The sequence below is a fragment of the Diadema antillarum genome, unplaced genomic scaffold (genome assembly GCF_040938485.1).
Source record: "Diadema antillarum isolate AM-2024a unplaced genomic scaffold, OU_Dant_1.0 scf00000151, whole genome shotgun sequence".
Taxonomy (NCBI): domain Eukaryota; kingdom Metazoa; phylum Echinodermata; class Echinoidea; order Diadematoida; family Diadematidae; genus Diadema; species Diadema antillarum.
This window is the reverse complement of record NW_027271040.1, coordinates 116,536-347,378: the sequence shown is the minus strand read 5'-3', so window position 1 is coordinate 347,378 and position 230,843 is coordinate 116,536. Positions and strand designations below refer to the sequence as shown.

Below are 230,843 nucleotides of genomic sequence, written 5' to 3'. Positions count from 1 at the left end.
TTGTCAGTGAATAGAGATTACCTAATCCCCCTAATCCTTTTTGCATTTAATACCATTACAATTCCTGCTGCTTGACTGACGCTCATTGTTCTACTCTGAGTAGCCTTTGCTTGCTTTTCTTTGCAAGTTGGGATTATCAAATACAGAAGAAAAACTTGGCAGGTGTACAGTAGAGGAAGACTGTGAAGGAGTGTGGGCACTTCAAAGGTTACAGCAGAATCCATTGATGTGGTTTGAGGAGGAAGTTGGGATTTGGGTTGGGGCAGGATGGATGTCTATAGCTTTGTATTACTCTGACAAATTGATTTGTGTCAGAGAGCCAAACTTCAGTTCATCAGTTAACCCGTTGAGGACGGGCTGATATTGCTACAACACACATATTTCCCATAGACACCTGCCTGAGTATACTCGTGACTCGTCTTCAATGGGTTAAGAGTTGGAGCACAACGATGGCAAAGTTAGCGCTTTTCAAGCTGTGCATGAGAGCGATATATGCAAGCAAAGGCATATCACTGCTGTAACTGCTAGTATAGAGTCTCTTTTCTTGTCTTTTTTTTACTCTGTAGAATTGAAATAATTCTCACTTTTCTTTTGTGTAGTGCTCATGCACACAGGTTTTACCATCTTTCTCCAATGACTATTGATGAATCTTCAGGACTGTGAACCTTGAAGTGGGGATTTTTCAAGCAGATAGTCATAATCATTTCTTTAGCTGTCTTTACAATGCCTCATTGCTTTCTCCTCTCTTGACCCGTTCCATATGGGAACCTGGTGGCCTGTGTATTAAGTCTGTGTGGTTTCAAAACCCAGTGTGGAATGGGTTAAATTTTGCAGAATGAGTAAAGCACTCTAATATGTCATTTACAGATGACTTGAAGGGAATGGTATGTGAGCTGAGTTCACTAACTCTACACTTGATGTTTCAAACTGATGTTTACTGCCTATTTTTACTAGGTTTCACAGTAAGATATTCATTTCATTTTTGCCTTATTTTTGAAAATTTTGAATATGCGTTGATATGGCCTTTCTTACAGACATAAAATGAATGTTGTTTGGACGTTTGGGGAGTCATCCACTCTCTTGTCTATGCATGCATGATGTAAATATGCAAGCTACTAGTACCACTAGATTTTAACAGCACATTGTTTTCATGTCAAAGTCTCCAGAGATTTTCTTTCTGTCTACTTTGTATATGTGTGTGAAATGGACAATATCCCTTAAAACCAGAAGTGCTTTTTCATTTTACAATCTTCGCAAGAGCCAAGATTAGCGAAATCAAAAATGCAACCAATAGTTCTTGTCTAAACTGATATGCTTTGAAAGCCTGTGGCAATCTGCAAAAAAAAATTCATGCCGTGAAAATTGGCCATTGGCTCCAATTCGTAAAAACTTCATGATTCGAAAATATCTTGCTTTAAAGTAGTATTGTCATGGGCGCTGCACTATGAGCTAGTTCAGTGGTTGATGGACATGATTAACTATAAGAAAGTCTAATCTGGGTGTGGCCAATACTGCACCCTGTATCAAACTTTTGAATGTTTTGTAACATTATAAACCTACCAAGTCTAATGCATTAGGTGTGAGGCTCAAGCCTCAGGGATCTTTCTCACACTCACATGCCTGAGGAGCTCCATGTCATACCTCATAGACAATCAACCAAAAATAACCCCTCCCCCCCCCCCCCCCCCACAAAAGTTAAATTTTCAGGCAATATTATTTTTAAGAATGGGAATGTGCCAAAATATCGTAATTGATATTTTATGTCGTATTCACAATTTACAGCTTAAAAATGATAAACTTACAAGTTTATATCCCATTAGAGGTGGGACGCACCCTCCTCCTGATTGATGATTCAGATCTCATGGTTTAGCTCGTGTAATGCCTTCATACATACATGGCCAGTGCCACATTTTTAAAAGTGGAGGCCCAGTATATATTTCTGGTGTCACTTCCGTTTTGTTTTTTGTTTTTTTTGTTTTTATTTTAAGTTGGGGCCCCAAGGGGTTAAACCCTATGTATTCCTATATATTATCCCCCCCCCCCAAAAAAAAAAAAGTGGGGGGGGGAGGGCTAATGTGGGGGCCGTTTTATCATGTTATAAATGTGCTGTATTTTCGTGCTCTTAATTGCTTGAGAACCCTCAATTTTCAAGGGTATACTGTGCAATCATAGAAAGTGATGTTATTATTTGTCCAGCCATCAAAGACCTAATTTCTTTGTTGACTATACTGTGAAACTTGACTGTTAAGCATGGTTATAGATATAAATGTTATTAAAAATACAACTTATTTTTGTATGCCTATATATATAATGTATATGTTTATTACCATGTTATGCTGATAACATTGCGAACCATAGAGTTGAGGAGTATGAAAATATATGGTGATTTTGATTGAAAATATCAACACTTTAGAAGATATACCAGTGAAATCTAATGTACATAAGAATAGGCACATGAATGCAATGGGTCATGTTAAAACACCATAGTGATATAAGATATGATTTATGTTTATAATGTATACAGGCAGGAGATGGAAAATTATTACTCCTCAAGTTTGAATTAAAAACAAAATTCAATTTTCCATGCAAATTAATTAATTGTACATATTCTTCCCTTACAGCGTCTGCAACATTATCAGAGTACTGTGGTGATGAGTCACATACATTATTGTGTTTGTATTCATGTGTGTTTGTATATAATATGATTATATGTCTGTAGATAGCATATAGATAGATACCAGAAGTATACATGATAATATATGCCACTTAAGGAACATATCACCATCTCATTCAACACATTGCCAAGTAATGATATTCAGTGTAAAGGAAAACGTCCTTCTATGAAATGTATTTCTTTGCAGATGATACACTAGAGATGAAGTTTATGAATATTTGATTAAAGTTTGTTTTTTATGCATCCTGCACTTATTTTTTCAGTCCTGATGTGACTGAACATATTTTTCTTTTTTGTGCACATCTTGTTGCAATTTGGATGTAGAGATCCTGTGATCAGCATTTATGAATGTGTAGAGTTTATTGCAGTTGAAGCTGATTACTAATTTCAGTTGTGTCAATGTCATTTAATGACTTGTACAGATAACTAATCAAATCATATCTGTTACGAATCAAGATGTCTTTCATTGTTAGCTAATAGACCCATTGTGGCCTATTTGTTCAGTACTTTTCGAAAAATTACTCTCGGTTTGTTGTAATGAAAATCATATGTGAATTTTCTGATGAATGACTGAAATATTCAACTATATATGTTCTCTAAAAAAAGTTTTTCATTATTTCTGCATAATCAAAATGTTAATAATTTTTGCCAACTAAATTCTTGTGCATTAATTTTGTTGCTTTGAATAATCTTATTAAAAGCTTGCCCACACTTAGAATGACAATCAATGCGTGTGAGTGGTGTGTAGTATTATAATATGCAAATAAACATCTTTCGTGCAGTGATAGGCCTAATGTTTTATTGCTTGTTTTTAAAACATAAAAGTGCAAAATGGACTAATTTAGCATTGATATTGATAAATTACATATCAGTAAATGTTGAAATCATTGCATTCAGGATAAACACTATGTTAAAGTCAACAAATTGTTGGATGGATATGTCTTTGTGTAGAAATCCTTAATCATTTTGTTTCATTGAAATATTGGTAATTAAAGTGAACTCTGTAGTTTTTTTTTTTTTTTTTTTGATTTGCCGTGTGTGAACAATGGCAAATAAAATCAATTTTTTAGTAACTCCATGTAAAATCCCATAACTACTGTGTGTGAATGCAGCTATTGTAAAGTCTTCATGTAGGAAGATATCGAACATTTCCTGTAACATTCCCCCATTCAGACTAGAAAAATCTTGTCTCAATGGGAAATATCAGAGACCATGCGATTTGTGTCTGCGTGTTTGTATATATGTCACAACGATGGTTTTAATCTGAGATCATTTTGAATGATCAGCTTGTAAATGTACATGTACAACCCGAGTAGTTGTCTCATAATAAAGGCAGGGCCTCATTGCAGCATGTGCTGTGTGGACCCGACCACGCTCACGCCAATAGCTGGTGTGAACGTCAGGAGTGCCATGTTCAAAGTGTTTCAGAAAATAAAGAACACACCTTGTACTGTCAGCTTACTATTAAAAAAACTGTTCTACTTTTCCTCAAGTTAAAACCATAGGAGGATCTCAACCAAGTACACAAGATTGTGATTCATACGCATCAATTACTGTATACGCCATATATTTCACGAGTCTAAATTTTTGTGAAGCAGGAATTCCCAACGATTTCGCGAGTGGTTAAATTTCCTGTACTGAACGGAGAAGTGTACACGCGTACATCACATTTGCATTGGAATCAGAGTCGATATTTTCTTGTGTCTTTAATTTCGCAAATAGCGCCTGACTCGCGAAATTCGCAAAAATGAAAACCTCGCGAAATTTTTGTCGTATACAGTATATATTCAATGAGCTTCAGCTATTATATGTCACAATTATAAGCCAGGGCTGATGTGTTCTGACACTCACTGAAATGCTACATGAAGCAACCATGATATGAGGATCGTTTGCATATCAGGTGTGTGTATACCAGCTCTATATATATGTATGTATTTTACCTCTGATTATGTTCACTTTTGTCAAAATACTGTGTATTGATAAAAACAAACAAACATCAAAGGAAGCAGTTGATTTATGCAAACTAAGCTTTGCTTTATTAGATCTCTCTGGACTCCTAGATTATCCAAGACTTGCAGAGATGTACTGGTTGTTTCATCCAATATCAGATTCATCATGTATATCTATATCACTTGCATTTGTTGAAAAGACAAAACAAAACAGAACAAAGCAAATGTAATTCACAAAGTTGCTCTTCAAGGGCGCAAACGTGTTCTGTGAAATGTGCAACGTCCATGTCAGGATCAGCAGGATCAGTTTTCCTATTAAATTCAAACAGTTAAAATCCTGGTATTTTGTGATAACCCTCATACTGAAGAGTACAATGTACATTCTGACATAAATGCATGTGTTTTCGGTAGTGATAATTGCCATAAATTGCACTAAATTGTCTTGATGTCTATAAATCTACTGTTCATCTACTATGTATATGTATTTGCCCATTGGCTTTTGAGTTGAGGCGACCATATGTTGCGAATAACACTCATATAATTGGGTTTTTCCATTTCATTGGCAAACGAGCCAGCCTTAAACTTTCATCAAATGAGACGGCAGTATACAAACACCAATGTATATCATTATTGATTTGTGTTTTGAGAGTATGCATGTGCCTTCGTTCAGAAAAAAAAAAAAATGTTCAAGTGCAAAATTTATGGAGTTTCTTCTTCCACACCTTACAATATTTGCATTTAATGTTTGCCAGTAACACGTTGCACTAGTTGGTACAATTTATGGACAGTCATTGTTTCTTATACTGTAGCCGTTGATATTTTTGCGTGATTAATTTTTCACGCTGAGCAGCTCAAAAACATATTTGCAGGTTCTTGAATTCGGGCTGCGCCATTGTCAACCCATTCAAAATGTGTAAAGATAATTGTGAAGATATTTGCACGAGTTTTAGAATTCGCACCAGCCAAAAGGAAAGTGAAATATGCCAAAAATTAATGTACCGCAAAAATTTCCCTGTTTACAATAGTAGTCTGCTGAGGATATGAAGATGTGTGTAGATAATCATGTACAGACTCGAGTGCAGACACAATTTGTCATGTCCTGAAAGCGATGATTTTGTGCAATGTTGGAGGTAGCACGTCCTAAATTCTTCTTGGTACTTGTCTAGTAGTTTACAAACATGCCATACATGTCTGTCTATTTTGCTATGATGATGTAGTGCCCCATAAGTAAGTTTGTTTTTGAAATGTGTATCTTTCGACTTTTTACTCCTAAGATTCAACTCAACAGCGACACTTCTCAAGCAGAGCATTGTAATGTAACATAAAAGAATTTTTTGTTTACAAAAGAAGCAGTCCACTCTACAGAACGACTGTATATGCCATATATTTCCCAGAGTTTTTATGTTCCTTAATTTCGCGAGTGTATGTAATAATCAACTCTGATCTTGACATGAATGCAACATACACGCTTACATTTCTCCATTCAGTATTGCATTCCACGATAGTGAATCTAACCACTTGCTGTATTGTCCGGACGTCCAGAATCACACACACAAATAAAAACAAAACAAAACATAGACTTGCAATATATATGGCAGTACACCTGTACAAATGTCACAGTATTCTGTAAGTCACTGGGTCATGATGTCTTTAAACTGCCTTCTTTGTGAAGCTTGCTCAAAGTCTGAACTCATAATGACGGGGTTTGATGTATTTTCTCGTTTAAATCAAATCCTGGTTGGTGGCATATTAAAAGTCTGTATTATCTTTTCCTGTCTCTTAGTCGTGGAATAGAACACAGGGAGTATGTCTCTGTTTTGATTCGCAATGTGTATTCAGTAATCTTTTGAAATCATTTTCTTACAGGCAGTATAAGTATTTCTTTTTTTAATGGTGATTAATGGACATTTTGATAGTAAACATGAAAATGGTCACTGCCATACACCTTCAGACAGTGCCTTTTAATCTTGTGTATCTCGCCCTCCGCTTGGGTGATTGTGGCAGAACGGAATACTTGGAATCAGCATTGTTATTTTTATCTTCCTGACATCAGGGCATTGTATGAATGTACCCTACACCTTTCTCCTTTTTTTTTCAAATGTTCCATTTTTAAAGTGTGGATATTAAATGATGGTCTTCTACAAGTGAAGAGAGAGAAAAAAAAAAGGCGATGAGTATGTCCCTTTCTTTTCCAGCGTGCTGGATAGTGGTCATGTCTCGACAGCGACAAGATAAAATGGATGTTATGTGGAGTGACCTACGCTTGTGATCTTGAACAAATATGACAAAGGGAAAATGTTGATGTGAAAATAGTGAAGTGATGCATTTGTTTACAAATTTCAAAAAGTGATGGTGAACTGGTAATTTCCACCTCCTCTATTGCACATGTGGGTGCGATGGACGTCACTGTTTAATGAGAACTAGTGAAACTTGAAATACAGGTAGGTGTACCAGTACCTTCTTGCCATATGTGACTCTGCACCTCAAAACAAACAAAAAGTCGCCAGACATGAATTTTTAGTTAAGACCATATTCTGAAAGAGCAGACTTTAAGCTTTAAAATGATGTATAACTCAAATCAAATGGACTCTCCTAACCTATCTAAATATTTGAAAGAAAGCACAAACTCAGGAAAAGTGTGAACTGAGAAAAGATGCTCTGAAATACAGTGTCTATTCAAGCGCTTAATCTTTACCAAACCGTGCTGGCTGTGCGATGAATGGGACAAAAAACAGGCAGTAAACCACCAGAGTAACAACAATGAAGGGATTATCAGATTAAACTGAAATTAAGCATGCCTCATTAACACATTCTGTTCATAATTAATGCTAACTCTCAAAACAGTAGCACTATCATTTCAAAAGTTATTAGAGTTGAAAGTGAAGAGTGTGGACACGGTTTTTCAGAAATGAAAAAGGGATTCTAAAGACACACCTAATCACACTATTCTACCAAAAGTGTTTGAGATAAACTGCTAAAAAAAAAGAGAAATTCCTGCCCGTTTTATAATACCAAATTTTAGCATAATGTAAAAGAAGACCCGCTCTTTCAGAAAATATGAAAAATTCAAGTTCGGCTAGGTTGACCCATTTCACTTATTTTCAGTCCTCACGCAAAATCAATGTGTGCGACTTTATGTTCGTTTTGAGGTGCACGGTCACATATGTTCAATTAGACTTTTACCAGTGTTTCACTGCGCATAAGCAAACCTAATATGACCATTAGAAACAACAGTTGAACATGCTCTATTCTCTGTTGTATACTTGTAGAGGTGTACACTTGTAAACAGGCAAACTGTTGAGTTATTCCTGCAGTGTTTCGATCTGTACATTGTTGTCCTGGGTTTGCAATATGGTGCACTCCCATCATAACGAAAGTGGTTATAACAAAATATTTGTAATAACGAAATAAAATTCAGGTCCAAAAGTTATCGATATATCTTTATACGCCATACTGTTCAGCTATAACGAAATTATGATGAAACAAATGAAAACTACTGGCCCCGAGGACTTCCCTTATAACGGGATGTGCACTGTGTTGCATTTGAGGGATATGAAATTTAAATATATGTGTGGATTGAGTGAATGCAGCCATACCAGTAGAGCACATCAGCTAGGGAAAATCAGACAATCCGTTGAAAAGTTATGAATTTTTACATTTTCGGTGTTTCATCACTGGTTGAGAAGACTACTGCAGTTCCTGATGTCATATATGGGCAACAACATAATGAAAACAAGGAAAAGTAGAAATTACGAGGTGCGTAATATATGTCCCCGCCGGAAGTAGCATTTAGTAGCAAAATGTACAATATAGGTAAAAAGATGAAGGAGTGCCATCACATAAAGCAAACGGAATCGAAATCGGGTTAGAAATGGCGAAGGAGTAGCATTTTGTAGCCAATGTACAATATAGGTAAAAAAAATCAAGGTCAAAGGTCAAAGAAGTCAAAGGTCAAAATTCTGTGTAGAAGTTTTGAAGCCCTCACCTAGTGCCATCACATAAAGCAAACGGAATCGAAATCGGGTTAGAAATGGCGAAGGAGTAGCATTTGGTAGCAAAATGTACAATACAGGTCAAAAATCAAGGTCAAAGGTCAAAGAAATCAAAGGTCAAAATTCTGTGTAGAAGTTTTGAAGCCCTCACCTAGAGCCATCACTTAAAGCAAACGGAACTGAAATCGGGTTACAAATGGCGAAGGAGTAGCATTTTGTAGCAAAATGTACAATCTAGGTCAAAAATCAAGGTCAACGGTCAAAGAAGTCAAAGGTCAAAATTCTGTGTAGAAGTTTTGAAGCCCTCACCTAGTGCCATCACATAAAGCAAACGGAGGTTAGAAATGGCGAAGGAGTAGCATTTTGAAGCAAAATGTACAATATAGGTCAAAGGTCAAGGTCAAAGGTCACAACTGAAATTCTGTATAGAAGTTTCAAAGCTCCCATGTAGTGCTATCATATAAAGCAAACAGAATCAAAATTGGGTTAGAAATGGCGAAGGAGTAGCATTTTGAACATTTTGATCACACACGGACGCACACACGGACGGACACACGGACGGACGGACACACGGACACACGGACACACGGACACACACACGTACGGAGCCCGTTTCATAGTCCCCTGCTCGAACTCGTTCGGCGGGGACAACAAAGAGAATTCCATAAAAACATCATCCTTTTATGAAAAGTACACACACCTTCGGCTTGCTGCTGACATATTGTCCCTGCTTTCTGAAAAGTGTTCTTTTATCTATGCTATAAAAGAAAAGCCATGTGCAAGTTTCTTGAAGTTTTCTTGATAGAGCGTTCACACGTGACATCATAAAATGTGAGTAGTCTTCACAACCAGAGATGGTGGCACCAAAACTTAACAAATTTTGTAACTTTTTGACAGATTGCCCACATTATTTCTCCCTTGGGAGAGTTTCACATGGCCATCATACAGCAGCAAGCCGAAATGGTGACCGCTTCGACACGTTTGACTTCACACAAGGCACACACAAAAGCACGGAAAGAAATCAGTTTATACAGACAATAGCATGTGAACTTACACACACCACATATTTTCTTGTTTTGTTTTTATTATGCGACAACTTTTTTTGTTTTAAACTTGGTATGTATACATAGATACTCATCAGATAATAAAATCAACGGGAGCCACTTACAAATATAGAAATCCCCTCCAAATTCTTGTCACACCTCAAAAGCACAGCTTATCCTGTGGTTTTCGCATACTGTGTTTTTTCCTCTTACCATCACAAACGTGCAGGTCTGAATCATAATATTTCTGCCAAAATCTGTCACTGTTGCCATTCTCACTGATGCGAGCTTTAGGTGACGACCCCCTCCTGTTTTTTTCTGAAGCATGAGTTGTTGCGTGTGGTCATATCGCGTCATTAAGTCCTCCCAACTCATTTCTGTTTTTCCTCTCAAATCATTTTCTATTCATTTTTTTTTTTTTACTGTACAATACACTCTTAAAATGTCAATACCTTGGGATATTACATATCCCTTCTCATTTACATGCACTTATCAAAATATCACTATATAACACACAGTTTATGGCATTGCTAATTGCTTCTAACAAAGATTCCTCTTTTTTTTTTCTCGTATCTTCTTTCTTTTTTTTTTGAAAAGTAACATGGCAAAGTTTAGTTACATGAAACAATGGAAACTCACTTTTGATAACTTTTATTTCTGCTGTCAAACGAGCAAATACACACAAAAAACACGTATAGTGTACAACCCATCCTTTTCCTTCTCTGTCAGTACTTTGCTAGTTGCTTGCCTTCTCAACAAGGCATAAAAAAAAATACTAATTATAGTTTGGATCCCAACCCCATCCCCCCCCCCCCCCCACAAGCTTCCATGACACCCCATTCCATTTAACACTAACACACACCCACACAAACATGCAAACACACACACACACACACACACACATTTTCATGGTGGGACTGCAAAAGAAAGAGTATAATAGTTCTGGTATGGCATCAAATCCTCGTACAAATCATTAACCAGCGTACGGTTTTATGCGGGGCGGAAGCGGGGCCCATTACGATAGGAAAACCTTCTAACCTTTTTGCCGACCACTTTTGACGCTTTGGCGGGAATAAAAAGTGTTCATTGACGAAATCAGATTCCAAGCCGACACAATACTGAGTAGCTACACATGTCAAACTATAACACTGCAGTCTTTTTTTATCATTATTTCTTCACAACCTTCTTATCCTCAACTATGTCTTTAATCACGACAACTTTTCTCGATATGATGTAACTGGCATTTTCCACAGATTTGATCCCATAGTGATCAATCATGGCACCAACCTACTCCATTGTCAGAAGGCTGCTTTAGCTTTTCAACAACAACAACAAAAGTTATTCAAAACAATGACACATGTTCCAAAGTTTGAATACAAGTGTGACAAAGAACTAAACCTTATATATGTTAAAGTTTGACTGAGTAAGCTGATGGGTAACATGTTTAGAATATTCCTCCTTACCCCCCCCCCCCCCCCCTCTCTTTTCCCCCTTGGGGAAAAAAAAAAATGTAAGAATTAGAATTAAAATCAGGAACCAAGTAACATGAAAGTTAAAATGAACACACAGAGAAAATGAGAATCATATCTCTGTCACTCTCACTAAAATTGACTTTGAATGCATTTTAAAAAATATATACAAGCGATTAGTTTCATTTTTGCAAAACCCACTTTAACTCCAAGAGGTAGATATAACAAACAGTCAGTCCTTGTTCATTCCCCTACACATTCGTCAAGAAAAGACAACCACATATCATCTTCCGGACCAGCGATCTGGTATTTCATTTTTTTTTTTTTTTTTTTTTTTTTTGGCAGGGTTTTTGTCTTTTTCTTCTGTTTTTTGTTTAAATCAGATTAAGGGAATAGATCAGAGTTTTCGGGAGAACAAGCAAAACCTGTATTTTGGCCAAGAAGTATCTGCTCGTTTCCCACTGATGGGACAATCGGAAGCGGACAGCTTCTTTTTTGAGAGGCCGTCTTGTTGGGGGAAAAAACTAGAGAGAAAGGGGCCTAACAATACACGATAGTAAGATGAAATACGAACACAGACTGGATATACGACCTTTTCAACACAATAGACATAAACAGATTTTTTTTTTTTTTTTTTTTGCGCTCAGATACGTGTAATACCGCATGTACACATCATGGTCAGGTTTCAATATTTACTACACGTAGATACATTTACATACCCATAAATCCCCGTAATCTTATTTTTTTTTTCAGTTGCAAGCATAATCATTGTGAAATTCATTGTAAAGATCAACGAAGATACACATTTTTTTTTTCCAAGTCATTTTGGGCAACCCTGCTCCAGACAACTTTAAGACTCATCTCCACAACTGAACTCACAAATAAAGAAAAAAAAAATATGTCAGAGGAAATAAGTAAATATGAGCAATTTTCAGTATTTACAGCATGTATAATGACAGAGAAAATAATGACAATCATTCAGCTATTTTCATTTTCATTTCCTGACGTCACATGTACACAGAAACTAATCACGGCGCACACCAGATTAACACTACATAATATGCAACATAAGCGTCTAAAATAGATTTGGTTGAAAAAAAAAAATTACACAGACTTATACAAAAAATTGCTCAGTCATTGTGCTGCTGTACTACAATCTGCACTGGAAAAAAAAAAAGTTCCCACAAAAATATTCATCAAATTTACATTTATGTACCCATAAATCTTATACTTCAGAGGATCAATATATCGTCAGAAGAAGAGACTTCCAAACTCATATACACAAGAAAAAAAAAATGAAACAAAACAAAACAAAACAAAAAAACCCACAAGATCTTCGATCCACTATTTCAGATAACATAACAGAACATAAAGAACGATGACATTTCATACTACGCAAAGAGACAACACAGTACAATATGGAAATGTTTTGAGTAACACAGGTCGTGCACATGATTGGATTACTCTTCCTTCTTTCCACAATCAGGTTGTAACATAATCGTGCACCATATTATATTTACAAATGAAAAAAAAAAAGTATGCAAACAAGGACCAAATTGCAAATGCCACACAAAGGCTGGCAAATTGTTTGTTGTGTTTTTTTTCCAACAGTGGAATATCACTTAATGCAGGTTGCACGTGGGTATATGACTAAACAAAGCACTGTACTTCTACATGGTATCACGAAGCATGGATGACCCAAGCTCCGTGCAGCCCCGCCGGGACAATCGGCGTCCCATGATAACCTCCCAGCCGTGGCCAACCATACCACCTAGGATGGGTAAACATTGCCCCCCCCCCCCCCCCCCCAACCAGAGTGACGACTCATCAAAAAAGACTTCTACTACAAAGTGGCAGTGTCCGTAAAGGCGTGTGAGTGTTCCATTCTAGGATTGTTCTCTCATTCAAATCGCTCCATCTCTCCATCTGCCCCCCCCCCCCCCGGTGGCGAAGGAGCACCCTTTCTCTCTATTCAACATCATCTTGGAGCATGACTCCGTAACCATGCCATCACTAGATCAAATCTTTCCACATCACAGTCTCAAATTTTTGTGTGACTCCTGAAACTCGGATTCAGAGAAATGCAGCCGCACACCTTGACAACTCGACCTGGATGCATCGAGATCGAGCAGCGAGCGATTCGGGTTGATATCAGTTGCCACGGTGATGATGCTCTGCTGCAAATACTTCAAAGAAGGACATGGTTGATAAAGAATAAAAGAAAATACTCGCGCACTGAGCTCGACCAATAAACACAGTATATGTCACTCACAACAATCACAGTTAATGTACATACATCTCCCTGATAATGTGCAGGTTACTCAAACTGGCTTGAAGTCTATCAATGAATCTCTTGTCTCACCCTCAAGACACTAAAGCAGCATTCGAGAAAATATACAAGCATATACTACAATTATGCTATACCTTTGTTTTGTTTTGTGCTCCTCCATACTGTTGTAGTGGTAGTAGTAGTAGAAGTAATAGTAGAAGAAGAAATAGTAGTAGTAGTAGTAGTAGTTGTGTCAAAATAGCAATCACAAGTGTATGTACAAGTTAACAGTCATGGAATCTTTTTTTTTTTCCTTTCATTTTCATTTTGTTTTGCAAAAAAAAAAAGAAAAAGATTTTTCACAGACTACACATAAAAACTTACAACCGTATATTCATAAAATGTTGCACTTTACACAAAATACACAGTGATGGTATACACTCGTGCGTTCGTTGTTTCACTTGACATGAAAACTCAGTCAGGAGGACACCAGTCAGTTTTATCTCCCTGGCAAACTCTTTTGAGAAGAGGGTTTCGACAACGAGGACAACCATTACACATTTCCTCATAAATGATTCTGCAATCCACTACCAAATATTGGTGCACTGCTGTCATGGCGAAAAGGCCATCGATATCACGGATCCCCCCACAATAGCTGTGAAACTCACTTCCTTACTGATAACATCTGATAGAGGGCGCAATACACTGCAGTCGTGTCTTACGTCTGCGGATCTGCTCGACATGACAAGTTGGGGAACACTGCCATAAAATGAGGCCTTTGGACTTTATTCCGCACCAGAACTTCCTAAAACTTCCAAAAGGTGGGAAAAGGCTGAAACAAGATGCCATCGTCAGGTGGTTACTCAAATAAATTCAATCTTTATGGATATTTCTAAATTTATCATTTTTTGTTTAAACTCAATGTGACGATGAGAAAAAAAGCATTCCTACTAAGACTTTGTTGTTGTTGTAGTTTTCAGTGCACTTCTGCTCATAAGGTGACATAGAATCGGTAAAACATTTTGAAATCTATCCGTGATGATATCACTTCAGGCATACATTCATGCATTGTATCATATTTAGAGCCATCTCCCTCTTAGGGACAGGCCCTCCCCTCCTCAACACAAAAATAATTTAAAGAGAAAATCTAATGTCTTGTATTACGTACATGCCACTGACTTCCATTTAATCTTGCTACTTGACTACATATAATTCGTGCTTGCTAAACCACCCCAAAAATAATATGATAGAGAAAGTATTGAAATAACATGAAGAGTTTGAACGCAAGAGCAGATAAACACCATTTTCAGAGATTCTAGTGTATGGTCATTTTCAAACAACAGAGAAAAATGAAACATTTCAAATGATACTGCACTCGTTACGTAACAAGAAATATTTTTAAGACATTATGAAAATTATCACATTGATTTCAATTATTTTCTTTGTTTTTCAGCAGCTTCAATCTCAGACACCTCCAGTTGATAAAAGTGAATTATATCGGTTTTTGCATTTAAACTCTTCAAAAAACTGTTACTCTTTTACCAGCATGATCAAACGAAATATTGATACCCTTTGCACCACCGGGGGTGAATTTGGCAACACCGCACGATTCTTGCAGCATTTTGGTAGCTCCCATAGCGGGAGGGCGAGAATCACACGTTGGCGTGATCACTTTCGTCGGAAAGTGGCACGTTTTCGGCGCGACACGCTCATGGCGATCAACATTTTCCAGCATCTCATCCCGACTACGTGCATCCTTTCATACTGTTGGTCAAAGGAGAGGGCAGCAAACCGAGAATTCGTCTGATCCTCATACACAGAGCATCGGTCAGTGAGAATGATGCGCTCATGTGCACCTCCTGTTTGACGGCTTCCCCTGATCTACACACTATCGAAGGACAATCTCCCTAACAGACACCTACCAGAACAGAATATCAAATATCACGACTGCTACAAAGAGCCTGGCAGCCGTCTTACAGTCAGAGTAAGTCCCTCGGTTATTAGAATGAAGGAAGTCGTCCACACTGCGTGGTTTGTAGCTAATGAGGGTACATATTTTCTATCTCACAAAAAAGACAGCCTAGACAGGATTCCGTCTACGCCACTACACTGCAACGCCCTTCGTTCCTGTTAATAATACGTGCAGGAGGAACACACGAAACCGCGAGAAAAGCCACGTCACAAGTCTGTTCTGCTTGCCACACATAAATGTAATCACAACCTTGAATTTAGCAGTTTTGTGGGGCGGATTTCTCACCCTCCTCATGTCTGAAATTGCGAGCCCTGTCACAGCACATAGCGTATTGTACAAATCAAACACCCTGTTTCACAAATGGAAGAATGAACACCATCATCTCTATTTTTCTCTTCCTCCACTTTTATTTTTTTTTTTGCCTCAAAATAAGACACAACTTAAAATCTATTGCACATTTTCATCTTTTTTTTTTCGCATCGTAATACAAAATCATTTGCTAGAGAACGCGCAAATCACCTAAACTTGTCCAGTCACTCATAATGAAATTTAGACAAATGCTAAGGTAAGGCAGACTCACCAAATTCACAGATTGGAGGAACAGGACATGACTGCATGAAAACAAAGATGTATATAAAGGTTGAAACTGAATGACAATGTCCTGGTAACAAAATCATTTCACATTCCTACAACTGGAGGTAAGGCTAAGCATCAATCAAGAGAGACGGACTGTGATTGTGATCTGTGCAGAGAACTTTTTATGAAGACAAGAACTGACAGGAGTGATGGGATACTGGGAACACAGTAAAAGGTAGGGGTGTGAGAGTACTTGCAGAAAAATAAAATCTGAAGAAAAAAAAAATTGAAACTTAAGAAAAAAGATCTGAAGTGCACTGAACTGTGAACATTTCACACTGTGAAAAAAGTCTGAAGTAGGTTTTGGGTAGATTTATAAAGACCGAAATCAGATTAAATTATGAACTTTCACATCCCTGTCAAATATCGGTTTGGGCAAGTACTTCTTCTTCTTCTTCTTCTTCTTCTTCTTCTTCTTCTTTTTTAAGCAAAAAATATGGCACAATTTCCATCTGACTGGTTGAAAATACTAGTATCTTCTTGCTTGCGTGGACTGGACAAATGAAAAAAAAAAGACAAAAAAACACTCATAAAACTTTACTTGCTAAAATTTTGTATACTTATACAAAACTATGTGGGTCTAAAGCAAAATTCTCCATTACGTTGAAAGTTTACTTGTGAACCACTTTGATCTCAAAGCTATTTCTAACCTGCACTCAATCTTTGCCGGCTACTTGATGTCTCATGTCACAAAATCACAAAGGACAATATTTAACGTTCTTTTATATTCTCAAATAATTGTGTGTGCGTGAGGTTTCCTTTGAAAATGCTCAGACTTAAACAGAGAGATAAAAGTGTACTTATCCACATTCTCCTTGGCATATGCAATACACGACTGTGTAGTATTCTGGCACGCACTGTTATGTGGGAACTGTCTGCAGTCAGTCACACAAGGCTATTGCAGGGATTTTCACATATCCCCAGCCAGCGCATGCCTCATTTCTTCTCACCCAGTAAAGACAGTGTTACGGAAACACTGCAAATTTACAGATGTTCCGTACTATCATGCATTTCCCCGACGTTTCACGGAACACCGCAAAATGACGTACACACCCAGTCTGCAAAAATACAACCATTAGGACATCTGACGGCGTCTTACTTTTTGTCCTCAACCTTTCAGATCGTAAATTCGCCGTAGAGGTCACGACCGCTCTCGTCATGAAAACCAGTAGGTCATCCGAGATTCGCCGCTGCCAAAACGGCTGATCTATTAGCAGATCTTGAGTATAGGAACTATCAACCCAGAAGCATCACGCATCAATCACTGCCGTACTCATGAATTTTTCGCCAGCTGGACATCATGGAACATACCACTGCCTCCTGAGGGGGCGACGCTGAACTTCGCATCACTGTTGACCGGATACCCTTTACACAACGTCTCTTTGAATAGAACCAGTCCCTGCTCACAAAATCCACAATTTAGCATTTCATCACACAAATATTACAAAGAAGCACTCGTTGGCTTCAGTCCCAAATCATGTTCTGACACACTGCCATCCATCATAACCGATCAAGGTTGGTACAATGTTTCATTTATAAAGTCTGAACCCTTTGAGCCATAATGCATATGTAACCATGCACTCGAAGTGAAGGATGTCGAAACAAGTCAAGACATTTGCCTGAATGCCGTTGGGAGTATTTTATAATTGCTGGGGGTAATGGAGCAGATTGGGAGCAGGACGCTGAACTACCGGTAGGTTGGCACACTTCTGCGTTGGCACGAGAAGGGAGTGTGTGGATTTACAGAGCCACAAGATTATAGAGTCCTCTTTCGATACACACGCTTAAACGTATATGTGCATGATGGCTGGGATAGAATTCACACTGCCACCAGCCACAACCCAGCACCAGCTCTGCCCCTTTGCATGGGAGACGGGGCTAGTGGCAGTCCTGCTTGAACGAGATGGCGGGTGGCTCAGTGCAAATATTCTACCATAACGGTGGATTCCGACTATTCACGATACGAATGCTTTCCATCACTCCTTCAATGTGCGGAGAAAGGGCCTAATGCTGTATGCGGCATATATTTTTGCGGGTTTCGTTTTTTTTGTGTTAATTTTCACGAGTCATGGTGCAATTTGCGAATTTAACAAGACGCAAAAATATTAACCCTGATCCCAACATGAATGCAACATGTGCGCATTCCTATCTCTGTTCATTACTATACTCCACAATTGCGAATTTAACCACTTTTGAAATTGTTGGGAGTTCCAAATTCACGAAAAATTAGACTCCCTAAATATATGGCTTATACAGTATGTACTTGCCTCGATCTGTTCTAATCAATGGTGGATACCGACTGACTTCATACTACAGCCATCAGGCTCTGTGGAATTTCTCTGCGTAGATTGGCAAAAATCAACATATCACGGATATTACCTGAAAAAAAAAATGACTGTCACAACCAAAGTACAGCTCTCGCTCGTGACATTATTATACGATACCTCTCATTATGCTCTTCCCATATCAGTAAATGTCGACTGGCAAAAAAATGAATATACTGACTTACTTTTGGGCGAGGCATGCCCATATTGATACATATCATATGACATAAGAGAGGAGGGAATATGTATGGTTTTTCCTTGATAAGATGCTGATGAGTAGCATGACTACTCACACTATCTTAGAAGGCCAAATGAAGTGTTTAAAGGTAGGGAAGGAAAAAAACAAACAAACTTACGCACAAAATCAAAATTTGAGCTTGCTACTTACGCAAGAAATGAGTTCATTTTCCTGTTGGAACACTTGTGGTTTGACGTCACACAAGAAAAAAAAAACCACAACTAACTTACAAAAATCACAAGTATGTTCCTTACGGACTCCACAAGAATATGACATCGATGGGGACTTCCTCTTCCCCCTGGTGCTGTTGCTCACATGGATGTGTATACATGGGACTAAAGGAGGTGGAGGGCATCGTGCGAGTCCGATCCATGGATAGCTTCACAGTCTAAAGAGTTACGATCACAAATTTCTTAGCCGTTTTTTTTTAACATATATTTTTTCCCCCGGGAAATTCTTTCCAATCATGCCAAGGGGGAAAAAAAAAAAAAAAAACGGGAGAAAAAAAAAAAAGAGAGGCTCAAACGAGTGAAGAGCGCCCTCCTTCTCAGCTGTTGTTTGGCGCCTCCAGCATCTCCATGAGGAAAGTGTCGATGGGCGTGTCCCCGATGAGTTTGAAGAAGAAGAGGTGCTCCAGGCACTTGAGGCCGATGGAGCGCAGGGCGGGCAGTCTGAGCAGGAGCTTGGCGAAGCGCCCCGGCTCGTCCGTATACTGGTTGCGGCAGTACTCCTCGAGGGACGCGTACACCTTCTCGCGTAGCTCCTCCACTTTCTGGATGGATGTCAGGTTCTTGGCATCTGCAGGGGGGGGGGGGGGGAAACAGACACATCAATTCAGACATAAATTCAGACACATCTATTTCCTCTACAGTCCTACCTCTCGTATCTGACCTCCCCTTATCTGGATATCTCAATCCAGACGCGTCCTCGCCCTGATTTTTCTTCTTCTTTTCAATCTAATAATTACGGGGAAAAGGGGGATTTCAAACTCAAAAAAAATTTCTAAACAAATCCACATGAATTACATATTATTCCCCAACATAAGTAACATATACATGAAGTACGCTGACACCAAATTTTTATCAAAATAACAGCCATTTTAGCAAAGAAAGAGTTTCAGTGTACGCTACCTGATGTACCTACAACTAGGTAGGCAGCTGTGTAAAACATTGAATTTCCCATATCTGGCCAAATCCCTTATCTGGACACGTCCGGATTGAAGAGGTCAAACTGTATTTCTTATTCTCTCTTCCCTATCTCTTTCTCATTAGCGGAGCTCCATCTTTAGTTGTTGCTGTTTTTTCTTCTAAGGCCTCCCCCTCCCCCACTTTGGTTTCTACGACTATTTTGCATTGCCATTTGTTGCAAAAGTATATGTTCCTGGAGTATTCATTTAGATATGTTTGTAAATCATAACAAGACAAAATGTTACTGCATAGTGATAATTACTGTAATTTAATTATGTTTGTTGCTTTACTTTTGTGAACACAAAGTAAAAATCAAAACAAAATGAAATGAATCAAGTCAATTTATCATCGTAAGTTGAGAGAGTGCCCTTGTGGCTCTGTGGGTAAAGACCACAAACTCTTAAAGTCTCTGATTCAAGTCCTCCTGGCAGCAGTGGTTTCATCATTGCTATGGGCTTCTGAGGGCATTTATGGCCTGCTTACAAGTATTCAAATGCACACTTCATGACCATAATCATTATTATGTGACTGAGCATAACAAAACAAAACCACAACCAACAAAAATTCACACACACTGATTTCGTGTCATGACTGAAAATAGGTGAAATGGGTCAACTTGATAAATCCTGAGTTTTTCATATTTTCTGAAAGAGCGAGACTTCATCTGCATCATGGCAGAGTTTTTGATCATAACACGAACATGAAATGGTGTTTTAGCAGTTTTCCAGAACACTTTTTTTGTAGAATAGTGTGATTAGGTGTGTCTGAGAGTCCCCTTTTAAAACCTTGCACACGCTCTTCAATTTTCAAGCTTTCTATTCCTGTAGTTAAAGATACTTTTCTTCCTTTCACTAACTCTAACTGACTAAGGATTTCATCATTAAATAGACAAAACAAACCTTTGGAAAAATCTAAAAATAGAGGGGGGGGGGGGAGATGACCTGAATGCCAGCGTTACTCTGATATCAAAGATGAAAGACAAGTTAAATCAGAAATGGCTCTCATCTTTCTCTGATCTCAGTGAAAACAACAGATCTGCTGCTTGGCTTCTGTCACACACACACACACACACACACACACACACACACACACACACACACACAACACACACACACACACACACACACATACACGCACGCACACACACGCCTATCACCACGATAAGGATGACAAACAGCTTCCTTGGTGTCAAGCCTTTGGATCACCTTCCTGATAAACGTCACTCCTGTGTCTATCACAAGATAACGTCTATAGGGACTGAGTGACTGTAAAGACAGCTGTTCGTGTTTAAACAAACGTGGTGGTTGGCACAGCCGACCATGAAACAACAGCCCACCCCCACCCCCCAATTTAAAAACAAAAAGCAAGAAAAGACGAACCAATCTAGTGCATAAAAGAGAGAAAAACTAGCAATTTGATAACTGACAATTTGTAAGATACCACAAATACAAACAATTCAATGATATCTGTATTCTCTTGTAGGAAAATGAAGATATTTCAAGTTTTCAGGGAGCCCTCCTGTTATGTATGTTATGAACAACAGGACAGCTTTGCCAATAGATGGCGACATTCTCGTACCTGGGTTGAAGAGGACGATGGCCCGCAGGCATCCTAACTCCGTCTTGTCCATCTTCATCTCGCGCATCTTGGCCACGAGCTCGGTGAGGACGCGGTCGAAGATGGTGCCGACGCCGGCGCTGTGCGCGCTGTTGCGGTGTACGTGGAGACCGGTGGCAAGGAGGATGCCGTCCTTGACTTGGATGGATCGGTGCGAGAAGGCCGCTATCAGCAGCTCATTCCAGCCTGCCGTCACAGAAAACCAAAGAAGATAAAGACAGACTGGTTTGAAACACATCACTTCCAAGACACTACATTTTTCTGGTTTGTTGTTACATCTTTTTATCAAATTTTCACTACTGTATAAGCTGTTATTTTCACCAGGGTTTAATTTTCGCAAAATTTGCGAATCACAGTTGGACCGCGAATTTAACAACATGCGAAAACGTCACCATGCACTAAGGTGATAGTGTGCTTATGAAGGCTTTTGTGTCAATACGCGAAAACAACATCTCACGAAAATGTCTGTGATCAAGTCATTTGTGAAAATATCTGTACGTGAAAATGACAGCATATGCAATATTCATTGTTAGTGTTTTGATAAGGTAGAGTAAAAATAAAATAAAAAGGGTAAAAAATACCATTACGTCGAGCCAACTATTCATTACTAGCGAACAATCCAGAGGCAAACTGCTACCAGCAATTTGTTCCAGCCTGTGGTCAGGCAGGAACAAGACAAGGCATGAATGGAATCTAAAGACCGAGGTAGCGTGAGGAATCATGGGTAGTCTGATTGAATAAATCTGTATTCGCTGCCCACTGGGGTATATATGAAAACCATCTTTAGCGCCATCAGCCATGTATCAGCGATATGTTCATCTAAGCATAGGCTCTTCGGTTACAGCCAACTCCCGTCAAGGTTCTTCAACATAGAGATCTGGAAAAAAAATCATTTTAGCAGATCCCCAATTTATATTTAGATCCACATTTAGCTATAAAATCATGGCTGCGCTTGACCCCTGCCAGATCTCAATTACTTCCCGTAAAGTGAATACCTCAAGTTGCTTCAGCACCACTATTATTCCTTAACAAGAGTCTTATGCATCCTAAGGGAGGTCAACTATTCTGTGTTTTTGCTGTGCTGTAAAAACGACCAATCGTCGCCACCGTCTGCTTGTCGATTTCAAATTTTGCACAAACGCTCACTAAGCGTGAAAGTCGGGGGGTCATTACACTGGGTACACTGCTATCCTGGATTTTATCACCATCGCCACGCACAGGTCGTTTGGGGAAAACTACAGGGTGTATTATTGATGAGAAGCACCATATCGTCGGCTGAGAATGATAAGGGCGTTAAGTTGCCACTAAACCCGTAGTGTTCACGACCACTTAACGCCCTTCTCATTCTCAACAGACGATATGAACAAGCTGATGGCAAAGGAGCCAAGTTTGTTATCAGTGACGGTAAGGTTATCATGTGAACATAATCATCTTGTGTCACCTTTTCCGGTTAGATTGGACCAAAGACAGAAGCTGGGGGGGGGGGGGGAATGGCTAAAAAAAGACAAATAACACAATTCCTCCACAGAATTTTCCCTACACGCTTCTTTCAAGTCATCATCTCAGTTTAGGAAAGGATATATGGGGGGGGGGGGGGAGGAACATCTCTGAGAGGTCCATTTGAAGTTTGATTGATTAGACATCGACTTCAGAAGGGTGTAAGTGAAGTGTTCCCACCGCTTGATAACAAGCTTCTCAGGATACAAATTTTTCCCAGCCACATTCCAAGCAATGGGCAGGAAAAGGTGTGCCGAGAGGGTAATTTTATCTTTGCTGCAGACAACGTTGGATATAAGCTTTTTCTTCTGACGCCCACTGACGTCGTCGACGGAACAGACGTATCCCCACACTGTGGTATGGGTGCTGGCAGGGGGGTTCTGGTTCCCAAGTCTCATTGGTACAGTCTATGTGTTTTTGTAATGGGAGTATTAATTTTGATAAGTTCTTTTTGGTTTCAGATGTTTTCAAATTGGTTTCAAATTGTTTTGGGTATACACAATTAAAGAGATATCATATAGATATGGAGTGTTTATGTATTTTAGCATTTGTGCTATACATGATGTGATGTACACTTGTGTAATGCGCTGTGAAACAACTGTATAGTTCACGAGAGCGCTATACAAATGTAATCATTACCTCCGCCAAGGAAGGAGGTTATGTCTTCATCGGCATTGGTTTGTTTGTTTGTTTGTTAGTGTGCAAACCAACTCAGAGAGTTGCGAACAGATTTGAATGAAACTTGCAGGAAAAGTTGATAATGACACAGGGAACACATGATTAAATTTTGGTAGTGATCTGGGATTTTTTGTGGATTGTTGAGAGATCTTTTTATCTTTTGGCAGTTAGGGTCAATGAACTCTGGAGTTCAAGATGCACGTATTTGACGTTTTGCATATGTGCTCTAAAGCGCATGCTCTGCATGGGTGAGGCGCTGCATAGTTGTAAGCTGATGACGTTAACAAAAGGCTTCTATATTGGGAAATTGGGCAATTTTCAGCATGTGTGTATGGGTGGAAATTAGCTGCTTGGCGGAAGTCTGCGCTCTCCCAAGTATTTTAGTAGTTGTAAAATTTTGTCATTGTAATTGAGGACCGATGCAAGATGGACCAAACTGTAAATGTATACGTCTGACTGAGATTCAAAGGTCAGTGAAGACTAGAGAGATGAGACCGACTACTCGTGACATGCTCACGATCATCTATTCATGTTCCAGGATCGAAAGAAATATTTCGACACTAGACCTGAGGGCAACCTGTACACTGCATACACAACATTGGGTGGTAGAAGGCTTCACAGTGCACCACGTATTCTTTCTTGAGTATGTGAGTGGCCCTGAAAAGGGCCTACCCAATCCCTGATTCTACCATCCAACGTTTGACCACCACGGAAGCCTTCAAAGATTTCATCATACACAACATTACTTCACAGCGGCTCTACGTTTTGGAATTTTCACCAAGTTAGCTGTTATTCGTGCGACTGACAAGCCAAAATACTGCCTCCTGTAACATAAAAGCAATCTGTACTATCTCCTAGGTGGAAAATCACTCCTTAGCTTCTTGAAAAGGATGATGCTTATTACCTTCCCCAAGAAAGTCATGTTTTTGACGGCACTGATTCGTTTTTTTCTGTTTGCAAAATAACGCAAATAGTTGTGAACCATTTCGGATGAAATTTACAGGAGAAGTTGATAAGACACAAGTAACGGATGATTGAATTTCGGTAATGATCCAAACCATCATCTGGATCCAAGATTTTTTTTTTTTTTTTCAAATTTTGTGACGGATTCTTTATCACTGGCAAATAGGGCCAACAAGTGAGGGAATTCAAGCTGCACATACGCACACTGAGTGCATGTACGAGGTGCAGCAGGAAGCTAAAGGTAGAGCTACTAGAAAGGATTCTTTATGGTTGGGAAATAGGGCTTTTATAAGCAAATGTGAATATGGGTAAAAATGAGCTGCTTGGCAGAGGTCCGCACTCCCCTAGTGCTTTTCCAGGTTCTCATTCCATTGCTGCGTTCCTCCATCCTGCATTTGACTGGATGCAAAAATGTCTTTCAAGTCCTATTTGTAAAACGTGTGACAAATACAGTATTCGGGACCTTGGGTAAAAAGAGAATTAACGAAAGGGACCAGACTCGGCCGAAGTTGTCCGCCGCCCTCATCACTGGAAGAGAATCTCAACTCACCTGCTCTGAGGAGCGTGACCTGGTCGTCTAGGGGCAGTTCTGTGAAGTGTGGGATCCTCTTGGCCCACTCCACCAATGTGAAGAGTTGCTTGTCGGCAGCCTGGCAAATGTTTGTCACGGGGTCTCGCTGCATGGCGCAAGAGAAACCAAAGTGAGCGAAGCGTCACAAAGCAGAAGTGTGGTTGGAGGAGGAAAAACACCTTACAGACATCTCAAATCACAAACTTAATTTTAATAGGATTATCGGTAATTTCCATTATAAGTTGGTTCCCAACCTGGTTCCTCACGAGAAACAGCCTTGATCCACTGGCCAAGGCTCCAAAGAGCTGCCATACTCATTTCAACTTGTAGGGAAAATATAGTCCTAATATGACTGCAAAACTGTCAATATTTGCTATGAGAGTACCACATATGCACGAGAATGTGTGACATAATGCTATGATAATGCACTTCCTGGTAAAGATGGAAATGCAGAATATTAGCCAAAAAGGATCGGTGGAAGTACTAAAGTCTTTAGAGCATACCTGATCATGGTTGCTTCATAATTTTTCATAATCGATTATTGATAATATTGATAAAATGCTTCTAGAATTAATGTTTTGCTTTACGATCTTAGCATTTTATGGACCTCTGCAAAAGTGTACTAGTACTTTCAGGAGGAGCTAGCATACAACACGCTCATTATCAGAAAATGTTACATTTTATCAACCACTCGCTAGAGGAAAAAAAATCACTTCTAACCGACCTGTTTCACCTGCACACTCTACAACGAGAAAGAGGAACGAAGACAAAAACATTTAAGGCAAATATGTCATAGAACTTCAGCCGGATATATATTTTCACTGTGCTCCGTCGCTAAAAGTCCTACCGGGGCATCTACGAAGGGTCCCTGGTTGGGCTCCACGGCCAGCTCGGCATCCAGGATCTTCTCGACGGGCATGTCGTTGCTCGCCCCGCTCGTGCTCTCCACCTGGCTGTCTCCCGTCGGCTTGTCCTTGCGCTGGCGCTCTTCTTGTACGGCTGCAGTAGAGATACAAGCTGGTTACATCAGTCACATTGATTGGAGGGGAAACAGCCCACACAAACGAAAAAAAAATCGTCACTTTTATCATAATTCCTCATACTTCGAATTTCTACCACATCATTCATTCAACAGAGACATGTTTTGTTTTGTTTTTTACTTTGGTGGATCCTTGATTGTGAAATCTATTTCATGGGTCACAATTTTTTAATTTTTCCAATGTTTATTATTTACATTCATCTTGGATGTTACACACACACAAAAACAAAATCAATAAAAATCATAGAAACAAAGCATGCACATAAAAAATACCATTGAAAGAAATGTAACCAGTTTCTCACCTCACCCAAATGATGAATATCATACCCTAGCGATATACTACATTACATCATTCGTTCTTACTACACCCTATTAGTATTTGCACTTACACCTCCATCCCCGCCCCCTCGTATCTAACCACTCCTGAAACTGTCGGGAAGTTGGGCATACGCAGTAATCAAGGACCCAGGACCGTAGGAAGTATGAGAATATGTAATGATCATTCTGCTTTCTTGTTGCAGAGTCTATGCAGGACTTGTCCATGCAATGTGGTATTACAATGCCATGCATCATGCAAGAACTCTGGAGACTGGGAAATATTGGTATTTAAAGAGAGACTGTCTACTATGACATACGGAGCAGGATCCAAATGTTGTTGTTGTGTTTTTCCACATTGCCTTCTATCACATTCTCCCTAGCCTTTTGTCAAGGCCCTCTCGCTGTATGGTTAAGAGAGCCCAGCCGAGTGAGGTTGCGCGAGGGCCTTTTTGAGATCTGCTTCCCATCCTTTTGTTAGCTCTTTGAATTACACTTGTACCAACTTTCGCTTTTCGATTTCGGGAGCAAAATACAACCAAGCTGTGTCTGTCTACCTGAGCCAGATTTGCATACAGTGAATGCATGCCGCAGACCTCCACGGGTGGTCAGTAAGGCTTGCGAACAGGCCAGACAACGCCAAGGCGGAGGATGAGGGGAGCACGCCATTCCATTGGTCGACCAGAACCCATTAATATGACTATTCAGTAGGGTTCATGTGTCATGAATAATAATGTGTGAAACAGATCTTAATGGGCTTTTACGCTGTCGCGTTCGGCTGGGCTCGCTTCACTTGCCTGTTTTACTATAAAATAATATTTTCGCGGCATGACATTTTCCCCGAGTTGCCTCAACATTCAATGCATATCGTGTAGACAAGAACTTTCGCGTGCATTTTAATTTTGCAATTCTTGGCTCTCGCGAACTTAAAATGCACATGAACATTCCTCGTTTTACAGTAGCCGTCTTACAGCGAGAAGGCCTTGACAAAAGGCTATATTCTCCCCAGAGAGATATTACTCAGAATAGATTTCACCGGGGGGACCTTCTTTCGTTCTTGTAAATCACCTTGTTCCACATTGGTAAGAGACAATTCTGCTCTATGAGAGCAAATCTGAATTTCTAACAAGTGCATATATTCTCTTCATCGTTATAGATCTATTCCATCAAGGCCACCAAACTATGCATAGAATACCTCCTCTCCTTATTTATCAACCTACATCTCTCTCTCTCTGTCCCTATGTCTATCTCTATCTCTTCCTTGCTACATCTGACCTTTTCATCACCTCACTTTTTATTACTTGTCAAAATGAATTAGCACGCTTGACATGCATGCATAGCATCTTTCTGGGATCTCTCTTTTTTCTTCCAGTTTCTCGTGTCGACTGGAAAACAATACAGTTTCTTAGATACCGACTAACCTGGCTTGAGACACAAACATATGAAAACTTCTACGGTGGGGTTTTCATGATGATGTTAATGATAGTTTCACATTTGTAACTTAAAACACGAGATCGAGGATCCCAACAGGAGCCTCCCATCTGCAAGTAAATGACTGAGGGAAAAAACAACAACAAAAAGATTTGCCAGTTGTTTGTCTTTTTTGATGAATCTCGGTACAGGTCTAAAATTCCAAATTATGTGTGTGTCTGAGTGCGCATGTGTAACATGCATGTGTTGGTATGAGGGTGTCTCAAGGAATCTGCCCATTTTTTTTGTCCAACTGCCTTTCGTGATCTTCAGTACAATGTAGGTTCACGGTTCCTAGAGGATTAAGGGGAAATCGTTTAGTATTTTTGCCCCTCTTTTCTTCTCTAAAGCAATGTTAATCTCAAATGGAACGCTTCCCCCAAATAGTTACTGACCTTGCCTCCACTCGTTAAGATCAAAATTCCCCTCATATGCCCCCCCCCCCCAGAAAAAAGGAAGGAGATATTGAAAAAGCACTCCTTGAGATCATAAAAGGTGTTGATTCAGGAGACGGGAGAGTCCAAGAGGGGCAGGTCGGGAGGAGCAGGTTGGGAGGGGTTGGATTGGGGTGGGGGCAGGTGGGGCAATACCAAGCGTACCTTCTCTACGCATGCCCATGGCTATGCACTTCTGGTAGCGGCAGTATTGGCATCGGTTTCTCTGTCGTTTGTCCACCATGCAGTTGCGCTCGTCTCGACACGTATAGGAGAGGTCTTTCCGTACGGTCCTCTTGAAGAAGCCCTTACACCCTTCACAGCTGTAGACACCATAGTGTTTGCCTGTAAGGAGGGTGACAAAGAATGGAGAGAAAATTTGAGGAAGAAGTCTTACATTTTGGGCATTTTTTTTTTTGCAGTTGATAATCATATCGCAGTTATGATAATGATCATGATAATGATGATGATGATGTTGCCAGAGGAGAGAAGAGAAGATGGGAATAGAAAGACAAGATGAAGGAAAGGTGGAATACAGCCAGAAAAGAAAGAGGAGGAAGAGGAGGAAGAGGAGGAGGAGGAGGAGGAGCAGGAGCAGGAGGAGGGTGAGGAGGATGAAGAGGAGAAGAAACAAGATGAGGCAAAGCAAGAGGAAAAGTTAATATATGACCGGTATATTTTTGGCAACATCATAATGTTTGAAAGTAAACTTTCATACCCTTCAAAACGGGAGATTTTAAGAGGCTGGCAATAAATCATACATTGTATGTACATCCATCCACCTAGAGCATGTAACCGGGATAATGTTTTATGGGGCATTTACAACACATGCAATGCACAATAACGGCAGCCTGCGCAGCATGCAGCACCTACGCTGTAACTAGGGGCACTCTTCTCATCACCATGGCAACTGCAGTATTCGTAACTAACAAGGAAATTCAACTCTCCCGTGTGAAATGTGACCCCTTTTTTTACAATGGATATATGCAGAACTGAAATAGCACGAAAGCAAGAAAATAAAAATTCACTCTTGATTAATCTCATATCATTAAAGTGCCTCAAATATTGGCATGATTGATGCAAGATTACTAATGACAAAGCGATACGAATAATGCCACGCTACACACCCACGGAAAGGGTATTCTTGTCCTAATCGGTTTGATTTAACGAAGGCTGAACATGAATCTTGATCAGACTTGTCCGTCCCTACAATGTGCCATACATCTCTTGAGGATAATGCGGCGAGTCACATGGGAACGACTGATTTAGCTCCCACAAATTACAATATTCTGCACACGCACTCTTGGAGGTAACATTCGGTCCAGGTGGCTTCTCATAATCAACTTTCACATCAGCTTGACTAATTATTGATTCCCTTTTTCCTGTTCTTTAAAATATAGATCGAGAACGAGGACTTCTGAGAAAAGTTGTCTTTAATGAGGAACACCCATTATCAAAAATTAATCTCTCACTCCACACGGCCTTGGTATTTCACAGAGGGGGAGGAGCATTCGTGCAAAGCCTTCACGTTACGCTTGGCAGCAACCAACTGCATGTCATGCATGTATAACGACACATCACGAACATCACATTTATTGGCTCGCATACAAATCAGCCCCAGCCTTCAAAAAAGAATAAGAAAAGAAAAACAAGAACGGGGATGATTCGTGAAGCTCGGCCATTTCCAAGACCAAAGAAATGTTCAGCGGATACAATCTCAAGGGAATCGTGACAATGTGAATAATTCCTTCTGGTATCAGCCATTTCTTAACAAAGAAAATCAATTATACAGTACTCCCAAACCTTGCATTGTTCTGATGACATGACTGAAAAATGAGTAGAAACTACTGCCTGCAGAAAATCTTGCTTTTGCCAACTAATTGATATGAGGTACAGTGTAACATTACCCATGTTCAAAGAATCTATTGAACATGTACAAATGGCTCAAATTAGTATGAACAGTAGTCATGGATTTCAAGGCTCTGCCAGTTATCTCTAATGCCACTCCCTAAATTGGCAAAGCCTTCCTGAAATTAGCTGCATCTCACCTACTGCTCACTCTGCTTATTTTCCCCGACATTTTTGATGTTCTTAGCATCATTTTGCTACTCTGCAGACAATATGTGATATCATTTTACATAGCTGTCAAGGCTATTACGTGGTATAATGCACCAAAGAGAAAGATATTCAAAGGGGGGGGGGGGGGTCCTAGGAATGGTTACAGTCACAATGATGCTTACTTTCTTCTTTTTTAGAGACCATTTCCTGGGGAAAGAAGAATTACCCTGATCCTGACTCCTGATTCTAATCACAGGCACAGATATGTTTATATCGGTATGTGTACTATATATGCCATATATCTATGTGATGGTTCAAAAAAAGCAAAAACAAAAGCAAACACAAAACATAATAGGAATATACATAAACTTTGGAATCAAGCAATGAGATCAACGTTTGAACTGCCTGTTCATTAAAGGCATACCACACACCTGCTGCTTACAAAAGTTAAAGAAAGAGAATAAATGGGAGAATTTCACACATTTTCCATTCATCATCTCTTTAGAAGATGTTCATAAATATCTTGTAGGAATACAAGGTTGAATGACAATTCTTTTTTTCCTTAAAAAAAGAAGAAGAAAAACCAGGAAAATTCCTGTCAAAACAGGACTAGTTTGCATGTGTGGTAATAGTCTATCTGTTAAAGAAACTTCATGTGGCCTTTAAATTTCCATAGCTGTTTCGCGGCGAGCAGCATGAGCAAACAGCCAGACCATGTGGCCCAGGAAGCAAAGAGTACACGAACCACACTGAGGCCTGGAACCCCTGATCAGGCGCCCCCACAAGGAATCAAACACATACCCTAACCCCCTCCCGTGGCCCCCATTTCCTAGCCTCCCCCCCCCACCCCAATGTTCCTGTACCTCTTCTTATCCCAAGCATTACTACATGATGTACACAACAAACAGAGCTATTATTCCTACAAAGATAACCCAAATCTATAACTCCGTGACTATCAAAATATTAATACCCTTTGCTTGGTTTTCGTTTTTGTTGTTGTTGTAGTTGTTGTTTTTTGTGGGTTTTTTTTGCTAGTATCCCATCTACTTTAATAATCAAACAGGAACCTTCAAAAATAGAATGATGATGCAGTGTATATAAAATAACACGCATAGTATGTGAGATATTTCAGAGGGGGGTTTTGTTTTGTTTCTTTTTTATAAACAATTTTTTTTTGCGAGTAAGACTGGTATACGCAAAATTAACAACATCCTAAAATATTGGCTCCAACGACACAAGTGCAGAGTTCATCTTCTTCAAAGTCATCTTCTCCAAAGTGCGACATGGCTTTCCTCGTTTCTTAAAGAGGATGTTCATTTCTCATCCCTTTGCTGTGGATCTAAATTTCATACATATTCAACCACTCGCAAAATTGTCTTTTACAAAAGTTCTACCTCTCCATTTGATATGTGTGTACAGAATATGTGCTCTATGGCCTGTTAAAAGTGCAGTAACTTTATTTGTGCTTTTCCCCAAAATCTACGCAGCTAGTTCGCCTTCAATATCATATCAATGCACATACTTCAGTGTGAGGTTATACTCTACATAATTCTACAGATCCAAACCCATACATTCACAATGAAATCTTCGCCTTCAATCATATCTTGACAACAATTTGTCCAAAATCTTGTCATATTCAGACCTTTTTATCAAGTCTGACTGCATTACATTTTGTATCTGATTTATAACAGCTCAGATGCCAAAATTTCATTTTCTTTTTTTTTTTTTTTTTTAACACAGACTTTTCTCTTTGACCCTATGGTCTGCACCTAACTTCACCCAAAATTTCTTTCATGCATTTGAAAGCCTGATTATGCCCATGCACACAGCTAATAATATTCAATCTAAATTTCACTTCCCCACAAAATAAGCAGTGAGATATTATTAAAGACTTTGTCCTTGGACCCCTTAACCTAAAAATCATTTTAAAACCCCTCATGAAACTCAGCTCCTGTCCATGTTTAACTTGGCCCTCGCACCCACAACCATTGCAGTAATCATGCTTTTTCTGTTTGTGCGCTCCCCCCCCCCCCCCGAAATGACTTCCCTACTCATTATTTCATACTCTACCTCCATTGACATTTTCAAAAAGAAACTCAAAACCCACTTATTTCAAAAACAGAACCAATGGTTATGTAATTATGGCTTATTTGTATTCATAGTTGGTTTATATGTTTGTTCTCTTTGGTTAGTTGTAAAGCGCTTAGATAATATCTTTGTCTTAAGCGCTACATAAATTTTCCATATTACTCTTATCATTGTGCTTTTGAAACATCTAACGCCTTGATGAATTCTGTTACATTCTGTACAAGCTGTTATTTTCGCGACGGTTTAATTTTTGCGAATTTCGCGAATCACAGTTGGATCGCGAATTTAACAACACGCGAAAATGTCTCCATGCACCGTGTTAATAGTGCATCAATGTAAGCATAGGCGTCAATTCGCGGAAACAACATCTCGCGAAAATGTCTATGGCCTCGTCATTCGCGAAAATATCTGTACGGGAAAATAACAGCGTATACAGTATTTATAGAGTTGTCGCACAAACAAAGATTTTAGACATTGGGAGAAAGAAGACAGACCATGGATAGCCTAAAAAAACAAAAACAAAATGGTTTCTTTTTTGAGGGTTGCCTAGGGGAGATCCCTGTGTTAGAAAGATCACTTGGTCGAGACATCCTCCCCCCCCCAAAAAAAAAAAACATAATTGCCTTTTAAATCCCTCCGTGTGTGGGCACAAAGGCAGAGGAATTTGGGTGGTAAAAGAAACCTTATCATCACGTAATGGCAGCACAGATGATTGAAAGAGAAAGAAAGAAAAAAAAAAGATGGTGCAGATGAGAGATGGTGATACTGACAGTGATAATGGTAATAATGATGACATTTACACTTGATTCAGACAAAAGCTGTGGTGCTGTTGATACACGATGAGCACTATGAAAAGAATAACAATACCACACACAATATTCAGCACATGTACACAGGATATCATCACTTTAATATTCACAGCACAGATTCATGTACACCATTTCTATAAGATGCACACTACAATGTACATGTGCTTTGAACAAGAAATCTTGGCTTAATTAAAATCCAGAAAACAGTTTTGCTGATGCATGCAAGCTTCTTTATTTTATTCTTTTCTCCTCATCTGGTTATGTTGGGCTAGCAAGCAGAAAGACCAGGGATATTTAGGAGAAGGACAGACTCAGTGCTTTTTGAAGGTGATCCCTAAATTGGCAGCAGTTGGCCTCTTAATGTCAAGGTCATGGCTGCCCTCTACTACTGCTGTTCCAGCTTCCACTCCGTCGAACAATGATGCATTATTGCATCTGTAGGGCCCCATGAGTGAGTGTGGGAGGGTGCCCGCAGCACATACACGCACACACACACACACATATACATTTCACAGACACCAGACACACTACACATGGCATGCACACACACACACACACACACAGACGAGACTAATTCTGTGTGGGGGGAAAAACGGGGTGGGTGGCCCTCGCAAGCCCGTAGCTGCACATGAATACAGTATCATCGAGAGCTACCTGCCAGCCACCAGAGAAAGACCCTGTCTGCCACAAACACATGCAGGCGTCATGAAAAAACATGGGAGCGCTCTCCCCCACTTTCTTCTCTGCCCTTTACCGGTGGGCATCCAGGCGAACACACGCCACAGACACCATGTAGACACCAACAAATGGAAAAGGCATTTCAATGTCTCCTCGTTAGCCAGCCTCTGCAGCACTAACCATACACACGGCAGGATTACCTGCCACTAGGCATCATAAAAACACACTCAAAAATACTACCCTCCCTGCACGAACACCCACACACACACACACACACACACACACACAAACACACACAGACACCGACACACCGGTTTACAATACTGAAGTATGTCAACCTTCCATCACGACCTCCCTGCCGATGAACTCTTTATTCAAAAGCGCGGCTGGATTGAGAGCGAGTAGGCAACGGCAGCTGGCCTGAACAAGGTATTATGGAGTATGAACTCAATTTCTGCTGTGGGCTGGGCTTGATTAGCTAAAGTGAACTTCCCTCACAAGGATTAGGGAGGCAAATATAAGTTTTAAAAAAAACAACGCACAATAGTTGCCATTGTTTCTTTCGGCAAAAACGCAGTATTACGATTAACAACGGAAATACAATTACTTGACACAAATTGACAAAATCACAATCCAACCACACAATTAGATGAATGTGTACTTCTAATTGTGTATACTGTACAAGATCTCAACTTTGAAGAGAAAAGCAAGTTTTGGCAAGAAGAGAAGAACAGAAATAAATCTCCAGTCAAAACAAACACATACCATCCCTCTCCCAACCCATATAAAGAGATCCCTCTCCTATCCCTCCCCCTCTCTCCCTCCTCATCAATCAATATTTTTTGCTTTAATTTACCAAATTTGCATATTTTGTGTGGTTTCCTGCCCGATTCATTCCTCTCCTTATCACGAAAGGGGGCGAGAGACGGACTGTTTGGCGCTATGTCGAAGTAAAATGGAATCATTTTCTGGCTGACCAGGTTTTCATGAATACTTGTGGCATTAACAAGCGAGGTGACTTACTGACCAGAAGTCTACCAATGCGAACAATGTATGCTATCCTTGACCCCAGCGTTGCTGACATTGCGAGCTATTCAACGGTTTCCTACATTGGATATGAAAAAGCAACCATCCCTATAAAGTAAATCAGTTCACTGCCGCTGACACGGAACACATTCTAACACACAGCACCTCATCTAAACTGATGATGCGAAGAGACAATGACGAGTAGGAAAAAGAAATGTCCTTCAATTCTTTTTTCCTTCTTTAATTAAACCACATGTCATGCCGTCAAGTCCCATGCTGTCTTCAGAAGATGAAGAAAGATTCACATTATTCCAGTCTACGTCCACAAGCTGGACAAGAACTTACGTCATTCTGCCGTAAATTCATAATCTATGAAAGCATTCACGTCACTCCCAAGTGGAAACCTTTTCAAACATATAAAGCACAGGCAAGGAAAATACCATTATCTACTTCTCCCTTTTTATTCCGCTGCAAAGTGGTTAGCGTCACACATTTTTTGTTTTTTCCAATTTGACAAGTATTTCTACAAAATATGCAGCAGGCACCAAAGGGGGAGGAGGTGCAAAATGGCTTTGTACAAAGCAAAGTAATGTTTCTGAATAATTCATCAGATATAGGGCTGATTTGGACGCGAGCTCCTCGGGGGACTATCTCTAAATCCTAGTTGAATACGGAACCACGATCCAGCACCTATCAACCACAGATGGGCGAGCGTGATAAATGCCAAGGAGATGTGTGCGAAGGCGGGGCAGAAGCTTAGAGATGCACGCATAACGCATCGCCAAAGAGAGACTATCGTGGGTGCATGGAGTTGTTTCAAAGAATGCAATAATGACAATCATTCCAATTTGTGACATCACTTTCTATTAATATCATTTAAGAATACATAGATACAGTATATTTCACAAGAAAAGAGAGAATCTTATCAAGTTGTACAAGTGGTACAAAGATATAGTGCATATATGTATTTATGTATGTGTATGTAGACTTTGCAAGTGTGTTGAATGAGTGTGTGTGTGTGTGTGTGTGTGTGTGTGTGTAACACGTATGCACATATTTACCACATGAATCACATTCTCATTCACTCATGAATAGAAAGTTGCCCCATACATATCTAACACCTGTCTGCTATTACTGCCACATCAAACAAACCCAAATACCACTGATGATGTCATTGTATGTACAGGCTTTGCTTGAATACTATTTGTTTGACTTTTAAAAAGACATCTTCAAGGCAGGAGACAAGATTAAGTCATAAATATCAATACTTTTTTGAAAATATGTACAGCATGTCTGGTACATGTATTGTTCTTCCTTATTTGAATATGATCAATAAACCACAACATTTCAGAGGAAAATCAATTTCATCTCTTTTCCACAAGAAAATTACCAAGATCAGAAGTGCAGATTAAGTGTATAAAAAACAGACCAATGAGTGCTCAAAAATATGCTTGGTTCTATATCAGACAGCAGTTAGCATTCAAAAGCTGCAAACAAAAGTATGCGAACACAGCATACCTATGTCATTCAAACATGCAACGACACTTATTTCATACACCACAACACATCCACCTATGCACACATTACGCAGACTGGTGCACACATACATGCATGCATACGCACGCACAAACATGTCCGCATTATATCATGTGCCAGATTCACGCCATGCTACTGCATGGCAGACAGCAAGTTCGCGTAGCAGGAACAAACACTGGGAACAACCATATCCCCCCCCCCCCCCATCCCTCCGCTCATGCAAGATCGCCCGGCACGAGCGCCGAGTGATCCGCAAGCCAGATTTGACGGGGATAAGCATACACTAACGCACTCACACACACACGCACACAAAGACACCGACATCCCACGCAGTATAAAATCGGCTGCAAGCTAGGCCCCCCGCTTCGACAGAGCAATAACCACTCGTTTCTTGGTCTCTCCCCGGCATTGAGTTGTCATTGACTTTGCCAATCCAAAAACACGGAGGAGACACGCAGACTCCCCCCCCCCCCCCCCCCCATCCCTTTCACATACTCCCCACATTCACATAGGGGAGATAGGACAAGGATGGCACTCATACGAAAAAAAAAGAATAAAAGAAAAAAAATTGCAGAGACAAGGTCGCTGCTACGCTGTCTGAAGCCAGGCGGAATAAAAGCTGGCATTCAAATTACTGCAGCGCAGGAAATGCCTGGAGGTAGGCGCTGTTAGTCTATCCATTAAAGACCCCCTTTTCCCCCCACCTATACTTTGCAACATTCACACGCATTACAGGCAATTAGCGTCCTTCCCGGTGTGTAGTGAAATAGCATGCTCAGTTGTCGTAGCAACTACTGGTATTGACAAATGAGCGGCCCAACGCTGCTTGCTTTCCTCTCACCGAAAGCTGGCATTCTCAGTTTGCTCCACGAGACTACGTGTTCAGCCTAAAGGGTACTGCGAGGCATACATTTTTATATGCAGAATGATCATATTGGCAGTGAAATCAATTGGACTGCTGCGAGCAGTGAACTGTACACTGACAAACCAAGTCCAAACTCAACACACCCTGTGCCGTCCTCTAATCGTGAGTGTGGGCATGATTTCTTCTCCTGGGGAAAAAAAAAAGAGTAAAACATCTGAACTGCAAAGCCATATCATTATTCTCTTGCGCAGGAATGGATGAAAGCGAGATATAATAGCACCTCAGTTTCAATGGCAATTTTTTCTTTTGAAAAGCAGTATTTTGCCTTTAATCCTTCTGTTAAGACTTGTATAGGAGTAGGTTCTTGGGATACATTTACATTTATAACAGAGCAGTACAGAGAGAAGTAAGATATACAAGGCCTGGTATCACATCTCATGCTAACAATTATGAACAAAATAATGACAATAACAATAATGATAATGGATAGTCTTCTTAATCCAGGGTTGCCTCTTCAGTGCCGACACTGTTCTACTAGAGGGCCCTACTCAGCAACAATATGGTTAAAGTCTTTTGTATTCATAAGATTACATTTCCTTAAACACAAAAACTTCATATATTCAATGCAAAGCATTAAAAAAAATCAAATTAAATGCAAGCTTTGAATGCCAGGTTTGCATTTTATTTTCAATCACATCTTGTAAAAAGATTTATATGTCATTATATTGAATGTTTACATAAACTCAGGCTTATAAATTGCAATAAAAATTGCATTCCTCCGCATTGCTAATTTATAGCAGTACAGAGGGAAGTGAGATATACAAGGCCTGGTATCACATCTCATGCAAACAATTATGAACAAAATAATGACAATAACAATAATGATAATGGATAGTCTTCTTAATCCCGGGTTGCCTCTCCAGTGCCGAAACTGTTCTACTAAAGGGCCCTACTCAGCAACGATATGGTTAAAGTCTTTTGTATTCATAAGATTACATTTCTTTAAAAACAAAAATTTCATATGTTCAATGCAAAGCATTAAAAAAAAAATCAAATTAAATGCAAGCTTTGAATGCCAGGTTTGCATTTTATTTTCAATCACATCTTGTAAAAAGATTTATATGTCATTATATTGAATGTTTACGGAGAAACTCAGCCCTTATAAATTCTAATAAAAATTGCATTCCTCCGCATTGCTAATTTATACGTGAAATCTGTGTACGTAATGAAAATCTTGCTTGTCTAGTTTTATCATGGAAAAAAACAAAAACAAAACATCTCAGCCAAAAGCCATTCTAATTTTTTGCTGCAATCCCTATAATTGTTTTATTTTTGACATTCAACAGAAATCCATGAACATGTGACTGGAATTAGTGATGCCAGTTGAGCACGAACTGAAAGTTGTCGCCATCTGCTATAGCCAATATATAAACGCAGAGGGAAAGTGTTCAAGGAAGCAGTCTTATTCAGCTTCCGCACCTTAGTAACCAGACTGCCTTTCTCACTACGAAGATGGCATGAAAGAGGCATCAATGAAATTACATACGGCTCTGTCAAATGCAAAATCTCATCTCCTTTTACTCTCCCCCCCCCCCCCCACACACTACCATCCATCCATCTTTCTGTGTATAAATACACATTACTTAATGATACGAGAATGTCGTATCGTGCAAAACGACGTAACCAACGACTGCCTCCTCGGCCTGTACGACAATCCTTGCGCTGTACGCCGGGGTTTGCATCGAATTAATTTTCATGGCGGGCAAAAAGACGGGGCGCAGATCTTTTCTCTCTCTGCCATCATTCCTCTCAATGTTGCTCTGCGCTTCGGAGACGACCAGCGCCGCACATACCCGATATTAGGTTAGCATATGTGACGGCAGATCGGAATACAGCACTGACTGATAGACATGAATCATACCCACATTAGTAGACTCAACAATCCAGACTCGTACCATGTCTCATTTCTGACGCAATCATCGCCAACTCTGTGATCAATCGTCAACTTCTCTTTCGCATAATCTCTGCAACGAAGCTGCCACTTTTGTCACCTTGCAACCTGTCCAAAGCGTCTTAGCTTGCCAATATAATAGATATAGATAACTATCTTCTGTTGCCACAATACACAACAAATCATCACATTTCACAGCCGAGTCAGCTAGGTGCAGACTACCACCGCTCTCCGATGTGCGCTGTATGGTAGCTGTATTAGGCACCTCTCTGCAACTCCCATGGAGCAAAATAGATTGGCTGTCGAAACATGGGAAACATGCTCACATCACCATCCCTGTATTCTCAATCCAAATCGAATGATGCTGTGTTCATGCACATGTAGATGAAAAACAAGATATTCTGATAGGCGAAGCAAAATGATATCATGTCGAGAGTGTGTGAAAAAAAAAAAACAATCTTCCCCCAACCCTTCCATGATACCATAAGCAGCTGTGCCTCAAAAGTTTAAAAATCAAAAGAAAATTATTGAAGGTGCTTTACTACTACCAACATAAAAGAATAAAGACACATTCAGCTAAGAATCCAAAAGCTTGAAAGGGAACTATTTTCGTCATATTTATGCAAAAACTAGAAATGTCGCTACAGCGACTGGTTATACCCCCGCCAAACAACATTTCATAAGCTTTGGTCAAAAAACTGAGGAAGTAGTTAAATCCGCAAGATCTTTCCTTGATCTTCTACCATTAATATGCCATTACCATGGCAACGTACTTTCGGGTACTGTCGAAAAATGCGTCTTGCACATCTACAACCAAAGGCACACATCTGTACCAAGTTTCATGGAAATTGGGCAAAAACTGAGGAAGTAGTTTGCAACACAAAATTTTCCATCATTTTGGCTCATAATATGTGAGCTGTTACCATGGCAACATACTTTTTGTCACCGTCAAGTAATGTGTCATGCTGACCTATATCCTAAGACAAACATTCAATATGAATTCCATGAGAATTGGAAGAACACTGATGAAGCAGTTTTGCCATGAAGCATTTTGCCCTATATTTTACCAATAACATGCCGTTACCATGGCAACGCACTTTTTGCCACTGCGGAAATATGTGTCTTGCACATTAACATATTCAGATGAACATCTGTACCTAATTTCATAAAAATTGATCAAAAACTGTGGGAGGAGTTCGCGACGCAAGATTTGTACCCATTTTTGCCCATTATATGCCGTTACCATGGCAACGTACTTTTGGGTACTGTCAAAAAATACGTCTTGCACATCTACAACCCAAGGCACACATCTGTGCCAAGTTTTATGGGAATTGGTTGAAAACTGAGGAAGTAGTTCGCGACACAAGATTTGCAACGGACCGACCGCCCGACCGCCCGACCGACCGCCCGACCGTCCGCTGATTCCTATATACCCCCTTCAAACTTCGTTTGGCGGGGGTATAATAATTTTTCATGCCAGTGCTAGCCCCATGCACGGATATGCCCATTTCAACATTTCATTGTATTTAGGATGCAGTATCTTTCTTCCAATCTTTGATCTGTAAAGAATATTTGATACTCCTCCATTCAATTAATGAAAATGTCACAAATAACCTTTCTAAAATCATGATCACCCATTGAGCATCGTCTTAAATCACAGATGATTTTATAACAATTATCCCACTTTATTTTCAAAACACAAACGGCTTAAAATGTCCCCCATTCAGCACGTTTGTGAGATACCTCTCGCATTTCATAAATTTTCCTTTTAGGGCACTCTGCTGGTGGAATAGAAGAAGGAAAAAAAAAAGCGGATACATTTCGATGGTAGTGCCAAGTAGCAAAGGACCTATTACGGAGTACGACCTGGCCATAAATCAGGGGCTACGCACAGTGCCGTAACTCAATCTTCATGTATCTAAACCTCAGTCACAGTGGAAGGCAGCGCAGAGACACGGCAGGAATAAGCCCTAGCTTGGGGGGGGGGGGGGGGGGGGGGGGGGAGGAGAAGGGGGGAGTGTTGAAAGAGGAGCACACATCATCTGTCTGAATGATCTGTCTCTGCTTTCTTCCCCTAGACTACTACACCTCCCCTGTAGCTTTGGAGAAACCAAAAAAAAAAAAAAAGGGAAGTTTGGCTTTCCTCTCCCAATAAGGTATGTTATGAGACAACACCAACACGATGCAACCTAACTGATCTCATTCAGACTGTGTACTAAGGTTACCATAAGGGGAGAAAAATACACAATATTCTTAGAATAGAAGGTAAAGTGCTATAAAATGATAGCTACATTTCATCACCCAATCTTCTAAGTGCTCATATATAATACAAACATGATCAAATTTCAAATACTACGGTCACAAACTGGTAGTTTTTATAACATGCCAGCCGCTGTCAATAACTGTGCTCAGCTCCAGCCAGTCAAATAATACATGCATGGGACTATGTGATCAAGCATCAACAATTAATCTAGACTTATGCATCTTAAAGCCCCGTCACATCATCGATCTTCACAAATCTTTGATGAAAACCTTACTCCTACATGGGCCATGTCATACAAAAAAGATTTACCAAAACTTTGAAGAAAAATTAATCAATTCATGTAGTGAACACTATTAAATGCTTCTTTTGTTTTTCCCACCTGTTTCTAGTACATATCTGCAAAGCTCCAACTGCAAATACGTCATCATTCCATATACTAGTATAATCATATTGTGATAACACTGCTGTGTCAAGATCATTGAGTCACCTATCTTGCAATACAGCCTGTATGTGCATCACAGTATCAGAAAAATAACAATGTTACGTCAAATGCTCAATGCTACAAATTGTACGTCAAAGCTCAAAAAAGGGAATTTTATAAGTAGAGTTTGTAAAATGTTTGTACACTTTTGGTATAATAAATGAATTGGTGTTCTTCATTTCTTTCTCTGATAAAGACTTGTGGGACAAGAATATGGTATGAAGAGTTATGAAACCAACCAGCTACACACTGTCATTGTGGCATTACTATTTCTTTGTACGTGTTCATATACGTTGTACTTCAGTTTCTTGCTTTCTTTATGGTAAGTACAGTATTCTCTACATGCAAACATGTCAAGTACACTTTGCATATTATCAACAGGCATTCCTGTGGAGTATCGATAGAATGCTCGGGTGTCGTACAGACTTAGATGAACTCACTGTTGATACAGCTCAATCATCATGCGGATGTAAACAGACATTTGGCCGCTCACACCGCGCAAAGGGCATGAAAATCACTCGCTCTGAGGTACAGTACCCCGTCCTCAGTAGGGGCATCCACACATTGCACGATAGACGACTGCAGTTAGCACATTCCGTGTCGTGTCGTGTCACACGCTGCCGGTCGGTCGACAGAAGACACCCTGTGGGGGGAGGGACTAAAAATAACCCTTACTGACCCACTTCCCTCTCCGCCGTGTAGTCTACCTCAGCATTCAGCTGCTTGGGGAAAGGGGAGGGAGGAGGAGGAAGAACGTTGATGGGTAGGTTAGGTTTGGAAGGGTGAAGGGGTGGGGTGGGGGCTTCCTCTAGACAGCTACCAGCCCTCTGTAGCTGCGTTCATCATATTTCCTATGTTTGAAACATGTTTCCATACCGAAAACCATTTGCAAAGGCCTTTCGGATCACATTTGTCAAGTTGTTGCGCTTGTCACCTCTATCAGTCGGGAGGGAGGCCTTGTCACTGCGCAGCTCCATTGCGAGTTTGACCTGAGGAGCAGAGATGCGTAGTTGGCAGTGGTTGGCATGATACACAGGCCTGAGCTATAAACAGTTAAAACACACCTCAAAATGATTTTGCGTTTATCAGCTCCACAGAAACACGTTTCTGGCTCAAACATGTTTGTAATCATGTCTTCTTCTTTTTTCAGGGTCTCATAAACACGTTTCTCACCCCATAATCTGTTAACGCACTTTGTGTCTTTTCTCATTGGAGATACATTGTATACAGTACGTGCATGTGCAATGCTTCCAAGAAATACCACAGTATTTCATGAATAATAATGGTACTCAATGTGAGTGAATTACCAAGGTATCTGTTATATCATGGTCTTGTGTCAATAAGAATGGAGCCAACAAATTACCATGGTATCTAATATCACAGGTACACCAATGATAATTCTACTAAATGTGAATGCACTTCTATTATACATACAATGTGTATGTGCACTTTTTAACCTCTCTCCTCAAAACAAACAAACAAACATAATGTAAGCAGAAGAGAAGAAATAACTTACAAATTGTGCAGTTATTGTAATCTAGGATATCTTTTTAAAGTTAAACTGAATGCAACGATTGGATAGGCCCAAATTTCCTAAATGAATGAAGAACATTTATTAAAGGTTCATATATCATATACAACAGCCACAACACAACCCAAGAAACACACACGTCTGCCTAGCAGACAATAAAGCTGATGAAGACTGGAGGTCGAAAGCTTCTACCACCAGCCGGCATTGTGGGACACCTACTGTCTTGATCATTGTCTCAATCATATAGGCCTACAGCTAAAATATTGCAAATGAGCTTTCACTGCCTTTGTGAGTTCTCTGAAGCATTCTGTTAATCACTTTGTTAAAAGCAAGAGATGTGTATTCTTTTAAATGCTACATTGTAGCCATGAAACATACCTTGTATGTTTGGAAACATCCCAAGCATTGGTGCAGTGACTTACTGTACAGAGCTCTCTTTGAAAGGCATTGCCTGAACTTGTACGCATTATAAATTTTATAGCATACAGTATGAATCCCTACAAGGTATGGGATTGTGCAGAGAAGCCACAGGAGTATTTGACTGCATTGTACACCATCCTGCAGGAGAAAAACATAAACAAACAACTTGACCTATAGTCTACATGACATCAACCACGGCTACCAGTATATCAGATAATATAGCGCTAATGTTATCACATTCACACACACACATACACACACACACACACACACACACACACACACACACACACACACACACACACACACGCATACACGCATACACATAGAAACACAAGTATTGTAATTCAATTGTTAAAGAGACTGTACAGTACTGGTTGAGGTGGGGATTCATGTTTCGAACATTTCTAAGTGAGATAATGAGAAGCCTCTTATGAAATATGAAAAAGCATGTAATTTTAAGAAGGATTCAACGTTTATTTGATGAAAATTGGTTTTCAAATGGCTGAGATATCCCCAAAAGTGATAATAATAAAAGGCGACAGGCCACGTCTTTTATTAGGATCTCTTTGTTTCACCTTGTGTTTGGATATCTCAGCCATTTCAAAACCGATTTTCATCAAACAAACTTTTGATACCCCTTAAAATTGCATGCTCTTTGACATCTCATAGAGTGGTTTCTGACTACCTCACAAAATGTTAAAAGCTAAATCCTCACCTCGACCAGAACTATACACACCCTTTAAACATACAAATGTGTATTTTCATCGACGTTAACCCATTGAGGATGGGCTGATTTTGCTACAATACGCATTTCCCATTGACACTTGCACGAGCATACTCTGGACTTGTCCTCAACAGGTTAAACTTGAGAGTTCTTCCGTAATCCCAAAATTTCTTATTTGCACAAATGTCAAGTATTGTGATAAAGACTGCTGTAAACAAAAGGTATGTTTTGCATCTTTTTTCGACAGTTTTCTTTGAGCCACAAATAACCGTGAAAGCAAAGAGTGCAAAAACTCTTGCCAATATTTTAAGATTACAATTCCATTTCAAAAGCTCACAGAAACAGCTTGAGTTTAGGACAAGCTATCTGGAGTTGAATATATCATATGCACACCATATAAATGTACTCTGAAAAAGGATCTTTTTTTCTTCATAAATTAACTACTGTAAATGCAGAAATGTTTGTGGTCATTTAATTTTTGCGTATTGCGCGCTACTTCTGGCTAGCGTGAATTCTAAAACCCGTGAAAATATCTTCACAATTTTTTCTGCAGATTTTGAATAGGTTGACAATTGCGCACCACGAATTCAAGTACCCATGAATATGTCTTGGAGCTGCTCAATGCGAAAAATTAGTCACGCGAAAATATCGACGTTTACAGTATGCAAATGAGCATTCAGTTTCACTTTCTCCAAATCACTGATTATTGTGAAGTTCAGGTATTTGGGAACACCCACACTTTCGAATGTTTCTCCATTTTTTTTAAACACTTGTGTCTTGCCCAAATATTTGATATTTATATGATAGACTTGCAATGACAGAATGAAATGTCTGTGAGTCAAGTTTGAATGTAGAAATAAATGCTGTCAAGAAAGCTGATGACATAGAAGAAAAAAGATACCTTATTGGTATACATTTTACAATCATGGGACACATGAGATGGGTAAGTATTTTACCAAGCTCGTCCAGAACCAGAACTATGGACAGCTATATTCACAAATCAACTGAGTGGATGAAGCTATAATGTGTAGTGTACAGAGTACTTCGTCATGAACAAACCTTGAACAGGTTTCGTCTTTTTTTCATAGGGCAAAGTACTATGAGACAATGAATGCTTTCTGTGTACATGTTTGTGCATAGCTATTTGTGTGTGTGTGTGTGTGTGTGTGTGTGTCTGTGTGTGTGTGTGTCTGTGTCTTTGTGTGTCTGTTGTATGAAATGCTAGACCCTGGATTTCAGAAACGCTGCACCAACTTTTGCTCAGAAATTGTCAGCTTTTGCTCCAAAATTGTCACCTTTTGCCCCGAAATCGTCACCACTAATGACAGCAGCAGCACCTCCTCTCTGCCTTCTGTTCAACAACAACGACAGAAATCTTACTTGAACCTCTAGACACCCTCTGATCCGCACGTAACCTCTTGCGCAACGAGCAATACGCATGCACGCACGTTCCCAACAAGGCTTTTCGAGTCTAGTCATTCTCCCAGTCAGGACAAACGGATCCTCCTGTTTCCATCACTCTCTTAGTCCCTCCGTCCCCCCCCCCCCTCCACCTCCCTTTATCCAGGGCTTTGCTTCTCTCAGGGCAACTTGTCATCACAGGCCCACGTTATTCACGCCTGCACTCCTATCAGTGCGATCAATCCAAGTAACAACGTATCCGCCCGTCGTTGTTGTTGTTGTCGGGGCCAACTACCAAGGAAAGTTCCCAAACAGCACCGATAATATTGAAAAGATAGCTAATTCATGTTGGAGATATTATACCAACAGCGAAAACCTTGATTTTTTTTTTTGCAAGTAGTGGAATTCTTTCACAAGCGCCCGAACAATTTCTCCCCAAAATCGTCTGATGATGGTTTGAAGTTTTAAGTGTAGTGTCTTTCCACATTTAGCATCTTCCTCCCCACCCCGCAATGAAAGAGTCCGCTTCATCGCCCAAAATATCACATTGGCAGCCAGGAATAAATTGTAGTGATTCGTCTACCTAGCGGCTGCTTTTTCGAACAACAATCCAAGTATTGTGCGGGGGAAATCCACTCCAACTTAACATTTAATGAGCCGTCTGTGCCGTTTATCTCTACAGTTTTCTCTAGTACAGCTTGAACCCAAATACTGCTGATTTTACATTTTTCTCGGAAGAACCACCATATTTTCCAGAAACTCTGCATAAGACACATCATGGTTACTGTAAAGCAAGATATTTTTCCAGCACGACATTAAGCTAATTTGGAGTCAACAACCTTTTTCATGGCACTAAATTTTCGTAAATTGCCACTGGCAGTCAATGCGTACAATGTAGACAAGAACTTCCATGTGCATTCTTATTTTGCTAATCTAGGCTCTTGCAAAATTCGCAAAATTAAAATGCATGCAAACATTTCTGGTTTTACCATAGACCCTAGACTAGATTTGGTTTTCAACTGCTGACTTTAACTGCCACTATCACAAAATCCTGAACTACCTAAATATTGTTCATTGGTGGACTGGGCTGAATATATCAAAATCTGTTCAGTATCTTACCTTCATTACTGCTAGAAATGTAATACAGTTACCTGTTAACCATGACCTTTGACCTTGTGACACTACATACCTAAAATTACCCTGACCCTACTATTTTTATCCATCATACATAGCATGTTTCATTACTGCAGGGGCCTTTAATAGCTTGTCTTAGAAGCAATAAGGTAACAAGGAATGATGAAGTACAGATGAAAATATATGGCCTGGAAAACAAAGTGGAGGAAGAATAAACAACCAAACATAGAACCAAACAGAACAACAAAAGCAGCATCATCATGGGGAAACTAATAATGTACACCAGCTGTATCTGCTGCAATGTGGGAATATGTACATTAGAGAAGCATTATAAATCCCGTCTGGATTTCATTCCCATGATAAAGAAATGTCAGATCTATAGAGAATCATGTCTCATCTTCGAGTGACTTAGAAGGGAGCATCTATAGGCATAATGCTCATAGAGGAGACAAGATAAAGAGATTTGGTTTGAAAGCATCTTGAAATCTCCACAATCAGCAAACAACCACTAGTGTACATGATTCATCTCACTCCTAATATTCTGTCCACGCTGTGGTTTAATACTGGTAGCAGGCAGCGGCGTACTGACATTTTTTTTTTTTCATCATAAAATGAGCCTTATACTTGCCGGTTCTTACACCACGATGTCTTTGTACCTTCAAACACGCACAACACATACACACAAAACACAAACACACACACTCATACAGGTACATAGGTTTCACTAGCAACGTGCATTTCTACTGCCACGCAAAGCTGACTACAGACCGAAGAAGAGAGAGAGAAAAAAAATGCCCCTTCAATAATGAAGGCATCACAAACAAATCAGTTTATAATAAATGCTAGTGGTGAATAATGCCAGGAGATGAGCACAAGTATGTTTGTGACTACACACTGGTGCATGTACTGCTGTTTACACAGCTCCTATTCACACCACATAATTCAAATGGATATTCAACTGCATGCCAACTGTTCTGCCAACCACCACTAGGCCACTGGCAATCACACACACACACAAAAAAATAATACTAATGAAAAATAATAACAATAGTATTCATTTTTTTATTATGTAAGAAAATATGTTAAAGGGGAATAAAACACAAATAAACATGGGGATTGAGTAAATCCAGCAATAGAGCAGAATACATCATAAAAGTTTGAAGAAAATCATACAATCCATTGAAAAGGTATGAATTTTTACATTTTCGGTGCAGCCATCGCTGGATCAAAAGACAACTACAGTTTGTGATGTCACGTGTAGAGCTAAAATAAAGAAAATATTTATAGAGAGAATTCCACAAAATCTCAGTTTCTATGAAAAGGACACAATCCCGGGACTTGTTAGTGACATATGTTAAGAATATTAATATCATTCCCCCTGCTTTCTGAAAGAGCTACGTCAAGTGCTTTTTCATTAGGCTAGAAAAGTGAAAACATGGTAAACTGACTCAATATCTTCTTTTTATCATCGTCCATACATGACATCACAAGGTTACATAATCTTCTCATTCAGCAATGGCTGCACCAAAACTTTAAAATTCCACAACTTTTGAACAGATCATCTGATCTTCCTCAAACTTCACTGCTGTGCTCCACCAATATTGTGTCAGTCCTACAAATCACATACGTAGATAGGTTTCATTCTCCTCTTAATAGTTCCCCCCCCCCCTACTTCCCTCTCTGCACATTTTCCCTGCAGCAGGTCTACCCCCAACTACAATTACATCAACACGACCAAGAACAAGTTTTTGCTTGCCTCATAGTATAACATAAGCAATACTTGCACTTATAAATCATGTCGGCTTCACCAGTTGAATTGATTTTAACATTTGTTTGCACACTAACATCAACAAGCATCATCAATATGCACCAAAGTTTCACATCTCCATCCGCTCCATCCCCCACCTCCAAAATTTGGTTACATTGCTTACAGGGATGGTATAGTATTGGTTGAGATGAAAATTCAGTTTTTAACTTTTTACGAGATCTTTAAATACCACTTTCTGAAATATTCAGAAGACAACAATTCTTAGATGAATTCAAAATTAATTGGATGAAAATCAATTTTGAAATGACAGAGATATCAAAAACAAACTAAAACAAAGTAATCCTAATAGAAGGTTGGTCCCACCTTTTATTACGACTGTTTGTTTCGGATATTTTGGCTATTTCCAAACCAATTTTCATCAAATAAACTTTGAAATTCCTCCTAGAATTATATGCTCTTTCAAATGTCATAAGAGGTTTCTCATTGTCTAAAAAATTATCATAAAAAAAAAAACATTGGAAACCTCAAACCCCATCTTAACCGAAACTGTACCATCCCTTTAATCGCAGTTTCTAAATTCCCAGCCAGTTCAGCAATTTGGGAGTCTCTGTACTTGGTTTTTAAAGTGTTCTATACTTCCACTATAAGATTTAAAAGATTAAAGGAAGAGTCTTTAAAAGTTGCTGTCTTGTGATACAAAAAACTCTGGTAGTATTATGACACTAAATTATATGCAGATCACAGTCTGTGCACACTGTCTATTCCTACTCTTGTATTTTAATATCGCACACGAAAGTGGCGGGATACAAATACACAAACAGCGAACTGAAATAAGAAGCACGCTTCCTAAAACAGTGAACATAAATAATGCTAAAACATGCGAATTTGCAAATTGTCAAATCGAAAAAAAAAAGAATTGTCAAAACAAAATCAGCAAAGTATTGGGAGAAACAATCTTTAATTCCCAACAAAGAACTGAGCCATCTCTCAACTTAAGAATTCTCTGAGGCTATTTCTAGTATCATCAAGTCCATACATACATTAGTTATTCGAGTATCAACTGCCCTATCAATTCAAAACCACCCATAACAGAACAGCCACATACAATTCAATTTCTAGTGCTTTTATAGTACATGACAAAAGACTTATATCTTGGGTCTACCCTTCTATGCATCTTGAATTGAATGGCCTTGAGATATACACTATCATTACTGCCAGATAGACAATAAAAGGAAGATTTACTGCAAAGTGAAAGTTGTTTGTACAAACTACTGTAGTCTATTAAAGTATCATGAAACTCTCAATAACTTACAGATGAGATGGGCATCTACAGTAACATGTAATTTCTTCGAGACACTGAAACAGCGATCTTTTAATAGGTCACCGAGGACACTGTACACCAAGAAATCCTCAGTTGTTATTAAAGGTAAAGACAACACTTGAGTAGGCAAATCAGATTCTTTCTTGAATTTCTATGAAAATATAGGGACATTACAATGAAAGAACATGCCAATGCATTTGAATGCAGCAAAATATATGCAGCAACAGTCTGTCTTTTGGAAAAAATGCTAAATTGTATGCCGACGGTCACAGCATGGAGTAAATGAAGACAATGCTAGGCAGGTTTCGTCCAGTTAAATGACCGAAACAACTCTCTTGAACTGCCAACCGAAACCTACCGGTAGAAGCTCCTTAGACGGTTGTGTGGTATCATTTTCCTGTTTGTCTTTACGTCCTTGTATCAATGGAATACAACTCTCCAAGAGTACTCCTCCTTCTTTTGATACGACTATGGGGGGGGGGGGGGGGGTGGGGATCACACAGAACTGGGCTCATAATTTTGCTGAAGAAGATGACTCACGAGTATAATGTAATGGAAAGTTCATACTCACTGCAATAAATGTGGAAAAATCCGGCGCTCCTGTCTGACAATGAATAAAAACTGACACCTTCAGGTTTCAAGGCTAGTAATAACATAAAATTGGCAAAGAATGTTCTTTACATCAAGTCAGATCTTCACATGCCCTATTCATCACATTTATTAATTCAGAAGGTAAACATTTATTCAAGCAAATCCACACTCAGTCTTATGGCAATGCCACTGCCCTCCTCTGATGGAACTTCTTGGAATGTACATTACAGGATTGCACAAGGAGAAGAGGAGGGGGGCTTCTGCCTTCGAGGGACTTGGTAGAAATGTGGAAGATATAACCCTGGAATGCCACATTTTCTATCTGATTGATTCTGTCGATTCAATCAAAGGACCATTACATCTGACAACCTGACATCCTTTAGGCAAGAGAAAAACTAAACTACCAACTGCACTTGTATTCCTCTCACATTTCATCTGGGAAGCAGAGACAGATTATAATTCATATGAAGTCATGGACTCATCCATGCGTAACGTGTAACCCACACTGCCCATAAGGCCTAATCAACGATTGAGTTGCGATAGCCAATACCCATGACCCTGACATTCTGGTGTAGGGTATTTACGTGAACTTGACTGTACACATTGTGCATGCGATAGACATGGATTTCAGATGTACACTGTATTTTCTCCTTGTTTAGTCCCTACTGGTAAACTTCCATTTATTGTCATTATTTCTTGATTCTCTTGCTACCATCTTGCACATGGTTAAGTTCTCCATCGTGAAGACTACCAGTGCAAATGTGAATAAATTAGACTTGAACAGCTACTGTCCATTTACCAAGCTTTTTCTATAAATTTTAGTGTGACACGATCATGAATAAAATACAGACTTCAAAATACTTTTGGTGTAAGAACGTACAAATAGAAGTTACAGAGGTAGAGCATATGATGAAATCCTGATCAAGGGAACACAGAATCTAACAGCATTCCAATAATAATATCGGCAGACTGATTATCTAATATGGCATTTTACCCAGTCTTCCTAGCGATTTTTTCTTCTCTTTTATTCATTTTAAATCTGTAACTGTTATATCAGACAAGCCTGTTGTTTGTTTGTCAGGGGCAACCACTGTTAATAAGCAAATGTCATCAGTAAACTGCTGTCTACTTGTAATCACAATAGGCACGGTCAGACTGGCAAAGGATTGAGAAGTTAAAGATCGCGGTCTTGCCTTCACACTGGCAGCCAAACTTGGATCAAGAAGTTTGGGTCATTGGTAAGCGCGCGCATGAAAGAAGAAAGAGTGCGCTGTCCGATGGCTAGTGATTGTGACGTAACAATGCACATCTGTACATGACAATGGCCTCGCGCTTCGGAGACACCGTCTGCAAACAGATCGCGAAGTTTGGCGGGGGTGAGGGAAATATCCCTAGTTGGAGTGGGAAGTTTTTCGCGAGAAGCTTTGTGAGAAGTTTCACGGCAAGTTTGCCGTCACACTGGCACAACTCTGAGATCTTAAAGATCGCGAACTTAATCTTCTCGATCTTTTGCCAGTCTGACCACGCCTAAAGAGACATTCTCATAGAACATTGTCAGCAGTACGTCATGGGTGTATTTTCAAAGATACTTAATATACAACTAAAGCCCACCGCACCCTACACGGCCTGGGCCCCGTGTCATCAAAAGATAAAATCGATTTTAAATTTCCTTACCACACAGGCTGCCATAGACTTACAGTTGAAATCAACTATATAATCGATTTTAACTCTTCATAAATGAGGTCGTATGACCTTCCGACTGTCGGTATGATATTTAGGTGGGATTGGGTGGGCTTTGCTGATATTACAGAATAGGGTTGTTAATACAAGCAGTCCAAATGAACCCACTTCATAACGATCTCCCCTCCCCTGGATCCCATCCCCGCCCACCTCCCCACCCCCGCTCCACGCTGCTCTCATAAACTCACACACATGTTAACTTGTTTTGAGTTTAGAGTGGAGGCGACCCCCACCAGCTAGCACTGAGTAGCAGCCGCTGCCGAGACGGACTGGAAAAGCACTTTCTCCCCAGCTGACATTTGCGAGAGTTTCTCTCTCGGCCGGCCCCCGGGGCTGAGGATTTGCTGGAGACGTGGGAGAAGGCATCCGATCAGGCAAGCGCGGCTACTGAGAGGGGGGAAATTAAGTAAGCGCTCGGATTAATCAACTAAGCTACATTTCCAACAATGCAGCACATCCAATGTCTTCTTCCCTCTATCTCTCCCTCTCTTTCTATCTCAAGTTTATATCTCTCTTTCCTCTACCTCTGATCTATCTCTCTCTCTCTCTCTACAATATGCTAATAGTTCGCATCTACATCTCTCTCCTATATTTCTCCAATCATCTCTCCCTCTATCTCTCTCTCCTCTCTTTCTCGATATATTCCAATATATCTGTCTGTATCGGTCTTCTCTCCCTCTCTCTTTCTCTCCTTGGCTCCACTGGCCGTGTAGACAAAATAAAAGCACAGTTCTCACGCCGCAGAGATACGGTCTTAATATTCAAACTAAATTGATGGGAGAAAACATAGGAGAACATACTGGCTTGGCAGGCAAGGAGGAAATCAAATCAATTTAGCTGTATCGTGAATCACAGGCCTTTGTGTCTACACGCAGACACACACACATACATACAAATAAACACAAACAAACAAACACACACAAACACATCGATGCCTGCATGCATACAAACATACAATCCTACACAACACATACACACACATATTCAACAACACACACACACACAACGCACACACATCGCACACACACACATTCATATAAACACAAACAAACACACACAAACACACCGATGCCTGCATGCCTACACAACACATATACACACACACATACATACAAATAAACACAAACAAACACACACACATACACCGATGCCTGCATGCCTGCATAGTAACACACAATCCTACACAACACATACACACATATTCAACAACACACATACACACATACACACAAACAACTATACACTGATGAAGTCCTGCGTGCATACAAACACAGAATCCTATACAACACATACACGCAAATATTCAACACACAAACACATACACACACAAAAAAAAACACACACTGATGCCTACATGTACGTACAAACGGACAAATGATGATGCTCAGCACATTCTCGCATCATGATATATTCGTGGTCCGCACATGGGGAGATAAAGCCAGCAACATACAAGTAAATGCCAACATCTCCTCATTATTTTACCAAGAGGAAGATTAGATGATGTCGTAGGGTAATCCCCTGCTTTAGGTTCAAATGACCATGTGAATCAAACATGACACATGACTTTGCCGTCTCCGTGTGTCTTACGGTCCCAGGGGTCTTATCGAATATTTTTAATAAGTGAACGCTACATGAACCCAAACTAGGGACTCCAGACAATAAATAAAGACCGCTGTTACAAAACAAGTACATCATAAGACACTAAGAGAATCTTTTTTTTTTCACCCTACAGATGTCTCCATCTTTACAGACCTGCTGCAATATCATGGAGAAAAGAATACAACCAACCAAATCTTAGTCACAGACTGATATCTCATCCACACCAGGAAATATTCCATACGTGTGCTTATTGCTTTTTAAATATCTCTCTTTTTGCTTTCTCTGAATAACACACCCACTGGAACACCGTTAAAATTCTGAGCAAAAGTTACCCAGCCCATCTCTATGGTAACTTCTGGTTGTCGTTAAATGCTGCGCTCCTACGAGAAGATTGCGGTTGCGGTCTGAACGGCTCACTCGTTGCATCACCGTTGATACATGATTGAATTTGCTCGCAATGCCCAGAGGCAGAGGCAGGCGCTATACTGCATAACCTGCACTGTCGAAGTGATGTGGGCAGGGAATTGGGTTATGATGAGTGGTGACTTTTGTGTGTGTGTTTTTTGTCTTTTTGTTTATCTGTGTGTCAATTATTTTCTTTTTTTTTCTGTTTTGGTTGTGATATCAATGAGCACTGCCCTCCATCATATATTCCTCTTGAAAGGCCGGGAGGTGGCGAAACTAGCGGTGATGGTGCATAGAATTCTACGCTGCCGTTGAATCACCGCGAGTTCACCGGGTTACTGACTGGCGAGCTAGGTCTGAAAGTGTCAATGGGGCGATGTTTTACTTTCACTATTTACTCGAGAGCAATTTTCACCCTGAAATAACTTCCCCCCATCACAGCTGGCCGGTTCGCAAGATTGAGAAGACTTGGAAATTTGCCCGACCAAACAGTCCTGGTAGACTAAAAGCGAGTTTATCATGAGATAATTTGTTGATATTGTTGCTGTCATTGTTTTATCTCTTGCTGGGTGTATGCTGACGCTTGAAAGGTCACTTCTTGCTACGATCTAATTGATTAATACAGCTCAGAGGCCCTTTCTAGAAATCACTGCGGAGATATCAAGAGGAATATCTGCTCAAGGTCGTTGAGACAATACCTCACATGGTTGATATTCCAAGCTCCTTGAAATGTGGACTCTAGTTGACACACTTGGTATCTTACGACGTTTCACTGGAAGATCGCTGCCACACTTACAAGTGGGAAAACCTCCCAAAATGCAAAGACGCTTCCATTTAACAGCACTTTCAAAATGCTAACACATGTATTCTTAGCATTAGCTGGACAGAAGTTTAAGATGTATACCATGCTACCCAGGAACGGATAATAGGCCTACCCGAGATAACTTTCACATCGAAGCAAGATGTTGCTAAGGATCAAGAACCGATTCCGATGCCCGTCCACCTTTTTCGCAGCATCTTCCTTTAGAGGAAGGTGATTTCCAGCCTCGAGTCATCAAGCGGAAGCGCTCTGCAGAGTGGCGCGCATCGTGTTACAAATGAAGGGTCTTGTTGCTCTGCCGACTGCCTCTGTCCGCGGCCGACGTCCGATTGACTCGTTTTACAGTCTAAAAAGTGCGGGGAGGGGGGGGGGGGGGAGGGGGCTGGTGCAGTCAGAAAAAGTCACAAACCTTTAGATACACTGTTTTTGACAAAGGATCTATGCTATATCAGTCATGGATCAGAAAACATTTCAAGGTCAATTTTGGTAGTCTTCCTTACATGAATCCATCCATGGCTTACTTAATCCAACGGAGCTGCAAGAGATCATCCCTACCTAGAAAACTTCCTCTACACAAATACCCTGAAAGCTCAGAAAACACACAGAAAACTTGTTCGAGTCAACATTTTTTTGATCCATTTCTGAGAAAGCTCAGGCTCATTTCAGCTGGTCATGGGATTTCAAGGAAAAAGAGCAATGGCATTTAAACGAGAAAGCACAGATTATAAAACTCACTTTTCCGTCAGATTTTTATGGGGCTTCTGAAATCCCGCAATAATGAAAGGGACTTCTACTTTGACGTGTTTGACGTACAAAGAGTGATAATTTCTTCTCTCGATTATCATTGATCCCTCTAGGGGAATGGAGGATCTCATCGGAACCAGGGGCGAAAAATACTTTGAACAGCTCTTTTCTGAGATTGCACCAAATATTTTGGGTCTGTTTTTGTAAATCATTTGACACAGGTTATGACAGCTCACATATGGATCAGCTTTCCCATGCTTAACTCTTTATGTGCCATGGTGGAAACCCCCTGTGTGCCACGTTATTCTGAGACAGGAAGATAGTCATGCTCTGAGAAAGAATTCTGTTTTTCCAATTTGTATAACTCCTACAAATTTCTGTTAAGACGGGCATACTAGTAGGCAAAGTTAAAGACGAATGCCAAGCTTTGTTTCGATATAAATTGTATGACGAATCTATTTTCAATTTTTCTTTAGAATGACCAGTTGCTACATTACTGTAAAGGCATGACTTTTGCACATAAAACCGTGACAAAAACTTAGAATGTACGAGCAAATCTAGTTGGGAACGCCGCTTGATAGTCAATTACCACATAGAATGCAAGCCGTATATGAGAGGAACAAAAGCATGTGAGATGCTTACATTGTGCCGCGGGATTAGCGGTGATTAGTGATTTATCGATCGGTTTTGGCGGCTTTGTTTGTTGAGCAGAATATGCGAAGTTGGCACGCCGTCGACTGAGTCGGACGTGCGAACGTGGCACATGAAGAGTTAAATGGATCAGAGAATTATTGAAAATTTCTACTGGGCAATATATATATGCCATCTTGATGGTGATCACTATTATATGGGAGAAAAGAGTGTGCTATAACGCCCATAAAAATGAAAGCAAAAAAATGTCTGCAACTTTCCCTTTGTATAATGGATAGCTGACAGCATTTGGCAAACTCTCAAGCAATACTCTCGGTTCTGGAAAATTACTCCCTCGAGCAAATCATATCACAAGTGCTGTTTGCAGCAGTGTTCCAATGAGAGTTTGGACTGCTTGTCCAAGTTGTCGCATTACAGCTGTGTATGTCTGCTGATGAAATGCTGAAAGTGATGCTGTAAAACCAGAAATTTGTGCGCACATTAAACTTTCGCGAATTCTGCAAGGAGCAAAGATTCACAAAAGTGTTTGCCTACACAGTGCACTAGACAGGCGCGGCGATACGTTGCAATTAATTTGCCAAAAGCGTGACCTCGAAGCCTCATTTGCATAAAGTAAACAGCTTGTGTACGCAAAACCACTGTGGAAGTGTTGCAGGACAATCGCAATATCTTGCCTCAGAAGCCATCAAATGATAAAATCTATAATTCTCTAAGTTGCAATGTTAGTTATTTGGGGTTGTATTGAGGATAAACCTGTGAAAATAATGTCGAAACTTAGCTTCCCAAAGAGAAAATTTGGTCCCTAAAGAAGTACTATTTTCTCACATTTTCCTTCATTGCCCAAAACTGAAACTTCGGTATAATATGACTTGAAGTAGTATGTCCATTCTGCATTTTTGAAGTTTCTGCTCACTCAAGGCTGGATGAGAAGTCTACTATAGATTGTGATGTCACAATGCGTACAATGATATAAAGAAAGAATAAAGAAAATTCAACATATTTTCACTTTTCTAGCATAACAAAAGAACACTTAACTTCTCTCTTTCAGAAGGCAGGAGGAATAATATTACCCTTAACATATGTCAGTAACAAGTTGAAGAAATGCGTACTTTATTCAAAAAGTGAAGTTTTGTGAAAGTCTCTTTTAATTTTCTTTGTCATTGCACACACATGACATCATTCACAGTAGTAGTCTTCTCATCCAGCAGTGACTGTGCAGATACTTTCAAAATTCATAACTTTTGAACGGATTGTCTGATTTTCCCCCAAACTTTCACTGATGTGTTCTAATAATATTGTTGCATTCAATCAATCCACATGTATATGAAGGTGGACTTGTCCTTTAAGGCTGGCAAGAATAAGGCCTTGATACATCATCAAAGAACCCAATCCTCTTTCATTTAAACCAAAAAAAAAAAAAAAATCATCTTGGTAACTTTTTTCCAGCTTAAATGTGATGGATGGAAGATTGCACTAAAATAACACAACTGCCCAGGAATAATTCCTATGCGTCAACAGACGTAAGAGATTTACTTCATCGCAAAGCGTCCGCCCATATCGCATCCAGCCATATGCTTCGGGATGCGCAGTAAAACGTCAATTGGTGAAAGAATACCATATTCTCAGTGGTTCAGACTTCCTTGTGCGATATGGAAAAAGAAACAAGAAGATAAGAATAAGATGAGGCAACCGCGTAACGATGTACAATTGAAATGTGACACCTCCGTAGCCACCTTCATTTTCTCAAAAGCCCTCACAGTTGTCATGGTTGCCACGGTGATGGTCACTCAGCAATTGTCAAGGAGAATTTCACAGAATCCCTGCCAAAAGCACTTATGACTGGTAATGCAGTGATTGGATGTTTGTGGCAAACTCGTGACACCATTTCACACTCAAAAGATCAAGAAGACTTCTGACAGAACTTTTCGTGATCATGCCCTTGCAAACGGCTCCAAATGTGAACAGGGCTCTCATATCTACTTTATCTACATAAGAATGCCAGTCTTTAATCACTTCACAATCTCCAGGGATTGGTAAGAGTGCAAATGCTGGTAGGGCCGCGTTCATGCGAATTTCGTAGCCAGAATCACAAACATGAATCATGATTCAAAACGGCGTTTCAAATCACGGTCTCAGCGGAAGAGCGTTCATGCGAGCTTTCGCAACGCTGATTCTGGCTCTGCTCATCCTTTGCCATTGCGCAGCGCACTGCGCAGTTTGACCTTGTCTCTGCAACTCGAGCCAGACCTCCTTTATGCCAACTGATCAGTCAGTTTATTATAGGCCTTTTCGTTTTTATTTCGGTGAATACTTTCCAAAAAGCTGTGGCATTCAGGCTCTGCCCACAGATCGAGGAATAATCTTAATTCTTCGTCTCTCCAATTGTTTCCCTTGGTAGACACAGCGCTGCAGCCATTACTATCAACTCAATCGGAGAGTAATTACATGTATTATTATATTAAACAGCTAGATACTAGCATAGAATCGGTGTATGGCGTTGATGTAAATAAACAAGTGCAAATGTGGTACCGAAACACACAATTCAGAAGACGTACACAAACGCGCGAACAGAACAACAAGCTGTGGGATACCCCATAAGAAACACGCATGCGCACAGCGCACAATGACGTCATAGAATCATGATTGAAATCACGGTTGCGTTCATGCGGTTTCTGCGATCGTGATTCTGGCAGAATCATGATTCAAAACGCCCTTTTTTCCGCGTTTCAGATCGACGTTTTGAAACGTGTTTAAATGGAAAAATCGCATGAACGCAACGCAACTAAACACGTTTAGCGACTAAACGTGTTTAGAAACGCAATTCTAGTTTCGCATGAAGGCAGCCTAGGTCTCTCTGATTTTTTTTTTTTAAACCTACTTTTAAAGGAACAAATGTACAATTTGCAATGCCTTTCCTCAAACTCAATTCATATAAATTACATATAACGGTTATGCCACAATGAAAAATCAGAAAGTTTCTATCTATCACTGATTAGCTTGGGAAGGCAAAATCCTGAATAGCACGGGTTACATCACTGAAAAAAAAAACTGAAAAAAAAAATGTGTCTTGTAGCAATATCTTTATATAAAAATCAGCCACGTAAAAAGGATGAACAGAATGCAGTCTTCATTATAAGTCTTCCTAAATTGTATTTTGCCCATCGCCATGGTAACATATCTGTCTATATTCTTTGTTTTCCATTAAATAGCATCCCCGATGGAGATTTACTATGGGAATTGTGGAAAATAACCCTACAATGGCTGCTTGTCAAAACTGGCAATTTCTCGGTAGGAAATATTTGGAATTATACAACCATATAATGAATGGTTCCTTGTCAGAACTGTCTATCTGGAGGAATATTTGCAAATAAAATTATGCATGGCTAACAGAAGTTCACATGTTCTAACAGAAGTTTACATTTCTAAATTGGCATATTCATATACATTCATTAAAGGACAAGTTCGCCTTCATAGACATGTGGGTTGAGTGAATGCAGCAATATTAGTAGAACACATCAATGAGAGTTTGAGGAAAATCGGACAATCCGTTCAAAAGTTATGAATTTTTAAAGTTTCTGCTCAGTCACGGCTGGATGAGAAGACTACTATAGCTTGTGATGTCACATGTGTACAACGATATAAAGAAAGTATAAAGAAAATTCAACATATTTTCAATTTTCTCTCATAACAAATGGTCACTCTACTTCTCTGTTTTTAATAGAAGGCAGAGGGAATAATATTACCCTAAACATATGTCAGTAACAAGTTGAAGAAATGTGCACTTTATTCAAAAAGTAAAGTTTTGTTCAATTCTCTTTTTATTTTCCTTATATCACTGTACGCATCTGACATCATACACTGTAGTAGTCTTCTCATCCAGCAGTGATTGCGCAGATACTTTAAAAATTCATAACTTCTGAACAGATTGTGGGATTTTCCTCAAACTCTCACTGATGTGTTCTACTAATATTGCTGCATTCACTCAACCCACATGTCTGTGAAAGTGAACTTGTCCTTTTAGCTTTTAGCTCTATTAAGTTGCTCTAAAGCTTCTCCAGTCTACCTTTCTACCAATTTATAAACCAATTTCTACATCGATCTACTTTCAATATATTCCTCTGTCAATCCACATATATATTTATCTGTTGGAAGTGTCTTATCAGTGCAGATTTAAGTGGATATCTGCCTGTGTCCAAACTTATTTGTATTATACCCTTACTTCTCTTTTTCCAGATCTATGTATACTTTAATCTGATTTATTTATCAGTCTCTCTCCATCTGTCTGTCTATCTGCCTGTCTGTCTCTCTGTCTCTCTGTCTGGCTGTATATCTATCTGATTGTGCCCCTTCCCTAATTTTTCTCACTCCATCTACTTATCGAAGTCCCCCTCCCTCATTTTTCCTCTATCTATCCATCTATCTGTCTGATTGTGCCCCTTTCCCTCATTTCTATGTCTGTCTGTCTGTCTGTCTGTCTGTCTGTCTGTCTATCTGATTGTGACCTTCTTCTTCTTCTTTTTTTTTTACTTAATCTATCTACCTACCAAGCTGTCTTTCTATCTGTCAATCTGGTTGTGTCCCTCTCTCTCATTTCTTCCAATCTGTCTGTCTGTCTGTCTCTCTCTCTGTCTGTCTGAATATCTATCTATTTCTCTATCTACCAATCTATGTGATTGTGCCCCTCCCTATCTATCTATTTCTCTATCTATTTCTCTACCTATCTCTCTATCTACCCATCTATGTGATAGTGCCCCTTCCCATCTATCTGTATCTGTCTATCTATCTCTCTATCTACCAATCTATGTGACTGTGCCCCTCCCTATCTATCTATTTCTCTATATATTTCTCTATCTATCTCTCCATCTACCCACCTGTGTGACTGTGCCCCTCCCTATCTATTTCTTTATCTATCTTTCTATCTACCCATCTATGTGATTGTGCCCCTCCCTATCTATCTATATCTATTTCTCTATCTATCTCTCTATCTACCCTTCTATGTGATTGTGCCCCTCCCTATGTATCTATTTCTCTATATATTTCTCTATCTATATCTCTATCTACCCATCTATGTGACTGTGCCCCTCCCTATCTATCTATTTCTCTATATATTTCTCCATCTACCCATCTATGTGATTGTGCCCCTTTTTCCCATGTCTCCCTCTTTGTCTATCTACATTGCAGCTTTTAAACACAGCACCGGGGTCATTAGATTGATTCTTTGAACATGCACGGTGAATGGTTGATGCGCATTGTCTGGAGATGAATGGAGCGGTAATGACGCAGGGATAAAAAAAAAAAAGATCGTCATGACAGTCAGGAGAGAGCCCCCCGATCGAAAGACGAGTGTGAGCAGGGAGCCATCTTGCCATCAATTATACAGATTCAATTAGCAATGCTATGGCTTATTGATGAGAATACACTCGCAATCATTCTTTTCCCTGAGTCTCGCTGGCCTGGACCGTCGGGCTCCTCCGTGATGCTCACCCCCCGATAAACCACGAGGGCAGCAGGTATCCTTTGTCGTGGAGAGAAGACCCAGGACTCGGACGCAGTGTAATTTCCATAGTCGCGTTGACCGACATGTAGGGCTAAAATCTCAGGAAGCTCTCCAACAGCTTGCCTAAAATAGCAGCACTTTGTTTGTTTGTTTGTTTGTCTGTCCGTTTGTTTCATTTTCCATCTGAGAAGATGGCTGGAAAGCCCATATTCAGCTGCACTGGCTGGTCTTCCATGGGGTCCAGTTGGATGTGAGGTGGGACCACTTCACCAGGTTTTGCAACCTGCTCTTTGTGATGAATGAAGAGGGATCATTTTATGTGCACGAATTGTGACTCTCTCACACATGGGACCTCCATTTTAAGTCCTATCCGAGGGACTGAGTGTTTTGCCTCTTGCTAGAGGGGACGGGATGATTACACACAACACTGCTCAGTTTAGGGGATTCGGAAAATGAACCCGAGTCCTTTGGGTCTGGGGGCAGACCCGCTACCGACTGAGTCAAATCATCACTCTTGTGCTTGGCAAATCCAAGGCTGGGTGCAGAAGTACTGTACAGTGGATCAGGAAAGCAAGCCTAGTCAGAGGTTTATATGGAGGTCCGATAGCGGCAGAATGATGTTACAGTAACTATTGCTTCAAAAGAATTAGACATTTGCAAAATACTGCTGCAAGAAATAGGTAGGGAGTACCAATTCATAGAAAAGGACGATAGTGCTTTTGACTTCATCTGATTAGGCAGGTGTGTCTACATTTCAGATTTGGTATGAAATGGCTCGAGGTCTCGCTGCTCTGTTCCAGAGAGTGCCTTTTTGTTTGGCAGTTTCATGATCTTGGGAGGAATACGAGGCTGGAAAGCCGACAGACGGTTCCTGTCAAGATCGTTTTGTGATACTTCTGCTTCTTTGCTATTTTTTTCCCCCATTTGGGCCGGTAGCCAGGTCAATTTTTTTTTTTTTTTTGGTACTAGTTTTCAAAAGTTTTCTTGAAGTTGACTCACAATATCTATTGTCTAAAAGGTGCATGTTGCCACTTCTGCAGGGCAAACACACTTCTATACAGCTCACATGCAGAAAATTTAACTCCCCCAATCTCCCCTTAAAAAAAAAAAAATAGAATAGAGTTGTAAGAATGAAAGCAGCCATCCTTCAGCAGATGCACCAAAATCTAAGCTACATCAATTAAATAGTAACATAGTAACATTTTGAGTGTTACTACTTGATACACAGCATACTTCACATTGTTTGTTACATATTTGTTGTTTTTATTTCACTGGAAGAAGCAGAACTCTATGAGACAAATACTTTTCAGGCACCACCAAGAATTATCCGCAATTTACACATTCCTCACAGTTACAGGGATGCAGCCATGTACACAGCACTGCAGTTTTCTGAAGGCTGAAAAAAAAAGGTGTATTTTGAGTGCAAAATGGTATTTTTAACCTTTTCTGCAAAAGACATGTGTAGTGATACAATTAGGGGAAAACAATATTTCCATGAAACCTGCAGTATTTTTGGCACAAAAACAGTAGAAAATAATGCTAAAAAAAGTAAACAGTCAGCACCTCTGCAGAAGCAATCGTGTAACTGTGGTTTTGACCAATCGATGTGAGATTGGTAGCTGAATTTCACCAATTAAATGTGAACTTCTTCATCTGACTATGCTTTGTATTTTTGGTATCTCAGCAATTTTTTTCTATCTTTTTCTGCAGTAATCTCTACTGAAAGGTAGTGGAAAAGTGTACAGTGTACATGGAAAAAAAAAACTCTACACATATCTCCTGTCTTATACAAAAGTATAGATATAAAGAAGCAAATCAAAATATGTTCTTTGTTACTTACTCCGAGTATTGCAAATGATTGACAATCAGCTTCAATAAAAAATAATTGACATAAAAATTCATTAATTGGAGAATAATTACTTAGAATGGGATAAATCTTCCTTTCTCGCTCCAAATTTTTCTTCCACTTTCTCTCTCTCTCTCACCATCTCCCTTCAAAACTAAAAAAACAACAACACCGCATAAAATTTACTTCTGCATCAAACACAAATATAATGGGGCTGTTTTCTTTCGATATCCGGCATGTACGCTCTCTATTGAATATCCCGCAATCCTCAAAAGGAAATCGTCTTAATGCACAATTTCTCACGTTACGGAGTTACCATGTTGCCAAGGGCAACAGTGATGTCTGCAAAGAACTGCAGCTCCACAGCGATGGATGTCACAAGTAGTTAATGCCAGGCGGTTCCAGCCTGCCTCCAAATACACCACTAAATCATCTGCATACTCTTTGCATTGCTAAAAGAAACCTCTCTTTCTCTTGCTCTCCCTGCCCTGTTGCCATGCCTTGTGCAAAATTAGAGCTGTACAGTATGTCCCCAAAAAAAATTACAATCCACTTTTCACAATGATAACGGCCAATACGATTAAACCGTCTAAATGCTACTTCAGGGTCTTAAGATAGACATCTTAGCTCTATTTTGCAGAAAACCCCATTCAATTTATTTAAGCAGGCACAGAGAAATGTAGATTGTTGTAAAACATGTCATGAGTCTGATTCTTCCAAGTTTAGCACTTGGATGCTCTTGGAAATGCAAATTAATGTGTGAACACAATAGACAAACCTTGGAGGGAAGGGATTCCTGACATGCTCTACAAAGATCCTCATTCCTCTTTGACCACTGAAGCAAATACAATGGGATTTCCTGTTAAAGATGTGGGCAATGAGTTATAGTTTCAAACCCTGAAATTGTATTTGGATTGATTCACTATTTTTAAAGCTATCATTGTGGAGGGTACCGTAGTAATTTTTTTTTTTTTTTTTTTTTTTTTTTTGGGGGGGGGACATACAGTGTTGCGATCATGGCAATCATTGCACAATGGCAGAAACAAAGGACAAGACAGAGCAACAACAACAACAGAAGAGATTAAAGAAAAGATAAAACAGAAATAGTGCAGGAGATGGTATCATTAATGACAGAATGTCATAGTTACACATCAACCATCACATGGACCATTATCATAATCACAGTATCAGGATCCACCTGGGCAGTAGAGTTTTCCTACCAGCAACAGAAATTGGAATTTTAATCTTACAAATGTGCAACTTTGCCTTGATTGTGTCACAACACGTGGGAATTTTTTGTTGTTTGTTGATGTTGTTGTTGTTGTCATGGTTACTATTATCTACATTTTTACAAATACAGTGGAAAGACCAGTGAATAACGTTCACATACTATATATGACCCATAAGGTCAAAGGATCAAAATTTATTTCCAACAAAAGCCTTGAGATCAGCATAATACAGTCAATCCTGTCTATAGTGGCCACCCAAGGGAGATGGAAAGAGTGGCCATTATAGACAGGTGGCCACTATAGACAGGCAATACAACTTCTTTGTGCATTGCCCACATATTTCATATACATGTGTGATCGTTGTATACAACTAGAAGTACTTACATGTTGTACATGTATGTGCATACGTATGTGCACATGTGTTTCATGCATTGAACAATGGCAGTGTTTATCAAATAGTTGCGCAGTCGCAAGTGTACAGTCGTGAAGACACTAGTGCATTATTATGACTGAATGAGTGATAATTGCAGTGGTAGGGATCACTGATCACTGCCCATGAATGACTGGCATGGCTACAAAGCAGAAAAACATGCTGAATTATTGGCTCGGCTACGGCTCTTTCGAGTCTGTGGCCGCTATAGACAGGTAAAAATCTACCACGGGAAACAAAATTTGTGGCCGCTGACCACGTTAGACAGGTGGCCGCCATACAAAGAGTCTTTATCAGGGCTTTTCTCTCAAGGGGATTTTTCAGTGGCTGCTATCGACAGGTGGCTGCTAAGGCAGGCTTGAATTATATCATATCATATGTTGCATTATATGTGAGGTGCATTTCTTCTTTTCTTCTTTTTTTTTTTACTTTACAGCACAAGTTCTGGGCAATACAGCTACAAATGCAGAGACTCCAACCCCAAGCACCTTCTGATCTGGAGATTCTCCCGCCCGAAACCCATAGCAAACGGGAGACTCCAAGTTCATGTGTGCGAAGTTCCTAGGGTTCTAGAAGCTCTCTCTGGTGCTATCTAAGGCTTATTTTTTCAACATATGATAGCAATAAGTAAGAAATCATTTCCAACGGGAGACACAGAGCCAGGGCGGGAGAAATTAAATCTCAAGCGGGAGAACGGGAGATTTTGCAAAAATGGGTTTTCGACGGGAGATCTCCCTTCGAAAACGGGAGAGTTGGAGTCTCTGCAAATGTACCTTTGACAAAACACAATGTGAAATTGTAACTTTTGCTCATGTGTAAACAAGTGGTTTGGTTTCAATGTTGTAATATTGGATCACATTTGATACAGCTCTTTGGAATGGGCTAGGGGTGGGGTGGGGGGGGGGGGGAGGGGGAGTGGAGGAGGCAATTCTTCCCCTATCATGGTGTACATAACCCCATGGTACCAGCAACTTTGCCATATGCACCAAGCCTGAAGCTGGTATGTCTGATGCTGGCAGTACATTGGTTCTCTTTTCGCTCATGAATATAAAAATCATACTAAAAACATACAGCTTATAGATTATGCCAAGAATCAAACATGATAGCCGTATATAGCCCTCTCCCTGCCCTACACTTTCCACGCACACTTTAATTACAGCATGGCACCCTCATGATATTAACCTATTTATCTCTTTCTCATTTTTGTTTTCCTCTAGTGGCACTGGTATGGTTTTCCATACCACATTTCGGATAAAATCATGGGGATGAAATATCATCTTATAGGAATCAAGGACAGATATCTTACTGAAGCAACACAGTTGACTGGAATGCTGCCATCTTTTCATGTAATCACTATATTTTCACCAAGTAATATTCTTTCTTTACATTTGTGCAGTTATCTTGATCTCTGACCTTGCGCATGATGTATCATTACACATACACACACACACACACACACACACACATGCACACACACACACACGACAACATTTTTCCCAAATCAATTTTTGGCAACGTAATACAAAAACTAATAACTCTTTGAGTGTGGACACACAATACCACTATTTATCACAATCCACATTACAATGCAAATTATATCAGTCTATCTTTATTATTATTTTTCATCCCTCAAGATAATATACCTCAAGCAGTACTTGTACCCATGACATGCACAAACAAAACAATTTTTTTTCTACCTATCCATAACCCATCACCTTTATCAGTTGTCTATTTCTATCTTTCCTACCAATTATATTACTACTGCTGTAGTATACAACTCAAGAGCTAGAAATTACATCTTTAGCATAAATAGGCCTTAGCCATTATTCTTTACTCATATAACCTGTACCGAGCTTGCGGAATACCTTTATCTTCATTACCACTGACAGTACACTGCTATATCAAACTCAAAATTTCTACCCGACCACGTTATCCCTGGAACATTGACATTATGCAGCTAGAGGTCAATGACATTTGATTTTGAGGCACTTTCCTAGAATCACATCAGCATAATCATTCTATAAATTGCGCAAATCATATGAAATTGGGGCATCAGGACACAACATAACAGACAACATTTTAACTCAGGCACCCTTTTTGAGCAAAGGGCATAACAATATGGGGGGGGGGGCTCTTCCCCTCCCCCCCCCCCCCCCCCCCCCAGAGCACCTGAATATTTTTGCTACCCGTACGTTCTAGTAGTTGTGTCTTGATTTTTTCACGAAATTAAAAACATGTGAAACTCATCTTACCAAGCCAAGCACAACAAATTACTCTTGCAAAAATATCCACTTTTACAGAATGTCTTTTGTAATAGTACCCCTCCCCCCTCAAAAAAAAAAAAAAAATGGATATCTCGAGCAGGAAGGTATTCGGGCCTCTGTTAATAATAATTTTCTTCTTGTTCCTATAATCCTTAATGAAAAATAAATCTCTAAAAGTCCCCCCTCTCTCTCTCTCTGGGTATCCCAATTCTTAAAGACTTGTTAATGTGGGGTTAACATGGAGTAAAAAGGCGGACCTGGCTCGGATATACTTCAAAATCTCCACAACGACTTGTGTAGAGTTTTATGAACTGATCTTCGTGTGTCATAGCACACATAGGGTTTAAAGAATCTCTACTGGAGTCACTCGTTATCGATCAAAGCATAATGCTTCAACACATATATTTGCTGAACGGTGCTATTTGTGATTTTCAAGTGTATCCCAGTGGGGCAGCGAATGACTTTGGCTACCCATGATTCTCCACTCTCATATTCACCAATACATACAAACAGACATGTGTAACAGACAGACAGGCAATACAAAAAATATGAAGTCTACGGAACATTGATGGCAAATTTATACAAAAATTGGTTGAATGACAAGAGAACACTGCGAGGCAACGTAAAGAAAGGCTGAAAGTTTGATGATACAGTAGAAGCATTCAAACACACAAGTTATCAGTTTTTGCATCGCATTGCGAAAATCAATTTTATTTACCACTGTTCACAGACAGCAAAGTTCACACACAGCAAACGAAAAAGTCACTCGCCTGCAAATGAACTGCACCGATTCTGCGGGCTGTGCAGGACTTTGAAATGACCGGCTCGTGAACCCAGCACACTAGTGTGCGGACTTATTGTGGCCAGTTACGTTGCAGGTTTAAACGAATTGATGTTTCTTCATGTTCCATGCACACAAGCCATGCTGGGCAAATAATTGTGCATTTTGAAAAAAAGAAGAAAAGGAAATCAAGCTGGTCCGATTTTTCATATCACAACATGTATCATGAGTGTTAACATTTTTTTTTTTTGCATCCACACACACAAATGAGCAGCTCTTGCATCACGTATCACGAGAATCGATTTTCAAAAAGCGTTCATTTCATGTATGTGCGAATGGCTTTAGAAGGACAGCTTCAAGAGCAACGGAAGGGGGTGGAGTGGAGGAATGGAAGAGGGGAAAAGCAGGGGCGCTCACCTGATGCTCTGTCTCCACATACCGCACAGACGCTCTTGTTGATTGATGTGCCGGGCATGGAGCCTGGACTGATAGAAGATTGTGCTGGCTGGGAGAAGGGGTTGTGTAAATGGCCCTGCACGTTGAGATGTAAAATGTCTCGTGGTAACTAAAGGAATCAAACAATGAGAAGCTGCTGACAAAGCCTGCATCTGTCGCCCTCCTGTGGCGAAATCGGTTTACTTTTACTCTCACTCAATTACTTTACTTATTTTCGATAAAAGACTTTAAATTTTTTTCCCTCGTTCACTTTAAAAAGACTAGTGACTACTGTATATGCCATATATTTCGCAAATCTACATTTTTGCCAATCAGAACTTCCCAACGATTTCGGGAGTGGTCAAATTCGCGATCGTGGAGTCTTATACCGAACGGAGAATAATGTATGTACGCGTACTTCACATTCATAGCGTGATCAGAGTCAATATTTTCGCGAATAGCACCAGACTCGCGAAATTTGCGAAAAATAAAAACCTCACAAAATATGCGGCATATACAGTATTTGGGGGATTACAACAATGCCTTCAAACCTTGCTAATGCTGGGTTTCCACTTTCATGCAATTCCCCTGCCCATGTCACAACTGGCAATTGGTGTTTGATCATGGAATTTTTGTTTATGACAATCACAATCTGCGCTACTGTGGAAATCATGGTATGAATCGTGGAGTAATTTGCGGTTATCATATCAGATCTTGGGGTAAGTCGTTACGATCGTGATGATTATAGAAAAGTTTTGGACAGTTCAAAAATCGCCTACGATCAATGCCATGGCCACAAGTGACCTCAAGGTCTAATAAGATCTGATACGATCACACATGATTTAGACCAAGATTCAGACCACGACTTCCATAGTGGCACAATTGTGATGGACATGAACGAAGATTCCACGATCAGCTACAGATGATCAATCATGGTGTGCATAGCAGATTGCACGACAGTGGGAACCAAGCATCAATGGCTGATGGAATTAAAGGACAAGTTCACCTTCATTAACATAAGGATTGAGAGAATGTAGCAATATCAGTAGAACACATCATTGAAAGTTTGAGGAAGATCGGACAATCCGTTCAAAAGTTATGAATTTTTGAAGTTTTTGTGCAGTAACCGCTGGATGAGAAGACTACTGCAGTGTGTGAATAACTGAGATGTCACATGCGTACAACAATGTAAGGAAAATATAAAGAGAATTTCACAAAATTTCATCTTTTGAAAAAAGTACACATTCCCCCGACTCGTTACCGACAAATGTTATGGGTAATATTATTCCCCCTGCCTTTAGAAAGAGGCAAGTCAAGTGCTCTTTTATTATGCGAAAAAAGTGAAAATATGTTGAATTTTCTTTACATTTTCTTTATACTGTTGTACGCATATGACTCACAAGCTGTAGTAGTCTCCTCATCCAGCGGTTCCAACACAAAAATTTTAAAAATTCATAACTTTTGCATCGATTGTCCAATTTTCCTCAAACTTTCACTGATGTGTTCTACTAATATTACTGCATTCTCTCAATCCTTATGTTTATGAAGGTGAACTTGTCCTTTAAATGCAAGTTTGGCCATTACACGCAACATTTGCCGTATCACTTTTAAATGCTTCCTTTATGTCTTTTATGACCCCAAGTTAAAATTTCTCTGGCCAATGGCAGTTTGCTCCTGCTTCCGAATACTTTAATGGCTGTATTCCCATGCAAGTGATCTCCATACCTGAAATTGAATAAGAAAATGCTGGACAAGTACTCTACAATGGCAGCATTGGTTGGCAGTATGGCTGTAAACCAAAAGTGTAATTATACAGCAAGGGAGATACAAACATAGCAAATCATATAACCATTTTACAAAGTCTGGAAATCGAACAACCACTCCCCAAAAACTCATAATCAATTATCAGCATAAACACAGACAAATATTCTAGAATGGTAATAACAACGAATGATTACTCTCAGAGCTTTAATAAAGTGATACTCTTTTGCATTCATATAAAAGAGGGTACATTACATCAACAACACATCATAACCCTTTGAGGATTTTGCCATCATAAATTCCCTTCCACACAGCAGTACTGAGCTCACGCCCGGGAATGAGGTGAGTACCTTTCTGTCATTTAGCTATGAGCTGTCTTTTTTGCAAATCTTTCAAATTTTCCATGGGAGCCATCTTAAATCTATCAAGCAATTTTGCCACTGTCTTTGGCATTATTACTATTATCTAGCTTTATTAACCATTTCTGTGTCAGAGATTTGGGACAGTGTATACATCACTACAGGGGTCTTCTGTGCCAATCAGCACTCAAAGCACATAAAATATTAAGGCTATCCCCGTTTTGTGTTTGAAATCTCCTGCGTATCAGTTGTGGTTAGACTGCTATCATAGACACCTGTACAAAATGCAGGCTTTTCCATTGAACTCACTAACTCAATACCGCAGGCAATTCGTTTGTGTATAATGTCAATGTTATTTTGATGTGGTTGGCCAAGAATGGTTAATGCAGATGGATAAAACATGATGCCATTGAGATGTCATAGCTTTAGTGGATAGGATGCTGGGAAGGTGGGGGTGTGGCTTACCTGTACATTGATGTTCAGTGGGCCGTGCATGCCCGTCATGCTGGAGACAGCAGACTGTGATAACGGCATGGAGCCGGTTTGTGAGGTGATGATGGGTTTGATGTCCTCCATGGAGCCCTGGCTGCTGAGGGTGGGTGACTGCATCGGTGGTGAGTGGAGACCTGCTTGAGGTGGAGAGGAAGGAACACGACACCAAATGACTAGTGTGGGACTGAGTAGACAGGCTCAACTCGAGGAAGCATACCAAGACTCAGCATACAATGTACTGTGTCAACGGTACATAATAATGCATCTGATGTCCACATTCTTATGAATCAGATATCTGGATCTGAACTTCATTCATGAATATGACCTTCAGGTGTCCTTCCAGTTGAAGAACGGTCGTCAGCGTGAAGTTGAGCAGGAAGTTCATGCACTGATAATTCATAAGAATTTGGAGGTAATAAACTTTGACGGGATGAATGTACATCAATGCATCTGATTATAAATACTACCACTACTCAGAATTAGGCATAAGAATGGAATTTCTTCCCATATTTTTCAATGTTTTTCTCAGAAGCTGTGAAAGAGTGAGCTTCAGTACAATTTGGTAAAAGTCCTTGTACAATCTCATGGCACTGTTTTTCACATCAACTATCATTTCCAATATTCAATACTACCAAAAAAAAAAAAAAAAAAAAATTCACAAAGCCACATGTTTCCATAAACATGAACACTCATGGTATGATCAAGTCCAAGAAAGTACAATTTGTATCTGTAGGTTGCTGTTCTATCTTTTTTTCACTATGATTTTCATCAATTCATGCATTTCATATAAGGATAAATAAAACTGTTCTTTCATGAGAGACAAATTCAACTCAAGTACCAATATTTTTTTTTTAGAATCATCAAAAACTACTATACTACCAAATCCATATGATCCTCTGATTGGCAACACATCTCATAAGATTAATGCAAACATTTAACTCTCCATTAAAAAACAGGCACATATTTGTGATATATGGCTTTTCTACTTTGTGCAGATGTAGTGACTATAAACATCCAGTTCAGAAAAATCTTTCTCGAATATAGTGTTTGTAGGATTCATAGTAAAAATCAAAGAGTTGCCACTCTAATGACAACATAGCAATTTTGTGTAGCAAAGATACTCACGACTTGAGAGAAAGAGAGAGGGAGAGGAAGCGTGTCCCCTAGCACTCACTTTATTACAAATACTATACTGGGAATTGCGAGGTAGTTTCCCTCATTTGGAAACATATCATAGACTTTTTAAAAAACAAACACAGTCCTATTCTGATTGGTTTTTTATCCCCATCCCCCAAGGGTGGATTTCTACTAGTTTGTTAGAAAATCACCTTCCCTCCCCATCTCACCCCCCCCCCTAAAGAAAAAAAATAAAATGAAATAAAACAAAACAAAATACACCTGTACAATATCTCCAGAAGAGTTCCTCTGTACAATTTACAATACACTCCAAACCTCTGGACAACAAGTTGTTGCATTAGCTACTTGCTGAAGTAGTAAAACCAAATTAAAAGACTATCTAGATTCTCATCTCAAGCTTTCACTGTACAGTAAATCGAACTGAGATTATGACACTAGCTGTCCTAATTCGTCCTAGATTACATGTACGATGTAAGAAAAAGCTCGAATACAAGGAAACAACATGGGAGTTTTCTTGTACCAATTTGAAAATTAACCCCGGGCTGAACACTGAGAATCGCAAGCTGAAAATTAAGGACCCATCATCAGAGAAAAGAAATAGGATGGCAAGTCACATAAAAAACCAGTACACCTCATCATCTTCAGTTGTGATGTGATGGTGCTTAGCCCTCTGGTTGTTGTTTTTGTTTTGTTTTTGTATTTGTTCCACTCCCCCCCCCCAAAAAAAAAACAACAACAACAACAACAACAACAACAACAACAACAACAAAACAAAACAAAAACAAAAACAAAAACAAAAAAACCAAAAAAAACTGACATTGTTCGAATTTCACCCAAAGGTTCTCAGGAGACCCAACACAATTTATTACCATTCCCTCCGCATCTTTTTTTTCCCCACAGATATTATGATGACCATATTGATAGCAAAAGCGCTAAACCAATTTTCATGTCTCTTTACTACCTAACCAATCAATACCAATCCCCCCTCCCCCTGAAAAAAAAAGATAGAAAAAACAGTTGTAAATGCACAGTTCATACGACTATTCTATGACTGCCTTCCTCTTCCAGATTCTGTTTTTTTTTTTAAAGGGGGAGGACAAAAATCTCGAAATACTGCATACTTCTGTCCTGCTTGAGATTACACCAATCTCATGCATTGCTGGATCCAGGTGTGAATGAAAGATATCACACCATATATCAGATGGGTTTTTCCCCCTTTCTTTTCTTTTTTCTTTTGGGGCAGGGTGAAACATGCATTGTGGATACCTATGCTCTATAAAGTATAAGAAATAGGAAATCTCCCTTCAAGGCCCTATTTTCATATGGGCTTAAATACACTTGACAAGGGACCATCAGACTCATAAATAATAATGAACCTTTCATCTACGACACGCTCCTTCACACATCAAAACATACAGTTTGCATGAGGCATAATTTAGTATTCACAGCAAGTAAATGCCAGATAGTGGAAGATGATTTTGAGAAGTTTTCAGGTCTGTCTGATGCCATGTAAGACATAATTTGGGAAGGAGAAAAAGGACTTAGAGAAGATGATGAATTGGAATGACAGCCCAGAAGGGAAGGGGAAAGCAAGCCCCCCTGTGGCATAGCAGCAGGTCTATTATACAATGTATTTTACGTAATGGAAAATACTCCCAACGAGACTCTTACAACGAGTCACTTTTTGGTAAGGAAGTAGAATGAAGTCATAATAATTCAATAGCATTTTTCTGTTGACAAAAGTCATCTAGCAAGCTCTATCCTACACAAACATTAGCATAAACACGCATACACACAAGCACAAAGACACATCTTAAAGCCACAAGCACTTTAGTAAAGTGATGTATCAGAAAAATGGAATGCAACATGCTTTCATGTCATCCACAAGTTTTCCATTCCTTGTATTGGTTATAGAATGACTCAATCTACAAATTGGAAGCTGTGTGGGAGGATTAGGCAAAATATCACCTTGAATCATAATGCTTTATTAACTCACACGGCTATTTCCTAGGATCTCCTTTGCAACCTTCTTCCACTCACACTGACGACAAACTCTCACTGTAAGAGTGACTCAAAACAAGGCAAAAGCCAAGCGATGTCGTGCTTGCATATGGCAAATTTTCAAATACAGTGTTTTTCAATGTCAGTTGAGTAACCTTTTGACCTTTGACCATGTCGGACTTCACCAATATGTGAACTTGACAGGCATTTTTAGGTGATGTACCTGTGGTGAGAATTTTGTGGTCATACCTCAACGCTGTGGAAAGTGTAACATTGAGAGCACACCACAATATGCAATGTTTATCATGGAAAGTTCATTGACATTTTGACCTTTGACCTTGTCATACTTCACCACTATTTGAACTTGACCGGCATCCTGAGGCTATGTTCCTAAGGTGTGAGTTTGGTGGTTATAGCTGAGTGTTATGGAAAGTACACCAAATTGTTGACAGCGACGACGCCGACAACAAGTGGACGCCGACAACAAGAACAATGTCGGAAAAGTGACGCCTATGTCTCACTTCCGCTATGCAAGAGAGACAAAAATAGCGATTCTCATATGGAGAGGAATACTACTGAAGAAGTTTTCATGCAAAAATAATCAGAAAATGAAACCTTTGTGGAATCTCCCTTGAGAGCTACGGACTTTTTTAATACTTGAGGATTTTAAAAGTGACAACAAGAAATGCTGCCTCAGGCTTGAAAGCATGATACCACTATTGTGGCAAGTGATTACATCCCCCACATGACTGTAACTTATAACAAACAAAAGGTCCTCATCCACCCCCCCCCCCCAAAAAAAAAAATGAAATAAAATGGCATGAATGCACTCAAATCAATGAACTTATACATAATTAAGTATATAAGAAAAATAAAGGAGCAAATAAAAAACAAATAAAAAAAAATAAATGAAAGAATAAACAAAATGAATAAAAAATAAAATAAAGAAGCAAATAAAGATAGGTAGATAAATAAATAGATAAATAAATGAATAAATTAACAAACAAATGAATAAATAAATAAATAAATAAATAGATTAGGGCAAGTCCAAGATAAGGTCCCCTCAGAAGGCAAAATTTCATCTTTGCTCAATATTGACATGTTTGGTATCATTTTGAAGCTTATGAGTTGAAGTTTTGATTTCCATTGAGGAAAAAATGATATTATGTAAGTTTATGCAAATTTCAAGGGCTTCATTTGCATAAATGTGAAACAGCGTTACGTATGGGACATTTATAAAAATTCATATCAATTCAAAGGAAAGCAAATGATATGTGATTAATATGTGGACATAAGAAGTTCATCAAATAGTTTAACTTGGTATAAAAATTTAGGGATTATGCAAATGATTATGCAAATTAGCTCGTGTCCTATCATGAGATGTCCCATACGTAACAAATTGAGGTCATTTTTTTAGGTTTTTTCTGAAATTGCTAAGGATATTTTAATGCCATTTTGGAAAGTTCTAATTTATTGTTTAGAGAAATTAAATACCATAGAAAAAAGAAAAAACAGTAAAAGAAATATATTCTATTAGGCATTGAAATAATGTTACGTATGGGACAAATGCGTTACGTATGGGACATCCTCATACATATTGCATGTGAATGCATGTAGCTAGCTGGGAAGGTCTCTCAGTACACAAATGGTAAGTCATCCTGAAGAAAGCATCCAAACATTGTAGCTACTTTTTGAGTTTTAGACACTTGAAACAATGCATGTACTTGACTGAACAATTTTCAGAAAGGGGTAGGGGAAAATGGCAAAATACAAAATGAAAAACAGCATTAAAGGGATGGTATAGTTTTTGTAGAAATGGGGATTCAGTTTTCAACATTTAATGAGATGATTGGAAACCAATTATATGAATTACTAAAGAGCATACAATCCTAAGACTAGAGGAATTCAAAGTTTACGTGACGGAGATCCAATTTGAAATGGCTGTGATATATACAAAAAAAAACATATAAAGTAAATCTTTTTTTATTGCAAGTGATACACAAATTGTCCTTATTCAGTTTCAATAGTAGCCACAACAAAATTCATGGGTATACAACTACATACTGAGGTGTGACTCGAATCAATGACCTGACTGCTAGACAGACATCATATATTGATCACAGGGGTTCCACGCAGCAGGTATTGCTTATTTATTAAAATTAATATTTCTTGTGTCAAGTCATTTTTTATTGAAACTAAATGGCAAACTGCCCTTCATCAGTGGAAGTAAACACTTTTAATAAACTATTCAATTTTTCAGTAGTAACTATCCTGATAAAAATAGGGCATACATACTCAGGTTGGTCATTAAAAATATAGAATATGATTAAATATGATTATGATGGTAAATATATGGGGAATATTGTTCCCTTGTCAATCTGGAACAGCATTTGAGTAATTTCAACTGATTCTACCTCAGTGATTATGCAAAAATTTGTTCATGGGTATTTTGCAAAATTATTTTGCAAAATACCCAGGATATAAACTGGTTCTCCACACACTAAACGAATGGGGGACAAAGGGCATGCATACTCAGGTTGGTCATAAGAATATAAAAATATGATTGAATATGATTATAATGGTGAATATTCGGGGAATGATGTTTCCTTGACAATCTGGATCATTATTTGAGTAGTTTCAACTGACTTTACTACAATAATTATGCAAAATACCCATAAACGTGGTTCTTCACACACTAAATGAATGGGGGACAAACTGTCCCATACATAACTGTCCCATACGTAACACGTCATGTCTGTCTTTAATTAGAACCTGTAATTAGAGCTTTTTGCCTAATGACATGAAACTTACCTGTGATAATCTTGAGTGTTGTGACTTTCATCACAGTGAGTTACAAGTTGTAGAATGAAATACTTTCAGAGAGTTTTGAGGTTGAAAAAAATGTTCAAAAAAACAAAAGTTTTCTGGTCCCATACGTAACGGCACATATTTTCTCTTCTAGAATATAATTGTCAAGGTCATTTTTCTCAATTTTTTACATGTTTATACTTCTCCTAGATATCAATCACCATGATGAAGTTCAATATGATCAAAGACCATTAACACTATTTTTCAGGTCATAAAAGTCTCTGAATGTCCCATACGTAACGCGCGCATTATCTTGGACTTGCCCATTACTAAATAAATTGATTAATAACTAAATAAATAAATAACTAAATCCAGATAAACGAACGAAGTAAAATCACATGATTTGGTTTGCTTACGGTATTCTCCTATGCTTCCTGTGTGTAGTAGGCCCGGTGAAGAGAGAGTAGGTGAGCTAAGACCTTGGCTGGACAGCGAGGGAGACCCCATGGTACTCGTGGGTAGCGGCATGCCGAGGGGCATGGACTTCATCGAGTCTGGAGGACGAGCCATGGGGGGGGGGGGGGGTAAGAAGAGAAGTGGAAAACAGACAAATAAACGAGTGAACAAACAAAGAACAACTATAAAAGAGGCAATTATCATACAAATTAGAACTTCACACCCAGGGAATCGCGTCAGTCGCGCCTCAGCGAGAATTTTTCCCCTGCTGGGTGGCGAGGATTGCTTGGCATAATCGAGGGATTTGACGATCTGTGGCGTTCCTGTGCCTTGACGTGTTCATTCTGAGAAATGAGTACAATCATTCAGTTCACAGCTTGTTTGTACACAGGTTTGACTAAAAGTAATTAGGCAATGCAAGCCAATGAAAGGAAAACAACCCAATCCACGCTTAAGATGACTTTGACAGACGGGGATAAAATCAAACCAAATCAAATCAAACAGAAAATAGGGAATCAAATCAAACTCTGTTTTGCATGTTTTGTAATTTAAAAATCTTAAATATTCAACTTTCAATTCCCTTGACAATATTGCTTTAATAATGTTCCTTTTAAGGAAAATTCCATTATGACATTTACTACGCTGCTTTTATGAAAACAGAAAAATCAGAGCAGAAATAAGTGATAATTTTGGGGGAAAGAGATTTACAAAAAATTTAAAGTTTAGAGGGTAAAACAAATTGTCAAAATCAGTGGGATATAGGTGTTTCGATTTTTAAAATTTCCCTAATCTTCATTTTTTTTTCAAATATTTGAGCACAAACAAATTTTAATCTGAGGAGAAAACACACAAAAATGTCTAGTTGGTACTTCTATCATGTAGCAAAAACAGGTCTGAAGTATTCTTCTTTCTCAGGAGAAAAATGAAACATTTTCTTTCATCCCTCCCCCCCCCCCCTCAAAAAAGAAAAGAAAAATGGAGAGCCGCTTGATATCAACATCACACACAGTTGCCAATTTGTTTTAATCTCTATGTATTTCACTGTTCACAACAGTATTTTTGTGTGTGTGTGTCTCATCAGTTTCCCTAGATTTTCACTGACCTACAAGTTCTTCTCTGATTTTTCTGTTTTCACACTTGTAGAAGGCAACATCACGTTTAAGTTCACACAACTTTTCTAAACTTCAAGATTAGCTTTAGAAGTTTCGATCATTGATGATTAGCTTGTAGTGTAGCCCCTGCATACAGGCACTTGAAAGTTAGCGATCTTAAAGATTAGTCGATGATTAGAAGCACAAGATATCTACAGATTGAATACACTCTATCTAAAAGCTGCTGCAGGTCCCCCTTTGTAACGTTGTGTGGACATGATCATCGACAAATTCAAAAGTTTGTGTGACCTTTCAGTGAACCCTATTCCCCTCAGCTTCCAAGCCAACCTCCAGTGCATGTTGCACACTACTATATCGTCACACATTATCAGGTTCATCGCTGGCACTGTTTGAATGTATTTCTTCCAGTTCTGTGGTTTAATCATCGAGTGCGACTCTCACTCGAAAATTCAATTTTCGATATATTAAAGGTATTGTGTGGGCGCACATAATAGTTTAAAACAATGCTAACCATCGAAGTTTAAAACTTTTAAGATTACAAACGTCGTGTGAATATAACTTGTATCAGGATGGACATTCCCTTTGAGGTATCATCATTACCATAGATCACTACATCACTTCGTCGATTGGATCAAAGGATATAGCGTCTTTCAAACAAAGCAATTTCATGTTGACTCATTTGCGAGCCAGAGGGAAACTTGTAAAGCACAAATAAGTGCTGATATGAACTTTCTATGCACTAGAAATATGACCCAATATATCACAAATTATGCCATATAACCACAGCTAGAATACATATAGGCAAATGTAGTGGGCAATATAGATATTTTGAGCATCCATTGTAAAACATATGTCAGTATACACTCATGTGTGTAGGCTCAGACTCTTTATATGACTTTTTAAAGTTTGTGTTCTGTTGATACAATGAATTCGTGGTAAAGTGCATTTTTCTTTTTATACCATGGATGTGATATTGCTTGCAACAGCAAAATCGTATTACACCAGTTATCTCTGTCCCTACTTTGAATCTTTGAGCCACCTGGACAATAGCTACAACTTTGTGGAACATTTGAAAATCCTTTACATACATTTGATTTGATTCCAACTGGTTTACTGCTTGTGAATACATTGGATAGAATTACAGTCAATCGCTTCAATGAAAACTCTTACTCAACAAATGCATATGACTACAGATTATGCTAGCATATCATTGTGTAAGCTAAGTCTACAGTTCAAGTATCTTTGTGCACAATTGGTCCTGAAGAATACCACTGATATTCTTGGCACATAATCCCTCCATCCCTCCCCCCCCCCATAAAAAATAATACACATCCAAACAAGGAAGGAAAACACAGTCAATGCACTTTACATATATTGATACACTTTTAAAAAAGATATCTTTACATTTGTAAGTCCTGCTGCCTGCAGCAATATCTATATATTTCTGGAAAAAAATACTTTAATCAATCCTGCATATCTATTTCAAATTTTGCACACAGATGTTATAACACATCATGGGATATGGACACCTGACACACAACGTGGAGGTCAATATACATTTGTGATAGATCTGCACAGATGTCTGCAAACTCGTGTTCTAGAGATGAATACAGTATTTCTTGAATGAATGCATTTCACTTATAAATCTCACATCACTCTGTGGTTTAGGTTTATTTTTGTTCAAAGTTGAACTCATTAAAACCAATAATATAATATCACACTGCCATTCTAACAATCCATGTAGAAATAAAATGGTTGAAGTATTGATAGCACCTTTAAAATCCATAAGGGAGAGGGGATAACAAAATTATACACTAAAAGAAGGGAAGAAGTCTTCAAAGTCATCTACCCATAATACAAATGACCGGTGTTGCTGATAGACATTTAATGATAGCATTATAGCATCTTGACCACAACAGTATGTTATTTGGAAACATTATGGTACAAGACATGAATGTCATTCTGTGCTAGACCAAACATACGCATACCCAGCCATTCTCAGCACAAACACACAATACACACACATACCCAGAAGAATCAGGGGGGTGAGACAACCTTTTTGTGCACTCAGCTCAAGGTCGTGGACACAGTGGCTAGGGCAGCTAAAACTTGCTCTGACATGACAAAATGGTTGACCTTTCTTCACCCTCAATTGACTGTGTTGTCAACATTCGAGGGTTTACGTGTCCGTGATATTGAATAGATCATTGGAGCTCATTCTACCCTTGCAAACACACGCATACATACATATTTAGACTATTGCAAGGCGTCTTACCTATTCACAAAGTAACTATAAACTTTTATGAAGTCACTGCTGTATTTTTGCAATAAGAACACCATACAGAAGAGAAGGTAGAGTACAAAGCTTTCCACATACAAGTAACATATAGTACCCATGGTTTTGTTACTTTTTCTCGCTGGTATTATTTAAACAATCCTATGATACTTGGAAAACATAAACTTGCATGAAATATGATGTGACCAAAAGTCTGTGAAGACCTGCCCTCTCAGAATACTAGTTCATCACAAACCAGCGTTTGGTTCTCGAGCCGAGTAAGAATTAGTGCATTCACCCACTGAAAGTACAGGTTTAGCAAAAGATGGAAGTGCTAAAGGCACTGACAATAGCTCTTCTTACTGCCACTGTAATTAATTTCTCTTCTTCCAAAAAAATGGGGAAAAAGCTGGTTATACCATACTAAAACAATAACACCATTTCTCATCATATCAATACCAGGCATGTTTTAACTACATCCAGCCTGCAAAACAGAAACCAAAGAAAACAATGTGTGTTACTTTCATGACTTCCTGGAAATATACTACCATCACCTTTTACTTCTTTTTTATTTCACACTTTGCATGTGGAACTGTGTGTATAAATAATGTGTAAAGTCAATGTGTCACTATCTTGTGCAGCTACTGTATCTTTGGGCAAAGCTTTTACAGAAAGGCAGTATCATTAAAGGACAAGTTCACCTTCATAAACATAAGGATTGAGAAAATGCAACAAATAGTAGAACACATCAGTGAAAGTTTGAGGAAAATTGGACAATCGATGCAAAAGTTATGATTTTTTTTACATTTTTGTGTTGGAACCGCTGGATGAGGAGACTACTACAGCTTGTGAGTCATATGCGTACAACAGTATAAAGAAAATATAAAAGAAAATTCAACATATTTTCACTTTTTTCGCATAATAAAAGAGCAATTGACTTGCCTCTTTCTAAAGGCAGGGGGAATAATATTACCCATAACATTTATCGGTAACGAGTCAGGGGAATTTGTACTTTTTTCAAAAGATGGAATTTTGTGAAATTCTCTTTATATTTTCCTTATATTGTTGTACGCATGTGACATCTAAGTTATTCATACACTGCAGTAGTCTTCTCATCCAGCGGGTACTACACAAAAACTTCAAAAATTCATAACTTTTGAACGGATTGTCTGATTTTCTTCAAACTTTCAATGATGTGTTCTACTAATATTGCTACATTCTCTCAATCCTTATGTTTATGAAGGTGAACTTGTCCTTTAATCTCACCAAAGATAAACCACTCTAGACTTTACAGAATGTGCACATAAAATTTAAATCACAAGTTAAAGATTTGTGTGTGTGTGTGTGTGTGTGTGTGTGTGTGTGTGTGTTTTAATTATCCCTTTTGAGGTAGGTTCTCATTACAAAATGACGAGAATGCACAGGAACTTATCACTACTCAACTGTCAACAGCATATATTCCGCAGGTATGATACATTGCAAATTGGGACCAGTACAAAGACAATTACAAATTCATGATCAAGAACGCGCGATGGAATAAAAAATAAGTATTATCCATCTTCAGGCAAAACATTTGTGATTTTCCACGTTGATGACAAATAAAAATACTTCTGTGTCGCGAGGGACAATGTTTTTTCAAGTTGCTAATTTTGCAAATTACAAAAATATCAGTCATTTCTCAAAATTCACAGAAATATCAAAGAACGCTGTGAAATATATAATGAAGGACATCATAATAAACTTTATTAAATGTAAAATTAAAGTTCAATCCCATCCAAAACAGGCTGTTCTGCAAAGCCATATGGATTCCTAAAGGCTTGCCCAGTCAAGTGATATACTTAACTTCTCTTTAATATGCAGTATCTATTAAAAAAAAAGAAGTAATTCTAAAATGCATTTTCATGATTCTATTACGCCTACACACATCTAATCTAGATAATAGCAGATACCAGTACTACACAGATCTATGACCTGTCAACCTTCCAAAACAAGCATAACAAGCATCTGGATAATAATATATAATATATAATAATATATATCTGGATAATAGTATAAAAGAAGCTTTAAGTTTTTATACATTTTCTTTAAAGTTAAAGAATCATCTAAAAACTTCGTACGCAGCATAATAATTCATTCTTCTTTTTTACTCTTAATTTTCAAAGTTGTGTTGCTTCGTTATTCTCACTACTCTTTCTTCATCAGCGAGCCCGTGCTTCTGTGCCTCCAGTGCCCTGGTTGTGACCCACCATTTCCCTCTACTCTCCCCTCTTCCCCCCCCCCCCCCCTTGTCCACTTCGGACTTTACTACCTCTTCACTACTATATCTTTCTATCCTCTCATAATTTTTTCCTTACAAGAGAGCCGCCATGTGTTTGTTAATGTGCTTCCGTATGTGTGCATGTATGTGTGTATTACTCTGTCTGTCTTTTTTTTTTTTTTGCTACCACTTAGGGAATTTTGTTGTTGTTGTTGTTTTTTGCAATTATATTTTTTTTTTCTCTACGAGGGGACTGCATTCTACAAGCTCTGCTTTTTAGCAGTCCCCTCCATTTCCAGCAATATTGTTTATGCATTTACCACAGTGACGTAACTGTTATTTGTATCTCTGTTGATAATTTACCTGTATCTCTTTTACAATGTTATTCTGTTCATCGCATTGTGGTATTTCATGACGTCTGTGTATATGAGAATTTCTTTGTATGAGCGTTTCTTTGTATTTCTTATTATTGTTTGTTGGAAGTGAAATAAATCAACTGAACTGAAACAAGCAGACACACATACAAACACACATCCATAAACCGTAGGCACACGTTCCAGTTGTCAAAACACCACACAGTGGCACCTGTAGCCATAACATCAATGTTGGGGTAGTTTGGCAGTATGACCCTCACACAGCATGAACCTCTGGCCTAGTGTGACCTTCTGATTCACAGTGTGGAAAGGTATGTCAATGTCAATCCCCATACATTCCTTCCCTGCACCTCTAAATCCCCTACTTGAACCTCCTTGCCAGTCCAAAATAACTCTCACAGCGACCTCGAGATGACCTTTGACCCCTACCCTTTCTCTCCCCTCTCCACTTTTTTCTTCTTTCTCTTCTCTATTCTAGATCTTCCTACCTACCTTTCATTTTCCTCAGTGAGCTCAATGCCATAACCACCTGTTCTCTGTTACTCTATGCTTACAGTTTGCTAATGCAATTTCTTATCATTTGAATTTCTCTCATTCAAAAATTAATGATTCGAAATAAGATAATTTGGAATTCCTGATTTGAGGCTAATTCTACAAAGAAAATAAGAGGCAGAAACATTCTGTCCCTCAGACACATGACATAAAATGGAGGTCTCGTGTGTGAGAGTCACAAATCGTGCACATAGAAGATCCTGCTTCATTCATTTTTCGCAAAGAGCATGGTGAAAGCCCGGTGAAGTGGCCACCACCTACCAACACAAAAAACAGTGCGTAAATCTTCAAGCATGAAGCCAGCACTCCAATGGAAGAAGAAATAATATTACAAAAAGGCCTCCCCCCCCCCACACACAAAACACAGTCATGTCGTATGAAGGAAAAAACAAACTGCAGATAAAAGAAGAGAACTTTACGCTATGTACAATGTGAAGATGTTGGGCCAAAGTAGGCCCTCAACTATTTATTATTACAATAATTATGATGCTTTATTGGTGATATCTATTGGCCAAGCAACAATCACCATGACATGCTAATGAAAGATATAAATGCATGTACCTGAAAATAACACTAGAAGCCTTCTACTACCAGCCCTTCCAATATAATGCGATAAACAGATTTGGAATACCACAGCGCATATTGCATCTTAAACTGTGTTTGGCATGAACAAGAACAAAAACAAAGTATCCACACATTTTTGTCATTTTCCATAATTTGGTTGAATCGCTGAGTTGTTTTCCTGCTGCCATAATATCACTGTACTGTGACGTGTATGACACATTGTATTAACAAAACCATTTACCAGAGACGTTGTTTTGAACAGCACTGACTAATTTTGGGGGTCTGAATGTCTAGACTAGTGCATCAGGCCGAGGCAGTGGTGTGCATGATTTAAAAAGCTCCAAAAGTTATTGCAATTAACGGTGATTTCTCTACATTTGGCAAAGACATCTTACTTCTTTCTGTCACTACCGCCTGAGGGAACAGACAGAAACTGACGAGGATCCATCTTTTTTTTTCCCCTTCCTTGTTCTTCTAATGAACTCAAATTGGCACGTGTAAATTCATAATGCTTTCAGAGTGCTTTCACACGTACAGAGTGCTGAATTTGAAACATGATTGTAATGACTCATCACCAGAATCATGATTAGAGTTACGCATTTTTGTTGTGTGAGTGCAAACTGGAATCGCAGAGGGTGATCTCAATCGTAATTCCAATCATGTTTCAAATGACGGTCTGGAGGCGTTTTCCAATCACGATTCAACAGAATCATGGAACAAAACAGTCCCATGTACGGATTGATCTCGAAATCGTGTTTTGGAAGCGAAGCTTACAGTGACCTTTCAACAACTGGACCCCTCAAATGCTCGCACTGCAGTCAAATCGTGCTACTTACAGCTCATGAGTGATTGATATAAACTCAGAAAGAAGCCACACCTCCCCTCCTTGCTCTGAAATTCAAAATCATATTTCTGAATTATTGCAATAATCTGACAAATAGTGCAATAATTCACACCATGATGAGTATGTGAACTCTGTAGCAATAAATCTTGAGATTTTTTTTTTTTTTTGTCCTGTCATTCAATATACACATCATGACTGTATTTTGGGCATACACAATTTGGTCAAGAAATTATCGCGACTAGCAAATGGCAAGATATTTCTGTCCATCTGAACAGGCCTAAAAAATCTCGGTGCTCAGATTGCGATTGTTATCCCGTTGTGTTGTCTGTGTGAATGCAACTAGTTTTCTCTGCTTTTCGAAGAAATTCATAATAATACAAAAGTGGCAAAGAATGACAGATGACTGCATCCCACATCTTTAATACAGCAATTAAAAAAAAAAAAGCAATGCATACACCAAGTGATGTCTCCCCCATCTGCACAGCAATCTGTGAGTAAAGTGTTTTTCAAAATAAGTTCATTGACCTTTTGACCTTGGCTGACTTTACCAATATTCCAACTTGACCAGCATCTTTCCGTCATGTACCTGTGGTGTAGATTTGGTCACAAAGCTGTGGAAAGTTTTTGAGATTACACTGCAATACTGTGTGTACAGTGCTTATCAGGTAAAGTTCACTGACCATTTGACCTTTGACCTTTCCAACTTCACCCATATTCGAACTTGACTTGCATCTTTCAGTTATGTACCTGTGGCATTTAGTTTGGTGGACACTGCTTTATAAAGCTGTGGAAAGCTATAGAGAGTACACCAAAATGGTGACGATGCCGACACTGCCGGCACCAAAAAAGTGACGCCTACGTCATGCTTGCGCTACACAGGCGAGACAACAACAAAAAAATCTTTTGTGTTTCATCTGCCATATAAGGAGGAAAATTCATGAATTCACCTGTTGCTTCTTTTCTAGACAGTCAACTTCTGGAATGGGCTACCTGGGGCCCGTTTCATAAAACTTGTCATCAGTGACAAGTTGTCATAGATGTGACAAGCTCTTGAAATCCTTGCATCTGAGTGGCTGAGAGCAAATTTGTCATAGAAATGTGGCAGTTGTCACTGATAACAAGTTTTCTGAAACGGGCCCCAGGTTGTCTTGATTCTCAGATTACTTGTTCCATCACAGAAGTACAATAAAAATATATTCAAATGCATGAACTATCAGAGCATCTTGTTACTGAAGTAGGGCATGATAGCTATTAGCTCAACATTATTTTTGCTTTCGCAAGGTTGTACACATCAAGTAATATGTGTTTGATATTTTTTGTCTTCGATATTCGATCATTTCTAATCAAATGCCATGACGACATGAAACTATAGATCTAGATACACATAGAGCTGTAGCATCCTTTGATATGAATGCTAACAAACCAAGATGACAAGCAATACAGGAGCCTCTTTATGAAGTACATTTCTTTAAAACACGAGCCTCTTTATGAAGTACATTTCTTTAAAACACATAAAAAAAACAATCACAACAAATCAAAAAAACTGTACTGTAAACAGATCTAATAAGGTCGTTTTCTTTTATGAACCAATCAGAATTTGTTGCTGTCTTTCCCTACCTTCCATGTTACGCAAATTAGGGGTCGATATGTACCAAGTAATGTTGTACAGAGTCCACTTCATGATTACGTAATATGTGTTGACTACCTGCAGATTATTCTCAAGGTGGTATCAAGTGCTAAGACAGGCCTGCCAATATTCCCACATCAGAATCTCATCAATAGGTTCCAATGAACAATGCGGGAGATACACGATATCGATCTCAGTGTGCAAAAATAATCCCTGTATATTAAACCAGGGAGACTTTGACATTCTTTGTCATGGCATCAGGAGACATATTCAGGGTGGTCCACAACTTGAAATTTTAGCATGTTGCAGGGGGAAAAAGTGATCTTGCGCGGGAAAGTATGTGCGCGAAGCGCACATCACGAGCGCGAAGCGCGAAGTCCCTTGCGGCCGGGGTCCAGGGCCCGCTTAAGGGCCCTGGAAGCTCTGGGGTTCTAGATGCTCTCTGGTGCTATCTTAGCCTTATTTTGAACACTTTGATCACCATGATCACTCTGCAATGCCAGGATAAAAATCATTAATATTTGAAAAATTATGTTAGTTGTTTGATTATGACATAAGATTTTTAATCGTCCTACTCCTTACTCATAAGACCTTTTGAATATATTTTAAATAGATATACTCCTCAATGGGGATGCTATGATAAATGACAAGGACATCTTGAACTTGTACTACAGTACAGCACACTGACTGTTTTTAATATTATTTACTTTCAGTTTCACATTGAAATGCCAAGATAACTGTGTACTCACAAAGTAGATGAGATGAGTGTAGAAAAGTGAGAACTGCACTTTTGCAGCCTACTGGTAAACAGACGTTTAGTTAAACTTGAATGACATTTAACAAAAACTCAGATCTGGGTAATTCTATCAATAAGCCTTTCATCAATATTTCACTTAATTTTCTTTCTTGAAAGGTGTACATTATGTCAGAGAGAAATTACATTTCCTACGTACAGAGCTGCCAACCTTTGGAAGCACAAATTAGTACTCAGCAGCTCCAAAATTCGTATTTTTCCACCAGAATTCGTATTTTCTCAATCTCCCTTTTTTTTTTTTTTTTTTTTTTTTTTTTTTTGCTATTTTGAATTAAACTCGTCGACTTATGAGGCCTACAGGCTCTAAACATAACGTTATGACACATGCCGAAGCATCGAGCTGGTCACCAGCACGATAAAGATGCCAGCGTTGATTGATTGCTTTCTCGCAATGAATGTGTTGTGTACAAGTGCAAGTATGTACAACATGTACCTCCAAAAACTTGCTGGGCTGATTATGGAAGCTTCCACTTCGATAGCAGGGGACGGGGAATGCTTTCATCTTCTCAAAAGAGCTTCTGTGTGAGCGGATGCAAAACTCTGTTCTGTGTTTCCAATTATTGTTTACTATCTAAACATAATCATGCGTTGTTTTCAGGCTTTTTTATTTTATTGGATTTCAAATATCAGTATTTTCCGAAGTATTCCAATTCCTTTTCCCCTGACTGGAATCAGAAATTCTGCTATAACGATGATCGCAAAATGCCGCGCTGTGTGTGGAAGCGCCGATGCAAACACGTGGCTTCACTTTCAAGTTTAAAGGAATGCGCCATGTGCTCGATCCTGCCTGTAAGAGGTTACTGCAAGTTCGATGGATCGAATGCGCCATAGCTGAGCTGAGCTGAATGGCTTGTTTACGGTAAACATGCAGTTTACGTTCGATACGAAGAAATCATTACGCCTTTCACGAGGGAAAAACACACAAAACAAACAAACAAACAAAATACACCCACGAACGAATGTTGATAGCCAAAACTTTGAAAAGTAATAAGCAGTTTTGATGAGCGTGAACTGGAATGAATTGTCATTACACGTTGTATTTTACTGTCTAACCAGGTGATGACTGCATCTCATTGGACCTACTCGTAGTGAATTTGTCTGGGCATACGAGACCTTTGATTCATGTATTTCTGTGATTGCATTTTTAATTGACTGAATAATCAATCCTTTTTTTATTGTTCAGGGAACATTAGATATTCGATCAAATACACTATAATCGACTGTTCGATGTTTCCTACTATGCGCCAAAAGAAAGGATATAGAAATAGAATCATGATATCTTTGCAATGATTCCTTTAATTCAACTAATGAGCTGGTTCTTCGATCGATATTTCCAGGATATCAACACGCTGTTTATTCCAGTGCGCGCATTCTTTCGTCTGGCATGCACCTGGGTGTGGCACCTGCTTTTGTGGAAATTTCCACAAGGGAGAGGGGTGGGGTGTCAAGTTTCTTCGAGCCGAAGAGGCTGCATACACGATCTCTTCGCTTTTATTTATTGTCATTCGTGCTGCTTTCCCCTTATTCTTTGCTGATATTGAACATTTAGATTTAACTTCACGAAGGTTGCTGTAGCACGTGGCTCGTTTTGTTGTGAGGTGTATGTAATTTCTTTTTTTTAATCATTCTTGAGAGGGGAAAGAAGAGTAAGGGGGAAAGAAGAGTAAGAGGGAAAGGGAAATAAACAAACGTCACGTACGCTCAGCATCCACAGGAAGCCGTCTTTTTACACCAGTCACCAGCATATTAGTTATCATCATCACCATCAGACATCACTCAAGATCATTTTAGCCGTTTCTTATCAACATTAAGAAACACGCATAATTCCTCGAGATAAATACTTAGGAAAATAAATAACAAATACAAAGTATCAACACCTCCCAACAACGCAAACATTTTGATTTAGAAAATACAACAAACAGCGCATCGAAGCGGCTGCTGGGATCAAACTTCGAGCTCCGTCGCTTCGATTCGAAAAAGTATTGCAGCGAAGCGGAGAAATCGCCGTTACAAAAATAACAGTGCGAGACACTTGAGAGAATTACGTTTAAATACTTCAAAGTATAAAGGGAACGGATAAAGTGATATAAAATGGAAGAAATCGTACCAAACGAGATGTGAGAAACGACAGAAATAAGTTTAGGAGAAAGCTTAGGCCCTAGCAAAATTTTGCAGCACCGAAAGCTACGCGAAAATAAATACACATTACTCGGTATTGCGACGAGATCCTTGGGATAAATTCAACTTCGGCGCTCGAGTAAAATCTAACTTACAAAAGTTCAAATGGAACGCATGGCTTTTTAGAATAAAAAAAATAACCCGCTGAATCTACCAAAAAAAAAAGAAAAAAAGATTAAACAATTTGCATTTGCTTACTCCATCGTTCGTTTTTGTTTTTGATTTTTTTTTTGAACGAAAGATGGAGGTAATTTTCTCTCTGCGGCAATGCTTTGAACGCATCTAATTTTGCGTAATTGCTATTGCCGATGGCAAGCTTCCTAAAGAATTGATACGAATCCTTTAAAATATACGAAACAAAGTCTAAGAAAAAATCCTGGATATCCTGACGGTGAATTCCAGTGGTATCATAAATCCTTCTCACTACCAAAATTTAATCATCTGTTCCTTGCGCCATTTTACCAACCAACTGTTCCTGAAATTTCATCCTAATCTGTTCCCAACTTTTGACTTATTTTGCGAATAGAGAGACAGACAGGCAGACAAACGAACAAACAAACCAAAGCAGCAAAAAAAAAAAAAAAAAAAAAAAATATATATATATATATTTAAATATATATATACAACCTTTGGCGGAGGGGCGTGCATTTCATATCGTTTGTTTTTGCGTAACCCGACAACAAGCGTGACAACAAGCGAGCACGTGTCAGCCTTCCTCAGCCTCCGACCCTCTCTTTCCGTCCTCTCTCTCCCTCTCACATGCATACAGGCGGCTGTCTGTGCCGCTGCACCGGCTAGGTGGTTACTTCACACAAATTGATAAGTGTGTGTGTGGATCCCGAATCAGAGCGCAATCCCATGCCATGGCATGTACATGTGAGCAGGGAGGTGAGACGTGAGTGAGCAAGTGTGTGATGTGGTGTTGTGCGAGTACTGTAGCTTGTTGTTGAGCCGCGTTGTGTCGTGATCGGTGCGGTGACTGTGGATAAACTTTTGGCGCTTGTAAACTGCTGCTCCTTTCAACAAGGAGCACCCTATAAGTCATTTGCGAGTTACATGTGTAGTTACTTTTGGCATGTCGCAGTTTTTTTGGCATGGCGCTTAGAATGTCGCACGTTTTGAAGGATGTCGCGCAAAAATTTTAGCATGTCGCAGCGACATGCTAAAACCCCTCGTGGACCTCACTGCATATTGACAGATTTCAAGAGATCCTTCTGCTACTCTGCGGATCCTTGGCACGCTATGTGCAAAGCATCAAGTAAAATATAAGTTGGATATCAAGATTATATTGTATATTTTTTTGCTGAACTGTAAATTATACATCTAAATTCATAGATTGGATTTTGTCAAACTTAGAAAAAAATCCTATCTGGCTGAAAGATATGAAATTCACAAAGTTCCATCAAACTTTAAAAGTTAGCATGAATTTGACAGCACATTCATTTCTTTTTGGAAAACAAAACATATTAATCAAAATGAAGCTTTTAATGTCACGATAGGCCCTAGTGAAGATGGGCCCTCCGATACAAGATTTCACACTTGCATGGAATCCAGATCACCAAAGGTTAAAGTAAACCAAGGTTTAATGTAGCCTTTCCAAACAAAATCCTTCTGTGAGAGAAAACTTTATAGGGGTTAGCGATGGACTTCAGACCTCTGAATGATCGGTCTCTCAAGATATGACTGCACTTTATTCACTGCATGTTTTCAATGAACATTCATGAAAGGCCAAGCAGAATTATCCAGACATAATCAAGATGCAAGTGCCCACAAGTACCAACCAGTTGAGCTGTGCAACTCATGGCTGACGGTAGAAGTGACTGTAAACTCTTTGTGATAAAGCCTTCCATAATAAGGTTCCTCCAATTACAGATTAATCATTCCACCCATGAACTATTGCTGCATACAGCAAGCCATTAGATGACTCTTTTAATTGGTTTTGTAACTGAGACATCAGTTACAGGACAGTCTGTATTCATTCACTTTCAAACTCAAGCATCGAGTTGTGCCAAGAGTCATACGTTGTACCTGTACTTGCTGGGAAGAAGTTGAACAGACCTACTACAGTATACTACAATGTGTACGATGTAACAACAGAACTTGTAGTATGAATTGTTTCTCACAACATGGAGAATCCTACCATCAATCACAAATGCCAGCTAGTGAACACATCAAACCTGATTTCATGACTGCAGGTTCTACCTGCAAGGTAGGCTGCAACAAGTTCTGACATCTCTCACTGTCATGGTTCTGAACCAATGGTAAGGCGGCTCTGACACTTGATAAAAAAACAACTCTGGATCAAGATTGGCCGCACACACTTTGAGATACACGTGTACAAACGTGTAACTTTCAGAGAAATGTACGCTGTGAGTATTGTAGCTCTCAGCCAAAAATTTCAAAAATAATTTGAACGGCATGAAACATGTTTCTCACATTGTTTATAAATTAGTTTGGAAAGTCTCAAAACAAACCATGTTCAGTGCTACAATCGTACATTATCTGCTTCCTTGGCACACATAAATTGTAGGGTTGTATAGAAACTTTCCTTGTGCACATGGTTTAAAAACAACAACAACAACAACACCAACAAACAAGCATGGCGGGGCAATTGTGAAGACAGAGTAAGAGCAAAACAAAGAGAAAATCCAACATTCAGTGTAGCGATTGCTGATCTGAGCATATGAACAGACCAGTTATCTAAATGTCCATCGTTACGGATCTGTAAAGCAAGTATTTGTGCCACCATGGTGTGGTCTGAACTCGTGTATATTTTGCATTAGTACAAGTTTTACAAGTTTAAATGGTGTGGATGTGCAAAGTTGTATCCGAACTATTGGCACTTGCTGAAGACATTTTTCGTAGGAACATGGAACAGCAGAGATAAGACTGGCATGATATGAAAAATAATCAGTGACTGACAAGACAAGAGTATCACTATCATGCTGAACACAGCTACTCTACAATCCAAACCTCACATTTCAATTTGTTTTCTTGTTTTTGTTCCAATTTTGATAACAATTTAGTAAATGAAAGGACACCTAATACAGTACTCTATTTTTCTGATCTCCTGATATGATACCTTGCTGGAGAGAAGAAAAATCAACAACAGGCAGAGGGGACAAACCTACGAAATCCTCATACAAACTCCACTACTGTGTTGCCACGAGTCCAAAGTTCAGGAACCAATCAAGGCGAAGACGAAGAAAGAAACAAGAAATACCGATCGGCCCTTCCAAAGACGGGAACGGGGAGAGCATGAATTTAATTAGGGGCCGTTGTGAGACAGGCCACTCGTAATTACTACTCATTAACACCTCCTTCACACTTACACCGGCAGGGAGGAGGATCGGGCAAACTCAGTGGAGGAAAGAGAAGGGCAATGTTCGGCGACTGGGGGGGGGGGGGGGGGGGGTGGGGAGGGTGGGACAGTTCCAGGGTGATCTCGGGTCATTGAGGCGGGCAGTTTCTGACGAGCTCCGGTCCACTAACCCTGCTCCCCTTCAACACACAGTTTACACTTTACAGCAAATTGATGCCGACTGGGGAGGTAACTGACTTGTCTTGCTACGTGTAGCTATCTCAAGTTAAAAGTCTGTAATACATTTATGTACATCGTACCTATCCATAGCCTTGCACAATCTGTAGCATTTTTGTTGGGTTTTTGGCTGTGCTTTGCTTTGTTTTGAATTTTGCGTATCCATACCAGCAAAAATGTATTGTACTCTGCGTAATCAAATTATTAACATTCTGTTTGTATGGTTGTTTGCGCATTGCTATTAATCTGCATTCATATCAAAACTGAACCACAGCTGCCCCATGGCTGGGATTGTGTGAGTGTGTTGGGAGGGGGGTTTTCAATGTTGCTCTGGGCTATTTGTCATGTTATGCTCAATAATGAGGTAAAACACATTGATTCCTCATCATTCATCCATGATAACTCTCATTCATCCATGATAACTCACACACAGCGTACAAGTTACTACAACACAAAGAAGATATCATTTTGTTCTCCAACCAAACAAAATATTGAGAATAATTTGGCGCAGAGTGAACTCTACCTTGACTCTGAAGTTAATACAATATTTTGTAAACACTTGTTACAAAAACATCAAAATGTTGTGCATACCATGGTACTCATTTTCTTTTAAAGGGCTGGCAATGTAAAGGGGACTCCACTTTGCTTGTGAACTTAAAAGCTCTCTGACCCATTCTGTTAAGAGAGCAAATGCACTAAAGTAAAGACAAAGCTCTTTTTAATGCTAAAAGAAGAGGAAAGTCTGATATTGGGATGAATCATGAGCAAGGGTCAAAGGTTGCTTCGTTCATTATTTACTATGATGTCACAAATTGTTTACAGGCGGCTGCACGAGAGACACGAAAGCCCTTTTTACACTTGTGTTTCTTAACCCCGTACTTTCTCTGACCCAGGACTATCGTTAGTCCCATACCAATTTTTTCAGCTTTTTACACTCACATTAGTCCCGTACTAAGCTCTTGTCCGGGGCTAAGGAGAAAATTGACCTTTTTACACTCATATTTCTTAGTCCGGTACTTTCCAAACCACATGCATATTCATGATTACGCTGTGCACTGTACACGTACACGCACGCACCGGCAGCACTTGATTATCTTGTTTCTGATTGGTCAGTGGGGGTCGGACTTCGTCTCCGTCGCCTAGCCCCGGATTATTTTTTCGTTCTGTTTACACTCGTTTGCTTGGCACCGCAATTGCGGTGCTAACCCTGCTATTTTGCAGGGCCAGATAGTACGGGACTATCGGTGGGGCTAGCCCACTTTGGCAAAAACTAGTGTAAACAGAAAGTGGGCTAAGGAAAGTCCGCGGCCGTCAGATGGTAAAACGGTCTAACTCGAAAATTTGACTTTTTGAGGTAAATTCACTTTCCGGGACATGTGAGGGTGCTCTTTCCAATGGTGCTATCGAGAAAATCCCATCATGTCTTGTTTTAGAGATAATTTCTGCTATCTTGGTACTTTTTTGTATTTTTCCTTCAGATTTGATGGTAAAACAGTCTATCTTTGAGTTAGCCCATTGTCGGTAATATCGTTTGGAGGTAAAACGAGCTATCTTTTACATAAACCATATACTGAGATTTTTTAAATCATCGCTGTCAGATGGTAAAATGGTCTATCTTCGAGTTAGACCAGTTTACATAGTGTTTGTGGTCTATCCAGAAGATAGACCATTTTACCATCTTATGATGCAGAGACTCCAACCCCCAGCACCTTCTGATCTGGAGATTCTCCCGCCTGAAACCCCTAGCAAACGGGAGACTCCAAGTTGATGTGCGCGAAGCGCGAAATTCTTCGCGGCCGGGGTCCAGGCTAGGGTGCTAGATGCTCTCTCGTGCTCAACATACAATATAGCAATAAGTAAGAAATTCTTTCCAACGGGAGACACAGAGCCAGGGCGGGAGAAATCAAATCTCAAGCGTGAGAACGGGAGATTTCGCAAAAATGGGCTTTCGGCGGTAGATCTCCCGTCGAAAGCGGGAGAGTTGGAGTCTCTGATGATGTGTAGCGGGAGTGTATACATGTGCTGTGGTTAAACAGTCTATCTGCACAAAAATCTCATTTATTTTATAATTAAAACCCCAAATAAGCACAAAATTCTTCAGTTATCAGTGTTTAATATGCTTCTTCTTGTCCCATTGCTAAAAATGCATTATACCCATCTCCTAAAAAAGCTCAAACCTCTAAACTTTAAAGTCATTTTTCTCAGAACAGCAATTTTCGAGATAGACCGTTTTACCATCTGACGTTTTACCATCTGACGCACAAAATTCTTCAGTTATCAGTGTTTAATATGCTTCTTCTTGTCCCATTGCTAAAAATGCATTATACCCATCTCCTAAAAAAGCTCAAACCTCTAAACTTTAAAGTCATTTTTCTCAGAACAGCAATTTTCGAGATAGACCGTTTTACCATCTGACGTTTTACCATCTGACGGTGGGGCTAAGGCCCCCCCCCCCCCCCCTTAGCCCCACCGTTGGTACGGGACTAAGCAAAATTTTGCAAGTGTAAAAAGCCCTAAAGAAATTTAAAAATTTACAACTTTGGAACTGACTGTCCAAATTTCCTTAAACTTTCACTAAGAATTTCACTATCTTGCTTGTATCTGCTGGAAGCTCACCATTTGAGCCTTACTTTGGCATGAGGATTACAGGATATCACTTCAGTCCCCATCACAAAGTTTCTTGGCAATGGTCAACCGGGCGTTGGTGAGTAACCCTGTCTCAAATTTTGTGTTGCAATACTTCTGTTTCAGGGGGGTATCCTCTTTGTAAGTTTGCCTGCTTGTGAAGGTAAATTTAAAAAAAATGAACTTCTTTACAAAAATAAAGATAAGATAAGCACAGTGATTTTCAAACCAACATTTACACGATTTATAGACTGTATTACCAAACATACTACAATTGTAGTTTTCTTGTTGTTGTTGTTGTTGTTGTTTCTCTCTTTTTTAGCAGAGTGACAAGTAGTCACATGTGAATGTACATCCATGGCTTGCCTGCATAGGACTTAGCCAGTTTCCTGACATCGGTCAAAAAACAAAACAAAAAAATCTTTGTATACTATTTCCTACTAAACGTATTCAATATATGAACAGTAAAAATACCTTTAAAATTCCTATTTGCTACTTGAATATGACATTGACACTTGTTTTCACGGAGTGAATTCCATGGAAATGACACAGAGGTAAAATTCGGGAAATTTCCGTAATGCCTGTACACAGGTCATCAAACTTCCTGTGGCCAAGTGGTCAGAAGCTGCCTGTAAGCAGCCTCCATGTTGGTTTTTTGCTCATCTAGCACAAACATGAGCTTTGTAAATCAAAAAAAAAAATTGACAATGAGCAACAAAAAAAAAGGAGAAAAGAAATGTACCAATATATTTATAAAGAAATGAAGTAGACTATACCTTGGCTATATTATGCCGTAGAAAGAGACATACACTTTAATTACACAGGTTAATCAGTAATCAGGTATTCAAATGTTGAAGAAAAGCCTCTAAAACACAGCTTGTCAAGTAATTTCCTTTTTGATTTTTTTAAAATCTATTTTCACAATTAAGAGTTATTTCTCTTGCATTTCTTAGCCACACAGCGCTTGCTCATGGAGAATAAAGCGTTACAGGAGTACAACGTAATTATCCCTCCTTTTCTTCTTAATCTTTCTGCTTCATGACTAATTTGACTCTAATAGCAACCACATTTGAGCACGCACACACACGCACACACACACACACGCACACACACACACTGGCCACAGAGGGACCTCTGGAGTTACCCATGCGGCATGCTGATAAATTGGGCCAGCTATCATGAATCAAAAGTGCTGCAAGACAAGTCATCTTTGCAACACATGGATTGGCTACACTCAAAATGGGGAACACATGGCTGTACCCTCTGAGAACTCCTTCGTGTTGCCATGGCGACAATTAATCATTGCCTCATACTTCTGCTTTTCATGTGGAAAAAAAAAATCTTTTCGTCGCCACGCAAATACTTCACCATATGTTGCTAATATGAGATGCACACTGAAAATCAATATCGGCTCCTTAAATATGCACAGCTATGGTGTCTGTAAGAAGACAAAGCACATGGATCGAATGCCAGAGGGATGGCGCACTCATAGATATTGCACATTGATTGATACTTTCAGTTGCAGCCAGCACAATGTGCATTAACCATACATGCGCATATGAAACAGAACATTTATGTATAGATCTACGAAAGTTCTGTAGAGCTCAGAACCTGCAGCCTGATCAGGGCTCGGCGAAGGATCAGTATCCGAGGTATTCATTTCCAACGACGCTTTATTCATCGTGCTCTAGATTCAACCACTGCATCTGGACATCCTGACGGAGGAGAAGAAGAGAGACCTGGGCCATCGCATCCTCCACTCTGCATTTCTCATCTCTCACAGCGGGAGATAATGTGTCATCATTATGCAGAGCAAGAGCACTTGTTCTCCCAGCGAAAGGGGATCCCAAGAGAAGGGCGCATCGGCACATGTGTCAGCCGTAAGACATCGCAAGCAGACAAGCGACTTTTGCGTATGAGCAAATGTACTTGGCATTCCATTCAAGAATGCTTCAAACAGCCTTAGAAAAATATTACAGCAAAGAAGTAGTGTTTCTTCTCAGCCATTGGGTGGGAGAGAAATATATTCTTTTAAAGCAAAACATACACTGTATACATTATCAGTGCTCTTTGCGAACATTTTCCAAATGCAGAGTATCACATTGCAAAAAATCCCTATTGTACCATTCTCGCAAACTGTATAGGACAGTGCAAAACCAATATTGTATACATATACAATGTATGTATTCTCCTGTCGTAAGCTCTACTCACTCATGTTCGCAATTCATGAAATTCATAAGGTTTTTTTTTTCTGCACAAGGATGGCACATTAAAGCCAAAGTTTTATACAAAGAGATGAGGAGATTGCTAAAATTGGATGGAAACGGCATCTTTATACTGCTGTCATGGAGTAGGCATTCCTTTGCACACAAATTATATATGTACTGGAGACCAAAGAGCATCTTCAATGAATAAAGGGGGGGGGGGGGAATCCCCACACACTCATTTCATTCAAATATTTTTGTGTGCTTAAAACATAACTTTTTTTTGTTCTATAAAATATCAAAATCCTGCAAACTGCTGACTCAGCTATACTATATCTGACAGATCCCTGTTTCATGAGCAAATTTGGATAACACACACACACACACACACCAACACACAAACACACACATACAACCGGCATGAATATCTTAACCAACTGTGGCACATTACAATTTAGTCGTGAAGCTACAATATTGAGACATTATGGCATTAACATGTTCTACTGCATTCAATTCACAGGCTATATTAATACATCAATGCACATGGGATACTCTCGTACAGTGCGTGGGAGTTCTAACTCTCTCGCAAGTTCTGAAGAATCCATTTTGTTGCTCACATTGCGTCACAGTATTAAATTTTGTCTTCTCTGCTGACATTGTATGCAACATCACACTTCTCTTGTGCAAGCGGCATCATGAAGCCTTGTACAGTGTACATGTTTTATAGACTGCTACCAAATATTTTTTCTTCTATCTCTCTCTCTCTCTCACACACTCACTTTGTCCCAGTACTGTTCAACAAGCAATACACGCATCCACGCACATCCGCACACGCATGAACACCACAATATCCACCAAATTAACATTTTCAAATGTCAACTGTTGCAGGCACATTGTACATACGTCAGTAGCCGTGTGAATGTACACATCGAAGTATCCTACAGGCATTATTGATACAAAGTGTATATGTCTTTATATCTGTGTAATGTTGCAAATTTCATATGATACAGAACAATGGCATTTGATAGGAGACCACAGCATGCTATGGAACACTCTATAAGAAACACATCCCACTTTATTATTACATGTAACTATTTGCCATAAAGAAATTATGGAGCAAGGTTTTAGCCCTTTCAATTTCTGCATAAACAAATACTTCAGTCGTACTCATGTTGTGGAATATGCAGTGTTCTTATCTCATGATGCTACATTTATAAAAAAAAAAATACCAATATTATACTTTAACTGTATACAATGTATTTCAAACATTCTAATGCATTGTTATATCTCACCATAGTATAAAGTCAAGGGGAAAAAGAATCTAAGACTTCAAGTCTACTGTCCCATCACATGATTTTTGGAATATACAGCTGTAAAGCAGGTTTGTTTTGCATTGTATTTCTCCTGTGAAGATCTCATTAAAAAATTATCTGTATGCTAATGTGCAATAGGGTTGCACGGTAGGAGAGTGAAACAGCATGCGTGCTGAGAAGGATAACACCTTGCCCCATGTTTCGTAATTCATAGTTGGACATCTCATAGATGTTATTTATTCATACACACACACAAACACACACACACATATTACAAGCCATCACGGCAAGCATGCTCTGGGCAGCTGAACCTCCCTGAGGGGCAATTGAAAAGCAGGATTATCTGAATGGTTGGGCACCTGTATATTAATGAGTTGACGATGTGGCATATCATATCACATGAAAGGAAAGATGCACTTCTCACACTGAATGCACTGCACTGTTAGTATCAATGCAACAATCATAGGAGTATGCATTGAGCGTATGAAAACATTTTCTATTTCATTTTTTATTGTTGCTAATCTTCTTCGGAGCTGTTTGGCTATTTGTTGGTGGTTTTATTTTGATTCGTTTTGTTTTTGATGCATTGTTTTGTTGCTGTTTTGTTTTGTTTTGTTTTGTTTTGTTTTGTTTTGTTTTGTTTTGTTTTGTTTTGTTTTGGTTTTTTTGGGTTTTTTTGTTTTTTTTTGTTTTTTTGTTTTTTTTTTAGGGGGGGGGGGAGGAGAATATTAAAAAAATGTTTACTTCTGGGACCCAAACCCAAATAACATTAGAAACCAACCCCAGTGTATATTATGAGGGCAAAGTCATTTCTGCTGTAAATGTACTGTCAAAGGATTAGCCATAAACAAAGGTGTCAAGAAAAGAAACGCTATGAACACTCTGCATCTTCTCCTACTTTGCCAGATCTGACACAGACCTTTGGTGTTTTCCCTCTCCAAAAAAGGGCCGAAGTCTGCCAAGCACCATATCGCTTCTGTCTCGGGGGAAGATGACTGTCACCGATCAGCGGAGACACAAACTTTGTGCACCGATCGCAATGGTGACTAAACCTCCAAAAGGCCCCTTTGTTTACCCATTCGAGGCAATCTGTTTTTTAGTGGGGTTTTTTTTCAGACGAGCTACCATGCATTGTTATGAACATCACTTACTTTCTCTTCACAATACATAAGTTTAAGGAAAAAAGAAAAAACAGCACAGAGATGTTTTTCAGTAGGTTTGCTTTTCGCATACAAACTTTGGAAGACTTTTAACAAAATCAAATGCTTTGACCCGCGTACGTGGCTGTAGATAGTTAAAACAAGGCAAGTGCCAAAATGTGTCTCGCCCATTCGCGTAGAAGAATTGATGTTTTTCTAACTCCCGGAAGTTCATTGACCCCGCCTATGACCTTTGACCTTGTAGTGACCATCAACTCCCCAAGGGACATTTACCAGCCAAGTTTGGTCACAAACGGACATATGGATCAAAAGTTATGAGCCATAATTGAAACACACCGTAAAAACTTAACATTGGGCCCTAAAAGTTTGCTGACCCCTGTCTGTGACCTTTGACCTTGTGATGACCTTCAACTCCCCAAGTGACATCTACCATCCAAGTTTGGTCACAAACAGACATAGGGATCAAAAGTTTTGAGCCATAGTTGAAATGTGCTGTAAAAACTTAACATTGGGCCCTAAAAGTTCGTTGACTCCTGTCTGTGATTTTGACCTTGTGGTGACCTTCAACTCCCCTCGTAAGGGACATTTACCATCCACGTTTGGTAACAAACGGACATATACATCAAAAGTTATGAGCCATAATCGAAACGCGCCGTAAAAACTTAACATTGGGCCCTTCAGTTCATTGACCCCTGCCTGTGACCTTTGACCTTGAGGTGACCTTCATGTTTGGTAAAATGTGTGACTTTGTATAACCACTCTTCCCTCCAAGTTTGATTGAAATTAAAGTCCTCAGTAGAGAGTTCTTCAAGTTTTTGTAGCGTTACGGACGGACGACGGACGGACGACGGACGGACGGACAACGGACGGACAGACACCGCAGGCGATCCCTTAGTCTTCCCGCACCTCTGGTGGGCTCGACAAAAAATGGAATTGAAAATGTACCTTACTTTGCACAACTGATTTAATAAATACTTTGAAGATCTATCAATGACATCACTTCTGCTGCAGTATTGGAAAGTTAAATTGGGCTGACCTCTCCATGAATGAGAGAAGAAAACTGTTACACTATATATTTAGTGAGTCTAATTTTTCGCAAATTGGGACTTCACCACAATTTCGCGAGTGGTTAAATTTGCGATCGTGGAATACAGCACCAATCAAAGAAATGCATGCATGCACATGTGTCAGGATCAGAGTTAACATTTTTGTGGGTTTTTTAATTTGCGAATAGCCCTTGGCTCGCAAAATTTGTGAAAATAAGAACCATGCAAAATTTTCGCTGTATACAGTAGATGGAAGATACAGTAGGTCCACTGACATCTCCCAAAGGTATAGGGGATGACATGGCCCTAGTTGTGGATGTGCCCACTATGGGAGAAATCTGATGTTTGTCAGGTTGAAGACTATTATGGGATTTACTGCATTTTTAAAGCTTTTTTCCTACCTCTATTTGTTTTTTCTTTTTTCTTTTTTTACCATTCCCATGCATTCCCACAGTTTCATTTCCTCGCCCGCGATAAAACAATCACTACAAGTGTGGAAAAGTGATCACTGAGGGGAAGCACGGGAAGCTTCTAGGAAGCAGGAGAGGAGAAGTTTACAGTTACTGGTCATCCCGGCCCAAGGTCGGCCCACTCTTGCTGGGGAGCCGTTCCCGGTGAGGTACTGCATAGCTGCCAGCTAGCAGCTCTGCTGGGACTTTCGCAATGCGGCCTCTCTGTCACAAAAATCATTACGTTCAAGGGTCTTTGAATGCCACAATCTCACGATAATGTAATTAACGATGCCCTCCTGATATGCTGTGTTGAGTTTGCATTTATTTCACACGGGCAACTATAGAAGCAATCAAATAATCATGGGACCCGTAACTTTACCCATCACTGCGAGAAAACAACCGGATAGTAAAAACGATGGGGTATTTTGCCCGAGTACACAGGGTACCACTGCTGCAGCTAGCAGACTTGATGTTGAACCAGGAACCTCCAGATTAAGGGTCTAGATGTTCTTGACCACTGAGCTACAGCAGCTCCTCTGTCTAGGGCACAACATACATGTAGTCAGCACAACTGCTACCATCAATTTTCCCTAGATATAAAGAGTTGATTTAATATTTTTCTGGTTTATGTCAGAATGTCAATGACTGTTTCATCTGCAAAGAAACTACAGAAACATACATTGTAGACTACACTGTACAGTATAGGTCCTAGATCAGTGAGTAGGTATACTAGAGTCTGACACACATTGCAGTTGTTCCATAAAATTAATATTACAAAGAACATTCAACTTTCTATCCTTGTAGTTGTAGAACACAACATTTACATTTACTGAAGCAATGTACGTTTATGCGAATAACTCTCATCATAAAATCCAGTGTCTGTAAAACCTGAAGGCATATTAAAGTGAATCATAAGTCATGTCTCACAGATATTCAGGCTATCCACCGTGGGCAAATGTCAGTGTAAATTGACAAGTTCTTGCACTCCAGAAAACCATCAAATGGAGTCATGATGTTACATAAAATGCACATGGGCAAATGACCAAGCACCAGCAAATGCACAAGATTTTCTACACTTGTACTCGGCCTCTTGACACACCTGGCTCTATGGGTCGAGCAAAGGTGAGAAAGAGAGCGAGACAGACAGAGAAGGAGCGGGAAGAGAGAAAAAAGAGAAGGAGGGAGCCATTCGGAAGAAAGCGGTTGCAGAACTTGACCTTTCCCTGCACAGGTCAACTCACAGCCAGGGCACAGGAACAACTATGGCACAATAATAGTACTGTGGCAGGCTTTTGCACTTCTATGGATATCACACAGGCATGCTTGGTGCACACATTGTGGGCCCCACTATTCAGCCCCCGCTTTCCTCCCTGTTGGGTTGTCTTGGGAGTCGCACTTGCTGCCAGCTCTCAACAAAAGAGAGGGAGAGAGCCCCCGGAAAAAAAAAAAACCCCTCCATCTCCAACATCTCACCTCGAACTACATAGACTTGTGTACAAGCATGTGGCACGCTGTGCACAAATACAGACCACATGTCTCGACATTTGGAACAACAGTCCTCATACACTGGGCGTACACATACCGTGTAGGAGCTGGGCTGCTTCAGTGCTTTTTACATTTGCATGCTTTACAAAAAGGAACACAACAGTAAAATGGCAGACCACGATGTCTTGCCCATGGTCAAAGCTACGTACAACGATATTGGGTGATTTCAAGTGTGGTGCTGGGGTTATCTCCCGAACAACTGCCTTTGCAGTTTGAGCTTCCACACCTACGGTCAAATTCATGCAAGTGATACCGATCGCAGCTATCGATTTCCAACACTACTGTTATATACTCACTCCACTGCAAAGTCATGCAGGAATAGCGCGATGAAAAAAGTGACTGTATTTGGTTCAAGTCAAATATGAAAAGGATGCAGCCATGAATACTCTGTAGTAGACAGGTGACGTGGAAGAAGCCACTGTTTTCTTCACATGATCTCCAAAAAAACAACAATCTTAATTTTGCTCCTGGGCATAGATTTGTGGCCATGTGTCTACAGCACAGGGAATAATTTTCAAACTCAAATTTGATTAGTAATTTCAGCTGATGAAAAATATCTTCAATGATATCCTGCACACTTTTATGTAAGAAAACTGCTACGCAAAAGTTAGTTTGTATAGCAGTGGTGTAAAAATGCATAGCAAATTGCAATGCGATACCAGGAAAATTATTCCCTGTAGCATTATGTACTTTCCACAGGTGACTTTTGAATTTAATACCATAGACTATGCACACGTATACTTGTGAGTAGGGACACGATGATGTGCAACCATACACTTTTATGGGTCCTGTACGAATACAGATAGCATCGCTAACACCAACCCCAAACTTGAAATTGCAAATTTGATAACCACTAGGGGCTGGTGTAAGCCAATTAGGGGAAAAGCATACATAACTACCAACAAGAACAGTGAGACTCGGTTCAGTACTGTACATGATATTCAGACCAGGCCCAACCTTGGCGGCAGAAACTATGACACAATTTTTAGGTCAATCTGTTAAAACCGACTGATTTCTAGTTTGGGATAATCATAGCTGGTGCTACAGTTGAAACGCCACTAACATCATCACTGGCAACAAATTTGAAATCACCCATTGGTTCAAATGTCTAGCTCGGTAAGCCTACAGTTCACACACAAAAACAAAAGGCAATACAATCTGAGAATATATTCCATTTGCAATTTTACTTTAAAATTTGAGGAGCTTTAACATTTGCATGGATATAGAGCACTGTTTATGTCTTGCGATGGCAAACCTCTTGCAGTAATATCTAAGCTAAATTGTGGTTTTGAGAAGGAAAAAAAAATCTAGAAATAAGAGCTGCTAATACATCACATTACTGTCAAATGTGAATGTAAGAAGACATAATTATGGCAAGCATGTAAGCAAGGAAATTTACACAAGTATAAATATCTCTTCAAAATGTATATTTTACAAACAAACATCTGCCTTGATTAGCATATAATGGTAATGTATGGGAAATAAAATTACTGCAATGTAATACCACACAGCCAGTACATGTTTGTGTTAATCAATTTTGTTGAACTCTTACACTATACCAATACTAAAACTTTAAAAAGTCGCCAAAACACATTTATGCCAACAAATTTCTATTCTTTAAACACCTCTTGAACCTCTTACCATGTCATGATAGTTTATCTGACAGTCATAACACAAAATTCCATGGATATGAACATTTCAAATAGCAGATGGCATTCTCCTACAAATAATATCAGAGCATGTTAAAACGAAATGTCAGAACCTACTGCCCACAGCTTACAAGTAAATGCAGCCTTATATCACTTGTGGGTCACTGGACGTTTTAGTGGGCCTACCCATCAGCTTTGATAGGAGACAACCAAGAAAAGAAAAAAAAAAGAAAAGAAAATCAGATTGATACTTCACCTTCTATAGTAGCCACTTTTTTCAAGACTTACAATCACAACTGTGAATTACAATAGCAACCAGCACAAACTGCAATTACTAGAAATCATGGCTTAGGGCATGCTTCCTTTGATTTTCAATTTAGGGGCTTTCACACGATATCCTTAGAATGCCTAATATTTTGTGAGGTTTTTATTTTCGCAATCCCGATGTGAATGTGACGTACGCGTGTACACTTCTCCATTCAGTACAGGACTCCACGATCGCAAATTTAACCACTCATGAAATCTTTGGGAATTCTCGTTTCACAGAAATTAAGACTCGCGAAATATATGCCGTATACAGTATTATCCATTTAAACACCCAATCACTGTCATCCAGGGAAAAGTTCTGGGTACTTTGTACATTTACCACCCAAATTTCCTAGTGGGAAATCACTTCATTTCTAACTCAATTTGTTTGCTCATTGGTCAGCTGTCATGCCAAAGGACCCTGAGCAAATTATCATTATACGCCAAGTAAAGACGGCACGTATTTTTCAGGATCACATCCAAAAATGGACAAAAGGAAACCCCTGAGAAAATTTATGCAAAGGAATCATTTTCATCCTGCAGATGGTAAAATTGGGCTGCATGTATTATCTTTCCCATGTTTGCAACATGTTTCAATACCCACTATCAAAACGCCTTTGCAAAGGCCTTTCCGATCGCGTTACTTAACCCGTTGAGGACAAGTCCCGAGTATACTCGAGCAGGCGTCTATGGGAAATGCGTGTTGTAGCAAAACCAGTCCATCCTTAACGGGTTAAGTCGTTGCGTTTATCATCTCCATTGTACAGTAAGTTGAAGGGAGGCCCTGTCACTGCACAACTACATTGCGCAGTTTGACCTGAGGTGCGGAGATGTGTTGTTGGCATGGTCCAAGCTATAAACATGTCTCTAACAACTTTGCGTTTATCATCTCCACAGAAACATATTTCTAGCTTTCACACATTGGCAATCGCACTTTATTCTATGTTTCGGAAAGGTATTTCTAACCCTATAATCAAAACAGCGTTGTGTCTATCATCTGCCCAAATCTCCCTGAAAGTTGTCTGGAAACCTGAATTCTATGCCACAAGTGAATTGAAAAACACACTCCTGGAAATATCCCACAACACTGGGAAAGGCAACATTTAGACAAGGAAATCTCTAAAAGACCATATCTTTCAATCTCTCATGACTGATACTGATATTTCAATAGTTTCCGTTTCCTCCACACAAAATCGTGCTCCTTTTTTCCCCCACAAGTGTGACAATACTAATGATAGACAGTTTGATAAGGAAATATTGATGAATTGTGGCTGAACCATGATTTGATTTTTGGTAGCATGCAGCTTCTGATGCTATGTAAAAGAAGAGCAAACACGCAAAGCCAATGGGTTATCATCAACATCATAAGAACATCAAACTCATCCAAACACATGCTCAGGAAAAGTTGAAGGGAGGGAAAGATGAAGGAAATTGGCATTCCCAGCCTAAAACCAGTCACGGATGCCACATTCAAGAAACATTTTGATTATTATGTTCACATTTTGTATATCTAACGATACTTAACATTAATTATACTGATTCAAATTTTAACATTGGTTGTTTCTACCCCTAACTCACATTTTAGAACAATTTTGAAGCACTAACAAGTTTCATCTGCAAATGGTAAATTATGCCTTTAATCAGAGCAGGGGTCTTTATACAGGAGGCGTCCTAATTATCAAGGCAGCGGCAGCTGTATTACAAACGTGATTAATTTTGTGAGTTGCATCATGACTTCAGCGGAAGGATACTTTGACCAAAACCCAACCGTTAATATTTAACAATCGTAGAAAACATGAACAAATAGAGAGAGAGAGGAACAGATTTCCAAACAACTAGACATTTCATGTCTACTCCAACCAGTGGTTTGTGACAAGCTCGTTTCCTCTGTGAACATTTTTTTTTCTTCCAAGTCAAAAGTTGGAATTCATTTTGTACAGCTAGCAGTTTTTGCCACACAAAGCCAGGCTCAAACTTCAGACATGCACACATTTAAAGGCTGCCATGTAAAACCTTTTATAGAAGAGCATATCTCTACACACATGAATCTAAATGGATGTGATTATATGTACTCTGTATATTTGTCTATGTATTTTGTTATTGCTGGCACATGTATGCCTCAAGGAGTTCTCTCCCTCTAATTTGTTTGTGCAAGAGTTTGTGAGAACATGCGTGGATGCTATGATACTGTACCAAAGTACTGCTCTTGTGTATGAGGTTCTTTTGTTCTTTCTCAGATTTGAATGTTGCATGCAAAATAAATCTCACTACATACTGTAAAACCACACACATTAATGGCATAAAACTTTTGTGAATTGCCACTGGCATTCAACGCTTTGTGTAGACAAAACCTTTCCCATGCATATTTACTTCGGGGAATCCTGACTCCTCACGAAATTCCCAAAGTTTCATGCACATGAAAATGTCTGGTTTTACAATACTGCTGCTTTAACATTCTTCTGTTTTTTGTTTGTTTGTTTTTTAAAGGGGGTGGGGCATCTAGTGATCTACAGCTCCATGCCAACTGGAGGGAATCTACATGCCCAGTTCTGGGTTAGGAAAGTGCAATCACCTGAAACTAATCTAGGCAAAAAAGACAATAAACCTGAGCCCTGGATGAAACCTGTGAGTCTGGGCTCAGGGGTCTGCAGTCCACTGCATATTTGGCCTGGATTCAGTGGGCGTTATACGGCCACTGCTTTGCACTAGGGGCCCACCTTTTTCACCTCTGAGGTATAACACATGCGCACGTGTGGATATTTCAGAAAGAAAAAAAAAAGTTAGCAATAAACACACAAAAAGAAGGTATTAGAAGAATTTACAAGGAAATTACAAGTTACAATGAATTGGGAGAAAATACATGCAATTGTAGTGATAAGAAATACAATATCCTTCTTGTATTTTGCTTGCATATATATTAAGTGTATACAGGTACATACAATTTGTATGTGTATGTGTGTGTGTGTGTGAGTGTGTGTATGTGTGTACTGTTGAATGCCTGCAGTACACTGTACTGCAGGAACATGTTGGTCTTTGCCAAAATGGATGTGAATGACCATGTTCGAAACTACTCACTGAATAAGAGACGGTCAGTGACCATTTCACAAGAGGCAGGATTACATTTTTTGTTGTTATTGGCTCAATGCCAGTGGATTATTGTTGCAGTTCTTCCAAGATCTATTAAGTTTTCATCCTTCATCATCTTGTGTATAGCATATAGAAATGTTCTAAAAGTATATCTTCTGCAATCATCTGCCTACATTGTATATCTTTGTATAAACTTGAGAGATATTGTTTGGTTTTATATATTCCTGTGAAATGATTCCAAGTGTTCGGTGGAATAACAAAGGCAATGAAACAGACAAGTCTCGGATCACTTCACAGAATAACAAATAACGAATCTTTAGGTAATGCTGCATTGATCCTTTGTGTAGCATATCAGTGGCGGATCCAGAGGGGGGCGCAACCGGCGTATGCCCCCCTCCCTTTATTTTTTTTTTAAACAAAAGAAATAAAAAGAAAAAAAATGAAATGAAACCCGGAAGTGGCACAAGAAATATTAGTTGCCCCCCCCCCCCCCCCCCTTTACAGAATTCCTGGATCCGCCCTTGCATAATGATATTCAACTTTTCATAACTTGTGTAGCATAATGACATTCAAATTAATTTTTATTTTTTAATTTTTATTGTCTAGGGAAGAGTTGCAAGGAAAAGTGAGGGTGTCTTTCACTTTCCCCCTCTTTCTTGCTACTGTACTCATGAAAATCTAAAACTTTCAAAAGTGGTTCTTGAACTTCTTTCCATACTACAGTATTGAAGTCTAGTAATTTGTATCAATATGACAGGGTCCTACACATCTCAACCTTCAACAATTTCTGTGAGACCTTAACTGGATGATCAAAGTACACACGTACTTGAACTCTGTGCGTGAAATGCAGTCATTACAATTTCTCATGTTTTTGCTGTACAGTTCTAATGGTAATCCTCAAATCTGAAATGCAAGGGGCAGTTCTTTTTGTTTGGATTTGGCCATAGAGGTATTGTTACATATGTGGAAATATAATAGCATTACTTGGGGACCATTCTGACAATTCACTTAACAGATCAAACATACACACACACACACAAACACACACGATAAATATTGGCGAGGGCACACCACAGAAGAAATATTTGTTTCCTAATCCGTGATGGTATAGGCCTACATTAAACTATTCTTGCAATGATGTATGCTGTTACTTTTAGTCCCAAATGAATGTTTGACAGTATACAAAATGAATACGCAGAAAAATTTGTTCCATGCTCAAAACAGTTGCAGACTACTCATGTATCATCCAGACATGCTACTGAAGTACTCACACGCTGCCAAGATACCAGCGGTTACGAATCTGCAAGTTGACCCAAATCACTCAGGCATGACTGAAAGCCAAGCAGCCATACTCTTGCAACACGAAGTCCATTTGCATTTGGGCCAAGTTTATTGGTTTTTTTAAACTTGTTTCACATGTAGTAGCGATGATCATTCTTGGCAAGGCTAAATTTCAGTGGCATCAACTTCCTCATTATGTACGCAGGTTGGTGCAAGTTGCCCATATTTGGCATTAGACTACCAGGGTCATCAGAGTATGGTACTAGGATGCAAAAGGGGAATAACCTTTATTGAAAAATTATGGAGGTCAGAGTTTGATGAATGCTTGGATATTGCACCTTTTGGTACGTTATCAAACATTACTCATCCCAAACTGAGTGGTAAGTTCTACTTTTTTATCATCATCGTCCGTCATAACAAGATCACTGTGAGCTTCAATATCATGCTAGTAGGCTAACAGTCAAATGCATTGTAGATTGGCACCAAGGCTAATCAATTCAATGGTCATTTCTATTATCGCTACTACAAACCACAGGCTCTTATTTGCTTATATGTTGGCAGTTTATGGGGGGGGGGGAGAAAATGAGTATCTAATGATCACACCAAAAAAAAAAGTCTATTGATTTACTGATCACAAAAAAGTATCTATTGATCACAAAAAAGTATCTACTGATCACAAAGGAATAATAAAATGTACAAGGTATGTTCACATGCAGTTGCCGAACTTGAAGTTTAGGTCGAAAACTGAACTGTCGATGATTAGCTCTACTCCTGAATTCCCATCACGGGTTCACACGTGCACCTAAACTTTAAGATATGTACAGTATGTACAACTTAGGAGTGAATTCAGTTAGCGTGGTTCACGCTAACTCACAAGCTCAATGATTATTGTGTCCATGCAGAGCAAAACTATCAATAGGACCCCCCCCCCACGCAGAGCAAAACTATCAATAGGATCCCCCTCCCCCCCCCCCATGGATAAATCCTCATAGCGTAAACCCCAAGATGTCTTGTGGTTCTAATCATCGGCTGAACTTTAAGATAGCTAACTTTTGAGTGCATCCACGTGGCGCTACACTACAAGCTAATCATCAAGAGTAAAGTTTTCAACCTAAACTGAAAGTTTAGAAACAGCGTGTGAACGTAACTAATGTCAGTCACGCAGGACTGAAGTTAGTAAAGGAATTACTTTCAAAAAGTCAGTCAGAAGAAATACCCAGTCATTCCGGAGAACGAATCAGGTGTAATGAAAAGCAGACTTGCTGCCTCCCTGTACTTTACTCACAATAGGTCTGGCCTCTTCAAGTTACTTTTATGACTCATGCTTCCTGTAATCCCGATTAGCGTTACTTTGCCAGGCAAAAGTACAATACCAGCTAGATTGGAAGGGGTCATATCTAAGTCTATTTTTAAAATCAACAAAAAGAAGGAGTTTATGCAATGGAGCCAATTGGTCACATTCTTCAACTACATTTGTAACTTAGGTCTCAATGCACTGAAAAAAAAAATATTGTTATCATATTGTGATCTGCAGTTTCCATTTTGTGTCTGCTTTTGATTACAATTGAGCTTTCACATTATATTTCTGTTGTTTTTCACCAAACACTCGGTTCTCTACTTGGTATCCTCTCTTATTGGAGAGACGCCGGTCAAAACATTCACATACCATCAACATTTAACATTAGAACAAGAGCAAAATTCAGTGAAAAAGAAGATGTGAAATTATTACCCAATTAGATAAATCTCTTTTCTGTTCTCTTCTAGCATGAAAGTCTGAAGGAAGGTAGGAAAGATTGTGCACTGCAGATGGTTCAACTTTTAGAATCCTTTTCGATTTCGATTTTGATCGTTCAGTTTTTTTTTTTTTTTCCTTCTGTTTTTTGAGTGAGCTTTGGTCAAAAGTTGAAGGGACAGACAGCGAAAGTTCAGCATTCCCGGTACGGACATCTTGATCTGCAATGTCATTTTCCTCCTCCCCCTTCCTCCCTGCCACAGATATCCCCGTCTGATTTGTGAGTCAAGTTTCCTCGCAGAAGAGTGAGAGGCTGTGTTCACACGGGCCAAGAAACGCGATTGCCATGCTGAATTACACTTACGACTCAAACAGTCCTCTGCAGGCACGAATGAGGAAGGGTTTGCGGGGATTCTGCGGTTTTCAATTTCAGAGTGAGGAGGGGGAGGTGTGGCCTCTTTCTGAGTTCCAATCAATCACTCTTGAGTAGCAAATAGCGTGCCCCTTGACAGAAGTGTAAGCATTTTAGGAGCGCGTTTTTTTTTTTTTTCTGCAGAAGGGGTTGAAAGGTCATTATAACCTCTGCCCTAGAACATGATTTGGAGGTCAATCTGTACACACAAAGCTGTTTCATTCCATAATTCTGGAGGATCGTGATTGGACAACACCTCCGGACCATCACTCGAATTACAATTTGAACATTGATTCCAACCACCCTCCACGATTACAGTTTGCATACACACTGCCAAAATGGAAAAAAAAAAAAAAAATTGGAAACATGATTCTAGTGATGCATCATTAGAATCGTGATTCAAATTATGCACTCATGGTACATGTGAAAACAGCCAGGGAGACAGCAACGCAAACTCGCCGAACTTCCTGTCATTGTAGCTCATGACAGTGCTTTTGAAACCGAGTCTGGGAGGGGGAAAGGAGAGAGAGGGGGGAGGAGGAGGGATTGATGTTTGAGAGACGAGCTTCAGGAAAGTTCATGTCTGCTCGTCCCTCTGAGAGGTCGGGGGATGCAAGCGCAATAAGCAATGGGGCACGGACAGGTCAAGTTAGCCTCACTACAAGTTCATTTGGGGGGAAAAAAGAACAGATGCTTATTTTGCTTTACAACAACAATTTGTGATTTTTTTTATAGCAACTGATTGAAAAACTGCCCTTCATCAATGTAAACAAGCACCGATTATTCAATATCTTTCATAGTAGCCATAAAAAAAAAAAATCATGGGTATTAATACTTGGGTTGGATATGAACCAACGATTCCTGCTTACCTGGCTGGTATTATATCCGTTACACAATCAAGCTGCAGCCGGACACAGCAACTGATTCAGTCTCTGTAATGTTATATCTTCTGTTAATTCTAAATTAACTTTTGGAAATTTGCCAATGCCTCGTCGACTATAAATAAAAGTAAAAAACATAACTGCAACCAACGATCTTAAAGTAAAATGATCTACACTGTATGTGTTTGTATGTCAAGGGCACGATGTCTGTCGGTTTCTCAAACTGCAGTCTTCGTAATCACAAGTACCATTTTACGATTAACTTCAAGTTGCAATTTGAGGGTAGCCAAATACTATTGTTGCAAACTTTGCTTGACAGAAGAACTGGTGGCAAAAGAAAGATGCTCGGATGAAAGAACACAGCATTGCCAGAAATGGGAGGAAAATAGGAAGTCATGACTGGTCACTGGGAAGCAAGATCCGGTATGACCTCGATTATCCAGCCATGTTGGGACCGGCGGGCCTCCGGATAATCGATTTGGCCGGATAAGAGAGAATCCGGATGATCGATGGTCAGATAATCGAGGTCCTACTGTACTTACAATCAGCCAGACAGATGAGCAACCAGGTACATACATTGTAGGACTAGGAGCATTTTGTCCTTGAGGAGTATGCACTGCCCAACACGCAACCAGTATGACAGAGGCATGAGGGTTGCCAAAAATCACATAAGAACGAGTCTGCTGTTTACTTTTTGATATTTGGTGTCAAAGCAGATGCCCAAGGGTATCAACATGCTACTGAAATGGTATCTCCACCTGATATTTTCACTGGTACTGCCATACACACAAAAACCACCAACTCCCCATAATCACTCAAGAGATCAGTGCTACACATGAAGAGTTCTGAATCCAGCCACTGCAAGATACCAGGTTCCAATTATCAGTTTACAAATGTCATTGAGAAAAAAAAAATTCACAGCTATTGTCAGACGGATCTGCAATCTCATGTACATTGTATACTGTAGGAAGCAGGTACAGTGTAGGAAGGCTAATACTTTGTTCCACACAATTACAAATTTATGTAATTCAGTGTCCAAAAGTTGCGGCTCAGAATAACAGGCAGTCTGGCAAACCTAATGTACACTACCAAACATGCAGCACACATTAATTTGCCTGCATTTCCTTGCCCAGAAGGAAAACCTAGACTTCGAGCTGGCAATATGAGCAAAGAGATCCAAATAAAAAAAAAATCACTGCTACTCTGCTATCTAATTACAGGAAACTGATATACAGTACTTTGTCCAGATAAAAAAAGACCAACACATTTAGCCAGAGTCATCGATCAGAGTAGATGTAGGCCCTACTATAAACAAACACAAAATATTTTGGAATGTGGACATTTCTGTGAGTTTCAAACTCAACTGAACTCTTACGAAAGTAATAACACCTGGTAATTTTACAAGATATCAAATTCTATGCAAGGTACTCTGATTCAACTGTTTCAGTCATTTTTAAAGGTAATGGCGAAGTTTTCATTGACCAAGGCAGGCACATACAAGTGGTGCAAGTGGGTTTGAAGTAAAAGATGTACATTGTCGTACCGTACCCCTGGGCTGAACTGATGAGTTCTAGAGAAGAAAAAAGGTAACACTGTGAGCATGGCATGGCAAAAATGACTGCTTGCCTACATTTGTACCGACATGTACTGTGCAACAAGCAAATATCAATGGCTTCTGCTTTCAGCTAGTGGCTTTACTCTTTCCAACCACACCTCCCTGGTCCAGTGGTGCAGAGAGCACATTCAGTAAAAACATTAGCAAACAAACGAACAAGCAACAGACAACAGGGGGCTCCACAATCTATACCAGTTGGCCTGAGAGATGGGCAGCTAGCCTGTCAATCACAGCCACTGGACATGGACGGAGGGACAAGGAATTACAAAGTGCAATCCACAGACTGGCTGACCCTGGGGGGGGGGGGGGTCCTCGTTTGAATTAAAGGTCCTGTTTACCTTTGGGAGCAGTGATTACAAAAAAATCTTTGAGATATCACATTTGATGCATACAGTACGCGCAATAGAAAACGCCCGACGAAAGTGCGTCCAAATTTCGTCCCAACGCTTTTTTCGTTGTTGATTTCGTCGGGGACGTTTTCAACGCTTTTTGCGTCCAGACTTCATGGACGGATTTTGGACGAATTCAACGAATTCAACGAAATCCCCGAACGCTTTTCCGAAGCTGTGGACGCTTTCAACGCTTTCGACGCTTTCAACCCTTTCAACGCTTTCAACCCTCTGTACACATCACACACACAGCTACACTGTACACAAAGTTAGCTCGAATCGCGAATCGCTAGCTCTCCCTTCGTCGAAGTTGTCTAGGTTTCCCGTCCATTTCTCTCATTTTCTCTCTTTTGCTTTCGTATCATTGTATCCCTTTCTTTTCAGAGTACAATCATACTCCTGAGAGTTTAGTTTTCTCATTTTTATTAAGTGATTACCTTGTTTGCAACAATTTGGGGTGAGTTTTTGTTCGAGTGTTTGTTGAGTTTTTCGATTGAACGATTTGTCGATTATCTTCGTGTGTGCGAGGACATCGTACCCACTCGTTTGTTTCCGTGTAAGTATTTTTACCGTAAAGTGTCTTCATCGTTCGTCTTCACGCATCGGGTTTTCACCTAGTTTTCCTCATCGTAGTTTTCCACATCCATTTTTTTTTTCCGGTGCAAGATACTCTGTGTATTTTCTGCTACGGTAAAATGCCATCGTCGATAGTTTTTGTGTATTCATCGTAGTTTTCCACCTCCATTTCATTTTTGTGTGCCAGATGTGTAGCTAGGTCTGCGATGTCTGAATCGTTTACAGGTTTGTTTTGAGAGGGATTTTGAGGGTTTCGCGGTGGATGAGATTGACTGGAATGATAGTGATAATAATAATGATTCTACTATCTAGTGGTGTTGATATACGAGCTCTTTTGATGATGCAATTTATTTCGTGTGACCGACCATCATGACGTTGGCGATGACGAGTACGAAACGAGTAGCCTACACATGTACAATGTAGGCCTGTAAGACGAGAGTGACACTGACGATATGGCCTGGCCCTGGGGGCGGTTTTAGTGTTGGCTCGCTCGATCGTGCACTGGAGTGGTCTAGAGACCTGCATTTTATTTTTTCATTTAATTGTATCCTTTTGCCTTTTTCACTCTGGTTTACTGCTACCAAAATTTATGTCTCTGAAGAAACTCAACCAGAAGTTAGACAATATGTTTGCACATCAAGCCCAAGTCTGTCAATTGCGATGTTCCTACTCCTTTTTAACTCGAAATCCCATTTTCTTTGCTCATTTTTCCACTGATAAATTATTTAGAACTGTACTGCATTTCTGATGAATTGCTTTTATATCAAGAGCCTGCTGAGTAGGTGTTTCATTCTATCCTTTCAATTATCTTTCTATCACTTTCTTCTTTGACCCTGGATGGAAAAGAAAAACCCTATCTTGCCATGTAAAGACAGAACACATACCATCATGAAATATCATGACATTACTAAAGTAATAAAAGAAATAGGAAAGCGATGAAAATTCTTGTTTGTAAAATCATAAATCAAAGGTGATTTCATATGAACCAGCTCTTTGAAACGTATTTAATTTGCCTATTGATACTTGCTTTGCAAGTACACTGTATACGTTTTCTCTCCCATGGACTTTGTGTCCCCCTTTTTTTATGTGCTTTAATGATTATTATTCTAGTTTGTTTTGTCAATATCATCATTATTGCTGTATCATTATTACCATACTTTGATATGGTTAATTGCATTTGTTGATTGACTCTCACTTTCATTTCGTTGCCTCCTCTTGGTACTTGTGCAGATCCTTTCTAGGGCTTGCTGTTTGCTCACCCCCCCCCTTTTTTTTTTGCTGTTGCTATTTCACTCTTTACCTTTCTTTATCTCTCTGTTGTTCCTTATCTTGTTTGATGTTGCCTCCACATTCATCCTTTTCCTTCAATGGTTGCCCCCTGGCCCTCACGACTATTACTAACCTTCCCCTGCCTTTTGTCTGTCCATCCTCCTGCTCTAATCCCCCTCCCTATACCTGTTGGGCTCCTTGCCCATGACATCCTACCCTCTCCTTTTGTTTTCTTTGTTTCGTGTCCCTTGCCTGTTCCTGACTGTTCTTGTTGTGTGAAGTCGCTTTACATGTATGTGGTTGCTTTTTCTGCCTATTTGCCATTTTGCTTCTGACGAAGATTCTGCTATGATCGAAAGCTTAGGTCCCTTTTGACTCTATCCTAAAAACATTCCTGTACACTCCCAAAACTTGCTGGGCTGTAGTAATGGAAACTTCATTATCTAGCATGGGAGGGGGAATGCTTTCATTTTCTCAAGAGAGCATTTGTGTGAGAGAATGCAAAACTTGATTGAGTGTTGCCAAGTTGTTTTCAAGCTTCTTCATTTTATTTGATCTTAAGCATAATCACTTTCGTAAGTACATGTACAGTATTACGATTTCTTCTCCCCTGACTGTAATCGGAAAGTTCGCCATAACGATGATCGCTAATGTGTTTGGATGTGCCGATATGGGAAACACGTGGTTCAAAGGAATGCACCATGTGCTACTGCAAGTTTAATGGATAGAATGCGCCATAGGCTTAGTTACGGTAAACAGTTTACGTTCGATGCGAATGATTATTACGTCTTTCAGGATCGAGGAATAATACACACAAAACATGCAAACAAACAAATCCACGAACGAGTGTTGATAACTAAAATTCATATAATGAAAAGTAATAGGCAGTTTTGATGAGCGTGAAATTAATTGTCATAATTTTGCTGTTTAATCGGGTGGTGGCTGCATCACATAGGACATCGCAGTGAATTTGTCTAGGCATATGAGACATTTCATATATTTCTGTGATTGCATTTTTGAGTGATTAATCAATTCCTTTTAACAGTTCGGGAACATATAAATGCATTGTACTTAGCTCAAGTACACAATAATCGACGGTTCGATGTATGCGCCTAAAGAAAGGCGAAAGAATCAGAACATCTTTGCAATGATTCCTTTAACTCAACTCACCAGCGAGTTCTTCGATCGATATTAGACCAGTGCGCGCATTCTTTCGACTGGCACCTGGGGTCTGGCACGCACCTGGTTTTGTGGAAATTTCCACAAAGGGAGAGGGTGGGGTTTTTCCAATCCCAAGAGACCGCATTACACAAGAAGACAATCTCGTCGCTTCTATTATTTTCCGTCACTTGTGTTTCCCCCTTATTCTTTGCTAATAATGAACATTTAGGTTGAACTTGATGATGGTTGTTCACACGTGGTTCCTTTTGTTGTGAGGTGTAGGTATTTTCTTTTTTATCATTCTTGGGAGGGGAAAGAAGAGTAAAAGAGGGAAAACTCATTTAAATAAACGAAGGGCACGTACGCTCAGCATCCACAGCAAGCCGTCTTTTACATCAGCATCGTTGATTATCATCACCATCATCAGGCATCACTCCGATAATTTTGTCCTTTTCTTATAAACATTTAGAAACACGATCACCATCACTCGAGATAAACACGTAGCAGTGGCAGATCCAGAGGGGGCGCATGAGGCGCACGCCCCCTTTATTTATCGTTAAAAGAAAAGAAAAAAAAAAAAAGAAAGACGTGAAACCCGGAAGTGGCACCAGAAATATTACAGAATTCCTGGATCCGCCCCTGCCTGTACGAAAATAAATGACAACAAACAAAGTATCAACAACCTCCCCGACAACTACATAAACATTACCACAGAGCACACCGAAGCGGCTGGGATCAAACACCCTTCGAAATACTGCAGCAAAGCGGGAAATCGCCGTTACTGAAATGCATATTCTTACACAGTGCGAGGCAATTGAAAGAATTACCTTTAAATATTTCAGAATATAAAGGGAACAAATGAAGTGATATGAAACGAAAGAAATCGTATACCAAACGAGAGGTATGAGAAACGACCTCCAATATTATAGGCCCTTAGCCGCAGCATATCAACAAACAGATAGGCACACGGAATATGCGTGTTTGGGATTCCTCCCTCCTATATTCTTTCCTGAACTACTAGTATTCCCAATGCCCGAATAAAATAATGACTAGTTTGTTACTCTGATTTCTTCTTCTGAGGTAAGGAAGTTCGTTCATCCGAAAACGAAAGGATTGACACTCCGAAAGTTTGCTAATCGGACAATGCCCCCCCCCAAAAAAAAAAAACAAAAACAGCCCACAAAATGCTCGTTAATCAAATTATTGGTTAATAATAGTGAAAGACAATAATAATGATAATAATAATAATAATAATAATAATAATAATAATATAACAAAAGACAGAAATAAAACAATATATGGCCCTATAGCAATTACCCGCAGCATGATTACATTTTCGAATCAACAAACATGGATAGGCACAAGGAATATGCGTGTTTCGGATTCGAAATAAAGCCGTAACCATCGGAATAGCGCACCCGTTTTCTTTTTAGGAATAATGAACACCAAGGAATGAATAAATTATTTCAAACTATAAGAATCCAACGTAATTCTTGCCTTAATGATTTTCCTCCCTTCTATATTTCTTTCCTGAACTATTCCCAATGCCCGAATAAAATAATGACTAGTTTGTTACTCTGAAAGTGGTGTTGTGAGTAAAGGAAGTTCGTTTATCCGAAAACGAAAGGATTGGCACTCCGAAGGTTTGCTAATCGAACAATGACACAAAAAAAAAATAATAATAATAGATTTTATTTTCACACTAGGTACGAACGTCTGCAAGGTGTAGGGAATTTGCGTGTTACGGAAAATTTTATCAGTTTCGCATCAGCGAACTTTACGTGGGTACTACAAAAATGCCTCCCCCCTAAAAAAAAAAAAAAGTATTACACCAACACTCGAGCATAACAACAAACAAATAAACAACTTAAGATTTAATCTCATTTAGCTGCTTTGAATATTTCACGTTCCGTCTGTATATTATACTTCTTTTCAGAATTATCTCTCGCTTCCCGCTTCACAACTAGGAAATAAACGATGTCATACTACAAGTATATAAGAATTAAACTTATTGTCTTGCTCTAATATAGAATTCATTATTCCAAAAGTTCGTTTATCCGTGAATACAAAAGGCTCGAAATATACAGTACTACGAAGGTTTGCTTATCCGACAATAACGCACTTACCCAATCACAAACATTCGTGCATTTTCGGATTATGAATCATAATATAATTTGACTATCACATTTACGAACATCTATACTAGTATTTCGTGTAGGGAAGTCGCGTGTATCTGAACGTTTCATTTTCGTACTAACGAACCTTTATATGGGTGCATGGGTACAACGAACATGACCCTCACCCCCCCCCCAAAAAAAAAAAGAAAGAAAGAAAGAAAGAGCTTAGTCAAACTAAGAATCAGTCAGAATTAGTCGCTTTGAAAATTCCACGTACCGTCTGAATTATCTCTCTGTCCAATAAAGAAATAAACGATATGAAACTAAGAATTAAACTTATTGTCTTGTTTTAAATATTTTTTTTTGCTTTTCTGATTCAATAAAAAAACGGGCAATGTAACGCGCAATTGCTGAAGAAAGAAAATATATTTAATGACCAAATAACGGCGAACAAATCCTTCTAATTTCTCTTTTCCTCTTTTGGGGGTTAATTTTCTTTCTAATACTCAAATGGATTTTACGTACACGCAATTTTAGTGAAACCATTTTCTTTTGGTCGGCATTCTACGATAAGGTTCCTGTGGGTTCCCGCTCGCCAAAATTGCGTGATTTCTCTTAAATACTATGAACCCGAATGATCTCTGATTGGTAATTTAGTCTATTTCATGATCAACAGTTGTTTATTTTCTGCTTGTAAAAAAAAAAAAAAAAAAAAAAAAAAAAACCACCACGTGAACTACTCGTACTAGTACATCGTACATATCTCTGTTTCGTTCAGCCAGTCTCACCTGCCTGGTTCAGCCCACAGAACGTGGTTCAGGCGAGCGAGCCATGCCATAGCAATGGCGACGCACACACGGCGCACTCGCCTTTCCCACCACGTGCACTTTCCCTGGTTAATACGTACATGCAGCCAGCAGCATGAAATGTGATGTATCAGGTGACTTACTAAATGCAGTGATAACGGTACCGTACTTACAGCTAGGGTAAGGGAAACTAAAACTTTTACAAATTGCTTCAATGAAAACGGCATCGATATATGTATACATGTTACCATTTTAATATTATCATGTGTATCAGGTGAATTCCACGCCTGTCTACAGTTCTCATTCCGACCGCTGTGCTACTTGCTGAGTCTTGCAGTGTGATTCTTGCCGGCTGGCTAGTGGATGTGGCCACTACACACACGTGTATTCCATGTGCGCCTTGGATCACGGACGCTTCTAACGAAATTTGGACGAAACTGCCGAGCTCCGAACACGCATTTTCCGAACGAGCAACGCATTTGCCGAACGGAATTGAGCGGGCGGTCGTGCGTGAAATGCGTCCACAAAGCGTCCACAAAGCGTCAGAATCGTTGCTACTGGATCGATAACGAAAGTTCGTCCAAATTTCGTCCAGATTTCGTTGCTACTGGATCGATAACGAACTTTCGTTGGAAAACGAAATTGACGGAGGCGTTTCTTATTGCGCGTACTGTATATGCAGGTCTGTTGTATCACAAAACATCTTGCCATATAAAAATTTGCAATAAAGCCTAAAATATATGGAGATATTAGTATTTTTCTCATTAAACCATAACTGTAGACGGTTTAGTCTGGGAAATAATTTATTATAACTATTGTTCACATTTTGTGTATTTAACGATACTTAACGTCAATAATACGGATTCAAATTTTTACAGAGGTTGTTTCTATCCTAACACACATTTTAGAACTATTTCAATGTACTTTAATATGCTAGGTTTTTTTTTCCTCTGCAAATGGTTAATCATGCCTTTAAAATCTTCTTCACAACATTAACCATACAAGGATGGTCTGCCACGGGGGGGGGGGGGGGGGGGGGGGGGTAACTTTTTTGTTTTGCTTTGCTTTGTTTTGTTCTAATTTCTCATTTTCAGCTAATCTCTCCCCCCCCCCATATCCTTGCTATTCAATTCGACCCTGTCATATCTTCACCGTCGAATCATGATGGCAATTCACTGTTCTTCCACCCACTTTTAAAAGAAGTCTATTGAGGGAAAAATGTTATGCCACTTCACCTGACTACATTGCTTGATTTGATGTCATACAACTTTTGATCCCAGTGTATCGATTCTGGAATTCTGACATTCAAGTCAGGGAAAGGATTGACAGAAGTACCAGCCAATTTGGCCACCCTAAGCATGCTTTTTAACCACTTCCATCACATGAGTAACAATTCACTGCTGCTATCCGAGTCTAGACATTATGTCAGTGAAATTCTCCCAATTTAGGCCTATATCTTTACACAATATTAGAGAGCAATAACATACTAGTAGTGCACTGAACCCAAATAGTATTTTGAGTCAGTGTAAGTCCTGGCTAACAATCTGGTTTAAAGGACCACAAAATGATATTCATCTTCTTGAAAGTGTATCATTTATTTGGGGTATGACTCTTTCTTTTTTCAAAAAGGAAAAACATGCAGTAAAAGCTGTTTAATTGGTTGATAAATGATAAAAATCTCACAATATAATCATTCTACCCTTCTGTACAAGGCTAGAAACATGAAGTCAGAAATTTCCTGCAAGCCCTATCGCAAGATGCTTTGCTAACACACATTACAAACCATGTCAATATTGCCTAACTGCTCAGAGAGTCTGGTCCTCATGTATATATATCGTATGTGTATCATGCGTCACCAGAGTTTTTCGGGAAAGCTGTGGATGGGTACCAGCGACCAGAGAGCTGTGTTCACATACACGTACATGTGCTGTTGACAACTACTTCATGTAGGCCTACAGGATGAAATGTTCAATGGTCCACAGGGTGCCGAACTGTTATCAAAGTGCATAACCTTTCTTCCTATTGTTAGCGACGTGCATGGCTTGAAATCTCCGCATACACATGCTGTAGAACTGGGCTTTTGGGGGTGAGAAAACAAAGACGCTTTATGAATGGAGCCCTTGTTTGAAAAGGTGAATGTTCTCTATCCTTGGCAGTGACGTCTGATTGCGAGAATGCTTTGTCCGCCATGAGGAGGAATGCCGGCATGCAGGGCTCCGTTTATTTTGAGGATCAGTCAGGGCTGTTCATTCTAAATATTCATGATTACATGGGCTGACCACAAGAAATGAATAGTTTCCTGGCAATTACCTCGCCAGCAGAATACTTCATCGGTGATGGTACTAAAATATCTTCAAATTTCATTTCCTATTTTGATTAAGCTCATACATTTTCCTTATTTAAATAGCGGCCGCTGATTTACCTGTGGAGTCGACAGCTTCTGTTGTTATGCTCGGTATAAACAGAAGCTGCCTGAAACTTCAGCAAGAACTTGGTGTGAGAAACAGACAGGGGGCAGTCAGGTGACCTGTCAGTTTTGATTAGTAGCGATTCCTGAAAGGACGAAAAGTGATCGTTTTTTTTTTTCCTGGAGTTGTGCGGACACCACGAAAGCTGCTCCAGCCTCCTAACCTTCCCGCAGGCTTCCTGTCCTCTTGGTTGGTACTGACCTAATGAAGACAGCTAGCTCACTGCTGTAACCTCGCTGACAGGGCTAAGTTTCTGAGGGGAATCATCTGTTGCTACACGCACATGTACGTCGACTTGATCTAGCCTCTTTCTCTGATATGCATTGTTTCTTCACAAGGATCATTCTATGTACAAAATGTGCTTGTGGGGCTTTGTTGTATCATTTCATGGCACAAAAGGGCTTGGTGAAGACTTAACATCCTTTGTATTACAAAACTATCATTAAAGTCACTGCAGTGAGAATTTTGCTGGAACTTTAAATGGATCTTTATCATCCACTGTATCAGATTTCAATATACAATGTCATGTCTAATCTAGCTGTCAATGACTCCTTTAATATTTCTGCATGTGTCAAATAAACTTCTCCCCATCCCCCCCACCCCCTGCAATTTAAGTATACTGCATTAATCACAAATGGCATATTGTTTGGATAACTTCCTCACTTTTCATCACCAAACTTGGACCCAAACATTGTGCTATTAATGTATATAGTACTGTAGGGATGCCAAGTTATGGTTTAAAGGGATGACATTGATGGAAATTAGGGAGGACGCATACACTTTTAATTATAGCTGCCTCTCACATGGCATCAGTGAAGGTCTACAACCCAAGTTGTGGACAAAAACTAATTTAAGTGTTACTATTCTTAAGTTCCCTCCATGAGCAATTCAGCAAGCATAATACAGATGTACAATTTTTATACAAAATGTAGTGTATGAAATTGAACTCAATTTCATTTGTGTACAAACTAATTGTACAAATGACATAAACCGAACAATTAACCTAGAACAATTTGACTACAGCACACAGTCAATTCAGATGCCCAACCCCCCCCCCCCCCCCCCCCCCCCCCCCCCCCCCCCCCCCCCGGCCAATGTCATATTGGATTTCCTAGAGAAGTTACATTGTACATTACATGTAATGGCAAGAAACTTACTTTTTTTCTTCTTTTTTTTGCTACATTTTAGTGACCTTTGAATGTAATCTCAATCCAACATTTCCGGCAACCGAACATAATTTCCATTATTCTTCATACAATCTAAATAATATTGTCAGTGAACACATCTATAAGTTAGGGGCAGACAAGCAATTTGGCGAGAGAATAGTGTAACCCAAGCACAGTGACCCTTGACCTTTGACCTATCACAATTATTATGTTTAGAGTAAATGATGCCCAATTCATTCTACCCTTTCAGCTAAAGTTCATTACCACTGGACATTCCTATGTGAAATTCCTATGGAAATGGAGGGGGGGGGGGGGTGTGCTAAAGTACACTGACCTCTGACCTTCACATTTCATTGCTGTTAGTGTTAAAATGTTGATTACTATTTGATCACATATTTCTAAAATACTGCCATATTATACAATTGCACATTCCTAGCTGAAGTTACATCGGAAATGTCATTCTCACTATAATGTTTACCCAAGTTCAGTGACCTTTGACCTCTGACAAAAATTGTATACAATGTAGGCGTTTGTTTAAAATCTACTCAGAAAAGGAAAATCTACCGATAGGTACAATTTCTTAAAATTCTGTGATCTGGGGTGCACAGACAGAAAACCCTTAAAAAATACATATGTACCTCTGGCATCCTTTCGGGAGAGGAAATAAAATCTGTTGGAAATTAGACATAAAAACCTTCAATGCCTCACATTTCTGACAGCACCTGGAACACGACTGGTTGGATTCTAAGCATGGAAAGAAAAAATAAGCTTTCGATTGGAAGAAAAATATTGATAACCTTCATCGTCTTTCAATGTATATTAATGTCATATGTGCAGTGTGTGTTCCATGATTTCGAACACTACTCACAACAAACCATTTTTTTTATCCATTTAGTTTCCTCAAATGTCAATAATGCAGCTTCAGTACAATAATCTACCTTTGCCTCATTTGTGCACGCAGCAGACGCAATTGTGGTAATGTCTGTCTGTTGGGAATAGTCAATATACAATATGACAGAAATGGCCAATAACCAGTACCCTTTGGTGACACTGCACGGATAATACATGTACCACCATACACCACATGATATGATATGCTGCGGTATGTATGGCAGCTTCTCCACACGTACAGTGGAAATATGTTTGACCCTTGATGTACTGTACATAAATGTCATTGCCACAATGCCTGAAATGTGCTTCAATTAACATGAAACTGATATTTGAAAACTTAAATGCAAAACTCGAAGCTTGTGATCTTTCACCTACTAATGAAGCATGAGGGATGTAACAAGCAAAACATTTGTGCACAGTCAACAAAACATATGGACATATCACTTCCTCTTGTTGTGCCTGGGATGAATTACATCTTTCTTTTTTTTGTGAAAGATTCAGCAAAACAAAGTTGGTTCTTCTACTACTAATTTGATGAAAAATCATGATTTCGCCATTCTGCTGGCTTATTCCATCACACAAAGAGACAGAAATATTTGACCTTGAGCATCACACTGCCCAACAATCAAGAAAGTCTTTGAGATGCAGTGTGTCATGGCAATGTACATGCCAAATCAAAACCATTCGTTGTATGTTGAGTTGTTGTTTTTTCCTACCTTGCAAATCAAATGAAATCTTTGAGAAAATTAACATCTAACAAAGAGGTCAGAGCAAGACAAATGCTCTTTTTTTAATGAATGTAGTGAAACATAAGACTCAAAAGCTGTAACCATACAACTATCTGTGTGATAGCATAGACAACAGAGGCTGCCTGTAAGTCATACAAATGTGGCTCTAAATAGGCTCTGCGTGACGATTCATTTTGGCAATGTTTGTGGAATATTTCAAATCTACCATTTCCTTGGAATATTAATCTGTATGGAATCTGTAAATCAAGGTGCTACATAAGCACTAGCCCAATTGCCAAGGCAAGTGAAAATCAAAGTCAGCCAAGTGTTTTGGAATGAGAAAAAATGCTTGCCCAAAATGCTCTAGCAAAAAGTGTTGAAGCCATCTTCTTTCTTTTTACGCTTTTCCCCTTTCTTTATGTCAACCGTACACTAGCCCACAGATAAGGATTGTTTTGTGACCATGCAATGCACTAAATTTCATTTCAACAACTTTCTAACACTTTTACGTGAAGAAGGTCCATTGCAATGTAACATCGACATTTTTGATTGAACCAAGTTTGTTACTCCAATATGTGTTTGAGTGTGAATCAACCTGTACTGTTTATTCAAACATTGTGTTCTATCTAGCCTATGTAGGTAATATCTTGTATAGAAAGAGGCAAAACACTCTCGTCTCTCAGACAGGACATCAAGAGGCCCCATGTACTCTCAGAGTGTCACAGACCACACAACAAAAGAAGCAATAACATGAATGAAATGGAATCACTTCTCACAAAGGGCAGGGTACTGTATTTACACCCACTGAAGTTGCCCAGCAGACATAAACCAGGACTAGAAAACAGCCTAATGATGTCAGGTCCTTGGGTACTGTAAAAGTGGTTTCTTTCGCGTACAGATACTTTCGCGGTTTCCATCGATGCTGACTTTTTCGCGTGTGTTTAAATTCGCGGTCGGCAAAATCTGTGAATTCACAGTCGGTAAAAACTGCTTTATTTTGCACATGAAAACCCAAACTACATTGTATAATCCAATTATTCTCTTATTTATTCCATAGAAATCTAAATTAAAGGCGGGCTTATCTGACATTCCGTCTCTCCAGTACTTTATGACATGCTTGTACCTACATTGCGCGGTATCGCTGTGTGTATGTTGACCATCAATACACTCAATGCGCGGAATCTTCTTGTGTGCATGTGCGCAATAGCGTTGTAACAAGCGGCGAGTTCAAAACATTTTCGCGTGATGTTAAATTCGCGGTCCAACCTCAAAGCGCAAAAATAAAACCACCGCGAAAGAAACCGCTTTTACAGTACATCACCAGAGGTGCCTAGCAATAGTCAGCTAGTATCAATGAAGCAACTCTGTGAACTACTCTACATGTACAATTCTGCACCTCACTGGCTAGTCATTTATCTGCCACTTTTCTATGTTCTCAGTTAGTTTCTTCTACATGTATAATACAAGTAGTATGAGGGGCTGAATCATTGGCTTACATATACCCGGTCAAGTCTGGTCTTGAATGTGATCACCAATGGAGCACTGACCACATTCTCAGACAGAGAATTCCAATCATTTATTATTTGTTAGATGAAGGTTTCCTCTCTTTGCTTGGTTTTGCATTGATCTGCTTTTGGTGAGCTTCAGGATATAAACCATTGTGTACTGGAAGTAGGCCTATGAAATTTTCTTTAAAATGTTATACTTGTGGATTTTTGCATTGAACATGTCATTCTATTTGTGGGTGATAATAGATCAATCTGTGGCTGGGTTGTTTAATACATCACAATATACTGGACTGTGCACAGGGTTGTATTGAATTTGAAAGGAAAATAATGGCAAATAGCTATCTACAATATACACACACTGGCTTTAAATTGTTATTTAATATCTTTGCAAAAGTCTAGATCTTCCTAATGCAATCGATCCGACTTGGAATCGTGCCAAGGAGAAATGAGAGCATTTGAACATGCATCCTACAACAATTACACATTCCTAACCTGAACTCAGGCAGCTACTGTGTTTGCTATTCTCAGTTGATTTCACAGAAGCAGTCAACATTAGTTTATGTTTAATTTTACTATAGTCAATGTATGTACTGTTTCTGATCTCTGTCTTCAAAAAAGGTAATAGAGATCTCAAAGAAAAATGTTCTAAGGTAAATTCACCCGTAGCTAATGTAAATGACCTCCCATGCCTAAATTAGACCACAAGCAATGGCATTGTAGGTTTCTATACACATACTACCCATAGTCGGCAGACAAATTTTTGGATGGTGTTATGGTCAAATTATGGGCAGCTTGCTTTATGACTGGATGTGCAATATACTTATGTACTGTCTGGGGTCTACAGAATTAGAAATCTAATCTAGCGCTGGACGGCTGGGAACTGTAGCACTTCCACTGAAGTGTAAATTCTTCAGCTGCTACGCTGAGCTAATCTCATTTTATATATGCATTTTTGATAGAGTAGATTAAAATCACTAATGTTAGGACCTATGCTGATGATGGTGACAGAGAGAGACAGTGAGTGTGTACTGTATTCTGTAGCTCACCGGCCTGGCTGATTAGAAAAAGTTTCATACTCTCTGAAGAAGATACGAGTGGTTGCCGGTATAGTTGGGTATCCAACACATCAACACCCTAATACCTTTCTATCAATAGATACTTAAAATATCTCACAATTTGCCTGAAATTTTACTCACATGTAAAGAAAATACTCTGAATTCAAAAGCACACACTAAAAACGTGATTTGCGGTACACACTCCAAGACCAAGGTTTCACCTGCTTCTAACACGTAGGCTCTTATTTTGACGCACTCAGTTGCACCGTAATTTTGAAACCAACACCCCTACCCTCTATTGACAATACGTGTGAAATGCACGTAGATGGGGTGTAATGCTTTTCCAATAGTGTGCATTTATAATCTACGATATCATTGTTTTGCTGTTATTCTTGTTTATTGTTTTTTTTCAGTAATATTTGGACATCTTCAAATCCCCACTGAAGAATGCAAAACCACTGCACGTGGTCTTGAGCGTGACAGTTCGTTCTTTATGCGCAATACAAGTTGTGTATATAGAGCCAGAGGGGTGTCGGTTTCAATGTATGTGTACAGTGTCGATGTGTTGGACACCTACTATACGATACACTAGAAACCTACAACATATAAAAAGTTGTAAACAAATTTTGATTGATTGATTTGACTGATGTGCGCGCACCATTGCACTCTGCACTTTGTTAAATCTTCAGACCCTGAAGGGTATGCTATATGTAAATTATATTAAAGGGAAGCAGTCCTGAGATTTTCACTGTACTGATCATTAAGAAGAGTAAAAAATATAACCTTTCACCAATTTATACGCGTGGACATCAAAAATTGTCTCCGTACGCGATTTTTAACCAATAATTCCTGCAAGCGATCGTGTAAGAGCCTGCCAAAAGGTGCAACGTCATTGATGCCCTACTCTCAAGTTGACAGCCGTGCCTCAGAAAACCAATTTAAGTGTTCAAAATGATCATATCTGATTTTTTCATAAAATGTGACAATATGTGATTTTATTATTTCAAACAAAATATTTCAAGCTTATCTATATATACAATCAATATGAAAATAAATAGTAAACATGTATTTATAAATAACTAGGGATGACGAGCAGAACACCACTGGAAAGAGTTGTGCATCGATGACGTATGACTCTCCGCCAAGACTTGCTCATTTGCAGAGTCACACTTTTTTAACCGAAATGTACGAGCTTATTTGGTGACTTGAAAGTTTGTTTTTGATGAAAGTAGTTCATTGGAGGTACCAACAACAACATATTTTTTAAAATTTCGTGAGGACTGCGTCCCTTTAAGTGGGTCTATGGAAGAAGCTGCTAATTGCTTTGACCAAAAGATCGGTCTGCATCTGTCCGTCGGGGAATGTTCCGCGGAGACTGCGTCTGGCTTCACGGATCCCCTCCGTATACAGACCGAAGTCAATGATTCCGGCTCCTGTGTGGAGCAGTCGCGCACAGATCAAACGTTACGATAAACCAAATTTCAGACAGCTTTTTTACATTCAAACAAGTTTGACATGACATGACACATTATGCAGCAATATTTGGGGGAAATTTCTCACATTGTGCAATCGAAATACTCACAATAACTCGGTTATAATGCAGACATTTTATCCATATCGCAACATCGCCGTTCGCTAGCTGTAAGTCGCCATTTTGAATCTGTAAGCCAATCACATGCGAGGTACACGTACGTGTTTTAGTAAAAAAAAACATGTAGAAACTACCTCGCATGTGATTGGCTAATAGATTCATACTGTATGTTTCTGCAGTTTGAACGTGACGACGCGACGGGCTGGTTGATGTGTGTTTTACGTTGAAAATTCTACCAAAATGTTGGATTATTCATTAATCTGGTGAGTGTAGTGTATTCTTGAAAAGTTGATTTCACTATACAAGCTTGAATTTGCCGACCTAGGGCCGTGAATTAGACGCAATCGAGAAGGGCGAGGTACCTCACCCAATTTTTCATAGAGACAGTGGTTAAGAACATCCATACAGCAATGGGTACTGATACCTTCCGTCTGTCTACGGAGGACAGCGTTAATGGCAAAATATAAAAGAGTCCTCCGGACAGACGGATCTTTCTGTCTACTAATTGCTATGCTATCACTAGTCAGCTATGATCGATGATTTATAGAGAGAAGTCTAGAACAAGTTCTAGCAAATGTTAGATCTATGAACATTTCGTAGAGCTTGTGGCCATACCTCCAAATATAGCAACGTACACAGTTATCATATCACTGGTCATAGGGGACCTACCCTAGTGATCCATTTTGATTGTTACACACAAGAAGACGTGGTGCAATTCGATGCCTTTCCAACACACACACACACCACATGCTTTCCTTATGGATGTGCAACTGTAACTCAACTGCTCTCTTCTTGGAACAAGATATGATGTTACCCATTACAAGAACAACCTGTATTGCACCTAACGTACCATTATTGACATAACTTGCAGGTTTTCTATGTGGAAATTCGATTGGCGACGGGCATAAGTTGGCACAGTCCTACATTGTACGTGCGTTGGATTGCAACTTTTATTAGCCGATCGTAGTCTGACATTTACCTCAAATGACCTTTTCCATTTCTCTGCGTATGGTATGCGTGTGTGCGTGTAGCAATCACCCAGCAAGATTAGAATATTGGCTTCGTTGTGACAGCCAAAACTTACGATTCACCTCCAAAATTGTGACTAGACTTACCCAGATCTGGCATATTATCCATCTTTATATCCCCTTGAATCCGTGCTTTAGAGTATATACCACTTCAGGCTCAAACTGTTGAATATTTACAACACTGCGATGATAACCGCCGGCTCAAAATTGTACAGTTCGGGGGCACTTCAAGTATTCGGTCATACATACAATACAGCGAGTGTGTGTATTCTTCACTCACGATACGCCACGAACTTTTACCGCCGCTGCTGGGGCCGCCACTTGCTTCACACTAGGCTAGCTGCTGCTCGGCGCGCATGGACGTCTTCGTACAATACACATGTACAAATAGCTTTTTTTATGGACATATATTACGTAGGCGATTGTTTGCATACATGAACGTACGTACGCGTACGACGGTACGACTCCCACACAGACTACTCGCAGTCCAAAAGGCAAATGCACTAAACGACATCCCATCCTGCACCGCGATGTATGAGGTCATTGTCTGTTTGGCCAATCGCATTTTGCTGTTTATACAGGATGGAGCAGGTACCATGTGATAGAAAATACACGAAGGGGGAAAATGAATAATAATTTCAGCGAGCATACCGCATATAATTTTGCGTTTATGTCGAAGTTATATTCGCAAGTAAATTTTGTTCCCAGAGGATGTCAGTTTGATGACAGAATCCCGCATAAAAGGGGAAAAAAGTGTTCGTTTGCATTGTTGCAGTAGCAATGAGCAATGGATTCCATGTTCAACTTCTCCGCAGTTTCGTCAGTGGGAGATAATCCCTTTCGAGTGGACTAATTATTACTCCCGTTATAATCAACCAAGCCACCTCCCCAAATTAACTTTCCCAGCTCTCTAAGGAAGGAACTTGGTTACAGAAAGAACAGAGACCGGATTAAGCAGCTTCCTAGCTTTGTACGATGGCACCACTGTCGCAGAATTCAGAATCTATAGGAATGGGTGGTATCACCCCTCCCCCACCCCACCCCGTACACAGACACAGACACACACACAGACACACACACACACACACACACACACACACACACACACACACACACAAACAAACACTCACATGCACTCTTATTTCATTTTATTTTCTGAGGGGATGGTGTTGACGTATACCCTGTACAGGCCTAATCACCCTTCAATTTTTGCACAAGTTATGAAAGTGAAAGAAAGAAAAGCACAAAGCTATTTTCAATTTTGATAGCAACTAACATTACCAGTGATAATGATAGTGATAGTTGCAGAAGCAATAGTAATCATACACTTTACAAATAATAGAATAGAAATAGATTCAATTACATTAATAGTAATCATAATAGTGAAAATCATGATAACGATGATGATGAAAACGACATCACAACCATTAATTAAACATTCTGGTGATGGCTATTAAACCATTGCAATCATACAGTCATCATCATTGTCATTGTTATTATTATCATATATTATTTGAATTATTATTATTATCATTATCATTATTACCATTATTATTGTTATTATTATTATTATCATTATCATTATTATTTTCATTATTATTATTATTGTTATTATCATTATTATCATCACTACTGATAGGCATGTATAGGCAGCCTATTTTTACTCGGTTGCTGTTCGTTATTCCGAAGGTTCGTTATTCCTAAGGTTCGTTATTCCGAAGGTTCGTTAATCCGAAACACACAAATTCCCAATACCTTAGAGGTTCGTTAATCCGAAAATGAAAAAGGATTCGTTAATCCGAACATTTGTGGCGTTATTCCGAAGGTTCGTTATTCCGGAGGTTCGTTAATCCGAAAATGAAATTCGGAATAACGAACCTTCGGAAAAACGAATCTTCGGACTAAAGAGCCTTCGGAATAACGAACCTTCGGAATAACGAACTGTAACCTTTTTACCCTAGCAGTGACATTTTTCCTACTAGGTCACTCGCTTCCTCGTATGGTGTAATTCCTGCATCTTTGAGCTTGATAGACCGCATTTCTCTCTCAAATCATTGGAAGGTGTAACCCAACTCCTCATCACCACAAATAACACTTGATGGGGGTGATCATCCTCACCACCTCGCTCAACCACCACCACTCCCACCCCCGCCCCACCCCCGCCCTACTTCGACTAACGCAAGCACATCTTCGAATCGGGGGGCAAAAGTCATATGTTTTTACTCACGATAATATTCTATCAGTCATCCATGTTAAAACGGCTGTTTTATCTACTCTAGTAGATGTGCTATCCTTCTGGGGAGGTGGTTGAGGAGGCTCATGTTACTCATTCGTTCCAAAATAACCGCAAATATTCTAATAATGTTGACTATATCGGTTATAAATAGATAGAAAAAGGATATGTCCTTGACAAGTCATATACACGTTCTATATATGTACAGTATATATATATATATATATATATATATATATATATATATATATATATATATATATATGTAATATACCCAATTTGGGTATCACGTATATATATATATATATATATATATATATATATATATATATATATATATATATATAACTGTTTTGATTGCGGCTGACATGTATTCAATTTGGGTATCGCGTTTCGAGATCTCTCACCACAGCCGCCTATGTCAAAACAAACAATGAAGGTAAAGTGCTATAGTGATCATGGTGATTTCATTTTATATGCGTAAAGAGCTGAGTGATGGTACATCGGGTATCTATAGTATTTATCACAAAGTTTGACAAATAAGAAATTGCGTCAACAATTCTCTTTTGTGGTCGGGGTTAAATTTTCTTTTCATCTCGACCAGATCTGTCCCTGTGCCATATACTGTTTGCTTCATTTTTCCATTTGAAAAGATGGCTGGATATGGCCCATAATATTCAGCTGCGCTATCCCTGATGGGCCCCATTTCAATAAACGTTGATATGATAGCAACTCTCGCTAAAATGGCAATTGTCATAGTAACGAAAAGAATCCGGCTTCCTGATTGGCTGTTGCTGTGGGAAGTTGCCATTCCAGCAAGAGTTGCCATCCTATATAACTTCTTTTATAGTTTTACGAAACGGTCTTCCATGTTGGATGTGATAACTAACACATGGTAGTGGCCCAACTCTAAAATTCATCTCTAATAGCATGTTTATTGTTACTCGATTGAACCAAACTATATATCGCCATCGTTATCTTGATATGCCAAGTAGTAATGTCTGTCATTATCATTATCATTATCATTGTAATAATTAGTAGTACAGTGTTAAAGTATAGCAGAAGCAGTAAAGTAGTAGTATAGTAGTAGATTGTTGCTGTTGTTGTAACTGTTATTTGTTGATTTTGTTGTTCTTGTATAAGTGGTTTGTTGTTGCTGTCGTTGTTGTCGTTGTTGTCGTTGTTGTCGTCGTCGTCGTCGTCGTCGTCGTCGTTGTTGTTGTTGTTGTTGTTGTTGTTGTTTCTGGTGGTGGTGGTGGTGGTAGTAGTAGTAGTTGTGGAGGTGGTGGGGTGGTGGTGATAGTTGAGGTATAGCATCATCATTATTGACATCATAATCAACATCATTATCATTAATTACTTCCTCATATAGTGACAGTCGTTTGTGTTTCTCTCTTGATTCTTCCTCCCCCTCTCTCTCTCGCTCTACCCTCTTCCATCCTCCTTATATATCTGCCCCTTCTCTCCCCCCCCCCCCCCGTCCTCCTTTATACCAAAGACGATTGCCTTCAACTATATAGCCTTGTATTCCCGCACTCGATCCGATCCATTTCCAACAGCCGAAGTAAAACTGGAACATTCCCATACCCTCTGGAAGATGTATGATTTAGAACCCCGGGGGCAACATCTAAAAACGAGTGCATTCATATTTTCATCGTGACATTTGTAGCTTTTGTCACAAGTAAGAAGATAGCTTAACAATTATTGAAGTAAGGAATTAATACTTACATCATGCAGGGAGAATGGTGAACAACAATTAAAAGAATGAACCTGCATTGCGTAATCTATTGAGAGGTAAAGCAAGCTGATACGCTTTTTAAAAGGGGGGGGCTTGATTTGCACTGGGTATATTTTTCAAGCCTATTTTGATACGGGACAGCTATTTGTATTTTTCTCAGGGAAAAGTGGGAAATAATTTTGTTGGAAATACATTCATCTCGCCTGAGTGAAAGTAATAACGACACAGTCATTTACCACAATCGATCATTTTCAGAGGGACGGGTGGGGGCGGGGCGGGGGAGGGGATGGAGACGGTATGTAAACAAACAAACTTGCGAACGCAAATACACTGGCAAGCACCTTTGTTTATAGTCTCTCTATAAACAGGGAGAGTGGTGATGTCCTTTGTGGTGTCCTATATAGCTACAATACAAAATCAATGGTGCAAAGGAATGGATTGTAGGAACAATAAAAATGCATTTGGTTTGATAGGAGTGGAAGCACACAACATACAGTGAATACAAAGTATATATAGCAATGTTTTGTTGTTGTTGTTTTTTTTTAGAATGAATTGTAATAAAAGATTTCTTTCATATTTCCGCTTTTTATGTATAACAGTATATCAATCATATCACTTGTTGCATTCCGTGTTGGGGAAATGCACCCTACAAGCACTACTTACTCTTCCTCATTCATATCAGCATTTCCGTAATCTTGAAAATATTCTGTAAAATTCTCTTTTATTATTCATTTCGATGTAAGTATTCAATTTCTGTAAAATGTTTATACGTTTCTGTTCGAAATGGGAAAAAAAATGTATGAATGAGAGAAAGAATCTCAGAGCCAATCCGAGAATTTTGAATTTTCACCCAGAACCCAATCATGAAACACATCAGACTTGGATTTTACATCGTGTGATACAGTCATACATTGTATGTGAAAAGTCGAAATGCAAAAGCCGATGTATCCATTTGTATCAACTTCAGATAACTGAAATTGAAGCTGCTAAGAAACCCATATACACACAAGAAAATGATTAAACTGTATGGGATAATTTTAATGATATCGTTAAATATATATCTTATGTATCTTACACTGCAAAAAGTCCGGTGTTAAATAGTGAACACCGAGCTGGTGTTAAATTTTCGGTGCTTATTTATGGTGTTAAATTAACACCTCCGGGTGTCATTTCCAAATTTTAAACTCTTTTTTGAAGAGTTTCTTAGTAACTGCACTTCTTGTTGATTTTTAATTTAAACAAGACGATCAAGAATTTTACATTAAAATACTAGATTTTTGAAAAAATGTGAAAATAAATTTACATTAAAGTAACACCAGCTGGTGTGGTCTCTTATTGAAGCTGGACCGGTGTTAAACCATTGATATTAACACCAACAAATATCAAATCAACACCATGTGGTGTCATTTTTTAATTAACACCAGTACAATGTCACAATAACACCAGGTACAGTGTCAAATTAACACCACGAAGTGTCAGGTGAACACTTTTCAACACCATCACAGTGCATTTTTTTTTAACACCTGTGGGTGTGGTCCTTTATTGAAGTTTGATCGGTGTTAGATTTAACACCCATGGTGTTAAATCTAACACCGATGTTTTTACAGTGTATGTATCTTACTTTTGTAAGTTTTGTGTATATAGGGCCTATATACCCCAACTGACACTTTGTGAAAAAGCACCATCCATCACTGCAGAAACAGAGAAAATAATGTTATGAAATCACAGTCGAACCTGCTGAGGCTAACCCTTTCTTTGGATTGTAAGTCATTGCTATGGGGTGTTCTGTGTCAATCTGCACTCAAAGCACACAGAAGGTTAAAGAGACATCCTGTGATCCTTTGTATTTTTGTATTTTTGTGTTATTGCTTTTTTATTCACGAGTGAACCAAGAGGAGAGGTAGGGGGGAAGGGAAGGAGTATAGAAATTAATTCAAATTTGACAAATGTAACGCCGGTCACGGTCTTATCTTCACATCTTCAAATCCATGCAGAAACAATAAATGGAAAATGAACAAATGCAAATGAAAAATCAGATGAGGTGATGATATCAATACCTCAGGAGTAATATTGAACATCGAGTATAAAAAGTATCAAACTTTTGCAGTTTGTTGTTCCGAAGGTTCGTTATTCCGATGTTTCGTTAATCTGAGGAATGTTTTTTTTTTTTTTTTTAAGGTTGGCAAATTCCGGAGATTCGTTTTGTAGTATCCACTTTCCTTTCATTTGCGGATGAACGAACCTTCGGATCAACGCCATAGATCTTCAGATTTGGACGAACCCTCTTTCATTTTCGGATTAGCGAATATCTATAGGTATAGGGAATTAATGTGTGTGTTTCTGAATAATGAACTTTCGGAATGACGAACTTAATTTCATTTTCGGCTTAAGTCGAGTCTCTGATTAGATTAAGAATACCCATTCTTTTTAGTGGGTTAATAATATATGCCTCGTCATCACGTCAGGGAGTCTGCAGTTACGACAGAATAGTTCTCTCTCTCCAGACGAAAAGCCAAAATCAAAGAGGTTTGGCATCATTACTGGTTTAATACAAAAGTCAACCCATCCGTGATATCCAAAACGATCATAACAGATACACACTGGCACATCGTGATACAACCATTACAACAGGGAACAACGGAATGATGTTCATGTATACTGACAAAAGAGGGCGCTAATTACCTTTATAAAGAAGCACTGGATTCAATGATAAAGAAATAAACAATAACATGTATATCACGTCTTTGAAAGTGATACATGATTATAAACGTTTCGGTCTCATCGTTCCATGAATCTATACTCCATGATATTGGGTTGTCTATTTCTAAACTTCATCAAAGAAATAAAATCGGACAAAAAGGAAACACAGCAGGGAATGTTCCGTCATAAATTAGCAATGTTCAGCAAGACTGGATGTGGCGTTTTCTGGGAAGTTTTCAGATTTAGTTTTGTTTGTATAGAGAAGCACAAATTCATAACCAGGAGAAGGTACTCAGCTATGCCTATGACAACGAAAAATAAGAAAATCATGGAACTTGAAATTCACGAAATTAAGAATGATTAAATTGATTAATTATTGCATAAATAATTCACCGACTGACCAACAACATTCGTAAATTAGTTGAGACGACTACAGTATGACATCTCTTCTCTTCTATTAGTTTATTTACCAAAATGTTGGGGGTTTTTTAATCATGCTTTGGTCAATATTTTAAAGAAACTATAACCTTATCCCCTAAAGGTCATCATTCTTACTTATTGCAACACAATATTGATTTGAAACTTAAATCAAAACTGCAAAAAGCTTTGTTTTTATGTCTGATTTGGCTGGGCCGATGCCATTGTCTTCGTTTGATTTCATTCTATTTATCAACGCAGGTTATGTAGACTTCGACACGGCGTAGACTTGAACTTTAGTACTTACACGGAGTGATCCAACTATTGAGATTAGTGTACTTGATATATGCAACTGGTTTATTTGAGGAGTTGCTATTACCCTTATCTCATGTTTGTTTGTTTGTTTGTTTGTTTCATTTCCATCTGAGAAGATGGGCTGTTCGGCCCATTATTCAGCTGCAATACCTTGTCTTCCATGTGGCCCAGTTGGATGTAAGGTGGGACCACTTCACCAGGTTAAACCCCCCTGCTCTTGGCGATGACTAAAATGAAGCGGGATCTTTTATGCGCACGAGCTGTGACTCTCTCACACAAGGAACCTCTCCATATATCTTTTATGTCCTATCCAAGGGACAGATCGAGTGTTTTGCCTCCTATACCAGCGGGGACGGCGTGATTACACACCACAATGCGCTTAGAAACATCAGTATTAAGCGCTATATAAATGTTATTCATTATCATTATCATTATCATTACTCAGTGGGACCCGCCCGGGAATCGAACCGGGGTCCTTTGGATCGTGAGGCAGACCCGCTACCGACTGAGCTAACTTACCTTCGGCCTCACTAGAACTCGTCTGACAAATTTCGCGTCGTATACTTCTGTACATCTCTCGTAATAGGCCTACATTGTATCGAGCATGCATGTACTTAACATGCTGTACTCTATCAGTTTGGTTTGTGAAACTTAAAAAAACAACAGCATGAAAGTGTTACTGCAAATTTGCAATGAAAAGCATGATATGATATATTTTCTCTCAGCATTACAATATTGACGTAATATTCTCCTTACTTTGATGCTGTTTTGTTGTCTTTTCTCGTTTGTGTGTGTGTGTGTGTGTATCCATGTGAGCGTGGGTACAAGACTCCCCTACATATCCACATATACCGCTACATAATCAAACATGACGGTGTAATACTCACGTGACTCGAGTATCACGTGCGTATGTATTACCTGTTGTTTGGTGGAAATAAAGTACAGATGAATTGAAACTTAAATTTGAATGTGGCTGTAAATGTGAGACATACGGTCACGAGTCGACATTCCTAACGATTTTCAGTCAAGGTGCACGATCGTTTCGTGACAAACGATCAAGCTCCGTTCAGAACAAAACAAAACATGAAGCAATTAAAATCAAACAAGAAAAATGTCGCATATTTTTTAGTATGTTCGGTTATAACTTCTGGCCGCCCCCGTGAGAACATGAAACCTAAACATTCCGCAATAGATCCAGAAGAGTTCACTAAATTACATTAATGTGTTTACTCTCTTCCCATTTCATCGTGCGCTCTTCAGAGGAATACATACCGGCATCCAAACTCGTAAGGATGTGATGCGGTAGTTAGAATAAAAGTGCAGGTAGCGGCTCATTTTTGTAAGCTTTCAAATTGTTGTGACAGAATACAGAGAGGAAATGAATATTTCTATAAATAGGCACTTTATGTTCCAATTTTAGAAGGATCCTGCACGCTTAGCAGGGAATTGCTTCGTGTATGAGCGCTGCAAGGCAAATGTGATACGTTTAGATCGAAATTGGATATACAAATCGAAATTTCAGAAACCGTCGGTCAACGGTATCTGAATATTTGGGAGTCAAAGTGGTTGTAAGAGGCCAAGTTGAAAGGGAAATCTTTGAATTCACGTCACTTCCGGTATCAACATGGTAGCATTGTTGTTGTTGTTGATTGTTTGTTTGTTTGTTTGGTCTTTTGGGGGTGTCATTTTACACAACGATAGTGTTCTTGATAAAGACACATATCTTTCACGCTCTTTTAAAGATAACCATGTTCCGTAAAGGTTCTTAAACTGTTTGAATCAATTCCCTTTAAGAAAAGTCACGAAAAACATCTTTAATCCTTTTTTGTGCACTTGATTGGGTGACAAATGATTACTGGTTTAGTCTGCGCCATTGTCTTTCTCCTCGCGAAATATGGATATAAACAAAGATAAATTATATTGAGAGCAATACAAATGAAAAACCACTCTTAACAGGGTTAATTCCTTCACTTAATTGTAGACTGGCCGACTCCTTTAAAAAGAAAATGCAGACTGCGCAATATACTTTAATAGCGGAGTTTTAAAAACATAGTCTCGCTGCTTGGGTTCCATGTAATCTAAGGGCTTGAAGTATATCACAAATCGAGGCAGCCATGACGGCATGTGGTCGGCGTTTTTATGACTCGTGTTTATATCTTGATAAATATGATTATCATGCGCCTTTTTCTTGTGTGAAAGCGGATTCAGCTCACGATCACAAGGTGGGTACCTGTGGTCGGCGTTTTTATGACTCGTGTTTATATCTTGATAAAAATGATTATCATACACCTTTTTCTTGTGTGAAAGCAGATTCGGCTCACGATCACAAGGTGGGTACCTCACACTGACACCAACAAAGTTTGTTTGTTTTTTTTCGTTATTTCTGTTCATTCAATTCCAAAATAAACATAAATCATAATTCCTTTCAACTAATGTGTATGATTAGTGTCATTATACTATATGAGACGCACAAACCCCAAACAAACTGCCAAGCAATCTAAAACATGCATGGTAGATGCCTTCATGCATTATTAACTTTCTTCGACCGTGAAAAATCCTAATGTAAGTCGTTGATATTGACATTCATTCTGCGATTACAAGTCACGCCATCGTCTTTATAGTACTATAGTAACATCAATGTTGGATTTATCTTTAGTGCCGATTTCATTTTGTGATGCCAACGTTGGATCAGCGTGTAATTTGACATAGCGCCATCTACGGCTAATTACCAAACAACCACTGCCTCAGTGCATCCAGGTGATCATGTGCGTATTTACCTCTTTGACTATCTTCTAATCCCAAAACTAGATCAGTGGTCGAGCTATCCTTTCACTCACCTCAAGGGATCCTGGTAGGTCTTGTTCCATGTCTATGATAATTTTTAGAATCTTTAGAAGGGAAATGGTGAACAAGAAGAAACTTAGCACACTACCACTATACTACTAGCGGCCTTGAAACAGCTTTTTATCGAATAGTCTAATGATGGAACGAGAAAAGTGTTTATGTTAGACATTTTATTATTCTTTGCTGATTTTTCTTTGTTGTCCGATCAGTAAGAAGGCCTTCGGTGAATCATTCGTGGGTATGATTTGTGATTCTAGAGGTAGGACAAAACTGCGAAAGACGTCGATTATTCCATTACTAAAATCTTGTCCGGAATTTTAATGCGATTCAGTTGCACCGCGCTAAAAGGCAACTATTTGGAGAGGAGTATGCTTGAGTCTATTAAAAAAAAGATCGGAGTGAATAATTTTCATAATTTTGCTGAATTCGTAGTTTTCAGGACTTTGTGAATAACTGGTGCAGCAGCTATTCTGGCCAAAATGTCATCCTCTGAGTACCGAATACGGAGCCACGAAAAGAAAACCCCCCAAAAACAAAGCGTCCGGTGATACGATCCACTCTCCTACTACTACTACTCATGGGCGTAAATCCCGGGGGGGATGGGGGGATATATCCCCCCCTGAAATGGAGGAGGGGGGATGGCCTGTACAATCATCCCCCCCTGAATTTTGAGGAAAAATGGAGGAAGCAGAAATGTGATTGTATCAATTTTGGCATATTGCATGACGTTTGTACGCCGGCCTTCAGACAGGTAACAGAGCTGAACAGTATTCTATCTTGTAGGAAAATGTATAATTTTCTCAAGCGCTCGCTCGCTTCGCTCGCTCGCGAAGAAAGTAAAATCGACATGCACTGTAAGATGTGGCTCAGACGTTGACAACGTCAAATAGTATAGGCCTACATGTAAACATGCTATGACGCGAGTAACTGGGGACCATCTGCAAAATATGAACGAAAAGAAAAAAAAACAATAAAAAAACTATAAAGCCATAATTGAACCCCCTCCATTTCCTGAATCATTCCTGAGAAACGACAGTGACTGATGACTCAGTCAGGATACATCTATGGGCATACCCAGGGAAGATCATTGGCGTCGAATCTATGGGGGGGGGGGGGCAAAGGGGCATTTGCCCCACCCCTACGGAAGTGTTTAGGCAGACAAATCATTTATCCCCCAAGCAATTCCCGAGATGAGGACAAATCTCGAACTTTCTAAATGGAAAATTGTCCAAATATCGCCAGAACTATGCACCAGATCGTTTCATAACAATCATAAACATGCAAAGCTGCGCTATACACGATCCCTTTCGATAAACTTTGTACACTTTTGACATTGACGTATATTTCCCTAATTCATCAAAGGGTGTGTAGCAGATCTTTTACTTAACAAAGGCACCCTCATTATGCAGAGGCGTCGATGAGGGGGGGGGGGGGATGGTTCCCCCATAAAAGTGGGACAAACAAAAGCGAAAAATATAGCTACAAACGGCAGTTTTTTGAGTGTAAAATGTAAAAATCTTAAGGCTCGCTCGCTCCGCTCGCTCGCATTTAACCGCTATGCCGTTCTCCTAATGTTGCTGCCACTGACTGACAGCAGTTGCGCCCGGTGCGCCCCCTTAATTTCCAAAGCGGAAAAAAAAAAACCAGCCACAAACGACAGGTTTGGGGACTGTAAATGTCAAAATTTTTAAGTTCACTCGCTTCGCTCGCTCGCATTTAATCATTATGCCATTCTCCTGATGTTGCTGCCAGTAATTGCCAGCAGTTTTCGCCCGGTGTGCCCCCCCCCCCTTAATTTCCAAAGCGAAAAAAAAAAATACAGCGACAAACGGCAGTCTTTGGACTGTAAAATGTCAAAATTTTGAAGCTCGCTCGCTTCACTCGCTCGCATTTGATCATTATTCCATTCTATTGATTTTGCTGCCAGTAATTGCCAGCAGTTTTCGCCCGTTGCGCCCCCCTTAATTTGCAAAGCAAAAATATACATATATATACAGCCATAAAGGACAGTTTTGGGGACTGTAAAATATCAAAATTTTCAAGCTCACTCGCTTCGCTCGCTCGCATTAAATCATTATACCATTCACCTGATGTTGCTGCCAGTAATTGCCGGCAGTTGCGCCCGGTGTGCCCCCCTTAATTTCCAAAGCGAAAAAAAATACAGCGACAAACGGCAGTCTTTGGACTGTAAGATGTCAAAATTTTGAAGCTCGCTCGCCTCGCTCGCTCGCATTTGATCATTATTCCATTCTCCTGATTTTGCTGCCAATAATTGCCAGCAGTTTTCGCCCGGTGCGCCCCCCCCCCTTAATTTCCAAAGCGAAAAAGTATGGCTACAAACGGCAGTTTGGGGGACTGTAAAATGTCAAAATTTTGAAGCTCGCTCGCTTCGTTCGCTCGCATTCAATTATTATGCCATTTTCCTGATGCTGCTGCCAGTAATTGCCAGTAGTTTTCGCCCTGTGCGCCCCCTTAATTTCCAAAGCGAAAAAAAAGCCACAAACGACAGTTTTTGGGACTGTAAAATGTCAAAAATTTTCAGCTCACTCGCTTCGCTCGCTCGCATTATCATTATGCCATTCTCCTGATGTTGCTGCCAGTAATTGCCAGCAATTTTCGCCCGGTGCGCCCCCTTAATTTCCAAAGCGAAAAAAATACAGCCACAAAGGAAAGTTTTTGGGACTGTAAAATATCAAAATTTTCAAGCTCACTCGCTTCGCTCGCTCGCATTTAATCGTTATGCCATTCTCCTGATGTTGCTGCCAGTAATTGCCGGCAGTTGCGCCCGGTGTGCCCCCCTTAATTTCCAAAGCGAAAAAAATACAGCGACAAACGGCAGTCTTTGGACTGTAAAATGTCAAAATTTTGAAGCTCGCTCGCTTCGCTCGCTCGCATTTGATCATTATTCCATTCTCCTGATTTTGCTGCCAGTAATTGCCAGCAGTTTTCGCCCGGTGCGCCCCCTTAATTTCCAAAGCGAAAAAGTATAGCTACAAATGGCAGTTTTGGGGACTGTAAAATGTCAAAATTTTCAAACTCACTCGCTTCGCTCCCTCGCATTTAATCATTATGCCATTTTCCTGATGTTGCTGCCAGTAATTGCCAGCAGTTTTCGCCCGGTGCGCCCCCCTTAATTTCCAAAGCGAAAAATACAGCCACAAAGGACAGTTTTTGGGACCGTAAAATATCAAAATTTTCAAGCTCACTCGCTTCGCTCGCTCGCATTTAATCGTTATGCCACTCTCCTGATGTCGCTGCCAGTAATTGCCGGCAGTTTTCGCCCGGTGTGCCCCCCTTAATTTCCATAGCGAAAAAATACAGCCACAAACGGCAGTCTTTGGACTGTAAAATGTCAAAATTTTGAAGCTCGCTCGCTCCGCTCGCTCGCATTTAACCGCTATGCCATTCTCCTGATGTTGCTGCCAGTGATTGACAGCAGTTGCGCCCGGTGCGGTCCCCCTTAATTTCCAAAGCGAAAAAGTATAGCTACAAACGGCAGTTTTTAGACTGTAAAATGTCAAAATTTTCAAGCTCGCTCGCATCTAATCGCTATGCCATTCTCCTGATGTTGCTGCCAGTGATTGGCAGCAGTTGCGCCCGGTGTGCCCCTCCCTTAATTTCCAAAGCGAAGAATATAGCTACAAACGGCAGTTTTTTGACTGTAAAATGTCAAAATTTTCAATGCAAAAAGATTTCACCGCGGGAGGGGGAAACCCCCCTACCATACCCTCCCCCCCCCCCCTCGCTTGCTTCGCTCCCTCACATAACCGCTCCTCCTTAGATCAAATCCTGTCTACGCCGGTGATAGGCCCCACTATTTAGTAGGCCTTCACAGTGATGTCGCACATGCGGAGCAAGAGCTGAAATACCACGATTTAGTCATTCAATAATATATTGTGAATATTTCATTTTCTTATTGTTTTTTTAAAGAAAAGAAAACACATTTTTTACCAAAAGTGTGCACCAGATCGCTGAATTTCAGGGCTGAAAATGCAAAATCTTCCTCGTGTGGGAGAAGGCTACCACCCCCCATACACACCCTCCCCCCTTTCGGTCGTTCCGCTCCCTCTCACATATATTTAAAAAAAAAATGTTTTCATAATTTTAAGGTCTGATTTTCCGCCGAAAGTCATCTGATAAGCAAAAAAAAAAAAAAAAAAAGGCAACAAGAACTTCGTCTTCATATATTTGCTGCCACTTTCCTCCCACATTATATTTCATGCAAAAGAGTGGGACGTCCGATCCCTGTATAAAGTGTGTGTGTGGGGGGGGGGCACCAAGCTTCTCCCCCCCCCCCCCCCCCCCCTCCCCAAGGCTGCGCCGGTCCGGTGGGCTTGTAATCGTGGTGATGGTGACCATCCCCCCCACTCCTCAGGACGGATTTACGCCGTTGCTACTACTACTACTTCTACTACTACTACTACTACTACTACTACTACTACTTCTACTACTACTACTACTATACTCCTATTACTGTACGACTGCTACTAAGATCAATCTTTAGCAAGATTAGATACCAATCAAGAAGTACAATGAGTATAACCTTTGATATTTTTCTTCTAAACTGCGAAATCTCTGTTGACTGTTCGAAATTTATTTTTTAAACACAACGCTGTGAAAAATATATCGCATTCTGTACAAATAATGTGAAGATTATACAGGTATGGTATTACCAGACTGCATGGTAATTCCGGACGCGCACATTAATTTCTGCTACTAATGACACTGATACGGGTGGGACTTCGTAAATTAGCCTCACAGAGCGTTGTATGAACTGAAATCGCAAAAAAAAAAAAATAGTGACATAAAAATGTAAAAACACATTACATCACCTCAGATTTAAAAGAAGATGTCAACTTATCGCAAGGTTTTATTTCGTGAACGGTTCCAAATTTTCTAGTTTGACATTTTACCGTAAAATACGAAATTCGAGTCTCATTTGACAATTTTTTTCTTCCTTTACGAAAATCGTGTCCGGAATGCGATTTTACGTCGCCCAAAAAGACAACTCTTTGGAGACAACGGCGTAGCCAGGATTTCATCTTAGGGGGGGCGGTTAGTCTGCGAGGGAGCGAAGCGACCGAGCCCGAGCGAGCGGAGTGAGCGAGGGGGGGAGGGTGTGGGGGGGGGGGGGTGTCCCCCTCCCACGATAAGAACTTTTTGCATTTTGATGTTGTAAATGGTGCAATTTGATGCATGTTTTTGCGCGTTTTATCGACGTGAAACAGTCCCACTTGTAGGAGCTAGCAGTTTATTTTGATGTAGATTACTATTGAACAATTTGCCTATAAAATGGTATAAGTAATATACACTTCTTGTATTAATTCTTTTCACTGAATATCATGAACGCGACTGAACCCGAGCGAGCGGAGCGAGTGAAGGGGGAGGGGAGGGTGTGGGAGGGGGGTGTCCCCCCTCCCACGGTGAGGACTTTTTGCATTTTGATGTTGCAAATGGTGCAATTCGATGCATGTTTTTGCGTGTTTTAACGAGTTGAAACAGTCCCACTTGTTTAAGGTTGCAGTATATTTTGATGTAGATTACCATTGAACAATTTGCCTACATAATGGTATAATTTGAATACACTTCTTGTATTCATTCTTTTCACTGAATCATGAACGCGACTGAACCCGAGCAAGCGGAGCGAGCGAGGGGAGAGGGGAGGGGGTGTCCCCCCTCCCACGGTGAGAACTTTTTGCATTTTGATGTTGCAAATGGTGCAATTTGATGCATGTTTTTGCGCGTTTTATCGACGTGAAACAGTCCCACTTGTTTAAGGTAGCAGTATATTTTAGTGTAGATTATCATTGAACAATTTGCCTATAAAATGCTATCATTTAAATACGCTTCTTGTATTAATTCTTTTCACTGAATATCATGAACGCGATTGAACCCGAGAGAGCGGAGAGAGCGAAGGGGGGAGGGGAGGGTGTGGGAGGGGGTGTCCCCCCTCCCACGGTAAGAACTTTTTGCATTTTGATGTTGCAAATGGTGCAGTTAGATGCATGTTTTTGCGCGTTTTATCGACGTGAAACAGTCCCACTTGTTTAAGGTTGCAGTATATTTTAGTGTAGATTATTATTGAACAATTTGCCTATAAAATGGTATAAGTTAACACTTCTTGTATTAATTCTTTTCACTAAATATCATGAACGCGACTGAACGCGACTGGCCCCGAGCGAGCGGAGCGAGTGAAGGGGGAGGGGAGGGTGTGGGAGGGGAGGGGAGGGACGGTGAGAACTTTTTGCATTTTGATGTTGCAAATGGTGCAATTTGATGCATGTTTTTGCGTGTTTTAATGAGTTGAAACAGTCCCACTTGTTTAAGGTTGCAGTATATTTTGATGTAGATTATCATTGAACAATTTGCCTATATAATGGTATAATTTAAATACACTTCTTGTATTAATTCTTTTCACTAAATATCATGAACGCGACTGAACCCGAGCGAGAGGAGCGAGCGAGGGGGAGGGGAGGGGGTGTCCCCCCTCCCACGGTGAGAACGTTTTGCATTTTGATGTTGCAAATGGTGCAATTTGATGCATGTTTTTGCGTGTTTTAACAAGTTGAAACAGTCCCACTTGTTTAAAGTTGCAGTACATTTTAGTGTAGATTATTATTGAACAATTTGCCTATAAAATGGTATCATTAAAATAATCGAAGGTGATTTTGCATTTTCAGACCTGAAATTCAGCGATCTGTTGCAAATTTTTGGTGCAATACTTTTTCATCGAAGTGATAAAATCACGGAATTTAGCTCTTATTCCGAATGTGCACCATCTGTGTGTATGTATAAAGTCTAGTGAGGTAGAGCTTAGAGGAAGGGGGATTCCTCCTCCCCCTCGCGGAGCTTTTGCGTTTTTAGAATTGAAATAAAGCGATCTGGGTATAGCCACAGTCTACTTCTATGCATGGCGGAAGGTGGGGGGGGGGGGGGGGGGGAGGAAGGGGCGGGCGAGCAGGGAGAAGGCATGGGCGAGTGTTATCTCCACCCTTCCCTTCCGATGGAGCTTTTGCCTTTTTAAGGTTGAAATTGAGATATCTCGTCCATGCATATTTGATGGAATCAACATTTGGGAAATCACACACACACACACACACACACACACAAAATGATTGGGGGGCGGGGACTGAGGGAGGAAAGGGTCGATTAAAAGGGGAAATTCCCCTTATACATGAGGGAACCTTGAGTTTTCGGAATATAAGTGATAAGTCTTGTGCACTCAGAATTATTCATAATTTTAAAAAAATAAAAAAAGTGTACTAAGCTAGGGAAAGAGGCACAGAGGGGGAGGGTTTGCACGAGAGATTTTGCATATTTTGAATTGAAATTCAACGATCTGGTGCACACTTTGGGTGAAATATTAAAAAAAAAATCTTATTTGATGAAAGGTTGCAATGGAGACCCGCTTCATGTGCATGCATACAGTATACACGCATTTTTTTTTCCCGCCTCCCAAATCCCCGGTCCAAATCTTAGGGGGGGGGGGGCGATCGCCCCCATCGCCCCCCCCCCCCCCTGGCTACGCCAGTGTTTGGAGAGGGCTATATTTTAAGTCTATTTTCCAAAAATCGGAGTGAATGATTTTCATGATTTTGCGAATTCGTAATTTTTAAGACTCTGTGAATAACTGGTGCTATTGTTGGCCGAAATTTCATCCTGTGAGTACCATAAGGAATTCAGAGCGACGAATAAAAAACGTCCGATGATAATAGAGATACGATCCACTCTCCAGAGACCTACAGTCGTAAAGTGGTCTAGCGCCATCTTTTGTCATGTAATAAATCCAACATGTCTGCGCCCATTGAATTCGTGCATGGTTAATATTTTGAATGTTTACTTCTCCACCGTGATTGCTAAGACGTGATGGCCACCGTAAAGAAAGGCAAACAAAGCTCTACTAAAAACATTGAATCGAAAGGGAGTGAAAAGAGGTATGTTCTGTGTTATAACAATCGTTTCACTTTCAATTAGGAAGTAGTACCGGTAATGCAAGAGTGTAAGAATTTCTAGAATTGAAAATGAAAGTGTACAGTCCCACGTGTTCGATATGACGTTAGTAAGTGTAACTGTGGTGTGGTGTGGTGTAGACCTGTCTATGGCTATTGACTGTAAACTATTGTCATTATACTTTCGTTGAAGGTAGTGTAGCTGCTGTTAATGTTAGTATGCACCTCGGAATATGTGAGATGTGAGATATGTGAGATGAATAGAGTAGAATATCCCGTTTGCGGCAGTTTAAGCATTGTTAACGGTTTTTCCAACTTGTAAACAAATCAGGCAAATTATTTTCAACCATTTCATATATCATAGACAAGATTATTGTCCCCGCCGAACGAGTTCGAGCAGGGGACTATGAAACGGGCTCCGTACGTGTGTGTGTCCGTCCGTGCGTCCGTGCGTCCGTGCGTCCGTGCGTCCGTGCGTCCGTGCGTCCGTGTGTCCGTCCGTGTGTGCGTCCGTGTGTGATCAAAATGTTCAAAATGCTACTCCTTCGCCATTTCTAACCCGATTTTGATTCTGTTTGCTTTATATGATAGCACTACATGGGAGCTTTGAAACTTCTATACAGAATTTCAATTGTGACCTTTGACCTTGACCTTTGACCTACATGTATATTGTACATTTTGCTTCAAAATGCTACTCCTTCGCCATTTCTAACCCGATTTTGATTCCGTTTGCTTTATATGATGGCACTAGGTGAGGGCTTCAAAACTTCTACACAGAATTTTGACCTTTGACTTCTTTGACCTTTGACCTTGATTTTTGACCTATATTGTACATTTTGCTACAAAATGCTACTCCTTCGCCATTTGTAACCCGATTTCAATTCCGTTTGCTTAAAGTGATGGCACTAGGTGAGGGCTTCAAAACTTCTACACAGAATTTTGACCTTTGACTTCTTTGACCTTTGACCTTGATTTTTGACCTATATTGTACATTGCCTACAAAATGCTACTCCTTCGCCATTTCTAACCCGATTTTGATTCTGTTTGCTTTATGTGATGGCACTAGGTGAGGGCTTCAAAACTTCTACACAGAATTTTGACCTTTGACTTCTTTGACCTTTGACCTTGATTTTTTTACCTATATTGTACATTGGCTACAAAATGCTACTCCTTCGCCATTTCTAACCCGATTTCGATTCCGTTTGCTTTATGTGATGGCACTAGGTGAGGGCTTCAAAACTTCTACACAGAATTTTGACCTTTGACTTCTTTGACCTTTGACCTTCATCTTTTTACCTATATTGTACATTTTGCTACTAAATGCTACTTCCGGCGGGGACATATATTACGCACCGCGTAATTTCTACTCTTCCTTGTTCATTAACGCAATTGTTTTCATGAAAGAAATTTACCATTGACCAACGCAGTTTTCATGATTTACCAGGGCAAAACCCGGCACAATTTTCGCCGATAAGGGCGATATGCGACGTAGTATTTCTGCTTGCGGCACGATGTACAATCCCTATGCAATACGCGCGATCTTTAGCTGAACGCCTTCACATGTCTCGCGAACATTGCGTAAGCGCCAATTCCCATTCCGAAAGCACGTGAAAATAGCGTGCGCACATGTATTGGCCGCAAACAAGATCGCAATTCTGGCGGTGTTGTTGATGTCTTTCTCGTGTTTTTCTCATTTTTTTTCGATGGTAACATCCACTTTCCGAAAAAAATGGCGGCCCACATCGGCTCGCGAAAATTCTATTTTACGTGAGGATATGTTTTCAAAATCCATGAACATTGAGAAAACGACAAAAAATCCAGTTTCTTGGACCATTGTTTCTTAACTGTTATGTTAAGAAGTACCGAAAATTTCATTTTGGATGCGATATGTTGTCATTTAGGTGAGAAAATTTCACTTTCGTCAGAGATCGTGCCCATTTTATCGGTTGGTTTTTGTTGATTGCTAGTGTGTTAGTATATGTGTAGTGTGCATGTAACAGTGCAATGCTGTGTTCAGCTGTATATTACCGTGTATACATGTTGTACCTGCCGCGAACGGCTGCACGGCCGCTTACTGACGCAGTTACTCTATGTGAAATTGTGAGAGGAAACTTACATGGCTCATATGTAATTTGATCATTTTTCCACACTCACTGCAAATCCGTAGATACTAGACTATAAAAACTGTCACTGTCAGTGTCACTGCCACTGGCTTGGTATGGACTGTGGTGGTGGTGGTGGTGGTGGTTCTTGCAACAAGTCTGTACACCACACAGAGGAAGTGGATATCCCGGGTCACTTGTGGGTGATATTTGATGCAAAGCTCATCCAGTTGACCTCTGCTTTCATCTTCTATTTGTCTTCCCTCTTATCCCTTCTCAGTTGGTTGTCCTTGTCCTTCTGTTTCTATCAACTTCTTCCTCAGGTTTAGAATGACACAAGGAACAGATGGTTCAATTTTGGTAGTGATTATTCGTAGAGAATTTCAGGACTGGAGATGCCAGATAACTTGTCATCGGTCTTGTGCATGATCGAAATCTTATTTCCGACTTTTGTTTCAAATGCTAGTACCATTATTTAAAGAATTGCCTTAAAGACCTCTGTCTTTAAGGCAATAATAGATACTTCTTCAAGAATAGTGCATTATGTAGAATTTATTCATTCTCTGTCAGAAAGCTAAAATAAAAACAAGAGGTCCCTGCAGTTTTTGTTTTTAAGAAGAATTACAAAGCCCTGCAGCTACTGTAGGACTAGACTTTTCCCTTATACCTCTTTGATTGATGTGATTGACTCTTAATCTTGTCCTTGCTATGTATTCTATGACTGGAAGTCCAGCCAGTTCTAGAACTAGTGTTACATAAAGAATTTATATTATTTTTTCTTTTGTTAACAGGTGTGTATTTTGATGAAGGCTCTGGTATTTTTTTTTCTCCCATTTTCAGGAAAGAAGAGGTCCTAGCAGCAGCCAGGAGGAAAGCAGAATCTGAAAAGACAGCTCTGAGAATTGTTGAACGTCTTCTGGAGGAGTCCATTTCTGAGTCCTTCTTCGAAGACTGCGTGAGTTGAAATGACTTTCTCCCTAGAAAAAGCAATCAACAAACAAAATTTGTTACTGATTTTACTTGTTTGTTTACTCTTTTTCCCACCAAAGACTTGTGACCTGTATTAGCTATCAAAGTCAAGTCGTATTGGGTGTCCTAACTTTCAACTCAGAAGCAAGAACATTGTCAGTAAGAAAATGTATTTCACCACCAAGTGAGTGTCATACTAGCCAAATTTTTACAATGAAATACTTGAACCGCCCTTATTGATACCCTCACAGCAATGCCATTCAAGGTATTGTAGGTTTTGAAACTATAGGATCATTATCTTTGTTTTGTAAGTTGGTGTGGGATATATGACCCCATTTACAGTGCGGGGCTGGGCCGAGCCGCAGCCAAGCCCAGCCTCATGAGCCCCGCAATTTGTCCGTTTACACTGCTGGGCTCGGCCGTGCTTTTAATTCAAACCTTTCAATATTTTGTCGTAGTGGTGCTCTGCTTGTAAACAAACGCAATTTGGTATAGTCTGGTTTTCAGACCCTTTGCCAACTGGATTCCATGGCGACAAAGTTGCCGTTCGAGCAAAGGCCTTTGCCGAAGGAAAAATCCTTTGCAGGACAAAACCACCTTAAACTATACTAGCTTTCGACGTTGAGGGGGTTAATATCCTGAATAGCGAAATAGTACGGGCAGAGGGTTTGGAAGCCAGACTAAAATTGGCCACGCATTTGGCCCAGTTTGCGTTTACACTGAGAAAAGGCCGGGCTCAGCCGTGGCTCGGCCGCGGCCGAGACCACCTCCAGAGCGAGGCCAAATGTGAGGCCAATTTTGGCCCTGCATTTGGCCTTTTGCATGTTTACACTGAAGCGGGGCTGGGCCGAGCCTCGCACTGTAAACAGGGTCTATGACTACTGTATGTGTAGTCATATTTATCACTATCATTTAAGCATTATCACAGAATGTCCTTATAGCAGGATGATAGTTTATTTTTGTTTTGTTTTTTATCAATTAGGAGATGATTTTGACTTTGAATGATCTTGAATGATTCTAACTTGCCAGTATATTCTGCCTGTCGCAATAAAATTCATGACTTACTCAATTAAGATTCTTAACAGCATGTTCGTGAAATCATTACCCAGTATGATATCTATGTCTGGGATACATATTAGTTGCATAGCTTGCCAGAATCATATCTTCAATATGAGGTTTGATAGTACAACAGTCTTACACGGGGCATATAATGCAAGGTAAACTGTTCATTATGAATAGTAATTGGCTATTTGATTCTGAAGATTTGTAAGTCTGTGGAGGGTTATGTAGTAAACGGCATATTAGGAAGATCTGCAAAGGAAACTTCGCTCATCCTCTGAAGAGAAGATCTCTAATCATGGCAAACTTCTTTCCCTCCGTCAGGGCAACTACATCACCAGGAAACAGTTTGAGGATGTCGCCGTGGAGAGGGCGATCGAGAAGATGTGCGGTTATCCCCTCTGCTCCCGGAAGCTCACGACCATTCCTCGCCAGCAGTACCACATCTCGCTAAAGAGCAAGAAAGTCTATGACATCTCGGAGAGGAAGGTACGGTCCAGTGGTGCATGTTTGTGTTTTTGTTTTTGTGCCATAATATGAACAACTAGAATTTAAGCACTCTGAGAGTGCAGACCTCCGCCAAGCAGCTACTTCATTTCCACCGAGGATAGTGCTCTTCCACAGAGATCAGTGAATTCCACCCATATGTACTAGTATGCAATTTCCCAATATAGAAGCCTTTGTTACGTCATAAACCTAAGCTGTGCAGCGCGCCTTGCCCTAACAGAAACTAGAGAATGCACTTTAGTGCACGTATAAAAACCTCAAAAATGTGCAGCTTGAACTCCCACGTTCATTGACCCTACCTACCAAAATATTAAAAATCCTTGATAAAATCCATAAAAATTTTCGAATCACTACCAAAACAAAGTCATCTGTTTCTTGTGCCATTCTCGACCTTTCCTGCAAGTTTCATCTAAAATCCGTGCACAAATTTTTGAGTTATTTTGCGCACAGACAAACAAACAAACAAACAAACAAACAAACAAACCAACGGTAATGAAAACATAACCTCCTCCCTTGGCAGAGGTAATTACAGCATTCATGTACAGATCAATCAATCTGACATATTATCTGTACTGTGCTGTTGTGCATATTTTACTTGGCACAAAATGATACACTTGCACAATCAAATAATTTTTTGCTTATTTTGACAAGGCACAAAATGATACAATCAGATTTTCCAGTTTCCTGCCGGCCTTACTTGCAGCTTCGGAGATGGACACAATCGAAACATTTCAGTATCGAATTAGGTATAATTTCAGCAGTGCAGTCTGCTAAAATACCAAAAGTTGTTTTCTTCTTGTATTCTTTTGCATTATCAATACCAGCATTTGCAGTTTTACTTCATAAGCTGTTATCTTTTGCAAGGGTTTAATTTTCAGAAATTTCACAAATCACTGTTGGACTGTGAATTTGTTAACATATGAAAATGTTGCGATGCACTAGGATAATAGTACACTTACGATAGCCTCGGTGTCAATTCGTAAAAACAGCATCTTGCAAAAATGTCAGTAATCTCATATTTGCAAAAATAACAGCTTCCATACAGTATTGGGAACTGACTTGATATTTTAAAAAAAACCCACACTTTTATCTAGATGTATGTTTATAACAGTGCATTTCTCACCTGTTTTCTTGTTCTTTCCCTTTTTTTTTTAAATCAGAATTTCTGTCGACAATTCTGTTACAAGGCATTCAAATACTACCAGGAACAACTCACTGATGAGCCACTTTGGACAAGAGATCACAAAAGGTGATGAATATTAATACTTGGACTATTGACTGGGGACTGCTTGGTATAACTTATACAGACCTCTCAACCATTTTGACTGTGGAGGAAAGAATCTGAATTTTGACCATTCCCAGCTCTTTTTTCAATAAGGGTTTCCTGTCTTTCTTGATGATTTTACTACACAATATATGGGAACTGCTCTTTCTCTCCTACTTTTGAGCCAAATCATCCTTATTTATCAGTCAGAAAGGTTAGGATGTCTGTACCATATATACAATGTATGTCTGCATGAACAAAGTGCTTTCTGATTCAGCACCAAGGAATGGCGAAGTTTTTTAAATTAGCCTATTTCATTTGAGTACAATGCCTGAAATACACCACTTGCCTGTTGCTTTTGGAAGTATACTTTTGGTTTCTTATGTGATCTGTATAATTTGGCCACGACTTGGCAACATATGCAGAATGTGGGGAGAAAAGAAATGTTCATTTGATTGACATATTTGCTTTCCTTGGGGTCTCCTGCCGATGAAATGGCCGTAACATACCTTGGAAATCATACCTTGAAAGTGGGCTTAAAGTTATAATACCAAACATATTTGCCCCTCTGCGCCAATAAAGATAATTAATTTCTGTGCGATAGGCTTTGTGCAGCTGGGGTACATGGACATTTGAAAACTTAATCAGGGTTATAGTTATCTATCTTTCCGGATCTTGCCCAAAATCTTTTTATATTTGTTTTGAATGTGTTGATTGAAGCGCTTTCTACTACATACAAGGTAGACTGTTCCATTCCGATATCACTCTTGAGAAAGAGAGGATTGCCTCAACTTTGTATTGACATGCTTCTTCAATATCTTAAATCGATATCCTCTTGTTAAGCTGCCAGTTGAAAAGTCAAAGAAGTCAGTTGACTGGAGAGCATATATTCCCTGTACAATTTTGGAGGTAGGTATCATGTCTGATCTATGACATTTGTAGGCCAGTTGATCAGCAATAATTACTACTCAATGGACCAGACTACCTTCAAGAGCATAAGGGCGGACATTCACCTGACACACTTAAAACTCGATCGTATGTGGTTTAGGAAGTTAGTTGTTTTAAATGAGACTGCAGTCGCAGTCACCCCGGAGAAACTGCGTCAAGTTCAACTTTCAGAACAGTTTTGGAAGTTTGCTTGTCCATTACATCAATGGCCAAACTTCTTGAAGTTCTTGAAATTCTCCAAGTTTGGGTCACGTAGCAAAAGAAGAAAGCAAGTCGCCTGACAGCTAATGATTGCTCTGTATAAACGAACAATGCACACACATGCATCCCAATGAGCACACTCTTTGCAGGCACTGCATACAAGAAACTTTTAAGAAATTTACAGGAGTTCAGGAAGTTCCCCTAGTTTTGGCGATAAGTTTTGCAAAAGTTTTTAGGAAGTTTGCAGTGACACTGACAAAACTGTGAGAACTTGAACTTTTGAGAAATTTTACCGGTATGACCATGGCTTGCATGTATGATAAGCACTCTGAGTTCTTGTCGTTCTTGCAGCATGCCGCCAATCAAGTTCCTGAGAGAAGATGAGGAGAATTCGGTGGCTCCTTCCTCCCTCAGATCCCAGGATGAGGTGAAGATGAAGATCCAGATCAGGGAGGAAGAGGTGGAGCACGTCCCGGAGACGGGGCCGCCCGGCAACGGCAGTGATGAAGAGGATGAGATTGGGTCCACGGAGAACCAGGAGATGCCCGTGGAAGACGAGATGTCCACACTGAGTTTGACATTGCAGCATGAAAAGGATAGGGGGATGGGACTGCAAGCAAAACTTGAGAAAATTGCTGCAGCAACTAGACAGGAGCAGGCTGCTGTTACCATGGCGAGCCAGTCATCCAATGTTGGGTGTGGTGCTGCCGATGATGTGTCGGCAGCACCTGGCCGTGGTGTTGTCGTCTCTGAGGATTCCTGTGTTGTTGCCAACAGGAATGAAGCACCGGCTCCATCCACTTCAAACCAGAGTGATGCAGTCCAATCCAGCATCAAACGGGACTGTCCAGCTAGTGATGCAAGTATTGGAAAGACAGATACTGACTCATCTCAACCTGTTAGTGCTAGAGGCAGACGTGAAGATGGAAGCTCATTTAAGGATGGGGTATCTTCGGAGGGCTGCACTCCGTTGCCATCAGGACGCGAAAAGAAGATGAAGAAGAGGAAGAAGCAAAGGCCAGGGAGCAAAGTAAAGAGCAATGCAAGGATTAACCCTTATCTGGCAATCCTGAGGCACATTCAGCAGTGCCTGTCGGAGTGGAAGACTGCTGCAACGATGAAACACCTGTATGGTGAAAACATGACAACACCAAAGAAAGAAGGCATCCCCGAAGACAGTAGCATTTTTGGGAGTGATAACCCCAGCAATACCATCCCTCCACAAGCTGTTCGATCGATTGGAGAGCGAGCTGAGGATGCTCTGAGGGATTTTGAAAATGAGGTGGAGAAGAGGATTGAGATGGAACATGAGGAGGAGGAGGAAGAGGAGGAGGAGCTTAAAGGAGGTATGATGCCCGTTTCCAAGCCAGTGCCAGAAATAGAAAAGCTGCGACGAGAAACGGAACAGTTCTCGATCAAGGTGCAAGAGTTCTTCATGGGGCGGGAGGTAGCTGCTCCTTCTGCATCCAAGACGACGGACACTGATGTTAAAGAGGTACAGTATGAAAAAGAACAATCCCAAGTCAAGCTGCAGTGTTTGTTGTTAAAGGAATAATTTACCATTTGCAGATGAAACAAAAACCCAGCATTAGTGCTTTAAAATAGTTCCAAAATGTTAGTTTGGGATAGAAACAACCTCTGTAAAAATTTGAATCCATATAATCAATATCAAGTATTGTTAAATAGACAAAATATGAACAATAGTTATAATAAAAATGTTGCCAGTCTAAACCATCTTCAATTATGTTTTAATAAGAAAAATACTGATATCTCCTTATATTTTAGGCTTTATTGCGAAAATGTTATATGGTAGGATGTTTTGTGATGCAACAGACCTACACATATGCATCAAATGTGATATCTTGAAAATTTTTTAAAATCACTGCTCCCAAAGGTAAACAGGACCTTTAAAGGAAACCAAAATCCAAATGTGGATTGAGTGAAAGAAGCAATATAAGTAGAACAGATCGGTGAAAATATGAGAAAATTCAGATAATTGACTGAAAAGTTATGAATTTTTAAAGGTTTGGTGCCATTATTGCAGGATAAGGAAACTAACACTGTTCGTGATGGTATTACAGATAACAATATAAAGAAAATCTAAAGAAATTTCAACATATATTTACTTTTCTAGCATAATGAAAGGGTCCTTGAGTATACCGTCTTCAGAAAGCAAGGGGAATGATATTACCCTAAACATATGTCAGTAACAAGTTGATGAAATGTGCACTTCTCATGAAAAATTTAATTTTGTGGAATTCTCCATGTTTTTTCTTTATGTTGGCATCCATAATGATGTTATAAGCTGTAGTAGTCTTCTTATCCCGTGGTGACAGCACCAAAATTGTAATTATTCATAACTTTTGAATTGATTATCCAATCCACATCCGTATTGGATTTTGGTTTCCTTTTATGTTGTAGCCAAACAGTAAGGTACATGAAGACATATTAGATGATAGTTTTGGTTTTGGGGCAGGTTAGCAAAAGCGACATTGGAAAGGAAAGCCCCCCCCCCCCCCCCCTTGACATTCCGCGCAATGTATCGCCATCGCAAAAAGTTACTGCCATGATGTTTCATGACTTTTTTCTTTTAAGGCTCCCCGGCTCTATCATACTGCCAAAATAGCCTGGCCTACATAGGGTTAAACAAGTACAACAAGTGGATATTTAAGTATCATGTATCCATTGCACGAAAAAAACACATAATGACTCAATGAATACTTTGGTCAATGATTCGTGGTATTTGAACTTTAATATAGCCCTTTTGTCCTGGAAAATAATGCTTCAAACTATTCTGGCTTTTCTACTTTGAAAAAATATTATTTGATTTCCATATGCTCCCTTGGAATTGAACTTTCTTAACTTTAAAAGCCACATGGATATGGATATGGTCTTTTCCATCCAGCAAGTCCCAGAGCCGGTCAGTCGTACCCTTGGTCTTCCCCCGGTGGATTCCCATCAACAGATGAAAGTCAGACGCCGGATTTTCCTGGAAAGATTGGGGAAAGTGTAAGCATGATTTAATATGATTAGATTGATGAAGGTGTATTCAGGGGATGCAGAAAGATTAGTGAAACACTTAGTGAAAGTATAAAAAAAAAATCAGGTGATATGTGCAAAGCTAATTGATTTATAAATTTTTGGAGAAATTACATGTACTGCCTTCTCTACATTGCAACTCTACAACAAGTGCAATATGTCACAATGGTGGAATGATATTGAAAGAAAAATATGGAAAGGAATTTCACACTAACTTTAGTTATATCACAAAATATAAGCATTCCCTTGCCCTGTTACTGATATATGTCAGGCAAGTGTCATTTTCCATGCCCTTTTCGTGAGCTAGACCAAGTGCACTTTCATATGTCTTGGGAAATTAAACTTGTGCAAAATTCCTCTTACATGGTTTCTTCAAACTTTCACTGAGCGTTAGCACTGACTCCACATGGTCTTCCTCGTAGAAAAATGCAAAACTGTCAAATGAAGAATGTTGAGGCTGTGGAGTTGTCAGTGGGTGCGTTCAAGCGCTCTCCTAAAGCGAACTGTACCTTACCGTCCCCCCACCAGAGGAGCGCTCGAACGCTCCTAAAGTGTACCGTACCGTACTGTACCGAGCCAAAAGTGGACCACTTCCCGATGTGCTCCAAAAGCGTACCAAAGCGTACCAAAAGTTCGCTGTAAAACATGGGCGTATCATGCGCATACGTCACAATGCAAAGACATCTTTCTCTTTGTTCGGGACAGCTGTAAGTGGTTCAAGCGCCAGATGGATGACACTCTTGCTACAAAATGCGTGACCTTTTCTAGAATAACTCGTGAGGTACGCTTTCTCGACAGAGCGCTCGAACGCTTCAAATCTGGCACAGTTCGGTACGGTACGCTTTGGTTCAGTTCGCTTTGGTTCGCTTTAGAGTGCTCGAACGCACCCAATGACTAGTACTGAGTTCTCTTCCACCATAGACTTAACACTTTGGACATGCCATGCATTGACATTGCACCATTTGAAGCCACTATATCTTACCTTCCATGCCAGCTGGCATTGGCTGGGTTAAGACATCTTTATATAGGGCTCCCACACCCAAGATGATATCAAGCAAAATTTAGTAATCATCGGCTGTGAGGGCGTTGTTAGATTGTATCCATTGCCCGAGAAATAGGAGATGATTATTTGCTTTATATCCCACATTGATTAACAAACTTTAGATTTGATAAAAATGTAGGCCCTATTCCATCAACCACGCAGATTTTTATTTTACACACGTGCTGAATGTTTACAACACAGGTAGTTGTAGGCCTACCGTAAAACCACGGTCCGCGTCACGTCGGCAGTCAAATAAATGAGAGTAATGTTACAGCTATGAAAGCGATAATGGGTGATACTGATGAATCGATAATTGTGCGCTGTGCACGGATGTGTGCCACTAGAACTTGCTAGCTACCTGCGTGGCTGATACATGCGAGCGATACCTTTATCGATTCCAATCGCAGGTATGTAAAAGCGTGCTGACGAAAAAGACTATCACATATGTGATAGTCTCACAGCATGGATGTTGGGAGAAGATTATCTCTCGGTCACATGTTCCAAATTAAGTAATCCCATTGATCAAACATACTTATGTGGGATATAAATCCTTTTACTCCTGAGATGAAGGGAGCTATGTTGGTCACCATGACAATGCCTCATTAAACCAAACACTTCCACTTCCAGTCAGTAGCGATCATTTTTAGAATGTGTATTTTTCCGAAAGTGGAATCCTCTTTCTAAGTTTGAGGTTTTGATGGAAAATGAGAAAAAGATAGTGTGTTGTACACTTCTTCTCCACCCAGAGGTGTTAACATCAAGTTTTCTCTGTTTTTTGGTTCATGAGGTACATTAATGATTGCATGAAAAAACAAACAAAAACAAAACATATTTGATTAAATTTCCAGCAGTTGTGTGTAATACGTATTTCAGTCTCTGATATAATCCATGAATCACTTCATGGCAGTTGCTATTGAATTTTAAGCCCCTTTTTCTTTGATCTACTCACAGAGAGTTTATCAGTGAATATCTAGACACTTCTCAAAGCTCTTCAGGCTAGGGACATCATTTTAAAGCTGAGAACCTGCTCTCTCAAAAATCTGATCAAAATGAAAAGTTTTATCTGGCCATTTCGTTTTTGCAAACATTGTGCTATGGCATGATTGGGCCCCGAAGCAGGACCAGTGTGTTAAGTAGTCCAGAGATGGACATGGTGTCATGGTGCAAATTGTTCATGAAGTCAAGAAGCATTTATAGAGACGTCTGTTTCTATGGCACCCCTCTGGTTTCTGATTTGCACCCCACTCAGTCTTCCGGGTGTAGTGGTTCCGCTACAGTTGTCGTTGCGTGACGTCAACCCCACGGTGATCGACTTGGTGAGCACCTTCCATCTTGGCAGCGGCAACATCCTCTTCAAACCGGTCGGATGGACACTTCTGGCCCTGGTTCTTCTGCATCTGTGAGTACAAAAGAATAGAGAAAGAACAAAATCATATTTATTCAATGCTCAGAGGTCACTCACCACATGGCCGGCACCATGTTTTAAAAAGTTGGGGGGGGGGGGGGGCACTTCAGACTTCTGGTGCCAATTCCAGGTTTCATCAGTGAACAAGCTAAAAAAAAAAAGGTCTTCAGCGCAAAGACAAAGCCTTACCGTGCTCACACTTCAAGGTTTGAGGGGCCCAAAGTAGTGACACCTTATGTATTCCTTTGTCTGGTGCAAAAAAAGTGGGGTTGGGGGGTGGGGGGGCTCGAGCCCTCCCAGCCCCCCTGGTTCTGCCGGCCCTGCACCAAATGATCTTGATTCATTTATTTTTTATCTTTGAGTACAAAGTGTGGCCAGGCATTGTCATATGCGCCTGTAATCCAGCTACTTTGGGGGCAGAGGCGGTGATATGGCTCAGTGGGTATTGTGTCCACCTTCAGATTCAAGGGTACTGGGTACGATTCCCGTGTCTTCCTGAGCAATGTTGTATTTAAGCTTTCTGTCTTCTCTAGTCAAAGAGGGCAAAACACTTTGTCCCTCGGATAGGACATTAAATGGAGGTCCCGTGTGTGAGTTACCCACGAATCAGACTCATAAAAGATCCCACTTCATTCATTCAGTGCAAAGAGCAGGGTGCCAACCCGGTGAAGTGGTCCCCCTACCCACCCACACAAGAAAATGGATGAATGATGCCGACTCCTCAGGGTTCATCTTAGGTGACTAGCAATAGTCAGCAAATGATATCATCCAGGCACATTGCGCCAAATGCTGGAAGAAGAAGAAGAAGTAAAATATGTGATTAGAAGGCAAATATCAGTCTCCCCCCCCCCCCCCACCCCATGTTCAGAGCATGCAAGCTGTATGTTGTGAATATTGTGTACGGTTCCATTTGAATCACCCTGGATTGTGTGTACTTTACTTTGTACCTGTCTTTTAGCCAGGAAAAAGGGGGGAGGGGGAGTGGGGAAGGGGAATGAAAATTGTCTGTCAAATATCAAATATGAACGTATGGACCCTCTTTGACCCACTTTGAGAGCATGTAAAAATAATTTCAAGGCTAGGATCTTTCCAATGGGGAGGAGAGGAGGTTTATTGCTGTAAAACCTGGAAATGTACCCGGCCATAACCAGGCTTTACCCGTGAAGCAATTAAGAAATTATCTATCCCGTGAGAATTCAACCCCTTGCTTCATCGAACACAGAGAGGCAGTAAGATACAATCATTTGTTACTGAAAAAGATAAAAAAAAGTAAACCTGTGTGCCTATTGAACCACAGTTTGTTTTACATGCCCAACATTTCATGCAACTGTAGTAAAAATTTTTAACATGTGGCCAAAAATCCTGTTAGTAGACCTAATCTCTTAGTATTTTTTTGGATGCTATATATACAATATGAAACCAAAGTATGCTGCCATCCCAGGTGGGATTAAAATCAGTAGGTCAGCAGTAAATTTATATGGTACTATTTAAGGTGGCCTAGGGCCAATAGTTTTATTTGGAATGTTTACTGCTGCTACAACTACAACCATGACTACTACTACTTCTACTGCTATTACTACTTCTTCTTCTTCTACTACTACTTCTACTTCTACTACTACTACTACTACTACTACTACTACTACTACTACTACTACTACTACTACTACTACTACTACTACTACTACAACTGCAGCTGCAACTACTACTGCTACTTCTGCTACTGCTACTGTAACTACTTGTACTACTTGTACCACTACTACTACAACAACTAGCTGTTACTACTACTACTACCAGTACTAGTACTACTACTACTACTACCACTAGCTGTTACTACTACTACTACTTCTACTACTACAACTACTAAAGTGTACTACTGCTACTTCTGCTAGTACTACTACTACTACTGCTAAGTTTATTCTACTATTACTGCTGCTACTACTACTACTGCTGCAACAACAACAACAACAACAACAACAACTACTACTACTACTACTACTACTACTTCTACTACAGTTTCTGCTGTTCCTACTGCTTGTAATATTTGTATTTCTTGTGCATAGATTTTTGTTGAAATGAAAGCTCCTTGTCTTTTCAATACTATGGCTATTAATACCCTTTTGTTAATTTCACGCCTGTGATATTTCACTCCGTGGTGAGCTTGCTTTCAAAAAAGCAATACACAAAAGCCCACCAAAAAATATTACCTTCAGAGCACGGCCTATCCTTGATTGCTGAGTGATTCAGAAACAATCATCATTATAACAGAATCATCAGGGCGCTTTAATCCCAATCAAAATAATGGAACGGGGAGCTAACGACGCCGAGTGATTACACGTGAGCACTGCCCTTTTACTTTGCCGTAATTGGTTTCATGATTTTTCCTCCTGCTTTGTTTTGCAACTTTTCTGATGCGTGCTCAAAAACCGTGACAAGGAGACAAGATAGTAAAGAGAGGTGGATAGAGAAATCGATAGAGATAGAGATAATAGAGAGAGAGAGCGTGTGTGTTATGCCCACACTCTTAATAGAGATTTAGATTTCATGGGCGATGATTGTAGCATCTGACCCGAAGGAAGGAATTCATTTATGTTTTATGCGTCACCAAAGTCATCTGGCATTTTATCCAATTACTGGACTCTGCGGGTCTGCCTTGAGAGACCGGAAGGTTGCACGGTTATTCAAAAAATGAAAGCAATTTCCTAATGACGAAAAGCGATCTCTAATGATGATGAGGAGCATTTACTTTATTCCGTGCCCTGAGCCATGATTATGGTAGATACTCATGTTGAGCTCGCCCTTGATGTTCCCCTTCGGGCTGTCAGACATTGCCAGGCAGGAGAGAGAATGACAATGTCGCATCATTTAACATCAGCAGCTGGCATCTTTAAGATCTCGTTAATCCCCTTCCACTCTCTCTCCCGTCAAATGCCGTACTCTGACCTTGAGTCCAAAGCTGTGATTTTATATTTCTTGGCTTTGTCTGTACACTGTACGTTTGTTTTTTTTTTTTATTTAAAGCTACACTACAAGTCATAAATTTTAATCCCTTAGCATCCAGTCTTGAGTGTGTACCAAGTATTCTGAAAAGATATTTCTGTATATCTTGAAGTTTAGTTAAAAGGGAAATTTGTCAAACTAGTAGCATTTTGCTGTCCGTCAAAATATAGCAATTGCCTATAAGAGCATTCAAAGTAGAAGAGGAAAAGTATGGTACCAAATCTGAAGAAATTATCATTTAAAAACTATCACTTTAAAAAGTCAAAAATTGAAATGAAAAAAAAAAAAACCCCAGAGGAATTGGTAAAGGAAAAAATGGAGAGGATCAGGCATTCAACCCAGAATTAAATTTGAGTCGGCATAATGGTGTGGCCCAGTTGCAATGTTGAGGTCAGTCTTTTGTACTCGGTCATCAGGGTGAATATGGGTAATGGTTTCCAATTGATTGAAACAAATAATGAAATCAGCCATGCTTTAAGAGTGAGAAGTGTATCATAATAGTCATTTTGTCACTTATTGATATCATTGTGGTAGTCCAATCATCATTCTCAATGGCACTAAACTGCAGACGTATATATGGTAATCAAAACATGAGAGATTTTTTTTTTTTAAATTTATTTTGGGCCACATTTATCAATGAGTTTGTTGGGAGAGTTACATTTCACTTTTCATACCTGATCAAGGTCTTAATCAGCTGGTGCTCCATCCGTACTGTAATGGGTTTGCACTGCTAATTGTTTTTGCTCGTGAATTGAGCCATCTTGTCATCAATAAAACAATGCAAACGTGTGCGAATCCCCACGTGGGGCCGTGGCGCGATGGGGCTGGCATGCTTGTAGCCTTTGTCGTGTGGCTAATCGGCCAAATGAGCCCATTGTTTCGCCCCCTTGAGCCCAAAACAGTTTCATTTCACTAGATTAAACTATCTGGTAATTACCACCCGATTGTGATTCATTGTTTCATTACTGGCGGATGGCCATGATACGCGCCCGCACCCCCGGTAATGGTGGGGGAGGATTCTTTCGGTGCAATTAGGGAATGGAATGCTTGTGGATTTCCTTTTTTCTTTCTCATCTGCCTTGTCTGGCTAATGTATAACTTCCCTTTTCACCTGGTTTGGCAAATGCACTATGCAATCTTTGTCAGAATGGACAATAGATCTTCTCATCTCATCAAACTTTTCATTTTTTGTTTAATTTAGCATGGGACATATCCAGAGATTATTATCTTGGACAATTGCCAACTTGATTATGCAGTGGTAGATTTTATCCTTTCTGAGATTTCACCTGAAATCATTCACTTCTCAACAAAACTCGCACGGGTCATTAACGTAAATCCCAAGTCTATGGCACCGTGCAATGGTGGCCAATGCCGCGAGACTGTCATCATCATCGTGTTTTCTTTTCAAGTTATACTGTATAAGTGGTTTCTTTCGCGGTGGTTTTATTTTCGCGCTTTTCGCGCTTTGAGGTTGAACCGCGAATTTAACATCACGCGAAAATGTTTTGAACTCGTAGCTTGTTACAACGCTATCATTACCGACCGCGAATTTAAACACACGCGAAAAAGTCGGCACCGATGGAAACCGCGAAAGTTTCTGTACGCGAAAGAAACCACTTTTACAGTAGAAATATGGCAACCAAGTTTACACAGTCTTTTACACAAGTGCAAGGCTGATGGACTGTACTCCTGCCACTAAGTTGAACATCATAAGACTAGAGGACAATATATACCGAGTTTGCCCCACATTATTGTCTGCTTTTACCACGTTACTTATTCATCCATACATTTGTAGTTAAAAATACAAACAAACCACTGCCAGAAATGAATGCTTGTCTTGAAGGTGGGTCGTGTTTTAAGTCAAGGCATGCAGATTAAAAAATGAATATGGGTAAAGGCATGATAAAATGGTGCACAATCTAGAATGAAAAGCTGAGTAATGTTTTGTGTAATCATACTGTCCCCTCTAGCAAGAGGTAAAACACTCTGTCCCTCGGATAGGACATAAAATGGAGGTCCCGTGTGTGAGAGAGTCACAACTCATGCAAGGAAAAGATCCCATTTCATTCATTCATCGCAAAGAGCAGGGTGTTTAACCCGGTGAAGTGGTCCTGCCTCACATCGAACCAGGCCCCAAGGAATACCAGCTTAGCATAGCTGAATATGGGCTATCCAGCCATCTTCTCCGATGGGAAATGAACAAACAAACAAACAAACAAACAAACAAACAAACAAACAAACAAACAAACAAACAAACGAACAAACTTGTTTTGTTTTCCAGCTCTGCTATGTCTTCTTGTCCACAAATGTTCCTATCAAAACTTCTGTGTTTTGATCTTTTAATTCATATTTAAATATCACATTTCAAGTAACAATTCTTAACATTTTCTCTGTTCTTTTTTCCCTTTTAATAGTGCAAGTCAAACAGATGTATAACTGTATGGTATTTGTGTTGCTATATGTGAGATAATAAAAAAAAGGGGGAATTGAATTGATATAGTATTAGCAGGTTCGAAGTGCACAAGTTGATGTGAATCTACATACTAATGCTGATTACCCTCGTCAGTCAATGAGATATACTGACTATGGACAGCTGTGTCAAAATCTACAGTTTTAACTCCAAATTGATAGTGATCCCTCAAACAATTCTCTTGTTAACAAACCCCAAAGTGATCCTATGTTCATTCAAAGATACCCCATTCACTCACATCTTGTTAAAGTAGGCCCGCATAGAAATCTAAATTATGCATAAACCAGGGTCATATATACCTCATTATAACGAGGAAGTACCATAGATTCCACCTAACCATGTTTCTAACTCACCTAGAAACGCTTACCAATGACAGGCCCTTCTTAATAAAACGAATAACTAGTTTTAATAAAGCCAGAGAACAGCTCGTTTGTACTCTCAGCGGGGAGATGACGTCACCGTGATGAGGCCTCGATCTTATGCGAGAGAGCGAGCGCGAGCTAGCGCTAGCTATACAGCGTATAGCTAGCTGTATACAAAGCCAAGCTAATACGTGTAGGATGCGAAGCCGACTAGACTTTCTTGTTGAAAATGGCAGAAGGTATCTCTGACTTGGATATCGAGGACCTCATTTTGGAATGTGATCCAGATTCGGAGGATTCGTTTGATGATTCGGACTCTTACGATAACGACCATGGGGAGATAGGCGAGTATGACGAAGATGAAAGTGACGTCGAAGGATCATCAGGCAGTGCAGGTGCAGTTGAACGCCAGCCTGTACCGTATCAAAACGAGCCTCTTCCTCGCAATCCCGCCGTGGCTGGCCGGGTAGTGGAGCGGGAGAGAGATGGCGACGAAGGCGCGGGTGAAATCGATCTCCGCAGTAGACTTGACCCAGCTAATGATCAAAATTGGTAAGTTTTAGCACCATTTGTAGCAGATTTCATATCAAATTGAATAATGTGAAATGTGAGTATGTATTAGCCCAGCCACAGGCCATCAACATGAATTTGGGAAAGTATCAGAGTATAGAGACCTTTCAGTTTCAGTTCAATAGAACTAGAACAAGATTCAAGAAGTTCGATTGTGAGATTTTGAGTTTGGAATGAGAGCAAGGGCCTAACTGCTAGCAATTCAATTAGCATGACTTTGTCTGAGCTAGGGCCTAACTTTTTAGACTATGCCAAAATGGGGAAATTAGCAAAGGTAGTTTTGTTGTTGAATCAAGATATCTGGCCTCAAAATGCATTTTTGATTTGGATTTACCAATTAATACCCCTTGATTTTTTAATGTATGCATACAGGCCTTAATTGCATAGCCAAAAGAAATAGTACAGTATTGTAAGAAATTTAAACCCATAATACCCCACCCCCCCAAAAAAAAATATAGTAAACAAAAGGTCAAAATGTACAAGGAAATATGTAAGAAATTCACACAAAAATGCATGAGACATATTAATGATACTGATTTTTTCCCTGTAACTATTTGTTTGAATGTTAAAACGACCTTGGTGTTAATACGACCACCATGAGATTTATCTCGACCACAAAAACATTGAAAATTCATAAAGCAGATACCTTACCTGCAACGCTAGACCTTGGAGTCTGGACTTTCATCTGGACTTTCTTCAAGTTCTGGCAGCAGGGCTAGGGCCATTCGGGGTATGTATTGCATACGAAACGTTTACGCTGTGCCTATTATTAGCGCTGTGCACGTACAGCTGTCGACGGAGCGGCGAGTAGAATCTTCTCGGTCCTTGACTGCTCACTAGTCCTAGTCCTAGTTCTAGTCTAGAGTCTATATGTACTGAGTGTCGTTTTCTTCTAACTAGGCATAAAACGTGATTGCCGTTGACTATTTTTTGGATTTAGATTTTAAGAATCACTCAGTCCTCATCTTCGTTAGATAGTTTGAACTGTGATGTCGAACCATTAACTATCGCTCATCATGAATGCATAGTTAGTGCAACGTTACTTTTTTTACACACAGTTTTCTATGGGCAGCACGTTCGGACAATGATGCCAATTTCATTTTGCATATCTGGAATATTCCCCACAAATTTGATCTAAATAAAAAGCTTTTGAAGAGATTCCTTTTAAAAATTAATAAATATTGTTTAACATGTTTATTTCAGCTCCATATTGCAATTTTACTAAATAACAGTTTTTGCAGTACTTCGTGTGAGATTTCATCTGTAAATTGACATGTGTAGAACCTTTCTAGTTCGTTTTGCTAAAGTCAGTACATATTTTCTGTTGGCGCAAAAGGGCCGATAACAATATTTGAATAGCGGAACAGAGATGGCCGTGTGTAAGCAAAGGCTTACACAGAAATGAAATAAAATCACACAAAAGAAATATCAAAGATTCATTTTCTTGTGATCTTTATTGATTGCATTTCATATAAACAGAAAACATCATCCAGGTGAATAGGTACAATGTTCCCACAAACGAAATATCGCAGACGATTGTACACCGGTAAAATAATGACTTACTGATATCAAAAAGCTTGAATTTCCACGGAAATGTTATATTACTTTGATAATCCCGTAGTTTTAAATCAGAACTTTACAGTGACAGATTTGATTTTACTAAACTTCCGAGTTTCCTGACGATGAGGCGATCGCGAGCAGAAAAACATAGATCTACAGTCTAGCAATGCATATCACATGCATGCAGCTAGCTAGCTGCAGCGTGCGCGTGCAGGCTCGATACGGTGACGTCACATTCACAGCCTTTTCCAGATCGACTCGCTCCGTGTCTGGTGCCTGCCCCGAGTTGTCCGAGAGAGGGCGATTCTTTATGCGGGCCTACTTTAAACAGTGTCTATTCAGAACAAGAAATACTCTTTCTGCATCAATGGCTTACACTGTTGACGGGGAAGCTTTTTCGTGACAGATCTTTAGCAATTTGCCGATTTCAGTCAAGTTCAGTAATTTCATCAATTTTGTGGCTGTGAGAGTTTTCCTGCGAAATTCGACATCTCCCAATATATTTACACTTTGTTGTTTGTTCAGTCAAGTGTAGAATGCAGGAAAATTTTCACCCCACAAAATATTCCTTGTGTGCAGTATTTGCCCCAAAGCTGCCGTAGCAGACGATGGATGAAGGGAGTAGATGGTTGCCATGGCGATGAACACTTCTATTTCATTCCGTGTGCGATACCAGGAACTTGAATATACTTGCAACTTCAGAACATTCTTTCCCCGAAAATTGCATTTCTTTATTTTTGATTTTGCATCATTTTGATTTTGCATGGTATGGACAGTCAACTTTACAGTGTCGTAAATCATTTTAAAGCTGAGTAGTTTCCCTCCCAGAATTTGATCGAAAGAAAGAAATCTTTTTTCTTTTTTTTTTCCATGTGTCATTATTTTCCTTTTGGATACAAGATTCCAAATGCATACAAAGTCACATGTATGTGACATAGCAATAGTCCCTGATATGTTGTAGAATCCAATCAGTGTGAAAAGTCGATGTAAAGTGCCAACATTTTCAAGTTTTCCTTTATTTCCTCAATTTACCTGTCATTGGGGAATCATTAGCCACCATACTAATGATGTATCATTATAGAATGTCCCCCTGATTTAGGAAATTTTGCCCTCCCTATAAATGTCCTCATTAAGAGTCATAATGGTCAACCTTGAAAGTCAAGCGGATGCCTGTAGCAGGTGGCCGTAAATCACCCGGGGAAGCCAGGTGCCAATAGGAAGATTTCTCCTTTTAACCTCTCGTCTGGTCCCGGCTGAAATGCTTTTTTTAGGGCCGATGTGGCATCATCATTTATTGACTGCATGCCGATGTTCATCGCGACGATAATTTCCTGTGTTTTTACACCCACAATTAGCGTAATGGTTGCCACAAAGTGTGCAGCAGTGCGTTCGTCTCGCCGCATCAAAGTTGTGTCGATTTTCTTGGAAGTAGACTTCTATAATCGATGTATCCCTGGGTTTATTGAGGCTCCTAGGGCAGCAAATCCATCTTGCATATGCCCCTATCATTCCTCACAAAGAAGACTCTGAGGTTGTACTTGTTTTTTTATTCCACAGTTTTGTTGTTGTCATTGTTAATTGAATTTTTGTACCAATAACCTGAATACTAGCATTCTGCACACAAAAACTCATACAAGGAACTTCACAATCACATGTCTGGAAAGATGCAAATGACGCATTTTGCACATACTGCCGTGTTATAATTTTAAATTTTTTTTTGTGATTTTTTTCCCCTCATTTTCACTCATACTTTCAAGGTAATCATAGGATGAAACTTGGCATACAATTTCTTCTATAGTTTGATTTGTGCGCCGACGCGCATGTCGCATAATTGGATATATTTCGGAGGGATTATGCTGCTTTTGACACTTCTTAGGCTATGACTTAGAAATGAGTGAGTTAGAATATTCGTAGAAGATATTTCTCTTTGTCTTTTTATCATCAAGCATTGCTTACAATATTTCATTGTAAGTTCTTATCACAAAGGCAAACAAGGGGGAAGAGTGCATAGATTAAGCTGGCATTATTAACATAATGGGCAGTTCAAAACCTTTGCAAAGATTTGAAATGAAGAAGACCTGTAAAGTACTTTCACAATCATATTTGTATGTTTACCCTGGTAGTATACAAATGCTTATTAAAATGTTTAGGAAATGAAGGTCATCTGTTTCATCTTTTTTCTTGATAGTGAATGAAATGATTATTGACAACGTAATTACATTACTTTGCAAGCATTGCCACGACTATTATTCTTTGTATGATGATAATTTTTATTGTTTTTATTATAGCTATCATTGTTATCAGTATTATTATCATTGTCATTGTTACTATCATTATTATCATTCTCCTTCTTCCTATGAATTATCATTATCATTATTATTATTATTTTTCAGTATTATGATGGCAGCTATGCAGCTGGAATGAGTGATCCAAATGTGACATGAAAGACAAGCTTTATTATTTTTTTTTTTGTGCCAGTCTTTAGGTGCGAGCTGCCTTTTTCTCGCGGAAAATAATTGGTTTTTCATTCGGCACTGAGTCTAATGGTCCGTAAGATTGTCAGTTCTGTTCCCACTGTGCTTGAACGACAAAGAAATTAATTTGCCCTTGAACAAGATAATTTAGATAAGTGAAATACTTCAATCAAGCTGATTTCATTGATGGGATATGTGTGTGTGTGTGCATGTCTGTGTGTGTGTATGTGTGTGTCAAGGGTGCCATTTAATGGATATATTTTTAGAGTGTCTTATTGAGCTGTAAAATTCATGGCACTCTTGTGCTTTGATTAGTGGCAAAATATCTGAAAAATGCCAGTTTTCATGCATAATTAAATTGTTTCTCCGTTTGAATGCACGGGACTGGACAGAGTGTATTTTTAATGCAAACATGCCTAAATTGATACCATTTATTACTTCCCTTATTTCTGTTTTAGTATCCCAGGAGCAGTCTCTCAGAAGGAAATGTTTACATGATAGAGTTATAAACTTGAAAGTTAGGTTGCAGTAAATATATTAAAAGACCAACACTTCCATGTGCATTACTCCGTAATACAATACCATCTTTTAGGACCGTTTAACGAGAGATCACTTTACCCTAAAATTGTTTCAAAGAAGCAATCTATTAGAATTTATGCCAAAATTAAAAAAAAATATTTGGGTAGCAAAAGCTGCATACTGGCACTGGTCTGATAGTCCAGGATGGGTAGAAATCTCTGTCGGACCAGTAACTTTTTCAGGAATGGACCAGAAAAAATAGAAAAACTTGGTACCTACTGGTCCGACAGACAGGTCTGACCAGTAGAAAAAGATGTGTTGGTGTGCAGCCGTGGGGTAACGTACATGTATGCTAAGCTAGACAGACATATGTACTAATATGTGAAGGTCAAATAGCGAATGCTCAATGAGACTTTCTTGTTTTTCAACTGAATGGCATAATATTGATTAGAAAAGATGATAACAACTCTTAAAAATTCTATTAAACATTGGGTTTTACACCATTTCTTGACTTAGTGTGTAATGTATGCAGCATGGACAAACAAAACTGCCTGCATCACAGCAGAAAAAAACAACAACTTTGTCCACATAGAGCGCTCTGCTGTGACGAAATATTGAACATTGTTGGTGTTAAGTCACAAATTGTGGGCCCCAAGTACCACAGTTGGGGCTAGCCTGGGCGGCACAACACCTGCTCAGCAGCGTAAATGGGGGCTAGGGTGAACATTTAAGTCAAAATATATACACAAGGAATGGAACATATGAATTTAACCTGTTGAAAACTAATCCCACTCGGGCAGGTGTCTGTGGGGAAATTGAGTTGATTTGATTTGATTTGATTTGATTTGATTTGATTTGATTTGATTTGATTTGATTTGATTTGATTTGATTTGATTGTTCCACATCTCAAACACAAATAACATGATACAATCGATTCAACATAAGACTACAAATGTGTGTTAAAGCAAAATCAGTTTGTCCTCAATGGGTTAAATGATGAATTAAGTATGACGAGATAACAATTAACTGAATATAAATCAATGTATTTATATGATTAACTGCAAATAGGAACAGATGTGTAGTTTGTAATCGCCTGACTGGATATTTTTGTTCTTCTATACGTTAATGGAATGAAACCACAATCGCCATACCTCAAAAATGAGATATCAGTGCAAGGAAAGGGAAAAACAGCAAACAAAACTGATCACATGCCTGTGCAGTGACAGAGTTTACCTGCTGTCCAAGTCCGCCACCGCAGACGGGAGTGAGCCACTCGCTTTCAAACCCCGCGTTGCGTCTCGCTCGCATGTTTTCGTCATCTCTCAATTGGTCAAAACGGACGATTGCAAACTTGATGGAAGACATCAAAAATTCATGCCCGCTAAAAGGTCCCGTTTGTAGGTCAGAGATGAGATGGAGAGACGGAGTGGGAGAGGAGGAGGAAGAGGGGTAGAAAAAGAAAGGTAAAGGAGGGGGGAGGGATGGATGCTGTGGGTTTGAATGGGGGTGGACCAGGCTTGGGTGCCATGCAAATTGAGGGCAAATCACCAAGTGCAGAGGGTGAAATCCTCTGGCGATCTGGCCATTGATCCGGAAAGTGGTTGTGTGTCACGGGGTACTGGGCACTTTGTGTAAAGGGCAGGGGTGTTCCATTCTCAGCCAATGTATGGAGATGCAGCTGCCAGCTGAATGCACTGGACCACATTTAAAAAAAATTATTTATTGTTTTTTTAAGCCAGTATCTCGGTTACATTAATGAATTTCAAATTTATGGGTGATTTTCCTTTGATAAGCGCTTAATGGTAATGAATGTTCTGTCTACATGTACGCGGTTTGATAGATTTTTAATACTTACCATCCCAGTTTGCATGCATTAGTTGTTGCTATGTCAGTCTACACTCAGGTGTGCCTTTGTGTTGTCGAGAATAACTTTGTTATTATTAATCGTGTGTGAAAAGTGTAAAGGGCCAGTCTAGGTTTGGTTGAGATGGGGGATTCAGATTTTGACTTTCTGCGAGATGATTAGAAACCACTGAACTATGAAATATTAACTCATTAAGGATGGGCTGATATTTGCTACAGCATGCATTTCCCATGTACACCTGGCCGAGTATACTTGGGACTTGTCCTCAGTGGTTTAAGGAGCCTACATTTCTAAGAGGAATTCAGAGGTTATTTCATGAAAATCGGTTTTGAAATGTCTGAGATAACCAAAAACAAAGTAAAACAAAGCGGTCCTAGTGATAGGTAGGTCCCACCTTTTCTTCGGACCTCAAAGTTGGTTTGGGATAATCTCAGCATTTCAAAACCGATTTTCATCAAATAAACCTTGAAGTCCTTTTAGAATTGTATGCTCTTTCATATTTTGTAAGAGGTTTCTTATCATCTCACAAAGAAGTTGGAAACCTGAAGCCCCATCTCAGCAAAACTAGTCATTCCCAATTTAAATATGCTTAGATTTAGATTGCTTCTCAATTCTTCATTTCTTGAAAAGAACAGAGCTAAACCAAATGATTCTGCAGTAATGATACAACACTCTAGTGGCTACTTGTACTTCAGTATGCGGAATCTTTATGGTCAAGTACCCATACCCTGGAGGGCTAATGACTATGTTTGACCAAACACGGCTTCGCTGGACATGAATTTGTCATGACGTTTTCACCCTGATGTGACCTCATTTGGCTTCACATGCCATTGTGTTCATTTAGGCTCACCGTGATGCAGTATAAAAAGTGCAATAGATTAACTGTACGTAGACACCATTGCTAGAATCAGATGCTGTACCACAGCAAGTAGACAATGGGGCCCCTAATCCCATGATTTCTGATATATTTATATAGTAATAATTCTTTTTGTGTATGAATTATTACAAAAATGGTGCTATCAGGCCATCTGCATACACTGCAGGCGTTGTGCGTTAGGATGACAGGAGTGAGATTTGGAACTTGATTTGAACCGCAATCCAAATCTCAATTTTTAGATCACCATTTAAACCAGGTAAAAGTGCTACTGTATAATTACAATGAAAGCATCAAAGGTTTTTGTTTGTTTGTGTTTTTGTTTTTTAAGCCAGTGTTCACATGATGACCAAAATTTTACTATGGCACTAAAGCAGAAGCATGTTATAGCTTGTCCTCAATAGGCTAAAAAAGCATTTGACATGTCTCCACCAGAAGGCATGGAGAATAACATGTGCCATGAATATATCACAGGAACAGTTCTAAGGAATACTGTATTTTTCATGAAAAATTTGAAAAATGATATCAAATCAAAGGACTGGTAAAGTGGAAGAAAAAGAAAGAAACCAAATACACATGAGTACATATAAATAGATTTATCGATAGATATGTATAGATATATACACATCTGTTAATGTAAAGACCCAAATGCATATTAACCTTCTCAGCAAATAAAGACAGATGATTCCTTTGTTAGGGAAAACTTGAACTCAGCCTCCACTCACAGCAAAACTCAACGAGAAAATGATTTGTGTATCGCAATTGCTGTGTAAATATGACAGAACTTGAAATGAAAAGAAAGGGGGAAAAAATGCCAGCCTTTGAAAACCTCTCACTTGTTATGATTGAAAGTGCTGGTCGGCATGACGACCTTTGTGGAAAAGACACCACTTTGAGGTTAAAGATCTTTGTGTCAGCCGCCGTGTTACCCTGTTGCTAAGAGTATCTTCCGCTTGGTTTCAATCCAGACTTCCAGTGAAGCGTCGGTTATTCAATTTGTTAAGTCCTTCATTTACCGACACCGGGGCAAGTCCCCCCCCCCCCCCCCCCCCCCCCTGGAAAACAAGGAAACTGACGGAGGAAATATGCAGCTATGTGTTTTTATTAACTCACAGCTTGGTGAACTGGATTTTGTTTTGCTGCTCGTAATTGTGTAATTTCATTTCAGTTTTTTCCTTAATTTCTTGTTAAGGGACAAAGATGCGACTGCCATTTTTTTAACCTCTCCGTCATTAGAAATATTTATTTTTAAACGGGCTGTTACTAGAATTTGATTTCATCTGTCCTTTTATTTTTATGTTCTTCTCATTTTTCTTTTTTTTTTCCCCCTGAAAAGGAGTAAGGTACTACTGTACTTTTTCATTGTATAAAGGTCGATGTCAATTATCTTCTGGGGGCAAAATTAAGAAACTGTCGAGAAACTGTCTCTGATGAGGTGAAAAATCAGTTAGGTATGATACTTGCGGTATCTGTTTTTGTGTGATTGTAATAACATGAACCTCTGTGAAAATTAATGGAGAGCGAGGAAAAACAGGTGAATGTAAGAGAACAGAAAGGCTATGCCGAATAGAAGAATATTCTAAAACATCAGAGTTAAAAGTAGTGTCCATGGTCCGTAAAACTAGAGCTAGCTGTAATTTTACAAGGCTGTACACGTGCGCTTGTGTGTGTGTGTGTGTGTATGTGTGTTGTATATGTGTGTGATATGTGTGTGTGTGTGTGTGTTTGTGTGTATGCGTGTGTGTGTATGCGTGTGTGTGTGTGTGTGTGTGTGTGTGTGTGTGTGTGTGGAGAGAGAGGGGGATTAAAAAAACCCAAATGTAAGATATGGCGCACTTGCATGAAAAATGAATGATACATAAATGACAATAGGATGAGTGATAATAACTTTTTTTGGGTATGAATGACAGAAGAATGAATAATGAATGAATGGAAAGATACAAAATTATTAAGTAGTGAGTGAATGCACAAATAAATGACTAACTGAAGGAGGGAATGAATTCAAAACTTAATGATAACTGAATGAGTGAATGCATGAATGAATAATTGCAAAATATTTACAGTACAAATGTATGACTGATTGAAAGCATAAATGAATGAATAGATAAAAAGAAATAATTGAACGAAGGAATGAATGAGTAGATGGATCTTTTTATTTATAGCAAATGGTATAACGATGCTAGGCAGGGGTAATGTTAGAAAGTTATTGTTAGGAAAAAGACAGATACATACCTCGTTGTCAGCAATTAAACTAAGCACTGGGCCCTTTTTTTAAATCAATCTGTCCTTGCTTTCACACGTACTGAGATTACTCATTTTGAATACTGAATTACAAATATGATTGCAAGTACGATTCAAACTGTCGTTCATTCACACAGTGGGAGAAGGCTTGGCAGATTCTGTGGTTTTGAATTTCAGAGTGAGGAGGAGAGGTTTGCCTTCTTTTCAACTTCCCGTCAATCACTCCTTATAAGCCTTTAATAGCACAAGCTTTGGCGGCATTGCGAGCATCTGAAGAGCGCGGTCTTTCTGCGGAAGTGGTTGAAAGGTCACCGTTAGCTCCACCCCAAAAAACAGGATTGGAAGTCAATCCATTTACACGAATGTTTTGCTCTGTAATTCTTGCGAAACATGATTGGAAAACACCTCCGGACTGTCATTTAAAACATGATTGGAATCATGATTCAAATTTTGCATTGACATGGCAGGAAGGCTCAATTTGAAACACTATTCAAGTAATGCATCATTAGAATCATATTTCAAATCAAGCACTCTCGGTACGTGTGAAAGCAAGATGTATTTTTGTTCCTGTTGTGCACCACAAACACTGAGAGTTAGTGGTCAGGAATACAGAGCCATTTTAATTAGATCTGATAAGAGCCTGTTTCCAGTAAATGAATTGTGTGTGACCAAGAGTGGTATGGAAGAATTGAACAGGGAAGTAGACAACTCAGAATAAAACTAATTATCCAACCAACACACAGCCTTGAATGTAAGAGAGAAAAAAAAAAAACGATCCCATAGTTTCAGAATCTGTGATGTCTACATGTATAATCAATTTTAAGGTAATTTTGATTTATTTTTCCACACCAAAGATGCACTTCTCCAAACTGTCCCTGCTGTTGAAATGAATCTTCTTTATTTTTTTTCAGGTGTTGTCAGTGTGTACATAGAAGTCTACCTTCATATACAGTACATAGGGATTGAGTGAATGCAGCAATATTAGTAGAACACATCAGTGAAAGTTTGAGGAAAATTGGACAATCCATTCAAAATTTATGAATTTATAAAGTTTCTGCGTAGTCACTGCTGGATTAGAAAACTACTACTGCAATGTATGATGTCACTGTACATAGCACGATATAAGGAAAATATAAAGAGAATTCCACAAAATTCAATTTTTTGAAAAAAGTACACATTCCCTCAACTCGCTACTGACATTATATGTTAAGGGTAATATCATTCCCCCTGCCTTCTGAAAGAGGCAAGTCAAGTGCTGTATTTTTATGTGAGAAAAGTGAAAATAGGTTCAATTTTCTTTATACTTTCCTTATATCGTTCTACACTTGTGACATCACAAGATGTAGTAGCCTTCTCATCCAGTGCTGGCAGCACTGAAACTTCCAAAATTCATAATTTTTGAAAGGATTGTCCGATTTTCCTCAAGCTTTCACTGATGTGTTCTACTGAAGTGCTGCATTTTCTCAATCCTTAAATGTGCATTGTATATGAAGGTGGACTTGCCCTTTAACCTAGTGTTGAGGACGAGTCCCGAGTATACTCGTGCAGGTGTCTATGTGGAAATGCGTGTTGTAGCAAAATCAGTCCGTCCTCAATGAGTTAAAAGTAAGATCAGCATGGCTCACAGCTGATGGGGGAGGGGAGTGGTTACGTAATGAAAATCATGGGTGGGATATAAAAGATGCGGATGCTTGCGATTATGTGTTCAGGGTGTGTCCACATGCTTTTGAATTAAGGGCCAAAATCCTGAATTTAGAATTTGGTGACTTGTATGGAGCACTCCTGATGCTGTAATTCTTTGGCAGTTTTGATTTCATCATCAGTGCACCCATCAGTGAATACTGTATATGCCAAATATTTCGCGAGGTTTTTATTTTCGCGAATTTTGCGAGTCAGCTGCTATTCGCAAAATCAAAAACATGTGAAAATATTGACTCTGATCCCGATATGAATGTGATGTACACGTGTACATTTCTCCGTTCAGTACAGGACTCCACGATTGCGAAATAACCACTCGCCAAATCGTCGGGAAGTCTTGATTCGCAAAAAAATTTAGACTCCCTAAAACATATGGCGTATACAGTATGTGCATCAAAGTGTATGCTCTTCAGTAACAGCCGACTCTATTTGAGACTCTCGGGCTGTGTGTTTACTCACAGAAAGATCAGCAATATAGCTGAACAAAAAGTTGTTACGGGGATTCTGGGATATCTCTGAGCGAGGTCAGCCTCCCACAGAGCCATGGTATCCCAGCCCTGCTGGGTCTTTAACCCGTTGAGGACGAGTCCCGAGTATACTCGGGCAGGGGTCTATGGGAAATGCATGTTGAAGCAAAATCAGCCCGTCCTCAATAGGTTAAAAGAAAATAATCCTAATTTCTCATTCCGCTGCTTTGGTTCTCAATCACGAATTTAAACACTCATGAAGTTGGTATTTACAAAATGCGTAAGTCTTGACCCGTTTACACAAGGATATCTGATGCAATATTTGGTACCCTGGGATACCGAACGAAAATTCGCCATTGTGTTTAATTATTATTTTTCTCAGCGCTGTACCCTGGGTTGCCAAAAATGTGTAAAAATAATTCTTAGTATTATTATGCACAAAAATGTTTTCTTGTTTGTGATTATGCAACAATTAATGCATGCAAATAGTAACTTTTTTCTCATTTACATGCTCTGTTGTACTCTTCGCTGTTTAAAAGTTGACATGGAAGGAAAATCGGCATTACGATCGTTATCGCCACGCCGATTTATGCCGGCGCAGATGATGAGAAAATAGTTGCCATGACAACATTGTAAAACTGTATGATAATGGACATGAGATGGCGCTTCACAACGCCGTACCCCGGGTTACAACGGTACCCCGGTATACGGCATGACGAATCATTTGATTCATTATGTGAGTGTGTGTGTGTATGAGCGTGTGTGTGTGTGTGTGTGTGTGTGTGTGTGTGTGTGTGTGTGTGTGTCCATTGACTCTCTTATTGATAACAATTATCATTACATGCTGATTATGAGGAATTTTTAACCATCTATGCATCATGGTCTGCTTGTTCTAAAGCGTGCTGTTTCATGTTGTCTAGATGACATTCATGTTAATACTGTTTTCTTAAAAGCATTCGCTAGCAAAAAAAAAAAAAATTGTCTGAGCGATGCACCTGTTTTGCTTGTCTCGTTTATTTGACTTCCATAAAGTTCCAAGAAGTGATCTGAGGAGAAGGGTATATTGGAAAGTAATCAATGAATTTGTGAAATGTGTTTTCATTTTCTCCAATTGTTGATCGCTGTAGTGCACATGAGTGCTTTGGGGGTAGATTTAGTTCATTGTTGTTGTTTTTTTTAAAGCAGTGTCATCATTTTTATTTCAAACCATGCCATTTCACTGTTATCACCAATCTCACTGCAGTAGACTGCTATTAGGTTGAATTATAAGGGATCAGTTGTTTAACGGGTTCCCTCCCAAGGGTGTGAATTCTCCATTTATATACAAAAGCATGGAACCTCTTGGGTTTATACTTTATATGCAATTGCTTTTAATGCCACATGCATCATTACAGAGTGGATATTTCACCCTAAATGCTAGGCTCAGCAATTGCCTTGCCCCAAAATATTTCCTTTCTTTTGTAGTAGCTTTGATTATGTAATAGGCTTTCCATCATTAGTTTGTGCATGAAAATATCATCAAGACCAGTTTATGTCAATAATGTAATAGTTGTATCTTATCCCCACATAAAGAGTCATTGTCACTTAATCACTTTTCTATGATAAAGTGATACCTGGAATTTCTTCTTTCTGAATTCATTTGAATACAGAAAATTGTGTGAAGATGTGTGTACATATCAGATGGATATCATTATAATAATCAATAATGACATAATTGCTTCAGATTGTTTGCACATATGTGCACAATTGTGACACACTATAATGTCACTGTATATTACTCTGAGACTTATATATGACATGGTAGACTTGTTTCCTGTCCAATTTCAATGAAATTTTTTGCCATTCCACTTCTCTGACTTTGCTCATATTGTATTGAAGTCAGTGTGATGCGAAAAAGGAGTTTCTCCTTAGTATTACGTCAAGCATCAATCACCCACCCCTCTAGATCTTATGGAGAGCCGTCCCCTACGCCACAAAAGTTTCCCAAATGACGGTTTGCAGCCACTGACATTCCATGCTGCCTCAAACTAGCACACCTAACTTTCAGAAGAGGCGACAAGAGGGATAATATGATTGTCATCTGTGTTCTCGCCAACAAACAAAACAAAACCAAAAATCAAAGGTTGGGAACGAGGGATACGCTCCCTTTGTCGGCCGCGCCGTGACGTCGTCGGGAGCCGAGAAAAGTCGAGACCCGATTCCGCCCCCACGGAGTGGATCGCCAGCTCTGATTTGGGGGAGAGATAAACGTTATCGATCGCATCATGTGGGTCAGATGAGCAACAAACAGCACTCTGCTCGCAAAAATGATTGACGTCCCTCTAGAGTTGTGATGTTGTTGTTTGCTTTTCTTTTCATTTCCCTTTGCCCCACTCTATCGCAAAGACACACTTTGATTGCCAGTATATTATGCCCTGGCTTTGAGTATTACACTTTTTTTATTTGGTTCACGATGGCAATCAAAAATGGAAATAAAAATGTAAACATGGAGCCATCAGACTGCCATTACTGCATGCAAAAATCCAAAGTTGAAAAAGAAACAACAAAATCTATTTGACGACACTGAAGACGTCTATTCTGTTTGTGTGTATGTGTAATTTGTATGTTTGTATGTGTATGTGTGTGTAATGGTTGTGTGTGTTTGAGTTGTGCAGGAATGTCCAGCATTGATATGACTTGGTATAACAAGATTGATAATCAATAACTTACCTGGAATGACTGGGGTATTTCCTGGGGTGAATGGTCAAAGGTCAAAGGTCAAAACCTATCAAAATGAAATTACAATACTATTTTCTACCCTCAAATTCCATGTGATAAGTTTTGTAATAATGCTGTTTGGTATAGTGGATTGAAATGAATTTGAAAATATTTCCTTTGTGCAGAGAGGGTTGAAGGTTTATCTGTGGTCAGTGGTCAAGATCATTGAACTTCATCAAAATGTAAATGAAGAACCATGCACTTGTCCAGCACATTAGAGATTACTTGTGAGGTGGGGACATCCCAGGTGACTGTTGAAGCAGATGAGTTGTTAATTTCTTTACCAAACAGACTGGTAAGGGTACTGTACGTGATTTCAAGTTGGAACCAAAAAGGTAATTAGTGTTGTACAGCGTCGATGGAGTTACAACCCTCTACATCTAAAGTGCAGAGCCATTCTCTTGGAATAATCTGGCTGTGGCAATTTGGGATGATTTTGCACCATGCGTGACAAGTGCCATTATATGGGTGACACAACATTTGCTCCTGCGATAATTGCTCCGGTTATTTTTTTTTCCTCCAAGGACTTAGGATTGGGGTTAGGGTGTGATAAAGTTTTAGGATTAGTTTGATGTGAGGATTAGGATTAGGTTTACGGTTATGTTCATGGGTAGAATTTATGTTTGGCTTAGTGTTCAGATATTCCATGGAAGCAATTGTCGCAGGAGCAAATGTCATGGAACCGTTATATGAACATGCAAAGATTTTATTTACCGAGCTGTACATATGAATTGTAAATATTTTCTGTACCAATAGTTCGACAGTCTGTGAAATTATCAACGTGCAACACTCACCCTACTTGAATGAGTGTAAAAAAATCACACAGCACAGATCCCAATTTTTATAATACATAATACAAATTCTATAATATATACATTTATGTTTAATACAAAAAACAGTCAACTATTGCTGCTGGATGCAATTTCGTGAAAATTTTACAGAAGCCTGGTAAATTCACAAGTGGCTGCCACTCATGCAGCAAACCACTTTGTTGTAGAGAAAATTATCATTGCAAACATGTTTGGATATTCAATTCAATTCAATTCAATTTTATTCCACATGCTAAAAAGTATAAAAAACACAAATACATGTACACGGACATAACATATATTGCACATTAGATTTACATAAGAAACAAAAGGAATGATGCAAACAGCTATAATTAGCATGTGTGGGAATCAGAAAAAGACCATATAGGACTTATCAAGGTCGATTAAATCCCTTACAAATGAGGCTACAAATTGCAATCAAAGATATACATTTTTAGAATGAATCTATACCATTAGAAATTATACACAAAATTGCAAAAAATGACAAAATACACACAAAAGACAAAAACAAAACGAAACAAAAAGGCAAATATCCCAATAATTATTCAGCTGCACTTTGGATTAAAATCATTCTGGATTAAAAACACGTAATATCTTACATAGTCTGATTTTTTTTTTTTTTTTTTGGGGGGGGGGAGGAAAAAAATGTGCCTGTACCTTGAAGGCTTTTATGAAATCAATTAGACTAGATTTACCTTGCTCTATTGATAGAACATTGCTTCTCTTCATGACATTTTCGCTAAGTGTGTCATATTGGTTTACATGGTCATAAACAGCTCCTTGCATTGAGGGTGATTGCAAAAGACAGCATATTTCATATCAGTACTGCAATTTAGCTGATCAAGAGTAGAGAAAATAACATATATGTGACCGTGCATCACAAAACCAACAAAAAGTTGCACCCCTTGATTTTACGTGAGGACTCAAAAAAAAAATGAAACCGGTCCACCAAGTCAGTCTTGTGTTTTTCATATAATCTGAAAGAGGTATTCTTCTTCTGCATTGTTCTTAAGTATGGGGTCATAAAATATATGGTAAAGTGTGATTTCAGCAGTTTTTTGTAAAACCCTTTTTTGTAGAGTAGTGAGATCAGGTAGAGGGCCCTTCAGTTTTGGAAAATCGTTTGCCCACCCTTCACTTTCAATTAGGTAATAACTTTTTAAAAAGGAAAGGGCTACTGCCTTGAAAGTTGGCATTAATTATGGACAGAATGTGTTGATAGAGGATGGTAAATTTCAGCTGAATCTGATAATCCTGTCATTGTCATTGCTACAGTGGTTTACATCCTGTGTTTTGTCCCGTTCATAGCACAGCCAGCACGGTTTGGTATTAACCTGTTGAGGACGGAATGATTTTGCTACAACACGCATTTCCTATAGACACCTCAACAGGTTAAGATTAAACACTTGAATAGACCCTGTACTACAAAGCCTCTTTTCTCGGTTCACACTTTCCCAGAGTGCATGCTCTCTTTCCAATATTTCAAAAGGTTAGGAGAGTCCATATGAATCGAGTTATACATCATTTTAAAGCTTAGAGTCTGCTCTTTTAGAATCTGCCCTTCACTAAAATTCTACATCTTGCGACTTTTTGTTGGTTTTGTGATGCAGGGTCACATATATTATATAGTTTTCTTTGTTCTTGTTTGTTTTTACATAGTCAACTACCAGTAATTCAACTGTAAATTCAGCCATAAGGTATAAAGAGCTCCTGGTGAGTTAGGATTATTTTTTGAACAGTTTTGGAGAATCTGGGCTTTTCAACATATGCTAGTCTTCTTCTTCTTCTTTTTATTTACTTATTTTTTTTTTTTTGGGGGGGGGGAAGGGGAGAGGAGTTCTTCATGATTTCTTTTAATCTATTTGGGTAAATCTCTTTGGTCCCTGTCAGTGACAAAATTACTCTGCACACTTGTCAAAGATTCATCACTTGCATAAGATGGCCGTATCTTTTGGGATAGATAATGATGATGATGATGATGATGATACATACAGGGTTCCTCTTTCCACGAACTGATGCGCAACTGAAACCATTACCCTACATTACACCATTACTCCGTGGCTTATCAATGCTCGCTATCACCGTCACTGCCAGTGGTTTAAGCGATTTTTTTGAGGGGCAGTTTCGTTTTAGTGGGTCCGAGGCAAGGAAGGGGAGTGATGACCCTCCAGCTATTGTCAGTGAATGAGATGAGGGCTGGGGGTGGGGGAGAGATATGACGAGCCTTTCAGATTGGAAAAGAACTCGTCAGTAACCCATTACTTCTGCAATTCTCAGAGAACCTTCAATGCCCCCAAACGAGAGTCTTCGACGAAGAATAGCAAAGAATAGACAGGTTTGTAATCCGCTTGTCCAAAAGCAGTGAAGTGGTACATGTTTCACCTTTTCACAGTCAACTGCATGTGCCATCGAACAACGCAAAATATCGATCAGACTTGACATGTAAATAGAGTGCGCGCTGATGGTCTCACCACTTTTTTGTTATACACTATCAAGGGCATCTGAATGGGGACAGTGAAAGTCAATATCTAGTGAGCCTCGATTGCTGTATATATGTACATCTTCATACAACTTATACTGCAAAACAAGCACACCACGATGTTGCAAAAGGTAAATTACACATTAAAAGATGTAATTCTGAAACAGAAAAAGGACAGATATTGAAATTGTGTCAAAAGTTGTTTTCAATTTGTCAGTGTAGCAGTAGAGGAGGGTACTATACAGTTCTGTATCTAAACACAATCATGGTATTTCTCGGAACACACCTTTCACAAATGCATGCCCTTATTATCTGCACAAGAGCAATGTAGACAATTCATTAAAAAGAATTGCACACACGAGCAATCTTATCAATGCACTCAAAGCATCCATGAAAAAAAAACAAACAAGACTGGAAAATACAAGTAATTGTCATGGTAACTGCACACGCCCCTCCGATGATTCTTGTTGAGAAAAAGGGTGACCTTTTGACCTTACCTTTAGAAATAATAATACACATTATTTGGGAACTCCCAGTCTGGTTTTGATGTGGATAATAGCAGTGTTGAAATTGTGCAAACTACTCTGGTCCCACTCCAATTTTCCGACCAAATAATATGGAAATTATCTGCATAAATAAGTTTTTTGAAAGGGGTATTATTTGTTAAAGTGATTGACACATCCAAAGGAGTGCTTCCTTCACCAATTGGCACAGATGTCTGGAAACTAATCATCAATGAAAAGAGATTATCTAATCCCCCTAATCCCTAATGTGTTACCCTCGCCTTTCTGTAGGACTGAGGCACAGTGTCATGTCTGAATACGTCGACAAACTTTGACACATTACCTCATGTCCCCAAAAAACATTACAAAGGAACCCTCCTCAACAATAACTTTAAAAATTGTGAATCAATCCAAATACAATTTCAGGGTATGAACTTATAACTCATTGCCCACATCTTACAGAAAACCCCATTCAATTTGCTTCAGCTGTCAGTAAGAGAAATGAGGAATTTTGTAGAGCATCTCAGGAATCTCTCCCCTCCAAGTTCTGTCTATTGTGTTCACACATTCATTTGCATTTCCAAGAGCATCCAAAGTGCTAAACTTGGAAGAATTGGACTCATGACATGCTTTACAAAATAGAGCTAAGATATTATATTTCAAGACCCTGAAGTTGCATTTAGATGGTTTAATCAAATTGGGTTTATCAATGCGAAAATCTGAGTGTAATGTTTTTTTTTTTTGGACATACTGTACAATTCACTTTGGAAGAATAGACTGGAGGCTTATGGCATAGCATGGGAAGATACAAAAGAGTGCCTGGACAGGTAAAAGGATGACTTTGCATCAATCTGTGGCTTTAGCATCTGATTTGAACAATTTTTTCTTCTTTCCCCCCCCCCCTCCTTTTTTTTCTTCTTCTTTTTTTGTTCAAATATTGACATTGTGCCATGTTAGTAAAAAAAAAAGAAAAAGAAAGAGAAAAAGAACTATTGATAGTGATAAATAATGTGTCTTTGAATTTCATTATGGTCATCAACAGATACAGAGCTTAATCAGATTGATATTTGATGCCATTCTGTTCACAGTGACAGATTGCATGTGGCGTTTAAATGTATTAAACTTAATGAGGGGATATGACAATAGATCTCCCCCAGTATCGGATTTGTCCTTTTATGCCTGTCTCATGACCGCGATAGCATGAACTTCAATGGCCTGATTTTAATGATTATTGATGAATGCCATGAATTCTGCATTTGCTCTGAATCATAATTGTTTTTTTATTGGAGATGTTGTGCATTCACTTGGGAAATGATGATTGTGTCAGGAAAATGCAATTACAAGCAAAATTGGAATGTGTTCTCATAATTCTCATCGTAACTTCCCTGGAATCCACATGTTTTTTTTGGGGGGGATTTCATTGAATGTCCATCGCATTATTTGATTCTCCACAGGATACCAGCTGACTCTGTGATGGGTAAACTCTTGTCATTCTCTACGCCTCTGCCACAAAGTGTCGCCGGGGGCAATATCTCTTTCTCTATTGTTTTCTTTTGTTGTTGTCACTATCATTCTTATCACATAATCAGTCTCATTTTGCTTTAGACATGCCCAAAACTTTTCAAGTCGAAATAATCATAATCTAATATTAGTGATGATCATCTCCAGGCCATTCCCATGTCATGTCATAGTTTAGAGGGCGCTTCTCTCGTAGCCCACTTATTCGCACCAGCACACGCCTAAAAGATATTTTCAGCAGACCTGCAGCTGTCATCCTTGGACCGCCCACTGGAGCAGCATGGCACAGTGCAATCTGGGGGAGGCATGGACTACTACCCAAACCAAGGACAATAAGCACACACAATTGGCTTCTTACACATAAAATGTGAGGGCTCAGCTCAAAACCCAGAAAAAGTTGCAGATTAGGATAATTCTCTGTAATGGACCAGATAATTATGTCATTTGGAATGAGTGACTCAAATCTTTAACTCTTTATGTGCCATGGTGTAAACCCCCTGTGTGCCACATTATTCTGAGACACCAATGTAGACATGCTTTGGAGAAACAATCCCCTTTTCAAACCTCTTCAAGTTAAAGCAGATTTTTGTTACCCAGGAAATATAATGAGTGAAGTTGTCGAGAAAATACCAAACTTTGCCTTGATGTAAATTGTATGTCAAATCTATGATCGTTTTTCTTTCAAATGACCAGTAGCCATATTCTTGTAGAGGCATTAGTTTTGTACTCAAAACAGTGCCAGAAACTTAGAATTTACTCGCAAATCCAGTAGGGAACACCACTTGATAGCCAATCACCACATAAAATCAAGTTACCTGTGGCAGGAATGGAATCACGAGAAACACTTTCATCGTACTGTGGCATTTGGAGATTTATCAGTCCGTTTGGGCGGCTTTGTACTTTTGAGCAGAATATGCGAAAATGGCACGCCGTCGACTTAGTTGGAGGTGCGAACGTGGCACGTAAAGAGTTAAAGATTACATTATCAGTGAGTGTGATCTTTTCTCTTTTTTTTTCTCTACTCCTGCTGTCAAAATTGGGCAGCTTTAAAACAAAACGGAAATCAAGATATTGACAATTTTTTTTAAACCATATTTTTGTTTTTCGGACAGTTACTGTTTTTTACTGGGAAATAGAATATATTCTCATTGATATTTCTGCATAGCACACTAAGTGACCATAATCTCTAAAGAACAAGTGTGCCTTCACATACATATATTTGTAGATTGAATAAATGCAATAATATTTGTAGGACACATCAGTAAAAGTTTGGGGAAAATCGGACAATTCGTTCAAAAGTTGTGAATTTTTAAAGTATCTGTGCAGTCACTGCTGGATGAGAAGACCACTACAGTGTATGATGCCACATGCATAGAATGATAGAAGGAAAATGTATTAAAGAGAATGTCACAAAATGGTATTTTTTGTAAAGAGTATAATTTCCTTGACTTGTTACTGACATGTATGTTAAGGGTAATGTTATTCCCCCTGCCTTCTTAAAGAGGCAAGTCAAATGTTCTTTTATCATTTGAAAATGTTCAAATCTTAAATTTTCATTATATTTTCTTTATATCATTCTACACATGTGACATCACATGCTGTAGTAGTCTTCTCATCCAGCAGTCACTGAGCAGAAACTGTAAAAATTTCATAACTTTTGAATGTCTTGTCCAATTTTCCTCAAACACTCACTGATGTGTTCTACTAAATATTGCTGCATTCACTCAATTCACATGTCTATGAAAGCGAACTTGTCCTTTAAATCCTCTTTTCTCCCTTTTGTATGAAACTGCACCTCTTTATAACTCTCTCTGTAACAGTACAATCACTTATTGAATGGATTAGGGTGGTCTAAATTTTAACAAGTTCTATATCACTTTAAAGCTTAGGGTCCTTTAAACTCTATAGATATGTAGAAATTCATTTTGGCCAACTTTTTGTGGATTTTGAAGTGGGCAGTCATAAATACATCTATAAACTTGACTTGAATATTCATCATCCATCATGCGGCAAACTTTGTTGTATAACCCTTTTAGTGCCAGGGACTTTGGACGGGGTGTGCGATGCTGTGGGGTTTTCTGTCCCATTCAGCACTCAAAGGACACAAGGGATTTAAAGAAGAATTGTGATTCCTCTTTATAGAAACTTAAGTAATAAGCGCTCTTTAAATGATATTCATTATCATTATTCTTCCTGCCACTGACGGCATATTCCAAACCCTGCTAGTTTTAGTGGGATCCATTTAAATATTATGCAAATTGCATGGTATGCCTTAGGATCTTAAAATATAAAATCTCAGCTACATTATGCAGAAAAACCTCATTAAATTTGGTCAAGTGGTCACAGAGAAATGTGAATCATTGTAAAGCATGCATGCTGTGGGTCTGATTCTTCCAAGTTATGCACTGGGATGCTCTTGGAACTGCATAATGTGTGAACACTTTGGACAGAACTTGGAGGGAAGGGGTTCCTGACATACTCTACAAAACTCCTCATTTCTCTTTGACCACTGAAGCAAATTGAATGGGGTGTTCTGTAAAGATGTGGGTACTAAGTTATAGTTTCATGTAGTGAAATTGTGTTTGGATTGATTTAGTATTCTTAAAGTTATTATTGCGGGGAGTCCCATCATTTTCTTTTTTTTTGGGGGGGGGGGGATATATTATGGTAAAGCTTCAGTATCTTATAAAGGATAGGTTTCCTCCAATATTTTCTCCAGTCTGCATGTTTGGAGGTGTACAAACAATCAAGTGATTGAAGTGAAACAAAAGAACAGGTGGGTTGAAATCAAGAAGACAAGGATCAAATATCCAGATGTGATATGTGGCATGCTCATAATGCAATGAAAAATAATGAGAAGTGAAAACAATAAAAATCCAGAAATAGTCCAACCTAATTTCGATCTATAAAAATGGGCAGCTCTTAATGATGTCATTAAACATGCAACTTGTGCTAATTTCTGTGGCAGCATTTATGAGCTTTGTCTCTATGGCTGTGTAATGAACCATAGAGTCAATGTACTGTAAACTGGATCTGCACTTCCATCTGCATGTTGTCATGTGACATGGCCAGGGTTGCTGACCGACCACCTGATAGTTTAAGCTCAGCTGATAATGGGATCTGTGTGCAAGGCTTGTATTGTTAGTATTCGTAAATGCATTCAAACCTGATGTGCACAATGTTAGCAGACAAAGGCTGCACATGTGCTCCCCCCTCCGACATCTGATGCCATTTTGAGATTTTTCAGGGGGGCGTTTCATCAATGAGTTCGTCGGAGATTTCACCGACAAATTTGCTATCAGCCAATCAGACCAAGGATTTCATTAGCTTTTAACAGTTGTCAGTGTAAATCCTTGCGTCTGATTGGCTGATAGAAAATTTGTCGGTGAAAACTCCGACGAACTCGTTGATGAAACGCCCCCCTGTTGAACAGTTTAACAGTTTTCTGCCTATTATTGTGCTTGTAAGAGGACCGTGTCTTTGTGTTTGTTTTGAAAAATGCTCTTGTAGGTACTGGCTTTGTCTGGCAACATACTAATAAGACTTCAGCATATTCAGTGCAGTGATCGCCATATCTTTCTATTAAACAAATGAATTAAAACAACAAATTCTTTCTGGAATCCTGCAAAGACAAACATATAATTCCTCCCCCATTTTTTTTTTTTAACTGCATCACATTTCCATGACATACACTGCAGAGAGACGACTTGTTGTGTACATTTTTGGCTTCTTTGGTGCAACAGTGCTGTACACTTGTATGTGTAGAGCATCTTCAGCTAGGTGTGTCCAATTATTGTATACGCTGTTCTTTTCGCGTATAGATATTTTCGCGAATGACGAGGTCATAGACATTTTTGGGAGATGTTGTTTTCGCGAATCGATGCCATTGCTTACGTTAATGCTCAAAACGCATGGAGACACTTTCGCATGTTGTTAAATTCGCGATCCAACACTGTGATTCGCGAAATTCGCAAATGTTAAGCCCTCATGAAAATAACAGCTTATACATTATCATGGCTGCCAATGTAGTGCTTTGAAATAAAGGAATTATCAATGCAGAGGGGTAAAGATGTCTTCTTTCTTTTTCTATTTAGTGATTGTAACCTTCTGTATAAATGTGTTTGTGAGATTGCAACTGCTGATCTACTCTACAACAAATGTGCTGGAAAACAGAGCCAGTCGGATTCAAACTTATCGGAGTCTGGGTGTTTGTTCCAAGTTCATTGCATCACTGCCAGCATCCAGGGAAAACCTGGTGGTAGGGTCACCGCGCTGAAAGCAGTAGATGACTGGTTCAAATCCTGCAGGCTCCTTTCTCCAGCAAAATGTAGATCAGAAGTTGTGAACTTGCATGTTCAGAGGGAGGCAATTGCTAAAAGAAGACCATAGAAAAACTCAGCCAATATTGTGCCTTGTTGAAGTATATATACACCGCCTTCCTGTATCATATTTAGCAGTGCTTCCAAACACGGGCTGGCATTTAATTCATGCATCCAAACAATAGACGAAAAAAAATCTAAAGTAATCAAACTGCTAGTGTGTTACAATACTTGGAGAGTCTAGCGAGTTCAGTGCAGGAATCGGGCCATCCGTGGGACCCGTAGGCAAAAATTGTACTTATAATGAGTGGTTCTCGATTGTGTTACTAAGCTGACAAATTGTGCTATTGTCATCAGATTTTTCATGTTTTGTTTTCGTCAGTTGTTCCTATAGTGTGACTTGGGCGAAAAACTTTGCACACATCAGACATGCTTTCGCTGTTTGAGAGATGAACTGAAAGTAAAATGTTATTTCTGTTTCTTGACCCTTCATACTTTTTTTTTCGTCGTTGTAGTTACAGAACTGCAGTGATGGTATGTGACTGCAGTTTTCAACTGAATTTGAATGCCACCGCTCGCAGTACTCTTCTACATTTATCTGGGAGTACAAAGGATGCATTGTTATGCAGATTAAATGTTTTAACTGTCCAGGGTTTCAGATTCCTTCCCAACTCCGCGCTGGAAAGTCGATCCTCCCCAGTTCTATTCATCGTGCAAAATTGTTGTTGTTCATCATTTTCTTCCCCTTTTCCTTTCTTTCTCTTCTTTTCTTTTCCCCGTTTTTTTTTTAATTCTCGTCACAACTGTAAAGATTTCTTGTATCTTGAGTTTGAATTCTACACCCTCTTTCTCGTCGCACTCCCTCTCAATTTGATGCCCCAAACGATACACTGATACTTTCATCATTTTGCCATCAATAAAATTACAGCCAGTGTAATGGGAATTTTCTGCCTCCCGGCAGTTTTCCCTTCTTTTCTCAACTGTCATCTCGGTTTGCTGATGGGGAAAGTAGGGTGCGAACGGAGAAAAAGAGAGGTTTTTTTTTTTCGAAGAAGGACCAGGATTTCCTACACTCCTTTATCAATTTACTGTGATGAAATTCTGGCAGTCCGCACAAAAAGAAGAAGAAGAAGAAGAAAAAAAAACCCTCCTCCTATCGGGAAGTCTCCCGAGAGACGAAGAACTGTAGAGATTTCTATCGTGGTTTCTAAGTGATGTCCCAAATGCCTCCTGTGGGTAGAGTCCTTCCCCCCTTTTTTCCCCGTACTCCTTTAGATTTTTCCCTGCAGCCACGCCGTGCTGTGGAGATGCACACCCCGAAACAAAACCAATTTCTCTCTTTCCTTTGTGTCCGCGTCTCGACCCTCCTCAGCGACGGAGACGGTTGGGGGGGGGGGGGGGGAGAGGGGGGAGGGATGTTGTAGGAGGAAAGTCATCTCACCGCCCGCCCGGATGGGGAGGGCGAGAGATGTCACAGGAAAGTCAGGAAGGAGGAAATGGCCAGAGACAGAGAAAAAGAGACAAAGACAGACAGACAGACAGACAAACAGACAGATAAAGACAGACAGAAGCAGGAGGGAGGGATGGTATAAAAACAGGGAGAGATGGACCCTCCTTGAGAAACAGAAGAAGGAGGAGGAAGAGGAGGAAAAGATGAAGATCCAAAGTAGATGGAATGAAGGAATCAAAAGAGATTAGAAAGAGGGAAAAAACAAGATTAAGAATAAGAGGAAGAAGGAACAGATGAAAAAAAAAAGCATTGGCAGTAGGAGAAGAGAAGAAAGAAAAAGAAAACCTGAATTGGACAGAGACATACACAGGAAACAAGCAGAAGGAGTAACAGAATGTTTAGTGGCAGAGTCGAAGGAGGAAGTTGTGTTATTGGAATCAGAGAGATTTTAAAAACAGAATGAAAGAAAGAGAAAAAACAGTAACAACAGACACTGGCAGACAGAAATTGACTGGATAATCAGATAAGACTGAAAATGAAAGGTGACAGAGTATTGAACTTGAAGAACAAGGGAATAGATAAGCAGAGAAGAGAAAGAGGGAGTGATGAAAATGCATAACAACAAAAAATACCAATTTCTGATGTGATGAATCAAAGACATTTTACAAACTAACCCCCCCCCCCCTAAAAAAAGAAGAAGAAGGAAGAACACATCACCAGTTGAAAGCAAAACAGGCTTTGGTGCTGTATAGTAGTTGTAGGGAGATCAGCCCTTCTGCTAGTCATCCTTTAACGACTCTGAGTAGGTTTTTGAGCAGTGCGTGAGCTAGAGGGTTGATGGACTCTATGGAGGCAGGGGGAAAGAGATGGCAAAATGCAGTGGATGAGTGGAGGGGAGGAGACACTCGGGGGTGTCTCTCTGGGTCAGGGTAGGCTACGGTACCACCGCCATGAACAGATTGATAGATTTCGGGTAGGATACGGGGTTTGTGTGCGGGACGAGCGAGGCAGTGTGTGACTCCGGGCACTGTGCGGACTCGCAACAGCCGTGTGGCTGATGAAGCGCTAGCGTTAAATGGGCCAAATCTATGTCTGCCTGGATTACAAAGGAACAGCTACCTGCCACAAATGAGGATGTGTCTGGGGGGGGGGGGGGGGGGGGGGGGGGGGGGAGGGGAGAGGGGCTGTCGAGGAAGATGAAGTGGTAGGCATTTTTTTTCCTCTCCCATCAGGAGCTGTCAAATTGATTCTGATGCCTGATGATCGTCTCGTGGCAAGATGCTATGAATGTAATGCATTTCATATTGCCTTGTCAAATGTTATTTTATAGTTAGGTCTTTAAAGGACAAGTCCACCTTCGTATGCACGTGGATTGAGTAAATGCAGCAATACTAGTAGAACCCATCAGTATAAGTTTGGGAGAAATTGGACAATCTATTCAAAAGTTATTAATTTTTAAAGCATCTGCGCAGCACTGTTGGATGAGAAGACTGCTACAGTGTATGATGTCACATGCATAGGACAATTATGAAGAAAATGCAAAGAGAATTTCACAAACTTTTACTTTTTTTTAAAAAGTGCACATCTTCTCGACTTGTCACTGACGTATGTTAAAGGTAATATTATTCCCCTGTCTTCTGAAAGAGGCAAATCAGGCTTTCTTTTATCATGCAAGAAATGTGAAAGTAAGTTGAATTTTTAAAAATATTTCCTTTATATCATCGTACACATGTGATATCCCAAGCTGTAGTAGTCTTCTCATCCAGGAGTGACTGAGCAGCAACTTCAAAAATTCATAACTTTTGAACGGATTGTCCGATTTTCCCCAAACTTTCACTGATGTGTTCTACTAATATTGCTACATTCTCTCAATCCACATGTCTATGAAGCTGTACTTGTCCTTTACTCATTATGTATCTTCAAAATGTACTTCATATATTATCATCCTTACACAAAATTGTACATGTTATGGGACATTATTTGATACAATGATTTCATATGTACATGACATGACAGAACTTAATCTTAAAACTCAGACATGGTTACCTGTATTGTCATATAATTCTGCAAAGTTGCAAAACTGTAAGAATCTTATAGAGTCTAATTCATTGGTCATAAAGTTAATACTAAGTACTTATGTTTGATATATTATATTCATATAAACTGGCATAAACATTACAAGCCCATACTTTGCAGTAACTCCCTTTGAGCAAGAAAAATAAAATCAATCAGTAATATATGAGCATATTAATGAAATAGGACTTACACTGCAACAATACTCTAGCTAATTGTGTGACGGGGATAATATAATCCTGCTACATGATGATTTTGTACCTTTACTGTCAGTATACATATCTGAATGTTTAAATGAAATACTAATGTATCCAAACAAAGCTTGTTGCAATCAGTTGTGGTAGAAAAAAAAAAGTTTTAGCACAATATCATTTGCAGGATGGTCTCAGACAATATCTGGTTTTGAACACATACGTAACAAATTCCAGCTTTTCAAAATTTTCTGTGTACGTGTTTGTGCCTGTCTGTGTGTGTAATATAGACAGACCTCTCAGCCATTCTGAATTTGGAGGAAAGAATCTGAATTTTGACCATTCCCAGCTCTTGTTTCAGGAGGAGTTTCTTGTTTTTCTTGATAATATTACTACACACTCCTATGGGAACTGCTCTTCCTTTCCTACTTTGGTGCCAAATCATCCCTATTTTTCAGTCAGAAAGGTTGGGAGGTCTGTATAGATGTTGAGAATAAGAATTCAAATGCAGAGTTGTTATAGAGAATCCAGCAAAAACCTGTAGCTTCACCACTGAGGCACCAGCAATTCTGACATAGCTGCTAAATGTTGCTAAATTAGAATTAAAGGCTATTAACACTTTCTCTGCCAGGGACTTTGGACAGTTTGTCCAATGCTATGGGTTGGGTTTTCTGTTCCAATCAGCGCTCAAAGCACACAATATTTAGCTCTTAATGTCATTCCTGCAAATTATGCATTGTTTTTTCCTATACCTTACATCTATTTTTACATACATTTTGCACAATACTTTATAGTTTCCACTTTTTTTATTCTTTACTTGTATGCTTCGTATTGTTATTAATTTTTTTTTGCCCAATAGTACGTGTATAAGCAATCTCATTTCATTTCAAAGTCGTAAGTACTAGGTTATTGCCAGAGTACTGAGTCAGACATGGAAGATGCAACTTTTTCTTGTTTATTTTATGTAAAAAAAAAAAGAAATTCACTGAAGATTTTGTAGAGACCATAGAGAAACCTAGTTGGGTGATGACATCGTCACCTTAAATTTGCATTGCTGGTGATATCATCTATACAAGAAAATATGTGAAAATTTCAAATTATGTAGCTCTCCCGTTTTTGGAGGGATTTTGATGATACCTCTTCTGTTCACCTGCTTGATTTTGCTGTGTCTGTCAAAGCTAATTTGACCTTGTTTAGGAATCCAACTATGATGATGATAATAATAATAATAATAATAATGATAATAATAATAATAATAATAATGATAATAATAATAATAATAATAATAATAATAATAATAATAATAATAATAATAATAATAGTAATAATGATAATGATAACAATAAATAACAACAACAATTATAATACAGTGTACTCCCCTTATAACGAACATGGTTATGATAAAATTTCGGATACAATGAAGTAGATTTCAGGGCCCAAAATAATCAGTTCTAAAGATATTTTTCTACACTTCATTTGTTCAGACATAACAAATTTCATTATAACGAAAGAAAACTGTGGGCTCTAAGGACTTCATTACAACTGGAGTTGCCTGTTTATAACATCTATTAAAAGCACTTAATATCATATTTCTGAGTGCTACGAAATTGACTAAAAAGAGGGGAAGTAGAAAGCAAAATTAACAAGTACCATGCATTAAAAAAATGGTACAATATATATATATATATATATATATATATATATATATATATATATATATCATCTATCTCTGATTGTGAGAACCAACATATAGTCTCTTCTTTACCTTTACAAATATTCTCTTCCAACAAGTACTGCATATATGCCATATATTTCTTGATGTTTTCATGCCTGCCAGTTCTGCTAGTCAACTGCTAAGGGCAAGAATTAAAAACTTACAGATATATTATTGCCTCTTGTAGGATGAATGCAACCAACATTGTCTCCAAGTTTTCTCTAAAATAGGGATTGCAGTTATAGTGTATTTCTCATTTTAGTCACTGTGGTTCCTAATTGCAAGTTCAGCCATGTGTGAAATTGTCTACAAGTCCCTATTTGTGAGAAATCATGCTTTGTGAAATATATGGTGTATATATTTGTTTTCAGCCTGACGGCTGGTAAAAGGAAACATGTAATACTAAGCTGCTTTAATACCAGTATTCTCTTTTTACCAAATTACTTACTTTGTCTTCATCAACAAGAAGAAAACTCATGTATGAGATAAACATTCTTTTTAAGGACATTTAATTTGGAATGCTTGATATGTGTAATATTGTTTGTTTTCTTCTTTCTTTTTATCCAAAATATGATTTGTGCCTTCAAAATATGTTTTCATACTGTGCATTAGTAGGTTTGTTTGTTTTTAATCTGCAAAAGTTAGAAGTCCTTCAATTTGATGACTTTGAGCCATCAGATGATGGTGAACTGCAAATTAAATGAGGTTGTATCACTCAAAAAGATGTGCTATTTCATATCTCTATGTATTTTTGATTATCAATCTTCTTTTCTCTTTTTTTTTTCTGTGTGTGATATACCTTTTATTGTTCTTGTGTAGGTGTCATATTGGAAGCTCGGTCGTCTGACCAAACGACCATCAACATCGTTTTCATCTCGTCATTGTCCAATGACAGTGTAAAGTGCATTAATTTGATGCCCAAGCGGTAGATGGTAATCGGAAACGGGACTTGGGGGCATCGCCGAGCGAAAGCCGATAGTGGGGCAGATCGCGGCTTTCAATCTCACTTGCCCCAAACTGCTATGATGAGGGGAGAAAGAGAGGGATAGAGTGTGTGAGTGAGAGTTAGAAAGAGGAAAAACATAGAGATAGAGTTGGAGAGAAATGGGGGCTTGTTTTTTAATCTTTTTTTTTGGGGGGGGGGGGGAGGAATATTCCAAAAAGTCACCTGCGAACAATTTCTGTCTGTGTCTAACTTCTGAACTTTTGGGCACTCTGTTATATCACTTCATTCAAGTTCTTGCTGAAATTTTTTCAAAAGCTTTGTCTGATACCAGTTTGATCATATTTTTTTTTAGTGATTGCCATTCATATCCAAATATTAGCACATTCTATGAAATATGATTCTTCCAGCACTGAAATTATTTCTGCTCACATTTCTTTTTATCTTTTCAGCAACAGTCCATTGGAGATCTTGCCTTACTTTAGGTCCTCTGTTGTGTTTTACACTTAGAATAAAAGCATGACAATTAACACATCTATAAGCAAAATATCCATTACTTCCAACTGTAATTTTGGCAATTAAACAAAGAATCTTTTGTCCTATTAGTTAAATTAGTATCTAACTTAGCAGTGTCAGATAGTGCTTTGAAAGAGGTTGACACTTTCAAAATGAAATCCAAGTTACTTGGAAGCTCCTTACTATCACATAGTGTAATCAATCACATCAGTCCTGTTTTCCTATCATGTTATAATTCATTGTAGTCACGTTTACCCTAATCATCGTGGCAATATAAACAAAAATTCCTGTACTTGCTAATCATGTTAGAATACAAAGCTTCATAGAAAAGAAAGTGTGATGTGTTAATCAAATCTGAGCTGTGGCACTTTTTAAGTTTATAAGTTTATTATTTCCAATATATTTATACCCTTTGGAAAAGTCAAAATGTCATAATGTAATGGAATGTTCCATTCATTTCATAAAGTAATTTGAATATAGATAAGCCCTTACAAGAAATAAAAGAGTATTATGCCAGTTGTGGAAATCTGTGGTTTGAATAGAATATGCTCTCTGCAAGTATTCGAAATAGCAAGTTTTACATTTCTCAAAACTTGGAATCAGTCTCAATTTACCAACTTCCCATGAAATTCCAATTTTCTTGTAGACTTTGTACAGGTTGTGCTCATTTTCAAAAGGCAATGGGTGAATAAGAGTTGAGAAAAGAAATGAAGAGCTTGAATTCAAAACTGGTTTAGCACAATTTGCAAACATCTTAATCCTGCATCAGATAGAGAAAAATTAGACCTTTCCTGTGATACCTCACATGTTACATAACAATTGATATTTTAGAACTTATAAATAAAAAAATCACATATTTTCTTATCAGTTTCTATGTTTTTTTAGCAGCTTTAATGACAGATAATAATCTCAAATTAACATGAATGGAGTTGGATTGCTTTTGCAATCAAACATTTCAAATACAATTTGAGATTGTAATTCAATGTAGATCATTTCATTTTCTTTTCAGTAATGAGAGGTTTAGCCTCTCATTTAAATTATCCTTTCTTAGGATTGCACTGAATAGAAAAGATAGTTATTATAGTGAATGAAATGTGTCATCTCATGCTTGAAAATTTCAGTATACATGAAATACCTGGCAATTGCTTACTTCAAAAGATTATCAATTTTAGAATAGAATGCCTAAATATTTGACCCCAAATGCCTCTTTATTACAGAATGACAGTAGGCAAGATTTTCCATCTTCTGTATGAACTTTTAGAAATGCAGGGTTGTTTTGATTTAGATAGGATTTTCATTGATGCTGGACACTGGAATTACTGCACCACTTTTTGGTTTTCTCTTAGATAGGCAATTTTTACTGTGTTCATAGTGTTTCTGTGGCATTGACATGCAATGGTGAAAATTTACTTTAACTCTTTATGTGCCATGGGGGAAACCCCCTGTGTGCCACATTATTCTGAGACAACAAAACATTCTGTTTTTCAAATCTTTGTAAATCTTATAGATTTCTGTTAAGCTGGACATGTACTGAGCAAAGTTGTAGAGAAAATGCCAAGTTTTGCTTTGAAGTAAATTGTATGTCAAATCTGTAACTGTTTTTCTTTCAAATGACTAGTTGCTACATCACTGCAAAGGCATTACTTTTGCACACAAAACAGTGACAGAAACTCAGAATCTATACGCAAATCCAGTGGGGAACACCGCTTACTAGTCAGTCACAACATAAAATGCGAGCTAAACATGAGAGGAGCGGAATAGCGTGAAACGCTTTCATTGTATTGTGGCATTTGGCGATTTATCGATCGGTTTGGGCAGGTTTGTGCGTTTGAGGAAAATATGCGAAGTTGGCATGCCGTCAACTGAGACGGACGTGCGAAAGGTGGCACGTGAAGAGATTAACCAGTTTCAAAGCAGAAAAGCTCTTGGTTTGGTAAGGCCCATTGATAAATGCTCCACGGTGAGCTATCGTGTCAATGTAGTTGGTGTCAAGTTTCACATGAACATTTCTGGACATACTGAGGGATGCGGGTACCTGTAAAAAAATGTGAAGGATGAAATCTTTGACCAGTCTATTGAAAGCTTGCACAATCCCTGCTTGCTGTCATGTTGCCAATTTTGAGTCAGCCATGATCCCCGTCCCTGTATTGACACTATAGAGGAGACTTGTCAACTTTTGCTCTGTGAGGGACACACCGGTACAGAACGCCATTGAAGTAGCCCTGATGTTGTCCACACCACTACCCTCAATGCCATAGCAACTTCCACCAATGTTGTCCTCCTCATCTTGTTCACTGTCATCCTTTTATTGTCTCATGCATGTCTATTATCAAATGTAGATCTCACGTTGTGATGTGAGACAGAAAAATGATTGCTTGAGAGAATGCATGGAAAAGATAGTAGCCATGAGGTGAAGGATTTAGCCCCCATTGTCAATTGTTTACACCTATTTTTATATTTGAAATATTTATTGCAATCTGACAATCCATGACATAAACCTCGACATGAGCCTTGTATTACAGAGAGTTTGCCATCTGGCATTGTTGAGGTTGAATTCACGGTTAAATTGAGTCATGATTTTCATCAATCTTGAAATCCATTGAAGTGCCAACAGTAAAAGACTTTGTCAGGGGTATAATGTGCTCTTTGAGAATTCCATTTTGTAAAAATCTTGTTATTGTCATAGCTGTTTCTTTTTATGAGTTCTTTGACCCTGTATCATAATTGATTATGAAGTTGTTGAAGGCATTATTTGTCATTGAGTGATGGCATACAGATGAGTCAATGATATAATATAAGGTTTGAGTCAGGTGTACCCACCTTGAATGCTGTGGATCTGTTTGGGTCTCATTTCTTAATATTCACGAATTTGAATTGGTGGGTTTCATTCTTGATCTTTACAAGATTTTACAATAACCTGCCTCACCATTAATATTGAGCTTTTAGAAATCATAGTATTTCATATGATCTTTCAGAAGGTTTTTATGATTTTGTGTACAATCCCTTTTCAAGACTATGTGAAATGAAGAGAAAGCGGGTACTCCTCATTCATAATTTTGCATTTCTAATGTGATTTCAGTCATAGCCACATCATTAGTGGTATTAGATATGAAAGTATCCACCAAAGGGAATCTATTAGATTTATTTGAGGGAAAAGGAGTAGAACAACGGAACAGACTGTTCTACAAAAAAAAGAGAAGATAAAAAGACAGAAGGACAAACACAGGCTTTAAACAGCACACAAAATTTAGATTGTTATAACTTTGCATGGAACCTGTGCTCCCCAAAGAATGATTTTATGAATCTGATGATGTCACATTTCGACTCCGTACTTCACATTTGTTTTATGCACATACACAAAAAGGTGAAAACGTGGCTTACATTAGTTTCACTATAGTGTTGTTGATATCTTTTTTTTCTATGAGCAAAGTCAGGAGAAAATCATGTCCATGATAATTAGAGACACAATTCGGATGTACCTGGGTACTAGTTTTTTTTATAAGAAAGTATTACTGAAAAACACGATATTTTCGCGGCATGAAATTTTTCGCGAATTGGAGCCGACGGCCTTTTTCGCGGTGTGAAATTTTCGCGAATTGCCTCTGACATTCAATGTGCATAGTGCAGGCAAAAACTCTCATGTGCATTTTAATTTCATGAATCTTGGCTCTTGCAAAATTTGTGAAATTAACATGCATGCGAACATTCCTCATTTTACGATATGTCTGGTACCAATGCATAAAACAGATAAGGAACTCTCCACAAGTAACACAATGGTGTTTGATTCAAGCAACAATTGTAAGAGTACCCTTGATGTCTATGTGATCACATACAAAGATTTAAGTGATCATAGCTGTACCTATATTTGTCCAATCAGACACAAAATTATCTCGTCTTCTGTTGTCACAACTTTTCCCTGAGAAATATTATTCCCTCTTATACTTTTCAAGACCTCCTACTACAATATGTATTTTGTCCATACATTGTATATTTCAAATCAATTGGAATGAATGTGCTCCTTGCTTGCTTCACATCTCAGGGCACAGATGGGAAGCCTTATGTATGTTACGCAGTCAAACGAACGTCAAAGAGTTATGAGCAGCGCTTTATTAGCTGAGGGGTATGTGCCCTGAAGCAGACTGCTGCCCTCTATTGTCAGAGTATGGGAAATGCAGGGATGACTGATCTTTCCTTTGATTGTAACTGTTGTGTAGCCTAATACGAAAGATAGAGATGATAGATAGATATATGGATAAATAGATGGGGGGGGGGGGGCATAGAGAGATGGAGAGAGTTTAAATAGAGGTATCCTTTTTGCCTTCACTCACACAAAAGGACTGTCTATAAGAAGCACTGCAGTGCATTATCAGCCAAAACTATCAGATCTTCCATAGATGTTGTTTTGTACTAATATGACTTTAATACAGTGAATGGGATATTGCATTATACACAAAAGTATAACCTCACGTATATTAAGCTTGAATTGAGGATCTGAATATAATTTCTGTTCTTTTCTCTTTTTTTGCACACTTAATTTCTCATCACAAACATAAAACATAATTGTCTTCTGTAATAGAGCTGTGAAAAAAATATCAGTCTCAAAAAAATACCCCAAATTTGAGTATGCATTGAAGACTGTTGGTAATTTGTTAAAGAGAGACAACTTGCAACTACATGAACATTGATTCTTAGAATTATTTGTGTGCTCATGTCTTGATTCTTTGTATCATTCTTTTTTTTTCAGAGTAAAATGATGACATTTATAATGATGGCAATGATTATGATCAGAATTTTACTGTAATAGTGATATCGTTAGAATGATGACAATTCTTGTTACCATTGTAATCATTATGTGATATGTCCTTGTAATCTTTATCATCACTGTTCTTTTTGTTATTATTTCTATTTTCATTACTATGTATTCTTATTATTAGTATTATTATATAGGTTATAGCCAGAGTAGTAATATTGTAACTGGTATATACTTCGTATTAAAACTTAAATATTATGGTCATTGGCCGTGATATTTTCTTTATGGATAGGATATTATTTTCGTATAGCATTGTAGTAATAAGCATGTTTTCTTTCAAAAGCGGGTGAGGGAATGCCATCTCGTTTTCATTGTAAACAACTCACTACCAGCAACCTTGCCAATAGGACAACTTTGATTCACTCGAGGGTAATTAAAAGTGTTTATTGTAAATGGCACTAAATCTCTTTCCATAGCTTCACTGTGAACTATATGTAACCAATGTGAAACAACAAGATTCTGATTGTATGAGCTTGCTTCCCAGTAGTAGCTAGTGTAAAATATCATGTATGAAGTGTATTCATAGATATTTTAGATCTTTACTTCTCAATGAAAGGTGTGGGGGGGGGGGGAGTGAGGGATGGAATCATAATGCTTTTGATGCAAACAATTTTTCCCCAAAGTAATGAGAAACCTCTTATGAAGTATGAAAGAGTATGTGATTCTAAAGGAATGCATAGTTTATTTGAAGAAAATTGGTTTTTGAAATGTCTGAGATATCCAAACAGAACAATCCTGATAAATGATGGACCCACCTTTATTAGGATTGCTTTGCTTTTCTTTGTTTTTGGATTTCTCAGCCATTTCAAAACTGATTTTTTTTTTTTCAAATAAACTTGAATTCCTCTTAGAATTATATGCCCTTTAACATTTCATAAAGTTGCTTCTAAGTATTTCCCAAAAACTGAGAGCCGAATCGTCACCTCAACCGATACTATACTACTATAAAGTATGGTACTAAAGCCATAATTCTAGTGTTCATCTAAACCAAAAACATCCCACAAGACTGACACCTATGAGGTCTATGAGCAGTACAGCCCACGAGTCATACAGACCAAGAGTTTGACACTAGGCAAATAGGACCCATGAGTTCAAAATTAGGTAAAATCAGTCCACAAGTTCAACATCACAACACAGGGCTTAATGTGTCAGTCTTGTGGGCCTTATTTGCATAGTGTCTATTAAACTCATGGGCTTTATGGCTTGTGGGCTGTATACTGTACGAGCTGAAATTTTCGCAGGATTTTCATTTTTGCGAATTTCGCGAATCGCCTTTGAACCACGAAGATAACAACGTGCGAATAAGAAAGTTCAGTTAGACCCTCGCAACCGCGAAATTAACGACACGCGAAAATGTCCTCCAAGTAGCAATTCGTGAAAATATCTGTACGCGAAAATTTCAGCTCATACAGTAACTCATGTAGGCTGTATGACTCATGGGTGTCGGTCAGATAACATTAACCCGCATTTTTGTATCTTGCTGTGTCCTTAACCATTAAATGTTCTGGAAACTCATTCTTACTAAATGCCAAGTTTTGAGGAATTGTCTGAATTCTAATGAAAAAAAGAAATGATGAGTTGGGCCAAGTGCCTAAGAAATTAAGAAAATAAAAGAAACCTCATCCATGAAATTTGAGATTATTTGCTGTATTTAGGCATTTCCACAGAAGTGTACATTTCACAGATGTCGCTTTATTTTTTTTTTTGTTTCCATCATGCTTACCCCTATTACAATTTCATCTTTTATAACACTTTAATGAGAGATAACTTTGCTCCAAAACTGCTTCAAAGAAGCAATCTATTCGAATTTTTGACAAAACAAACAATTTTAGGGTAACATTTGTAATGCTGAACAGACATTTATGTACTGACATTATGAAGGTCAAATAATGAATGCTCAATGAAACTGTGTTGCTTTTTACTTTAGTGTGTAATGTATACAACATTGCTTTCTCTGTCTCTGCATACATTACATGCTATTTAAAAGTCTAGAAATGGTATGAAACAGAATGTTCAATAGAATTCTAAAGCTGCTATTATCTTTTCCAATCAATATTAGGCCATTCAGTTGAAAACCAACGACAAAGTTTCAATGAGCATTCATTATTTGACCTTCATACAAATGTTAGTACATTATATACTGTAGATGTCTGTCCTGTGTTGCATACACAGTACATTACTCCCAAAATTTTTCATTTTGTAAAAGGTCTAACAGATTGCTTTTTGAAGCAATTTTTAAACAAAGTTATCTCTCATTAAAGTGTTTTAAAAGATGACCTTGCATTGGGGATAATGCATTATATTGGAAACAGAAAATTTAAAAAAAATCCTTGAAATGTATCCTTTTACTGCAGAAATGCCCATATCATGTGATCCTTTCTGTGATGTCATTTTTGGCATTGCTTCCTGCTGTTTTTAACACTCATGAATGAAAAGTCACGCAAAATATATTCTGAAGATAAGTAGAAATTCCTAGAAGCACCTTTAAATACAGCCGGCATTTTTTTTCTTTCTCCTTTGAAAAGTTAAGGAAATCAAACTTTACGTCTTCACGGAACCTTTAATTTTTGTATATTAAGTGTTTTGTTGATATTGCCATTGTGGCCCATTGCCATTGTGGCCTCGTATGCATTGTATGTACGTGTTGGCAAAGTGTGCACTGTAGCATCCTTGTCCTGGTAGAGAGTGCATGCATCATCCTTGCCCAACTTTTATTTGTATGCACTTCTTATATAACTGGCGAATGATTCTAATGCATGTGATCTTATGACATAACCTACTTCTTTGGACTAGCAGAAGTGTCATCAAAATTTGATATGAATTGCGAAGGATACTGACAGCATTTATGTTTTACATGCTTTCACTGAAAAGCAATATCATTCATGAGCACAATGTAGAAGATACCATGATGTCATGCCTCACAACATTCCAATTTGTTTGTATTGAATTGATATAGATATGATGAATTTTATGTCTTTGGTTGATAATTCAGCAAGTGCAACCACGTTTCCCCCTATAAGACGTCATTGTTTAGGTTGTTTTAAGATGAAGGATATAATTTATTTCCATTCATTTCATGTCAAAAATAAGAGAATTCATTGACGGTGAAAGCACTTTGGGTTGGTAGGAGATGAGTGAGAAAATGACATAATTGTCTCTTTGTGTTTCTACATGTGATTGCAATTAATATTAGCTCAGTGAAAACATGTAATACTTCAAGATTTCATAACTTTCCTCCTTACATTGTCAGCCCAGTTATGATGAAACCTCTTTCAGATTTACTCTTTTCCCTGAAGCCAACTTGACTTTTCATACGTGCATGGAAATACACCGTGAAAGTTTCCACCAATTTTCCCTTGCAACCTTCCGTAAGGTATGTGTCTAATCGAATTGCTGAAATATGTTCCGGATTCATCGCATCACGCCGGCAAGTTACCCGATGGAAGCTTGATCGTTAGAACCCCTCACCGCATTGTGAGCACTGTGCTGGACCTGTCACCGTGCAAAGAGCGATGGGCAATAGTTGGGATGACATTAATCAAGCAATAACAATTACCAAACAGATTACAATACATCACAGGTATGCTATTGGCATACTTCGATTTCTAGGTTGAGCCAATATTTGCAGCAGGTCAGTTCACATGACAAATAATAATAATGATAATAATAATGATGATAATGATAATAATGATGATGATGATGATGATGATGATGATGATGATGATGATGATGATGATGATAATAATAATAATAATAATAATAATAATAATAATAATAATAATGATGATAATAATAATGATATTAATGATGACAATAATGATGATGATGATGATGATAATAATAACAACAACAAAAGATGCAAAAACTTTCTTTTCTAGTTGTTTATAGAATCAATGTGTTGAAGTAACTTTGGATACCACTCTTTTGGATTGCATGTTGCTATACATGTAATGATAGTTTAAAGGCCATTTGCCACATCAACTATGTCAATAGTTTTAAGATTCCATTTCTGATGTTCTCATGTAATATAAGTTATACTGACTCATTAGCAGTCTTGCATGGCTAATTGAATGAAAGGAGTACCTTTTGTGTTTTAAATGTTGCTACCTAGGGAAGGGGGCAGATTTAGATGTACATTTGTATTTGTCTTTTGACGTTAGGATAGTTGCAACTATGTATGGGTAGATAGTTTCTTGATAATGTCAGTAATGTGATTTTAATGAAAAATTTCAGCTGTCTCCAAATTAGCAGACCAATCAGAATTGAATATTTATGCATCACGAGAAATTATAATGTTCAGATGTCTTATCGATATATGTTGAAAGCTACTATTTGATAAGGTTTCATCACTATCCAAACAACGTTATCATATTTGTTTTATGGATATTTAACAATCTCCAAAGCATTGTGTGACCCTGGTTCTATATCAATATGTAGACGTATTAACATTTACTGAATTGAACTGGAGAAATAGCCACACTTCCGGCGATAATCTTATTCACCCAACCAACTAACCTTTCAGTTATGAACAGGTCCTATATTACAGGATATTTGTATTCCCGAACTGTGTACATGTTTCCAGTATTTACATAAAAGTCACATCTATTAATTGTGCCCATGAAAGCTCTTCACAGATGAATTTATTCCAAATATTGTTTGCTTTGTGAAGCGTGTCTCGCACCTCTTTGTGTGAATGTCACTACAATTTCAAGTCCATATATTGCATTTATTGCTTGTAATTCGTACCCTCGATGCCCTCTTAATTCTCCCTGAGCAATTGCTGTGAAATTGTTCCATTGAATTCCATCACAAATTTATTTGCATACTATCAGAATTTGTAAAGAAGTGCATTGTATGGATCTGAGAAGATTTATGAAGAGTACGCTTGATACTAAAGTTGCTTTACGAGCGGAAAGAAAGGGCGGTATTTATGCATTCTTTCTCGTTTGAGGTGACAGACATTTTTGATGAACGCGATTGCTAATTAATTTCCGGGTGTAGATTGAATGGAGCAGAGTCATAGATACTGGCTTGATATTTAGCTTGTGACATGGAAAAAACAGACCTATTTCCGCGTCCCTTACCTGATATGCCCTTGGGAAGGTGCCGCATTACGAGTGACACCCCAATTCTGTGGCCTAGAAAGTGAGAAATACAGCACTATTTTTTTTTATAGTCAACTGTCACAAGGCATATTTGAGTTTTCTAGTTTTTCTTCTGAAAAATATGCCATACAGAGAATTTCTACAGCCCAGAAATTTAGAAACACTGTCCTCACCTGTTGCCGTGTGAAAGTTTATCACCTCAGAGGTAATAACATAACAGAATTTTGCAAAATTTATCATTTTCTTTAAATGCCTTTTGAACAAAAAGCTTAGAAGAATAACTTATCAGTCATTTACTGGTCTTATGTATACATATCTGCAAATACTCAAACAAGCGTGATAAAAGTACGTAAAGATATTCAGTCGCAGTTTCACTTTATTTTAGATTTGCACACAAACCCTGCTTCAACCAAAGGCTGTTCTTAAATGAATCTGTGCTGGAAATACCTTCAAGTAATCTCAATCAAATACTGTAAAACATGATGTATTCGCGGCATGAAATTTTCGCAAATTGGAGTCGATGGCCTTTTTCGTGGCATGAAATTTTCGCGAATTGCCGCTGGCGTTCAATGCATGTAGTGTAGACAAGAACTTTCTTGTGCATTTTAATTTTGCGAATCTTGGCGCTCACAAAATTCGTGAAAATTAAAATGCATGCGAAGCGAACATTCCTCGTTTTACAGTACATGATCTGAACATAATTATTGATATGTATCAGAAGACAAGCCAACATAATTTCAAAAAATACATAATGATAAACTTTTACCCATAAATCATGTGTCTATTGCTGGCTCTATATAGCACTGTTCCCCAACATTGTGGTGCTTAATGTGCTATACAGCTGAGCTACAAAATTTCTTTATTTTTTTATTTAATGTCAGACTTTAATGAAACCTATACCATTCTTTTTGCTTATCAATTGTGTTCATGTAGACATTTTCCAAGCAATATATGATACAATATTTAGTGATTTGATATTCAAAAGATATTTGTAATTGTTGAATATATGGGCATACATTCTTGACAATTATTATATCAATAGCACAAATGACCAATCTGTGCTTCATGCAACTTTGTTATACTTGGATAGTTTGCGTTTTCTCCCCAAAGTTGCAAGCGTTACAACAGTCCAATTATACAAATTAATCCACTTGTAAAATCCACTCGTTTGTAGCTCATAAAGAAGGCAAAATTGCCCACATGGTTTTCTACCATATCGTCGCTGGGGTGACAAGACCTCGTATCTCAAAAATGTCAAATGTTCAGGAGGGCAAAAAAGCATGGCGGCCAAAGCACTGTAGTGAATGGGAAAGCCTTTCCTTTGACATTGGCTTCATTTTTGGAGTAAGACAGTTGGGATTTGGCCAAGACATCACTTGACCCATTATTTGACCATTAAGCCAAAAAAAGAAAAATGGACATTTTTGAGATACGAGGTCTTGTCACCCCAGCGACGATATGTTAAATTGCTTAGTAGAAATTGCTCGATATCTGTTCGCTGTTAGAACTAAAGTGCAGATCAAGTAAGAATATACAGTATGTCCCCAACAAAAATTACAATCAGATTTTTGCATTAATAACACCCAATATGATTAAACTGCCCGAATGCTACTTCAGGGTCTTAAAATGTGACATCTTAGCTCTGTTTTGCAGAAAACCCCATTCAATTTGGTCAAGCGGTCACAGAGAAATGTGGATTGTTGCAAAGCATGTCAGGAGTCAGGTTCTTCCAAGTTTAGCACTTTGAAGCCCTTGGAACTGCATATTAACGTGTGAACACAATAGACAGAACTTGGAGGGAAGAGATTCCTGACATGCTCTACGAAAAATTCCTCCTTTCTCTTTGACCACTGAAGCAAATTAAATGGGGTTTTCTGTAAGATGTGGGCAATGAGTTATAGTTTCATACCCTGAAATTGTATTTGGATTGATTCACTATTTTTAAAGTTATCGTTGCAGAGGGTACCGTTGTAATTTTTTTTTTTTTTTTTTTTTGGGGGGGGGGGGGGGACATACGGTACTTCAGCCATGACTTCATTTACAGCATTTGTATATTCAAGCACTCTGCTTTTGGAGTGATAGTTTGATTAAAAAAAAAACAATACTCATTGGCACTTTCCTATCTCAATGATTTTTTTTTTTCTGATATGAATGGTTGGGTCTCTTTATTTTTTGTTTTAATTGTATTAAGTTGGTTGAGTCATAGAGAGTGCATTTGAGATGATTGTATACGATGTGTGAGCTAGATCTGAAGGTAAGACATGGATTTTCTTTTTATAAGCTCATATGAGGACACGAATACAGAGAAAATTCAGTGCTCATTTCATAGCAGAAACCAAATTGGGTTCATTGCTTATCAAATGCAGAAATTTCCAGATATAAATGTAATGTGATTGTCCCTTGAACTATAATATACAGTGGCGGATCCGGGGGGGGGGGGGGGGGGGGGGGGGGGGGGGGGGGGGGACACCAGGCTTGTGCCCCCTCTTTATTAAAGAAAAAATTTTATAAAGGCGCCTCCCCTTTACGGAATTCCTGGATCCACCCTTGATATATATCATTCTTGTGAAATGGGATCGATTATGGTAGTTTGCTTTGACTGGAATAGTTATGAAAACCATTTGCAGAGTAGGTCTATGGCTGTTACAAGAAAAATATAGTGGATTCCAAGATTATAGTAATACTATGATTATTCAGGTAACTGTAATGAGTTCATAACTTATATAGGTAAGAAGAGGGGTGGTCTTTCATGGCAAAGATTGTTGATGGGCTGAGAGATATCTGTGAGTGTCCTTATTTTTTGTTCTTTTTTTTTGGGGGGGGGGGGGGGGGGCTTCTTTTCGCCTTTTGTTTATATCATGTAATGTTATATGTAGAGTTTGCAAACTTTGTTTCCTTTGATGTCGTTACACATGGTAGGAGCTTTGTAACCTGAGAGACACGCTCAGAATGCAAGCCTTTTGTTCTCATCGACTGGTGGTACGAAGTTGGGGGGCTGATCAAAGCTAAAATAAAGGGAAAAGGCCCGACAGGTTGTTCTATTGTCCGGCCCTTGAAAGGGACCAGTTGTGAAAATAAAACAAGATCAATAATCTGTGAATGTACATCTCTCTCAAGGCCTCCTATGGTATCGCAACTTTCATCTGGCCCTTTAATCCGAATTGATTGACTCCCAAGTGGGGGGGGGGGGCTGTTTTTTGTTTAATCCACATATTTGGAGATGTTTGGCTGCAAAGCATGCTGGGAAGAATAATCAGGCACTGACATGGTGTCATTGATAATTGATGATATTTGATTTAGTTTTTGAAAAGTTTGAGCATTCACTTTAATCTCGTCTCGTTTCCTATAGTGCTATTCCACTATGCCTTGATGTCAATGAAGTATACCTTAAAAAAACAGAAACAAAGAAGAGAGTGGAATGGACAATCAGAATAGTGAAAATTTCATCGAAATATGATATGGAATAAGAAAGTCGTAACATTTTAAAGTGATGGTCATTTTTATCCAAAATTGATATTGGCCGCAGCCATATTTCTGAGTTAAGCTCACAAGTCGATGTAATCAACTCACAAACTGTCTATCTGCTTTGTGTACAAAGATTTAATGCTATGTTACAATATCAGTATGTTGGTGGTATGCATTTTTTTTTGAGAATTGAACAAGTAGAATTCTTCTTCCTATTATTTACAAGTCACCATTTCCATCTTAATTCAAATTCAATAAAAAATGATGTGAAGGACAAAAGTCTTTAAAAAAAGGACATTTACATGATATATATCTATTTTATGTAGGTCGATGGAAGTACTGTGTGGCCATAACACCTTAGCACCTCATTTCATCTATATATCATCTGCTGAGAATCAAAAGACCGCTATCATATTCTATATTTTGAGCAAAGATGAAAACAAACCAATCAATTTTCATGAAATAAAAAGCTTATTTAATCAAATCTGGGTAGCACCGATTCATTTAAGCATTGTTCCACATTTCCTATAAGATAGCACCCTTTCGGTTTGGATCTTTTTAACATTTTACTGCAAATGAAAATATCTTAAAATTGACACCATGATATAGAGATGATTGAGCTCTACAATGTGATATGTATAATCCAATACCCCCCAAACTTGCAATAGCACCCTTCTGGTTGCTTCATTAAAATGCAAAAAACTGAAATTTCATAACTTTATATTATATTATGTGACCTCCATCTTATTTTGATATTTGATTTTATATCAATTTTTCTTAATCACTTATGCCGACCTGAACTTGGTGTATCATTTTCATGAAGACTTCTGCATAAAAATGTTTATATATGATTTCATGATACATTCTGAAAGAGCGAATTTTCTTTCACATTTCTTGCGTAGACATGTTCTATGTTTGAAAAAAAAAAATGAACTCATTCATTTGAATTCCACTGATGCATCTAATGCACCAAAGATGATTTATGAGATACATGATTAAATAAATCGAATGTTAAGTTAGATCCAGAAGGCAAAAGGTGTTGTGATTTTGGGAAGAAATTTCATTTTTCATGCCACAATAAATTCATTTACTGCAAGGTTGAGAGGGATGCCTTTCTACTGCTGCTCCTGACAACCAAGAATTACTCAAACTGTACTTCAAGAGTTTATTTGCTTGTACCAAAAAAACAGAGGAAAAAGAATGTATTATTAAACATCCATGTAGAATCATGTTCAATCATAAATAAAAAGGGCAGGCTGGTTTCTCATTTCATGAAACACAAACAACAGCAACAATAAAACCCTACATGGCTATTGGCAATAGTAAATGTCTTTACTTTTATATGCCCTGACCCTCATCTTGTTATCATCTTTGGGACTTTAATACCTCTATCATTCTGAGTTACGTGTACAGTACATTATATTCTTTAGTAATGTTCACTCTTGTTTCTGTCTTATGTTTGTCTTGTTTATGATATGTATATGCTATTTATCTGGTCAAATAGATAATAATTATGATTACAATAACAGCATAATATTTTAACCTGTTGAGGACGGGCTGATTTTGCTACAGCATGCATTTCCCGTAGACACTTGCCCGAGTAAACTCGGGACTCATCCTCAACGGGTTAATGAGTTTTCCACAGTTTGTTTGGTCTGCCTGCATATCTGTATATCTGTTTAGTTATTGGGTTATAGCTTGGTTATCATCATGAAGTTTGCTTCCGTTTAAAGCTGAGAGGTATGTAGCAGGTTAGTTCTGCCCACGCACATACAAGCAACTTGAATGTAATGAAAATTATTACCACATAAATCAGCATTCAGAAAAAAAATAATATTAGTGATTAATGTTATCTTTGCCATCAAATAAACTGCAAATAGCATGTGTGTTACATATTAACAGTTTCAAGCATACAATGTGTGCCTTCATGCAATGTGTAGGGTTTATTTCACTTCTAAAAGCTAGCAGTTGAATTCTGTAGATATTGTTGTTTTATTTAGATGGTTTGTATGCTGTTTTCAATGGTATTTGTTGCGAGGGAGTATGGTAATGGTGGGAAACATCAAATTCTGACACTGAACCATTTCATGTTATGATGATAATTCAAAGTTCAAGACTAATACATAATCAAAGTCATAATTTGAAAACTTTATATAGGTACAGAATGAGTAAAATTGATATGATAAGTGAATGATAACTCTCACTTTTGTGATTAAGTTCTGCAATTTTAGAATGAATATGATAACTCTGTGAAAATGCTTTTATTTTATGTGATTTCTGCCATTCTTAATGATTCATCATATTGCCATGGCAATAAGTAAAATAAGTAAATATTGCCATGGCAATAAGTAAAATCTAATAAGTAAAGTTCATCAAGTGGTATTAAAGATGTACGTATCTCCTTAGACTGAGTGTAGCTTTGGTCTGTTGCTATGATGCTCCCGTGTTGCTAGGGTGTGTCCATACATGTGTCATTGTTGGATGTAGGACATGGTGAAAAGGAATTTACATTTATTCTGTATAGGACAAGGGGCTTTAATGAGGCTTGACTAATTCTGGAAACCTAAAATGTCTTTCAAAACAAATCAAGAGCAACTTAGTCCAGTGATCAGCATGAATCCTCTAAAAATCTGTATTTTTTATATTATGATTGAATGATAATCAGAACGAATTTCTACACTGCTGATTGTGTGAATTTGACTGACATAGAATGGAAGTGTTCTCACTGTCTAATAAATTCTTCAACCTGACCAGCTTTTTTTCCCCCAAGAATTAGGTTGCATCCAATTTTACAGATTTGCTAGGGTTTTAAAGTTATGAATGACATAAATTTTAGATCTAATAAGTAAAGTTCATCAAGTGGTATTAAAGATGTACGTATCTCCTCAGACTGAGTGTAGCTTTGGTCTGTTGCTATGATGCTCCCGTGTTGCTATGATGCTCCCGTGTTGCTAGGGTGTGTCCAATGTAGAGTGTTTTGCAGTACATAGATGCATAACTGGAACAGAGATGTTCGTTTCATCACCAGTCACGCAGTGCACGCTACCAGCTGCCCTATCAAGGACAGATTCAATGTATATCATTGTGATCTCAAATCAATACAGTCGCAAGCAACATTCATGTACCACCTAATCGGGACCCCCGTCGCACAAGCGATGAGAGTTACATTGATTCGTGTACCCCATTGTCTCGCGAACAATGCCGAACAAGACATACGGAGGTGCCTCTTGGTCGGCGCACGCTTTCCTATTGTCTCAGTGATTTTAATGATTTCTTCATTGATGTCCCCGTGCATTGCTTTTCATGTAATGCTGTCCCTGGCGATTGAAATGTGGCTGTCTCACCTTGTCGTCCTTACATTCATGTCTCATTTCTATGACCCTCGGTTTGCTGATTGAATCCTTGTCAAGTGGAGCAGACGATGTAAAGTAATCCTTGTAATGTTTCACTAAGCGGCTTGTCGCATCAATTATACATGGCTGTAAGCCTTTGTCGTTTTGTGTTTAATGATTTGTGGTGTTGCGCATGAATGGCCGATGTGTCTCAACTGTTGTGACTTTTGCTATGGTAATTGAATGGTGTTGGCAAAACTTTGTAATTTGATGTTGTGGCCGCTTTGGAAGAGTGGGATTTTTTTTTCTTACTCGTATTACAGCGGCAGTTCCTCCAAGCTTTTGATATGCTTCTATTCATTTCAAATCGTTGATTCTTCGATTGGTCTACTCCAATTTAGTTTGATGCATTTATTTTGTGCAACAAAATACTATTGTAGTTTGAGGACTGTTTGGGAAAGAGATAGAATCTGCCCGAATTTTATCTTTTTTTAATCCTTTTTTGATGATCACTCATATGTTGTCTTTAATGAAAAATGAAGGGCCAATCAAATTATTTCAAGTGTGCTGGCTAAGGTAAATCTTGATGTTAAGTTTTATTAAATTTGTAGATATAATCAGAGTTCAGATAATGAATTTGTGAAAACAATCTTCATGACAGGATTTATAAATGATACTCATACTAAAACAATGAAAGTTCCTTTTCATACATTCATTTCTACTTGCTATTAGTATTGTGTTAAAGTATTCATTACATTTTGATTTTTTTTTTAAAGGATGCTGTTGAAGGCCTCAAAGTAAAACTGAACTCCAAATTTGAAGTTGGCTTCAAGACAGCTATAGAGTAAACTCAAAACAACACTTGGCTGGGTTTCTTTCACTAGAATTGGATTAAAGTGCAAAAAATTATGAGACCCAAAAATTTCACTTGATTTCACTTTACTGTGGTCCTGATCACAATACATGAATATTAGATTTGAGGCCATGATATCATACATGCCATAGTCTTCCATTCAACAACATACCAATTTTTGGTAAATTCATATTGTAGATATGAACTCAGAAATAACATTCTTTACACCAAATTCTTAGCAACTTGTGCTTTGAAGAGTGAGTCGATGTAATTGCAATATAGTTGACAAGCTGTGATTTTCACATTTGTGGTTTGCAGTGGCTTTGTCCCTCTTAGAAATTTCACCTGTGAGTATTTTTAATTTCATTGTTTCATTAGACCATAAACAAGTATAACATTTGTACTTTTTTTATTTGTTATTTATAATAATTAGACATTGCACTTTATATTTCTGTCAACTTCAACACAGGGTAAATATCTTTACAAAAAAAAAACAAACTTAAGTCTCTTGTTGTTAAAATGATAAAGAAAAGTCACCATTCACTCTAGGAGCATATGCCCTTGACTATAAAATTAATGCATTAAACTTAGAATTCATTTCTGATCTTGTGGGGGGGGGGAATGTAATCAAAGGTTATTCCTTGAATAATTGATAATGATTCTTTGTTTTTTTCTAAATAAAAAGTTACATATTTTAGTCTTAGGTGGCATCAGAATATTCAGCACCCATCTACTGGTGTGTAAAATTTGATGTGTGTGTTTCTTTTTCTGTTCCAAGTTGCCACTGTAGATGGAAGGCTCTTGGACCCACAAATTTGCATGGTACGAAGATATTGTGGTGCCAATTTCCATGTTCACAGTAATGTTCTGTGCAAAATGATGGAATGAATAGCTTTTACCGTGAGAAATTTATGCAATCCCTAGAAATATTCATCTTGACCTCTTGAAAAATATCTGCCAGATTTTTTTTTTGGTCAAATTAAAGGGAAAGGCCATTTTGACATTTGTTGCTTTGTACACTTTGTATGAAAACAGACAAGTCAGAGAAGTATGATAGCACAAATTTGGAAAAATACTTGACACATAAAAAGTTAGGAATTCTAAAAATGCACAAAGTAAGTATGGCAAATTAGCAATGTTGTGTGATCTTGATATTGAGCAACTTTCCATTCAGGTTGTTCATGAATATTTTCCAATTATTATTTTCCTTGTGAGAGATATTTTCAGCAGACCTTTCTTAATGTAGATAGCTTGACTTTTGAGTATCACATTTTTGCATATTTTTCCTCCTCAGCAGATCGTGTAGTTGTCTATGCCCAACTACATATTTTGTATATCAGAAAAATCAAATTGGTAAAATGGTGTGTACTAAACAAATGGATAGCTGCTCAACAAGACTATCATACAGAGCTGTCAATATGCTACACTTTTTAAAGTCTTACAAATTACACACCTTTTTGTGTAAAGTTTCTATTTTTTTTTTAAAAGTCAATCATTCACTTATCTGCTTCTCTCATTTTGTGTGTGTGTGTGTGTGTGTGTGTGTGTGTGTGTGTGTGTGTGTGTGATTCATTTCAAGCATCACAATATGAGGTTGGACTTGCCTTTTAACCCATTTAGGATGAACCAATTTTGCGTGTAGCACGCATTTCTCATCGACACCTGCTCAAGTACAGTCGGGACTAGTCTTCGGCGGGTTAAATTATAAATCATACTTTCTGGTCTTCTGTCCATCAGAGTGCAAACTTACCACACTACTTTCATCACCGGCCTCACTACTTGTTACCACAACCCCCCCCCCCCCCCCCCCCCCCGCCTTTCCCTGTTCCATTGTGCGCTGGTCTCATGCATTGGCGAAGACGCCCCATAAGAGGGGCCCCCCAACAATCCCGGTCCGAAAGCCAGGGCACATGAGATTACATTGATTTCAGTGTCTCTTGTGCGCTAATGCCCTTGTTGACCAACAAATCAATAGGATTTCATCGATTCCGGACGGACCTCTCCTTTCTTCTATCCGTTGTAAACTCTTCCTGATTACATATCAAAAGGATGCATTCCCACCCGTTTCCTCGACCGAGGGCACGGAGCGAGATTTGTGTCAAGTGCTACACCTGGTCACGTCAACAGCTCAGAGTTCGACTGCGACTTAAAGCAAGAATTTGGTTCCTTCAATGTACCAAAGTTTCTTTAGAATTGTTAAATATATTCTCAACATGTCTTTTGATAAGTTTTCTAGCAAAGGCAACATTATTTCATATGCAGACTTGCATAAATGATATTCAGACTGTATACAAATTGTATTTTTGACCTTTGTGGTGAATGGTGCTTGTTTCTTTTAAAGTGACATATATTTTTTTGTGGGTCATGGATACTTATGATGACTTGGTACTAAGTGCTGTATTTGCTTTTATAATGATGGAAGTATAGCTGTCTATCAAATGGGGGAAAATGTTATTTCTTTGTTGAACTTTGGAAAGTGTGACATTTGTGAAATGAATTTACAATTTAGGAAAATAAAGAAACAAATCAATGGAGTACCACATACAGGAATAAACATGAATGTGAACCAGAATTTACTTCTGCCAGATTTTCTCATAATAGCAGATGACATTTAGAAGGTGCTTCAGTAGGTTTTTTCTTAAATTTATTGGTCAGGTCATCATGAATGTAGCAAATAGTTTTATATTCTTGAGAAGTATTGAACATAGAGATTTGCTGGTAACAAGATTTTTCTTTCCCACGCTGGAGTAACACCACTTACATATTCTTCTCATGTGCGTGCAAACTACTAACATAAAATTAAAATTAATTGCCCTCTTTCATTTCCTTTCCTGTTCTCTGGATGAAAAAAAAATGAAAAGATTTCTTCTCCTGCAACACGCCAAGATACACTGCATTAAATCGGAGTGATATAGCGGCAGCATAAAGTTTACATCCAACCAAAAGATGCGGCAGTCTAGGACCAGCATAGAGTGGGTGCTCAGATTCTAGCTTTACATTGCGTGTGGGAAAAATACCTACGTTCAGTTATTATAGTACCAGCACACTCTTCTCGCATGAGTGTTTGTTGAAGATTCGCCAAATAGCAAGCTACCATAAAACTCCACACTGAGGGTAATTAGGCTTTAAAAGCGCAATCCTACACCATGTGAAATATGACGTTGATGGACAGAATAAAATCAGTCGAATAGAATGGACAAAAAATGTAATCGAATTGGACAAAAAAGAAGTAAGGAAATTCCAAAATGATTTAAAGATATCACATCTCCTCACTGAATAGCAGTTATGGTTGCAACCTTACAATGCACTTTACTGTAGGTGATTATATTGTCCACACAATCTTTCCCCTTTGGCTTGTGTAAGAAGATAACTTTTAGAATCATATTTTTTGGTCATTGATTTTGTAACTGCAACTACCATTGCCCCTGCTGTCATCAGTGTTAACCCATCGAGGACGAGTCCCGAGTATACTCGGGCAGGTGTCTATGGGAAATGCATGTTGTAGCAAAATCAGTCCATCCTCAACGGGTTAAGCTTTTGCACCTAACAATAATCTAATGTGAAAAAATACAAGTTTACCTGTGTTTAAGATTTCATGTTTAATGAATAGTAATGACATGAATGCTGTCAAGACTTCTTTATGTAGGCCAGTTGGTAGATTGGTAGGTATTGCCTCTTCTAATTGGCGTGTGTGCTTGACTCTCATGTTAATATTATTATTGTTTTGTTTTGTTTTTGTGAAAATGTGTGTAACTTTAACAATCCACAACTTTTGTATTTCAGTTGCAATTGTGAATAAAGCTTCTGCTATTCTGGTCACATAGTTTATTTTTTTCTTCAAACAAAGCCAACTTCTGTATACAGCATACAAATGCAGGGTTTCAATTTTCACAAATTTAGTGATTCAGGTACTATTGCAAGTTTTAAATCTATCTGAAATTATTCTTTCTGGTCCTAACATCAATGTGACGTGCTTGCATAAATTTCTTCATCCATTGCTGTACTGCATGATTGCAAATTCAACCACTCATGAAATTGTTGGGAAGTCCCGATTTTCAGAAATTAGACTTGATGCAGCTGTAAGTACCCACACTTCTGTAATCATTACCCTTGTTATCATTATCATCATTCAAAGTTATCTGACAACCTCAGATAACGTTAGAGAATGGGTAGCAGAAATCCTACGATCTCATTGGTCGAAAGCTGTGTGTGATTTTTACTGGCTGCACACTGCCTCACAGAGGATGGCCACTGTAAACATGTCATTGCGCTCTTGTAGCAAAGGTTCGCGCACTTAGCAAGCGTTCACACACTCAGTGAGAGATGCCTTTCTGCTCGATGCATGGTTTTCGTCTATGGCAAGCCAAAAGGAAATGCATCCAGCGAATTTGCCATCAGGTAACGTAATTAAAAAAAAAAAAAAAGGATTTCTGGCAAGAAAAATTGTCCCCCCTTTTTAAAAGACAGATGATGCACATCTCTTTTGTGAGTCATTCGGAATAGTGTGCATGCGGTTACTATAGAATCTAGCCTAGTTGTAGATTGATGATTGTATGTACAACACATTCAGCATTTACTCCACAGGTTCATATCTAAGACAAGGCTAATATTAGTGGGGTTTTTTTTTCGTTCATTCTTTAATAATCATAAACTACTTTGAAATAATACTGATGTGTTCATGAATATGGAATAATGAGAGTCAAAGATTTGTGTTCTTATAAAAATTATCAACAATTTTGCCCCAAAATGGGCTTTTTGAAGAAGAGAATGCCTAAATGCACTGCAATTGTATCAAAATGCACTTCAATCGTATCAAAATAACACTCAAATGAAAGAACTTGACAAGTTCTAGCATTTGAAACTAAATCTTTCTCTGTAGTTCACATATGTTTCAAATTATTGCAGACTTATGATATTTAGGAAAAGTAACATTTTTTTTGCGGAATTGCCCTTGATCTACTGCAAGCACGACTGCTTTTACCACTTTGTGGTACCAGATTTCTATACACCTCCTTTTTCAAGGATTGCTGCAACTGTTGCTGCTATTATGCATACTTGTAGTGCTTCTGCCATTTCCAGTATCACTTGTATATCTACAACTAGCTTTAAAGGGATGGTATATTTTGGTTGGGATGGGGCTTTAGGTTTCTAACTTTTTTACAACTTTTTTTTTGGGTGAAATAATGATAAACCTCTTATGAAATATGAAAGAACATTTCACAATTCTATGAGGAATTCAAAGTTTGTTTGATGAAAATTGGTTTTGAAAGGGCTGAGATATCCAAAAACAAAGATGTCCCAATTAAAGGTGGGACCCACTTTCTATCAGGACCACTTTGTTTTACTTTGTCTTTGGATATCTCAGAAATTTCAAAACCAATTTTCATCAAATAAACTCTGAATTCCTGTTAGAATTGCGTGATCTTTCCAATTTCATAAGAATTTTCTAGTTATTAGGAAACAAGTCTCAACCAAAACTATACCATCCCTTTCATATGTTTTCATATGCTACAACTGCTTCTGCTTACAAAACCAGTCATGTGACTTCACCATTAACTTTGCTGCCATTCTTACTAATGTGTGTGTGTGTGTGTTTGTTGTTGTTGTTTTGTTTCTTTCCTGTCTATGTGTGCCCCTATGGCTGTGTTTATACTTCCCCTTTTTGGGTCAAAATTAGCATTTTGATACACGTTTAATTCAAAACACGGTTGCGTCCTTTCTCACTTTTTTTCAAAACGTAGTTTCAAAATGCACAAAAATATGCATTTACGATTGGTGTTTGTGACTAATAACGTTTCATGGGGAAGCATAAACGCAAATCACATCACATACGCATTTAAATGATGTCATCTCCATCGCCTTTCCGGTTCTCATGAAAATGCGCACGCCAGGCGAGCCGACCTTTTGATAACTGTACTACGCAATGAACAATCTGCAGACCGTGTTAATCCTGCGAGCTCCCTGTTGGTACATATACTGAACATGTTGTATACTGCATGTACACAGACAAATTTTGTCAATAAAATAAGTACTCGTGTTTCTACTAGAATCATCAAAATGATGTTATCCTGTATTTTAGACATGCAATTAAAACACGTGGCCAGTCGAAACGTGAACAGTGCATGCACTCGGGCCAGAATTTCCAAAAAAGCACACGCCCCAATTTGACCTGCCTCTGTTGAGGTCAACAAAGCAATCATAAACGCTCTTTCCAAGGCTCAAAGAAAGTGAGCATAAACAGTGCTCCCACGAACGGTGTTTTAAATTGAGTGTTTTGAATCAGCGTTTCAAAGCGCCGATTCTGTCTTCACAAATTGAGCATAAACACACCGTATGTGTGATATTGTAGATCCCTTGATGCTTTGTATAAGTTGTCACATGGACCGGGACCGCCAGCAACACCTCACAGTGAGTGGTGCCAGGCGACCGGTCCAATATTTGATTACTTTACCCAACATTTCCTCTTACATACCAATACCACATCCAATATCTATCCCACTGGAAGCGGCCATTTAGTCGAGTGATAATCCCAATTATGATTTACTTATGCTGTTCATGACATGAAACAAAAACAATCAAATAAACCAAACAAAAATGGGGCTAGTTCTAATTAAAAAAATAAAAGGACCAAATGTGTCCTACCCACAACAACAGATTTCAAGCGTGTAAAGGAATCCACTTCACTGTATTAATTACCCTTAAGTATAAACTTCTTGCTGGTAGGAGAGAGTCCCTTGTTGTTTTCTCAGATTTAGAGCGTGATATGTCCTTCCGTGTAGATGAAGGAAATGGGAGACGTATGCTGAGAGTCATTGATATCAGATTAGTCTAAGCAGGACTAGTTTTTTATTTTTTCAGTCTATCCATTTTCTTCTTCCGGCATAGATTTTTGTTTTGTTCTGGAGCAGGTCATGCAGTGGTATTCCTTCATATCAAACAGATCGAGGAGAGTTGGGATACTTTAAAATTTGAGAGCTTGTGTGCAAAATGTGACATTCATCATTCACCTATGTATAGCCAACAGTGAAGAAAATGAAGCGAATATGAAGTAACATTGGCAGAAGGGGTGAAGATTGCATCATTGTATCTCCAGCTTATGTATTTTGAAGTATCCTGCAAAATTTTAAATGACACCATTACAATCTTATATCCCGTTAAGAGTCCCCATGTCTAGGAGGACCTCAGGAGGACATCAAAAGGACATGCCAAATGAAAATGAGCATTTTTTTATTACTGAAAACCCAGCGGGGGTGAGAGAGACCCCCGTTTAGAGTCCCCTGGTCATCTAGTACGAAATTGGCATATTGTCGCTGGGGCGACAAGACCTCGTATCTACAAAATGTCGAATGTTCAGGAGAGCCAAAAAACATGGCGGCCAAAGCACTGTGGCAAATGGGATAGTCTTTCCTTTGACATGCCATGGTGGCTTCATTTTTGGAGTACGACAGTTGGAATTTGGACCATTAATCCAAAAAAGTGATTTTCACCAAAATTGCAGATACAAGGTGGATATGTTTCTATGGAAACCAGTGGGCGGGCATTTCTCCTCGAGAGAGACGGGCAGTTTCTTGTGCGCACATACGCGCACTCCGCACCGAATAGTGTGGGTCGCTGGAAGTGTGTGCCGTGTTCACCCGAGACTGTTTAGAGTCCCCTCACCTAGTGCAAGTCTAGCACAGCTTTCGCACTCTGCTAGGCTGTCTGGCATGTTCTTTACCTCACACTTCTCCAGACTCACCTCATACTCGTGTTTTGGGCTTTGCACCATGACCGTTTAGAGTCCCCATCGTCTGGGGTAAACATGGCACGACTCTCAAAGGTTGTGCCATGTTTTGGGGGACTCTGAAGTGAAAGGGATATTAGAAAGACCATTTTTTCCAGTCTGCAGGGAGAACACATAGAGAATAGAATGATGGGATGTGCAGTTTAAAAGGTCTCTTAGAGTTACACAATATATTCTTTCCAACAGTGACACCATATAAAGAAAAAAGAACTGCAATATTAACCACTATTCATCTGTACAGCAATGTCTACATTTACCAAAATTTACTGTCTGTAACAATATTTTGCTAGCTTGCCTCACGGTCTCACATCTGGGTATGGGGGGGGGGGGAGCTGGAGTGAAAACAAACATATGATACTCCGTACTTGATGTATATGTGAGGCAAAATTATTTTCTTTTATGCTATGAGTGGCTTTGAAATCCCATGAAACTATCAGACATGGTCCATCTGTTGTCTCCGAGATGACTGCTCAGTTGTGGAGCCATCATGAGTAGATCCCCAGTGAGTCTCCACAAAGTGGTCGCGGAGACGTCTTGCAGACCTCACAAAGAAAATTAGTCTCTTCGACTTGGCTGTGCCTGTTAAAGGAGATGTCGCAAGGAGATGTATCCGAGACTACGTGGAAACTGGGAAAAATCTCTGAAGAACTTGAACATGTTTGATTCTTCGGAGACTCACTGCAGACTTGGCTAGATTCTGGGAGACGTCGCAGAAACGTCTCGGTGACCATGGAGACTTGAGTCGCCTCCAGGTTAGCGACTATAGTCTCCAGCCCAATGAGATACTAACTTCACATCTTCTGTAAAGCTGTGTTGCTGATTTAAGAATAACTAAAATTCAGGGGTTACAATGAGGCTTGTGAAAATACTGCAAGCAAAACAAACAATAGCATATGAATAACAAAGATCTGGAATCAATGAGAATGCATTAAGCCACCTGAAGAAACACCAATTAATGATGAAAATATCTACAGAAAGACACCGCAGTATACTTTTGTTTCCGGGACTTGCTGTGCTAAAATGGGAAGTTAAATGACCCATTATGCCCTGGTTTTGGGCAAAGTTTTCATCCAGACTTGATCAATTATTTTGAAAGTAAAAAAGATTGATAAATGTTAGTGACAAATATCCCATACAATGTAGGTGACACTGTCATAGTGTTCAACACATTGGCTCCATTGTTGTCCGTCCCCCCGCCCCCCCCCCCCCCCACAAGAAAGACCATGCCCAGAATCTATTTTGAAGACTTCACTGATTCAGTGGAGTTGGGTGGGCACACATTCTCCATATCTGGACAGCTTCATTTATACGAGAGACGAAAATATCAGCTTTCCAAATTGCACACGGAGAGAGTTTAAAAAGACATAAAGCAGTGATGCATGTAAAAGATATTGCACTTAAAGTATATGAGCTTTCAACTGTTCAAGCATATTAACTTTCAGCAGTAGGCACATTAAAGCCTTGGACAATTTTGTGAGCTGTAGTAAAATGTGAAACATTAAATTTTACAGTAGCTTCATGATGGTATGTAGAGTAGGTAGCTTGATATTTTTTTCTCTCAAAGTGTGGGCGTGATTCCATGCGATATAAATTTATGCAGATAATGTGACTTTCATAAAAGTTCAAAATTGCACTCAGCCCTTAAAAATGTTTTCTGCATTCAATCGCATCTGTTGTCTATCAGGCAGAACGATGATACTTATTTACAGGTGTGGCTTGGGTATTTAATGGTGTCCATACACCTGTCGAATGTCAAATCTATTTCTGTCTGCATCTGCGCTTGCTCATCCTATTCAACGAACGTGATCATCACTGATTTTTTTTAAAATACTGAATATTGATATTGATATGTTACATAACTAGTACTCAACTCCAGTTGCTATACAAAATGAATTACAATTTGATATCTAAGCTTTAATGATATGCTATGGATGACTTTTATAGTGTGCATGCATCACAAACATTGACTGAAGTTTATTGATTAGAACCCTAAACTTCAAAGCAGATTCTGCCGACATTTGAAGTTTGAAAGTGCATTCGCTGAAACAATTTTATGTTTTTTGTTTTGCTTCACACAGATAAAACATAAATCTACTGATTCGCTATATCCTACATTTGTGTATGTGTACATTGTAGACATGTATTCACTTTTGAATGAATATATGTGTGGTCTGGTTTGCCTTTAAGGCTGTGGTGTCAACCCAAGAATTCAGCCTGCTCTATGGTTAGGTGGTGGGTTTTTAGCCAATTTCACATGGGCATTGCTGTTTTTAAGGGCATCACTCAGTCACCGCTGAAGTTTTACCATGGAGGTTGAAATTTTGGCGGGCCTTGTAAACCCACTTTGCACTCGCTACCCAAAATGCACGCCTGAGTAGAGACTACCTTTGTACCTATCGAGCGATCACCTTTGAAGTGATATAGGTAAAAATTCTAAGTCGCTAGGTAAATAACTGCTGAGCGGTCGCTGTCTGGTTGTTGCTGGGAGATTGGTCAGTCACCGGCCGGCAATTTTAAAACAGACGTGCATCTGGGCGATGCCTGCTTGATGTCCAGTGATGTCTACATGCCCGGCCATATATACTCTATAAAAAAAAATCGAGTGAAAATATTCACTCTTAAAGGAGTGAATACAAAAAAAGAGTGAATTTAGAGTGAAATTGGAGTGAATTTTGAGTGAAAATGTTCATTTTCACTAGTTTTAGAGTGACCTCAGGGATCACTCCATAATCTTCGAGTGATCCTTGAGGTCACTCCAAAATGAGTGAAAATGAACATTTTCACTCAAAATTCACTCTAATTTCACTCTAAATTCACTCTTTTTTGTATTCACTCCTTGAAGAGTGAATATTTTCACTCAATTTTTTTTAGAAAGTAGGCTATAGTCACAACCCCAAAATCAGCTGGCTCAAGGGCCGGGCAGCGAGTTGTTAATAAAGTACTGGGATGGTTGATTTCACTGTCATAGTTGTTGAGTATATAGGAATCAACTGCATTGTGGACCATGTTAACCTCTCTGATGCAGAGCAAAGGGCTGTTGATGGCCACTATTGGACCGATACCAGTGTTAAAGGGATCGTATAGTTTTGGTTGAGACCTAATTTCAGGTTTTTAAAATTTTTTGGTGAGATGATGAGGAACCTCATATGAAATATGAAAGAGCATGTAATTCCATGAGGAATTCAACGTTTATTTGATGAAAATTGGTTTTGAAATGGCTGAGATATCCAAAACAGAGCGATCCTAATAAAGTGTGGGACCCACCTTTTATTACAATGGCTTGGTTTTACTTTGTTTTTGGATGTTTCAGTCATTCCAAACCCGATTTTCATCGAATAAACTTTGAATTCCTCATAAAATGGTATGCTCTGTACTATTTCATAAGTGTTTTCTTGGTATCTCATAAAAAGTTAAAAGCCAAATTCTCATCTCCACCAATACTGTACCATCCCTTTAAGCAATGGCAAAGGGCTTTGGGATTGTGCTTCTGGAATTATTGTGTGTCATGAGTCCAGAGGATGGACTTGTCACTGTGCAGCGCTATTACACCATTTGACCTGAGGAGCGGAGATGTGTAGTTTGCGATGGTTGGCATTGGCAGGTCGGAGCTAAAAATGCATTTTGAAATGACTTTGCATTTATCATCTCCACAGAAACGCATTTCTGGCTCACACGCATTTGTGATTGCACTTTTGTTTTGGGCATTTCAGAAAGGCGTTTCTAACCCCATAATCGAAACAGCTTTGCATTTATCATCTGTCCCCCACCCCCCCCCCCTCCCCCGCAATTTCCCTCAAAGTTGTTTGGTAACCTTAATTCTGTGCTAAAAGTGAGTTGACAAATACACCCCAAATCTCTTGTGGTCCATGGTAAGCCCAGGCCCCAGCATTTCTCAGATGGCACCATTTAATTTTGGAAAGGTTGGAAAGTGTTAAAATATTTGAGCTTCTTCAAAGCTGATATCACTGCAAAGTATGCAAGCATGCTAACAGACATACAGGGTGCTCATACATGCAGCAGACATTAGTGATGGTACGAACATTGTGGTGTAACCTTGAAAAATTAATTATGGCTTGGGTTTTATGGGTAATGTAGATTTAGGTAGGGGAAGGTTCCCACTAAAGTTAAATATATCATATGGTAAGCATGCATGTCCATTTGAATAAGATTATACCTCTGAGCTCCATTTTTTTTCCCTCCTAAAGCATCACTATCTTTTTATTTGCTGTATGTGCATGGAGGGCCAAATATTGGAAAGGCTGTACTGTATAAGCTGTTATTTTCGCGAGGGTTTAATTTTCGTGAATTTCACGAATCACAGTTGGTTTGCGAATTTAACAACACGCGAAAATGTCTCCATGTGCCCTGTTGAATAGTGCATTAACGTAAGCATCGGCGTCAATTCGCGAAAACAACATCTCGCGAAAATGTCTATGGCCTCGTCATTCGCAAAGATATCTGTACATGAAAATAACAGCGTATACAGTATATCTCATGAGCAGAGGACTAAAGGGAAAGGCAGATTATACTCTCCTGTGGTTTGGATACAGTTGTGTCGATAACGCTTAAGGATTTCAGTGCCATATATAATAAGAGAGTCTGGACAACTGCTAAATTGGACGCCATGTCGTTACTCAGCATATTACGCATTAGAGGGTTAGCGAGTACGCTCAGACGTCATAGTGAAAGCAAGTCAAATAAAGGGTAGTTAACAATAGGTACTGCGTGTGAGTGCACT

General features: G+C 39.0%; 2 protein-coding genes across 4 annotated transcripts; one reads left to right on the top strand and one right to left on the bottom strand.

Annotated features, from left to right (window-relative positions):
* Positions 1-16,404: 16,404 nt before the first annotated feature.
* On the bottom strand, positions 16,405-132,901 carry LOC139721898 (retinoic acid receptor RXR-alpha-B-like). 3 transcript variants are annotated; one of them, XM_071633219.1, is made up of 9 exons: positions 132,724-132,901; positions 78,401-78,538; positions 72,012-72,172; positions 69,409-69,556; positions 28,503-28,682; positions 25,927-26,096; positions 25,059-25,185; positions 21,332-21,556; positions 16,405-19,364 (listed from the first exon to the last, which is right to left on the bottom strand). In XM_071633219.1, exons 1-9 carry the CDS (start codon positions 132,743-132,745, stop codon positions 19,114-19,116), a joined length of 1,422 nt encoding a protein of 473 aa, XP_071489320.1. In that variant the 5' UTR covers positions 132,746-132,901; the 3' UTR covers positions 16,405-19,113. The 3 variants fall into 3 exon arrangements, with proteins under 3 accessions (XP_071489320.1, XP_071489322.1, XP_071489323.1); XM_071633221.1 differs by having other exon boundaries at positions 25,927-26,078; XM_071633222.1 differs by having other exon boundaries at positions 69,409-69,523.
* Positions 132,902-150,678: 17,777 nt separating this feature from the next.
* LOC139721810 (putative RNA polymerase II subunit B1 CTD phosphatase RPAP2) lies at positions 150,679-163,366 on the top strand. The gene is made up of 7 exons (XM_071633134.1): positions 150,679-150,817; positions 153,775-153,889; positions 155,287-155,451; positions 156,630-156,718; positions 158,234-159,377; positions 160,788-160,891; positions 163,213-163,366. The coding sequence occupies exons 1-7, from the start codon at positions 150,750-150,752 to the stop codon at positions 163,364-163,366; spliced, it is 1,839 nt and encodes a 612-aa protein (XP_071489235.1). The 5' UTR covers positions 150,679-150,749.
* The last annotated feature ends 67,477 nt before the right edge of the window (positions 163,367-230,843 follow it).

Excerpts from the sequence above, each read along its gene's own strand:
- LOC139721898 (XM_071633219.1), bottom strand. The coding sequence starts at position 132,745 with ATGGATAATATGCCAGATCTGG. Across the intron at positions 25,186-25,926 it reads GACCCTTCGTAGATGCCCCG|CGAGACCCCGTGACAAACAT; the intron begins GTAGGACTTTTA and ends TGCGCCATGCAG. Across the intron at positions 19,365-21,331 it reads CATCGTCCTCTTCAACCCAG|ATGCCAAGAACCTGACATCC; the intron begins GTACGAGAATGT and ends CCCCCCCTGCAG.
- LOC139721810 (XM_071633134.1), top strand. The coding sequence starts at position 150,750 with ATGGCCACCGTAAAGAAAGGCAAACAAAGCTCTACTAAAAACATTGAA. Across the intron at positions 155,452-156,629 it reads ATGACATCTCGGAGAGGAAG|AATTTCTGTCGACAATTCTG; the intron begins GTACGGTCCAGT and ends TTTTTAAATCAG. Across the intron at positions 159,378-160,787 it reads CGGACACTGATGTTAAAGAG|CAAGTCCCAGAGCCGGTCAG; the intron begins GTACAGTATGAA and ends TTTTCCATCCAG.